Source organism: Neoarius graeffei, chromosome 1 (assembly GCF_027579695.1).
Source record: "Neoarius graeffei isolate fNeoGra1 chromosome 1, fNeoGra1.pri, whole genome shotgun sequence".
In the NCBI taxonomy this organism is placed as follows: Eukaryota; Metazoa; Chordata; class Actinopteri; order Siluriformes; family Ariidae; genus Neoarius; species Neoarius graeffei.
In genome coordinates this window covers 7,353,622-7,619,210 of record NC_083569.1, presented here as the reverse complement: position 1 = coordinate 7,619,210, position 265,589 = coordinate 7,353,622, and the positions used below count along the sequence as shown (strand labels likewise).

The window sequence follows — 265,589 nt, the reverse complement described above, 5'->3', positions numbered from 1 at the left end:
ACAGCTTGCACAAGGGAAGGATGGACCATAGACTATATTCATTGATTGGTCTGAAGGTGTTGGTTCATTTTCTATAATGGCATCTTTGACAATAGTTCCAGCTCCAAGGTTGATAGTAATGCATTTGTTCAAATAGGTTATTGTTTTTATAGTAACAACTGTATTATTGTTGATATTCTGAAGTTTTCTTCCATATTTATAATTTATTGGAGTCTCCAAGCCATGAGAGGTTGGTGCAGGAGCGACTGTTTACCTGTTACCTATCTTCTTTGCGCTTGCTGGCACATAAGGCCTCCACAGATTTTCTCCATTCAGTTCTGTTTGCAGCGGTCACCCGTGCCTCATCCCATGATCTCCATTCTGCTTCCTTTCACTCTCTTTCTACTGTACGCCGCGATGTTGTCTTTGGTCGACCTCTTTTCCTTTTTCCCTCCAGTGCCCATGTCAACGCTACGTTCATGATGTTACTCCTTTCTTGCCTCAGGATGTGGCCAATCATTTTCATTTCCTTCGCCTCACTTCCATGCTCAATGCCCTCATGTTAGCCTTTTCCAAGAGCTCTTCAGTGGTGATGTGTTGTTCCCATCTAATTCGCAAAATCTGTCTCGGGCATTTATTTTGAAACGCGTCTACTATTCTGTTGTCTTCCTTGGTCATCTTCCAGGTCTCGCAACCATATAGAAGGACTGGTATCACTAGTGTCTTGAACAGCTTCAGTTTAGTTCTTCATGATGTGTTGTTAGATCTCCAGGTCTTTTTTTAAGCCTCATAAATGCACCTCTGGCTTTGGATTGACGATTCTTTAAATCTTTCATACCACCTCCTTCTTTGCAGACTGTAGCTCCTAGGTAAGTAAATTCCTCCACATCTTCGATATCTTGTCGATCGATGCTTAACTTGTCCTCGTTGCTTGAATTGATTCTCATCATCTTTGTCTTGCTTGTGTTGATCTTCAGCCCTACTCGCCTAGCTTCTATGTTCAGTTTATCTACCTTGTCTTGCACCTGTTGTTTGGTGGAAGACAGCAGCGCAATATCATCTGCAAAGTCTAGATCATCAAGCTTGGAAGTAAATTTCCATCTGATGCCTTTTTCTCCATTCCCAACCGTTCTCCTCATCATCCAGTCCAGCGCGATTAAAAACAAAAATCCAGACATATTACAACCTTGCGTTACTCCGGTGGTAATGTCGAAGCATTCACATGCCTCCCCTTGATCTTCAACTGTGCACTGGAAGCCGTCATAGAATGACTTGACCATTCTCACAATTTTTTCTGGTATCCCATATTTCCTTATGATTATCAAATCAAATCAAGTTTATTTGTATAGCGCTTTTAACAATAAACATTGTCGCAAAGCAGCTTTACAGAATTTGAACGACTTAAAACATGAGCTAATTTTATCCCTAATCTATCCCCAATGAGCAAGCCTGTGGCGACGGTAGCAAGGAAAAACTCCCTCAGACGACATGAGGAAGAAACCTCGAGAGGAACCAGACTCAAAAGGGAACCCATCCTCATTTGGGCAACAACAGACAGCCTGACTATAATATTAACAGTTTTCACAGGTATAACCCTCAACTGTCCTCATGGGGCCGTCCTTCACAGGAGCGGTGCGATAAAACTCCAACCAGACACAGGGCACCAGGATGGATCAAGCAGGTCCGAGGGGCAGAAGAGGCCAGCATCTCAATCCCAGGATCAACATGTAACTCAGAGGGACAGATTGGGGGGGGGGGGGGGAAGAGAGAGAGAGAAAGAAAACACGTTGTTAGGTATGCCCTAAAAATGACAAGTATTAAATCTGTGTGGTAGGCTCGCAGAGACGAGAGTCTTTACATCAGGCATAACACACAACAATGGCATGTTAATATGGTAAAATATATCATGACCTGCTCTGGCTGGATGCTTGATTGGGTGATGGGAGCACACTCCTCAGCAATGATGAGATGCAGATGGGACCCTTAGGGCTGGCCAAGACAATTCAGTTACATTTCACCGGGTCTGGGACATGCAACAGAATGTCTGACGGCTGATTCCCTGCAGGCTACGATAGCCAGTCGAGGTCTCCACCCTCTCCACCAAAAGATTTCCTGTTGACTCCATGTAACTCAGAGGGACAGATTTGGGGTGGGGGGGAGGGAAAGAAAACACAGGTGGTTAGGTATGCCCAATGTCACCTGAATAAGTAGGAACAGTATACATATTGCACCAAGTACAAGCAGGGACTCCGGCAACAAGCCACAAACTGTCACAACGGATTTCCACATCACAATCGTGGATTTCCACGATTATCCACAAACCGTCACGACGGATCGAATCGAATGCTTTCTCGAAGTCTATGAAGCCTAGCTATAATGTTGCTTGCCATTCATTCACTTGCTCAGTGATGTTTCTGAACACAAAGACCTGATCTGTTGTTCCTCTTCTGTATCCCTCTTGCTCCATTCTCAACCTCCTGTCCACTCCGTTCCGCACTCGATCAATGATTTGATTATTCTACCAAGTATTTTACCTACAACAGATAGTAGTTATTCCTCTAGAGTTCTTGCATTCCTTGAGATTACCTTTCTTCGCTAATTTAATGATTAATCCTTTCTTCCTCTTGGTTGGAATCTCTTCATGCCTCCAGACTTTCTTCATCAACTCGTGGATTTTCTTCGCAGAGAATTCTGCACCTGCTTTCAATAACTCAGCTGTAATGGAGTCAATCCCTGCTGATTTTCCATTATTCAATTTTGCTATGGCCACTCTCACTTCACCGATTGTTGGTTTGTTAGTTGATGTCTTCTCAGTTGTGTCAGTGAATTCAAATCCATTCTGCTCATCGATAGCTATGGGATTTGCTGGTGCTTCTCTATTTAATACTTCCCTGAAATGCTCTGTCCATCTTGCTTGTACATCTTCCTTGCTGCTTAGAAGCTTCCCATCTTTGTCCAGGACAGCACCACTTCTCCTCGGTCTCTCATTACAAAGGATCTTCGTTAGTCCATAGAGTGTTCTCATATGTTGGTTCCTTGCAGATTTCTCTGCCTGGTCCGCGATATCATCTATCCATTTCCTTTTATCTGCTCTTATACTTTTCTTCACCTCCCTTTTTGTGTCCGCATACATCCTTCTCAGTTGTGTTTTAACTCTTTTTCAGAACGAGTTCCCAGTGTCTTCTTGTGAATATCCTCCCTTTCTTCTATAAGCCTCCATGATAGTTCACTGATCCATGGTTTCTTCTTTTTCCGGGGTTTCCCAAGAACTGCCTCCGCTGCTTCTGTATATGCTTTTTCCATCACATTGTAGTCTTGCTCTGTCTTCTCCTTCAGCCTGTTCTGTTCTTTTCTCTTCCAGTATCTCGTACCTGTTCTTTAGCGCGATAGTAAAGGCCTTCCTTGTGTCTTCATCTTTCAGTTTTGCGGTTTCATACCTTACTCTCCAGCTACCTTTTTCCTTTGGTTGGTTTCTTAGTCTTAGCTTGACTTTCATACACACAAGGTAGTGATCACTTCCAATATCAGCTGACCTAAATACTCAGGTGTCTTTTACTGAATTCCTGAACCTTCTGCTAATGAGAATATGATCCATCTGGTTCTTGGTTGCTCCCTCCAGTGATGTCCACGTTGCCTTGTGTATCATTTTGTGGGGGAAAAGGGTTCCAGTTATCACTTGTTCATTCATATTGCAGATATCGCATAACCTTCTGCCATCATTCCACTGTCCCAAGCCGTTCTTGCCCATCACACTCTCATAATTCTGATTGCGATCGCCGACCTTTGCGTTCATGTCCCCAGTCACAATCAGCATGTCATGTTTATTGCATCCATTCAGCACGTCCTGCAGCCTTGTATAGAATTCGTTCTTTACCTGGTCTTCAGCATCTTCCGTGGGTGCATAAAGGTGCACTAGCATCAATTTAATGTGATTGGAATAAAACCATGCTTTAACTATTCTCTCACTGATTGGCCTCCAATCCATCAGGGCTCTTGCGGCGTTCTTCGACATCAGTATACCTACCCCTTCCCTTTGAATGTCGTCTTCTCTTCCAGAGTATACTATCGTCTCACCCTCTGGGAGCTGTATCTTCCCTTGTCCGGTCCAATGAGTCTCACTGAGGCCCATTATGTCTATGCCTCTCTTAGTCAACTCTCTTGCTGTTTGTGCAACATTTCCACTTTGGTACAGTGTTCTTACGTTCCAATTTCCAATCCTGGTTATGTTCTTTGGGTGTAGAAGTGGCCTATTCGGCTGAAGGGCATCCTGCTGGCTTTGGCCCTCCTGCGTCATGGGCTCTCTGTTATTAGGATGAGTGGTCACTGTGCACCCGAGGTTCAATGGATTTCCTCTGTTTCTGGTTTCTGGAATATGGTGATTTTTATGGGAGTGGATTATCAGCCTTCTGCCCAACCCCCAACCTGGAGGACCAGGGGATCACTCTTCGTCTGGTCCCTACCCTTCAACCTGTTCGGTCCCTACCAAGAGTCTTACAACTCCAGCCGATGTAGCTCTAGGGGTCACTGGAAAACGCAAGCCATACCACCACTACAAGGTGGCGATCCCAGCGGTATGGGGAGCAACTGTTTATAGCTGCTAATATAGATATTTAGGCAGTGTCTAAAAGTGGAGCTCCTGATGAGTGCATGAGCAAAATATTTGCAAACGCACAAAATCAACCTGAAGAGAATAATATTACAGCACCATGAATGAACCATCGAATTGTGTAGCACGGTGTATTTCACCTCAGTAAATCACTGCATTGTCTTGTGACCGTGAGACCAATAATGGGATACGCACTGCAGTTACGAATACATATTTATTCCTTTCTTTGACACCGCATGCCATGCGCCAGAAACACCACCACAACATTTATTATGGTGTGACTCTGCTGGGTGCCTGGTGGACAGCAGTGAACCAGCGCTTTACCTTTACATAATTACTGTAGAGTTACCATCCAATATCAAACTTGATGTGTCAAACAGTTGTGTGGTTACATCTGTCACGTCCACGTGCATTGGAGCTCAGAGCGTGCAGCCGCAAACCTAGTGTGTGCGCACGCCATTAGGACTAATTACCCTGCACCTGTTCCTGATTAGAACCCAATCACAGTGCATACATCTAAAGACTCTCAGTAACACACAGACTTTGCGAAAGCCTTGTATTTTGTGTCTCTTTTCTGGTTTGGACTGAGAGTCCCTCTGATATCCTGTCTGTGCCTCGCTCCACCACTGCCTATTTTTCGACTCTGCCTTTGTCTATGTTTTGGATCTGTTTGCTAGCGTGTTTTCAGTAAAACTCTTCCTGCACTTACATCCATCTATTGCCCTTACATGACAGAAACTGTGAACTGTCCAATGAGCTACTGGACTAATAAAGCTGTTTTAACTTGGTTTATATGACACTGTTGTGAATATTTTCCGTAAAATGTATTTGTAAATAATCCTTTTTTTTTAAAGCAAATTAAAAACAAGCGCTGGATAGAAACTCTTCTATCTTAGGTAAACAAAGATATACAAATTTTGTTCTCTGGTGGTCAAGTGTTTGAGACGCTGCCTTGCACTTGCAGTCAGGTTCCCTGTGGTGGTACACGTCCATCGTACGGTTGCAAAAGCCATCAAAAATCGGGTCAGTGTGATACCATATTCTCTTAAGTATGGAGCTCCACTGTAATGTAAGTGATACTAGTTTCTCAGAAGTTTTGCAACATGAAATGTACAACCCCGATTCCAAAAAAGGTGGGACAAAGTACAAATTGTAAATAAAAACGGAATGCAATGATGTGGAAGTTTCAAAATTCCATATTTTATTCAGAATAGAACATAGATGACATATCAAATGTTTAAACTGAGAAAATGTATCATTTACAGAGAAAAATTAGGTGATTTTTAAATTTCATGACAACACATCTCAAAAAAAATTGGGACAAGGCCATGTTTCCCACTGTGAGACATCCCCTTTTCTCTTTACAACAGTCTGTAAACGTCTGGGGACTGAGGAGACAAGTTGCTCAAGTTTAGGGATAGGAATGTTAACCCATTCTTGTCTAATGTAGGATTCTAGTTGCTCAACTGTCTTAGGTCTTTTTTGTCGTATCTTCCGTTTTATGATGCGCCAAATGTTTTCTATGGGTGAAAGATCTGGACTGCAGGCTGGCCAGTTCAGTACCCGGACCCTTCTTCTACGCAGCCATGATGCTGTAATTGATGTAGTATGTGGTTTGGCATTGTCATGTTGGAAAATGCAAGGTCTTCCCTGAAAGAGACGTCATCTGGATGGGAGCATATGTTGCTCTAGAACCTGGATATACCTTTGAGCATTGATGGTGTCTTTCCAGATGTGTAAGCTGCCCATGCCACACGCACTAATGCAACCCCATACCATCAGAGATGCAGGCTTCTGAACTGAGCACTGATAACAACTTGGGTCGTCCTTCTCCTCTTTAGTCCGAATGACACGGCGTCCCTGATTTCCATAAAGAACTTCAAATTTTGATTCGTCTGACCACAGAACAGTTTTCCACTTTGCCACAGTCCATTTTAAATGAGCCTTGGCCCAGAGAAGACGTCTGCGCTTCTGGATCATGTTTAGATACGGCTTCTTCTTTGAACTATAGAGTTTTAGCTGGCAACGGCGGATGGCACGGTGAATTGTGTTCGCAGATAATGTTCTCTGGAAATATTCCTGAGCCCATTTTGTGATTTCTAATACAGAAGCATGCCTGTATGTGATGCAGTGCCGTCTAAGGGCCCGAAGATCACAGGCACCCGATATGGTTTTCCGGCCTTGACCCTTACACACAGAGATTCTTCCAGATTCTTTGGCTCTTTTGATGATATTATGCACTGTAGATGATGATATGTTCAAACTCTTTGCAATTTTACACTGTCGAACTCCTTTCTGATATTGCTCCACTATTTGTGGGTGCAGAATTAGGGGGATTGGTGATCCTCTTCCCATCTTTACTTCTGAGAGCCGCTGCCACTCCAAGATGCCCTTTTTATACCCAGTCATGTTAATGACCTATTGCCAATTGACCTAATGAGTTGCAATTTGGTCCTCCAGCTGTTCCTTTTTTGTACCTTTAACTTTTCCAGCCTCTTATTGCCCCTGTGCCAACTTTTCTGAGATGTGTTGCTGTCATGAAATTTCAAATGAGCCAATATTTGGCATGAAATTTCAAAATGTCTCACTTTCGACATTTGATATGTTGTCTATGTTCTACTGTGAATACAATATCAGTTTTTGAGATTTGTAAATTATTGCATTCTGTTTTTATTTACAATTTGTACTTTGTCCCAACTTTTTTGGAATCGGGGTTGTAGATCGGGGAACTCCTGCCTGGAAGGCGCACTGACAGAACGTGTTTTCATGACAGAACATGAGCTGTGAGCGATGAGCTGTGTCTGAAATCACTCTCTCATTCACTACTCCCTACTCACTATTTAGGGAATTCTATATAGAGGACTATATAGCAAGCTCATTGGTAAAATAAAAAAAAATCATAAAAAAACCCACACTTTTGGACACTACTCTGCCACGCCGTTATTTATGTCATTACTGTCGCACAATTAAAACGTGCCAGATCAGTTGGCTGGTGGGTTTTCAAAATAATAAATACATGCATTTTTGCGATAAATACATATTATACTGAGCGTATATCCCACATTAATAAATACAAAGTACTTTGTGTCTGCTGCATCTTTCAGTTCTTTTAAATCAAGGCTGAATACTTTCTTCTTTGCCGCTGCCTACGTATGAGTCCACTCTATAGGGTGTAATAATTCTCACTATACATTCGGACAGCACTACAAAATGGCGAACTCACTATATAGTGGACTATGCAGTGAGTGATTTCAGACACCACGCAGGTCTTGTATAATGGGGATGAAGAGGAGTTAGTTGGGGGAGAGGAAGACAGGGAGAATGTAGGGCTCGGGATAGAGCTCTACCGGTTTGAGCCGTATCAGGACCGTCACACTGACGTGACGTATAATAGTAATTCCTGTTAATAAGTTATAACTCGGGCCAAGATAAAATCATTGTTTTTGTTCCAATTCGGCAATTGCCTACTGAATGTCAATCTCCCCAAAGCACAGTGAGGCACAGAGATATGTCGCTTATTGCAGACAACTGTAGCAAGGGTGCAGATAGCACGGGGGACGGGGGGGACATGTCCCCCCCCAGATTTATAGTGACCCCCATCTGTCCCCCCCACCCACCGTCCCTACGTAAGGCGCCACACATGGGTAGAAAAAGTGAGGATTAATGTTCCATTAGTTAGACTAACTTACACTGCAGCACAAAGTTGAAATGGCAGCAGCCTTGTCAGTGATCAATCCACATTTTCCCCTTCTTGAATTGGTGTAGGCTGGAGCAGATCCTTGCAGAGTTGGGAAAGCAAGGTGTTCATTTTCCACGTAATTCTGGGTTAATAACACTGCACAGCTCATCCATTTGATAGCAGCGGTGTTTCTGCTGCGACTAATGGTGCGTTCAGTTGTACTCGTAAGTTGGAAGTTTGAAGTCGGAAAAGCATTGAAATCCAGCATCTCCCAGCATAAACGTTGGGGTTTTCGTTTCATTTCATTAACTGGCCATTTTTTTCGAATTCCATGTTCCATGATGTCCCAGTTTTTAAACTGGGAAGCGCTCAGTTCTGAGGTTATGTTGCTCGGAGCTCCAAGTTACGACTTCCAATGTAAATGTAACGCACCATCTCGACCCCGGGGTCCTAAGGAGAGCTGGAGACTTTGCCTGCCGCGGTAACCATAGTGATCATAAACAACTGTCTAATGACCGAGCTGGTGATCTTTCTGCCACATTAAGCCAGAGAAGAGGGGGGAAAAAAATCACAGCGTTTTGTTTCAAGAACCAAAAGATGTAAATATCCTCTGCCTGTTGCCTTTCCCAGATGTGACAAATACTTGTTTTGTAATGTTGAGTAGCTAGTCTGATAATAATAAGAAGGAATTTGGACTGACCTGAAGTAGGCTAAATGTAAAATAACAGCATTCTAGGCTGTAGGTGAATATCTTTTAATGTTGTTATTTTTATGTATAATGTTATTTTAGTAAGCAGCAACTGTTAACTGAAATTATGAGATTCAAGATGTTAACATTGTCCTCCTGGCCTGCAGGCAATCCCTGGTGGGGTCAACAATGAAAAAACAAAAAACAATTAGCTACAGCGTTTTTTCAAAAACCGAGCGATGTTGACCAGGTAGGCCTTTGTCTACCAATGTTCATGTCTGTGAAGATTCTCAATCATCCAGGTCATAGTAAAAATCATATCAAGAAAGCACTTCAGAATTGCGGTTATCCCAACTGGGCTTTCCTAAAGAGCATAAAAAGGAACATAACTGACAAGGATGATAACAGGAACAAACGCAAGAACATCGTCATTCCCTACATTTCTGGTCTATCTGAGAAACTCAGGAGGATCTTCTACAAACACAACATTCCGGTACATTTCAGACCCAATAACACCCTGAAGCAGAAACTGGTCCACCCTAAGGACAGAATACCCAGACACAAACAGGACAACGTAGTGTATGCAATTCAGTGCAGTGAGAATTGCACAAATTCATATATTGGGGAGACGAAACAACCGCTATACAGGCACTTGGCCCAACACAGGAGAGCCAGCTCCTCAGGCCAGGACTCGGCTGTCTACATTCATCTTAACAACGAAGGACACTCATTTCGGGATTGTGACGTATGCATTTTAGCCAGAGAGGATCGTTGGTATGAGCAAGGAGTCAAAGAAGCCATTTTTGTCAACCTGGAACAGCCATCACTGAACAGAGGTGGGGGTCTAAGACATCATTTGTCAACCATCTACAAGGTGGTCTTGGACACTCTTCCCAGACGGCTGGGTGTACGCCAGGACCCAGCTGTTTTCGGGGACTCACAGGAGGATAGAGAGAGTCAGATTGCCATTGATCACCCTAACGGGCAATCCTTTGATCACCCTAATGACTCGCCGTTCACACCCAGCCTCCAGCGACCTACACCAACATGATGCCTCAATGACACCTTAGATGAGCTGGTCATCAGAATTCTGATTCTGAGCCAGGAGAGGATAAATATCTGATACTCCCTATTAGTCAGACAGAACTGAGGAAGCCTTTTGGACGAGAGGTGAAACGTTTTCAAGAATCTTCAAGCAAGTCCAGTTGCCCATTTCTACCACCCACAGTCTACCAATGTTCATTCAGTTAGAAAACTCACAATTCAAATGTATATTGAAGCTTCAGTACACACACACACTCATATAATGCATTTACACAAAATGGAATCATTTGCTGACAGCTCAGTCCCCCCCAGTTCAAAAATCCTATCTGCACCCCTGAACTGTAGTGGAAAGTAGTCACCAGACTGCAGCCAGTGTACCAGAACAGTGCTCGTTTAAGGCTCACTCACAACCCGCTGTACATGCTGCTACGGGCGATCTACGGTAAAAAATTTGGCAAAACCGTGCGACACTTGCGTGTGTTCAGCGCCGTAGAAGGTCGCAGACTGCCCGTGGAGACTTTTAGTCCTGCACATGCAAATTCTACAGGTCTTGCGGTAAATCAAGAACGCATACACTACGTACGGGACCCGTACTCCTTTTGTACGCCTGAACCAAGTCAGCAGCACGGCTAGTAGGGGCTTTTTGCGATGACGGTAAGACGCACGAGTGACGCACGGTCATTGTACGAGTGACGTGCCTCAGAAGTACTACACAAGTATTCCACACTTGCTATTTGTGCGGCCCGCAAGACAGAAGTACATCTCACTTTCTACCCCTATGTGTGGCGTGCACGCGACCCGCACGCGACACGAGGGGCAAGACTCTGGGTATATGGTATATATTGGGAAGGAACCGGTCGTGTAGCATTGTAGAAGGGAAGAAGACCACCTCATTTGCTGTTTTTATTTGAGTATATGCTAATTTACCATGCAAACGTCAAATAATAAAACATGAGTATAAGAGAATAACACATTTTCCCAACTAAATAGCCCAACAGTTTGAGCACTGAAACACACTTTGACTCCGAGCTACTGTCCTACTCCTGCTGAGTGGTGGGATGGGGTGTCGGGATGTCCTTGTCCTCATCACTAGCATGGCACAATGGCCTAACGGTGATGATGGGATTGCAATGTCCTCACTTCTGGGTGTCATGAGCTGAAACATACACGAAAATCAGCATATATAATATTAATTACATAAGCATACAGTATAGATACCGAAATTAATGTTTAAAGCATGTGTATTTACCTGTGAAAATCCTTCTGGCGGGGTGCTGTGCCTTCTGCCGGCTTGAAGGCATACTCCTCCCTATCCGTGCAGGGCTCGCCGGTGCTGCTACCATCATCATCCAATTCTTCCTCCTCCTCCCCCTCTGCTGTTTCAGGCTAGGTTACTTCATTTTTGCTCGCTTCTTCTTGGGTCCCATTTTCTAAACTTGAAACTGAACATTTTTACATTTTTCTCACAAAATATCCAATGTTCTTCAGTCGAAAGACAGATGCAGAATGCTGCAGACACACTGGTTTTATACCCACTCCTGGCTTGCGTCACACGCAAGTTATGAGTGATTGTAACGTGCTGATCACACGCACTTCATAAGTGTGGCCCGTACTCGGAGCGCAGGAAACTGGTAAAATGCAAATCACACGCTGTTAGAGGTGGTGGAGGTGTGGTTGTTAGGACTGGGACTGTTTTGGCCTCTAGAGGCCGCTGTTATTTCCATCTTGTCATGTTTGTTTTGGCCTCTAGAGGCCGCCACTGTGTTTGTGTTTGTCTTCATTGCCTGTTTCCTGCCCCGCCCTGTTCCTTAATTAGTGTGTGTATAAATACCCCTCTGTTTGTTCCCTTGTCATGGAGTCTTTTTCCTATGCTATGCCTGTTAGTGCTAGTTCCCTCTGTTCCATGTTCCTTGCCTGTGTCTTTGTGGTTTTTGTACTTTGCTTTCTTTTTGGACCTTTTTGAATTTTGTTTGTACCATTTTTGAGATCTTCTGAGCATTTGCATTTTTGCCTTTTCTTTTCTTATTTTTGGACTTTGAACTTTTGGATATTTTTTATTTTCCCTTTATCTTCTGAGCTTTTTGATTACTTTTGTTTTTTGCTGTGGATTGTACATTTTGTAAATAAACTTTGATACTTTTCTACTTCCGCCTCACGCCTCTGCACTTGAGTCATCCCCCTGGTGGCCTAGTGGGGGTTTGCTGGATTATCACACCAGCGAACCAGGTTCAAATCCCAGCAAAACCCTAACAGTGGTGAGATAAGGATCTAAAAGCAGAACACAGACAGTAATCCAATAAATAGGGTGATTTAATCCAGGGAAAAAAGGGCATAGGCAGCACGGTGGTGCAGTGGTTAGCGCTGTCGCCTCACAGCAAGAAGGTCCGGGTTCAAACCCCGTGGCCAGCAAGGGCCTTTCTGTGCGGAGTTTGCATGTTCTCCCTGTGTCCGCGTGGGTTTCCTCTACAGGCCAAAGACATGCAGGTTAGGTTAACTGGTGACTCTAAATTGACCGTAGGTGTGAATGATTGTGTCTATGTGTCAGCCCTGTGATGACCTGGCGACTTGTCCAGGGTGTACCCCGCCTTTCGCCCGTAGTCAGCTGGGATAGGCTCCAGCTCGCCTGCGACCCTGTAGAACAGGATAAAGCGGCTAGAGATAATGAGATGAGATGAGAATTCAGGTGCAATGGAATTCCCGTCCCGGATCCGGATCGGCGCTGGCGTGAGAGATCCGTAAACTCCGTAGTGGATGTCCGGGGCAGTGCATGACACGTGCACTCCACACTCACTGAACGTGCACTGTTCACGTGCGTCAGACCTACGCTTTCCACAGGCTAACGGCGCAATTTTTCCCACGCCTCGAGGAAGTCAAGCGTGCAACCTGTACTTGACGAGTACTTTCCCCTGGCTTCACCGTGACCCTGTGGCAAGACTGCAAACTACCAAACCCTGCGACCCGTGCGTATCGAAAGCACTTACAGCGGGTTGTGAGTGAGGCTTTAGATCTACTCTACTTATTTTATTACCTGAAGGCTAAAATAAAATATCTTCCCAGCTACCTAAGAGTACCTACCCACTGTTCAAGCTCATTGTTTTCAAGCATTTTCAATACTCTGGAGTAATGGAGTACCGGTATGTGTACAATAAAGTGCACCATCTGTCTGCCAGATTGCTTTATTTTCACGGAGTCACAGAGAAGAGTGAAATTATTTCGGTGTCGATATTAATTTTAAAACGTTTCAGTATTATAAAGTACCACAAAGGAATACCGCATTCATACCATATTTGTAAATAAACTGCCACGTTATTATGTGACTGGGCTTGTCTGTATTCCTTTGGTAGTGATGGAAAATGATGCTGTGTGGGCATTTCCGGTTTCTGGAGAGTTCCCAATCTACGTCACAACAAGGCACCGCGGTTCCCATCTGCTACATCGTGCCGCTTTGATGGGGGGGTTCCCCCCACTTTTTTTTTTAATTATCAAAGGCTTATTATTCATAATCGCATTCTGGGTGAAAATTATCACAACTAACTTTATTTTCATGGCGTCATAGGGAAGAGTGAATTTATTTAGGTGTGTGTATTAGTTTGAAAGCTCCTCGCTGCCTACTGTACATAAAGGATCACATTTGCTATGAAAATACTGACAAGCCTTCCGTTTTTGTTTACCCACCCCTCAAAGCAAAAGACATCATCTTTGGTTGCCTTTTAGGGAAACGCTGCAGCTCTGAGTAGTGCTGCTTTGAATGGGAGCTGAGCTCATTTCCAAGAGCATGAAATGAAGAAACTACTCAAACTTACTGCACAACATTAATACAAGTCAAAGGTTTTTTTAAGGCATTGTTAACATTATTTAATAACTGCAGGTTTAGAAACACCTTTTAAAACTTCATAATTATGATTGGAACTGACCGGCTTATATTTGTATGTGAACGAGTTGACTGGGATTGCATCTGATTTCTTTCTATATTTGCAGGGAGTTTTTTGATATGTGACTCGTTTACAAAATGAGCGTCATTCTTTGGAATTGAGATTTTATTAATTCTCTTCAAATTAGGTATTATTATTGTCATGAATAGCGCTAGTTCATGGCAGCCTTCAAACATGGCCTCCATGGACTACAATTCCCAAGTGCCACAGTGCCCTCCCTCTCCCAAGTTTTGATTACCACCGTACCTGTTCCTCATCACACTTATGCTGTGTTCACACCACGGGCGATTGCTCTAAGACGACGAGGGAGGCTCAGCCTCCTCTAAAAATGACGAACATCGTGTAGGATGAATTGTGCTAGGCTTATGTTATAGCCGACCTTATAACATTGCTATTTCAGATCCAGAATCATAGAAATATATGTGCTCAACCCAACTACAGTGCGAAATCATTCCGTTATAACTTTCCCCAGTTCGCCTAATGTGTGCGTGAGTTTTTCCCCCACGTGACAGCGCGATGCAGCCCAGCCTCAGTGCACTTCAATGGCATTTGGGAGCTATGCGCTTTTCAATCTCAAAATGCAAGACGATTATTGGACAAATACTGCGAAAACGCCCGCCCACGGAGTCTCACGGACTCCCAGCCTCAATCAGGGTTCCCGCGGGGTTTTAAAAGGTAGTAAAAGGTAGTTAATTAAAATAGGCTAAATTATGGCCAGTAAAAAGTAGTAAAAGGTAGTAAACGTAATCTGACGTGGTAGTAATTTTTTTTGACCCCCATCCAACTGGGCCTATGTGTTTTCTAATTCGTTTAATTAACCTGCATGCCATAATAGCCATAAATTACTACATTTGGGCGAATTTATTTTTATGTATCGAGGAGGACTGCAGTGAGGAGTTGGTGGCGCATGCGCATTGAATTCCAATAACGGTCGAATCCAGTATAAATTTATACCAGAGATTGTTTAGTACGAGACTGACTTTGTTTATACGGCTCTAGTCGAATCTATCTGTTGACCCGACTGGCGACATCTGCACGAGAATTAAACAATGGGGAAATGCAAATTTTCAGACCTCTGGCTGGAGGAACCTGATTTTAAAGACTGGCTAAAGGCGGTAGATGGCAATCGGCGAGAGGCGCTCATTGAAAAGTTGATCGAAGAAAAGGTCAAACAACTGAGGCACATGTAATGCGTTGTGTGCGCGCGCGCCTGGTGCGTTGTGTGCGCGCGCGCCTGGTGCGCTGTGCGCGCCTGGTGCGTTTTGTGTGCGCGCGCCATTTGAGGCATCCAAAATGTGATGCGCAAATCTGTTGAACTGTTCAAATGATTAAGATTAACCCTCTAAAACACTGATCTCTGGGAGGATGGTGTTGACTCTGCCCACAGGCCTTCACGACTACAGGACTGGTGCAAATGACTATGTTAAGCAAACTTGGCAATGTGTTGAGAGACTGCCAAAATAGGGCTTGGGTTATGTGTGTTTTGTATCTTTAGGGTGTGTGTCTTGTCTTTTTCATGTGTGTGTGCACCCATGTGTGCGTGCGCCTGGTGTGCTGTGTGTGTGTGTGTGGGTTCGTGTTTGCCATTTGACCTGATTTAAATGTAATGAGTTGATGTATCTAAGCACATAAGATTTTTTGTGCAAATCTGTTCACCTGTTCAAAAGATTATTCCACAAACAAAAGGTTGGCCATCTTGAAAGTGTTGGCCGACAAAATGTAATCAGATCTTGTACCTAATGTGAAGTGTTGACACACAAGGTTTAGTGCAAATCTGTGTACCCGTTAAGAGGTTATGGGCCACAGTTTCACAGTTCAATAAAATTATAACTTATATGTGGAAGTTTGTTTTCTTTTATGCAAATATGCATTACTCCATGTGTAGCCCTAGCAATGGGAGGTTCTATTATGCGTCCAAAGGGAAAGAGTTACACTACCGGTACGTTCAGATTTTCTTTCTATCTTGTCTCATCAATCCAACTCTTTGGGTAGAGTTGTCACTAACTTATATGTGGCACATTCACTTGGACTAACACATACACTCAAAGATTACCTTGTTAAATTATGAGAAAATGTCCAAATCCAAATTGTCGCTGTGGTAGTAAAAAAAATTGTGAAGGTAGTAAAAAGGTAGTAAATTCAACATAAAATATCTGTAGGAACCCTGTCAATGGACTTCAATGGCATTTGGGAGCAATGCGCTTTTCAATCTCAAAATGCAAGACGGTTATTGGACAAATACTGCGAAAATGCCCACCCACGGACTCCGAGCCTCACAGTGGGAGGGACATGGCAAAGCTTTCCGCGAGGAGACTGGTGATTGGTGAAAGCGGCCGGATATTTTCTTTGATTGACAGCTCGTTTCAACTATAGACAGGCAGCGGTGAATCTCAGTTCAGTCCCATGCGGATTCGCAAGTGCTGTGGTGTATTGTAAGAGATCAGCTTACATTTCGATTTCATTCATTACATACGGTTTCTACCAGCTTTTTTAGTTTGTATATATTTTCATTGTAAATAAAGTGTAAATATAGTGTTGTCAAGTTTGCTATCTTAGTTCCAGAAATGTCATTTATTTGAGTGACTGAACTTGAACTTGAGGGGGCTAGTCAGCTAGCAAGAAAGCTGCGCACGGATGCCAAGCATTGCTGATTTAATTTTGGCGAAGCCATTTGCCAGTCTTCCTTTCGAGGAAAAAATTAAAATTAAAGAGCAGGGTAGACCAACGCCTCAAATTGACTTGGTGAAAAAGGTAGGGAATAATGCTCGTTCCTTTCAGCTCTCCTGGTACGAGAAAGTGAATTGGCTTACAGCAAGTGACCCACATCAACAACAGTAAATAGGCTACTTTAGTAATATGTCATGGATGGACCAAAAATATAGAATCTATTTAAAATGTTTATGCTGAGTATATTATATTGGAATATATATTTTTCTGGATATGAATTAAACACAGCTACAATTTGGAAAACATTTTTAAACAAAAACACAGCCGAGAACATTTCACACTACAGACCTGGATTAAAAGTGAAGGGTTATCAAAATTGTCAATAAAACATTTCTCAGTCAAAATAAGTAAAATATAGGGAAAGTGTCATTGAATGAAATGTGTGGCACCCAGCTCTATGTTTGGCTCCCCAAGGTCAGTGCTTGTGCCTATTCCAGAACACTCTGCTGTTACTGCTGAGGTTCCTGACAAAGAGCTGCTTTCAATAATGATCAATTTTTAAACAACATGCCACAATTTTAAAATATAAAATGTTAAAATATACCCCCCTCCCCCCAACACCACCATCATGTATATTGGACAGTAGGCTAATGGGCCAAAAGAACCTGTTATTTCACAGTTTGTGACCCTGCCAACAATCAGCCAGATCAGAGGCAAGAGTATGGGCAAAATTGATGTGTTTTTTCTTTTTTCTTTTAAAATCTGGAAATATCATAACTGACCAGCCTCCCCTGTTTGAAAGACTACCAGCCGCCACTGGTTCACACTTATACCGGTATGCAAGTGGTATAACTGTATCGATACAAAGTATACCGGTACCGTTTAGTGCATCTGTCCACACTAGTGAGAAATGTTTGCGGTTTTCTTTCACGGAAGTTGAAATGCGCGTGCGTGAAGTGTTTCCGTGGTTACCGAGTAACTTCCTTCCGAGAATATGGTGGATGAAACAACGTGTGTGTGCTTTTTGTTGTCAATGTACAGTCTGTATTTCTGGTGGTCATTTATTCAGTCGAATCGTATAAAATGCGCGAGGCAGTTAAGAAAGAAACAAAGAAAACGAATCTCCCTTTCTCCCCCTCACTTTCTCCCTCTTTCCTTCTCTTCCCCTCCCTTTCTCCCTCTTTCCTTCTCTTCCTCCCTCTTTCCCCCTCCCTCCCTCCTCCCCCTCTCCCTTTCCTCCCCCCTTTCTTTGCTCCATGTAGCTCCACGGTCATTTCGTTTTTGCATGCGCATTATATTTGTATCGATACAGAACCGCTTCATCTGTCCACACTACAGCGAAGCACTATAGTACCGATACTGTACCGGTACGAAACCCATACATTTGTGGGTTTCATACTGATACAGTTATACCGCTACAATACCGGTATAGTTGCTAGTGTGGACAGGTGTTGCGGTACGAAAGTAGTTTCGTATCGGTACAAAATCCCTAGTGTGGACAGGATATTAAACAGTCACGTTATTTAAGGACCACAACCACATGCTCTCAGTGTGAAGTACCTTTCTGTGTCTGTGTGCTTGATCATATGGTACCAAGCTGTTCTTTTTCCCATACTGACTTCTGTGACATTGACCCTGTTTTTGTTTATACTGGGACTCTGAGTTAGTTGTTTGCCTCTGACATGATGTTTGCTGATTGACCGACCCTCTGCCTGTACCTGACTCTGCTTCCTGTCTCACATTTTGGATTTGGCTACTAGAATAGGATAAAGTGGCTAGAGATAATGAGATGAGATGAGATTTGCGATGCACTCTCTCTGTCCTACAACTGCGTCTGTAAGTGCCTGTATCTGCTGACAAGATACGTCGCCACCATGGACGCAGCAGAAAAGGCGAAGCAAACCGCTTTTTCCATGCAAGGATGATTGTTAGGAGAACAGCAGATTTGAACATCTGCATCTCTTAGCTCACGGCTGCTGTTTTGCAGGCCCTCCTGACGCATCCAGTGCCCTCAGGAAATTCCTCCACTGTTACTCTTTGACCAGATAAGTTCTCTAGGGATGTATCCAAGTGTAAGGGTTTCCTTCTGCAGTGCTCACTGTATTTTACGGCACAAACGGGGACTTCTGGCCAGTAGAAAATAGCCCAGTTTCTATATCCGCTTACTGGCAGGGCCTTACAATAGGCCTCTGTGGGTATGGGAGCATGGAGGTGAACTCACAACACATGATTGCTTCATTGAACTTTTTAAGAGGGTTTTCGACCATCAGCCCGAGGGGATCGAGGTAGGAGAAAATTTGCTGACTATCCGGTAAGGAGAGAGGAGAATATGCCCTTGAATTCCCTACACTGGCTGCTGGTAGTGGATGGAATGACCGGACTCTGAAGGTTGTTTTTCATCAAGGTCTGGATGAACCCACTCATCCTCACTGAACTGGCATGTCATGATGAACAGCACACCTTAGACTCGCTGACTGACTTGGCCATTAAGCTGGACAATCTCCTACACAATCAGCCCTCATTACAGCCTGTTCTAGTTCAGACTCCATCTGCACAGTCCCCTACGCCCATAGAGATCACTAACACTCGCATGCCTCCTACAGAGAGGGAAAGGAGACATTGTGAAGGGCTACGCTTCTACTGTGGGGAGCCTGGTCATCTGCTGGCTCAATGTCCCATCCGTCCTTCGAACACAAGGAAATATGACCACCTCGGTAAGAACAGTAGCTCTACCACCCCAGTGAGTCACAAAAACCCTTCAAACCAATGATTCCTTAAGCTCAGTTTCTAGTTAAATGTTTCAGAATCTCCCCATGTTCTTTCTGCATTACTAGACTCCGAAGCAGAGGGTAACTTCATTAACCTCTAGGTTGTTCAAAGGCTTGAGATACCCACAGAAGAACTCCAATGACCTGTACGTCTCAAAGCAATTGACGGCAGATCCATAGGGGAGGGGTTGGTCACTAATCGCATTGCATCACTGCAGATTCAAGTTGGAGCCTTGCACAAAGAACACATTTCTCTGTATGTCACTCGCATTTCCAGTCACGCTATCATTCTGGGGTTTCCCTGGCTCCAACTTCGTGACCCTCGCATCTCCTGTCAATAAAGAGAGATTCTGCGATGGTCTGCATCCTGCCATCAGAACTGCCTGCAACTGCCTCACCTCACCCTGGCTTCCACCTCTGCGGAGTGTCCCTCACCTGAGGGCATAGAACATGTTCTGGTCTGCTACCACAAACTCAAGGAGGTATTCTGTAAAGGTAAAGCCCCAGTAGACTACCTCCTCACCGACCCCATGACTGCACCATCGACCTCCTCCCAAGCACTACCCTTCCATGCTGTCGCATCTACCCACTTTCAATCACTGAGTGATCTGCCATGGAGCAATATGTCCAAGAAGCCCTACAACAAGGCTACATCTGTCCTTCCATGTCTCCAGCATATGCAGGCTTCTTTTTCATGGAGAAGAATGGAAGAGGCCTTAGACCCTGTATACAGTATCATAGGCTGAACCAGATCACTGTCAAGTACCCATACCCGCTACCACTAGTGCCCTCTGCCTTAGGCAGATCATTGTTGCACCGTATGTTCAGGTTAGACCCGATAAGTGCCTACAGCCTGGTATGTGTTCGAGAGGGTGACGAGTGGAAGACGGCGTTCAGCACCTCCTCTGGCCACTTCGAATATGTGGTCATGCCATATGGGCTATCTTGTATGCCCAGTGTGTTCCAATGCCTGATCAATGGCATGCCCCAGGACATGCTGGGACACTACATCATAGCCCACATCAATGCTATTCTGATCTACTCCCCAGATGAAGCTAGCCACCGGGAAGACATCGGGTTGGTACTCACCAGGCTCTTAGAAAACCACACTGCAAAAAACTGAAAACTGAATTTGAGAAAATGACTTGTACTAGTGAAATTATCTTGCTGCATGGACAGATATTTTTGCTTGATAAGACATCTTAGAATAAGTTGGTTACAATCTAGAATTAGGTTTAATAATCTCAGAATTGGTGTCTTGTATTCTTCGAATAGGAAATGTTAGATTGTTTCAACTATTTTCAAGATATTTTCACTTGCTAAGATATGATTTTTTGCAGTGCAGCTATGTCAAAGCAGAGAAATGAGTTTCCTGTCTCCCAAATCTCATTACTCGAATACATAATCAGTGCTGAAGGAGTTAGTATGGATGTGAACAAGGTTACTACAGTAACCACATGGCCAACCCCCACCCCAAAGAACTCAGTTTCCTTGGATTTGCAAACTTTTATTGCCAATTCATTCAAGGATTCAGCACAATTGTAGCTCCTCTCACCGCACTACTTAAAAAGGGATCCAAGCGTCTGCAGTGGAACCAAGGGGCAGAAAAGGCACTTCTACAGTTCAAATCTGCCTTCACCACTGCACCGATATTCGAGCACCCAGACCCTATACAGCCCTTCATGGTAGAAGTAGATGCAGCTGAGACCAGAGTCGGGGGTGTCCTATCCCAGCGCTTTGAGGAAAAGCCCAAGCTGCACCTTGTAGCGTTCTTTTCTAAGAAACTCATGCCTGCTGAATAAAACTGACACAGAGAATAGGGAACTTCTAGTGATTAAACTGGCCCTAGAACAGTGGAGGCACTGGCTTGAAGGTGCTGCGCACCCATTCGTCATATTCACAGATCATAAGAACCTCGAATACCTCAAGACAGTTAAAAGGTTGAACCCTTGTCAGGCATGTTGGGCTCTCTTCTTTACACGGTTTCAGTTTACCATCTCGTACCATCCTGCCTCCAGAAATACTAAGGCTGATGCACTGTCCAGAATTCACGCCTCCACTACATTAGCTCAGGAGTCCACACCTATCCTACCACCCAAGTGCTTTGTGAACGCTCTCTTCTGAGAGATCAACAAGGAACTGGTGCAAGTTCAACCCCAAACCCCCCCCAAAAGCATGTCCACTCGATCTTACGTTCGTCCCACCACAAAATCGGGGTTGCCTCATCTTATCTTTGACATCAGACTAAATGTGCATAGAGATGTTACAATGAAAAATAAAGCTTGGAATAAAGTTGGTGCCACTGATTAACCTATATAGGCTGCTTTCTTAATCTTACAACACCGCTAGTACAAAGCCTAGTTGGGTGTTCTACTGTATAGTAGCTGAAAATGCAGACGTTTTGGAAGTGCCATGCTTTTACCGTAGCTAGGGAAGTTAGCTCACTGATTTTATCTTGTAAACAGTCCTAGCTTGTTAGCTTGCAAGATTAAGCTAGTTTAGTTTACCAATCTGTACTTCCTGTAATTACCTTAAAAGTTGAATTTTATTAAATTACTATAATACTTTTCTGGTTAATTAATCTTTTTTTTTTTTTTGTTCTAAGGAGCATTTCAAAAATACTGTTGTTGATGCCTCAAACACAAAGTTATATGAAGAAACTCGAGGTTGTATTACGGTATTATGGACTGATACAAGACAATTTTACATATAATACATATAAAAATGTGTAACACACACAGAGTGGTGCTTGAAAGTTTGTGAACCCTTTATAATTTTCTATATTTCTGCATAAATATGATCTAAAACATTATCAGATTTTCACACAAGTCCTAACAGTAGATAAAGAGAACGCAGTTAAACAAATGAGACAAATATTATACTTGGTCATTTATTTATTGAGGAAAATGATCCAATATTACATATCTGTGAGTGGCAAAAGTATGTGAACCTTCGCTTTCAGTATCTGGTGTGACCCCCTTGTGCAGCAATAACTGCAACTAAATGTTTGCGGTAATTGTTGATCAGTCCTGCACACCGGCTTGGAGGAATTTTAGTCCATTCCTCCATACAGAACAGCTTCAACTCTGGGATGATGGTGGGTTTCCTCACATGAACTGCTCGCTTCAGGTCCTTCCACAGCGTTTGGATTGGATTAAAGTCAGGACTTTGACTTGGCCATTCCAAAACATTAACTTTATTCTTCTTTAACCATTCTTTTGTAGAACGACTTGTGTGCTTAGTCATTATCTTGCTGCATGACCCACCTTCTCTTGAGAATCAGTTCATGGACAGATGTTCTGACATTTTCCTTTAGAATTCGCTGGTATAATTCAGAATTCATTGTTCCATCAATGATGGCAAGCCGTCCTGGCCCAGATGCAGCAAAACAGGCCCAAACCATGATACTACCACCACCATGTTTCACAGATGGGATAAGGTTCTTATGCTGGAATGCAGCATTTTCCTTTCTCCAAACATAACGCTTCTCATTTAAACCAAAAAGTTCTATTTTGGTCTCATCCATCCACAAAACATTTTTCCAATAGCCTTCTGGCTTGTCCATGTGATCTTTAGCAAACTGCAGATGAGCAGCAATGTTCTTTTTGGAGAGCAGTGGCTTTCTCCTTGCAACCCTGCCATGCACACCGTTGTTGTTCAGTGTTCTCCTGATGGTGGACTCATGAACATTAGCCAATGTGAGGGAGGTCTTCAGTTGCTTAGAAATTACCCTGGGGTCCTTTGTGATCTTGCCTACTATTACACGCCTTGCTCTTGGAGTGATCTTTGTTGGTCGACCACTCGTGGGGAGGGGAACAATGGTCTTGAATTTCCTCCATTTGTACACAATCTATCTGACTGTGGATTGGTGGAGTCCAAACTCTTTAGAGATGGTTTTGTAACCTTTTCCAGCCTGATGAGCATCAACAACGCTTTTTCTGAGGTCCTCAGAAATCTCCTTTGTTCGTGCTATGATACACTTCCACAAACATGTTGTGAAGATCAGACTTTGATAGATCCCTGTTCTTTAAATAAAACAGGGTGCCCACTCCCACCTGACTCTAATTTCACCTTCAAATTAACTGCTAATCCTAGAGGTTCCCATACTTTTGCCACTCACAGATATGTAATATTGGATCATTTTCCTCAATAAATAAATGACCAAGTATAATATTTTTGTCTCATTTGTTTAACTGGGTTCTCTTTATCTACTTTTAGGACTTGTGTGAAAATCTGATTATGTTTTAGGTCATATTTATGCAGAAATATAGAAAATTCTAAAGGGTTCACAAACTTTCAAGCACCACTGTGTGTGTGTGTGTGTGTGTGTACACACACACACACACACACACACACACAAGGATGGTAGTCCTCTTCATAAAACATTAAAAAAACAACAACAAAAAACCCAATAGAATTAAGGCTTTTTTTGGGGGGGGGGGAGATTGCAGCTAATGTTTGGTGCATACTGCCACCTAGTGTACAGAAGTGGGTAGAAGGACTTCTTAACTTAAAAAAAAAAAATTATTATTCTCATTAACCCAGAGGCTTTATAAAGAGATATGCAGAACCATGGCCTCACTTTTTGTTTATAAATGCCTTGAGACCTCAAGAATGGCATATGAATAGTTTTAAGTGTTAACAATAAATCTAAGATAGTAATTTTTACAATTAAAATGATTCATATAGGTAGCGGTCTGGGGGTGGCACGGTGGTGTAGTGGTTAGCACTGTCGCCTCACAGCAAGAAGGTCCGGGTTCGAGCCCCATGGCCAGCGAGGACCTTTCTGTGCGGAGTTTGCATGTTCTCCCCATGTCCGTGTGGGTTTCCTCCGGGTGCTCCGGTTTCCCCCACAGTCCAAAGACATGCAGGTTAGGTTAACTGGTGACTCTAAATTGACCGTAGGTGTGAATGTGAGTGTGAATGGTTGTCTGTGTCTATGTGTCAGCCCTGTGATGACCTGGCGACTTGTCCAGGGTGTACCCCGCCTTTCGCCCGTAGTCAGCTGGGATAGGCTCCAGCTTGCCTGCGACCCTGTAGGACAGGATAAAGCGGCTACAGATAATGAGATGAGATGAGGTAGCAGTCTGAATGAATGAGCTTGATGTCTGTGACGTCACCGTGGTAAGGCTATCGGTCTCATCGCCTTTTTTGCTATACAGAAACAGAGCTAACTGCCACTTCGATCTTCCATTTTGAGCTAATTTATCGCCATGCCACATAGATGTGTTGCTGGTGGGTGCAGCAACGTGACAGAAGGTGGATTTATGTTGCATTCATGGCCCAAGAATGTTCAAACTGCAAAAATTTGGACGCGTCACTCCTCTGCTCTGCACATTTTACTGAAGACTCGTACGGTACGAGACCTCTGATCTGTTGAGGAGTGTTGGCTATAAGCCCGTATTGAAAGAGGGTGCAGTACCAGCAATTAAAGGAAAAGAAAACTAAAGAAAAGGAAAGTAAGTTCAGTTGCACCAGTTCTCCCGGAGTGTGAGCCGAGCAATAATGGCGGAGTACTCAGTATGGAGAAAATGGAGAATGAGTGGACCAGTCGTCGGATTTCTGCTCTGGATATGCTCGCTTCAGCAGCAATAGCTCACCTTTACGTGGAAGAAGCAAATGTACGAAGAACTGAAAGTCAGATTGTTTCAAAACAATCGGCCACAAGATCGGCCTTCAAGAAGCGATGGGTAAGATGCGACTCTCGTTTGGTTACATCACAACACCACCACTTATTGTTTACTTGCATTTAGATTAATACATGTACCTTGTATTGTGTGTTTAAGTTAGCGGTGTAAGATTATTTAATTTGCTTCAGAATGTGATTGTCTCAGTTCATCTGATTATTTAATTAGCCTTTTACATTTTGTCAGTGAAAATGCATGCATGTACATGTATGTTGCATAAGTTATAATGCCTATCCTGTTTTAATGAGAGTCCCATGAGACTGTCGGTTCAATTCCATCCAATTCTCTGGACAGCTTTGTTCTCTGGCTTTATTTCCTAAGGTGGAAGCCTCCGTGGCCGACGTGTTACTATCAGATTCACTTTCCGATGGTTCGAACTGATACAGTTCTACGTGTATAGCAGTAGCATGTACACACACACTCCAATTTCAGGACTATCACAGTCAGATGTACAACCCCGATTCCAAAAAAGTTGGGACAAAGTACAAATTGTAAATAAAAACAGAATGCAGTAATTTACAAATCTCAAAACTGATATTGTATTCACAATAGAACATAGATAACATATCAAATGTCGAAAGTGAGACATTTTGAAATTTCATGCCAAATATTGGCTCATTTGAAATTTCATGACAGCAACACATCTCAAAAAAGTTGGGACAGGGTCAATAAGAGGCTGGAAAAGTTAAAGGTACAAAAAAGGAACAGCTGGAGGACCAAATTGCAACTCATTAGGTCAATTGGCAATAGGTCATTAACATGACTGGGTATAAAAAGAGCATCTTGGAGTGGCAGCGGCTCTCAGAAGTAAAGATGGGAAGAGGATCACCAATCCCCCTAATTCTGCGCCGACAAATAGTGGAGCGATATCAGAAAGGAGTTCGACAGTGTAGAATTGCAGAGAGTTTGAACATATCATCATCTACAGTGCATGATATCATCAAAAGATTCAGAGAATCTGGAAGAATCTCTGTGCGTAAGGGTCAAGGCCGGAAAACCATACTGGGTGCCTGTGACCTTCCGGCCCTTAGACGGCACTGCATCACATACAGGCATGCTTCTGTATTGGAAATCACAAAATGGGCTCAGGAATATTTCCAGAGAACATTATCTGTGAACACAATTCACCGTGCCATCCACCGTTGCCAGCTAAAACTCTATAGTTCAAAGAAGAAGCCGTATCTAAACATGAACTAGAAGTGCAGACGTCTTCTCTGGGCCAAGGCTCATTTAAAATGGACTGTGGCGAAGTGGAAAACTGTTCTGTGGTCAGACGAATCAAAATTTGAAGTTCTTTATGGAAATCAGGGACGCCGTGTCATTCGGACTAAAGAGGAGAAGGACGATCCAAGTTGTTATCAGCGCTCAGTTCAGAAGCCTGCATCTCTGATGGTATGGGGTTGCATTAGTGCGTGTGGCATGGGCAGCTTACACATCTGGAAAGACACCATCAATGCTGAAAGGTATATCCAGGTTCTAGAGCAACATGTGCTCCCATCCAGATGACGTCTCTTTCAGGGAAGACCTTGCATTTTCCAACATGACAATGCCAAACCACATACTGCATCAATTACAGCATCATGGCTGCGTAGAAGAAGGGTCCGGGTACTGAACTGGCCAGCCTGCAGTCCAGATCTTTCACCCATAGAAAACATTTGGCGCATCATAAAACGGAAGATACGACAAAAAAGACCTAAGACAGTTGAGCAACTAGAATCCTACATTAGACAAGAATGGGTTAACATTCCTATCCCTAAACTTGAGCAGCTTGTCTCCTCAGTCCCCAGACGTTTACAGACTGTTGTAAAGAGAAAAGGGGATGTCTCACAGTGGTAAACATGGCCTTGTCCCAACTTTTTTGACATGTGTTGTTGTCATGAAATTTAAACTCACCTAATTTTTCTCTTTAAATGATACATTTTCTCAGTTTAAACATTTGATATGTCATCTATGTTCTATTCTGAATAAAATATGGAATTTTGAAACTTCCACATCATTGCATTCCATTTTTATTTACAATTTGTACTTTGTCCCAACTTTTTTGGAATTGGGGTTGTATTACTATCTGAAGAATCTCCAATAAATCCGAACGAAGAGGCCATTGCAACCACTCTTGCCTGCCGAGTCTGGCTTTGGTCTATAGCTGTGAAAGGCCTCGACCTTAAAGGATATGGGACATGGATTTTTTTCTGGGTATAATTATGTATAAAGGACATAAGAAATGCCATCTAAATCACTGCAGGGCGTCAAAAATGTGAAAATCATCACATTATTCAACTTTTTTATACATCAGCGTAAAACAATGATTTGTTAATTAGCCAAGCGGTCACGTGACCCGTGACGTCACAAAAACTTTTCAAGGAGCCAGCGCTTGGGAATCTAATGTAAACAGGTTACCGAAATGGACACCATCGACAGTGACATTCCCGATGTTTCACAGAAATGTGAAGTTAGACCCTATCAATTCGAACCGATAGCTGGAAATTCACATGAACATGGATCTCGTCTTTACTCTGACGGGTCAGATGATTCTGAGAGTGAGAGTTCATTCAATCCCCGTGAAACTGAAAGCGGTCGGCTCGATAACACTTCCTGGTAAGTTAAAAACAATTCTGCTCAAAGGCTAATGATCTGTTGAAAGAAGTATTATTTTTGTATCATACATTGAAAGTTCATCATAGATCTAGCTAAAGTCCGTTGCAAGCTAGGTTTTTTTTGCTGATATTTTTCGAGATTGATTGAGAGACAATGCTTCCAGAGTCCGAGATGAAAACATTCAAAATGGCGAAACGAGTCAGAATTATGATAATCAATAATTGATACACCCAAAATTATAATACTAATCCTTACCGCATGAGGCCCATGGTAAAACCACACTTCCAGGAGGGGCTGCCGTCTGCCTCCCAAGCCGGCCGAGAGCGCTCCTCGTCGGGCACGGCCAAGGGGGCGAATGCCCTGGTCCGTCCGCCCTGTCTAAAAAATAATGGTAGAACTCCGAGTGAAGGTATCAATGCGCTGTCGAAGCGCGCAGAAGGTGTTAGTACGCCTGTCATTATAGTGCGGACTTTCCATAGCATAGAAAATCGCCACGTTTCAATTTGTGTAACTGAACTTGTTTCATGTCACTGGTCATATAAACCTATGTAAACAGGAAAAACGCGGAAGAGTTTGGTCGCATCTAATTACAGCCCCAAAAAATACCATTGGCCATGCTGAGCCTAGCTACATTGCTAACAGGAGTAACAGCGCGTCTGACTGACTGGGAGGTCGCAATACACCATGATGTTCAATGTACGTTAAACACTCTAAATACGAAACAATTTTCTTGTCATCCAAGACACAAAAACTATTTTGTCGCATTCGTCATCATCACGATTCACACTTCTCCATATTCATCTACCCGCTTGTGCTGTACCCGAAAGTTTTTGTGACGTATGATCACGTGACAGCGGCTCTTCCGGTTGTAAAATATGCATATCGGAGCTCGAGCAGAAATGCCATATAATCATCACGAATATAACGATTTTGCTGAATTTAATAGATAATTTTGTATTTGTTGATGCAATTATTTCATATTTTTAATGGAAAGAAACTGATATAGCGTGCATTTATGTTTCATGTCCCATGTGCTTTAAAACCGGTTACCGCAGTGACGTCACTCACTCAGGGCTGGCTGGCTCAGCGGGGCGGCTCGAATGCCAACCTTGCAGTCGATTTTAACTCTCAAAAATATATATTTTTTTATTCCCAATTATGCAGCATACAAGAGTCAAGGATGGAGATACTATCCACTCAGAAATGTATTTAAAGGTCCTGCCTATCTCTAAGATAAATAAAAGCCTTACTCTTGTCACTTTCCATCCCTTGCTCATCCAGGATATCTTCCATTTGATTGGCCTGATGTCACTGTTCTTTCCATCCATTTTCTACATCTTCCAGTTCCTGACATGCTGAACATCAATCATTTCTCTTTCCCGATAGCTGAAGTGTAGCATTAAATCCAGTCAAGGTTCAGTCCTTAACCTTGAATAGGTTACATCTTTTTCCAAATACATTCTTTTTTTCTGAATGTTATGATAGTATCTAGCCTTAGGTTCAGACTCTCCTTGGTTTTTGCCATCTTTGCATCAAATCAGATCTGATTTTCGATCTGGCTTCTCCTTTCCTTGTTGAAACACTCGCCTTTTTCAGATCCGTCTGTGAAGATCTTGAGATGGAGTATATAAATATTCTATTGTAGTCCGCAAAACTTTCTTTATCAGGATATTCTTTCTTTTCTTTCCTTTCAGTAAATCTGAAATGCCCAGGGAGACATCCCTCTCCTCTATCTTTCTTCTGATCTGGTCTTGACTGTCAAGTTATCGGATCCAATCTGTGTGCCCAGTTCTCATTTTCAGTCTGATTCACATTGGTTGCTATAGTCTTTAGTCTGATATTGCACCCAAAAGTAGAAGTACTAGCAGTTGACATAAACAAACCAAAATGGAGGGTAATGAAATGAGCTTGTTTATTTACCACATGGCAGTGTTGAGCCGCGGGACAACTTTTATAAAAATAACAAGACGGCATCAGAGACGGAGGAGGCTTGCCTGCTCGGCTTTGTTTCAAGCATGTTTACAAGCTAGCATGTTTCCTCTACGTGTGATGTAAACGTGAACTTTGTCAAATCCAATCAGATCTAAAGCATTCAAACATGGTTCGAAACGGGTTTGGAAAAACCAGATCTTTTGAGGTTTTTGGCTGTTCAGACTTGCCACATATGATCGGATTCTAATCGGATATGCTCTCTCTCTCTCTCTCTCTCTGAAGAATCCTCCATCAGTGATCCTTGACGGTACGCTTCTGTACTAGCTCTGTTAGGGTTTTGCTGGGATTCGAACCTGGTTCGTTGGTGTGATAATCCAGCAAAACCCCACTAGGCCACCAGGGGGATGACTCAAGTGCAGAGGCGTGAGGCGGAAGTAGAAAAGTATCAAAAAGTTTATTTACAATATTTACAGTCCAAACAAAAATATAATCCAAAAAAACGCTCAGAAGATGAAGGGAAAAATAAAATATCCAAAAGGTCAAAGTTAAATACAAAAGCAAAAAACTCGAAAAGAAAAGGCAAAATACCAACGCTCAGAAGATCAAAAAACAGTAAACACAAAGTCCAAAAAGAAAAGCAAAGTGCAAAACCAAAGAGACAACGGCAAGGAACACAGAACAGAGGTAACTGGAGCTAAACATAGCACAAAGACTCCATGACAAGAGGACTGAACTCAGGGGTATAAATACACAAACTAAAATAGGCCACAGGTGACACTAATGAGGACTAGGCGGGGCACAAGACATGGAAAACAACAAACATAAAACACAGAAACAGTGGCGGCCTCTAGAGGCCAAAACAAACATGACAAGAAAATGAAATAACAGCGGCCTCTAGAGGCCAAAACAGTCCCAGTCCTAACAAGCTCGACAAACTCATTCCTTGATTGTGTAAGTCTTTTAGCTTGCTCAATTGATATTCCAAGCAGTTTTGATATTTTGATCCATGGATCTTCGTAATGGCTCCTGGTTGGTTTGACAAGTCTCATTTTCTTTGTAATAGATGTATTCTCAACTCCACATACATGAGCAGTATGTTTAAAGTATTGTGCCTCAATGAAGCTGCTCACAGTTTGAGGACCAAGAAGCTTCCTGATTTGCTAATTGTTGTATGCATAGCTAGAATCTGCATCAGTACTTTCGTTTTCCTCTAGTATATTACTTCACCTGCGAGTTGGCCAAGTGGTTAGTGTGTCCACCTCTCGACTGGGAGATCATGAGTTCTACTCGTGGTCAGGTTATACCAAAGACCGTTATAAAAATGGTACCTACTAGTGTCTGGCAAGGCACGCTGCAATACAAATGCGAGTGGGGAAGTCAAACTCTCGTGGTTACCAGAGGACTAGCCCCTAGTTGTATAGGTGAGAGGCTGAGGACTATCAAAACAGAGATCGGCGCCGCACCCATATGCTGTACTCGAGTTGAGGGGGGATGCCATCCCCCCTGGAATAAAAAATGGTCAAAATCATCCCCCCTCCCTTCCCTTGAGCAATTTTATCAATAAATGTGGACATTACTTCTATTTAACATTGGAATTAGAAATGCCATTCCACGTAGCTTTGCTGAAACTGAGCATACAATAAGCTACTGCGAGAGAGGGCACGTGCAAGCGAAGCGTTTGAGGAGGTGACATTCAGTTGGGGTTCCGTTATTTTTTTATTTCATTCGGTGTCAGTGACAGCAGCGGATTGCAGCATCATGGCCAAGCGGAGTGGACAGCAAGACCTAAGCAAATTCGGATTTAAGATGGCAAGAAAAAAACATTTCAGGAGGCAAGTCAAGCGTTACGAATATCAGTCACACTTTCTGTGAGCCCACGATCATGCTGTAAAGTTACCGATATGTAGCCTAATTTGTGGGCGGCGGATAACAACACAGCTATCATAATGAATGTTAGTTTGGAGTCTAGCCAGCTATCGATAGCTTACTCAGGTTCATGTTAGCTTTGATTTCTTGTATAAGGCCATTAATCAGCCTGGACGTTCGTTTGTTATTCTTCAGGCAACAAAAAGTGTTATTCAAGACAGGAAGGCTAAAATAAACGACACTAGCAGTTTTGAAGGCTTCATTGCCTCATTAGAGAGCCGGTCACAACATGTAAGGCTGATTTACAATTTACTGTTGCTTGTTTTAGCTTATTGGTTCCCTACCTACCTCTGTATTTAACTCAATGTTCCCAATGTTCAGCTTTGAATAAAAATTCTATTGACTTGATATGAAAAGATTCAGTTGTTCGTTTACAACCCCGATTCCAAAAAAGTTGGAACAAAGTACAAATTGTAAATAAAAATGGAATGCAATGATGTGGAAGTTTCAAAATTCCATATTTTATTCAGAATAGAACATAGATGACCTATCAAATGTTTAAACTGAGAAAATGTATCATTTAAAGAGAAAAATTAGGCGATTTTAAATTTCATGACAACACCACATCTCAAAAAAGTTGGGACAAGGCCATGTTTACCACTGTGAGACATCCCCTTTTCTCTTTACAACAGTCTGTAAACGTCTGGGGACTGAGGAGACAAGTTGCTCAAGTTTAGGGATAGGAATGTTAACCCATTCTTGTCTAATGTAGGATTCTAGTTGCTCAACTGTCTTGGGTCTTTTTTGTCGTATCTTCCGTTTTATGATGCGCCAAATGTTTTCTATGGGTGGAAGATCTGGACTGCAGGCTGGCCAGTTCAGTACCCGGACCCTTCTTCTACGCAGCCATGATGCTGCAATTGATGCAGTATGTGGTTTGTCATTGTCATGTTGGAAAATGCAAGGTCTTCCCTGAAAGAGACGTCGTCTGGATGGGAGCATATTTTGCTCTAGAACCTGGATATACCTTTCAGCATTGATGGTGTCTTTCCAGATGTGTAAGCTGCCCATGCCACACGCACTAATGCAACCCCATACCATCAGAGATGCAGGCTTCTGAACTGAGCGCCGATAACAACTTGGGTCGTCCTTCTCCTCTTTAGTCCGAATGACACGGCGTCCCTGATTTCCATAAAGAACTTCAAATTTTGATTCGTCTGACCACAGAACAGTTTTCCACTTTGCCACAGTCCATTTTAAATGAGCCTTGGCCCAGAGAAGACGTCTGCGCTTCTGGATCATGTTTAGATACGGCTTCTTCTTTGAACTATAGAGTTTTAGCTGGCAACGGTGGATGGCACGGTGAATTGTGTTCACAGATAATGTTCTCTGGAAATATTCCTGAGCCCATTTTGTGATTTCCAATACAGAAGCATGCCTGTATGTGATGCAGTGCCGTCTAAGGGCCCGAAGATCACGGGCACCCAGTATGGTTTTCCGGCCTTGACCCTTACGCACAGAGATTCTTCCAGATTCTCTGAATCTTTTGATGATATTATGCACTGTAGATGATATGTTCAAACTCTTTGCAATTTTACACTGTCGAACTCCTTTCTGATATTGCTCCACTATTTGTCGGTGCAGAATTAGGGGGATTGGTGATCCTCTTCCCAGCTTTACTTCTGAGAGCCGCTGCCACTCCAAGATGCTCTTTTTATACCCAGTCATGTTAATGACCTATTGCCAGTTGACCTAATGAGTTGCAATTTGGTCCTCCAGCTGTTCCTTTTTTGTACCTTTAACTTTTCCAGCCTCTTATTGCCCCTGTCCCAACTTTTTTTGAGATGTGTTGCTGTCATGAAATTTCAAATGAGCCAATATTTGGCATGAAATTTCAAAATGTCTCACTTTCGACATTTGATATGTTGTCTATGTTCTATTGTGAATACAATATCAGTTTTTGAGATTTGTAAATTATTGCATTCCGTTTTTATTTACAATTTGTACTTTGTCCCAACTTTTTTGGAATTGGGGTTTTACATTGCCTGCTGAGGTTTTAATAAATTATTTACCAAACGATTTAAAACGAGCCTACCATGACTATGAAGTTACACTTCAAATTTGTCATCTGCATTTCACCCTAATATGGAGAATGTGGTCGGTATGTCAGCCAGGAGACTGACTAAATATGACACATGACATCCACACTGTGCATGTTTTACAGTAAAATACCAGTGTATTATGTTTTTTACAACAATAAAAAGGGTACACAGTGTGTACTACACACTTTATCAGCACAAAATACTGTATGTCTGGTAAATGAACAAGGTCCACAGACCTACGTTGTGTGCAAACCCTCCTAAAAGCAAACCAGTTTCCCACCGACGGACCGACCAATGGGTTGATACGCGACTAAAAATTTCACCACCACCCCCCCGGTTTGATTTTACAACTCGACCACTGCCCATATGCCTGAAGGAGTTGGTTAGTACTGGGGCAGGAGACTGCTGGGGAAGACCAGATTCTGGCATGAGAGGGACTTTGATATTACTTCGCTTCCAACCGCCTCTCACCATGCTTCTCAAACACTGGGTCCAACATACTTCAAGCTTCCTCTTCTGGTCCTCAGTAGGGTACCATGTTTGTGTCCCGTACGTTAACCTTGAATGCACAAAACTTTCTAATAGCTTCCGACGAGTCTGCATATTTATGGTTTTATCAGTTAGAACACTGCAGAATTCAGTAAACTTCTCATAAATTGGTAAACAAAATCTCGTCAATCAGATTTTGACTGACAGTCTGAACATAGCATTAGAATTTTATGAAACACATCACCTTTACAGTATAACAGTACTGACTTGCTTTTGATTTCTTCTCTTTCCATTTTCTATTTCACCCCTTTAAGACTTTTTAATCTCCTTCATTGTAACAGATACTGGAATCCCTAATATTACTCCTTTTGGTTGTGACACTGTACATGGTCTGTGAGAGCTCATCTTAACTCCATTCAGTGTGTTTTCTTCAAAATCTTATTGTGTTGCTCTTTGGATGATGCAATGATAAGTAACCTACCATTTCCCGTCAATCTGGCATGATTTGATTTTGCCTTTTTCCTTCTCGGTTGCTTTTGTACCATTGTTTGGGTGTAAATCGGGTCCTTCCGTCTCGTCTCATTAAACACTATTCCAACTTTCATTATTAGGTTTACTCTTCTTCACCGTATCTACTGATCCTATGCTTGTATTACTACTAGAATCTGAACTGCGTCTAACGTTTTTCCCAAATCGTATCATCCACTTGATCCAAACCATCATGATCTCTTAAATAACCATTTGAACTTTCCAGAGTTGTCCAGACCAAACGTCTCATCTGACCCATGGCTTCTCTCCAGCCTTACACACCCCTTAAAACCCCCCTTTAGACAGCTTCACACACTCAGATACAGACTCATGCACCAGAAGATGGTGGGGAAAATGAAAAGAAATGCTCAAACTTGTCTCTTCAGACAAAGCTGTCATGGATGTTAAGGGTCTTGAAATAAATATCCAGTTCATTGTGTGGAAGAGATGAAAAACAGAAGATGGCGCTCATGCACAAGAAAAGGAATGCCAAGTTCCCAAGACAAGAAATGACTGTGCTGCTGAATCAAGGTACCAAGCTGGAGTGTTTTGTATTGCCGGGGTTAAATCACAACCACCATTTTGGCTGTACGAAACGAACTTGTCTGACTTTTAGAATATTATTAGAAGAACATTATCATCAGAGGGTCTACCATTATAATAGTCATTATTGACATTGACTTTAGGCATATTAAAGTTTGGTCTATAGTCACTGTCTACGGTATTTTACGAATTCCTCAGGGAAGCCCAATATCCCGATGACATCGCACTGTTTAGTGATACTGCCTTTGGTCTGCAAAACCTATTGAACGCATATTACACCGCGAAGCGTTTTGGTTTAAAAATCAACGCAAAGAAGACTGAAATCATGTGCCTCGGCCCAGATACAGACTTTTTCATTGATGATGAAAAACTGGTCAACGTCAATCACTTCAAATACCTGGGCAGTTATGTTTCGAAAGACTGCACTCTGAAGCAGGAGCTGATCACACGTATACAGAACACATCAAGTGCTTATGGGCGACTGAAACAACGAGTTTTCGACAACCACAATCTAACCATAAGAACAAAAGTAAATGTTTACGTTCAGTGTCTATCACCGATCCTTCTATATGGAAGTGAATCGTAGTCGTTGTACGCCCATGAAATAAAACAGCTACGCACTATCCAACAACGACACCTCAGATCAATCGTGAATATCAAGTGGGATGACTTCGTTAGCAACGAAGAAGTTTTGAAAAGAGCCGGAGCAGAGGACATCGAAGTCGTCCTCCGCCAAAAATCGTCTACGTTGGCTTGGACATGTTGCTCGGATGGAGGACACTCGAATGGTCAAAATGCTAATGTTCGGTGAATTAGCAGAAGGTGCAAGAACTGTCGGGCGTCCAAGATTACGTTTTAAAGACAATTGCAAAAGTTTATTAAAAGTTGGTGGTTTGCTCAATACATGGTCTGACTTTGTTGCTGATCGTGTTAAGTGGCGACAGAGCATCAAAACGACATGCAACCAATTGAACGAACATCGTATAAACAAATACGAGAAACGAAAAGAAAAAAGGAGATATTTAATCATTAATTTATTTTATACGTTTAATTGTTTAGCTGTTTCTGTATTTTGCTCGCTTGCGAGACTACACTGGAAAAAATGGCCTTTCAAAAATAAGAAATAAAAGATTAAAACAAAGCATATTTGCTTGAATCGGGTGAAAAAAAAATCTGCCAATGGAACTAGTCAAATTTGACTTGGTAAGATTTCTTAAAGTAAGATGAAAAATCTAACCTGTTTTTAGATGAAATAATTCCAAAATAAGATTGGGGAACTTATTATGCGAGATCTGCAGCCGGTTTCACTAAAGTAGTTTAGACGGGTCTATGGGTTAAGATTGGTCTTAAGTTTCTTTATAGACCAGTCTAATGCAAGTAAGACAGTTTCACAAAAGTTAAGACTAATTTTTTAAGTCTAATTTTAGGCTTAAAAAGTAAGACACCCTCCCCCCAGTCTAATATGGGTCTAAGGGCTATATCACCATGGTAATAACTGAAATAGTGTGTGAATCAGTGTGTGTGTGTGTGTGTGTGTGTTATTATTATTATTATTATTATTATAGTGTTGTTCTTGTTATTGTGTTCTTGTTATTATTACTATTGTTGTTATTATTATTACTATTGTTACTATTATTACTGGACATACTTTCTTAAATTAATAAAATTTAATTTAAAAAAAAAAAAAAAACAGTCAAGCCATAAGTGCCATCAATGTCAATAACTACAAGAAAGCTTGAAATGTTAAGGCAGTGAAGTGCAAGTATGTAATACACAAATTTAGGCTATTATAATCTAACTATAAAGTATTCAATAAAGAACAAACAGTGTAATGCCAGCTTATTCATTTTATTACTTATAAATAATATAAATATATATAAATAATATAAATTATCAATTCATTTATGCATATAATTACATCACCGCTCATCACTTATCTCTCTCTCTCATACACTCACACACACACACACACACACACACACTACTACATCACTCCTCCATCTGCGCGAGTCTCTTCAATTTAAGTTGCAGTCGCTCCAAAAGGAAAGACTGCAACTTAAATTGAAGAGACTCGCGCAGATGGAGGAGTGATGTAGATAATAACGGCGACTCGCCTCCGTAGATCTCTATCACCATTTCGGTGGTGACTTTTAGTCTCTTCGCTTTCCCTCCTCCCATTGGGGGTCCCGTTTTCCGCTTGTATATTAACTTTTTTGCCTCTGGCAATATTTTTAAACCTCTTCTGCACAGCTGACACGTCTCGTACCGCAGCGGGGTTAACGCTGTTCACCGCATCGGTGATTTTTTTCCACACCTCATGTTTCTTTTTGTTGGTGCACTCCTCATTGAATTTCCCCAACAAAATCCCTTTGTAGGAATTAAATTCTTCAAAAATGGCTAAATTCTCTGAGTGCGTGAACGGCACTGACCGGTTGCTGTCCGCCATTTTTTTTGTTTTGAAAAGAGTCTTAAATTACCAACAATCCTTTGCGGCATAGTACGACTTAAGATAGTCAGAGTCTTAACTGCTTTGTGCAACAGTTTTTGTTAGACGTCTATGCTAAGTCCGACTATACCCGCTGTCTAAGTTATAGTCATAGTCTATCTTAGTGAAACCGGCTCCTGATTAACTCAAAATAGTTCTTATAACAAGATCATACTTCTTACATTTAGCCATTCAAGTCATTTTTATTTATTTCATTTTAAGGGTATTTCACTTCAATTCATGACAAAGTCTTAGCAGTAAAAACTGAATTTAAGATAAATATACTATAAGGATTGTTAAATTCTACAACTAAGCATTGCTAGCTTAACCCTTTGATGCAAAACATATGCACGCCCCTTCTAATGCACAACATGGGTCAAAAATGACCCGCATTCATTTTCCAGGTTATTTCATGCTGACTGAGTTTTTCTTTGCTCTATCTTTTGAAATCAATTTATTTTATGATTGAATATTCCAAGTATTCTTTAAATATCTTGTTTTTAATTACCACAAATCATTAATTTAATTTTTTCTTTCCTACTTTATGAACAAAAATACTTTTTATATTACTACACATGGGTCATCCAAGTGTGATTTAAAATTAAATGTCTTAATACTATAATAATAATTTGTTTCAAGTAATTACTTTAGCAGTGAATGGGGCCAGTTATTTATTTATTAACTATGTAGTTAGCTAAGCCAACTACAATAAAATTAGCTAACTAAAGTAGAATATGTCAACAGCTCGGTAGCTAATCGTAATTACTTGTAACTTTCTGACAAGTAATCTACTCACTCTCAAGGGAACCTAAACATCATCAATTTTTTTCTAAGGTAATGTTAGAACAATTGAAAAACATTACTTACATGTATGAGATGGGCAAAGGGCGCTGTGCTGAGCTGTGAAATGTCTGACACAAGCACAATTCACAGTTCCCACCAAACGCTGGAGTAAATGCATGCGGGTCGGTTCTGACCCATGTGTGTAAACTTGATGTAGAATTACAAAAGCTGTGCTTGTTCATAACTTAAGAAAGGAAAAATAAAAATGATGATTTGTGCTAAACAAAAACAAGATATTTACTGCATATTTGGAAAAGTAAATGACAAAATGAATTTATTTCAAAAGTATATCATAGAAACACTCAGCCGTACATGAAATAACCTGGGAAATGAATGCAGGTCGTTTTTGACCCATGTTGTGCATTAGAAGGGTAGTGATACAAAAAGGGTTTTTATTCAAAAAGTAAGAAAGGAAAAAATAAAATAAGGATGTATGACGATCAAAAACAAGTTAATTGAGGAATACCTTGAATACTGAATGATGGAATTAATTTATTGCAAAGATATAGAAGATAAAAACTCAGCCGGGTCACTTTTGACCCATGTTTTGCATCAAAGGGTTATTTTTTTTCCCATTTCAACATTCAAACATCTCTTAAGATTCCACTTCCCCAGGACCTCAGGCACCAAAAAAAAAAAAAAAAAGTCTACGCATTTTGACTTGCAGTGCTTACACAACGCCAAAGCAACAGTGCATTTTGGGGGCAAGATTCAAAGATTTCAATAAAGTTCATTTATTCCCAAAACAAGCATAGTTTTTTTTTTCCTTGAAACAAGATGAACCGCATTTGACAAATGTCCAAAATGTACTTACTTGTTTTAAAAAAAAAAAACTTGTTTTATTTTCAAAGGTGCTCCAAATAAGACTTTTTCAAGACATTTTGTCTATACAAGATTTTCAAGATGGACTGTCTAAAAACTAGCCTTTCTAGCTAAATGAGGTGGGCAATTATGTCTTATAATAAGGGTGGCTAGATGTTTTGACTTGAAAATAGACAAATAAACTTCCTAAGATTTTTATTTTTTGCAGTGTAGGCTAATATACATACATGTCAACCTATACGGAATGTCCGTATTTTATACGGATTTGATTCAATAAACGTAGTATACGGGCATACAAATAGTTATATGGATTCTTTAAAAAAAAACTTCAATATTTATTTAGAGCTATAATCAATTCCCACGATGATAAAAGAGCGCATAACATTTACAAACGTACTGTACACCACAGACAGCCAGTAAAGAGTCTTATGAAATCGCGCGTTATCTTGTGGTAGCGAGACTTCGTTCCACTTTTGATCATGCGCACACCGCATTGCGAGAATCCCGCCAACCGGGAAGTAGCATTTTGTTTGAAACGCGTATTTCCACCTGAGCGACTTTCACTAGCAACTGAAAAGATTCTGAATGGGCACTCCGGCAAGATCAACACAGACGCTTGCTGTGACATGCAGCCTAGTGAGGTATTGGTGCAGACTGCTAAAAAAAAAAGCTGTCATGGAGTACAATTCAGAACATTAGAGTGACACTTTGTGTTTTTGCCAAACATTGGAGCTTTGTATTCATTCTGAAGGTTTATTGTTATTAATATTGAATAAAAAGTAACTTGGATATATATCATTTGTTAATTATCATTCAAATTTTAGGTAAATTATTTTAATTTGCATCTTATACGGATTTTATAAGGGAAATACGGATTTTGGAGGTTGGTTATACAGGTTTGATTGACCAAAGGTTGACATGTATGAATATATATAGTCACTGGATTTATCTAGATCTGTTACTATTAATAAGATTTAATCGTGATCACTTTTATTAAGTGCAACAAATATTAATTAAACGTTGTCACACTTTATAAGGACAGTAAGTGTGTTTACAAGTGTAAACTTGGATCACAGCGTTTCCGCATTTGCTCCCATGTTGTTTTGACACACGTGTACTTCGGCCAATCATATTCCTTCCCTGCAGCGCCGCCTTCACCAATCAGTGCATCGAGAAGGTGGGACTTGTGTGTGTGCGTCTCTGAGCTCTGATTGAATTCTCTGAGCTCAGCTCACTAGAGGAGTAAACAGGAGTTGGTTCTGCTGCTTGCTGCGTTAATTTCGCCTCGTTATTCATCCCAGAAACGTTATATTACTGTAACAGTGCTTTCAGGAAGGTTATATTTTCAGTAAGACTTATAATGCTCAGGAAATATCGTTATTTTAACTACAGTTTTGATTTTATTAGCCTAGCACTGCACCGTGAGGTAAAATAAAAGCTCAGGGATGCTGCATGGTAAGCAGAGCCTCCACTTCTGACTTGGCTTTATCTTTATCTATGTATATTTGCCTCTGTATCTCAACCAGTTCAGCTTGGCTCGGTTCTCAGTTCCCCTGGAGAACTACTACAGCCTAATCGATATTGATCGAATGGGCCCAGTTAGGACTCCTCATCATCATCCTCATCCTCGTCAACGCACAACTACCTCCGTTAATATCGACCCGAAATCCTGTCCTAAATGAAAAATAAGCCATTCCTTCTTAAACCATCATGGGAGAAAGCGTTCGGAAAGAAGCCCAGAACGTACTGCAGGAGCCACACCAGGATCATCGCCAACCCTGGCTTGGTCATCAAAGTCCTGCGTCGGAAAAAGATCATCGTCTTTCTTTCCTACTTTATACTTGTAGCGCTGACCATGCTGAACCTGGCTAACTACAAATGGGCCAAAGAGTCACAGCCATGCAGCCTCCAGGTGAGCGATAACATCAACTTCCAGAACAGACCAAACTTCCACTTTTTACACAAGGTCCCACAGGCGAGGAAGCGGCAACTCGTGTACGTGTTAACCACATGGCGCTCGGGCTCATCCTTCTTCGGCGAGCTTTTCAACCAAAACCCTGGAGTTTTCTTTTTGTACGAACCGATGTGGCACATTTGGCAGAAACTCTACCCTGGAGATGCGTTGTCACTCCAGGGAGCTGAGCGGGACATGCTGAGTGCTCTGTATAGGTGTGATTTCTCAGTTTTTCAGTTGTATAACACTCAAGTCGGGAAGAATATAACCACTCTGGATGTCTTTGGTGCGCCACTTAATAAAGTCATCTGCTCCTATCCCCTTTGCTCATTTTATAGAAAGGATGTAGTGGGAATGGTGGATGAGAAAGTGTGTAAAAAGTGTCCACTTCAGAGCCTTGACGCGTTGGAGGAGCAGTGCCTAAAATATGACACCATTGTGATTAAAGGAGTACGTGTTTTGGACATCAACGTCCTGGCTCCTTTGATGGAAGACCCGTCACTCGATCTGAAAGTGGTCCACTTGGTGCGCGACCCACGAGCCATGGCTAACTCCAGAATTAGATCCAAGCATGGCCTGATCCGGGAGAACCTGCAAGTGATGCGTAGCAGGAACTCAAGGATGCGGCGTGTGCCGATGCTTGACCCGAACCATAAAGCCAACAGAAAAGATATTTCCGACTACCAGGCCATCGGAGCCATGGAGGTGATTTGCGAGCACATGTCCAAGACTCTAAAAACAGCCCTCAGCAGTCCGAGCTGGCTCAAAGGGAAGTACGTTATGGTGCGATACGAGGACTTGGTGGAAAACCCAGTCAGGACCTTAAAGAGTGTTTACCAATTCGTTAACCTGACAGCTAGTCGTGACATGGAAGCTTTTGTCGTGAACATGACTAGTGGTCACAGTAACTCTGCCAAACCTTTTCAGGTTTCGTCTAGGAACGCGACTCTGGCTGCTAGCACGTGGAGAACTGTCCTCACCCTCCAACAGATTCGGCAAGTGGAGGACTACTGCCGTCATGTCATGTCTGTTCTTGGATATATACGTGTTCGCACGTTGTGGGAGGCGAAGGACCTGAGCAAGAGTTTATTAACCTTACCCAAGGTCTGAAATGCTGTCGTGACCAAAGAAAGTTACATTACATTATGGTTTACACTAATCTTACATTGGAAGGCAATGTGACTATGATAGATGTGTTGTGACTCTTTAGGTACTATTTGACAAAAACTTGTGTTTGGTGTCTGATTTACCATTTAAGCTGTGCCAAGATATCAACTCGGTAAACCAAGATTGCTTTATAACAAGCAGAGCTTTGGAGCTTTCTTCTTTCCCCAAGACAGCCTTTCTTTCTATTCAAGGCTTTTGGGCTTCACCCAAAGTTGTGAAGAAGTGGAAATGTACTGGATTATGGGAAATTCACTATATTGACTTGATGCCTTGTGATTATAAATATTTAACATTTTTTAATGGAATATTTTTTCTGGACTAATGTTTTCCTGGAGGTTTGGGGTCCGTTTCTAATCTCGATATCACAGCAAATGGAATTTATTTCCAGTTATGGTTGAGATAATGAGAAATGTAATCAGATCAAGTGCCTTGTTTGGGGGGGAGAAAACAAAACATTGCTTGTAATGAAAAGCCTCATTATTGTCTTCATGATACACGTTTATGGATGCATCGAATGAAGGTTTGCATTGACGAGAACAAGAACGCTGTGTATGTTTTATATCTTTACCTTTCTTCCTCTGTGAGCACGGGTCATGTGATGTTTAAAAATAGCAAGTGATGATGCCAAAATAAGAGAATTTTAATAAACTAGTTCCTGTTTGTATCCAAAAAAAAATCCCTCTTAACGTGAGTCGTTCATCCCCAAACCAGACTTTAGCACGCACTGTCTGTCTGACTATAGTAACTGAAGAAAGTAGGGAGATTAGATTTGCTCTTCAGGGACACTCGGGCTTCAGAGTCTTGTCGGATTCACAAAAGTAGTGAAGCATGTCAGGGAAATAGTACGATCAGCAGCAGCGCTAAATAGGGACACAGTATTCAGGGAGGATGTTAAGTGGACACAGAGGGACCTCAAATGGGGACCCGATGGCTCTCAGAATGAAGCCTTGGCAACTGCATTGGCTTCCTGCCATCTCTTCTGTTTCACCCCTCCCTCTGTCTCTGTTATAAATGTGTAGTTTTTCTGAGGACAAAAAAGTCTCAGACTTTAGTGCTATGTTCAAACTAATTTGCATTACATTTGGCAGAACAAATGTTGACATGCTGAAGCAGGGTGGAAACCTGATGGAATGCGTAGGTAAGTGACGCAGCGTGCAGTTGCAGCTGGTCAGGGGGCGTGTTTATTTTGGGCGACTATAACAATCGTAATCAAAATCGGGAATTCAGAAACGAAGGAAACGGGCAAAGGGCGAATCCAGGAAGTACACGGAGACCCAGATCATCAGAAAGCAACAAGGCGTAAGTAGAAAATGAATCGAAGATTTAACACGGAACAGGTGAAGACAATAGGATAACAACCCAAAGAGAGGACAAGTATAGAGCTAAGACTGGACTCGAAACATGATGACATACACTCGTAAACGTAATATATTATATGAAAGCTGCACTTGTCATGCTGGGGACCTTAATATGATTCTAGTTACACATGGTTTAGAGTAGACGTAGCATTTATCATTTTTTTTGACGCTGTCACAAGTGATGGAATGCTTTTCTACTTGTTTGAATTTGAGCTGAAATGGCAGTTAAACAAGATGCAAATGAAAGGGCATGCAAAGTGACTGACAGATTTAAATAGATTTTTTTTAATTAAAAAAAAAAGCCAAACGAGTTAGTCTTGTTCTTAACCTTGGTGTGGAGAAACAAGGATACCGTGGTGCACACGCATTTCTAATAAAGGAATATTATCCTTCTTTCCTGGTGTATGTGTACCGGTATACACTCGCCAGCCCCTTTATTAGGAAGACCCATCCTAATAAAGCAGCACAATGCATAAAATCACGTAGATACAAATCAAGAGCTTCAGCTAATTCACAATGTTCAAGTAGCAGAATGGGAAAAATTGCGATCTCAAAGGGTGATTTTCTTTCACTGTGGCATGGGTGTTTGGTTTGAGCCAGATGAGTATTTTTGGTTTGAATATTTCAGAAACTGGGGTTTGTTTTCACACACAACAATCTCTAGAGTTTACATAGAATGGTGCAAAAAAACAAAAAAAACATATTGAGTGAGCGGGCGGCACGGTGGTGTAGTGGTTAGCGCTGTCGCCTCACAGCAAGAAGGTCCTGGGTTCGAGCCCCGTGGCCGGTGAGGGCCTTTCTGTGCGGAGTTTGCATGTTCTCCCCGTGTCCGCGTGGGTTTCCTCCGGGTGCTCCGGTTTCCCCCACAGTCCAAAGACATGCAGGTTAGGTTAACTGGTGACTCTAAATTGAGCGTAGGTGTGAATGTGAGTGTGAATGGTTGTCTGTGTCTATGTGCAGCCCTGTGATGACCTGGCGACTTGTCCAGGGTGTACCCCGCCTTTCGCCCGTAGTCAGCTGGGATAGGCTCCAGCTTGCCTGCGACCCTGTAGAAGGATAAAGCGGCTAGAGATAATGAGATGAGATGAAGTTGAGTGAGCGACAGTTCCGTGGGTGGAAACAAACGCCTTGTGTTTTTGTTTTTTCAAGCTTTTTTTTTTTGCCAGGAAGAATATAGTAACTCATAGCAACACTTTCCAACCATGGTGAGCAGAAAAGCATCTCAGCATGCAACAGCAGAATAGAAGACCACATTGGGTTCCACTCCTGCAGCCAAGAACAGGGATCTTAGACGCAAGAACAAGTTCCTATTAAAGTGCCTGGGGAGTGTACAACCCCGATTCCAAAAAAGTTGGGACAAAGTACAAATTGTAAATAAAAACGGAATGCAATGATGTGGAAGTTTCAAAATTCCATATTTTATTCAGAATAGAACATAGATGACGTATCAAATGTTTAAACTGAGAAAATGTATCATTTAAAGAGAAAAATTAGGTGATTTTAAATTTCATGACAAGAACACATCTCAAAAAAGTTGGGACAAGGCCATGTTTCCCACTGTGAGACATCCCCTTTTCTCTTTACAACAGTCTGTAAACGTCTGGGGACTGAGGAGACAAGTTGCTCAAGTTTAAGGATAGGAATGTTAACCCATTCTTGTCTAATGTAGGATTCTAGTTGCTCAACTGTCTTAGGTCTTTTTTGTCGTATCTTCCGTTTTATGATGCGCCAAATGTTTTCTATGGGTGAAAGATCTGGACTGCAGGCTGGCCAGTTCAGTACCCGGACCCTTCTTCTACGCAGCCATGATGCTGTAATTGATGCAGTGTGTGGTTTGGCATTGTCATGTTGGAAAATGCAAGGTCTTCCCTGAAAGAGACGTCGTCTGGATGGGAGCATATGTTGCTCTAGAACCTGGATATACCTTTCAGCATTGATGGCGTCTTTTCAGATGTGTAAGCTGCCCATGCCACACGCACTAATCCAACCCCATACCATCAGAGAAGCAGGCTTCTGAACTGAGCGCTGATAACAACTTGGGTCGTCCTTCTCCTCTTTAGTCCGAATGACACGGCATCCCTGATTTCCATAAAGAACTTCAAATTTTGATTCGTCTGACCACAGAACAGTTTTCCACTTTGCCACAGTCCATTTTAAATGAGCCTTGGCCCAGAGAAGACGTCTGCGCTTCTGGATCATGTTCAGATACGGCTTCTTTGAACTATAGAGTTTTAGCTGGCAACGGCGGATGGCACGGTGAATTGTGTTTACAGATAATGTTCTCTGGAAATATTCCTGAGCCCATTTTGTGATTTCCAATACAGAAGCATGCCTGTATGTGATGCAGTGCCGTCTAAGGGCCTGAAGATCACGGGCACCCGGTATGGTTTTCCGGCCTTGACCCTTACGCACAGAGATTCTTCCAGATTCTCTGAATCTTTTGATATTATGCACTGTAGATGATGATATGTTCAAACTCTTTGCAATTTTACACTGTCGAACTCCTTTCTGATATTGCTCCACTATTTGTTGGCACAGAATTAGGGGGATTGGTGATCCTCTTCCCATCTTTACTTCTGAGAGCCGCTGCCACTCCAAGATGCTCTTTTTATACCCAGTCATGTTAATGACCTATTGCCAATTGACCTAATGAGTTGCAATTTGGTCCTCCAGCTGTTCCTTTTTTGTACCTTTAACTTTTCCAGCCTCTTATTGCCCCTGTCCCAACTTTTTTGAGATGTGTTGCTGTCATGAAATTACAAATGAGCCAGTATTTGGCATGAAAATTCAAAATGTCTCACTTTCGACATTTGATATGTTGTCTATGTTCTATTGTGAATACAATATCAGTTTTTGAGATTTGTAAATTATTGCATTCCGTTTTTATTTACAATTTGCACTTTGTCCCAACTTTTTTGGAATCGGGGTTGTATATGGGTCTGTCTCAGAAACTGGGTACTGTGGGGGTACCCCACTAAATATACTCAGTCAATAAACCATACGGTTTTGAATGGTGATGTTGGTTTTAATTTGAAATAAAATGATGAAGGAAATAATACAGATAGAACTAAGTCTTTGATGTGAATACTCTATTCAGAATTTGGTGCAAATTTGTGGAAAAATGGCGGCTTGATCTGGGACGTGATAAATGGTCGACTACATCGCGTTCCCTTAAAAAGGTTGTAGTCCACTAAAAAGTCTACAGTTATCACTGATTGTATTTTAAGTTATAACTTTATACACCCAAGGATCGGTGCGCTCACAGAATAATCATAACCGTAATAAAAGCATCATGCAAAATATTTCATCGCCATCGTAACTCCATTTTCCGCAAACCCAAAACCAATACGATCGCGTGTTTTGATCTAAACGGAAAGCCTCAGGGTCGACATCACGACCTCACCAAAAGTAGGAACTTAAAATCACTACGCCGTATAAAAATTTAGTTATAAATCTGCGATTTTGTTTTTTAAAACGAAAGCTGAAAGTTAGGTATAGAATACGTTTCTTACAGAATATGTTACGATGGTAGCTGGTCTTGTATGAATTTCTGAGCTATAAAATGAGTCGCGGTCTATTTTTTACCGTAGCGTGTTATTTGTGTGCGGGGAAGGACACACATTAACAATTTGCATGTGTAGAATGGAATTTTCCACTCCAACAGTTAGAAGTTGATCGTGCTTCCATTTGCGGTCTCTCTGTTACGCGGGTGATCTGTTCGGACGTTATCGCTGAAAAGGTGAGTTTTGACAGTTTTTGTTTTAGTCTTGCAGTATAAGGCAACAGAATGTTTCTTTTTCATCTTTCATATTTCGTAGTGTTTGCGTATTTTTGGCCAATATTTTGCAGCCATGGTCAATTTAAATCGAACTTTTGATAGACTCTACGGCCAGTCATTTTGCCCCGCCCCCGCCTCGCTGTTCTTTTACCACTGCCGTTATTCTCATCTTTCCGGTGTGTTCTTGATTTTTCCATCATGTCCTATTTCGCCATATCAAATACCCAAAATCTCTCATATTATTCATATTTAAGTGAATAATCAATTTAGTCATCATAACTTGGCATTTTTAACCCAAGCAATCAAAAAGAGGAAATGTATTCAATATTTTCATTCATCTGTGAAGAAGGGGCTTTAATTCTTCATGATGGAGTTATTTTATATGGAAATCAATTTTACAAAAGCATTCGAATTGTAATAAAAACAATTTTCCACAGTGGAGGCCAGATAAAGCAAGATGCTATCTTTATTCTTATTAAACATGACAAAAGAAACATTGTTCGGTAAATGCAAAAGAAAAAAAAACCCAACAGTAAAATTAGAAAATGTATTTTTTGACCATAATGTCCCAAATGAGAGACCAGTTTCTGAGACGGACCCGTATACTTGCTTTTTCTTCCTGCAATGTTGTTCCAAAACACTCTTACACTAGGTGTAGAAATCACAACCATGGCAACCCTTATCTGTCTTTGACACTAAAAATTTATTTTTGTCCACCAACGTAGAGTATACAAATATTTTTTGTGGTAAAATTTTCAAAAAATCTCTCCGCCTGTGAGAATTTTCTGGATAAATTTGCGCCACACCCTTGCTTTCATTTTGTAGGAACGGAACCAGGTTTTCATATGGACAGAAAGCAGTGTGTTCTCTGTCACACCATCTGCTTCATTCAGGAACATTCCATGAAATTGAGCAATGCCTGAAATGGTATCTCCGCTTTGACATTTCTCAGCATGTTTCATCATCTTGGTCGTTGAAAAAGACGAGTTTTGCCAGTGCTGCTTGATAAAGGTCTGGGTTTAGTCGGATGTCTAGATTTCAGCCAGTGTGAAAGTCATCACGTCGGAGAAGATTTGTATCTAGGAGATGAACCCGGACCGAGCAAACGCACACAATGAGCTGAATCGAGCCAGTGTTGGATGTCAATGAATGTCTTTGAGTGGGAAAAGTCCAGGAATCCCCAACAGGTTACTGAACAGTTGGCAAACGTGATCTTCAGCAAAACTGGCAAATTGACCAAGGAACTCATTCATGGACAAGAAGCACACGTTTGTCACAAGAAGCACAGTGCGCTTTGTGCTTCGAGGTATTATTGAACAAAAATACGGAACCTTCTAAGCTTCGGTTACGAAACATACACGCCCACCTCCTTCAAGAAACTGTCAGGTTTATCCATTAGTGCCCACGCTCTAATACATTATCGGTTCAATAGTAGCAGCTCAATTACAGGGATTTCAACAGTATTTTAAGGATAACAAAAGAAAAATGTATAATTATTGATATGACGTTTTCTGAAAAGAGACGTTGATGTCGCATTTAAGGAGGAGGAAGGAGTCTCCAGTGTCGGTGCTTTGAAGTTATGATTTAACTCCTCTTTCTTGCACAGTTTCGATGTATTTGCTTATATATGCAGTTAGGGCTGTGCGACATATCGAATATACTCGATATATCGCGAAAATTCTGTGTGCGATACATAAAATTATTATATCGTAACTATCGAGTATTTTATGGTCATCTTCCGACTTGCGTTTGTTTCGTGTTTTGTTTAAAACCTTTTCCGATGGTTTTCTCCCTGTCCCTCAGGCAGTAACGCGAGAGGCTGCCTAAGGGTAAAGAAAACAATAACGTCACGCACTCGCCAACCAATCCCGGGCGACATCTCGGTGCTGAAAGGAACTTCCGGGAAGATTTTCTAGTTTTGGTTGTGTTGCCAGATTGGGCGGTTTTAAGTGCGTTTTGGTGGGTTTTGAACATATTTTGAGCTGGAAAACGTTAGCAGTATCTGGCAACACTGCCAGCGGGAAGATTTCCTAGTTCCGGTTTACAGCGCTGACTCAGTTCGTGCAATCGCTGGTGTTGCATAGGCTACCGTGTAAGCTCTGGCAATTTCAGCGACAAATTACTTCCTAAAAGAACTAGTAAGGGGTCAGTCATCTGGCATTTTTTGGATATCGCGAGGAGGACGTGGAACAGCAAATGCCAGTTTGTAAAGTGTGCAAAAAAAAAAAAAAACTGTCATCACGAAAGGCAGCAGCACTACAAATATGTTCCATCACCTGAAAACTCACCCGGTACAGTATGAAGAGTCTCTTAAACTCCGAACTACTTGCCCACGAGCTAAAACCCCCCCCACAAGCTAAACAAACGACCATAGCGGCCTCGTTCTCCAAAGCCCCCCCCATATGAGAAAACGAGTCAGAGATGGAGAGCTATAACGGATGCAGTCACTAACTTCATTGCCAAAGACATGATCCCAGTTAGTATAGTGGAAAAACCAGGCTTCCAAAAATTACTAAACACACTCGATCCCAAATACGAGTTGCCTGGTCGCAGACATTTTACAGAGAAGGCGATACCGGAATTATACACATCTGAGAGGCAGAGCCAGAAAACATTCAGTTCAAAAGTGTGCAAAAAGAAAAATTGTTTTGCAGATCTCTCTCTTCTCTCCCTCAATCTCTCTCTCTATTGTGAATGTTCCAGTGGTTCTCAGTAGTCAGGTTAATAGCTTGGAGATCTATTTTTTTTTTAAATAATTTAATGAAAGAGCACTTTTCTTATTTAGGCTAAACGTCTCTCTCAGTGTTGAGTTTGCACTTTATTGATTTGAGCTCTGAGCAGCTCTGTATTGTGTTGCCCCTTTGTTGCAATTTTCAAGATTGTTTTTGCAGTTTGTGCCACATCTTTGTTGAATAAAAATAGTCTTATTTCAACTCAATTGTGATTAATCACTAACACGAAAAATTAAAATGTGTTGTTGAAAACCACCTGTAAAGTTAACCAAGAATGTTATTTAATCTGCAGGGATTGTAGTGAAAACAGTAAAGAGTAAAAGTTAGATTTCATGGGGTCCTTTAGAGGAGATTTAAATATATCGAGATATATATCGTATATTGTGAAATGGAGAAAATGTATCGGGATATTCATTTTTTTCCCATATCGCACAGCCCTATATGCAGTATGACGACTCCCAGTGTTGTAGTCGAGCCACTAAACCTCGAGTCCTCAGTGTTCACATCCGAGTCATTAAAGAAAATATCGAGTCGAGTCCGAGAACAAGACACCAACCGCGCCATTGGACGGTGGATGTTGCTGCCTTCATGTGAAACTCTCTCTGCTACTGTGTTGGACTAACATTACTGCTTGACTGCCCCATTTTAGTTAATAGGCTAATTGTTCATTGCTTAGCAAGCCCCACCCACTATCAACAGGGCAAATGACATGAGAGAGGGTTAACACTTGCTAGTTCATCACTCAGCAGGCAAGCAGTGAACATAGCATGTCACTTCCTTCTCTGGGTGGAGTCTTGCCAAATGACGATTGAAGTCCGAGGTTGTCCCCGTCGTCTCCTCGATAGTCCTTCTACATATGGAACACATAGCAGCTCATTTTTTTTCCCCACTGCACGAGAAGTCTGTATAAACAAAGCGGACAATCCTAGGGGCGTCTCTCCAGGCATTTTAGCGCCGTTAACGTTTGTTTGTTCCTGAACATGACGTATGAACAGGTGAATGTGCATTCTCTTGCACAAAATTAGTATAAAAATTAATGTAGGTATCAATATCTTATGCCAAATTATTATGGCATGTTACAAAAAATAAAGAAAAAATCCGAGTCCTCGTCTCCAGTTTGAGTCTGAATCATCAGTGCTCAAGCCCAAGACAAGTCACAAGTCTTTAAAATTAGGGCACGAGTCCTGGACTCGAGTAATCCAAGCCTGAAGACTCCTAAGAGAAGGAACGCTGCTAAACACAGCAACACAATACGTCAGCCATCTGCATGCTCCCAGATGTTGCCGCAGAGGCGGTGTGTTGCCACATGGTTGTGTGTCCAGCACTCAAATGGAACAGATGGTCCTGGGTCCTCGAACAAGGGTTTGTAGAGGTGAGGACGCATGAAGGAGTGTTCTACAGTCTCAATATGTTTGTCAGGTAACAAACCACAGGACCTTTTAGATCGATTTATACTTTCATGTATAGTTTTTGTACTATTTATATCTCTATTGTTGTGATAATTTCTAAAAGCTAAAATGGATTTTGCAAATACACATTTGGATACACACCACGGAAGGATGTTCCCTCAGTTATAAGAAAGGCTCTCAAGCTTGATGGACACAAGCTTCCATGCTGCGCACTCTCAGTTGCAGAATCAACAAGCCACATCGTCCAAAGTGCATTTTAAGAATTGGTACGTTACATTGCAGGTATTTAGCAGACGCTGTTATCCAGAGCAACATACAACATACCCAAAGCAGCCTGGGGAGCAGTTGGGGGTTATCATCGGCTGTCCATTGCTAGGACATTAGGATGCACAGAAATACAGATAGTCCGTGAGGCCCACACCAGAGTGACGGAATCATCCGTAGCGGCAGCACGAACAGCCTGGCCGAGCTGCCACGAAACGTCTGGCCTCGTGAGCTCTCGTATACTATTCTCTCCTTACGAAGCGCAGTAAGGTAAGACAAACGATGTGCCCCCATCGTGTTGTCTCTCTGGACCTCCAGACCTGATGCCACGTGGTGCACAAATGTGCCACAGACCTGACGGGTATGGAAGTTGCCCCGCAGTGACAACTGACTTGCCAAGTGATGCCATCCGTTGGCCAATTGAGTGGCTCTTCTGCATGCCATCTGGTGGTGTGCCATTGACCCTGTTGGGTTCATCTACCACACTGCTCCGAAAAGCACCCTGGTGCCAGCACCTTATTGGTGATGTACTATTTAGCCCAAAGCTGGAACCCAGGCAGGTGCTACCACTCTGGGTCAGAGTGGACCTGGGAGCAATGGTGATTTAAGGATTAACTCCACTTTCCCCAAGACTCAAGTCCTCCTGGACTTGAGACTCCCCACCAGTTGCAGTTTAAAGTCATACCTAAGACTAAGGTGGGGGTTAGGTGCCTTGCTCAAGGTCCAGGGAATTGAACCAGTGACCTTTTGGTCCCAGAACTGCTTTTCTAACCACCATGGCTTCCCCAGAGACCAGACCAAGGCTTTGAGGTGTTGAGATCAAGTCAAGAGGACCTGATCAGTGTGTCTAAAGGGGGTACATCCTAACAGTGTCATACAGTGCACATAAATTAATTTATTTTTATCATTCATAGTGTGGCTTAGAAAAGCATTGAAGCTGGAAATGTCATTTGTCACCTGTGTATTGCTACTAATTGAAGAGCAACCGCACAAAAAGTATAACCTGAACTCGATATCTCTGTCAGACATGGAGAGAGATGAAGTAACAAGAGACACGATTCTCTGAACCCCCAGTGTGGTTGGTAACACATGCCAGAGGGGCCGACTTCATCTGGAGAACAGATAATGGAGGTATGCGTCCAAGAGCAAGGTACTCGTATATTAAATTAAATACATTGGGTCAATTTTTTTGAAGACCGCCTTCTTCTCACGCTTGTGTTCTCAGATTTGCCAAAATTTCCATCAAGAATCATTGCACAAAGTCCAAAAGCACACCAAGAGGAGTCCATTTTGTTTATCGTATCAGGAGATACTGTATGTCTTGATGAAGAGGAGATACTGTTACCATTGCGACGTTCCAGCACATTGTATCATGTGTTGGTCAACGATTACATCCTTTTTCTCATATATTTAACTATTAAATGACATTTATACTTTTTATGCATTTATAGTTTAGCAATGCTTAGCGTCCATGAGGCAGGCTTGTTTCCTGTCAATCATTGCTTACATTGGTGGATTCTACAGCACTGTGACTCCAAGTCAGGAGATGTGAAAGCCGATTTTGAAATCATTGTGTCTGACAAAAACAAATGGATATAATACCAGAGCCAATGAAAGACAGTCTAATAATAAGTTGTCAGTTCTAGAAACTCGAGATGGGAAACAGACGAGTCAGGAGCATTAATTATTCATCATTAAACACAATGCAGAGGCTTATCGAAGGACTTTCAGTAGGGCATGAGGGTAAGGAGAAAGGAGCACAGATGTCAAGTGTGTGTGTCCATATGGGAGTGTGATTATCAGGGCTAAAAATTAACTTCAGTCACCACTCGGGCCAGTATCCCTGAATTCTTCGTGGCCCAGGCCAAAATAAAGTGACCTCTAGTCCAACACAAAAAATGTTAAAACCATTTTTATTTGAATAACACTCCACGGTGTTTAACGTATGCCCCAGAAATGGATTAATCAACAACATGAATTCTATATAACTGTTTAGATGCTGTACATTATTCAAACATTACACTACATTACAGTAATTTAGCTGACATTTTTATCAAAACTAACAATAAGTGCAGGTAGCCAAGAGAATCCAAGAGCGACCAGCGCTGAAGTAGTAGTGTAAACAAATACCATGCAATATCTGGAATGATTGAGGTAGTTAAGAAGTCGTTGAAGCTCGGACAAATGCGTAGACAAGGGATTATTTCAGTACGGTATGTTTGTTTCCGGGGCGGCACGGTGGTGTAGTGGTTAGCGCTGTCGCCTCACAGCAAGAAGGTCCGGAGTGGAGTGTGTGGAGTGTGCATGTTCTCCCCGTGTCCGCGTGGGTTTCCTCCGGGTGCTCCGGTTTCCCCCACAGTCCAAAGACATGCAGGTTAGGTTAACTGGTGACTCTAAATTGACCGTATGTGTGAATGTGAGTGTGAATGGTTGTCTGTGTCTATGTGTCAGCCCTGTGATGACCTGGCGACTTGTCCAGGGTGTACCCCGCCTTTCGCCCGTAGTCAGCTGGGATAGGCTCCAGCTTGCCTGCGACCCTGTAGAACAGGATAAAGCGGCTAGAGATGATATGAGATGTTTGTTTTAGGGGCGGCACGGTGGTGTAGTGGTTAGCGCTGTCGCCTCACAGCAAGAAGGTCCGGGTTCGAGCCCCGTGGTTGGCGAGGGCCTTTCTGTGTGGAGTTTGCATGTTCTCCCCGTGTCCACGTGGGTTTCCTCTGGGTGGTCCAGTTTCCCCCACAGTCCAAAGACATGCAGGTTAGGTTAACTGGTGACTCTAAATTGACCGTATGTGTGAATGTGAGTGTGAATGGTTGTCTGTGTCTATGTGTCAGCCCTGTGATGACCTGGCGACTTGTCCAGGGTGTACCCCGCCTTTCGCTGGGATAGGCTCCAGCTGGGATAGGCTCCAGCTTGCCTGCGACCCTGTAGAACAGGATAAAGCGGCTAGAGATAATGAGGTGAGATGAGATGGTTAGCCTATGCTTCTCTACTAGCTTTTGCTTCTTGAGCCTATGAGGTCTATTAGACTAGATCTAGAAGAAGAAACAACCTTTTATTCATCACATGCACACTTCAAGCACAGTGAGATTCATCCTCTGCATTTAACCCATCTGAAGCAGTGAACACACCAAGAGCAGTGGGCAGCCATACTACAGTGCCCAGGGAGCAGTCAGGGGTTCGGTACCTTGCTCAAGGGCACTTCAGCCCAAGGCCACCCCACGTTAACCTAACTGCATATCTTTGAACTGTGGGGGAAACCGGAGCACCTGGAGGAAACCCACGCAGACATGGGGAGAACATGCAAACTCCACACAGAAAGGTCCCCGCTGGTAGCGGGTCTCTAACCCAGAACCTTCTTGCTGCGAGGTGACCGTGCTAACCACTACACCACCGTGCCGCAAGGTGCTTATGGTTATGGTATTTGGCAGATGCTTTTGTCCAAAGCTACTTACAATCTATAAACACTACATTATTAGTAAACCAATACAATAATTCACTTGCTCTTCTCTGACATAGCCTCCCTTCCAGACAAGAGCTACTGCAGGATTTCCCTTTTTTTTTTGCTCTGGCTAGGCTCAACCTCAGCCTTTAAGCAAACAAACTTGCCCTGTCTTTTACACACAATTTTGCCAATTTTATTACTGTGTAGGTAATTGTATGTACGCCTCCATGCTTTTGTAGTTCCTTAGCTCCTCGCCATCAACGCCCTCACTAGAAATAAAATAATTGGCAACGTCAACGTAGCTGATGTCGGGACACAACTTCATGTCATCTATCCGTTCCATGAGGTTAGCCGGATGGGGCGCTTTTGATCATATCACCAGAGCATGCCAGAAAATCGGATCTGTGTAACCATCTTTTAGTCATCTTTGATCTTAACTACATAGCAGTTAGCATTAGCTACAAAGGTCAACACAGTGGAGTGGAAGAAAGATCCCGGTTTCCGCTATGACGCAGTCATGAATCATGGGAGAGGTCAGAGTTCGGGAAAGTTGTGTACTGTGCCCGAAATCACTCACTACTCCCTACTCACTATCTAGGGAATTCTATTTAAAAGACTATATAGCGAGCTCATTGGTAAACTGAGAAGAAGAAAAAAACCCCGCTTTCGGACACTACTCCGCCGCACCGTTATTTACATCATTACTGTCGCACAATTAAAACATGCCAGATCAGTCAGCTAGTGGGTTTTCAAAATAATAAATACATGCATGTAATGTACTTTTGTCTCGTTATCTCTAGCTGCTTTATCCTGTTCTACAGGGTCGCAGGCAAGCTGGAGCCTATCCCAGCTGACTACGGGCGAGAGGCGGGGTACACCCTGGACAAGTCGCCAGGTCATCACAGGGCTGACACATAGACACAGACAACCATTCACACTCACATTCACACCTACGGTCAATTTAGAGTCACCAGTTAACCTAACCTGCATGTCTTTGGACTGTGGGGGAAACCGGAACACCCGGAGGAAACCCACGCGGACACGGGGAGAACATGCAAACTCCGCACAGAAAGGCCCTCACCGGCCACGGGGCTCGAACCCGGACCTTCTTGCTGTGAGGCAACAGCGCTAACCACTACACCACCGTGCCGCCCATACTGAGCGTATTTCCCACATTAATAAATACAAAGTACTTTGTGTCTGCTGCATCTTTCAGTTCTTTTAAAGGTCCCATGGCATGAAATTTTCACTTTCTGAGGTTTTTTAACGTTAAAATGAGTTCCTCTGACCTTCTTAAGTCACCCCAGTGGCTAGAAATTTCATAATGTGTAAACCAAACTATGCCCAACATTTGAGAATGGCGCGTCAAAACGGCGCGTTGATAAGCTCTTCCCTTTACTACGTCAGCAAGGGCGATGATCCCCACGCCCCCCCCTCTGGATTCCCACCCACTGTATGGATTGCCCCGCCCAGTTGTAGTGAGGAGACCATAGAGGACACAACAACATGGCATCACCTAAGCGAGCGAAACATGGAAATTGCGCTGTACATGGATGTGACAACACAGAAAAGAGTCTGTTTTTACTGCCGACGGGAGAGCCCCTGAAGATGCAGTGGCTTAATTTTATTTACTTCAATAATACGCCGTCGAGTCTACCTAAGACGGTGTATGTTTGTCGGAAGCATTTTCCTGAGGAATGTTTCCACAACTTGGGACAGTACAGGGCAGGTTTTGCACATCAACTGTCACTGAAGCCTGGGTCCGTATCAAGCATCCCTGCCGCATCAGCAACAAACACCGAACAAGTAAGTGTATAACTGGTCGTTTTGCCGTGTTTTAAAATCGGTGCATTAGCCTAGCAATGGCTACATTAGCTGTGCAGCTAACCGCTTCCTGCAGTTAGCCAGGTAATCTGCGCTACAAAACTAAAGAGCATGCAGCATGCTCTGTTAAACTGAGTTTAGTCTGGAAATTGACTGTAACTTATGAGTTTATGTTTGACTATTGCTCCGCAATGCATGTCTTCTGTTGGATAAGCGATATGTTGCTGTAGTTGCTGCTTCTATCCTCTTTGGTTATGGAGTGCGTGTTCAAGCCTAGGGTATTATACGTTCGTAAACTACCACTCCGAACACACTCACTCTCTGTGTCACGTTGAGTTTATGAAAGGAGTCCGAGGGAGAACGGGGTTTTGTCTTAGCAGCGTGGCTACAGGCGCTGATAGCAGCGAGTATGTGCGCACGCGCAGCTTGGTCAAGCCCCTCCCCCTCCCCCCATGGCCCGCCCCCACCCTCTACCCTTCCCCGCCTCCTGCTTCTCATTAGCAAAACGACGCACTGGGAAAAGCGCTGAAATGGGGCTTTCTCCCAGAAGGCTATATCTACGTGCCGAGGGTTCATTTCGAGAAAGGCTGCGGATATAACATCCGGAAGCCTCCACGAGCCCGTTTAAAGCATCAGCAAACCACCATGCCATGGGTCCTTTAAAGCAAGGCTGAATACTTTCTTCTTTGCTGCTGCCTTTTATTAAATCAAATTTGAGGCTTTTGATTAATTCCTCGCTCTGCACTGTAACTTTTATTCTTGTATTTTATGTCTTATTCTATTTTAGCTTTTTTTCCTATTCTCTTACTATTTTTAATTGTACTTGAATGTCCGTTTATAATCGGTTTCTTCCTCCGTCCATTCACCCAACACACTTTTTTTTTTTTTGAGCGCGACCGCAATGCATAATGGTGTATATTGCTTGGTTAGTGACCATCGGTTGTACATTACTTTTCACAATACATTGTGGGATACTTTGAGTGCACTATATAGGGTGTAACAATTCTCACTATACATTTGGACAGTACTTAAAAATAGCGGCCTCACTATATAGTGAGGAGTGAGTGATTTCGGACACAGCAGTGGATATCATGGAGCGATCTGAAAACTCATGAATGGCTTTGAATTTTGCACTTTCGAACTAAACTTTTACTAAGAAGAAGAAGGCTTTATTTGTCACATGCACACTTTAAGCACAGTGAAATTCATCCTCTGCATTTACAACCCCGATTCCAAAAAAGTTGGGACAAAGTACAAATTGTAAATAAAAACGGAATGCAATGATGTGGAAGTTTCAAAATTCCATATTTTATTCAGAATAGAACATAGATGACATATCAAATGTTTAAACTGAGAAAATGTATCATTTAAAGAGAAAAATTAGGTGATTTTAAATTTCATGACAACAACACATCTCAAAAAAAGTTGGGACAAGGCCATGTTTCCCACTGTGAGACATCCCCTTTTCTCTTTACAACAGTCTGTAAATGTCTGGGGACTGAGGAGACAAGTTGCTCAAGTTTAGGGATAGGAATGTTAACCCATTCTTGCCTAATGTAGGATTCTAGTTGCTCAACTGTCTTAGGTCTTTTTTGTCGTATCTTCCGTTTTATGATGCACCAAATGTTTTCTATGGGTGAAAGATCTGGACTGCAGGCTGGCCAGTTCAGTACCCGGACCCTTCTTCTACGCAGCCGTGATACTGTAATTGATGCAGTATGTGGTTTGGCATTGTCATGTTGGAAAATGCAAGGTCTTCCCTGAAAGAGACATCGTCTGGATGGGAGCATATGTTGCTCTAGAACCTGGATATACCTTTCAGCATTGATGGTGTCTTTCCAGATGTGTAAGCTGCCCATGTCACATGCACTAATGCAACCCCATACCATCAGAGATGCAGGCTTCTGAACTGAGCGCCGATAACTTGGATCATCCTTCTCCTCTTTAGTCCGAATGACACGGCGTCCCTGATTTCCATAAAGAACTTCAAATTTTGATTCGTCTGACCACAGAACAGTTTTCCACTTTGCCACAGTCCATTTTAAATGAGCCTTGGCCCAGAGAAGACGTCTGCGCTTCTGGATCATGTTTAGATACGGCTTCTTCTTTGAACTATAGAGTTTTAGCTGGCAACGGCGGATGGCACGGTGAATTGTGTTCACAGATAATGTTCTCTGGAAATATTCCTGAGCCCATTTTGTGATTTCCAATACAGAAGCATGGCTGTATGTGATGCAGTGCCGTCTAAGGGCCCGAAGATCACGGGCACCCGGTATGGTTTTCCGGCCTTGACCCTTACGCACAGAGATTCTTCCAGATTCTCTGAATCTTTTGATGATATTATGCACTGTAGATGATATGTTCAAACTCTTTGCAATTTTACACTGTCGAACTCCTTTCTGATATTGCTCCACTATTTGTCGGTGCAGAATTAGGGGGATTGGTGATCCTCTTCCCATCTTTACTTCTGAGAGCCGCTGCCACTCCAAGATGCTCTTTTTATACCCAGTCATGTTAATGACCTATTGCCAATTGACCTAATGAGTTGCAATTTGGTCCTCCAGCTGTTCCTTTTTTGTGCCTTTAACTTTTCCAGCCTCTTATTGCTCCTGTCCCAACTTTTTTGAGATGTGTTGCTGTCATAAAATTTCAAATGAGCCAACATTTGGCATGAAATTTCAAAATGTCTCACTTTCGACATTTGATACGGTATGTTGTCTATGTTCTATTGTGAATACAATATCAGATTTTGAGATTTGTAAATTATTGCATTCTGTTTTTAACAACAATTTGCACTTTGTCCCAACTTTTTTGGAATCGGGGTTGTAAGCCATCTGAAGCAGTGAACACGCACGCACACACCCAGAGCAGTGGGCAGCCACACTACAGTGCCCAGGGAGCAGTCATGGGTCAGGTACCTTGCTCAAGGGCACTTCAGCCCAAGGCTGCCCTATGTTAACCTAACTGCATTTCTTTGGGCTGTGGGGGAAACCGGAGCACCCAGAGGAAACCCACGCAGGCACGGGGAGAACATGCAAACTCCACACAGAAAGGCACCCGCCGGCCACTGGGCTCAAACCCAGAACCTTCTTGCTGTGAGGCGACAGTGCCAACGACTACACCACCGTGCCGCCCACCATCAAACTTCAACTTTTAGTTGCCCTGGTCAGTTTTTAGTTGCCATTGGCGACTGTGCGACCACCAAGTTTCAACCCTGGATTTATGAAACCGATAGGATGTACTGTATATTGGAATGTACAAGTAGAATGTAAAACATTTCGAGTTGTACAGGTTGAAATGTTCTGTTCATAAGAACAGACATGAGATTATGAGTTTCTTGAGAGGCTATGAAATGCAAATCAGACCCTCAGGCCACATCTCCTTTCCATTTGTGACTTAATCCAACCAAAAAGGATTGTAACTTTGCAAACTATGGGATATTTTGTGTCATTTCCTGACTGGTGTACAAAGTGAGACCAAATCTTTAAGGCATATCCAGCACTCAACCCCCATCATGGAGCATTAGGTTTAGAATCTTCAAAGACGTAGAAAGAAAGAGAACAGGCTAGTTATAAAAGTCCATGCTTCTTACATCGAACCTCTTCTCATATCCTATTTATGGTACATTAACATATGACCACCCATAGCAGTTTGACTCAAGAAGACAGAGGCGTGCCAACTATGTTGGAATCGACAACCAGTCCATAAATGAAAATATCCAAAAAAATCAAACACTGTATTTTGGATATTATCATAGAGTTCTCCTTTTGGACAAACCCTGACTTAGTTTGCGTGACAAGTCAAAGCCCTGAGGTAACATTAGTTGGTCAGGTAATGCCAACATTCTTTCCATGACAATACATTTAGATAAAATGTGTTGTTTAACATGCATAGTTTTTAGGCTACATTATCTGAATTGACCATAGTATTGGAGTAATAAGCAACTCCTGCATTGAGGTGCGCTCCCGTAAGCACGAAGAAGCAAGCAAGAAGGTCCGGGTTCGAGCCCCGTGGCCGGCGAGGGCCTTTCTGTGTGGAGTTTGCATGTTCTCCCCGTGTCCGTGTGGGTTTCCTCCAGGTGCTCCGGTTTCCCCCACAGTCCAAAGACATGCAGGTTAGGTTAACTGGTGACTCTAAATTGACCGTAGGTGTGAATGTGAGTGTGAATGGTTGTCTGTGTCTATGTGTTGGCCCTGTGATGACCTGGCGACTTGTCCAGGGTGTACCCCGCCTTTCGCCCGTAGTCAGCTGGGATAGGCTCCAGCTTGCCTGCGACCCTGTAGAACAGGATAAAGTGGCTACAGATAATGAGATGAATGAGATGAGTTTAAGTAAAACAGTATAAATACCGTGTATCTCTCCATCTAGTTCAGGACATGTAACCACAATCATGGAGAAGACTGCTGACTTGACAGTTGTCCAGAAGACAATCATCAACACCCTCCACAAGGAGGGTAAGCCACATAAGGTCATTGCTGAAAAGGCTGGCTGGAAAAGGTGCACAAGCAACAGGGATGAGCGCAACCTTGAAAGGCCTGCCAAGAAAATTTGATTCAAGACCTTGGGAGAGCTTCACAAGGAGTGGACTGAGGCTGGTGTCAGTGCATCAAGAGCCCCCCCACACAGACATCTTCGCATTCCTAATACTGTATTAAGCCACTCCTGAACCAGAGACAACGTCAGAAGCGTCTTATCTGGGCTAAGGAGAGAAAGAACTTGACGGTTGCTCTGTGGTCCAAAGTCCGCTTTTCAGATGAAAGTAAATTTTGCATTTCATTTGGAAATCAAAGTCCTAGAGGCTGGAGGAAGAGTGGAGAGGCACAGAATCCAAGGTGTTTGAAGTGCAGGGTGAAGTTTCCGCAGCCTGTGATGATTTACATTGCCATGTCATCTGCTGGTGTTGGTCTACTGTGTTTTGTCAAGTTCCAAAGTCAACACAATGTCTATCAGGAGATTTTACAGCACTTCATGTTTCCATCTGCTGACGAGCTTTATGGAGATGCCAATTTCCTTTTCCAGCAGGACTTGGCACCTGTTCGCGGTGCCAAAACTACAACCAAATGGTTTGCTAACCATGATATTATTGTGCTTGATTGGCCAGACAACTGTCAAGAGGAAGATGAGAAACACCTGACCCAAAAATACAGATGAGCTGACGGCCGCTATCAAAGCACAGGCTGATCACCTCTATGCCATGCCCCAGTGATGCAGTAAATTTGTGGTAAAGGATCCCCAACCAAGTATTGAGTGTATAAATTAACATACTTTTCAGAAGTTGGACATTTCCAGGAAATAGTCTAATAATTTGAGATACTGGATTTCTGATTTTCATGAGCTATAAGCCATAGTCATCAAAATTAAAACAAAAAAGGCTTTAAATATTTCCCTTTACGTGTAATGAATATCGAATATATGAAAGTTTACCTTCCTGAATTGCATTATGAAAAAAAAAAACTTTTTCATGATATTCTAATTTTTTGATGTGTGTGTGTGTGTGTGTGTGTGTGTGTGTGTGTGTGTGTGTGTAAAATGGATCTTTAAAAATGCATAGCATTTAAGAGTATTAAGAGCATTTAGGGATATAGACCTCTGTTACACATTCATGGGGGGGGGGCAATATTTTTTAAACCAACACATCACTGCATGTTATGTAGATTTTATGTTGTCTGATGAGAACTCTACTCGTTTTCATTGTTTGTACAGTGTGTGTGTGTGAGAGAGAGATTCATTATAAAGTAATATTGTGTGCAGTATTACATAAAAAAAAAAACAAAATGGCTGCCTGTATTTTTTTTTTTTTGTATTTGCAGCCTGAGATATGAGCTCACACTGCCAGTTGGATGATATTCATCAAAATATTCACACTCCAGCTGGTTTCTTCCACGCGTTTGACATTTCAGGCAAGAGACTGTTGTTGAGTCACTGTATGATATGATACACACACACACTGATGTCAGGTGGTGAACAGAGAATCACATTCAGGAAGATGAGAGTGCTGTCAGTGGACGTCTGGGTTTTTATTTTGTTCTTTGTGAAAGGGCTTGTCTCGTTTAACACGACATTTTGTGACATGATGTATGCACTTTTTTTGAACAGTATACTGTGTGTGTGTGAGTGAGAGAGAGAGGAACTGTATTCAATCCAACGTTGTCTTTATTTCTTCAGTGATATGAGAATAACCTGAAAAACAAAAGTGAACACTATGTAAACAGGTCCTACAGACGGCTATCAGGTTTCTCAAGCATGATTTAAGATGCTCTTGAAGAACGTATCATCTAAATAACTTCCAACTTTCTTCTATCAGTCACTGAAGGTTGGAAAGGGTCTCTTAGTGAAGAATACATCACTTCGGGATGTGCTGTGATAGGAAAATAATCAGGAAAACTTCCTGACACTGGAGACTCCTTCCATAAATGTGAAATAAATATCTGTTTTCAGAAAACTTCACCATATCAGTGTCTTTGTGAAAGAACAACACTTGTAATCTGCCTATCGTTCACCTGAGAACTGTGGAACGTTCACAGTGCAAGTCCCTGTAAATGAGCCGTTACCATGGAGACGGTATCACTACTGTCCCAGCTGCTGGTTTAGAAAATTAACCAACACCTTCCAACCAGTCAGATTCTACAATTTAACAGACAGTCCAGGACACTGGCAAGGAAATCAGTGTCAACTGTGTGTAAGGCCACAGATCAGTATACTAGCGCCATCTGGTGTTCACACTGAATTACACCATTTACATCCTGAGAGAGAGAGAGAGAGAGAGAGAGAGAGCGAGCGAGCTGTGGAAAAAAATATTACCAGAGAGAGAGAGAAAGCCCTATGGAAAAAAATAGACTAGATAGATAGATAGATAGATAGATAGATAGATACCTATGGAAAAAATAAATGACCACTTAGAGAGAGAGAGAGATGGAAAAAATAAATGACTAGATAGATAGATAGATAGATAGATAGATAGATAGATCCCTATGGAAAAATAAATGACAACGTTTATAGATAGAGAGAGATGGAAAAAATAAATGACCACATAGATAGATAGATAGATAGATAGATAGATAGATAGATAGATAGATAGAGAAAGCCCTATGGAAAAAATAATTGACTAGATAGATAGATAGATAGATAGATAGATAGATACCTATGGAAAAATAAATGACAACGTTTATAGATAGAGAGAGATGGAAAAAATAAATGACCACTTAGATAGATAGAGAGAAAGCCCTATGGAAAAAATAATTAGATAGATAGATAGATCCCTATGGAAAAATAAATGACAACATTTATAGATAGAGAGAGCTGGAAAAAATAAATGACCACATAGATAGATAGATAGATAGATAGATAGATAGATAGATAGCATGAGCCCTATGGAAAAAATAAATGACCCCTTTTATTAAGAGAGAGAGCTATGGAAAATATAAATGACCAGATAGATAGATAGATAGATAGATAGATAGATAGCATGAGCCCTATGGAAAAAATAAATGACCCCTTTTATTAAGAGAGAGAGAGAGCGAGCTATGGAAAAAATAAATGACCAGATAGATAGATAGATAGATAGATAGCATGAGCCCTATGGAAAAAATAAATGACCCCTTTTATTAAGAGAGAGAGAGAGCTATGGAAAATATAAATGACTAGATAGATAGATAGATAGATAGATAGATAGATAGATAGATAGATAGATAGATAGATCCCTATGGAAAAATAAATGACAACATTTATAGATAGAGAGAGATGGAAAAAATAAATGACCACATAGATAGATAGATAGATAGATAGATAGATAGATAGATAGATAGATAGATAGCATGAGCCCTATGGAAAAAATAAATGACCCCTTTTATTAATAGAGAGAGAGAGCTATGGAAAAAATAAATGACCACATAGATAGATAGATAGATAGATAGATAGATAGATAGATAGATAGATAGATAGATAGATAGATAGATCCCTATGGAAAAAATAATTGACTAGATAGATAGATAGATAGATAGATAGATAGATAGATAGATAGATAGATAGATAGATCCCTATGGAAAAAATAAATGACCACGTTTATAGATAGAGAGATGGAAAAAATAAATGACCACTTATATATATATATATATATATATATATATAGAGAGAGAGAGAGAGAGAGAGAGAGAGCCCTATGGAAAAATAATTAGATAGATAGATAGATAGATAGATAGATAGATAGATAGATAGATCTATGAAAACAATAAATGACCACTTTTATACGGTAGATATTGAGCAAGAAAGATGGATAGATAGATTGAGAGAGAGAGAGAGAGAGAGAGAGAGTGGGTTCCCCCTGACTCCCTGTACGGTAGTGAGTGTATTGGAGGTGAGCAGTGAATGTGTGCTCTTCACTCTGCTGCAGGGGAGAATCAGGACTCTGTGGTGTTCAGGGAGAAGCTTAGAATCAGGACTCAGAGGCCCAGACATCATCTGTCCCAACGGCTCTGTGTGTGTGTGTGTTTTTCTATATGCAACTCACAAGTTCATGACCTTAACTGCTCTATGAGTTGTAGTAGTAGCAGCTGTTGTTGTGGTTTTGAGACTCTGATTAGTCTGAAGGTCTAATTCAGTCCTCCGTTACTGTGAGCTCCAGCTCACACCTCTTTCTTGCATCTGCCACTTCAGAAAGATAAACGTTGTCAGGTTTATTTTTACTGGTGTAACTTCACCTTCATGTTCTGTTCACTCTCGTGAGGAAGAAGAAGCCTTTATTTGTCACACGTACACTCAAGTACAGACTTCAGCCCAAGTTAACCTACATGTCTTTGGAGGAAACCCACGCAGACACAGGGAGAACATGCAAACTCCACACAGAAAGGCCCCCATCGACCACTGGGCTCGAACCCATAACCTTCTTGCTGTGAGGTGACAGTGCTAACCACTACACCACTGTGTACTTACAGAAAACATCACCACAATAATAAGCTTTGTCTTTCAGTGCCTTTCACTTTCTCCTGTGTTTTGAATTCTGCCTTATAGTTTTGTCAACAAAAATCATCACCAGCGGTGCACAGATCCTGAGTCATTAAGCTGCGTGTTGAATTTTTGATCAGAAGAATCACCGAGCTGTGCTGAACTGTATCCCTGTGGAATTAAGATTAATATCTGAGTGATACTTCTGTAAGGTGGTGTAGTGGTTAGCACGGTCTCCTCACAGCAAGAAGGTTCTGGGTTCGAGGCCAGCGAGGGCCTTTCTGTGTGGAGTTTGCATGTTCTCCCCGTGTCTGCATGGGGGTGCTCCGGTTTCCCCCCACAGTTCAAAGACATGCGGTTAGGTTAATATGGGACGGCCTTGGGCTGAGGTGCCCTTGAGCGAGGCACCGAACTCCCGATTACTCCCCGGGCGCTGTTAGCATGGCTGCCCACTGCTCTGGGGGGGGGCTGCTCATTGCTCACGTGTGTGTGCATGTGTGTGTTCACTGTTTCAGATGGGTTAAATGCAGAGAGGAAATTTCACAAGTGTGTGATAAATAAAGTTGTACTTTCTTTCTTTCTTTCTTCTTTTAACGATACACAATTCATTTCAGTGGAGTTGAAAAAATGTAGTGTGCAGACTTCACCACTAGAGGGCAGAGCAATACAGATAACACAAGAAGCGCTGCATATGCGCTCCGCTCCAAACGCGCTCTCTTCAAATGAAACCTGGAACAATATTATTTAGATTAAATAAACATGATTTGAATATGAAATTAAAGCAGATTGCTAATAATATTTTCTGAATGACAAAATACAGCACAAACGGCTGCATTTTAATAGATTTTACTTTTTTTCTGAAATCATGAGATGGAAAGTTTTTAATTCAATGACAGTAATTTTTCCATAAGGTACTTTAAAAAAATGTTTTTAAGTCTTTGAATCTGGAATTATTTTAAAAATGTTTTACATGACTACAGGAACTTAAATGGGAAATAGTTAATGAATGAAACCTTTTTTTTTTTTTACAGAACTCAGTAAAATATAACTAGAATTGGGTGATATTACTGTAACTACTGCTACTACTACTTATAATAATAATAATAATAATACACTACTACTTCTACTACTATTATTAGTTATAATAATAATAATAATAATAATAATAAAAACTACTACTTCTACTATTACTTATAATAATAATACACTACTACTGCTATTACTTATAATAATAATAATAATAATAATAAACACTACTACTTCTACTGCTACTATTACTACTACTACTAATAATAATAATAATAATAATAATAATAATACACAACTACTACTATTACTTATAATAATAATAATAATAATAATAATAATAAAAGACTACTACTTCTACTACTATTATTACTTAATAATAATAATAATAATAATAATAATAAAAACACTACTACTTCTACTGCTACTATTACTACTACTACTACTACTAATAATAATAATAATAAAACACTACTACTTCTACTATTACTTATAATAATAATAATACACTATTACTACTATTACTTATAATAATAATAATAATAATAATAATAAAAAACACTACTACTACTACTACTACTACTAATAATAATAATAATAATAAAACACTTCTACTACTACTATTACTTATAATAATAAAACACTATTACTTCTACTACCATAATAATAATAATAATTATTATTATTATTATTTAGTATTTTAGTATAATACAGTATTTAATCTACTTTTTATGGTTGTTGTTCAATATTACACTTCATTAAATAACACAATAAATAAAGAGAGATCGAGATATATATATATGTGTGTGTGTGTGTGTGTGTGTTTTATGTTATTATTATTATTATTATTATTAATTTAAACAAGTTTATTTCCCTGGTCTGTCTAGCACTTCCTGGTTGTGAGGGGGCGGAGCGCTCGCGAGTTTACGTCTACGTTCAAGGAGGAGCATAAACCTGCGTCGCTATAGTAACCAGGAAGGTAACGTAAACGCATCCGAGGTGTCGTGACTCGTAAGCCCGAAGCCGAAGCGGACGGAGGAGTCGGAGCTTTTCCCCCCGTGGAGCTCTTGAGTAAAACAAAAGAAACAAGAGAAAGGAGTCGGAGTTTAAGTTCGGGAGACGGGAATGTTTTTACTCGGTCTGAAGAATAAAAGAGGATTTTCCGTGTGAGACGCGAGAGCCGGAAATAAAGTGCGGCATGAAGCGCAGTGAAGCTGGACTGAGGGAATGAGAGAGAGAGAGAGAGAGCAGGAGCTGGAGGAGTCGATGAATCGGTTACAGAGTCGTTTGGTGTGTATGTTGGATTTACTTCACTTTAATATCAGTTTATTATCGTGTATTTAGAAATATAAAAACACGAATTAAAGTAGTGTAGGTGTGGCTATTTGCCTGAGTGTGAGAACTCTTTAATAGCGCAGTTTAGTGTGAGTTTAGTGTGAGGGGACTAACGGCAGTTAGCTCGGGTGCTAATGAGCCGCTGCTGTGGCCAGAGGACTCAACGCCAATTATTTAGTCATAAAAATACTTTTTTTCCCCCTCACTATCATCATTATTACTATTACATAATTTCTACTTTAACTGGCCAATAATTAGCTGTTTTCTGAAAACGACCAATTGAACCTCTTTTATAGAGAACATTTTCCTATACTTTTTCAGTTATTTCAATATTTAAGCATAATAATAACTGCAATTATAGTATTCATGAGTAAAATAACGCAAAAAAAAAAAAATCCTGTCACGTCAAGCTGAACGGAAATGTAGTTTTATATTTATTAGAGAACAAAATTCCTGTCTTGAGCATTTGAACTCGACTCGACTCCTTAGAACCGAGTCCACAGTTTTTCCTCCAAAGTGTGTGGCTTTTTTTTTTAATTTCTCTCTCTCTGGTGCAAAATGAAATTGTCTAAATTGTGACGTTAAATGCAGCATAAACATGATTTCTCGTCACAGGACAAGTTATCCAGTACGAATCTTAAAATTATGAGCTTAGAATTTGAGTTGAGTGAATCGAGTCATTTGAGTCACTGAATCGTTTAGTTGAATTTTGTTTGTTTGTTCAGGTTTAATCCTGTATGCTGCTCTGAAATCACAATTTTTTTTTCTTTCCCCTTAGTAAATGTCAGTAGTTTGCTCTGGAAAAACTTCACAAGGAACAGAAACACATCATACAATGCAGGGGGGGGGAAAAAAAGTCCCTCTTACGTTAACTAGTTAGTTGTCTAATCTGTTTACTAATATAATTAATCTAAATAAATTAACCTGAGAGTCTTCTGTTAGAGATGGAATATATGTGCTTTAAGGGTTGTTTTACGATCAGGGTACGCAAGCTAAAAATCACATTTAACACTTATTATCTTCAATATCAAAAGGCTTGACTAAATAAACTTAGTTGTTTATTTGGTGATGACGTTATTTTTGGTGAATGTATGTCATATTTAGCAAAATTACTCGTGTCATTTAGAAAAAGTGCTTTTTTTTGACCACCGGTAGCTCCAAAAGGGATGCACTTAAATCATTCTTTATACCATAAAACAAATATTTGGTTCCATATCATTGGAAACGTAGTTAAGTTTTAATGTTGAATGCCAGTAATTTTTTTTTATCAAATTAGTATGTAATTGTGTCAAAAAAATGTCCTCTCCGAGACAGCTAATTTTTCAATATAAAATAACATGCATCTAAAATGATTATTTTCATCCTAAAATGTGGTCAAGATATTGGGACATAAATATTAGAGACAACTAACACAAAGCTTACAGCCTTATATTTAAAAGCACTATGGAAGTAGTCAGGGGCTTCAAAGTTTGGGAGAATAGCAGGGTACAAATAATTTACAGCAGGGTGCAAAATGGTAAAATGTCTGCCAGCGGCAGACATAATGCACACAAAGCGTGCAGGGATGGATGGAGATATATATGAGTGATTCCATGCTTATGGGTACTGAAATGAGGACATGAACTTTATTTTTAAAAATTCACCTAAAACCATTTCTTTTTTTTACCATCAGGTCACAAAACATGTAATCTTTAATGAATGATATGTTAAAAGAAAACTTTAATTTTCTGAGATGTAATAAAAACATATTTATATGCCAAAGTCAGAACGTAACAGAAGTGTTGTGGACATATATATTCTCAGTTTTAACAATGTAGAATTACTTTTTGAAACATAGGAAGGTGATGTTTTAGCAAATATAATTAATAAACATGTGTAGTAGAATAAACATACACATTCTTTCAATAAGATTAACATGGTATATAGCTAGATTGTAATTAATTTGTAACAGACGCGAGATGGACAATCGTAACAGAAGTAATGGAACAGACATCATTTTGGAACTCATAGGCTTGACTTTGGCATATAAATATGTTTTTATTACATCTCAAATTCAAGTTACCTTTTAACATATCATTCATTAAAGATTACATGTTTTGTGACCTGATGGTAAAAAAAGAAATGGTTTTAGGTGAATAAGTTCATGTCCCCATTTCAGTACCCATAAGCGTGGAATCACTCATATATATATATATATATATTAGATATATGCAAGTACGAATTTTTCATGGGGCAGGATGGTTTGGAACAGGCCATCTAAAATTGGGATAACATTTACCCGGGACGGGTATTTGAGGCGGGTCGTCTAGCTTAAGCTTGATTAGCGTTGTTACGCACGCCAGTGTTTCCCACAGAAATTTTGGAGACTATGGGGGCAGCCCATGGGGGGTTGTTTAAAATTGAGTGATATGTTAAATATTAAGTTATTACTGAAAAACTATTGATTAAAAAAACAAAGACACTGAGAAATGGTCCTATAAACAACGTTACCAATATAAAAGATTACCAGGACTACAAAAATGCAGAAAAATAGTCTTTACTTATCCAAATGCACCTGTTGGTTCAAAAGTTAAAGTGCAGAGAACCTCACAGCACAACATGAAGTTACCTTCAAATATAATATAAATGCCTCAGCTTTCATGTAAGAATAAAACACTATTAATACTAGTACTGTGTGCAGGCAGTCTCTCCTGAAGACTAAATTAAACAATAATTATAAAAAAATAAATGGCTCAGGCTTCATAGAAGAAAAAAAACAATTTGAACAGAATCTCACAGTATGATGCTGAAGCTGCCTAAACAATGGAAAATAAAATACCATTTTGGCAAAAATGTTGGCATCCATTAATTTCTTGTATTAAGTAAAATATGTTGCCAGATACTGCTGACGTTTTACAGCCCAAAATATGTTCAAAACCCGCCAAAATGCACTTAAAACCGCCCAAATTGGGCGGGAAAACGCGCAATCTGGCAACACAGGCGGCAGTAATGGCTGCACTCATGTCGAGGATATAAGCAAAGTTGACGCGGTAACAGACATGCATGACATAGTGGATGTAATTTACGTTCACAACTTTTTTTTTGCTGTCAGAAATATTTAATATTAAATTTTGTGACTCGACTGACAATAGCCGGCGGCATAACAAGCCATAGCCGGCGATTTGCCGCCGGTGACCGGCTACTTTTGAGACCGCTGAGTAGTGGATTCTGAATTGTCAAAAAAAAAAAAAAAAGTCCTCTCCGAGAATCACTTCATTTGTTTCTCCCAGCCCGGCTTAAAGCTTCACTTAATCTTGTTATAATACAAACTATTACACATGCCTATCTGTTCTTTAACTTGTCCTTCACTTAAAAACTGGTACAAGAACCAATTTGAAATTTGGACCCCTGTGACACAAACTTTGTACCCTGATTGTAAAACAACTCCTAACTCACTTTATCAGGAACAACTGGCTTTAAAAAAAAAAAAGCTAACATTTTTGTTCGAGGTTGAAATTGTTCCGGATAAACTTTCATTGTTGTTAAAGATCTTCTTCTTTTTTTTTTTTTTCCCAGATGTTAAACTAATTGAAATTTCTATAGCTCTGTAGAAATTAAGAAACTTTTATTTTTTTCCTCCAGAATGTCCTTTTCTACGATATGAAGGTTTTTTTTTTCTAAGGAATAAAAGCATATTTGTGGTGACATCAATATTCGTATTTCGAGTTGTCCTAGAAACCAATCAGAATTGAGTGCTTTCCAGCACAATAACGCCGAGTGTCTATTAACGGAGTTGATTTGTGGCATGAAATCATTTTCTTGTTGCTCCTCAGATTCAGGAGGTGGTGTTTATATTGATCAGAGTAAAGATGTCTCGGTCGGATTATAAAAGCTCAGTTCTGCTCTTTATCGTACAGGCCGAGTGAAGGCACAAAATGAGTCCGGTCGGTTTATTTAGAAATGAAAGACTTTTAAACATGTGAGCTAACTTTTTCTGTAATAATAAAGCTATTTATCTGTCTTTGATGGTGAGGAAGAAACCTTGAGAGGAACTGAGCACTTTTACAGTTCGTCAATGACACTGAGGTGAATCGTAGAGCCGCTGCGTGAACGTTAATAAAGCCGTGTTTGAGCAGCTGCACGCTTCCGGCAAACAGCAGTTAAAGCGTGGAGTGTGGGTTTGTTTGTTTTCCCCCTTCTTTGTCATGAAAGGATTTGACTTTGGATCATTCTCAAAGTGAAAAAGTACAGCAGGTAAAATTCTTCATTGTTTTTTGTTCATGATCCTTAAACTCCCACGCCATCTCTGGAAAAAGCTCGTCTTGAAGCGTAGACCTGGGCGTGGCGTGGCTCGGCATTCAAATGCTCACACTTGACTGACGTTTCTGCGTCCGGAGTTGTTTTTAAATGAACCTGAAAGGGGACAAGCTGCAAATGTTTCAAAAGTGGATTCAAAAAGGAGCTTGGTTTTTGGTCTGTCTGGATTTTTTTTTTTTCCCCCCAGATTTTTCCATTTTGTTTAAAAAAAAAAAAAAAAGCACTACTAATGTTTTGTGGTTTTACTGCATACTTATTGTTTTAATAAGCTGAGAATCAATTAATTTGTTTTTATTGATGTATTTTTGTGCTCAGAGGATAATTATCTGGCTGTGCTGCGCACGTCCCGATTTCAGACTTGTATTTCGTTATCAGTTAGTTGGTCTGTTATGAAGGATGCTGTAGTGCTGCGTCTCATCACAGTGCACAAGCTACAATTTTGATGTGTAAGAAATGGAGAAATTTACCACAAAGGAGGTTAAAAATATGTGGATTTTTTTCCCCCTTCCTGTTATGCTACTAATTCACCTTTTCATGTGCGTAATGTTTCCGTTTCTAATCGATTGTGAAACGTGTTGAAATGCGATTATACCTGCTCGAATCATTTTTATTAACCGATTTGTGTCCTAGCTTATCCGGTTTTCTCGCACCGTTGCGATTGTGTTCGTCAATAGGGCTGGGAATCGATCCAGATTTCCTGGATCGATTTGATTCCGATTCATAAGGTCACGATGCGATTCAATCCGATATCGATCTACTTAGATATTGCTGGATTGTCACTTTAAAGTAAAAACTGTCCCTATTGACAGGAACAGCCCCATATGTGTTTGTGCATGTAATTTAACACCAAATGCCTTCTCCAGTGCAGTTCGATTCGCCGCAGGTTTAGCTGAAACTGTCGGCGTGGTGCCTGGATAAGTGGTTGCGGAGATTGGTTGTATTGCCACTATATTTTACCTCTATGTGGCACAGTTTGCACACTGCTTTTGTTCTGTCGACTTCGTCTCTGTCCTCGTAACGTTTGAATCCAAAGTAATGCCATACATCAGCTTTCAGGCCAGGCGGTGATTTTAGGCTACGTTCACACTGCAGGCTGAAGTGACTCAAATCCGATCTTTTCGCCCATATGTGACCTGTATCCGATCTTTTATTGACAATATGAACGACACAGATCCGATTTTTTTCAAATCCGACCCAGGCCGTTTGGATATGTGGTCCTAATTCCGATCCCTATCCGCTCTTTTCATATGCGACTTCAGTCTGAACCGCCAGGTCGCATTCATCCGACTTACACGTCATCAACAAGCCACAAACGTCACTATTCTGCGCTGAAGTAGGCGGCGGGTCTCTCAAAAAAAGTTACAACAACATGGCGCATAATCACGGGCGCAGATAGAGGGTGGGACTCGTCCCACCCAGATTTAAATTCACCTCGTTCGGTCCCCCCATTTATAGGGAGGAAAAAACGTCTATGCTGTCTTTCTTTGTATAAGACAAACCTCACGGAAAAATCAAAAGACTAATTACCATTCGGTTTATTGAGGTGCACGGCAGTACATACATAGTTGCAACAACTCGCATAAAACAAAGACTGATATTCGGTTGGTTGAGCTGCGCAGACTGCACAGGTTGCGAGCTCGAGCTTGGTTGCTATGGTTACTAACAAGAAGTTTGACAGGCATATCGGGGTTGGGGTTGGTTTGCTGGCAGCTTTGTCCCCCCCAGTTTTTTGTCCCTCCCAGTTCAAAAAACGTATCTGCGCCCCTGCGCATGACATCAATGCGAGGGATGCTTCGGGCTGTGAAGGTTCTGAATCTTCTCAATGGAAGGACGCAGAGGTTAGGGAGCTGATTTCCATTTGGGGGGATGCAGCTATTCAAGCTAGATTGGATGGGTCATACCGCAACCGGGCGGTTTTACTTCCGTAAACACTGGCCATGCTCACTGCATGTGACGTCGTCGTATCCTGCAATGCGCATGCGGAACACTTTTAGGTCGCTTTTCGTTCATACTGAGGATCACATACAAGTCGCATATATTTGTTAATGTGAACGACCTCACAAAAAAATCGGATTTCACAAAAAAATCGGAATTGAGCATTAAGCCTTGCAGTGTGAACGTAGTGTTAGCTGTGCAGCTTCAGCCATCTCACATTCTTAAGTTTCGGTTTCGTTTGCCGGCACCCGCTTTTTATAGCGGTCCTTGCGCGGCCCAGAAAATAGTGCCTACAGCCACCTGGAAGAGATCGATCCACACATTTTTGAATCAATCTCGTATTTTTTGAACGTGAGTCGATATTGGATCGTGGATCGATCTTTTGAACCCAGCCCTATTCGTCAGTCTTTCGTTAAAACGTTCTCTCGTTTGTATGACGCTTCCTGAGACTGAACACGGTCTCGGAATGCAACACGTGTCAAGCGTGTTCGTTATACAGCGACCAGGGAAGCTATTTTTGAATCAGTTGAATATTAAGAATTGGTTGGTTTTTCTTGGCGTGTAGAATATATATATATATATATATATATATATATATATATATATATATATATATATATATATATATATATATATATTTTTTTTTATTTAATTACATTTTTTTATTTTTTTTATTTTATGTCTTAAATCAGGTCAGGATCCCCCCAAAAAAGTCGATTCGTTGATTTGAAGGCATTGGAAATTAAGAATCTTCGGAGTTGATTTCATACACCGAGAATGATTCACCTCTCACACGTAAGGAAAACGAATGGTGTTAATAAAAAGGATATTTTTATATTGAAGTCAATTTTTGTGATGAGTCATAAACGTCATATTGTACTTTGTTATTAAAGCTTAGGTAAGACTCTATTTGGTGCAACTAACTAAGGTGGGGTTTACATTAGACCGTATCAGCGGATCATCAGATTAACGTTTTTAAAAATGATTAGCGTGCACACAGCAACGCCAATACACGATGCGTCAGTGCGGCTCATCGCTTCCTCCTCAGCGGCTGCGCTCCAAATCACTCCGCCCTGAACAGCGAGTGCCCTCTGGCGGCCCTGCGCAGCTCACAGAGCGCGCGAGTGAAGCGCACGAGCAGTGATTCGGGACTGAGCCGCTGTGCGCAAGTCACTTACCACTTGCAAGTGGAAGGATGGCAAGCCTAAAGACCATCATAACTACACAATGGGCAGTATTTGCATCAGTATTTGCAGTATTTTCATACTTTTATACTCTTTAATGAAAGGTGATACAAGGCGGAAGTCCGCGCCGTTTTTCAGCAGCCGCGTCACATGACCAACGCCAGCGAATCAGGAAGGTGGATGTCACAGTGACGTTGTCCAATGACGACGCCAGCTAGAGCTCAGCACAGCGTATCCGCGTATTCTCAATGTTTACACAGCACCGGACCAGACACGATCTGGATTGAATACGTGGACCCTGGCGGATTCCCGTTTCCCGGCGTTTCCAGGCGTTTTAATGTAAACGGACAGTGCATCCACGAAGCAAACGAGACAGATACGGTCTAATGTAAACTTGGCCTAACTCGTCTTACTTATTACCGTCCTTTGCATACTCCTAAATACAACGTTAAAGTTCATTCACAGCAATAATTTTGCTTCAGTCCTTTAACGATCCTACCTGAGCTCTCCGACTCATTAAGCACAACCTGGAGGTTGATTTATGAAACCAGGGAAGGAAGAGAATGCTTTTTCACAGGCGTCTTACTTTCCCTCCTGCATGGCGTGAGGCACATACACACGTTTTGCTTTATGTTTACATAAGCAGTGCCCAGTCGGAAGGAGATCTGACTTTTTTTTTTTTTTTCTCCTCTCCCCTCCTCAGAAGTCCAAACACGCCATGGTGTCGGAATTCAGTCATCGTGCCAACATTTACATTTGTTCATTTGGCTTTCAGATCCAGAGTGACTCGTGAGTGAACCCTGCGTCCAGCCACGCTTCAGGTTCGTACTGAAAAAAAAAAAGTTCCATTTGAGAGAGGAATTGTTGATAAAGTCTGTATTTCTAAACATGTCGTAGTGTTATGATATTTAACGTTATACAAAAAAGTTTCTGCGGTTGATCGAAAAGGTTTTTTTTTTTGTTAGCTGCTCAGGGAAATTCTGGCTTGTTTGCTCAGTCAGAACAACACTTTAATGAAAACCAAACCGCAATGAACAGCGCAATTAAGCCTTTTCTCAGTGCCTTCCAAATTTCTCTCTCAGAAAATCGTGTCACTTGTGCACACAGTGATGAAAAAATAATGAAAGTTGTAACCTTCTGTTCTCGGGTCCTTATTAAAGAGGAAACTATGCTTGTGCGCGCTGCTAGCTTAAGCAAGCAACAAAAAAAAGGTGTGTTCGCTAATTGTGCGTTTTTTTTTTTTAAGTTTATCTTGTAACATGTTACTGTTCCTTTGGTCCTTATTGACTCTTGGAGGTTCTTAAAGATTCGACTGAATGTCCTCATTAAAGCAAACAAACTCGTCATGTAAGATACTAATTAGTATCATAAATGTGTCCAAAATAGAACATTTGGCAGTGTGCTAGTATAGGAAATTAATCAGTGATGTAAAGCAGATTTACATCTTGAGGTATTTTTCTCCTGTATACTGCTGCAAGTTGCTGATTTTATTGTATGACGCTTGATATGTTGTATCCGTTTACATTTGGGGTCCAGGCACCAAGGGTTTGACCAGTAAACGGCAGGATTATTAAGACTGTTGGACCCAGGCGTAGCCCACGGACTCTGTAGTGCAACTTGGGCCCTGTTTACATTATTTCGAATCAGCGGATCATCAGATTAACGTTTTTAAAACGATTCGCGTACACACACAAATAGCAGGAAGTGAAGTCCGTGCCGTTTTTCAGCAGTCGCGTCACATGACCAACGTGGCATGACCAACGCCAGCGAATCAGGAAGGTGGATGTCACAGTGATGTTGTCCAATGACGACGTCAGCTAGAGCTCAGCACTGCGTATCCTCGTTCCTCAATGTTTACACAGCACCGGATCAGATACGTACTGGGTTGACTACGTGGGCCCTGGCGGGTTCAAATTGTTCCGCTTGTGGAGTCATTTCCCGGCGTTTTAATGTGCATGGGCAGTGCATCCGCAACGAAAACGATACGGATACGGTCTAATGTAAACACCACATTGGTGTTGTTGTCAAGACCATCTAAACCGAGATCAAGTTATGACCAAGACCAAAGTGTATTGAGACCAGGACGTTGATGGGGTGGGGGGGGTCAGGTCGAGACCAGGATGTTGAGGGGGTGGGGGAGGGGTGATGGCCCTTAACAATAATGAAAATTTTGAATTTGCAATGAGTCATATTATTGGTCCCATTTGAAGCAGGAAGTTTTACATTCAGTCACAGTAATGATGTGAACAAATAACTCGGACAGTTTAGTGAAATTCCCACAATTGTGGAGAATTTCACAATTGTGAAATTCCCTGGTCGAGTACAACCAGGCTTGTAGTACTCAAGTCCAGGACTCGTGCCGTAATTTTAAGGACTTGACTTGGACTTGAGCACTGATGACTCTGACTCGTGCATTCACTGGATTCAGACTCATAAGTTGAAGACCATACCTGCAAACTTGTCGCTTTTTGGCGACAGTCACCTTTTTCATTGTCAATTGGGTCATTCACGTGAATCGTGTAGAACCGGAGAGTTTTTTTTTTGGGGGGGGGGGGGGGGGCGGCATCTGGGCTGATCATAATCTCAACTGAGCTCGCGCCTGTCAAGAGGGGGGGGTGGGCTTGCTGCCATGTTATAGGCCATTATTGGACAATTCTTATAATTGACATTTTTTCTGGACCAATCGGAATCTCAGCCTTTGCCTCAGGATCTTGAAACACACTGCCATCTATGTTCGCGCTTGTTAAGAGACCCCTGAACCTAATGTGGAAACTCTGATGGTAATTGAAGGTAAGTCAGCCTTTTTGGAGCTAAAACAACAGATATTTGTTTGCTAAAGCATGTTTCACAATTGGATCACGATCAGAAGCGACCAAACATTCGTGCGACCGATACATTTTCATATTGATCGTTAACTGTTGCCGAAATAATCGCATATGAAAAAGTAGTCGTGCAAAACCTACACGTCTAAAGCGACCGTTGTGCAATGCAAAAGCATGAAATCTTGCGATATATCTTGCGACTGTTGTACAATGAAAGCAGGTGTTGTAAGATAGTGCGATAGGGTGGCGCGAATCATCTGGTAATTGGACGATTGAACATGCGGCGCTCGTGCAATTAACGAATCCATGGTACGAGTGCACGTACAAGTCAGGTTAGAGTCGACGACGGATAAGTAATGCCAGCACGCCCAAACGTCTTCGCTGGAGTTCTTGGAGTTGTACTCGGACATTCAGCAATCCCAATAGACGGCGAGGAGGTATTGGTGCAGCAGCATCCATGGTCAGTGGTGGTCTGAAGCAGCTGACTATACAGAGTTTATATACTAGTGACAAAGCGTGGCAAATTGAAGCTGATAAATCGCGCACTGATAGTAAAACATTGCAAGATTGCATAAAATGTTGTGCAACAGTCTCATTGTTGCAAAACAAACGCACAGGGAGCTGCGATTCATCCTATGATCTTTAAAACTTGTGCATCAGTATTCATTCATTTTCATTATTCATGCAAAACATACTGAAAAATAGTGTTTTTCAGTTTCCCTCCATGGTGTTTGCGTGCGTAAGAGTGTTTGTGAAGCCCTTGTCCAGGCTAGAGAAGGAAAAAATAAATGTTTTTCAGTATAATATAATTTGTGTTTTGGTTCTTTTATTGTTTTCTTATTTCTTAACACTTACTTGAGTTCAGCGTCGGCGTCACCATTATCCGCGCACCCCCCCCCCCCCCCCCCCCCCCCCCGGACACGGTCACCTTTTTTTCTCTGACGAGTTTGCAGGTATGGAAGACGACGACTTGGATTTTTTTCTTTATTTTTGTAACGTGCTATAATAATTTGGCATAAGATATTTATAATCACATTAATTTTTATACTAACTTTTGTGCAAGAGAATGCACAGTCACCTGTTCATAAGTCACGTTCAGGAACAAGCTAATGTTAATGGCGCTAAAATGCCTGCAGAGAACACCCTTAGGATTGTCCACTTTGCTTATATAGACTTTAGGGGTGGCACGGTGGTATAGTGGTCATCACTTGCCCCTTTTCCACCAAAGCAGTTCCAGCGCTTGTTCGGGGTCAGTGCTTAGTTTGGAACCGGGTTTTCTGCTTCCACTGACAAAGAACTGGCTCTGGGGCCAGAAAAACCGGTTCCAGGCTAGCACCAACTCTCTGCTGGGCCAGAGGAAAGATCCGCTTATGGCGGGGGGGGGCGGAGTTGTTAAGACCAACAACAATAACAAGACTGCGAAAGATCGCCATTTTTAAGCGACGAGAAGCCGCAGCTGTACAAATGCGAAGTCATCCATTATTGTTGTTGTTGCTGCTTCTTCTGTGTTTTTGCTTCGATATTCGCGCCAAGGTTTATGCAAACGTAATGACGTAACTGACGTATACGGCGACGTAATGACATGGCTTCCCTTAGCACCGCGAGCTATGGAAAAGCAAACTGGTTCTCAGCTGGCTCACAAGTTGAACGAGTTGTGAACCAGCACTGGCCCCGAACCAGCCCTGGAACTGATTTGGTGGAAAAGGGGTAACTGTTGCCTTACAGCAAGAAGGTTCCAGGTTCGAACCTCATGGCCGACAGGGGCCTTTCTGTGTGTGGAATTTGCATGTTCTCCCCGTGTCTGCGTGGGTGTGCTCCGGTTTCGCCCACAGTTCAGACATGCAGATTCGGTACACTGTAATTGGCACAAGCTGTAGTGGTTTCCCAGCCATAATGTATGTACGTATATATCTTCCTATGGCAAAGCTAATTAAATATTAAAAAAAAAAAAATCTCTTGTCCAGTGGGAAAAAATGCACTGCTATGTGTTCCATATGTAGAAGAACTATCAAGGAGACGACAGGGACGACCTTGAACTTGGTAACATTATTTGGTAAGACTCCACCTGGAGAAGGAAGTGACACGCTATGTTCATTGCTCTGTTGATAGCGGGGCTTGTTGAGCGATGAACAAGCTTTTTATCTGTAGCCTATTAACTAAGGCCCTGTCCACATGGCAACGGATTCAGGTGACTCCGATACAATTGCTTATCGTTTAGGCCTGGCGTCCACACGGCACCGGCGTTTTGGGTGCCCAAAACGCAATCTTTTTGAGAACGGGTTCCAGAGTGGAAAGATCTGGCAACGTTGCCGTTGTGAAGTCGTCTGGATGAGTAGAACGGATTTGTTTATGATGACGTCACAACCACATGACTGTCAGTGCTTCACGCCGGGTAGAAGTGTAACGAATATCACCAGGAAAAAGCCTTACAGAGCACTAGTGAGAGCGAAACATGAGCTTGGATATTATTATTATTATTATTATTATTATTATTATGTTCAGTGTTAGTTCACAGTAGTAATGCAAGAAGCAGAATAGTGACAGTAATAGTGAAGCAAAAACATGCAATTGTACAAACACTGCAGCTCTACAGCAAAATATTCATTTATGAAATGGTCTGATTCTTAACACCAGTAGTGCCAATGATCTTCTCATTGCAATGCGAGTTGTCAACAAATCCTCTAACTTGGTTCATGAAACGCGCTTACAAAATATTTTCACTGTGAATATTTATTGTGTAATGGTGCAATCCCGCCAGCAAAAATAGGGGAAAAAAGGAGCGATCTCACCTCTTCAGATGTTGATTTAAGTCCGACAATACATTCCTCAAAAAGGGCGTAGAGGAGCAAATTAATCCAATTTATTCCGGACCATTAAAGACGCCGCCTTCCGCGTAGAATCATACGTCATCCTCGCCGCCATATTGGAGAGGTCAAAGCGAAGAATACTAAAGATTAGCTGCGTTTAACTGTACCAACAGGTTTACCGTCCAAACGAGATCATATGGGATTACCTTTCACAGGTGAGAAACAACAAATTAATCCATCAACGTGTAGCATTCAATTTATTCCGGACCATTGAAGACGCCGCCTTCCGCGTAGAATCATACGTCATCCTCGCCGCCATTTTGGATAGGTCAAAGCGGAGAATAAAGATTAGCTGCGTTTAACTGTACCAACAGGTTTTCTGTCCAAACGAGATCACATGGGATTACCTTTCACAGGTGAGACTGGAAAAATACTTTTCATTGTATTTGGTCATTATAATGTAATTTTACAAACAGATTTTCCTGACTTTGTGGCTAATATGAAGTCTCGCGCATAATAGTTTATGCGCATGCGTCGTTACTACTTCTATTGTTCTGGTGTCTCCGAAGGGATCGTCTTACAGCGCCCCTAGAGGTGTGGCATGTGTATTGCATCGTTTTCAGCAAGCGTTGCGTTGCCATATGGACCTGATATTTTACTGATTGTTGCCCATTTGGACGCGATATATTTTTAAATAACATCTTGTTCGCGTTGTCGTGTGGATGTAGCCTAAATTGGGGCAGTCAAGCAGTAACGTTAGTCCAACACCATAGCAGAGACGCTTTCACATAAAGGCAGCAACAGCCACCGCCAAATGGTGCGATTGGAGTCTTGTTCTCAGACTTGACTCAATGTTTTCTTTAATGACTTGGACTCGAGGTTTAGTGACTCGACTACAGCACTTGCAAGTGTAACCTTTTTCTTTCTTTTTTCCAGTTTCACGTACATGTATGAAATTTCATAGCCGTGTGACTTAACAGGTATATCACATATGGAGTTGATTTTAGATCATATTTACCATGAGTTACCTTCACTCGTACCACGTTGTGATGTCAGACCAGCCAATGTTGCTGCACCCTTCATGCTTGGACCTGCTGCTTGCAGCTGTAGTTACAGTTGTTGAACATCATCTGAAAAAAGATCACTTGTTTTTATTACTGCAGCTATTAACAGTCATTCTCTCGCTCAACGTTAGTAAAACCAAAAAAGCAGCTTGTCGTGTTACCAAAAAACCACAATCCGTGTAAATCCTTTTGTCCTGAAGACTTTCCTGTGGTGGAAAACCTACTGCCAGTGGAGACTCCTTACAGAAAACCTTGGTTGTCTACATTGTATGGTCAAGCCTGAAAGTCTGCACATCCCTTTCACCTTCTCCACGTTTTATGTTAGACTTATTCTACAATAGATTGTTCATTTTTTGTCACAAAATTCTACACAAAATAGCCCATAATGACAAAGTGAAAGCAGGTTTTTAGACATTTGTGCTAATTTATTAAAAATTAAAGTGTAAAATATCATATGTGCACATCCTTTATGACACCCAAAAGTGAGCTGAGGTGCATTTTGTTTCCACTGATACTGTTTGAGATGTTTCTACAACTTAATTGGAGTCCACCTGTGGTAAGTTCCATTGATTGGACATGATTGGGGATTACCAACACCTGCTTATATAAGGTCCCACCATTGACAGTGCATGTCAGAGCAAACTCCAAGCCATGGGGTCAAAGGAATTATCTGCACATCTCAAACAGGATTGTGTCAAGGCATAGATCTGGAGAAGGGTACAGAAAAATTGCTGTAGCTTTATAGGTCCCAAAGAGCACAGTGGCCACCATCATTCGTAAATGGAAGAAGGTTGGAACCATCAAGAATCTTCCTAGACCTGGCCACCCGGCCAAACTGAGCAATCGGGGAAGACGGGCCTTGGCCAGGTAGGTGAGCAGGAACCTGAGGCTCACTCTGACAGAGCTCCGGCGTATCCTTGTGGAGATGGGAGAACCGTTCGGAAGATCAACCATCCAGGCAACACTCCACAAATCAGGCCTTTATGGTAAAGTGGCCAGACAGAAGCCACTCCTTAGTAAAAGGCACATGACAGCCCGTTTGAAGTTTGCCAAAAGGCACCTAGAGGACTCTCAAACCATGAGAAACAAGATTCTCTAGTTTGATGAAACCAAAATTGAACTTTTTGTCCTGAATACCAAGTGTCACATCTGGAGGAAACCAGGCACCGCTCATCTAGCTAATGCCAGTGAAGCATGGTGCCACGTTTTGGGTTTTTTTTTTTTCAGCAGTGGGAACGGGGCGACTAGTCCTGATGGAGAGAAAGATGAATGCAGCTAAGTACCCTGAGATCCTTGAAGAAAACCTGCTCCAGAGAGCTCTGGACCTCAGACTGGGGCCAAGGTTTACCTTTCAACATGACAACGACCTGAAGCACACAGCTAAGAGAACAAAGGAGTGGCTTCAGAGAAAGTCTGTGAATGTCCTTGATACCCCTTTTCCACCAAATCAGTTCCAGGGCTGGTTCGGGGCCAGTGCTGGTTCACAACTCGTTCAACTTGTGAGCCAGCTGAGAACCAGTTTGCTTTTCCATAGCTCGCGGTGCTAAGGGAAGCCACGTCAGTTACGTCGCTGTATACGTCAGTTACGTCGCTACGTTTGCATAAACCTTGGCGTGAACATCGAAGTAAAAACAACACGGAAGAAGCAGCAGCAGCAACAACAATAATAATTAAAGCCGCAAGCGGCCTCGACGGGCCCTCGCGCCAGCGGCCAAGGGGGGCGGGGGCATGCGTCCCCGCGAAATACCTTCCACAGCTTCTTTGGCAAGAGACATTACTCCCACAATGGTGACAAAGCACAGAATTGGACACAGAGTACACGGTGCGCTGAGATGTTGTCATGGACAGAACATTTTATGCCATGGCTTCCCAACCAAATTAATGTATTTACCTCATCAGTCACCCAGCTATAGCTACATAGGATTGTCTTCTGTTAGACATCTATTAGTCTGTATATAATGCTACAACACTTGCTCCCGACTGCCTACCCATTCCCCACAAGTCATGTGTGTTTAAGGCAACCAAAACAACATACTCCTGGTGCCTCATGATTGTAAAAACCTCTCCTGCAACTGCTACAGCGCAATGAGCGCCCCCAGTGGTCCACAATTCATGTGTGTTTAAGGCAACCAAAACAACATACTCCTGGTGCCTCATGATTGTAAACACCTCTCCTGCAACTGCTACAGCGCAATGAGCGCCCCCAGTGGTGAAAGTTCACCAAATTTGGTATACATGTCAAGGGACCTATGAAGAGTTGTTTTGTAAAGTTTGATCAAGTTTGACCAATCAGAAGCCGAGATATAAATTGTTGCCTGAAAACAGCGCCCCCAGCGGCAAAAGTTCACAAAATTTGGCACATATGTCAGGTGACCTGTTAAGAGTGTGCGTATCAAGTTTGATCAAGATTGAGAAAATAGAAGATGAGATATTGATTTTTGAAGAATAAATTTTTTGGTTTCTCCCATGTCAGTAGGTGGCGCTATGCTGCACATGAGCGATTATGAGTTGGAAAAATAAGTGTCTACAACAGCAACGTACTATCACAAGGTAGTGGTGTGAAGGAGAAGCATTATGGAATTATTTACCAAAAACCTGTTTTGGAGCAATTGCGTTGGCCAAAAACAGCGCCCCCCATGGACGAAAATTCCCAAAATGTGGTGTACATGACATGGGAGGTAGTAAGAGGGTGGCCGTGAAGTTTGACCAAATTTGAGGAAAGATTGGATTTTTTGCCCAAAAATAGCGCCCCCAGTGGCGAAATATCACAGAAATTGGGTAACATGTCAGATGCCCAATGAGTGATTTGCGTGTGAAGAATGAGCAGTTTTGAGCAATTTGAAGATATGTTATGAATTTTTAAGCATGTAAAATTTTGCATTGAAAATTGATTGACGTATAACTTCTGAACGGTTTATTCTACGTGAAACGTATTTAGGAACTTTTGTCAGCCATGTCTGTAGATGATGTGTATCAATTTTGGTGACATTCCTATGAACGGTCTAGGAGGAGTTGCACCGTCTTCGTGGCCATGCATTTCGCACAAAAGTGAAATTACCTCACTTCCTGTTGGGCGTGGCTAATGCATTGGCATTACATTTTTGTCCGGCTTAGTGAGATACATATGCGAACCAAATGGCATGCCACTACTACAAACTACATGGCAACCAGGCACCTTAATGCGGGAGGCCAAAATCACAATGAGTTAGGGGGCGCTATAGAGGCCCTGAGGCCCGCCTGGATCTGGGCTTCTGGTTCTCAGTAGCGGTGGGAGTCTAAGAAAAAGGAGCCAAATTTCGTGCGATGTCGACCATAGCAAGCGCCCCAAAAAGGGTCTTGTAAAGAGTTTGCTTGCCAAGTTTGACAAATCAGAAGCTGCAATATCATTTCTGCCATAACCAGCACACCCAGGGGCGAAAGTGCACAAAATTTGGCGTACATGTCAGGTGAGCTATGAAGAGTTTGCGTATGAAGTTTGATGACAATTGAGTAAACAGAAGATGAGATATAGATTTTTGAAGAATAAATTTTTTGGTTTTTCCCATGTCAGTAGGTGGCGCTATGCTGTACATGAGTGAGTATGAGATGGAAAAATAAGTGTCCACAACAGCAACGCACTATCACAAGGTAGTGGTGTGAAGGAAAAGCATTATGGAATTATTTACCAAAAACCCGTTTTGGAGAAATTGCGTCGGCCAAAAACAGCACCCCCCATGGACGAAAATTCCCAAAATGTGGTATACATGACATGGGAGGTAGTAAGAGGGTGGCCGTGAAGTTTGACCAAATTTGAGGAAAGATTGGATTTTTTGCCCAAAAATAGCGCCCCCAGTGGCGAAATATCAAAGAAATTGGCTAACATGTCAGAAGCCCAATGAGTGATTAGCGTGTGAAGTATGAGCAGTGTGGAGCAATTAGAAGATTTGTTATGAATTTTTTAGCATGTAAAATTTTGAAGTGAAAATTGATTGACGTATAACTTCTGAACGGTTTATCCTACGTGAAACGTATTTAGTAACTTTTGTCAGCCATGTCTGTAGATGACGTGTATCAATTTTGGTGACATTCCTATGAACGGTCTAGGAGGAGTTGCGCCGTCTTCGTGGCCATGCATTTCACACAAAAGTGAAATTACCTCACTTCCTGTTGGGCGTGGCTAATGCATTGGCATTACATTTTTGTCCGGCTTAGTGAGATACATATGCGTACCAAATGGCATGCCACTACTACAAACTACATGGCAACCAGGCACCTTAATGCGGGATGCCAAAATCACAACGACTTAGGGGGCGCTATAGAGGCCCTGAGCCCCGGCCAAGTGTGGGCTTTTGGTTCTGAGTAGCGGTGGCAATTCTCGGAAGTGGCGCCAAATTTCGCGCGTTTTCGCCCATGGCAAGCGCCCCGAAAATGGCCCAACAGCGGAGAAAAATAAAGAAGAAGAAGACGACGGAAGAAGAAGAAGAAGAAGACGGAAGAAGAATAATAATAGTGAACTCTTACAAGAACAATAGGGCCTTCGCCCTATAGGGCTCGGGCCCTAATAATGCATGACTTCGCATTTGTACAGCTGCTGCTTCTCGTCGCTTAAAAATGGCGATCTTTCACGGTCTTATTGTTGTTGGTCTTAACAACTCCCCCCCCCCCCCCCCCCCCCCCCCCCCCCCCCCGCTGACGTAAGCGGTTCTTTCCTCTGGCCCAGCAGAGAGTTGGTGCTAGCCTGGAACCGGTTTTTCTGGCCCCAGAGCCAGTTCTTTGTCAGTGGAAACAGAAAACCTGGTTCCAAACTAAGCACTGGCCCCGAACCAGCCCTGGAACTGCTTTGGTGGAAAAGGGGCATGAGTGGCCCACAGGGGTGATAGCGTTCCGGCGCCGCGCCGGATTTCCGGCGTACCGTGGCTGGGGGAAAAAAAAATTTTAGTTCGCCCATTGTCCTGTGTCATTCTGAGATGCGCAGATAGACAGTAAAGGGAATTCGGAATTCCCTTTACTGTCTATCTGCGCATCTCAGAATGACACAGGACAATGGGCGAACTAGATTTTTTTTTTTCCCCCCAGCCACGGTACGCCGGAAATCCGGCGCGGCGCCGGAACGCTATCACCCCTGGGCCCAGCCAGAGCCCAGACCTGAATCCAATTGAACATCTGTGGAAGGAGCTGAAAATGGCTGTGTACCGATGCTCCCCATCCAACCTGACGGAGCTTGCAAGGATATGCCAAGAGGAATGGGCAAAAATGTCCAGAAACAAGTGTGCCAAGCTTCTAGCTTCTTTCCCAAGACGCCTTGAAGCTGTAATTCCTGCCAAAGGTGCATCAGCCGAAGGGTGTGTACAGATATGTAACCCCTAAATAGCCTATTTTTGTCAGTAAAATAAAGTCATGTTTTCTAAAAACCTGTTTTCACTTTGTCATTATGGGTTATTTTGTGTAGAATTTTGTGAGAAAAAATGAACTCCGTCTGTTGTAGACTAAAGGCCTCTGCATGCTCTTGCGACAAGGCTTTCGCAGATAGCTTTTCGCAGACAGTTGTAATTTATCGTTGAGCGGGGAGTTATAGGCGTGCGCGATGTTATTCACCGGCACCATTTGTAGAAATCTAGTTGCCCGAACTCAGAACATGGTTGCCCAAATATTACATTTTATTTTTTATTCAACCTTCTCAGACGCTGTCTGTATCAACAAGCATTGACACTAGCGCCCCGTGCGAGTAATGCGCTAATTAGTCATGCAGGGAAGGACATACCAATAGACAGTCCCCCCAGGATTCCGCGGGCCTTTTTTGTGGTTGTTGCGGGCTAAAATGTCTGATGTTGCGGGGGTTTTTTCCAAAAAATTGCGATAAAAGTTGTGGTGTTTTTTAGGTTTTTCTTGCGATTACATTGTGGGAAGAAGTGAAAGTTGTGAGAAATTGTTGCGATTTTCTCTTTTTGTGATTAAAATTGAGTGATGTTAAATATTAAGTTATTACTGAAAAACTATTGATTAAAAAAACAGACACTGAGAAATGGTCCTATAAACAACTTTACCAGGACTACAAAAATGCAGAAAAATAGGCTTTACTTATCCAAATGCACCTGTTGGTTCAAAAGTTAAAGTGCAGAGAACCTCACAGCACAACATGAAGTTACCTTCAAATATAATATAAATGCCTCAGCTTTCATGTAAGGAAAAAAAAACCTAATACTAGTGCTGTGTGCAGGCAGTCTCTCCTGAAGACTAAATTAAACAATTATAAACTAATAAAATAAATGGCTCAGGCTTCATAGAAGGAAAAAAACAATTTGAACAGAATCTCACAGTATGATGCTGAAGCTGCCTGAACAATGGAAAATAAAATACCATTTTGGCAAAAATCCATTAATTTCTTGTATTAAGTAAAAAAAAATAAAGTGCGCACAGTCCTTCACTGTAAACATAACACACTTTCAGTAACAGAATTTAAGCCTATATAAACACTGACTCGCACATCATGCAATGTTGCCAGATACTGCTGACGTTTTCCAGCCCAAAATATGTTCAAAATGCACTTGAAACCGCCCAATCTGGCAACACTGCGCACATGCTGCTTCTCTTGAATGTATACACGGAAGTAAGGCGGAAGGTAGTTTGTCGACGTCACCTCAAGACGATGCCAACGATTGGTCAAACTTGCAGGAACGTTGCGGTGATTGGATATAATTGCAACACCGCCCTGAATTCGCGGGGATTGGTTGAATTTGCGTTGAAGTTGCGAATCGCAACATCGCGAAATCCTGGAGGGTCTGAATAGAACACTGAATATGCACTACGCGTTAATTATTAGCAATGGGAAACTGCATTGCGAGCCCGCGATGTGCAAATGTGAATTCCGCTAGTTGTTGAACATCCCGTAATGATAACACGGACGCGGTCTTTCTGAGTCAAACAATCGCAAATCGTGATGGAATTTCATCATAATATGAATGAATAAACATCGTTTTTCACGCAAGTTGACATATTTGGGTAGTTGCCCGATCGGGCAAGCATTTGTGAGAGTCTGGTTGTCCGAATCTATTGAATGGTTGCCCCGGGCAATCGGGCTACTGTTAATGTCAAGCCCTGCTCACCCGGACTCACTTTTTATTTTTCACTTTAACGAGGATTAATAATAATAATAATAATAATAATAGGAAGACGAAAACAGGTTTTCAAGAAACCCAGCAACATAAACGAGTCCTGAAGACTTTCCCATAGGGGAAAAACTACTGATTGTTGCTCGAGACTCCTACATACTAGGGCTGGGTATCACCAGGTACCTCACGATACGATACTATGGCGATATTTTGCCCACGATAACGATAATATCACGGTACAGCGATTCTGCGATAATTGATATATTGCAAGAAATTTCAACCACATCACGATATCTGTGTCACTGAAGAAAATCAGAATTTATTGACCACTGTAAAATTACATTTCACATACATAACTACACACTCTTGCCAGACATGTATTTGTCTCTATTCCACTGCTGGCAAAACCAAGAGTTGCTTCACTACAACATACAGAAAATTCCCATTTCTGTGCTAGTATTCTCAACTTTTCTGTAAGCATGGACACATCAGTGCTGCTTAACAAGCAGAATCAAATTGTTTTATGAAAACTTAAAACTTGCACTGCAGACTGCACATACATTTCAGCGCTAACACTAATATCAATTTGTTCTTGGTAAACTTGAGAACATATGCCTGAGAACATTTAACTTGTGCTTATTTTGCAGGAACAACACATTGAAAAGTGCAGTGTGCATCTTAGGCCGAATCCCATTTCACCCCTTGGACATACCCCTTGGCCCTTCCCCTCCATTTTGCGCGTTCACCTGAAGGGGTAGGGGTATCCCAATCCCAGTTAACGCGGAGGGGTAGGGGAAGGGGTAGGGCTTCTGTACCCCTCCAAACGGAGATTTTCCTGGAGCTGACTCCGAACGAAGGGGTTTGAGTGATTTCCCACAATGCCATGCGGATTTCAGCGAGATTTCAAGCGGATTTCAGAAAGATGGCGGTTCCCGCGGCGAAAGATTGTCATAAATGTATTTTCTCCATTATTTACGTGTTTTAAGTTGTTATCCAGAGGAAACACGCCGCTTGATTCGCTTTCGAGCTGAGAATGAGCAGCGATTTCTGAAATCCAAGCTGCTGCTAAAAAGCTTTGGGAGTGAGTATTGTTTTCGGTTGCTTGACTGCGTACGTTTTGTTCTGTTATTCTCGCTTTTATTGTTTACATGAGTGTTCTGACACCTCATTCTGTCGGATGTGGTGCACGAAGCGCCAAAGATATCCCATTCAGTGGTGTTGGTTAACAAATCACACCCTGCCAGCAGAGATTTCTGCCTCTGGCTCTGACTGTAGCGGCTGGTCGCAGCCAGTGACGCATTTGGTCGCGTTTTGCTAACGTAAACGCTGACGGAGGTACGCGATGACGTATGCGATCGTTGAAGGGCTATCCCAATACGTAGGGGTTGAATTTCAAGCCCTATCCCTTGTAGCTCAGTTTCAAGGGGAAGGGGGAGGGGAAGGGGTAGGGGTAGAAATTAGAATTGGGATTGGGCCTAAGTCTCCTACTGCGCATGCGCGAAGCCTACTGCGCATGCGCAGAACACATGAATCAGCAAGTTCTCATACAGACCGGTTTATTATTCAAAACAAGGCATTACAAATTATTTGACTCGGCCAAAGACTCGATCAATACGCACAAAACATAAAAATCGGCAAATGCGTGAAATACTCACCGATTTTCTATCAGCCCAGCTGATCAGTAGGACAAAACTACTGTTGAATTTTCCTACCCTCCTGGATTTCGTGCATGCGCAGTAGGCTTGGTAGGACAAATCCAAGAGGTAGGATAACTTTACAGAACACCGGCTCACTACTTTTTTTTTTTTTTTTCCCTCCTTTCCTTTGGAATCCAAAGTGCCTCCAAACATCTGCCTTAAAGTTCGGCGGCGTCTCTAGGTTTACGTTAACAGCCATGCTTGCTTGTTTTTTTTCCTCACTGCAACCGCCGGGGGGAAAAAAGAGAAGACGAAGAGTGCCTTGCAGTGAGGGAGCGGCACAGCGACACCTCGCGGAGCGGAGGTGCGGAAGTCGTACTGGATTTACAACCCGTCTGAAACATGATTGATTATTTGAAAAAATATCGATTATTCAAATTTTGAGTATCGATATTGAATCAGAAGACAAAGTATCGTGATATATCGTCGTATCGATATTTTTGCACACCCCTACTACATACGTGATCTGTGAACAAGCTGTTACTATAGAAACGTTTCCGATTTTGTAATTGCTGTTCTTTTGGCCAATCAGAATGGAGAATTCAGCAGCACTTTATGATGTGGAAATTGTCGCGAAGTCTTAGTTTGAGCTGCGTGCTAATAGTCCTAGTTGCTGACTGTAATGTGGTGGATGGTGAACATTTAATGCTCAGTTCTCAGCTTAATTACCCCAGGGCACCAGGAAGTGTGTGTGTGTATGTGCGCGCGCTGCTTGATTGTTGTTGTCCTGGCTGCATAATGCTTCTGTGATCAAACATTATCGACCCCAGCACTCAATAACCACAGCAGCTGTGGTTTTTCATTTTCAGGTCCAGTGCAAGACACAGTGAACGTTCACCCAGTTAAAGAGTCATGTAGATGGGTGGACAGATAGAGAAAGTTATTAAGCTTGGAGTCTGTCTTGCGAAACCTGACTCGCCAGTGAGACCTGCATCACTCCGTCTGAGCCGAGTTTGGAGCTTTGGGCCCGGGGTTTTGTGCCCAGTTTTCATCTGGAGTGTTGATGAAACCAGAGCTTGATGAGTCATCTCTCACCATCTGCTGGCACTCTTAAACACACCAGATACGACTTGGCTTTCTTTTCCCTGCCTACGTGTTTCAGCTGAGTGCAAGCGAAGGTTTCTATCTTCCCCCCCCCCCAAGGAAAGTGGTTATTCTTTGTGCGTAAACTCCATGAGGGTTTTATTGCGCTTCCTTTTCCAGCTCATAAACCTCAGCAAGAGAGGACACGGCGGCAGTGTGGCGCGGTACATTTTGTCTGTTACATTGTTCTGGTGATGAATGGCATTCCTGACTAACCCAACACGCCCACTCGTCCGTTTCTCATTATGCGGCATGAGTGTGTTTCGTAATCAGCTATGCATATCGATTAGTCATGTGACCAGCATTGAAATCTTAGTTTGATTTATTACCTGATTAATCCGATCTTCAGCTGTACAGTTTCGGCGTAGCCTCTTGCCTGAGGACTTGTGCATTCTGACATGCTTTTCAGCTCACCACGTTTGTAACGAGTGGTTATTTGAATTCCTGGCTGGTCTACTCTCAGCTCTCTCAAGGCACTATAAGGCAGAAGGATCACTCAATGTTTTTTGCACCATTCTAGTCCCAATATTGTTCAAGTGTTGGTAAGGTTTTTATATTCGAAGTTAGAATACTGACACAACGCCTATGGACGGAGTTAGCAAGCCTGCTGTCTCTCTGTCATCTACCCGAGTTCATCAGAATTATCCAAGTTTGTTCTGCTTAGGCATGACACATTTATTTTATGTGACAACCGACAGCACGTGTGTGTTTGAACCTCCTTTAAAAGGCTCGAGTCTTCGTGTTGTGGGAATTGAAGCGGTGTGAAATGGGGTAATTGATGACTTGTCGTGGTGCGAAGGCAATTAGAAAGTCGCTCATTTTAGCAGGAGTGCGTAAGGACTAATTTGTAGACGTGTATAGTCTCTTTTCTTTGTGGATCGCGTTAACGGTTCCGAACAGAAGACGAAAGCGTTCCGTCATTTTAAAGTAATTAAATTTTCCTCGTTGCCAAAGGACAAGATGATACGTACACTATTGTCCAGTCTTATCAAATTGGTCCTGGTACACGTCCTTATATCCTTCTGCTTTCACTTTTTTATCTCCCCAATTATGCCTTGCAATTAAATTTAATATTGAAGGATCATACAAGTGAGATTTGCCTGCTCTCGGTACACGGTGACTCAGCTGAATTGTGTTTCAGACGTAGATGAAAAAGGCTGAAGGATAAAAGCCACCGTGCTTTTAAAAGTTTTAAGGAGAAACAACTTTTTAATTGCATGAATGAAGGCTTGGGAGTCTTTTTTTTTTTTTTTGACTCGTCACACTTTCAGATAGTTTCGGCTGAGTCATGTGACGGTGCAGGCCGCTTGTTATGGCTGGCTGTTTCCAGGACCAAAGGCCCCTTCGTTATTGCCAACATAGAGATTTTTGTTGGTAGATTCAGCAATTTTTAGACCCCTTTAATAACTTAAATTTTTATCATGCTGGCCAAAAGGCCCAAAGAGGGATTACGTCGTGGCGATGTCCGTCCCAGAAAAGGGTGCTCACCTTCTGAAATCCGTGCCTCTCATGGTCTTTGGAGGAATTTCACAAAATTTGACAGGATTCTTTGCTATATGTCGGTTAGGGCTGTGCCGATAGACGATGCCATCGTCCATCGACGATGGTGGTCATCCATCACGATGGAGAGCCACCATCATGATATCACGCCCCCTCCTGTCATAAACATGCATATATCATCTGGGCCTATTTAACCTAAAAAGTTAGTTTTTTGTTAGTTTAGTTAGTTTTGTTTAATATATAAATATATTATATATGTTAGTGCTGTCAAGCGATTAAAATATTTACAGTAAATCCTCTAATACTGGCCTGTATTCCATTACTGGCCGGGACTCTAATATTGGCCGGTCTCGCTGTCGGAGGAGGTAAATAATGGCCGGACTCTAATACAGGCCAGGGCTATAACCAACGATGTTTCTGAGATCATAGTGGCCTTACACAATCGTTCCGATCTGAAAGACAATTGTGATCAGTGGCGCCGCCAGGCGTATGGCCGTACGCACTAGGCGTACCTTGGGGAGAGAGATTTTTTTTTTTTTTTAATTATAATTGTTACCTGAATGCTTTGGCAATGCAACATAATTTGAGAGAGAGAGAGAGAGAGACGCGTGTGTGTGCCGGCGCATTTGTGTGCTTCAGGAGTGGGCGGGGTGTGCGTGACCAAGAAAGCTCATTGGTCAGTGCAGTTATACTTTTCTTGCACCACTGAGATTCTCTCCAGTTTTGAGAAACGGAGACAGACAATCGTCAGTAGTCAGAGCTTGTGCGAGAATTTATTGAGAAGCGAGTCAAAAATGAGTAAACGAACCCTGAAACAAACGAGCTTGTTTCAGACTTTTACGAAAAAGTCCAAAAGCAGTGATCCAGGGGTGTCATCTGCTTGCCAGTCCTCTCCAGTATCAGCTAGTAACACGGCACCGGCAGCTTCCACTCCTCCGCAACCGAGCAGCAGTACGCTGCAGCTGGATGCGAGCTCAGTGCCTTTGAGGGAATTGCCTTCATCTACCTCCGAGTTTGAAACTAGCCATACATCCAGTGAATTTCATATAAGAACACCTACATCTCCCCATGTCCCTTACGATCAGAAGTAGATGGTTGCTCCACCTTGCTGACAAATGAGCCATCAGATAGCTTTACTAATGAGCCACGAGTCAGCCCGCTATCACTGACATCAGATTTATCAGACATAGGTAAACTTCAACCAGATGCCTTAAAATGTGCACCGGACTCTGTAAAGCTCAATGTCCTACAGAACCGCTTCAAACCAGACAGAGGGTGGGTGGCTCCTTCTACTCTGATTTTCGGTAAACTCAGAAAAATACCCGAGGAGTTTTTCAGCGAGTCTGTGTACCCCACGTTGCGCTACAGTGTGTGTCAGAGTCGTGCGTGTGGTAGTGCTGAGCAAGTTCACTAGATTCTAATCGAGGCTATAAAGAGTTTTGTTTATTGTCGTGTGTAGTTCACATATGTTGTTCAAATATCAGCCTGTGTTCATGGAAGGCTATTGTTCAATTTCAAGTTAAAGTTCTATCGTTGTTTTGTGTATAAGCCTATAGATCGACTCTTCATAGAAACTGCAGCACGCAAGCGTTTTTTTTTTTTGGGGGGGGGGATTACACCGCTAGTGCGTACCTTACAGTTCAACCCTGCAGGCGCCCCTGATTGTGATTACCGGTAGGTCTGGTGGTAACCAGGCAACCAAGCATCAACCTATTTTATAGGTTCAAATAGACACAAAATCTCGTTTTTATTCATTCCACTGGTAGTCTGTTTTGCTCAAATAGAAATAGAGGCCTGCCTCTAATTCTGGCCTCCTTCCAATAATGGCCTGGACCAAGATGCACTTGAGTGAAATAAAGGCCCCGGCCTATATTAGAGGATTTACGGTAATCGCGATTAATGTCGCGACTGTCATAGTTAACTAGCGATTAATCGCAATTTAATCGCACATTTTTGTCACATAAACCATTGTAATTCTCTTATCAGCATAAAAAAGTGAATAGGCTTGCTTTGCACCAATTTTTTTTTTTTAATTGCAAAGCATAACACGTCTTGACACAGCCACTGCAAAGTGAAACCTAAGCCGAGCCCCGGCACGGGGCTAGCAAGAGAACCATGAGTGAAATGATCTATTGTTTGAGTTAGTCTACAACTAAAGAGGGACAGGTTACACAGTGACGGTAGGCTTGACATGCTCGATTATAATATAAAGTACACTATTATTTTAAGTTTAAGTTGTTCGTTGATAAATATTGCATTGAATCTGATCTTTACTGTTTCAGCTCACTTAACACATTTTGTACTTTTACACTTTCTGCCTGTTGATGCGTCGCGCTGTCCAATCAGAGGCGGCCAAATTTGCATATTACAGGAAGGATTTCTGGGATAGCACTGAGTTTACAGTTCAGAGGGATCTGGCTTCTTTAGATGCTGTCTTCTTAAAACTGAACAAATATTTAAAAAGAGCCAAATGAGCCAGTCTTTTGAACGGCTCTTTTCAAAGAACGGATCACAAAGATGCGGATCCCATCAAAGAGCCATAAATCCCATCTCTACTAGCGCGCCCTGCCCACGCTGGTTCTTGGGGGGCGTGGCAGAGGACTGTGGCTGTGCGGGGCGTGGCATTACAGTCTAGTTGCTATCGGTTTTCTAACCAAAGTCTCTGTTCCAAGTTCCTGGCAGTTTCAAAAGCTTATGAAAAACCTGCATCATGCCACAGAGCGTTAATCTCGCGATAAAAAAAATTATCGCCGTTAAAATTGAGTCAAGTTAACGCGTTAATAACGCGACATTTTTGACAGCACTAATATAAATACATAATTATATAAATCATATCCTATTACCGCTTGTTCACGTAGGCTATGGTGCAGGGACGTGCTAGTGAACATAACATGTGGTTACACAAATACAGTATGCTACTAATAATAAATTTTGACTTCATTTTTTTAGCCTACACTATACTTTTAATGTAAAATTTGTCATGTTGTTCAAACAAATAGCCACTATTAACGACTTCAGTCGGGAAATATTGCACCTTATCAAACGGCAGTGAAGCGCAGACTTCGGCAGAAGTCAAATAACTTTAATCTGGTAAACAGGCCTACTTTCAGACACAAAATGGTGGACCAAACATTGCGACTGTCTATCATTTGGCGTATACGTAGCCCATGGCCAATCATGGCAGTTGTACCCGGTGACGTAGTTAGAGCGACGAAGAGGCGAAGAAAGACTGTAACGCCAAACGCTGTTCTTTTTTTTTTAAAACAAACTTTCGCTCTAAACTATTCAGAACAGTGTCTAAAGCTTGATCGAAAATTTGGTTCGTATCGCTCGCCGCCATGTTAAATGTGATCCGTAAACAGTCCCAAATAAACTCCAAGCTTCCGTTTGTCGAGTAGTACGTGTCACTGTCTTTCCACCCCTCCCCACTCTCTGATTGGCTCCCTAACTCGGGCGAGCCTTTAGACCATAGTTTCCATGCTGTCTTTTCAGATCGGAACGATTGTGCAAAGCAGCATGGGATTTCCCAGGCTAATCAGTGAGTGCTCGGGGAGGTTCATTTCCACCTGCGCTTTGCGCAGCTCATTTCTCCGAAGCCAGCTGTGCGCAAACGCAGTGTTGGCTGCTCGGCAAACTCCAAACGCTCGGGCTGTACTGGCCCTCTGTTGAGCAAGCGAGTTGGTTATGGCCAGGTTCAAATTGTGCCCAAAACAACTTAACCACGTCCATTTCAATTGCGTGATGGCTGCGACAATATTCGCCCCGTTGTCCGTTGTTATGCAGGCGATCTTTTTCTCCTCTATTTTCCATTCGGCAAGTGTCTCACGCAACGCGTCTTCTAAGGCCGAATCCCATTTCACCCCTTGGACCAACCCCTTGGCCCTTCCCCTCCATTTTGCACGTTCACGTGAAGGGGTAGGGGTATCCCAATCCCAGTTAACGCGGAGGGGTAGGGGAAGGGGTAGGGCTTCTGTACCCCTCCAAACGGAGATTTTCCTGGAGCTGACTCCGAACGAAGGGGTTTGAGTGATTTTCCCACAATGCCATGCGGATTTCAGCGAGATTTCATGCGGATTTCAGAAAGATGGCGGTTCCCGCGGCGAAAGATTGTCATAAATGTATTTTCTCCATTATTTATGTGTTTTAAGTTGTTATCCAGAGGAAACACGCCGCTTGATTCGCTTTCGAGCTGAGAATGAGCAGCGATTTCTGAAATCCAAGCTGCTGCTAAAAAGCTTTGGGAGTGAGTATTGTTTTCGGTTGCTTGACTGCGTACGTTTTGTTCTGTTATTCTCGCTTTTATTGTTTACATGAGTGTTCTGACACCTCATTCTGTCGGATGTGGTGCACGAAGCGCCAAAGATATCCCATTCAGTGGTGTTAGTTAACAAATCACACCCTGCCAGCAGAGATTTCTGGTTCTGCCTCTGGCTCTGACTGTAGCGGCTGGTCGCAGCCAATGACGCATGTGGTTGCGTTTTGCTAACGTAAACGCTGACGGAGGTACGCGATGACGTATGCGATCGTTGAAGGGCTATCCCAATACGTAGGGGTTGAATTTCAAGCCCTATCCCTTGTAGCTCAGTTTCAAGGGGAAGGGCCAAGGGGTAGGGGGAGGGGTAGAAATTAGAATTGGGATTGGGCCTAAATTGTCCGCTGAATGTGTCTCTGGCATGAAACTCGTCTGCAGGCATTTGGACTGCATTGCCCACTCTCGGGCCACATAATGTACGGTAGCTGACATGTAGGGCATCATGTTGCAGCTGGACCACATATCCGTTGTCAAGGCCAAATATTCCACATCACCTAGCGCTTTTTTTTTTTTTTGTTACGTGCCAAAGCCTCGGATGAGTATCTAATACTTTTAATAATAATAATAAAATATTAATAATGTGGTATTAAAATCCCCCCCAACGATATGATCGTTTGCACTGTAAACATCGTCGATGCCAATTAAGGGGACATCGCACAGCCCTAATATCGGTACTATGCGTATTGCAATTTCGTTCAATTCAGTCGCATTTTACCAGAGTTTACGGCCCTTGATTACCAAACTTGCACTTTTTCATGAGGGTGTATAAAGCACTTGCAGCATAGATATAGTTGCCATCGCGGGATATTGTGCTCTTGGAGCACTCTTGGTTTTTTTTTTTTTTTTGGTGACAAATCCAGCGACTTTTTCAGCACACATTGGAAACTGGCTTGATCTCAAGACTTTGTCTCCAGCTCATATCATAGCTGCTGTTATACAAGTTTAGAAAGCAGGTGTGCTCGTCTCGCAGTAATTTCTGACTTGCGAGCAATCACTGAGATCCCTGGTTGCGCTCCACGAACGATCACTGATCACGTTTAGCCCTGCACTCTCGCCTCTTTTATTCTTCATTTTAAACGTTCTTTTTGGAGATGTTAAGTACTAAAAGGGAGTAAATGCTTTCCTTCATGGCAGTTTCATAGTTTTTGGACTCTAGCGCTACGTTCACACTGCAAGGCTTAATGCTCAATTCCGATTTTTTTGTGAGGTCGTTCACATTAACAAATATATGCGACTTGTATGTGATCCTCAGTATGAACGAAAAGCGACCTAAAAGTGTTCCGCATGCGCATTGCAGGATACGACGACGTCACACGCAGTGAGCATGGCCAGTGTTTACGGAAGTAAAACCGCCCGGTTGCGGTACGACCCATCCAATCTAGCTTGAATAGCTGCATCCCGCCAAATGGAAATCAGCTCCCTAACCTCTGCGTCCTTCCATTGAGAAGATTCAGAACCTTCACAGCCCGAAGCGTCCCTCGCATTGATGTCATGCGCAGGGGCGCAGATACGTTTTTTGAACTGGGGGGGGACAAAGCTGCCAGCAAACCAACCCCAACCCCGATATGCCTGTCAAACTTGTTGTTAGTAACCATAGCAACCAAGCTCGAGCTCGCAACCTGTGCAGTCTGCGCAGCTCAACCAACCGAATATCAGTCTTTTTGTTTTGTGAGTTGTTGCAACTATGTATACACTGCTGTGCACCTCAATAAACCGAATGGTAATTAGTCTTTTGATTTTTCCGTGAGGTTTGCCTTATACAAAGAAAGACAGCATAGACGTTTTTTCCTCCCTATAAGTGGGGGGGACCGAACGAGGTGAATTTAAATCTGGGTGGGACGAGTCCCACCCTCTATCTGCGCCCGTGATTATGCGCCATGTTGTTGTAACTTTTTTTGAGAGACCCGCCGCCTACTTCAGCGCAGAATAGTGACATTTGTGGCTTGTTGATGACGTGTAAGTCGGATGAACGCGACCTGGCGGTTCAGACTGAAGTCGCATATGAAAAGAGCGGATAGGGATCGGAATTAGGACCACATATCCAAACGGCCTGGGTCGGATTTGAAAAAATCGGATCTGTGTCGTTCATATTGTCAATAAAAGATCGGATTTGAGTCACTTCAGCCTGCAGTGTGAACGTAGCCTAAACAACGAGGGACAAAGCACTACGGCACGTTAAGAAGACGAGGCTTCGTCCTGGAAATACAGTCGTTGCATCACAGGTTAAGTGGATATCAATACTTCGATGTTAACATTGTGATGCACTTTCCATGGATAGTGTCATGATATTTAGGTTTGCGAGCTTTAGTCAGAAATACAGCAATGTTGCAGGAAAATGTTTAGGATCGTATTCTCTACTCTTCGACACAAGCATTTGTGTGGACCGGGCAATAAGATGAATGTAGCGTTATTTCCCCGTAACGAGCTCCATCTTGTTCCTGTGTAGACATCCATCCTTTTAAATAATAAGACCTTAAAGCAACTCTGGTAATGTCTTCCCACATATCTGTGAATGTTTAGCGTAAAACAAGTTTTCTTTTCTTTTCAAGGTAAAGGCGACTCTTAAGAAGGATGTCCAGTGCTTAAGTGTGAATTAAATCTTGAGCGTCAGACATGAGGACGGAGGTTCTCGAGGCTCATGGCGTGACTCAGAGGCCTCGCTGCCAACATGGATTGTTATCGGCGACAAAGTGATGATGAAGCATGTAACAAGTAGTAGTTTGGGACGGTGGCGTTGAGGAAGACTGAACTGCACTGATCCTCCTCGTGCCACTGCTCGTCAGCATGTTGCGCTTGCTTTCGCTGAAGCTCGCCCGCGTCTACCGGTGCGGCAAGTTCCTTTTCATCGCAGCTCTGTTTGTCGTCTTGCTCATGAACACCCACAACTTGCTCGCCTCCTTCCAGAGGAACGAGCTTACTGACCGCCGCTTCATCGGCCTCAACAAGTGCCCGGCTTGCTTCGGGACCAGTTGGTGTCGTAAGTTTACCAACGGCCAGGTGACCTTCGAGACGTGGGGGCGGCTACGCTTTCTGGACTTCTTTAATGTGAAGAACGTATACTTTGCGCAGTATGGCGAGCCCAGGGAAGGCACACGGAGGGTGGTGCTCAAACGCCTGGGCTCCAACACAGAACTTGCAGAGATTGATCAGAAAATATGCAAGAGGGCCACGGGAAGACCTCGCTGCGACCTCGTCCAAGCCATGTACAAAACGGAGTTTGCCCGACTCAATGGGGACGTCAGGCTGCTGACGCCTGAGGTGGTGGAGGGCTGGTCAGACATGGTGCACTGCCCCTCCCAGAGACTCCTAGATAGGGTTGTCAGGAGGTATGCCGAAACCAAAGACTCTGGAAGCTTCCTCTTGAAGAATCTAAAGGATACTGAGAGAATGCAGCTGCTGATGACGCTGGCGTTCAATCCGGAGCCTTTGGTGCTGCAGGTATGTACTTTTTTTTTGGCTTTTTGCTTGTGTTGGTTTACTTTTCTGTGTTTTTTCCCATGAGTAAACAAGTAAACTTGGTTAAAGGGAGGTGGAACAGAGGGATCATGGAATTGTCTTGTGCTAATTAGTATCCCTGGCGTCCAAAGCGAGCAAACGGCTATTAGTTTTATAGTTGCCGAGCAAGTCGGTTCAACAACCAGAGAAAGAAAAGAAACGCTACTTCCTATGAAATTTTTAGCATGTATGTTTGTTTGTAACATTAGCTGAGGCTTGATCTGATGAGAGGTCAAATGTTTTTACTGCCAAAATAAAATTCAGGACTGAGCGGGCATGTAACTCTGCTGGTAATAGTAGCAATCGCTTCATGTTTAAACATATCAAGCAAAAATAAATACCCTAGCCAGACTTGAATGCTTGAAACATCTTTGGTTAAGGGTTGGGGTTATACGTGCGAAAGTCAAAATCATCCAGGGCTTTGAACCAGAATTTTTTTCCTATTGGTTCGTTCCGAACAGAAACGGAATTTTAACGTTTCCGGTTTTGGGTTCCACCATTAAATAGACGTTCCCGAACCGGTTAGAACAAAAAAATTTCGTTCCCGGAACGGTTAATTACGTTCCCTGTCAGCTGTTTAACAAATGGCTATAAAATTATGTCTCTGTCTCATCCAGCTTAAGCCAAATGTAGGCTAATTCTATTACAACCTTCATTAAATAAGACAAGAAATAATTCAAAACAATTATTATTTCAAATGTTGGCGATTTGGATTCTCAGTACGTCTTCCCATCTACACAAACAGAAAAAGTGCCAAAAATTAAAGAGAATTCGTTTAGTGTGTTACCAAAGGCTAGTCAGGCCCTATAGAGGGCTACCGCATGACGTCACCGCGCCGCGAGATTTTGTTAGGCGCCATATTGGAAGACCAAGTACACATCTATGCAAGTACATACATACATAAAACAAACTACACCTGAAATGTAGCCAGAGCCGGTTCTGCCCTAATCTGGACCCGGGTGCAACATCGCGCAACCCCCCCCCAAAAAAAAAAACCAGTCTAAATCAGGACAACCATCACATAACTATAACTATAAACATTTTAGATCAACTATTTTAACTAAATGGGCTATAATAAATAAGCCTGCAGGCAGCCACGGCGGGCTGCCTCAGAAAACTAACCATTTGTCCTACCTTAAAACTCGTTTTGCATTTTCTGCCTCCTTTTTTGTATTTTCGACCCTCCGTTTATTTTCTTTCCTTTTCTGAAAACCCGATTTGTGTCCAGACATTTTGTTCTGCTACCAACGAACTAACTCGTCAGGTCTCGTCTCTCGAGCCCGCGATGATTCCCGTGGGAAGGGCAACAACTGATACATTTTTACAAACAGCCAATAGGGAGGTTGCAACGTTCAGGCTCTTCTTTGCTCAGACACTCAGTAATGGAGACGTGATAGTAGTCCACCTTCCCGCTCTCTCCATTCGGTCAGCGAACGTCACACAGGAAGTGAACCCCAGCGGGTCATAGAAACTTGCGCAGGAGAAGAATGGCTTTTTTATTTGTAGGCTACGGAAACTTTGAGGAACGAAATAAAAACCGGTATTAACCGGTTACCATTATTTTTAATAAGCGTTTCTGTTCCGGAACATAAAAAATAATAAAGTTTCTGGTTTCGTTTCTGTTCCATGTGAAATAGAAAAAGTTCCCGGTTTTCGTTCCTTGAACCGGTTCAAAGCCCTGAAATAATCCAATTGAGTTTTCACAATCGCCACTGCCACCTAGCAGTTCCCGACTTCACAACCGATAATAACGTTATTAATATGGTAATATACCCCTGTATGTTGCTTAAAACTGAAATGGTGTAAATGTTTTTTGTTTTTTCAGGCTAGAAAATCACATGGAGGCGAGGAAAAAAAAAAATCAATATCATAGAAGCCTAATAAATATGATACGATGTAATATTATGGCCCTTTTCCACTACCCTTTTTCAGCTCGCTTCAGCTCACTTCAGCCCGACACGGCTCGCGTTTCGACTACCAAAAACCAGCACGACTCAGCTCGTTTCAGCCCTGCTTAGCCCCTAAAACTCGCACCGTTTTGGAGTGGGGCTGAAGCGAGCCAAACCGTGCCGACTGAGGCTGGGGGTGTGAGCAGACACTCCCCTGTGCACTGATTGGTGAGGAGGAGTGTCCTCACATGCCCACACACGCCCCGCGAGCGCGCTGGGATCTGTAAACACCGCAAACCCGGAAGAAGAAGAATTACGAATTACGAGAATTTCTGAAGCCTTATGCGCCTCGCCTCATCTATACGCTCTTGCCAGTATCTGTCCGCGTTGTCGGTGACAACAAGCCACAGCACCAAGACCAGCAACACTAACGACTCCATGTCCTCCATGTTTATTGTTTACTATTCGGGTCGTGAAACTACCGCTTAAAAGATCACTGAATCAGTGACATACAGAGCATCGTGCACGAGTTCGCGGAGCGCAAGGCTCGTCGTATGCCCTTCAAATAATGTGCGCAGTATAGGCTATTGATGTTTTATTATGAGCCATGTACAGTATCCTAATGTTTTTTGTTTCTGAGTTACATGTTCGTTTGAAGGACTTGATGTACTAAATAACATAGTTGCACCCGGTAGTGTTGAAATTGGTAAACACCGCAGTTGCGGACATTTTGTAGCCTAAAATGATGTTATGATAAGCTTTAATAAAGGGCCCGGTCATTTGCCCCGCCCCCGGCCCGGCTCTGACTTGTTCCGCCACTGTCACTGATGTCACTGTTTGCGCTGCTTAACGACATCACATGACGTCCACCCACTTTCGCTAACTCCACCCAATGTGTCCACCCACTTCCAGCCAGCACGGTTCAGCGCGGTTGTAGTCGAAATGCAACTCCAACAGCCCCGCTCAGCTCGACTCGGCACGGCACGGCTCAGCCGCGTTTGTAGTGGAAAAGCGGCATTAGAGTCTGGTATGTTTGGGGAAATAAATGGTTTTGTACTTTGTTTGAACTAGCTTGTTTTTAGTTTCTTTCACCATTTCCTTTTTTTTTTTTTGAAGAGAATTAACCAATATTAACTAAGGGACACGCCTCAGTCCCCCATAAGGTTCTTGCGCAACAAGTTTGTTTGGTAAAACTTTTGATGAATTAAAGCTACTTTTCCTTTTCTCCCGGCCCTTGTCCAGCTTGATCGTTAACGCCCGACAGAACACCTCAAACGTTCTAACGGGTAAACGAGGCCGTTTAGATCATGACATGTCAAATTTAATTATCTGTTCTGTCTTGGAATCGGGACAAGGAGAAGTAGGACCAATGGTTTTCTGCGATCGCGGAAAACTGACGGAAATTACGGAATTTTTGGAAATAATGTTAAGTATATCTGCGCTTGTATTCATTTTTTTCACATTGCTCGCATGTCAAAGTGTAACTGCCGCTAACGCCCAAGCAGACATGCCTTTCCGGTCAAGGCAGCTTTGTCGGTGATTGTGACTGGCTTGTGGCACACTTAGCCAGCCAATGAGCTGCTTGTTTACAGATTTGCTCCCTGCATCGCAACCAGAATGGCGACCGCAAAAAAAGAAACGAATGCTCTGGTGGCCAAGGACGCCATATGGCGAGTTCGGACGTTGAGCGCTCCTTTTCCATGTATAAACCTCTTCTAAATGACAGAAGATTCAGTCTCACGGAGACCAACACTAAACGATTTATGACGCTCTATCATAATGGCGATATCGAGCAGCGTTTCTAGGTACTCGGAGAGCGCTCAATGATTGATCTGCGAGGAACATTCAGGACTCAAAGTTAAACTATTCTAGTCTGTTTGAGAGTGTGTTCTGTGTTTTGTTAGGAAACCTTGTTTCATGAGTTTGTGGCGTACTAAAAAAGATGGACATAGAGTAATATTTTTAAACAGTCAGTTATGAGTATTGTCATTACAGGCTCAGTAAGGCCAAAAAAAAAAAAAAAAAAGTGTGTTTCCGGTTACCCGACCGACCCTAATCCGTACTGCCCGACCCTAAACTTTTTTTTCGTTTTTTTCCCAGTCGCGACTTTTACACATAACCCAACCGCGTGAACCGGAAGTTTTTGTCACTCACTGGGAAAATCAGGGCTTTCCACAAGCGCCGGTTGCCGGCCATACAGCCGACTACACAATTAAGTCCAGCCGGCTACTTTAATGACTTATTTTTGTAGCCCACAGGCTCTAAATATTAATTTTCGATTTTAATAAAATTAAATGTTTATCTAACGGACTGACAATAATGTCAAACTGAACCGCACTCATTTAAGTTGTGATTCGCGCTGTTTGTACCGATAATAACCACAAATTCCCCACCGACTTCGTTGATCAGGGGAGAGTAACTCATCCGCGGCCCCGACATGCGGTGTGTGCGAGCGCACTCGGCGGAGGCAGTAGTGTGTCGGGGCCGGCGGAGGGAACAGAAGCAGAGAGAACGCTTATTTTGTCTTTCACCTAGAGACATGATTCAAACTTTAAAACGGAGACAAAATTCTCCTGTGTGGATCTGGCATTCAACTTTTTTGCTAGGCTCTATACTTTTGGATCAGTCACAGATCAAACACCATGAGCAAATCTGGAGAAATTCAGACTTTATAATGGGGGTCTATTGCGTTATTTAGAGTGTAGGCAGCTTAAAAAAAAAAAAGCTCTAACTTTCTCATTTAAACTGTTTTCTCAGCCACAATTTTCACTCTACACACACAATTTTCTCAAAAGTTGTAGTCACACATTGTGTGACTCAAGACAAGTGTCTCCCTGAGTGATAGGATTTACAGTTTTTGAATGAGAAGCCTGAAAGTAAGGAGAGGACAGCCGCGCTCTCCCATAGACTCACATTATAAACGTGGCAGCGCTTTTACTGCAAAATCAGAAAAGTCACTTGTTTTTAACTCACTCTAGCGTCCACATTTTTTACACTAGGGACAAAAAAAATACATTAATGTGTTCATGGGAGCTTTGTAGCACTCAATGTGAAAGAATTTTGTGAATAGCTCCTTTCGTTTCCGTGTAAATCAGCGTTGTTCGAGGAGAGGGAACTCTGAGAAAAAGCGCTCTTTGCTTGTTATATTGTGTCTTTTCCCTGCACCGTTACCAAGGCGACGAGCTGCACTCAGGGAGCAGAGAGGGGCGGGGCTGCTCTCTCTCTCTCTCTCTCTCTCTCTCATGGTGCATTGAGCTGTTAGATTTACAGAAAAATTCATGTTAAAAGGTGTCTCATGCTGCATCAGATTCATCAGAAGGTGGTAACTCGGGTGACCTGCAAAGAAATTCATTATATTTTGTGAAATTATTCCTGTCTAAATATAGGTTATGGCAGCCATCTTGAAAAAAAAATTCAAAAAAAAAAAAGCCTGCCTACCGACCCTAGTTTTGAAATCTACGTAACCGGAAACGCACACTTGTTTTTTTTTTTTTAAACATCGGCTAAAAGAAGGCAACAAGCAAAATTTCAGAAAAATTGGTTCATATTTAGAGGTGCCACACTAGGTTGCAAATCGGGTTAAGCCATTAACATATTAGTTGGTGCGTAGACTGTTGCAGAGAAGATCTCAAACCCCCAAAAAGTCACAGTTCTAGAGGGAATATGCCACTTCTATGAAAAAGAGGAGGCAGGAAGAGTTTATAGACCGATAGAAGGTTAATTTTCGTGCACTAAGGGGTTCTTAAACAACGAGCACTGATCGTAATATGCTGATGAAGTTGTGAATGTTTTTCTTTCTACATTTTTCAGATGGCTAGCAACAGTAATACAAGTAGTACCGGTGGTGCAAAGCACAACACCAGAAAGGACAATTACCGTATTTTCCGGACTATACGTCGCTCCGGAGTTTAAGTCGCATCAGCCAAAAAATGCATTATGAAGACGAAAAAAAAAACCCCCATATATACGTCGCACCGGACTACAAGTCGCACTTTTTTGAAGGGTTATTCTATCCATAGAATCTGTGATTGTATCTGATAAGCGGCGCGTGGTTACTGCGCGACTGCATTGCTTATTTAATAAACGAACAGCTGAGCAGTGATAACGCGCCCTTTGCCCTGTAAGTAGCCTAGTCTGATTATTTTAAAGATCTACTACTATCTTTAATACTATCACTATCGTTATTACTAATAGCCTATATTATTATTATAACTAATATTAGTAGCCTATTACTGATGCATTAATCAGTTTGCTTTTAGAATATTTTTACCGGTAGGGCTTATTATCGCCCCATGGCTCTTTCATCTTTGTTATTAAAGCTGTAGTCATCATCGAGGAGTGTCATTCTTCATTTTTGTCGAATTTTATTTCATCAAATCAGAGGCCAAGTAGGCTATAGGTATATCCTCTCCAAAGACAGGTACGGTAGTAAAAACAACCGTCTAGTGAAAAAAAAACAACAACTACCGCTCAGAGAAAAAAACAGGCAGAAAGTGCGCCTGCCAGTTAACGTCATATCAGATAAAAACAAACGTTATTCAGACCATTAACACCATAACATCAGAGACGAAGAATAAAGTTCATCTTGGAAGGAGAGTTATTTTTAAAAATGCAAAACAAAGTCATTTATAACAGCCCAGAGAAAAACTGGCTGAATATGTACCGTAACATCAAGTTGTTCAATAGCCTATGGACCCTTTTCACGTGACGTCACGACAAACGCGGCCGCCATTTTGGACATGTACTACCAGTAGTTTACCACAGCCAACATTGAGGAACGGCAGCAAAGAAAGTTTTTACTTTCAGCAAGACTTCCATCGTGCCACTATATTGTTGTGCACCTGGATGTAGTAACCATCAACAAACAAGGCAAGGGTTATCATTTTATCGGATCCCGACGGAGAAGATGGATAGCGGCCATTAACAGGAAAGATTGGCAGCCCTCGGCATACCAACGCTTGTGTAGTGACCACTTTGTTGGAGGTAAGACGAATAAAATTAGCCAGAAAAGGCATTACATTGCTGTTAACATTCTGTGGCGGTGAGTGTGTAACCAAATAGGCTAAAATAACCCATTGTAACCGCTTTGTTCTTCTGTAGTAGCTATTAGCTAACGACATTAGCTAGCGTTGTGTTCCTTTGCTGTTGGTAGACTGTAGGACAGATCAGAGGCAGTGTCCTACAAACAGCGCTTAATTTGATGGGGAGCAAGCCGGAGCGCGCTCCGGAACCTCGGGCGTTGGCTCCGGCAGCTATTTACACTAGATCCGGTGATCCGACACCTCTTTTGACTATGTAACAAAAAAAAAAAAAACCCAAATAATTAAATAAAAAAATGCAAGTTTATTTAGTGTTGATGTCTGATTTTGATATCTGTCTTGTTGGTGATTTCTCTCATGAAACGACATCCACAAAATATCTGCAGATGAACTTAATTTGCAGTGTTATTACAAAACATGCCCAGCAGCGCAGCGCCGCGCCCCCCTCCCCCCCTCTTTTTTCCGCACCGGAGCCGCTCATCCTCTGCGCTCCGGGACCTCCCACTTTACAAATTAAGCACTGCCTACAAATAAGTGTTTAAAACAAGAGGAACACGTATTTGTCTCTTAAATCCAGGCCGTTCCCTGTAATCTGTAACAACGGTTGGAGAAAGTAATGGGCAATTCCATGTAAATGTCAACCTCACCATGCAAAAATAAAGCAGCATGTAATTCATCAAAACCACTCCCAGAGATCTCACCTAGGCCTGTATTTTACAGATGTGAATAAGTTGAACCAATTTGTAACCAACCTAATGTCACTGTCAGTCTTTCTTTCTTATAATGTAAACCCCAAGCTAAAATCAACTTTGATCATGTACAATTCTATATTATTCCCACAAGCCACAGAAATGTATGCTAAAATCCACAAAACAGCAAAACAATAGCCATCCTAAATATTATTTAAGAACTTTGATAGTTTTAGCTGATATTTAGAGTGTTTTTCAAAGGGTTATGGTGGTTAAATTGCTGATTTTCTAAACATATGCCATGTCTATTTCAGACGCGTCACATCCATAACGGAATTTCGTCGCATCCATAACGCTGACTTTTCCTTCCGAAACTCTGCATGAAATACAAAATATTTTAAACAAAGATTTTTTAATATTCACCTTGGACCCCTCTATCAAATGGATCTCTCCATTTCGACATTAGGTTTACAATTTCACAGAGTTTGATAAAAATGTACAGTCACCCAAGAAAAGTGATACTTTTTCTGTCACGTCCATAACGCATCTTTTATTGGCATTTTCTGGCATGCCCTAGATGTACTATGGGAATTGTTCTTGTTCTATCACTTCTCCAGTATGGTACAGCCTTAAAATATGCAACACCTGTTTAAATACTGGGAGACAATAAAACATGCACTGGGTCATTTGTTGCCATTTTGAGTTCAAGTGTCACGTCCATAACGCTGGAATTGCTCATATGGCAAATAGTGAGTGCACAAACCATAGAAGGTAAACTGTACACAGCGCCAGGGCAGTGTGATGGTATGTCTACTTTTAGATTGTGTTAGCTCGTCAGTGAACACACTCGTCACTCGACGAGTTTCACGTCTTTACGACGGATACTTAAATGTGTGTTAGGTATTATTGTTGCAGTCTAAGCAGTCATTGTAGCAGCTAGATGAGCGAGAACCGAAAGGGTCTGTGCCATAAACCGTTATTTTTGTACGGCGTTGCTAATGTGTCGTTACTGTTATTTCTCCCTCTGCTCGCCCTGTAAATGCCCTACGTCACTGGATAGCGAAGGTGTTTTCTGCATCTCGCTCCTTTTTCTTGCATGTTCTCCGTTTGTCGCCTTCCTCGCATTCAAACCAATTCGAGCCGAAGTCCGCTACATGTCCAAAATGGTGGTCGCGTTTACGAAGGTCACGTGACTGAAAAGGGTCTATAGGCCTAAAATCAGGGCTCAATTTGAGCCGGAACAAGATCCGTAACCTCCGTTGTCGGCTCCGGCAGCTATTTTCATTTCATTCGGTGTTCCGGCAGCTATTTAAATGGATCAGATCACCTCCGTGACCATCACAAAGGGAAAAAAAAAAATCAAACAATAAATTAAATAAGTAAATAAAAATTTTAGTGTGCGGTTTTGATTTTGATATCTGTTGTTGATTTCTCTCCTATGACATCCACAAAATCTATGCGAAAGGGGAAGAGGGAGGGGGGGGACATGGGGTGTATACTTCCGCTCAATAGAACACCGGGTTTTTTGTAGCCGTTAGCTTGCGCTGTGGAAAAAATGGCAAAAAAACAAGAAAGCTTACTAAAATTTTTAAAATGAATTCTCCAACTTGTTTTGTAAACCCTTTATTTCTTAACTATTACTTGAATTGATTGCACGTATGTTTGCTGGCACTGCTTTTAATGAGCTGGAGAAAAACAGGGAGGGCTCGGAAAATGACCGCAGGTCGGAATCGAACCCGGGTCCCCGGATTTATGGTACGGCGCCTTATCCACCTGAGCCACGAAGTCCCGCTGGTACTGCTTTTAAATTGTCTTGTGTGATCTGATCTCCAATGGTGAAATAAACCGGTTGTGATACGAGTACAGTCTGTTATTTTAGAAGATAAATTTGATATATAATTTAATATATAGCCTAATAAAAAATATTTTATAACATATCACGACATATTACTGTCTGTAACTGTTCGTCACTAAAGCGTTTTCTAAGATCATACTGTCATTATTATTTTTTTTTTTACACACACAATAAGCGCGTGTGTGTAAAGTTATAGTAACCCCCCCCCCCGCCTTTTTTTTTTTTTTTTTGAGTCGCCGGACCCACCCACCTCCTGCGTTCCGGGACCTCCCACTTCACAAATTAAGCACTGCCTAAAATCATTACGTAACTTATTTAAATAACTATAGGCCTATCATTAATAATAAAACACAGGTCAATCAAGTTTATCAAGCTGACGATTTCACTCCAAATCAGCAAATCCATTGAATTCCTCATCCTCGGTGTCGCTTCTGAACAACTCTGCCAACTCCAGCGGCAGATGAAGCGCCGTTTCCTCTTCTTCTGCGTGGCTGTCGTCAGACTCGGCATCAGCTCCAGTTATTCCGCGCTTGGAAAAAAAAAAAACATATACGTCGCACCGGAGTATAAGGCTACGTTCACACTGCAGGCTGAAGTGACTCAAATCCGATCTTTTCGCCCATATGTGACCTGTATCCGATCTTTTATTGACAATATGAACGACACAGATCCGATTTTTTTCAAATCCGACCCAGGCCGTTTGGATATGTGGTCCTAATTCCGATTCCTATCCGCTCTTTTCATATGCGACTTCAGTCTGAACCGCCAGGTCGCATTCATCCGACTTGCACGTTATCAACAAGCCACAAACGTCACTATTCTGCGCTGAAGTAGGCGGCGGGTCTCTCAAAAAAAGTTACAACAACATGGCGCATAATCACGGGCGCAGATAGAGGGTGGGACTCGTCCCACCCAGATTTAAATTCACCTCGCTCGGTCCCCCCCACTTATAGGGAGGAAAAAACGTCTATGCTGTCTTTCTTTGCATAAGGCAAACCTCACGGAAAAATCAAAAGACTAATTACCATTCGGTTTATTGAGGTGCACGGCAGTGTATACATAGTTGCAACAACTCACATAAAACAAAGACTGATATTCGGTTGGTTGAGCTGCGCAGACTGCACAGGTTGCGAGCTCGAGCTTGGTTGCTATGGTAACCCACAACAAGTTTGACAGGCATATTGGGGTTGGTTTGCTGGCAGCTTTGTCCCCCCCAGTTCAAAAAACGTATCTGCGCCCCTGCGCATGACATCAATGCGAGGGACGCTTCGGGCTGTGAAGGTTCTGAATCTTCTCAATGGAAGGACGCAGAGGTTAGGGAGCTGATTTCCATTTGGGGGGATGCAGCTATTCAAGCTAGATTGGATGGGTCATACCGCAACCGGGCGGTTTTACTTCCGTAAACACTGGCCATGCTCACTGCGTGTGACGTCGTCGTATCCTGCAATGCGCATGCGGTACACTTTTAGGTCGCTTTTCGTTCATACTGAGGATCACATACAAGTCGCATATATTTGTTAATGTGAACGACCTCACAAAAAAATCGGATTTCACAAAAAAATCGGAATTGAGCATTAAGCCTTGCAGTGTGAACGTAGCGTAAGTCGCATGGCCAGCCGAACCATGAAAAAAAGTGCGACTTATAGTCCAAAAAATACGGTATGTTTGGTTAATTGGTCCCACTTCCAAGGAACTGTCTGGGAGAAAGCTTCCTTCTGCTAGGGAGGTCCTTAGTGTGTTCTTTTATCTCCACAAGATACCAGAATACCGAAGGGTTTAGAAAATCACAGACAAGTAATAGCTATTGTTACTTTGAACACAGGAAGTTATATTACTGTATTGTTTGTATTAATATGAAACAGTTAATAAGCCACATTATTTTATGTTGTGTCTTGAGTGAAAACTTTAATGGCTTTGCGGCACCTCTAAACATTGCTCAATCTTAACCAAATTTCGCACGATAACTTCTTTTAGGCAATGTAAAAAAAAAAAAGGTAAGGTGGTCGTAACAAAATCCTAAAAAACAAAAATTTGGGACCACCCTAGTAAGTATTACTGAATATTAATTTATCCCTATTAATTTCAGTACTCTCAATTAGAGGTCTGCACGGGACAGAATTTTCAGTCCCGTTCCCGCATTGTGCAGTCCCGCTCCCGCAAAGAATTATGATTTTCAGTCCCGCTCCCGCCCGCGCCTGCCATATTTTGTCCCGCTCCCGCCCGCAAATCCCGCATGATGCAGACGTTCGCGTTATTTCTCACGAAAGTTCTTGTCATTGGCTTGGGGAATTAAACATGCTGAGCTTAGCTGAGCTCTCCACTGACCGATCCTTCATTTATTGTAAGTTTATTGTTTAGACTCTGACATTCTGCTGACACATTCCAAGTTGAGCGCTGCATGCGCTCATGATTAACAGCTCTCGCTTTGATGGACAGCTCTCGCTTTGCGCACTCCCACTTCCGAGTCTATGGCGTTATGATTCCAACCGCGATTTCATTCTCCTCTCATATGAAGTGCTGCGCAACCACAACCAGCTCCTCAGATTATACACTGTCTATTTCTCGCTTTAAATTGAACAATCTTTGCGATACACAGTCCTTTTTAATACTAGCTAATACTTTTTAATACTTAGGACTAATACTCTTGACTTTTTAACGGTAAATGTACCTCTTTTTAAAGCAGCACTTACTTCTGAAGCACTGCGAGCTTCACTAGAGGAGCTCTGCTCTTCTGCCATGATCGGAGATCTCAAACACAGAAGAGCGGAAAGGAATCGGAAACGTACGCGAGATTGGACCACATCCGCAAATTTAGGCATCTTAAAATGTTTTTATTAATGCCAAATAAAATATCCAGCACAAATTATATATGATAGACATAATTTATAAATTTTATTTTAAACACGTTTTTAGTTAGCGGGACTGCAGCTTATCACTGCTCCCGCCCGCGCCCGCATTGTGCACTCCCCCTCCCGCCCGCGCCCGCAATGAGCTTTCAAAATTTGTCCCACACCGCACTGCTTTGCATCGGGTCCCGCGGGACTCCCGCGGGAGTGCAGGGCTCTACTCTCAATATTATATTGACATTTATGTATGCTATTATTATATATAGCATAGTTAACGGTAATCCTAGTTTCTTGATTTATGTTATCAGTATGTCAAGTAAAGTATTTTGAGTTGTCTCAATTTGTGATCCTACTTTAATTTTTTTTATTAATGCAATTATTTTATTATATATATATATATTTTTTTTCATGAATGACTTCATCATGCAAAGGACCATTTGTGTCTCGAGATGCAATCCAAAAAAATTGGAGCCAGACGGAACAATTTTGAACTGAAATTGTGAAACGGAAAAAGCCAGATTTTGAAACGGAAAATCATTGGCTCTAGAGAAACGACTGTAAGCCTGTTAAAGTTTTGTCCTTGATCCCTGACAGTGTTTGTTTGTCCTTTCGTTGATGTCATCAAAACATGAAGCACGCATGACCCTTTTTAAAGAGCTCTTCATCAGCAACCAAGCCAAGACTTCTTGAACGTTTAATCCGACGTTCTATAAGCAGGCGCAGAAATCAAACAGCTTGTCACTTTTTTTTTTTTTTTTTCCCTCTGCTTCTATATTAAGTTGTCAATTTTTGACGTTGACGTACGGCAGTATGGCCGCCTCCCATTTTTCCCACCACAGGAGCAGTGTGCTGCGCGGTTCCAGCCATCATGGTCGGGATATTTTTAGCCGAGCGGTCGGAAAACAATTTGCTGCCCTGCATTAGTAGAGCAGTTTAGAGTGAAAGGGGCCAGGGTAGTTTTGCTCTGGGGAACGTGTGTGTGTGTGTGTAACTGGAGAATTATATTCTTGCAGCCAGAACGATGTTTTGTGCTGTGATGAGGAGGGGGGAGCTGCCAGAGGTTGAGAACATTACTCCTTGCTCTGTTGAGAACGTGGCCCATCTGCTCAGCGAGGCTGAGAATAGCACAAGCAGCGCCTCAAGGGTCACGTCTATCGAGGTATTAATCTAGCACGCCTCACATCCTTCACCTGACAATGAGGTTATTATGAGGTTGAGATGCCTTGGGCACCTTCCTAAACACTCCCAAAATGGACAAGAGACCTGCGGCATTCCCTGCAACCGTTTGTGTTAACGAGGGCGAATTCAGCACGGCTGTGTTTGGGTTTGTTTTTTTTTTTTAAATCCCCCCCCGGCTTGTTGCCACGGAGCCCAAACATCACCACGGGGCAGTGAGTGTACCGAAAAGTTATTTTTCCTCTCAGCAGAAGATATGATGTACGTCCAGATATTCCATATTATAAAAACGAAACCTGTGTACGGTTTTTATTCATCAAGCAACTCCACGTCGGCCGTTTTTATCCATCCGTCGTTGTGGGACGTCCACGAAACAGTTACTTCCTGTTATCACCTTATTTATTTAAAGGTGCATTTGTCAAAACACGGCAACGTTGAAAACCTTTCATTCTCGCCCATGTACGCAAAGCTCCGCCCTCAGAACCTACACCTGCTCGAGTTAGCTTTAGAAAGGACGACCATGATCAGGCGAAGCAAAACGTAAAATTCGGTGCGTAAAGATTTCTGAGGATGTTCAGTCTCTGTCGGGGGGATAAGTGTTTAAGTAGACGTGTCATTACCTCGCCTGGGATGGAGTACGCCAGGGCGCGAGGTTTTGTTTTGGGTGGGGTTTCTTTGTTTTTTTTTTTTTTGGTAGCAGCATTACAAGAAAATGGCTGGACCAACCTTCTTGAAACTTTCAGGATAGATGGGCATTGGTCTCAAATAGAACCTCCAACATTTTGAGGGTCATCCGGTCACCAAAAAAGTCAATCTTTTTTTCTTTTGCGAGATCATCCTTCATATTCATCATAAGTGCTACCGGGCGAAGGTTTGTTTTGCTTGGCAACACTTGTTTAATCGCATAGAACTAGCCGTTCAGCGCTTTCGGAGCAACGTTGCTGATGCCGTGTCTAGCTGAATCTCGTTCGCTAATAATAAATGACTCCATCTTGGAAAAGCTGCACCAGTGTTTATTCTGGTTTGACTGTTTTTCGTCGTGAAGCACAGAGTGATTATCTGGCTGCGCTGCGCACTTGCCGATTTCAGACCGAGATGTGGGTGGAGTGAAAGTGTAACGGTATTAAATGTCTAAAATTCGACAAGTATTCCAGGCTATAACACAATTTTCTCAGTCACGTTATACGCTTGTGCTGAGGTAATGGCGTAAACTGTTGTATCTGATCGTGTTCTGTATACTTTCACAAGTTGTTTCTTTCAGTAATAAATTTTAAGTCACTTATTGCACCTTTAACTATCGTTCCCTCACCAGCCTTTGCTTGCTTGCTTATGGTTTTTTTGTTTGGTTGGTTTTTTTTCCCTCCCTTCTGTCTGTTTCGCTCTCTCTTGAAGTTTATATATAGATGAAAGTCTTCCGGATTTACCCGGAAATCCGGATATTTGACAAAACTCTTGAAAATCTCCAGTTTTCCGAATGGAGAAATTTATTTTTCGGATTTTTTTCCACGTTCCTAGACATGGCATAATACTTCGCATCGTCCTTGCCTGGGCGCGGTCCTTAAATAGCCCAAACATAGCTCATTGATTAAAGACGGGCGTTCTTTGTTAACGGCGCGCGTGCCGGAGCTCGTTAGGCGCGCAGGACTGACACCGTTCTGCGCAAGCGCAACACAATCGCACTAGAAAGCATGTTCGAGCTACCAGTGTCGCTGCAGTCTTTTTAGTTGCGAATTACAAGTATTTCCTCGCGTTAATAATTCGCCATGTCAAAACAAGCGAAACTTTCCTCCTTCTTTCGACGTGAAGAGAGGTCAGCAATTTATTATATTTTTTTCTTCCATCAAAGTTGCATTTTGTGGCTTTGAAGCGAAGTTTTAGTGCCGTTTCTAGAACACGGCATCAAGAAAACGTGGAAGGAACGGCAATAATGGAAGAGCCGGTTTCTAAGCTGCCTAAAACTAGCAATGGTAATTTATTTTTTAGCCATGGTAATTTATATATTCTAATTAATATAGATATAGTATTTATATTAATTATATATAGAAATAAAGTTGTGTAGAAAGAAAGTGTTTGGAGATGTCAACATATCCATATCTACTTAAAGGATATGGGACATGAAACATAAAAGCACGCTAGATCAGTTTCTTTCCATTAAAAATATGAAATAATTGCATCAACAAATACAAAATCATCTATTAAATTCAGCAAAATCGTTATATTCGTGATGATTATATGGATTTTCTGCTCGACTTCCGATATGCATTTTTTGCAACCGGAAGAGCCGCTGTCACGTGATCAAATTGAAGAAAATTGTTTTTATAGTCTTTAACGTACAACCCCGATTCCAAAAAAGTTGGGACAAAGTACAAATTGTAAATAAAAACGGAATGCAATAATTTACAAATCTCAAAAACTGATATTGTATTCACAATAAAACATAGACAACATATCAAATGTCGAAAGTGAGACATTTTGAAATTTCATGCCAAATATTGGCTCATTTGAAATTTCATGACAGCAACACATCTCAAAAAAGTTGGGACAGGGGCAATAAGAGGCTGGAAAAGTTAAAGGTACAAAAAAGGAACAGCTGGAGGACCAAACTGCCACTCATTAGGTCAATTGGCAATAGGTCATTAACATGACTGGGTATAAAAAGAGCATCTTGGAGTGGCAGCGGCTCTCAGAAGTAAAGATGGAAAGAGGATCACCAATCCCCCTAATTCTGCGCCGACAAATAGTGGAGCAATATCAGAAAGGAGTTCGACAGTGTAAAATTGCAAAGAGTTTGAACATAGCATCATCTCCAGTGCATAATATCATCAAAAGATTCAGAGAATCTGGAAGAATCTCTGTGCGTAAGGGTCAAGGCCGGAAAACCATACTGGGTGCCCGTGATCTTCGGGCCCTTAGACGGCACTGCATCACATACAGGCATGCTTCTGTATTGGAAATCACAAAATGGGCTCAGGAATATTTCCAGAGAACATTATCTGTGAACACAATTCACCGTGCCATCCGCCGTTGCCAGCTAAAACTCTATAGTTCAAAGAAGAAGCCGTATCTAAACATGATCCAGAAGCGCAGACGTCTTCTCTGGGCCAAGGCTCATTTAAAATGGACTGTGGCAAAGTGGAAAACTGTTCTGTGGTCAGACGAATCAAAATTTGAAGTTCTTTATGGAAATCAGGGACGCCGTGTCATTCGGACTAAAGAGGAGAAGGACGACCCGAGTTGTTATCAGCGCTCAGTTCAGAAGCCTGCATCTCTGATGGTATGGGGTTGCATTAGTGCGTGTGGCATGGGCAGCTTACACATCTGGAAAGACACCATCAATGCTGAAAGGTATATCCAGGTTCTAGAGCAACATATGCTCCCATCCAGACAACGTCTCTTTCAGGGAAGACCTTGCATTTTCCAACATGACAATGCCAAACCACATACTGCATCAATTACAGCATCATGGCTGCGTAGAAGAAGGGTCCGGGTACTGAACTGGCCAGCCTGCAGTCCAGATCTTTCACCCATAGAAAACATTTGGCGCATCATAAAACGGAAGATACGACAAAAAAGACCTAAGACAGTTGAGCAACTAGAATCCTACATTAGACAAGAATGGGTTAACATTCCTATCCCTAAACTTGAGCAACTTGTCTCCTCAGTCCCCAGACGTTTACAGACTGTTGTAAAGAGAAAAGGGGATGTCTCACAGTGGGAAACATGGCCTTGTCCCAACTTTTTTGAGATGTGTTGTTGTCATGAAATTTAAAATCACCTAATTTTTCTCTTTAAATGATACATTTTCTCAGTTTAAACATTTGATATGTCATCTATGTTCTATTCTGAATAAAATATGGAATTTTGAAACTTCCACATCATTGCATTCCGTTTTTATTTACAATTTGTACTTTGTCCCAACTTTTTTGGAATCGGGGTTGTACATTGGACATCATGGTGTATTGTGCTGCTTATGGTTGCAATAATTCCAATGGGAAATGCCCTGGAGTAAGTTTTTTTGCATTCCCCAAGGACCCGAAGCTGAGGAAAGTGTGGGCTCACCTGCGCATGCGCAGTAGGCTTCGCGCATGCGCAGTAGGCTTGGTAGGACAACTTTACAGAACACCTGTTGAAAAAAAAACTTTGCACCTACTGTTTCCCACAAACTGTATTCGGACCATTTCACTGAGGATTCTTTCAACATTAATACTCAGGTACTGAGCGATATTAATTCATGAAACAGGAAGCATAAGGATGTGAAAAAAATCAGATCTGTGTCGTTCAGATTGTCAGTTACAAATCGGATACAGGTCGCATATGGGCAAAAAAATCGGATATGGGTCGTTTCAGGGTGCAGTCTGAACGGAGTCTAAACAGGCCTTTACTTTTTAAGGCCAATTTATGCTGACAACCCAGTCCTCACAGATGGTGTCGCAGATAGCGTCTGCATAGCCCCCCCCCACCTTCGCAGACGCTCTGTGCGCTCTGTCCAACCTTAACATCAACTCCGCCACCTCCAACTTTGCCACCCTTCTCGTTAAGGGTACGGTCTGCAATCCGTACATCACAGCTGGTCTCACTACGGTCTTAGGCGCTGTTTACACATACACGGGTATTTTTAAAAACGCGTATTTTCTAAACTCCGTTTTCCAAAATAACTTCATGCACACAGCTGCGTTTTTTTTAAAAAAATGTACGTTTATATTGATCTGCATAAATACGCTGTCGAGCTGTTAAACTACGCCAAGACTGTCGGTGGCAGTGTTAAGGCCAATTTATGCTGACAGCGCAGTCCTCGCAGACGGTGTCGCAGATAGCGTCTGCATAGCCTCCCCCACCTTCGCAGACGCTCTGCGCGCACCTCCCAAAAATTGTGACCACCGCAGAAGCCTCGCAGACAAGAGGGCTCTGATTGGTCCACTCTACATCCGCTGTACACGCACTTCCGCTTCCCTACTTTCCCGGTTCGGTTTGTTTTCACGACCGGCATTTTTAAAAACACGAGCGAAGATGGAGCAGCACGAAGAGCGGTTGATCGAGGAAGTGAGGGAGTATGGACATCTATACGACTCCAGTTCTAGTCATTATAAGTAACCGGAGGATAAACACTTCACTAACCACACCCACCAACTACTCCTAGCGACTTCGCGCCCCCTTGCGTTGTAGCAGTGAATAACATCGCGCACGCCTGTTACTCCCCGCTCAACGATAAATTACAACTGTCTGCGAAAGCCTTGTCGCAAGAGCATGCAGAGGCCTTTAACAGTACTGGTTTGGGATTTTGCTGAGTTTACCTTCAACTGTCTTTTTTTTTCAAAGTAATGAACTGTGTCGCCAGGAAAATCGCCGTGTTTTCTAAGGCCGAATCCCATTTCACCCCTTGGACCAACCCCTTAGCCCTTCCCCTCCATTTTGCGCGTTCACGTGAAGGGGTAGGGGTATCCCAATCCCAGTTAACGCGGAGGGGTAGGGGAAGGGGGAGGGCTTCTGTACCCCTCCAAACAGAGATTTTCCTGGAGCTGACTCCGAACGAAGGGGTTTGAGTGATTTCCCACAATGCCATGCGGATTTCAGCGAGATTTCATGCGGATTTCAGAAAGATGGCGGTTCCCGCGGCGAAAGATTGTCATAAATGTATTTTCTCCATTATTTACGTGTTTTAAGTTGTTATCCAGAGGAAACACGCCGCTTGATTCGCTTTCGAGCTGAGAATGAGCAGCGATTTCTGAAATCCAAGCTGCTGCTAAAAAGCTTTGGGAGTGAGTATTGTTTTCGGTTGCTTGACTGCGTACGTTTTGTTCTGTTATTCTTGCTTTTATTGTTTACATGAGTGTTCTGACACCTCATTCTGTCGGATGTGGTGCACGAAGCGCCAAAGATATCCCATTCAGTGGTGTTAGTTAACAAATCACACCCTGCCAGCAGAGATTTCTGTTCTGGCTCTGGCTGTAGCGGCTGGTCGCAGCCAGTGATGCATTTGGTCGCGTTTTGCTAACGTAAACGCTGACGGAGGTACGCGATGACGTATGCGATCGTTGAAGGGCTATCCCAATACGTAGGGGTTGAATTTCAAGCCCTATCCCTTGTAGCTCAGTTTCAAGGGGAAGGGCCAAGGGGAAGGCGGAGGGGTAGGGGTAGAAATTAGAATTGGGATTGGGCCCAAATGCACTCCTGAAAATTACTCATTAACTAGGGGAATTAAATTTGATGCTTTTGACGTTTAATCATTAATGTACATGAAAGAAAAAGGCTGAAAAGTTATAACTTGTTTTGATGAAAATAAGTACTACAATGCAGGGTTTTGCGTGTTAGTTTTTTCAGGTGACGTTGCCAACGTTGGACTTTCAAAAGTTCAGGATTTTTTTTTTTTCTTTGCTCCATTTTCATCTCTTTTTATATAAATAACAAAAAAACCGCAGCATGTCATGTTAATGTAAAACCGTAATCTCGTCTGTCCTGAAGACTTTCCTGTGGCGGAAAACCTCCTGAAAGCGCTGACACCTTAGAGGCTCCTTGTATATAAAAGAACCGCAAACACATGGTGTGTGTGTGTGAGAGATGGTTTTTCTTTCTTTACCTTGCTCTGACGCTTCAGAAACGAGAGAGGAGTGTTTTGACAGGATTTCGCCTCACTGTTGTGTAACTGACCTTTTATACGGCCACTCGGCCAGCTCCATTATCAAGTTTCTTCCTTCGCACCGTCTCCTTGACTCCTTCAGAATCTCGCTAAGCTCTACTTACTGAAACGCGTCCCTCTTCAAAGGGTTGGTGATCAAGTGAGAATACTAGACGAGCGACTCTCGCATGCCTAATGGATGCAGAAACTGCGTCACGTCTGCTGCTTTGCTGCCAAACGTGTTCAGCTGCACCGCGCTCGTTTCTCCAAAATCTAATCTCATCACAAAGGTCGACTGAAAATAACTCCTGCTTTATACTCTTTGGGCAGCCCTTTTTTTAAAAAATCTAAGCTCTGTAGATCCAATCCCCTGAGATGCACGTTTACTGTGTCAGGTTTCGCCAGATGTTCCTTCATTATCACACGTAACCAGTGAATAAATTAAATAGATAAAAAGAATCGTAAATACGTGAAGATGTTCATGGATATCATGGAAACCAAATTAAAAACGTATAATTAAAATGAGAAATTTCTTTCTTCCATTTATGTCCGGAGTTATCAATTTGTATTCTTCTTCTTTTGGCTGCTCCCGATTACGGGTCGCCACAGCGGATCTTTCGTCTCCGTTGCTCCCTGTCTTCCGCATCCTTCTCTACCACGCCTGCCACTTTCATGTCCTCTCTCACCACATCCATGTATCTCCTCTTTGGCCTTCCTCGTTTTCGTTTGCCTGGCAGCTCCATCCTCAACATTCTCCTTCCAACATGCTCTGCGTCTCATTTCTCTCTTGGCTTCATTCCCAAGCTCTCCACGTGCGCTCGTTCCTTATCCTGTCCAACCTTAACATCCTCAACTCCGCCACCTCCAACTTTGCCACCCTTCTCGTTAAGGGTACGGTCTCCAATCCGTACATCACAGCTGGTCTCACTACGGTCTTGGGCGCTGTTTACACATACACGGGTATTTTTAAAAACGCATATTTTCTAAACTGCGTTTTCCAAAATAACTTCGTGCACACAGCTGCGTTTTTTAAAAAAAAAAATTTATGTTTATATTGATCTGCATAAATACGCTGTCAAGAGCTGTTAAACTACGCCAAGACTGTCGGTGGCAGTGTTGAGGCCAATTTATGCTGACAACGCAGTCCTCGCAGACGGTGTCGCAGATGGCGTCTGCGTAGCCCCCCCACCTTCGCAGACGCTCTGCGCGCACCTCCCAAAAATTGTGACCACCGCAGAAGCCTCGCAGACAGCGTCGCAGCGTCCGCTTCCCTACTTTCCCGGTTCAGTTTGTTTTCACGACCGGCGTTTTTAAAAACACGAGCGAAGATGGAGCAGCACGAAGAGCGGTTGATCGAGGAAGTGAGGAAGTACGAACATCTATACGACTCCAGTTCTAGTCATTATAAGTAACCGGAGGATAAACACTCCACTAACCACACCCACCAACTACTCCTAGCGACTTCGCGCCCCCTTGCGTTGTAGCGGTGAATAACATCGCGCACGCCTATTACTCCCCGCTCAATGATAAATTACAACTGTCTGCGAAAGCCTTGTCGCAAGAGCATGCAGAGGCTTTTAGAAGAATGACAATTCCACACAAGCCAGTCAGAAGCCTCATCGAGAACCGCCGACAGAAGCGCGCATGCGAGTACACTCGCACTGTATGTACGGACGTACCAACTCTGCGAGCGACAGGAGCGAGGATCGTGACATTCTGAAGTTTTCCTGCCATTCCTCCGGGACGACAACGCCATTCTCGAAATTCTCCCACCAGTTAGCAGTCCGTCCAGGTCGAACCCAAAATCGCCGACGCTGGCGGTGGTACGGTCGGGCTCTTTTGGTCACCAGAAGCTCCGCAATTGCTGCCGTCCGAGCCCTAATGCGTCTCTGCTGGTCTATGAGCTTTATTCTCAAAAGCAAACAGGCGAATATAGCTCTTAATAACACAAATGCTGCTACTCTGAGTGTTTCCATGCTTGTCATATGTACAACAGTCGCGCTTTTGTGGCGCGAAGATTGCCTAAAACTCCGTTTTGGTCTCTTTACACACAAACACAAAACGGAGTTTTCAAAAAATCTCCACTTTTGCCGGGGTTTTTAGAAAGAATCGTTTTCAGAGGAAAAAACTCCGCTTGTGTATAAACAAAAGGCACAAACGAAGGCAAAGGTCTGCATTTTTAAAAATACCGTAAAATACCAAATAATAGCCGAGTTCCAATTAACCGCCGAGTTCCCTTTAACGGCCGGGTGTGTGTGTTGTGACAAATAAAGGCCGGTTCCGAATACTCACCGGGGTCTAAAAAAAAAAAAAGCGTCCGAACGTTCTATCTAGAATCTTGAGGCCCAGCACTTTTCTGGTTTTCTGGTGTTTAAACGATTTTGCATTGCATAGTTTTCTACCGAAACAATATGAATGAATGAATGAATGAAATTATTTCTATAATACTGTTTACAACATTTTGTTACGTGATAATAAACATGCCATTTCAATGTTATAATCTTGGCCTACCGTAATATTTCTTGAGGAATGCAACTCCGTAACTTTTGACAGATGTCTTAGCCACCCCTTTGGGTATACCCAACGAAAGCCAGCGTGTGTGGTGACATTGAGGACTGCGGGTTTCCAAGGTTGGACTGCTGCTTCTGTTAAACGACCGAAATTGCCGAATGCATGCGTCAAAGCACACACTGAGTTTTATTAAAGACCTTATACCATTTCACTTGCCCTTACCCATTCGGATCTGGAAGACGCTTTACAAAAAAGGTGAGAGCGTTCTAACATGCATTTCAGTCTGCTCGCGGCCAATCTAATCCAAGGGGCCTTTTCAACAAGTAATCTGTCGTGCAAGTTGGGCAGAAGCACGCGTCAGGCAGGCAACATGTAGGCCTACAAGTCAGTAACCTATTCAACTAACTTTCATCCGAACTTTAAGTTTTCTACGGGGTCGAGCCACCGTACCAACTCACTCGGGGAATAGGCTCATATCGGCCAAATAGGGAGACGTCTTGGAGAGAAACGTGATGCAAGATGACAGTATGTAGCCACTGCAGGTCACTTATTTTTCAGCATAAGAAAAAACCCTTTGGTTTGACACTTCGCACCCTAATTATGTTGCTTCAACGTCGCGCCCTCCGTGCAATTTCAGATTGACAGACATCGCGAAGCGCAAAGGGTGGAGGCTGCATGGGTGAGGGTGATAGCAAGTGACCATAACTTTGCAGAGTAATTAAATCACAGTGCTGCGCACAGACAATGGTGTGGTTTCTTGATTATTTTGTAAAGCATGCGCTTAACTAGTCATTAACAGGAAAAGGTGTGTGATTTATCCTTTATCCACCCCGACTGTGCCATGCGAAGATGCATTCTGCGTCTTCAAAATTCCCCGAAGTCGGCACCGTGCTATCTGTAATCTAACTCTAAACAAACTAAGTTATACTGGTTAAAAGTAGGCCTATCTGAGAATGATTTTTTTTTTTCCCCGTTTTGAGGTAGATTTTGGGGAAGGTGTTTGTGAAGAAGGAATTAATCGCCTGTTCCAAATAGCCGCCTAGTCTCTAATACGCGCCGGGTCTCTTACGTGATTGAGACAAATAATCGCCCGGGCTATTATTTGGTATTTTACGGTACCCGGGTATGTGTAAACGGCGCCTAATACATCTTACCTTTCACTTTTGCTGGGACTTTCTGATCACAAACCCTTCTCCACCCTGCCTGCACTCTCACTATCGCAGCCCCCATTTTCCTGCATAGTTGACCGCAGGTACTTGAATTCAACCAACTTTCTTTGCGTCTTCACTACACCCTCATCCCCATTCTCACTGATGCACATGTATTCTGTTTTGCTACTGCTCAGGCCATTATTAAAAAATGTTCTGTTTCCAGTCCACCGGCCGGGTGAGTGCCGTTTGTGCGGTTGAAATTTTTTTTTTTTAACGCAAGTTTTTTGACGGTTTTTTTTTTCGGGTTCGTAAATCTAAAATCGAGCTTGACATTTACGCATTCCCAGGGCTTTCCACTAAGGCTCATACTAGCCAGCCATGATAAATAAGTAGCCAGCCGAGGGGGGGTTAAACACAAAATAAACTCCTGTGCACGCTAGGGCTGTAACGATACACCCAACTCACGATTCGATTCGTATCGCGATTTTTGACCCACGATTTGATACACCCACGATTTTTTTTTTAATGTATTTTTAAAGTAGTAAATTTGACTTAACATTTACTTACTTACATTAACTATTTAATAACAAATAATTCAGACCACTGCAGAGAATGAGTAATATGTATGCAAAAATGAACAAATGTATATCCAGAGATTGTTTTATTTCTCAAAATAATACTGTTGAGCCGGAAGCTCTGTTTTTTTTCGGTTCTGAAAAAGTCATTTTTCCAAATCGTGTAAATCCGTTAAGATTTTTTTTTGGGGGGGGGGGGTGGCTCTCTCACTCTCATAGGGCCAATGATTTTCTGTGATCGCGGAAAACAGATGGAAATTACAGAATTTTTATGGTGAAACATTGCTCGCGTGTCAAAATGAAACTGCCGCAGAAGGCTTCCGCCCAAGCAGACATGCCTTCAGTGTTGCCAGATATTGCTAACGTTTTCCACCCCAAAATATGTTCAAAACCAGCCAAAAAGCACCTAAACCCGCCCAATCTGGCAACACTGCATGCCTTTCCGGTCAAGTGATTGTGATTGGCTTGTGGCACACCTAGCCAGCCAATGAGCTGCTTGTTTACAGATTCGCTCCCCGCGTCGCAACCAGAATGGCGACCGCTTAAAAGAAATGAATGCTCTGCCAGTGGCGAGTGTGGACGTTGCGTGACTCGCAGAAGATTTCGCAGGTCGGCGAAAAAACGACTTACTAATAGATATAAAAAAATAAAAGTAATTTAAGTAAGTTTAAAATGTAATTTAAATAAAAAGTAAAGTATTCATAAATTGAAGTTTGGAAGCGCCTCTGTTTTTGGGCTGAGGAGAAGTTTGAAAGGGTGTACCGCGATTCTGCCTTCTTGTATCGAGACACGGATCGTGGCTCTGCGTATCGCGATTTCGATACGCATATTGTTACAGCCCTAGTGCACGCAGTTCCCAGGATTAAATGTATTTTCCACAGACCATTTATTTATTCACTTTACTTAAATGCAAAGTAAAATGGCAGTAAATCTTCTTTCTTTTCTTGCGTACTGCATCATGAGGCGTTCCTGGCTTGTAAATCTCTTATTTTCGGTGCATGACACATTCACGCAGCTGAGCATGCTATGAATTAACAACGACAACGGTCTGCAGTGGGGGCTACGCAATTACACACTCAGCGAACATTTCTCCATTTGTGTATGAAAATACACTCCAACCACTCAGTTTGGCTTCATTTACAACCAACGGTGTCTTTTGATGCCAGCACGGAATTGAACGAGAGAAGACTGGTTTACCGGAGACAAAATAAGCGTCATCTCTGCTTCTGTTCCCTCCGACACACTACTGCCTCCGCCGAGTGCGTGCGCGCGCACACAGCGCATGTCGGGGCCGTGGATGAGTTACTCTCCCTTGATCAACGAGTCTGCGGGGAATTTGTGGTTATTATCGGTACAAACAGCGCGAATCACAACTTAAATGAGTGCTTAATTAAATGTGTCTGCTTTTGTAATAAAGTACTGAAAGAAAAAGCAAACGCAGCATTGCGATTTCTTATCCAGCCATATAGTAAAAAAAAAAAATCCCTCCCTCCCGACTGAATTTTTTTTGCTCACCTGGTGGACAGGAAACGGATTTTTTTTTTAAGGATGGCCTCACCTTCATTCCTCTTCGTTCCAATGCACACCTCCGTCTCTCCAAACCCAACTCGACCTCCTTTCTACTTTCACCGCATATCACAATATCATCCGCAAACATCACGTTCCATGGTGACTCTTGCCTCACTTCGTCCGTCAAGCTATCCATCACTATGGCAAACAAGAAAGGACTCAAAGCAGATCCTTGATGGAGTCCCACCCATACCTGTCAACCCTCCCGTTTTTCCCGGGAACTCCCTTATTTTGACATTTCCCGCTGTCTTCCCGTTTTTTTTTTTTAATTTTCCCGAAAATATCCCGTATTTTGACATTACCGTATTTTCTGGACTATAAGCCGCTACTTTTTTCCTAGGTTTTGAACCATGCGGCTTATACAAAGGTGCGGCTATTCTGTGGATTTTTCTTCCACCGCTAGGGGCGCTCTAACCGGAAGTAGAATCAAAAATAAGATAGACGAAAAATCAATGCAAAGAAGAATTAGCAGATCTTTAGCAGATAGAACACGCACGACAAATTACTAACTGGTAATTATTTTCAAATCCAGCGAAGATGATTAAAGTGACTTGTGGTTTCAAACACAGGAGAAATGAAGGTAAATAAATACCGGTTATTTTCTCTTGGTTCTGTTCCGTTTTAATCAGCAAAGTTGCTGCCGTGTTAAAAGGCACTGTTCGGAAAGAATCTGTTCAGGTACATACATGTACATTTACAGTACAAAATCGTTCTGTACATGCAGTAAATATCTAATTTTTCAACATAGATATCTGCGGCTTATAGCCCGGTGCAGCTTGTATATCTTTTTTTTATTTATTTTTTTTAAATAGAGCGGATGCGGCTTATATACAAGTGCGCTCTATAGTCCAGAAAATACGGTATATAAAAAAGTCGGTAGGTCCAGAATTCATGACACGCCTCTGACAGGAGTTTACAGCAGGAAGTCGGGCCATGAATTCACGTCCCCGCCCTCTCAGGCATCAGTAATTACAGAACTACGTCCGGAGGCGAGGCTGAACAAGTGATTAGGTCCAGTGTTGCCAGATTGGGCGGTTTCAAGTGCATTTTGGCGGGTTTTGAACACATTTTGGGCTGGAAAACGTCAGCAGTATCTGGCAACACTGATTAGGTCTGAGGTGAAGATGGCGATGCTAATAGCTAAGAAAAACATTAGCCTCTCTTTCTTTGATGATTTCAACAAGTGCGTGGCTGGAATGTTCCCAGACTCTTCCATCGCAAAGAAATTTTCCATGGGGAAAACGAAAGCCTCTCAAATAATCAAAGGTCAGCTACACATGTTTACATTAAGTATGTCCTGGCTAAGACCTCATAAATAGCCTAGTGTAAACTAATTGGTGTATTAACTGTTCTATCCACTCATTGTCTGTTTTATTTTCTATCTGAAACTTACCCATTTTAAATCACTCTTGGTTTAATATTTTTTATTACTCCGTCCATCCATCCGAGGCCATGATTATGGTAAAGCCATAATAAATTGCAATGGAATTGAATTTATTGACTGGTTATATAATGACCTTTCTTATTTTAACATGCGTATTTTAGCCCTTAATTTGGGAAATAACTGGTACCACTGAAAGCAAATAAAAATAAATGTATAGTTTATTCACAAATGCACTCTATAAACCATAAGCATATTGAGTTTGGGTCTTGGCTATCACCAACATGCACCAGAGTACAGGAAATCACAAATACTAGATAGAAAATTGCCCTCCATCCAACTACACACCCACTTTTGGTGAAGGGTATGACTTTCCGAAATTTTCCCTTATTTTGAGTTAAAAATCTGGGAAATATCCCTTTTTTTCAAACCTCAAAGTTGACAGGTATGGTCCCACCTTCACCTTGAACCATTCAGTCGTTCCAACTGCACACCTCACTGCTGTTTCACTGTTATCATACGTGTCTTCCACCATTCTGATATACTTCTCATTCACTCCACTCTTTCTCATACAATACCATAACTCCTCTCTCGGCACTCTATCGTATGCCTTCTCCAGGTCTGCAAACACGGTGTAGCTTTCTCTGGCCTAACATTCTTAAACCAATCAATTTGTATTCCTTCTGTATCCCACAACTTAAAATAAATATTTAAAAAAAAAGCTATATAATAAAAAATTTCAGATTATACAATGTACGTGTATAGGAGTCTTTCTCCCAATTTAAAAAAAAAAACTAACCTTGGACTACACTATAAGGTGGACTCGCATCTGTGGTCTTTTACTTTCCTTGACGTGACATTTCACGCGTTTTCCGAGTTCACACTCTGCTGCGTGTATGTGAGATGTGCCGTGTTGAACCGGAACAATCTCGCCTCGGTTTCTCACGCCAGCTGTGTTTTTCTGACGTTTTTGAGCGCGCATTGTTCTGCTCTCGTCCTTGTTCCTTCTCGAAGCTTAAAAAAAAAAGTCAAAATGTCAGATAAGCATCTGAAATATTTCAAGCTCGCTGAACTCGTGCAGTTCCATCCGTCCTCCCTTTCCTCCGCTGGGTTGAAGACGCTGTTCAGGATGAGCGGCCATCTTGAACCTGAGCCAGGACATTCGGATACTGGCCACGTTTACAGAGCAGACACTAATCCCCCCCCCCTTTATAAAAGCAGCACGAGTAAATAGCTTTTAGATGGAGTTCAAAAAGCTGATACTGGAATTTCACCTCGCTGTCAGGTGGGAAGTTCGAGAGGGAATGCAGTGGTTAAGAGAACAGCTAACATTAGCTAGCTAGGCCTTTTTTTTTTTTTTTTAATAAAGATTTGAACAGCTACGTACGAAAACACTTTGTATTCTTTTTCTTTAAATGGCTGCTTAAAAATAGACAATTTTTTTAAATTTGAAAAATAATAAACATTTTGTATTTTTAACTGCTAAGTAATATTTTTGAAAATTTTTTTAAAGGCTATTTTTTTACACAGTTAAATATTATTTAGTAGCAATAAACATTTTAACTGCTAAGTAACTTTTTTTTTTTTTTTTTTTTACACTGAGTGCAGAATTATTAGGCAAGTGAGTATTTTGACCACAACATCCTTTTAATGCATGTTGTCCCACTCCAAGCTGTTTAGGCTTGAAAGCCTACTACCAATTAAGTATATCAGGTGCTGTGCATCTGTGTAATGAGAGGGGGTGTGGTCTAATGACATCAACACCCTATATCAGGTGTGCATAATTATTAGGCAACCTCTTTTCCTCTGGCAAAACGGGTCAGAAGAGAGATCTGACAGACTTTGAAAAGTCTAAAATTGTGAGATGTCTTGCAGACGGATGCAGCACTCTTGAAATTGCGAAGATGTTGAAACGTGATCACCGAACAATCAAGCGTTTCATTGCAAATAGTCAACAGGGTCGAAAGAAGCGTGTGGGAAAAAAAAGGCGCAAAATAACTGCACACGATCTGCGGAAAATCAAGCGTGAAGCTAACAAGCAACCATTAGCATCCAGTTCTGCCATATTCCAGAGTTGCAACATTCCTGGAGTGTCAAAGAGTACAAGGTGTGCAATACTGAGGGACATGGCCAAGGTAAGGAAGGCTGAAAAACGACCACCACTGAGTAAGGCACGCAAGATAAAACATCAAGGCTGGGCCAAGAAATATCTTAAGACTGATTTTTCTAAGGTGCTGTGGTCTGATGAGATGAGCGTGACTCTTGATGGGCCAGATGGATGGGCCTGTGGCTGGATCAGTAATGGGCACGGAGCTCCACTCCGACTCGGACGCCAGCAAGGTGGAGGTGGAGTACTGCTATGGGCTGGTATCATCAAAGACGAGCTTGTTGGACCTTTTCGAGTTGAGGATGGACTCAAACTCAACTCCCAGACCTACTGCCAGTTCCTGGAAGAAACCTTCAAGCAGTGGTATAGGAAAAAGTCAGCATCTTTCAAGAAGAACATGATTTTCATGCAGGATAACGCTCCATCTCATGCGTCCAAATACTCCACTGCGTGGCTAGCCAGTAAAGGTCTGAAAGATGAAAAAATAATGACATGGCCCCCTTGTTCACCTGACCTAAACCCCATAGAGAACCTGTGGTCCATTATAAAACGTCAGGTCTACAAAGAGTGAAAACAGTACACCTCTCTGAACAGCGTCTGGGAGGCCGTGGTTGCTGCTGCACACAATGTTGGTCGTGAACAGATAAAGAAATTGACAGAATCTATGGATGGAAGGCTTTTGAGCGTCCTCATGAAGAAGGGTGGCTATATTGGTCACTGATTTGTTTTTGTTTTGTTTGAATGTCAGATATGTTTATTTGCAAATCTGGAGTTGTCATATCAGTGTACCTGGTGAAAATAAATAAGTGAACTGGCTACATATTTGGTTTTTATTAAGTTGCCTAATAATTCTGCACAGTGAAAGTTACCTGAACACATACATATTCTCCTAAAATGGCCAAAACTAAAAACACCCCACTCTAACTTCCATACATATTCAGCTTTGATATTTATGAGTCTTTTTGTTTGATTGAAAACATAGTTGTTGTTCAATAATAAAACTAATCCTCAAAAATACAACTTGCCTAATAATTCTGCACTCCGTGTAAAGGTAACTGACATGAATATTTAAACATTTTGTTTTATAAAATGCTACTTGCTATACATGTTTGTATTGTTTAAAATTGACTGAGTTAATTAGTTAAATTATTACTCAATAATACTTAGTGTTTAAACATTTTGTTTTTGTAATGTTATCTAATATTTTGTCCTTCAACCAATTCTTAAGAGGGTCATTCTACGAAACCGGTGCCTTTTGTGTCCGCATAATTTCATGACCTCTAAAAAATGTCAAATTGTGGAAATGTATTTCAAATGAACAAAACTGTTTAAGTGTTGTGAATTACACAATGCATGTTTTACTGTCACTGTAAACAAAAATCCTACATTTTTTTTCATATACACAACCTATTTTCCCATGTCCGGGAAGTCCCGTATGGAATTTGCACCTAACATATTTACATAAATATATACATTTTTCAAACAATATTTATTAATTTCATGAATAAAATTACATCCTTCGTAAAATACAATAGTTTTTGTTTAGAATAAAAGTATCATTTATTATCTAAAAATCACAATTTATGCTCGTCCCATAATTTTACATACCACCCTGTAACGCTTACACGTTTTGACTGTTAGAAAGACAGTGTCTCTTTAAGTGACATCACAGGAAGCTGATGACATCACTCAAACCCTTGGCCAAAGTCAGGATCCCAAGCAGGCAAGTTCCCACACAATTTGATATGATTTATTTGCTCTTTTTGGTAGTTAGATAGGGTCCGTTAAGCTTAACCTTACCACCCTGTAACGCATAATAGACAGGGAAACTATAAAAAATTCTTGTTTTTTTTTCAGCTTTTAAGGAAAATAGAGAGATTTGTAAACTGGATTGTACACTTGTTAGCTATGCTAGTTATTATCAGAACTAGCTGAGGTCATTCTGAGGTGAAATTTACCACCCTGTAACATACCACCCTTTAACACTTTGTATTCAAATTTAGTGCATCTTGTCCGTTACAGGGTGGTAAAACACATGACACCTGGATCACAATAAAAAGGATAATATTAACAGGAATTTATGCACGAGGTGGGAAAATACATTTTTTTGCGGCTCTGATGTCACATTTAATGAGTATTTTTAAAAAATAGCTTATCTTAAATTATTTTTTTTAAGAATTGCAATGTGGAAAAGGCACCGGTTTCACAGAATGACCCAAGAAACATTTAATTTAAAAGGCTGTTATGATATGAGCATGTTGGGGGAGGGGCTGCTTAATATATGAATGAGGTGGGGTTTAACATTAGACCGTATCAGCGGATCATCAGATTAACGTTTTTAAAAACGATTAGCGTGCACACAGCAACACCAATACACGATTCGCGTGCACACAGCAACACCAATACACGGATACGCTAATCACATGACTAATTCGGCACGTAAGTTGAAATGTCAGTGCGGCTCATCGCTTCCTCCTCAGCGGCTGCGCTCCAAATCACTCCGCCCTGAACAGCGAGTGCCCTCTGGAGGGTGCGCACTCCGGCCCTGCGCAGCTCACAGAGCGCGCGACTGTAGTGCACGAGCAGTGATTCGGGACTGAGCCGCTGTGCGCAAGTCACTTACCACTTGCAAGTGGAAGGATGGGAAACCTAAAGACCATCATAACTACACAATGGGCAGTATTTGCATCAGTATTTGCAGTATTGTCATACTTTTATACTCTTTAATGAAAGGTGATACAAGGCGGAAGTCCGCGCCGTTTTTCAGCAGTCGCGTCACATGACCAACGCCAGCGAATCAGGAAGGTGGATGTCACAGTGACGTTGTCCAATGACGATGCCAGCTAGAGCTCAGCACAGCGTATCCGCGTATTCTCAATGTTTACACAGCACCGGATCAGACACGATCTGGATTGAATACGTGGGCCCTGGCGGATTCCTGTTTCCCGGCGTTTCCAGGCGTTTTAATGTAAACGGACAGTGCATCCGCGAAGAAAACGAGACAGATACGGTCTAATGTAAACTTGGCCTGAGTGTCATCTGCATGTGAAGCCTTCGGCCTCAGAGTGAACAAGACGCCGCCGCAAACCCTCAATCAAGTCCCTCCTGCAGCAGCTGACGAAATCTCATCGAATCCCGTCTCCATAAATGAGACGCCCCTTGAACAGGGCACCACCTTCGTGTACCTCGGTAGCATTCTGTCGGTCTTCCAACGGCGCTGTAGACGAAGAAATCCAACATCGACTCTGTCAGGCTCACATTGGCTGTGGCAGGATTGCGCACGGAATACTCCTCAACCGGAACCTTCGCCCATCCACCGAGTTGTCGTTATCAGCATCCTCCTGTATGCTTGCGAGACGTGGACAACCTACCGTCCCCGTCTGAGAACCCTTGAACGGTTCCATCAAAGCGAGATCCGACAGAACCTTAACATCTCATGGAAGGAAAGAACGGACGTCGAAGTATTAGAAATATGTATGACGAGTATAGAAGCCACCATCTTTCGACACCAACTTCGATGGTCTGGCCATGTGTCAGTATTGTAGTCGAGTCACCTAAACCTCGAGTCGCCAGTGTTCAAGTCCAGTTCATTAAAAAACTCTCGAGTCGAGTCCACTCTTGGTCCGAGTCCAACCCTCCTACCGCACCATGTTACGGTGGCTGTTTTAGCGCCGTTAACGTTAGTTTGTTCCTGAACATGACGTATGAACAGGTGAACGTGCTTCTCTTTGTCAGGGAGTGTTGGGAGACGGATGTAAGTCGAGCGACACACAAACAGGCTATCAAAGACTAGAAACAGGAAATCAGGAAACCAAACAAGGAAATAAGGCTTGGTAATGTCAGAAATGCAAATCAATACTTCGCAAAGTAAGTTTTTTTTTTTTTTTTTTTTTTTTTTTTTTTAAGTTTTTATATCGGCGCGCTGATTGCGCCTTAATCCTGTGCAGGTGCGAGTCGTTTACGGCGCGTGCGCACAAGAGTCTATCCGATGCACGCGCCAAGGCCTGCAGGTGTGACACCTGTGCACGAAATTGGTATCAAAATTAATGTAGATATAAATATCTTATGACAGATTATTATGGCACGTTACAAAAGAATGAGCCCTCGTCTCCAATTTATAAGTCAGAATGCAGTTAATGTACGAGTCCAAGTCGAGTCACGAGTCTTTAAAATTGGGGCATGAGTCGGACTCGAGTACTAAAAGTCTTCTACGGGGAGCTTCCGATCGGCTCCAGACACCGTGGACGCCTGCTTAAGAGGTTCAACGACTCTCTCAAGGCAAACCTCCTGGCGGGCAACAGGCCACACTAGAGGGCCATTTCGAATAAAGCCCATGAAGTTTTTGAAACAAACTTGAGCAACCACAAGAAAGAGAAAAGGAGATGCAGAAACGAAAGACTGGCTACCAGCTGTGAGAGGGAACCTACCATCCAATGCCCTCGAAAGTTCTAGTCTCGTCTCGGCCCGCTCAGTCGTCTGCAGGCACATGAGCGGGCGCAGAGATGATTTTTGAAGGAGACCCATCCTCATTAACGAAGGGGCCTTTTTGTTTTACATAAAGTTTTAAAATCAGTACTTGGAAGAAAAAATGAAGGCAGCAGCTAAATGATGAACATATTGGGGGGGGGGCAGCTACTTTTAAAGGTCCCATAGCATGGTGGTTTGTTGATGCTTTAAACGGGCTCGTGGAGGTTTCCGGATGTTCTATCCGCAGCCTTTCTCGAAATGAACCCTCGGCACGTAGATATAGCCTCCTGGGAGAAAGCCCCATTTCAGCGCTTTTCCCAGTGCGTCGTTTTGCTAATGAGAAGCAGGAGGCGGGGAAGGGTAGAGGGTGGGGGTGGGTCTTATCATTAATATTCATGACATGTAAACGTGTTACCTCTGATTGGCTAACAGCACTGTGACGCTACCTCCAGTGGGTCAGAACAAGCGGATGTGGGTGTCTTACTATGGCGAGAGAGAAGGAACAAACCGCGAAGGGAAAAATACCGCGTGCTGACGTCATTAAGGTGCGACGCGAGGAAATAAAATAACTTCAACAAATATTTGGGTTTTTACTGAACAAACAAACAAATAAAATGAACGAGTGACTTAAAAAAAGAATGTGGGTGTCTTTTTGTAAACACTGTTTTGATTGGCTATTATAACAGAGCATGCTGCATGCTTTTTGGTTTTGTAGCGCAGAGTACCTGGCTAACTGCAGGAAGCGGTTAGCTGCACAGCTAATGTAGCCATTGCAAGGCTAACGTGGCACCGATTTTAAAACACGGCAAAACGACTTAACAGTTCTACACTTACTTGTTCGCTGTTTGTGGCTGATGCGGCAGGGATGCTTGGTACGGACCCAGGCTTCAGTGACAGTTGATGTGGAAACATTCATCAGGAAAATGCTTCCGACAAACATACACCGTCTTAGGTAGACTCGACGGCGTATTATTGGAGTAAATAAAATTAAGCCACTGCATCTTCAGGGGCTCTCCCGTCGGCAGTAAAAACCGACTCTTTTCTGTGTTGTCACATCCATGTACAGCGCAATTTCCATGTTTCGCTCGCTTAGGTGATGCCATGTTGTTGTGTCCTCCCTCTAAGGTCTCCTCACTACAACTGGGCGGGGCAATCCATACAGTGGGTGGGAATCCAGAGGGGGGGCGTCGGGATCATCTCCCTTGCTGACGTAGTAAAGGGAAGAGCTTATCAACGCGCCGTTTTGACGCACATTCTCAAATGTTGGGCATAGTTTGGTTTACACATTATGAAATTTCTAGCCACTGGGGTGACTTAAGAAGGTCAGAGGAACTCATTTTAACGTTAAAAAACCTCAAAGTGAAAATTTCATGCCATGGGACCTTTAAAAAAAAAAAAAATTCCAAGTGGATGACTGACAGCCCATCATCGTGGGTGGGTGGGGTGTTTTTTTTTTTTTAATGCACAATCCCAAACCCCCCCCCCCCCCAAAAAAGGTTCTTTCAGAGTCCTGCACAAAACATTTGAGCCACACAAATGAAAGGTTTAATAGTCACTCATCCATTTTTAATGTTCTTGAAATGGAAGAAATCTGATATCTGGAGCACTTGAGCAAAGTTTGTGTGTGTGTGTGGAGATTCATGCATGCACGCACTCCTATTTTGTCTGAAAGGCTGCAAAGGAAACCAATCAAAAAGCCATGCACATGTTCCTTTCACCAAGCACAAAGTCATAACGGCGCACGCAGTGTGAAATCCATTGGCTGATGCGTTTGTCAAACAGAGTTTAATTTTTATTTGCATCCTTTCTTTGGCAGTTGAGCGTTTTAAAGCGTACCCAGGAAACATTTTTGTAAACTTGTAGCTCTTCCATCTTGTCACGTTGTGTCTCGGCAGAGCTTCCCCTCCGACGAGGGCTGGCCGTTCGCCAAGTACCTGGGCGCGTGCGGTCGCATGGTGGCGGTGAACTACGTCGGCGAGGAGCTGTGGAGCTTCTACAACGCTCCCTGGGAGAAGCGCGTGGATTTGGCCAAGCAGCTGATGGACATCGCTGAGCAGCTCACCAACAACGACTTCGACTTCGCTCTGTACCTGCTGGACGTCAGCTTCGACAACTTCGCCGTCGGCCCGCGGGACGGAAAAGTCATTGTCGTGGACGCGGAGAACGTCATCGTGGCCGACAAGAGGCTCATCAGGCAGAGTAAGTGCACAGAACTGGTTATCCAGCTGTTTGTTTTTTTTTTTTTTTTCCACCTCTATGAACTATGGGTTTGTTTGTTGTCTGGTTCCTTTCGTTAATTGTTACAGAAGTACTGCGTCACGTAGTTACTCGTTTATGTACTTATTTAGGTCCTTATTTGGGTTTGTAAATCGTTACTTAAATTTGCCATCAATCTATTTGTGCCCAAATCCAGGGACGCATGTCGGCCCGTGGACATTTTGAGTTATTGACAGATTCAGAAAGTACAGTTTCTAAGCTTTCCAATGATGCCTTCCATGTGGAGATCTGACAATATTTGAAGAATGTGTGGCCTTTTGAAAGTGTATACCTCTTAAAACAGAAAAGGGAGAAAATCGCCCTCAAAGTTTTCCATCTCAGCTACTCTGGGTGCAGGGCGGGCACATAATGCTGCTCATTTGCATGATATTAAGGAAAGCCCTACCCCCTACGAGCTAGCACGATACTACTTTCGTGTAAACAAATCACCACGTCAGTTTTCCTTCCATGCAAAGTATGCCCAACACAATTATGAAGTACAAAAATAAGTCCTAAAGTATACTTTAACGTTTTGTGGTTGAAAAATGACTCACACCGTTAGAAAGAAAGATAGCACGATGATGACACAACTAACACAACACTAGTTTCATGTAAAGCCTCGGTCACAACCGGCCGTACAGTACGCGCTCCTACGGCCGGTCTACATGCAAAAAATGCACGGAGGGCGCGCATGACGTGCTGATTTTCGAGCCGCAGACCGGCCGCAGAGGTTCTCTGTCATGTCAAACAAACTCTACGGGCGCTTACGTTTTTTTCAGGTTGCAAGACAAACTTACGGCCAACGCGCGTCTTTCTCCATGAACAAAAAAAAAAAACGCAGCGATTTGGGAAACGCCAAAAATCACACGGCCAAAAAAATCATACATCCGGTTGTGACCAAGGCTTAACCAAACCACAACACTCTCCGTTACATGCAAAAATAACCACACAGCCTTAGATTAATAAACTCACCCCATCAGAAAGTGAAACGGCGCCTTGTACACACCAATGCCTCCGATGGAATGTAATCCTAGCTTCCTTTTGGTTGCGGTTTTTTTGCTAGAAATGGTTATCTCCGATGTAAATACCGTGCGTCTGTTTGCTTCGCGGTGTTTCAGCTCCTCTGCGCTCTGTTTAGCTTGCTCATTCCATAGTGAAATTACACGCCTGTATGCAGCTTAAGTAGCCACGAGCTCAGCTCGTATCATACAGCTGATTCGCGAAAAAAAAAAACACAAGACTTAAATCATCATGTGAATGGCCCATATGGTAATTTAGCCACACACCCCCAGCAGGCTACAGTCCTCACAAAAACGAGACAATTTGCAACAAAAAATGTATGCTTTTCCAACAAAACAATCTATTATCTGAAATACTGATTGCATTCTTCAAGATCTCAACTTGCACATGATGGAAAAAAAAACAAAAATCACAAATTTAAAAAAAAAAATGCTTCTTTTGCGATTATCTCGGATTCGTTTCGGCCGACATGCGTCCCTGGATTCGGTGAGGCGTCACATTTTTGTTACCGGTACGATACCCATTTGTTTAATTCCTTCTGTACTTTCATTAATGAGTTACTTTATTCAAATATTTAGTCAGTCAGTCACATACTTGGTTACTTACGTAGATGGTTCATTGTTTAGGCGCTCAAGTTTATAAATAGTCAGTTGTAGGACTGTAACGAGATATTGTGCGATAAATCGCAGTACAATTTTATGACATTTGAATCAATGAAATAAATGAATTGTAATTATTATCAGGCTGCGTAATCTCCTTAGTTTTTCCTCGCAGTAATTGTGTCGTTCAGACAGCAGAGGACAGAGTAACGTACGTTATACATTTATACACACAGGACATTCCCCCCCCCGATCAAATAAAAGCATGTGTTCTTTTCCCTTCTAGCGGGTTTCATTCATTTGGTTTGATAGCATCTAATATCGTTATCATATCGCTTATCCTGCGTGTATTACGTCACTCTGCCCAATGAAGAATGAGCGTTGAATATGGTTTACGATATTGCATGGTTGTCAAGTCAACATGACGTCACATGTCGGAGAAGTGTAACTTCCACGCTAGCTAGCGAGCGGCTGTGACAATCTGTAAACAAACCTGGCCGCCAGGTTTGCTTTTGTTTTTAAATACGGAAGATTTTGAGAGCGTTTTGAAAGAGAAAGACGCGTTGAACACCTGAAAGGAATGTGTATGAATGATAATATTGGCTGGCTTTTTTTTTCATGGTATATCAGATGTATTCCATTCGGCTACTAGTCTTCGACTCCGTTCAGTATAGTGCTAGCTGAATGGAATATATCTGATAGATCATGGAAAAAAAAAAAAAAGCCAGCCGATATTTAATTATTCTCTCCACATTCACTGGATATGAGCAATCGTATGTTCTGATTGGCTACTGTCTATTACTAGGCTACCAGCTCGAATACCATGAGTAGAGAAAAACAAAATGGCGGAACGTGTTGCTGAACCAACAGAGGACGAAATAAAAACTCAACGTGACCCCCCCCCCCCCCAAAAAAAAAAGTAACAAAATATGGAATGGAAGTATTTGATGGGAATTTTTTTTTTTTTTTCTCTTTCAAAAATTATTGTTAGCATTTTTCACAAATTGCTCCTGTCATTTCGCCGGTTTGTTTACGCTCTAAGTGGAAATGATTTTGTCGGACGTTTTGTGTGTAAAAAGAATAAATAAATCAAATTTGCAAAAAATAAAATGCTGTTTTTCTCAAAATCTAGTGAATGTGGATAGAATAAAACCATTATTCCACTCAATCTCGCCATACATGGCTTATAGTCAACTTGGCTCTCGTATCAGCTCATGTACGACTCAATTTCATGGAATATAGCAGCAGGATTGCACGTGACTTCACTCAAGGCAGAAGTAACACAGCTCGAATGCTGCAAAAACACCAAAAGAAAACCCAGCTCTAAAGTTGTACCAATAAATTCAATAAGAAATTGGACCCCTTTTACAGACTGCTGAAAGATAAAGAAAAGGAAGAAAATGGAAGAAGTACAAATGTTCATAAGTTTAAGAAAAGACACGTTTGTTATCAACTTTATTCAGTTTTAATAAAAGGAGTATTTTTGGTTAATATGCTATGATTTTATATCAACCTTTACAAATGTGGGCAAATAATTATTGTTGGTTATTTAAGAAAATGAAACAAAAGGTTCTTTTATTTAACATAAGTTTAGCTGAATTTTTTTTCCAAGAGTATCCTGGGAAAATTGAATTGAGTGAATTATGACATGCTTTAATCCTTGGTTAATTTGCTGCTTAGTTACATAACTAGTTATTTAATTAGTTACTTGTTTGGTTATGTCCTTAGTCATTTGTGTAGTAGCTTAGTTACTTGGCAGGGCTAGAATTTCGTGAAAATTTGCAGGAATCCGTTTGGATTCTCGCAAAACCGTTTTGCAAGAATCCAGTAAAAAATTTTTCCCATAACTCATAACATCATTCACGACCCTGCCTCTATATATCTGAAAAAGTAAATTCAATATTCTCTGTAATTTGCATGTCTTGATGATTTATTTATTTCAAATTCTGATGGTGTTCATTTTAATTTGAGTGTAATTTTATTTAACATGTAAAAAAATTATCGAATTTCTCATGTCAGTAACCTGTATTTTTGTGTGTTTATCATATATTTATTCATTTCATTGGTCTTGTCTTTCTGATTCCGAATGACTGGACTAGTGTGTGTGTGTGTGTGTGTGTCAGACTCCTGTATAGGGTATATATCAGGGGTATTCAATTAAGTCACTGAGGTCCAATTATTAAATTTTGTCCAAGTAGAAGGTCCGGTGTCTTATAGCCTTCCCCGATGTCCACATTTTCATATGGTTTCAACAATATTTATTGTTCATTTCCAATGCAGGAAAGTAACTGAGTGCACAACTATCTCTTTTACCGTAAATAAAAGTCGTCCCAGGAAAATAAATTCAAGGCCTTTATTTCAGATTAAAGAAAACAGAAACCTCAGAATAAAATAAAGTGCAAACAGAGTGGAATAACTCCTTTTTCTCTTAAATTAAAGACGTCCCAACCTGAAGAATTGAAGGCCTAGACTTCAAGTAAAAAAGTCAACTCAGAAAACATTAAAGGGATAGTTCGGGATTTTTGACATGAATCTGTATGGCATCCCCATCGATAGTGTCGTGCAAACACACTGACCTTACCCCTGACAGCATCCTGTGAGTCCAGTTCTTGTCCAGTTTTGGTCCAGACGAAAGTAGTCCGGCATGTTTGTTGGGGTCACGGAAGTAAAACGTTTTTCGTCTCAAAACAGTATGTGTTCAAAAGAGTGATATATTTGCATCACAAAACCGTTGTCAAATAAAAAGTCAGACCTCGAAATCGCTTGGCGCTATTTTCTCTCCCTTCTTATCACTGCGCGCTGCCGGCTTCATCCAGCTGCGGCTCCAGCTTCAAGGATAAGCTGGAGCCGCATAAGTAGGAGTCCCGGCGGGTGGTTTGTATTCGATTCGTTTATATCCCGACCTTGTCAGCTGTCACATTTATGTTCATGGACCCGGTAAGCTGGTAAATAATATTTATTTTTTTCTTTACCAAATTCTAACAGAAAACGAGAGCGCCCGAAAGGGAAAACCGAGCCGAGCCGCCTCACGGCTGTAATGCAAATTGCTTTCCTCCTCAGTATACAAGTGCGCTTCCATGGCAGGGAAAAAGAAACTACCACTGCTGCCTATGCGGTGCTCTATTTATACAAATAGGAGTCATTCAGGATTCAGCCATGACACGGAGCAAAAACATGGCTGAATCCTGAATGACTCCTATTTGTATAAATAGGGCACTAGCGCACTTGTATACTGAGGAGGAAAGCAATTTGCATTACAGCCGTGAGGCGGCTCGGCTCGGTTTTCCCTTTCGGGCGCTCTCGTTTTCTGTTAGAATTTGGTAAAGAAAAAAATAAATATTATTTACCAGCTTACCGGGTCCATGAACATAAATCTGACAGCTGACAAGGTCGGGATATAAACGAATCGAATACAAACCACCCGCCGGGACTCCTACTTATGCGGCTCCAGCTCATCCTTGAAGCTGGAGCCGCAGCTGGATGAAGCCGGCAGCGCGCAGTGATAAGAAGGGAGAGAAAATAGCACCAAGCGATTTCGAGGTCTGACTTTTTATTTGGCAACGGTTTTGTGATGCAAATATATCACTCTTTTGAACACGTACTGTTTTGAGACGAAAAACGTTTTACTTTCGTGACCCCAACAAACTTGCCGGACTACTTTCGTCTGGACCAAAACTGGACAAGAACTGGACTCACAGGATGCTGTCGGGGGTAAGGTCAGTGTGTTTGCACGACACTATCGATGGGGATGCCATACACATTCATGTCAAAAATCCCGAACTATCCCTTTAACTAAAAAGTGCAAACACAGCATTGACTTAACATTTTCTCTTTTTTGTTCTTAAAATAAGGAGGTCCCAGCCTAAAAAAATGAGGGCGTACTTTTCAAGAAAAAAAAAAGTCCACATCTTCAGAAAACAAGTGGCCTTTTGGGGGGGGAAATGCAAACAGAACATTTTTCTTTGAACTTTTTTAATTCTTCTTTTACTCTTCTTAAAGGATATGGGACATGGATTTTTTTTTTCTGGGTATAATTATGTATAAAGGACATAAGAAATGCCATCTAAATCACTGCAGGGCGTCAAAAATGTGAAAATCATCACATTATTCAACTTTTTTATACATCAGCGTAAAACAATGATTCGTTAATGAGCTAGGTGGTCACGTGACCCGTGACGTCACAAAAACTTTCCAAGGAGCCAGCGCTTGGGTATCTAATGTAAACAGGTTACCGAAACGGACACCATCGACAGTGATATTCCCGATGTTTCACAGAGATGTGAAGTTAGACCCTATCAATTCGAACCGATAGCTGGAAATTCACATGAACATGGATCTTGTCTTTACTCTGACGGGTCAGATGATTCTGAGAGTGAGAGTTCATTCAGTCCCCATGAAACTGAAAGCGGTCGGCTCGATAACACTTCCTGGTAAGTTAAAAACAATTCTGCTCAAAGGCTAATGATCTGTTGAAAAAAGTATTATTTTTGTATCATACATTGAAAGTTCATCATAGATCTAGCTAAAGTCCGTTGCAAGCTAGGTTTTTTTGCTGATATTTTTCGAGATACAATGCTTCCAGAGTCCGAGATGAAAACATTCAAAATGGCGAAACGCCGTCACGCAGCCAACAACACGATGCCGTTTGGCGAAAGAAATGAAAATTAAGAAAAGTTAAACAAACTTACCAACATAACATTTATTTAAATGTCCGTTAATGTTACAGGATTTCTTGACTGTCTCTACAGTTGTAGGAATGTTAGGCCCTGTATATTATGGCGCCATCACTGCCTCCATGAACCCGGCTATACGGCCTCTTAAATTTGGCTTGGCAATTAATATCGCTCAGTACCTGAGTATTAATGTTGAAAGAATCCTCAGTGAAATGGTCCGAACACAGTTTGTGGGAAACAGTAGGTGCAAAGTTTTTTCTACGGCAGTAGTGAGCCCACACTTTCCTCAGCTTCGGGTCCTTGGGGAATGCAAAAAAACTGACTCCAGGGCATTTCCCATTGGAATTATTGCAACCATAAGCAGCACAATACACCATGATGTCCAATGTACGTTAAAGACTATAAAAACAATTTTCTTGTCATCCACTTCTCCATATTCATCTACCCGCTTGTGCTGTGCCCGAAAGTTTTTGTGACGTATGATCACGTGACAGCGGCTCTTCCGGTTGTAAAATATGCATATCGGAGCTCGAGCAGAAATGCCATATAATCATCACGAATATAACGATTTTGCTGAATTTAATAGATGATTTTGTATTTGTTGATGCAATTATTTCATATTTTTAATGGAAAGAAACTGATCTAGCGTGCATTTATGTTTCATGTCCCATATCCTTTAAAATCAGGACCCGAGTCGGACTCTAGCACTACAAGCCTGTTATAACGTGATCCGTTTTTCTTTTTCCGGCAAGTTGGATACACCTTTTATTGAGTGTGTTAACGCTAGTTTTGTGGGATAAATGATAAACTATAAAAAGCACAACGGAAGCCATCTCGTCTCAGCCCGTAGCTGTTCCTCGACACACTGAGCAGTATTAGATTTAGTGATGTACTAACTGGTGAAGCGGCAGTGTAAATAAGAGCCATGTGTTAAGTGCTGTGCTGCTGAGCTCAAAGCCCCGAGCTGCTGCTGCTGCTGCTGGAAGCTGGTGATTTGGCACACGGCTGCGTGCAGTGGAGCGATGTAGCGTGCTGATCTGAGAACACCGACTACGCTGCCAGATGGACGGACGGACGGAGGGAGGGAGGGAGGGAGGGAGGGAGGGAGACGCCACGAGAGCATGAAGCCAATATTACGTTTTCAAGTACCGAAAATTCCCTAAACGTTTTTTCTCATGGTTTATGAGTAGGCCTGTCACAATTCAGGAATTCTTCCTGATGATCATCATACAAGCTGTAATTAACTATGTAACTGACTCTTGTATCACAATTATAGGATCTAATTACACTGTACTGACACCACATGGGACAATTAAGTCAAGACAAAAGATTAAAAAATAATTACGATAACGTTAGCATTAACTAACGGACACACTGAGGACTAAACCAAATTTATTTATTTTATAATAGGCTAATGAGTCACTGATCCAGTTCCAGTGACTAATCAACTCTGAAATATTTCAGCAGCTGGGCGGCACGGTGGTGGAGCTCACAGCAAGAAGGTTCTGGGTTCGAGCCCAGTGGCCGACGGAGGCCTTTCTGTGTGGAGTTTACATGTTTTCCTTGTGTCTGTGTGGATTTCTTCCGGGTGCTCTGGTTTCCCTCACAGTCCAAAGACATGTGGTTAGGTTAACATGGGGCAGCCTTGGCCAACCCATGGTTGAGCTGAAGTGCCCTTGAGAAAGGCACCTAACCCCCAAAAGCTCCCCTGGGCACTTTAGCATAGGGCTGTGCCATGGTGGTTCTCAGGTTGTTCCTGACCGTCCAAACCAATTTCCTTTCAGCTGAAGGTGACCGCTTGGGTTTTCTTGAAGCAAAGTGACTCCACTTCACAATAACTTGCATACAATTGTTTGAACTCCTCTTGAAATTTGTAGTTGTTTAGAAATGGCTCCAATGGCCCTTTTCCACTAAACTTTATCAGCTCGCTTCAGCCCGACACGGCTCGCGTTTCGACTACCTCAGAGCAGCACGACTCAGCTCGCTTCAGCCCGACTCAGCACCCAAAACTCGCACGGTTTTGGAGTAGGGCTGAAGCGAGCCGAGCCGAGTGGGGCTAGGGGCGTGAGGAGACACTCCCCTGTGCACTGATTGGTGAGGAGGAGTGTCCTCACATGCCCACACACGCCCCACGAGCACGCTGGGATCTGTAAACACCGTAAACCCGGAAGAAGAAGAATTACGAGAATTTCTGAAGCCTTATGCGCCTCGCCTCATCTATACGCTCTTGCCAGTATCTGTTGGCGTTGTCGGTGACAACAAGCCACAGCACCAAGACCAGCAACACTAGGGCTGCTCGATATTGGAAAAAATCAATATCACGATTTTTTCAGTAAATATCGATATCGCGATTTTTAAAACGATATTTATACACCTTTTTTTAAAGCCCTGATCATCAACACCTGAGGCACCGGGCCACATTTTTATAGTACAGGCCTCATAGGCTACCTGTCAACCCTTCCCGTTGTACCCTGAAACGCCTTTTACTTAAACTATTTACTGTGCAAGCGCGTACTTTGCATAGGTCCTATCGCCTGCACAAGGCTCACGTTCTCCTCACTCAACATTTCCGATCACAGAGGATGGAGCCAGCGCTGGTATTACCAGTGATTACTGCGTAACGTCCACACTGGCTCGTAGCCAGCCAAGGATAAAATCTCTCTCTCACACACACACACACACACACACTACAACGTAAGCTTGTGTGTTGTTAAGACACCAACATTAAACACGCACACACACGGACTGGCCATTGGGAGTAGCGGGAGTTTGTGGGCCGGCGGAGAAAAAAAAAAAAAAAAAAGTTGCGCGCTGGCCTTTAATATGATAAGCAATGTTAACAGTTTCTTTAAGAAACTGCTAACATTGCTTATCATATTAAAGGCCAGCGCGCAACTGTTTTGTTTTTTTCTCCGCCAGCCCACACTGAACCACCGGGAAAACTCCCGCTGCTCCCGATGGCCAGTCCGTGTGTGAACACGCACAATATAGAGACAAGTCCTTAAGAATTAACATACATGAAAATAGCTCAGTGGCATGTAAACATTCCCTGAAAGTGTAGGTGGCACTGCGGCTAGATGCTACGTGAAATGGCACAAGGCAAACACCATGCGTCGCTCAGTCAACAGACAAAATCCACGAACCCAGTAGTCCTCCTACTACTGTGGGTTAGTGTTCTGTGGCCAAAAACACCCTACGCACAGTCATTCCAAAACATCCCCACTAGTTGCAGGTTATGTCTCAAATACAGATATGCGTTGTGGATGAAGCGATCTATTTTCAAGCATCAGGCTTCTCTTCCTTCATCTTCCAAATGTGGACTCCGCTATCTTTTTGGCATGTCAGCATTGAAATACCATTTGCAGAGATATTTCACTCGAAAAGTAAAAGCAACACATGATTAGGGCTACATGATTAGCAGGGGGACACCGTTTTAAGCGCACGGAATTTTAAAAACAATGTAATTACATCCGAGTCCGTCTACATCGCGCAATAAACCCGTCCTTAGCAGAACCTACTTCAAAGCATGATGCTAGCTGCAGATGCACAAGTCAAAATCAAATGAACCCAAGTAAACATGCCGCGGCGGGCAACATTAATAACCAAATTGCCTTACCTTAAAACGCTGCCTTGACCACAGGACGACTCGCAGTTATTCCACTTAAATCCACACGGTTTAACACATCTAACACAGCTAGCAAGCTGGATATGTGCTAATATTGTTGTGCTTGTTTTCTTCCGTAGATGCCATTTTTACATTACCCAGTCCCACATCCAAAAATATGACGTAAATATGTTAATTGTATTATTATAACTATTAGCAAGCAAATCAAACAACATATTAAGAAATCAATATATCAAATCACCCGACACGTATGAAAACAGAAGAACTGATTTTTACTGTTGCGGAGATATCGCGGGAGTAGAATGGATGACGTATGCAAGGCTACGGTGCGCCTTAGGGGACAGAAGGGTTCGTTTTACCTTACTGTCACGTCAATGTTATTGTTGTTTTACTGCCATTGTAGAAATATTGTGCACGTCCCTTTCGACAAATGACAAAAAATCGTTTCATATCGATATTATGAATTTTGATATCGTTTGACACCAATATCGATATCGCGATAAAAATACGATATATTGCACAGCTCTAAGCAACACTAACGACTCCATGTCCTCCATGTTTATTGTTTACTATCCGGGTCGTGAGACTACCGCTTAAAAGGTCACTGATGTCACGGTTTGCGCCGCCTAACGACATCACGTGACGTCCACCCACTTTCGCTAACTCCACCCAATGTGTCCACCCACTTCCAGCCAGCACGGTTCAGCGCGGTTGTAGTCGAAATGCAACTCCAACAGCCCCACTCAGCTCGACTCAGCCCAACTCAGCTGCGTTGGTAGTGGAAAAGCGGCACAAGAGACATTCTGGAGTTGCGATCCTCTTTCTCAGATCTGCACTGAGCTCCTTGGACTTTCCCATTTTACTGTGTGTTGGTCAATCCAGTGAGTGCTGCAAACAAACCCTTTTTATGAAGGCGCAGAGAAGCTACCAGCTGTCGTCAATCATGATCACTAACAGGAAGTTAAGAGACCTCGGCCTTGGCAAGATGAGAGACATTTTGGAAGTTTCAGCACCTCTGAATTAATAATCTAAGTGAGCGGATGTAAGTTTTTAACCCTGTAGGTATAATTTTGACCCTGTGTTGATTTCAGAAAACCCAAAGAAAATTAAAACTTGTGCACCAAATTCTTTTTTTTTTTTAATTAAAGCTGTATGCTGTACGATCATTCTGCCACAGAAAAAGAAGAGTTCAAAGAAATTACTGAAAGCCCAAATGTTGCCATGACATTAATCACTGTATGTAAACTTCTGACCACAACTGTACACACGTTATTATTCGATAGATACTTGGTTACTTATTTACTTGATTATCTTAGCTACATAAATGCTAAATTATTTAATTACCTAGATTATAGTTAGTTAGTTGATTTTAATTACTTGGTTACTTCATTTAATTAATTACTTGTATCTTCAGTTACAAACTTCTTTACTTAAACACGAGAACCTAATTTTTAATTTTTTTTTTTTATTTTCCAAACTTAGATACTTACGGAAGCGTATTGCTTCCACACACACAAAATATTGGCTTAGTATCAAGTAATTACGTGAACTTTATTGTTAACAATATCTTATCACGATTTTACAATATATTTATCATGTAATAACATTATCACGTAATTTCATGATATGAAATTATCACGTTATCAAGAAATAACGTGAAAGTATGGTTTAACGTCATAGGCTAAGCTACTTCCGTTAAAAGCAGACGGCCTAGCCTAGCCTACTGTATAACTTTGGTCGAGCAAAAACCGAGGAGGAAGGGAAAACTGAGCCGAGGCGCCATTTTGAATCCTCATTCACGGCTGTAATGCAAATTGCTTCCTCCTCGGTATACAAGTGCACTTCCATGGCAGGAAAAACACTACATTTTGCCGCCTATGTAGTCCCGTATTTATACAAACAGGAGTCATTCAGGATTCAGCCATGTTTTTGCTCGACCAAAGTTATACAGTAGGCTAGGCTAGGACGTCTGCTTTTAACGGAAGTAGCCTAGCCTATGACGTTAAACCATACTTTTCACGTTTTCACGTTATTACATGAAAATATCATGAAATAACATGGTGATTTCATATTATTATGAAATTACGTGATAAATATATTGTAAAAACGTGATAACTTTTATTGTTAACAATATCTTTTCACGTGATTACTAAGCCAATTTTTTTTTTTTTTTTGAGTGTGGCAGCAATACGCTTCTGTAGATACTTACTTCGTAACCTAAGATAACTTTTGTTTGTTACTACGTTGACTACTTAGTTACTTGCGTCATTTCTCAGACACAGCTCTAATTAATTACTTACATAATTGCACACTTAAGTTATAGCCGCGCATCTGAAGTTCCATACTTGGGTACTTCCTTAATTACGTGATTGCTAGTGTGCTTTGTTCACTTCATAATTACGTACTTAATTAGTTAATTACTGAATTACAATATTTTAAGATCTTACTTGTTTTGAAATGAGAAGTAAAAAGACAGCATGCGCCTTGTGATATTAAACCTCTGAAGTCACCGTTAAGTGGGTTAATGAGGCCTCGATCTATTTCTGCCTTTTTTTTTTTTAAACTGTGTGTGTGTGTGTGTGAGAGAGAGAAGCTTTTGAGTTTAATTTCCAGTTCAAGAGTCAAGGGGACATGCTCTCGCACACGCGTCCTTATACTGTGTTTGTTTTTTTCAGCACTACATTAACATTTCAGAGCTGCAGTTCTACTCAACCTTCAGTCGTTACACACTTTGTCCTGAGAGGGTAGGACATGTTCTCCTGCTCGAGTTCTTACATATGCACAGCGCTGTGCAACAGAACAGTGTGTGTGTGTGCGTGGTGTTGAACTGGCTGGTTCAGCTGATAATTGGCTCCCTGGAGGGCAATAGTGACTTCATTCTCTGTAATTAGTTATTGGCGTGCGATCGACTTGTCACATGACCAGGAAAGTGGAACTTATGCTCTTGGTGTCTCTGAACGAATATAACGCTGATTATGAATCATCACGCCATTGTTCCCAGTCACCCGTTCCAGCCTGTCTCGATGTGCCAAGTGGTGTGGCGTGTTTTTTTTTTTTTTTTTTTTAAAGTTACTACATACAAATAGGCATGTAACGATATATCATACGTGACAAATTTATGACTATTCGAATCGTGGAAGTAAATAATTATCAGGTTGCGTAATAAGCGAAGTGCGCGACGCTTGTACGCATGCGCGGCTTTTCTAGGTCAACTATTTCGGCTACCAAACGAACTACCGAGGCGCTGAAGTTACTATAGACCCCTTCGCATGTTTGTAAACAAACCGACCGTTGCCAGGATGCACACGCAGCCTGGACCCAGAAACAATGGCGCTGCCCATAGACCGGCATTATGAGCTGTCAGATTATGCCAAACAATTGTCGTTACAAGATCGAGAATGCTACATTAAGTTAACTCTAACAAGTGGACATCGCCTACCGGATCCGCATTTAATTAAAGAGTGGACGGACGATGTTAGTAAGTTCCCTGGTATACAATGGCCAGATATATACTCGTACCTTATTGACAAGACTTCAGCGTACACCCACAAAAAACTTCGTGCCTACTAGTCTTTAGACGCATATGATTTATGTGCGGGCATGTACAACTTGATTAACAATGGGGCATTCATATTCATTTTGTTTTAATCAAATTATGCCAGTGATGTGATGGCAATGTGGCTTTAGCTACAACAGCAAATGCCAACACTAAACAGCAATTTGCAGGAGGTGATGGCATGAAAGGAATGATAGTGTAAAGAGTGCAGCGAAGAGAAATCAGAGCTGCGTAAAAAGCGAGAGGCAGAGAGCAGAAATGAAACTGAACGGGGCGGGAGCTAGGTTAGAGCAGTCAACGTAAGTTGGCATTTAGAGCGAGGGCACACAATTTTACCTTTCCATCCTTGCTTTAAAATTGCGATTTTCGGCATACGCAAATAATGATGGACCGCTTGAGTCAAGCGAGACCTCTCCTACAAACAAAACTGCATGCAAAGCTACGTTAACATGCTAACAATATTCATTACATTGTGTAACTATGACCCAGCTAATCAGACAAACGTTACCAAAGTATTTTGCTACATCAATAAACGAAGACTAGAAAGAATAAAAAAGAAAGATTTAATAAATAAATAGATCTTACCTGTGATGAAGTGGGCGCTGCAAACCCGTGCATTTTTGATGGTGCTTTCATCCCAGTCTACACGTTTGATGGCTTGTAGTCATAGGCCCAATCCCAATTCTAATTTCTACCCCTACCCCTCCCCCTTCCCCTTGAAACTGAGCTACAAGGGATAGGGCTTGAAATTCAACCCCTACATATTGGGATAGCCCTTCAACGATCACATACGTCATCGCGTACCTCCGTCAGCGTTTACGTTAGCAAAACGCGACCAAATGCGTCACTGGCTGCGACCAGCCGCTACAGTCAGAGCCAGAACAGAAATCTCTGCTGGCAGGGTGTGATTTGTTAACTAACACCACTGAATGGGATATCTTTGGCGCTTCGTGCACCACATCCGACAGAATGAGGTGTCAGAACACTCATGTAAACAATAAAAGCGAGAATAACAGAACAAAACGTACGCAGTCAAGCAACCGAAAACAATACTCACTCCCAAAGCTTTTTAGCAGCAGCTTGGATTTCAGAAATCGCTGCTCATTCTCAGCTCGAAAGCGAATCAAGCGGCATGTTTCCTCTGGATAACAACTTAAAACATGTAAATAATGGAGAAAATACATTTATGACAATCTTTCGCCGCGGGAACCGCCATCTTTCTGAAATCCGCATGGCATTGTGGGAAATCACTCAAACCCCTTCGTTCGGAGTCAGCTCCAGGAAAATCTCCGTTTGGAGCTGTACAGAAGCCCTACCCCTTCCCCTACCCCTCCACGTTAACTGGGATTGGGATACCCCTACCCCTTCACGTGAACGCGCAAAATGGAGGGGAAGGGCCAAGGGGTAGGTCCAAGGGGTGAAATGGGATTCGGCCATAGATGTCGGCGGGTTTTTTTTTTTGGAATGGGCGAGATCCTGCTGGAATTCTGTACATTTTAACCCCATCACTGCTACGATTCTGACACCCGACAACACAACAACTAGGCATTTCTGAGTCTTTTTTGGGTCCAGGCTGCGTGCGCAATTTCCTCTTACGTATGAATGACGTTTACTGTGAAGGGGTCTACAGGTAGCGGACCATGAACTTTAAAGCTTTATAGCGGTTGGCTTAAAGACCTTAGGCCTTAAGTGAATTGTAAAACTATGACCGGTGCACACTGTGCTTTTTACCAATGTACTAACGGAAGTTATAAACTTAAGCGGTGGAAGAAAACACACAATTGTACTGGGCCTACATCTGAAGACGGGTCATGTAAATGTGAACCTCCGTTTGTTTTGATTACATTTCCAACCGAAAAAAAAAAAAAGACGTAGAAGATGGCAAAAAGTTGTAAGTTTGTTCAGATCTTTAGTTTGTCATTTATTTTTGGCAATTCTAACAAAACATTACGTAGTTGTTATGCAGAAAAGGCCTACAGGTTTACTACATCTTTCCATCTTTTATCTCATACATGTTGGGTCTTTTATCTCATACATGCACTTTTATCTCATACATGTTGGGTCTTTTATCTCATACATGCACTTTTATCTCATACATGTTGGGTCCCCATTACCTAGCCTCATAGGCCCTAACGTTATACGCGTTATATATCAAAATATCAAAACAGCTCACCCTCCTTGTAGTCATTTCGAAGCCGATGGAGTAGCGCTTTTTCGTCGCGGTCAAGTAAATATTCGGCAATATCGGCTGACGTGCATGGTGGCCACAGCTTAAGCCACCGGGCTTCGTCCAACCACCCGTCGGTTGTCTGCAGAGGGTCGGGAATTTGTTTGCCTTCAACTGTCAACAAGGACTTGTAGTCGTTTTTGACAGCTTGTCTCTCCTCATCCTTCGTTAAAACGCATGGTAAGTTCTGGACTGATGCTGCATAGGCAAGGGCAACCAGTTCTTCTTTACGTTTTGCCCTAGTGCCAGTCGTGGTCTTGGTTGTCCATGACGACTGCAAAACCGTTTCAAATCGTCAACTTTCCAAAGTTTAAACTGATCGTAGTTGTCAATACTGCTTTCCGCCATTTTGAAGTGCTGTTTGGTAGCCAAAAAAAATTAGCGATCCCATAATGCACTGTGCGGGCCGAGATTCGCAATTCGCTTATTGTTTAGTTGTTCAAGCTGTAATTGTGTAGTTTAGACAGCAGAGGGCACAATAATGTCCAACAAAGGAAATGTGTATATGACAATGTTACCGTGGGCAGAAAAACGGGCTTGGAACGAGAGAGCGGGAAAATGGATTCGACAAGAAATGTACTTCGTTTGTTTTATGGTGGTGAAATGACAACGTATTTGTTTCTATTTTGAGGAATTAAACCAATGGTACGAACAGAAATAACAGAAGCAGACTGGAGTCGCTTCTGTCTGTCTGTCTTTTCTTTTAAAAGAAATTCCAAAATGTCAAACACTATACTAGCTACCAGTAGCTACTGTTTTTGTTTTACCATCGTTTACCTTTCTGGCTCTTTCTAGACAAGCCGGAGAGCTACGACGTGTGGTACGAGAGCCGCTACGAAGAATGCGACAAAGAAGCCTGCCTCTCGTTCTCGAAGGACATCCTGTGCTCACGCGTCACCGTCGACCACAACTACTACGCCATCTGCCAGAACCTGCTGTCACGCTTTGCTGCGTGGCGCGGCACCACCGGCGGCCTCCTGCACGACCTGCCCCCTGACGTGGCCCGAGACGGCCATCTCGCAGCGCTGCTGGACGAATGCGCCCGGCCTCAGAAACGCTTCGGACGCTTCCAGGCAGCCAAGGAACTGCGCGAGTACCTCACGCAGCTAACGGAACAAGCTAGCGCGAAGAGGTAGTACACGCCGAGAGGCGGACTTTCTCCGCCCACCCGCCCCCCAGGACACCACAGATACAAACTCTTTGTTGGTAAAGCAGCAGTGCTCCGAGACGTTTCGTTATTTTGGAGCTGCTGAACGTCGTAGCTTTGACAGATGCTAATTAAAGGTGTTTTGCACTTGGGCCTGGCTGAGAGCACCGGGTGAAAAGAAATCCTCAATGTGTGTTTGTGCGATGTTGCGCTGATGCTAATACAGGAGCCTTGTTAGCGGTAATGGGGGTATGTGAAGCCCACTTGCTCCGTCTGGCCTCTGATCACAATCCTCTAATGAGGTTTATGTTTAATTTATCGAGGTTCGTGGCAGAGGCCCAGATTCATGAAACAAAGCCTCATTTTGTTTGTAGTGTTTATCGTGCGATGTCTTCTTTCATGTCAGGAGGCAATGTAACCCTTTTTTTTTTAAGGTTGAAATTTTTCCTATCCTCGTTAGGACTCGTTATTAGGGTCCTGTGAGTTCTGCGGAATGACGAAACTCGGACACCAATTCCATGTATGTGAAGAATTTTTAAATGAACCCAATATTTGTGAACATATTTAATGTTTTCAGCGCTTTAAGCCTGTCATTTGTTGCTGCGTTGGAAATCGCATAACATGGGTTAGCTAATGATATTGGGAGTAACCTTTAAACGATTAGCGCTAGGGGATATTTAAGAATAATTAACGTGAATGCGATCGGCACCATTTACCAAAAAGTTTAAGGAATTCAACTGAAAATTTTCGGTTTCAGGATCGCGCTAGTTAGTTAGTTAGTTAGTTAGCGCTATAACCTGCGCTAGCTAAAAAGAAAATTGCGAAAATGTTATTAAAATGAGAAGAAATCACGTTTAGTGTGTTAAACTGTAACGCAGCTCTCATAGGACCTTAATGTTAGGAAGTATTTTCCGTGTATGCAAAAGATACCAAAGAGAAATTTCTTTTCTTTTTTTAATTACTTTTTCGGGTCAAGAAAGGAAGCACAGACTTCTTTTCCGCATCGTAACCGTGTACTCACCCAGACCAGCGCAGTTCTGATTTTTATACGCGGTCCGTACCGTTATATATAAAGTCAAGTAACAGTTGCACTACAAAACGAGCGCTGCGTTTACAGAGGTGACTTGCACTACACTACACGTCCGATCATTGATTCGAACCCGTTCAAGGTGTGTGGGGGTTTTTTTTCTTTCTTTTTCCAGTTACTAGCTCACTTCTCTCCATCACCTCAGTTCTGTCATTTCTTTGGTGCAGTGTCATTCAAGGTTACTCGGTAAATGTGGTCTTACTGTGCCTTCAGTCTTTACAACTCCGTAACAACATTAAAGAATATTAAAGTAAATCTGTACAGTTCCTCTGGCTTTTTTTTTTCCTCTTTCCTCCTTCCTCTTAATCCCACAGCTCCATTCTGATTGGCCAGACGGTGTCGATTTACAGCAACCCTGATCGCAGGCGTTCATTTCACATATTTGTGAAAGGAGTCTCCAGTTCCAGCACCATGTAAAGACTCGGTAGGTTTTCCACCACATTAAAGTCTTCACGACAAACTAGGACTTTTTTTTTTTTTTAATATGAGGAGTCAAACAATTTGTGATGCTCAAGCCAGATCCCACCACCTGGTCATTCATTCTTTTCCCAGAACAGCACACCCCAGGTGTTTTAATTCCTTACAAAAGTTTTGGTCCCCACAATTACAGAAATGCATGACTGTGTGTACACTTAATATAGATTTCCTTTCCGCTGGAGTACAGCCAACACACACACACAAAAAAGGTGGAGAAGGAATCAAAGGATCGACTGTATGACTCAAAGCCCTCACTCGATTCCCCTTCAGTCGACTTGGTTATACATTCACTGCACGTCGTGTACGGAAAAGGTAAATATCTGAACCCGACCTGGTTACTGAATGGGAATCCAAGTTAATTGAGCGGTCTATAATTCAAAATGTGTTAGATGAGAGTCGTGCGGCTAAGATCTCAGCATGACGTGAGGCTAAACACATTTGACCCGAGCCCTCTAAATATAGTCCACTTCTTCTCTGCATGGAGATGCAGAACTGAGAAAGCAGTGTTGCTGAAGTTTAAAAAACAAAAAAAATCTAGGCAGGACCTTAAATTAGTTGACGCAGCTTTTGATCTTGAATGCTCCACTTGGTATTTTTAACTACTTAATGGTATTAAAGTCAATGTTCAGAATTGAAATCCTCCCCAGTTAGCATGGTGCGATTTGCAACACTCGGCGCTATTAGCTTTCATTTGCAGTTTCTGAATTTAAAAGTGCTTTCCAAGCCTGTCGATGCTTTAAGCTGCCCCTATCACTTTTACCCCCAGGCTTATTTAGACTAAAGATGTCTTAGATTCCAGGAAAGAGCGTGCAGAGTGTGCTCCGAAATAAAAACATGACCATGTCATGATACACTGGTGTAGATAATGATGTAAAAACAACAAATTAAACTTTAAAAAAAAAAACGTGCATTCAAAGTATGATGAGTTTCATTACTCAAGGGTAAGTGTGATGCGATCCCATTAATTCCATATATTTTTCTTTAAATTGTGGCTGCATTATAAATTGTAAGGTTTACGTTAGCAAGAAACGGGCATTCGTTCATTTTCTATGTATGAGTGACATGGAGCTACAATATCACGGTAAGTGAAAACCCGGCAAATCAAAGTGTTCGGTGACTGCCCATGAAGTTAGTATAAAGTCACATACTGTAGCATCAGCTAACAATTGTATGGGGAGTGTATTTTTAGCTATTTACTTTTTGTGCGCTACAATTTCTTACCGGAACTAATAGCGTGACGGTTAAGTTTTCAGTGGCCAGAAATGTGGACCTCTTTCATTGTAGTCAGAGTTAAAAAAAAATGAAGATTGGGACCAAACTGGAGCATAACACCAACAGCCGCTCCATGTCTGAATGTCCAGTTGGATTGTAACCACGATCCTGAAGCTTGTGGCCAGAAAAGCGCCTGAGACTAGCATTCCCTTTGAGTATAATGTTGACCCCAGCCATGAACACACATTTCTGTTCCAAGTCATACGAGCTTAAAATTCTTGGATCAGGGATGGGAATTTTCCGCGGAATTCCGCGGATTTTATCAACCCAGGGGTCATTTTTGTGAATCGTCTAAATCCGAGGAGAAAATATGTAGGGGGGGTTAGGTATGTGTTGACCCGGTCAACCATCGGGAACAAGGCTCTGTTTACATCGGCAGTTCAGAACGTACACTGTATTTGATTGGCCGTTGAGAGAGAAATATCGCGATTTGACCAATGTTAAACGAGCATAGATAGGAAAGGCCAAAATGTCACATGTAAGCTTCGTTCTGATTGGTTCTTCGCATTTCGCTTTCTTACTCGTTCAACATGGCGCTCCACGAGGCCGGAGATTGAGGATGTAACAGCGAATAAGAGCTTCAAAATGGTGAAAATTATCACAAAAGAAAACGAATCGCTTATTCAGGTGATAGATAAAGACGTGAAGAATAAATTCCGTTGGGACTGGTTAGAGAGAACTGTAACTTTGAAGATAAAAATCGGCAAAACCACTGAAGACGTAGTTGAGAAATTGTCCGATTTCATTGGAAAATGTGACGCTCCCGGCAAAGCCAATGTATCTACTGCAATGACATTATTAATTATGGCTCTCGCGGGTGCATTGCTTTGATTGAACATGCTTCAAAAGGGAAGAAAGGGAGCTGAGAGAACTGTTCAACAGGGAAATTGTGTTTCTGTTGAGACAAGTTCACTGCAAAAGAGGTAACTGCATTCTTTAATAAAGTAACAAACATTTACAGGATTGTCAAATATTCTGTCTTTATGTGTTTAATTTATATTCATCGTTCCTTTCATTCTAGCATGAAGTTAAAAATTCTTTTTAGCTGAGCATTATTGAGACTATTTTTGTTTATTAGTGTCCAAAACTCAAGCTTCTTTGGACTGAAAATATTATTCAACTGAGCAATCTGAGACCATTTCTAGTGGTCTAAAATGTATAAAACTCATTAGCTTCCGGGGGCCTTCGGCCCCCTGGACCCCCGACCAGGCTCCGCCCTGGACCTGGCTGGGGGCCGATGGCCCCCAGACCCCCGATTTAAATTTTCAGCTGAAAATACAATTTCTCATTCTCATCCCTGTTGGATACACCACTTCTTTTTTTTTTTAATTAGCTTTGTTTAAACGTTTGTCTATAAATTCATAGTTTTTGTAGAAAAATTGTAAGATGTCGAAAGTTTCCTTACCCATAAACTACAGCTTCACACTTTTGGTCAATGTTGGCATCAACAGATGTGACCAAGTGGACCACCGAGTCTTAAAGGTTTAAGGCTCAAGTCAAGGGAATTTTCATTAAAATCTTTCATTTAAGGCTTATTTGGCAAAACAAATCACTGAAGGTAAAGTATTTGGTTACAGGCGTTCAGTTGACTATACTAGGAAAATTCTTATGGTCAGCTTGGACTTTCCAGGACCAACATGTTTATAATTTCTGGGGGTTTGTTTTCCTTAAGGTTACTCAGCAAGGAAAGTAAGAGTAAGACCGGACAACATGGTGAAAAATCCCTTTCAGACTTTCCTGGAAAACCTTTTAGTTGCAATGTGGAAAAATGTGGACAACTACTTTCGTTACAGTCAGAGTAAAAAATAAAGATTGGGCCCAAACTGTAGCATGATGACACCAGCAGCTGCTCCATGTCTGCTGTCAGCTGAGGCCTCGTATGAGGAAACTTTACACACGAATGTGTGTGGGTCAGCTTGATTCTGTCAGATGCCCACAGGCACAAAGGTTAAGTGGAGGGAAAATGTTCAGACAACCAGCTTGGCTTCGTGACAGAACAGCTGTGCTCTCGTTACTCCCAGAGAAACGTGCAAAACGTGTAATTACTGCTAAGACGGGGCCCACCAGTGATCCTCCCACAGATGAGTCTTCAAGTCTGCTTGGTGCTCTGATTACAGTTCTGTGTGTCATGTTGCTCTTGGCCTTGACAACCCTCCATTCATGCTTCTTTTAAGGCCCACAAGCTACAACCAGATCTAATTTTCAGGCTACAAGATTTATGCAGTAGCTGATGTAATGATGGATTTTTATCATGAGCTCCCACACTAGCCGATTTGCCCAGAATAAAACCCCACACACTGGAGTCCTGAACAGTGATCCACAACTCCTGCAACCTGATATCCATCATGATTTCTCTTCAACAGAGGTGATGCAAGCTCAAAAACTACCATGTCTGAGGGTTCAGCTCACTGTCATGCCCTTGTCTTGGGTTGAAAGCATGAATTGAAATTGTGACCGAGGAGAGCATAAAGAAACACACTGGTGATGTAATCATGACTTGGAGCAACAAAATGGTTGGAATATTTTCACACGGTCACTGGTAAATTGCGTCAGGCCAAAGCCATTTATAATAATTAAAAACCCCAGTCTACCTGAGAGAAAGAACACATGCTGACTTGCCTATGCAGAAGCAAACGAACCAAACAAAGGACACTCTACTTCCTGCCTTTCATAACACTCAGCTGTTGGTTATCAGTCTTTCACACGAGACGGTTGGTGTCTCCTTCCTCCACATTACAGGATGTCGAGTTCTAAACTTGTCTGATTTTTCAATCATTTTTTTTTTTTTGGTCCCATCACCTCAAGGCATGGGCGATCAGTCCATCATCTGGGGTGTTTAAACTTGGCGGAGCCCATCCCTCTCCAAGCTTGATCAATGGACAGTTTAAAGTAGCTAATTAGCCTAACTGCGTGTTTTTGGACCGTGGGGGAAACCGGAGCACCCAAAGGAAACCCATACAGACACTGGGAGAACATGCAAACTCCACACAGAAAGGCCCCCCGTCAGCCACTTGGGCTCAAACTTAGAATCTTCTTGCTGTGAGACGACGGTGCTAACCAGTACACCGGCCCGATTTTCAATCCGAGAAGCCAGAACTGGACAGGAGGGGTTAAGATTGCATTTAACCCCCCCCAAAGATAAGTTAGAGACCAGGCTGAAAGCTGGACACCTTTTCTGATTGGTGGTGGGGTGAATCGACTTGGAACTTGCCAGAATCGTAGGTGCTAAAGAAGGCAACTGGACTCGCTTGAAATTCTTGAAGACGTTTCACCTCTCCTCCAAAAAGCTTCTTTGGTTCTGTCTGACTAGTGGAGAGTTCCAGGTATTTATCCTCTAGTGGGCCAAAAGCAACCCTAAGGGGAGTCGTCAATGACCCATATGACCTCAATGACTCTCTTTTTAGGGTTGCTTTTGGTCCATTGGAGGATAAATACCTGGAACTCCCCACTAGTCAGACAGAACTGAAGAAGTTTTTTGGAGGAAAGATGAAACGTCTTCAAGAATTTCAAGCAAGTCTAGTTGCTGCCTTTAACACCTGTGGTTATGATGACCTGGGTGACTGAACTTTCACAGACAACTTGTCAGAATATTGCTTACTGTGGCTACCAGTCCGATTTGCTGGTCGGGTGAGTCAGTCGGTGTGTGTGCAACGTCATTGTAGACCGTCCTTCACTTACTGTGACGTATTAGGTGGAAGATACATAGGCTTCTACTCTTGAGTGTTTTTGCTTTGCCCCTGTACTCCTTGAAAATGAAGTCAAAAAGCAATGTCTTCCTCATGCCTGAAGACAGAGATCATTTGCTTTGCCAGTTCCTCGACACTTGCAGCTATTGGCCCGCCATTTGCTTTGGGTTGATTATCGCAATCTTTTAATTTTTACAAACTGTCAGCCAGTTTCAGCACTTGTTCCCAAATCTAGCATACAAGGTTTCTTTCTAGAGCGCAAGGCCATGGGGATCTTACTGAACTCCTGGAATTTCATTTCGATGGGGTGCTAGCTGCTCCGTTTCATATACCTGAGCTACTTTTTGTATTGACTGACAGGAATATTGGATGTCTATTCCCACCATCTGGATAGTAGGGCCCACTGAGCTTACTTGGACCCAAAGCCATGGATGCATTGCCGGGATTCAAAATCGCGACCTTGTGGCAATAGGGTGATCGCTTTATCACGCCAGTAGGAAACCCCAATATGTTTGACAGCGTTTCAAATCTAGAGTGATGTCCATGAAAAATTTGAAGCTGCAAGCTCAGTGTAAAGGATGAGTTGGAAATGGCAGTTATCTCTATAGCGATCTGTTGGTACCAAGAAGTGGACTGAAAGCTGTCAAGGAGGCAGCAGGAAAGATGAGATCCTGGACATGTTTGCAAGTAACTGTGACTACACCTCATACTGAGGAGCAAAGGGCTGCTGGGGAAAGGCAAGATCTTGAGAGAAGGCATATAATGAGTAATACCCTAAAGATTAGACATCCAAAGGGAAACGAGCCAGCCAAGTTAATCTCCAACTTCAGTAAAATCTGCTGAGGTCATCTACAGAAAAACTACTTCTGGATTGAACCCAGTCGAAACCCAAACTTGAACCATTTATCCAAGGCCTTTCGTCAGCAGGGTCCACCTTTACAATGTTTGAGAAGAAATTCTGCACTGCATGGGAAGAAGCTATCTGAGGGGTGAGGAAATTGCCAGTCTGGTATGTGATCTTTGATTATTCTGTACTCGATTATCACCCGCGTTCTCTACACAAGCACCGTACTTGGTTCAGGGTAGTGCTGGGGTAAGTAAGGTTTGATGTGACCCAACATGAAATAGTCACGCTGAAGCTGATTTTCCTCCCGCAGCATATTTTTCAGATGTTTTTCTTCATCTTCTACTACAGCAAGACACCTTCTATAAATACATAGATCGAAATCTTCTGATTTCTAAGTAAAAAGCCATTTAAACTTATCTCTACTGTGGACTTGGCCAGTGTTTTGGTGTTGAGTCTACAAACTCCTGGGAATCAAAACTCCTCCTGGTTTTGAACAAAGTCGTGCCATTTTTGCTCCTCTGTTTATAAAACCCCTGGCTTTCTGGGTCAGTCAATTTCCCCATGTGTAGGGTTGCCGTTTTTGGCGTTCCTGCTGACTCGTACCCTTGAACAAGGGCGCAGTTTGAGAACAAGGCGTTAAATATGCACTGAGATTTAGTTAAAATTATACTAAACAACAGGGTTACGGTTTAAAGAGCAAAAACAGTGATGTTGCAATTCTTGCTTGATTCCTTCCCTTTAATTAACCTCACACTCCCCCCCCCCCCCCTTACATTCTCTTTTCTTTTTCTCTCTTCTTACCTTTTTTCTTTTATTTTTTTCATGCATTTCTTTTTGCAACCCCGATTCCAAAAAAGTTGGGACAAAGTACAAATTGTAAATAAAAACGGAATGCAATGATGTGGAAGTTTCAAAATTCCATATTTTATTCAGAATAGAACATAGATGACATATCAAATGTTTAAACTGAGAAAATCTATCATTTAAAGAGAAATTAGGTGATTTTAAATTTCATGACAACAACACATCTCAAAGTTGGGGCAAGGCCATGTTTCCCACTGTGAGACATCCCCTTTTCTCTTTACAACAGTCTGTAAACGTCTGGGGACTGAGGAGACAAGTTGCTCAAGTTTAGGGATAGGAATGTTAACCCATTCTTGTCTAATGTAGGATTCTAGTTGCTCAACTGTCTTAGGTCTTTTTTGTCGTATCTTCCGTTTTATGATGCGCCAAATGTTTTCTATGGGTGAAAGATCTGGACTGCAGGCTGGCCAGTTCGGTACCCGGACCCTTCTTCTACGCAGCCATGATGCTGTAATTGATGCAGTATGTGGTTTGGCATTGTCATGTTGGAAAATGCAAGGTCTTACCTGAAAGAAACGTCATCTGGATGGGAGCATATGTTGCTCTAGAACCTGGATATACCTTTCAGCATTGGTGTCTTTCCAGATGTGTAAGCTGCCCATGCCACACGCACTAATGCAACCCCATACCATCAGAGATGCAGGCTTCTGAACTGAGCGCTGATAACAACTCGGGTCGTCCTTCTCCTCTTTAGTCCGAATGACACGGCGTCCCTGATTTCCATAAAGAACTTCAAATTTTGATTCGTCTGACCACAGAACAGTTTTCCACTTTGCCACAGTCCATTTTAAATGAGCCTTGGCCCAGAGAAGACGTCTGCGCTTCTGGATCATGTTTAGATACGGCTTCTTCTTTGAACTATAGGGTTTTAGCTGGCAACGGCGGATGGCACGGTGAATTGTGTTCACAGATAATGTTCTCTGGAAATATTCCTGAGCCCATTTTGTGATTTCCATTACAGAAGCATGCCTGTATGTGATGCAGTGCCGTCTAAGGGCCCGAAGATCACGGGCACCCAGTATGGTTTTCCGGCCTTGACCCTTACGCACAGAGATTCTTCCAGATTCTCTGAATCTTTTGATGATGTTATGCACTGTAGATGATGATATGTTCAAACTCTTTGCAATTTTACACTGTCGAACTCCTTTCTGATATTGCTCCACTATTTGTCGGTGCAGAATTAGGGGGATTGGTGATCCTCTTCCCATCTTTACTTCGGAGAGCCGCTGCCACTCCAAGATGCTCTTTTTATACCCAGTCATGTTAATGACCTATTGCCAATTGACCTAATGAGTTGCAATTTGGTCCTCCAGCTGTTCCTTTTTTGTACCTTTAACTTTTCCAGCCTCTTATTACCCCTGTCCCAACTTTTTTGAGATTTTGCTGTCATGAAATTTCAAAATGTCATCTATGTTCTATTGTGAATACAATATATCAGTTTTTGAGATTTGTAAATTATTGCATTCCGTTTTTATTTACAATTTGTACTTTGTCCCAACTTTTTTTGGAACGTCGTCTGTATCTCTTGTCTTTGTTTATTGCCTTTTTTCTTTGTCTTTCACTCTTTCATTGTATTCTTCATGGAGTGACATTTTTCCTCTGTCATACCTTCATATTCTTTCTTCCTTCATTATTAACATTTCTTCCTATTTCATTGTTTTTTAATTCTTTTAATTTATGTCCGTTTTCCTTCTTTTTTTATATCTTTTTCACTTTCTTTGTTTCTTTTTCCATACATCTTTGTTGTATTTTTTTTCCCATTTTTAAATGCCCCACCCACCCACCCACCCCCCTTTATTTCTTGATTTACCCCTTTCTCTCGGTCTCTGCTCCTGGACTTTATCTTGTTTTTTGTGGTAGGTTTGGTGCATGGCTTTATTATACGAGCAGCACCATGCTAGCATACACACAAAACAAAAAATGTCAACCTTGCAACCTGCAGTGTTTAAAACAACCACACGCTCGGTTTCCTGCCTTAAGGAGCCGACTGGTGTTTGTTCCTGCTCTGTCGTTATTAGTGGAGCAGAGCAGAGCGAGGGTCCACGGGGGAGCTTCCAGATGAAGCACATCGACGTGCTGACTCAGGCTCAGCACGCTCCCAGCCTCTTTATCAACATGACAGGATCAATGGAGTCATCCCAGTTCCACACCAGGAGCACTGCATCACACCATCTAAAACACCAGGCTCCCTGAATTCCTGCTTTCTGATCAACATTACAGGCAGAAGATCAGTGGCGGCTCAGTGGAGCGCCACACAGCTGCCCACAACACCCTGTAGTACTTGGCAAGTGCTCTTTAGGAGTTGAGATGAAGCCAGTGATCGCAAACATGGCTTCTCTTAGTGCAACGGGGATCCACTTAACGGTTATTCCATGAAATCGAGTCGCACGTGAGCTGACGCACGCCAAGTTGGCTGTAAGCCATATATGACGAGATTGAGTGAGTGGAATAACTGTTTTAAAGATCCCATGGCATGAAATTTTCACTTTCTGAGGTTTTTTAACGTTAAAATGAGTTCCTCTGACCTTCTTAAGTCATCCCAGTGGCTAGAAATTTCATAATGTGTAAACCAAACTATGCCCAACATTTGAGAATGGCGCGTCAAAACGGCGCGTTGATGAGCTCTTCCCTTTACTACGTCAGCAAGGGAGATGATCCCCACGCCCCCCCTCTGGATTCCCACCCACTGTATGGATTGCCCCGCCCAGTTGTAGTGAGGAGACCATAGAGGACACAGCAACATGGCATCACCTAAGCGAGTGAAACATGGAAATTGCGCTGTACATGGATGTGACAACACAGAAAAGAGTGTTTTTACTGCCGACGGGAGAGCCCCTGAAGACGCAGTGGCTTAATTTTATTTACTCCAATAATACGCCGTCGAGTCTACCTAAGACGGTGTATGTTTGTCGGAAGCATTTTCCTGAGGAATGTTTCCACAACTTGGGACAGGACAGGGCAGGTTTTGCACATCAACTGTCACTGAAGCCTGGGTCCGTACCAAGCATCCCTGCCGCATCAGCCACAAACACCGAACAAGTAAGTGTAGAACTGGTCGTTTTGCCGTGTTTTAAAATCGGTGTGTTAGCCTAGCAATGGCTACATTAGCTGTGCAGCTAACCGCTTCCTGCAGTTAGCCAGGTAATCTGCACTACAAAACTCAAGAGCGTGCAGCATGCTCTGTTAAACTGAGTTTAGTCTGGAAATTGACTGTAACTTATGAGCTTATGTTTGACTATTGCTCCGCAATGCATGTCTTCTGTTGGATAAGCGATATGTTGCTGTAGTTGCTGCTTCTATCCTCTTTGGTTATGGAGTGCGTGTTCAAGCCTAGGGTATTATACGTTCGTAAACTACCACTCCGAACACTCTCACTCTCTGTTCTCTGTGTCACGTTGAGTTTACGAAAGGAGTCCTAGGGAGAACGGGGTTTTGTCTTAGCAGCGTGGCTACAGGCGCTGATAGCAACGAGTATGTGTGCGCGCAGCTTGGTCAAGCCCCTCCCCCTCCCCCCATGGCCCGCCCCCACCCTCTATCCTTCCCCGCCTCCTGCTTCTCATTAGCAAAACGACGCACTGGGAAAAGCGCTGAAATGGGGCTTTCTCCCAGGAGGCTATATTTACAACCCCGATTCCAAAAAAGTTGGGACAAAGTACAAATTGTAAATAAAAACGGAATGCAATGATGTGGAAGTTTCAAAATTCCATATTTTATTCAGAATAGAACATAGATGACACATCAAATGTTTAAACTGAGAAAATGTATCATTTAAAGAGAAAAATTAGGTGATTTTTAAATTTCATGACAACAACACATCTCAAAAAAGTTGGGACAAGGCCATGTTTACCACTGTGAGACATCCCCTTTTCTCTTTACAACAGTCTGTAAACGTCTGGGGACTGAGGAGACAAGTTGCTCAAGTTTAGGGATAGGAATGTTAACCCATTCTTGTCTAATGTAGGATTCTAGTTGCTCAACTGTCTTAGGTCTTTTTTTGTCGTATCTTCCGTTTTATGATGCGCCAAATGTTTTCTATGGGTGAAAGATCTGGACTGCAGGCTGGCCAGTTCAGTACCCGGACCCTTCTTCTACGCAGCCATGATGCTGTAATTGATGCAGTATGTGGTTTGGCATTGTCATGTTGGAAAATGCAAGGTCTTCCCTGAAAGAGACGTCGTCTGGATGGGAGCATATGTTGCTCTAGAACCTGGATATACCTTTCAGCATTGATGGTGTCTTTCCAGATGTGTAAGCTGCCCATGCCACACGCACTAATGCAACCCCATACCATCAGAGATGCAGGCTTCTGAACTGAGCGCTGATGATAACTTGGGTCGTCCTTCTCCTCTTTAGTCCGAATGACACGGCATCCCTGATTTCCATAAAGAACTTCAAATTTTGATTCGTCTGACCACAGAACAGTTTTCCACTTTGCCACAGTCCATTTTAAATGAGCCTTGGCCCAGAGAAGACGTCTGCGCTTCTGGATCATGTTTAGATACGGCTTCTTCTTTGAACTATAGAGTTTTAGCTGGCAACGGCGGATGGCACGGTGAATTGTGTTCACAGATAATGTTCTCTGGAAATATTCCTGAGCCCATTTTGTGATTTCCAATACAGAAGCATGCCTGTATGTGATGCAGTGCCGTCTAAGGGCCCAAAGATCACGGGCACCCAGTATGGTTTTCCGGCCTTGACCCTTACCCACAGATTCTCTGAACCTTTTGATGATATTATGCACTGTAGATGATGATATGTTCAAACTCTTTGCAATTTTACACTGTCGAACTCCTTTCTGATATTGCTCCACTATTTGTCGGGGCAGAATTAGGGGGATTGGTGATCCTCTTCCCATCTTTACTTCTGAGAGCCGCTGCCACTCCAAGATGCTCTTTTTATACCCAGTCATGTTAATGACCTATTGCCAATTGACCTAATGAGTTGCAATTTGGTCCTCCAGCTGTTCCTTTTTTGTACCTTTAACTTTTCCAGCCTCTTATTGCCCCTGTCCCAACTTTTTTGAGATGTGTTGCTGTCATGAAATTTCAAATGAGCCAATATTTGGCATGAAATTTCAAAATGTCTCACTTTCGACATTTGATATGTTGTCTATGTTCTATTGTGAATACAATATCAGTTTTTGAGATTTGTAAATTATTACATTCCATTTTTATTTACAATTTGTACTTTGTCCCAACTTTTTTGGAATCAGGGTTGTACGTGCCGAGGGTTCATTTCGAGAAAGGCTGCGGATATAACATCCAGAAACCTCCACGAGCCCGTTTAAAGCATCAACAAACCACCATGCCATGGGACCTTTAATTCTATCCATGTTCACTGGATTTTGAGAGAGAGAGCGAAATGACGGGAGCGATTTATGAAAAATAAAACAAGATGTTCTTACATCAAATACTTTCCATATTTTTGGGATTTTGTTTTTGCGGAGAGTTTTATTTCGTCCTTGGTTGGTTCAGCGCCATGCTCCGCCATTTTATTTTTCTCTACTTACGGTATATGAGCTGATAGCGAATCAGAACACATGATTCCAGTGCTCGTATCCAGTGAATATGGATCGAATAATAATAACAGCTTTACCACTACAGCTGCATGTCTGAATCAGACTTCGGTGCACCTTTCTGTTTCTCATATAAACAGCATCAACGCTCAAATCATTCAATTCTTTAAATGAGCTCGGAGCAAAAATGTCCGTCATTTGGGATTAATAACACGGATGACTCTCATTCCTTTCTGTTTACGTGTAAAAGCTTTTCGTCTCTCTTATGAATCACTGACTTGAAAGTACCAGGACCCAAATTGTAGGCGGTTGCTTGTCCTGCAAAGGTTTGTACACCCACAGGGCAAAGCAATTTTAATTTAAAAATAAATTAACCAGTCAGATTCAAGAATTTTTTAATAGTGCTGTGGTACAAGAGTGAGAAGGAAATAATATAATAATGGCGTGTGTGCTACTTGATTTGCTGTCCATGTACCGGTAGGCAGCTAAGCAGGGTAACACACCGAGTGTGTGTATGAGAGGAGGAGGAGAATCCTTACTCTCAGCAGGGAGTGGTGTGACCACTGTTATCTCTGACTCAGATAGATGGACCTTTCTGGAAGTTTATAAAGTCCCTCTCTATCTCTCTCTCTCCCTTGCTCTCCTGATCATTGGGGGGGGCAGGATAAGAGGCTTAAGATAAAACTGCTTTAAGGGTTTCCTGTGACCTAGAAAGGTTAGGGAGAGAGGAATCAACATGACTGCACTATTCCAGGACGAGGCCTTCACTAAAGTGACGAGTACGACAGAGCAAGTCTGGAAGCGTGAGCTCTGTGAAGCGTTTACATTTCTCTCTGGTCTGTCACTCTCTTTCCTTTCGCGTGACACATCCCATCACGTCCCATCTGCTTGAAATGGCACGGCGAACATCTTGCGTCCTTTCTCTTTGATTTCATCTACCATCCCCAGCCATGGCCTAATGGTTAGAGAAGCAACTTTGGGGCCAAAAGGTTGCTGGTTCGGTTCCCTGGACCAGCAGGAACAGCTAAAGTGCTCTTGAGCAAGGCACCTAACTCCCAACTGCTCCCCAGGCTGCTCTGGGTACTGTATGTTGTACGTCGGTCTGGATAAAGTGTCTGCTAAATGCCATTAAAACCCTTTGGTGACTGACCCCTTGAAAATCGTTCCTCCAGGAACGATGACGTTTCAGTTGTCAAGGCAACGGAAAAACTAAAATGCAAGAGCATTTTGTTTTGTGCACAAGAGCATTGTGACGTATCTTTGTTTTGTATTTGTTTTTCCGTTGTCTTGACAACTGAAACGTCATCGTTCCTGGAGGAACGATTTTCAAGGGGTCAGTCACCAAAGGGTTAATGTAATAATACCTACCATCTCATCATACACCCCCTGGTCTCGTATGACTATGACGGACATGCTACAACAAATGACAGACAAAACATTTGATATGGTGGAGTATTCGGTGTTGAAATGTTTCGTTTGAGCTTTATATTGTGAAGGAGTCTCCAGTACCAGAACTTTGTAACTGGTTTAAACCAAGGGAAAGTCATCAGAAAGGAATACTGCACGCTTTCTGGTTTCTCGCGCATCATGACAAACTGCTGAGAGCGTGGCAGTTTATACCATTTAAGGCCAAAAGTTTACAACGCCTTCGCGAAAGATATATTCCATGTCAAGTTTTCAAAACTCGTCTGACTATGCGTTTCTTTAAACGTGTCCATTAAGGCTTAAGCTGTTCACATCAGGGGTCATTTTTCAAAACGATCGATTAGAGATCTACTCAAATATTTACATTCATCATGGCCTTGATACCATGGGAAAATTCATGCAGTTTAAAAAAAAAAAAAGGACCTCCACAAGTCCAGTTCATCCTTAAGACCAATTTCCAAACAACTGAAGGTACCATGAGCATCTGGGCAAACAACTCTAGATCTTGGGAGCGCACGGATACTGCAGCAGGAAAAACAACCAAGAATCTGGTGTAGGATCTGGAGGTAACAGGTACCAAAGTATATACCAAAGTTGTGCTCATAAGTTTACATACCCTGGCAGAATCTATGATTCTTTGACCATTTTTCAGAGAATATGAATGATAACACAAAAACATCTTTTCCACTCATGCTTAGTGGTTGGGTGAAACCATTTATTGTCAAACGACTGTTTTCTCTTTTTAAATCATAATGACAACAGAAACTACCCAAATGACCCTGATCAAAAGTTCACATACCCTGGTGATTTTGGCCTGAGAACATGCACAGAAGTTGACACAAATGGGTTTGAATGGCTACTAAAGGTAACCTGTGATCTGTTTGCTTGTAATCAGTGCGTGTGCATAAAAGCTGAGTGAGTTTCTGGGATCCAGACAGACTCTTGCATCTTTCATCCAGCCACTGACATTTCTGGATTCTGAGTCATGGGGAAAGCAAAAGAATTGTCAATGGATCTATGGGAAAAGGTAGCTGAACTGTATAAAACAGGAAAGGGATACAAAAAGATATCCAAGGAATTGATAATGCCAGTCAGCAGTGTTCAAACTCTGATTAACAAATGGAAAATCAGGGGCTCTGTTAAAACCAAGCAAATGCCACAAAGTATCTCGCCTACAATACGCCAAACAGCACAGAGACAAGCCTCAAAACTTCTGGAACAAGGTAATTTAGAGTGATGGAGACCGAAATTGAACTTCTTGGCCACAACCATAAACGTTACATTTGGAGAGGTGTCAACAAGGCCTATGATGAAAGGAACACCATTCCGACTGTAAAGCACGGAGGTGGATCGCTGATGTTTTGGGGATGTGTGAGCTACAAAGGCACAGGAAACTTGGTCAAAGATGAATGCAGCACGTTATCAGCAAATACTGCAGGCAAATTTGCACTCATCTCATGGACGTACTTGGACGTTCCAACATGACAACGATGCGAAACACAAGGCCAAGTCGACCTGTCATTGGCTACAGCAGAACAAAGTGAAGGTTCTGGAGTGGCCATCTCAGTCTCCTGACCTCAATATCATTGAGCCACTCTGGGCAGCTCTCAAGCGTGCAGTTCATGCAAGACAGCCCAGGAATTTACAGGAACTGGAGGCTTTTTGCCAAGAAGAATGGGCAGCTTTACTATCTGAGAAAATAAAGAGCCTCATCCACAACTACCACAAAAGACTTCAGGCTGTCATTGATGTTAGAGGGGGCAATACACGGTATTAAGAACTGGGGTATGTAAACTTTTGGATGTTTTTTGTTGTCATTACGATTTAAAAATAGAAAACACAGTTATCAATAAATGGCTTCACCCAACCACTAACCATGAGTGGGGAAAAAAGTTTGTGTTATCATTCATATTCTCTGAAAAAAGGCCAAGAAAGCAAAAATTCTGCCAGGGTATGTGAGCACAACTGTATGTCCACCATCGAATCCTACATTGCCATGGCCTGTCACGCCCCAAAGCTTGGAGGTGAGCACTAGCTTTCTGGCCAGATGAAGCAACTGTTTGGATGTATGGAGGAAAACATTTGAGGCTTTAAGCTAAAGAACACCATTTTGATTATGAAGCATCATGATAAGGTTGTCGGGGGTCTTCAAACAGGGCCGTGATGCTAAATATTCCTCCAAAATGGCTTAATGGAGTGGCCATCGTAAAGCACCGACCTGAATTCCACAGAAAGTTTGTGAGCTGAACTGTGTGAGAGAGAGCAAGGAGGCCCACATACCATACCTGGCTGAGTTCCACCAGTTCTGTCAAAAGGAACAGGGAATGTTTCAGGCGATTCCTGCCTTGGGGTAGAGTTTGCCAGAAGCAGAGGCGGAGTCTCATTTACATGCGATTTCTGATTTTTAACGTCTCCTCACGTTGACAGATCAGCGTTGATGACCAGGCCGTGGAAACATGTGAAATGTGTGGGCTGAAAAGGTGAGACCTGGGAGTGATCCAGCAGTGACTTCAGGCCTCGTCTCGGGCTCGCTCGGCCATCTGTCTGCCATCTGTGGATGACTGGAATATTACAGGGTTATTTTTCTTCTGATTCCAAATACACGTCTGAAAAGCAGTCTTTATGTTCAGCGTTTCATCAGGAACGCGTTTCATCTCGCCGTTTTATGATGAAAAGGTTTACAGGATTGATAAAATAGTCTTGCAGTGCCGCTTGGTAGGAATGCAGGCACGGTTTTAGATGACGAATAAATCAACCAGCGAGATGTCTTCATTGCACGCTTAAAAAGGCTTCAAATAAAAGCTAAAAATCCGATTGTCTTCAAACTCCTGCTGTGAGAGTTCACTGGCGCTGGCAGCACCTTTTTGAAGTGACGACTCCCCGAGAGGCTGAAAGGCGAACGGTCTGACAAGCAAGCTCTCGACCTCCTTCCTCATCAGAAACCTTCAGCCACAGCGAGCTGCAACACGGCCCAAGCGCATGATGACACGACCAGAGCTTCCTCCAAGCACCAAATTAGCCCGGAGTCAGCGTGTATCTCAGCAAGGACGTGCAAAGAGAGCGAGCATCAGCTCAATCTGGCTTTCTCATCCGGCTCCGACACCATCGAACTCAACTCTCTGAGCACGGTCACTGTAATAACAAGAAGCTGCTTACACGTAGCAGCTCTGCCCTTTGTATAACTGAAAATTAAGCCTTTTTTTTTTTTGAGAATTGTGAAAGTTTATGCTATGAATAAAATTTGAACACGGTCAGAAAGAAAAGAAGCCTCCATGTAAAAATAGAGGGCAGGAAAACTAATTAGTCCATTTTGTGGCTGCCTATTTGAAACTATAAAAGCATGATGACATCTTTGCTAATCTTGTGCCATTGTGCGGTGAAAAGATGCCTTGGAGCAGCTCATTAGCGACGATGCTAACACAGCCTTGTAATCAAAGCTCTCTCACCCAGGACCGCTAAATCTAGCCCTTAATCATTGACGTTAATGAGGCTGGAGAATTAAGCAACTCTGTGATTATATTTATTGGATATCAAACGTTATACAGTATCCGGGGGATGAAATGAAGGCGTTTGTGTTTTACAACACTGTGCCATGATGTTACTGAAATGGTTTAAAATGAAACCGTTTCAAGCCTGTGTACAAAACGTGTTCCTGAGTAAAAACGGATGTTGCGCTAACTACGGGATTAGTTAATGCGGTCTGAATTCTCAACTCTGATCGATCAGTGGTTTCTCGGTAACGTGACCTTTTTTTCCCAGCCTTATTAACTTGAACACCTTGAGTGCGCTGTAAGCTTCGCTGATGAGTGCTTGGTCAGCTTATCCTTCAAACTTCAAACATTATTGTAATTATCTCTAGCCGCTTTATCCTGTCCTACAGGGTCGCAGGCGAGCTGGAGCCTATCCCAGCTGACTATGGGTGAAAGGCGGGGTACACCCTGGACAAGTCGCCAGGTCATCACAGGGCTGACACATAGACACAGACAACCATTCACACTCGCATTCGCACCTACGGTCAATTTAGAGTCACCAGTTAACCTAACCTGCATGTCTTTGGACTGTGGGGGAAACCGGAGCACCCGGAGGAAACCCACGCGGACAACATGCAAACTCCGCACAGAAAGGCCCTCGCCGGCTACGGGGCTCGAACCCGGACCTTCTTGCTGTGAGGCGACGGCGCTAACCACTACACCACCGTGCCGCCGCATTATTGTATTTGCATCATGAATTGAAAGTGTGATGAAATGGTGTACGTTATGAATTCATAACCTTGATTTAGTATCTCATGGCTTCAAGTAAATACTGCACACGATGTAAAGAAATGCATTCGGAAGAGGCTGTGCTGGATCAAGTGCTATTTCCTAAGCTGCAAAATGGAAGCCAGTTTAAGTATAAACTGATTTGCAGTCGGGTGGTACGGTGGTGTAGTGGTTAGCGCTGTCGCCTCACAGCAAGAAGGTCCGGGTTCGAGCCCCGTGGCCGGCGAGGGCCTTTCTGTGCGGAGTTTGCATGTTCTCCCCATGTCCGCGTGGGTTTCCTCAGGGTGCTCCGGTTTCCCCCACAGTCCAAAGACATGCAGGTTAGGTTAACTGGTGACTCTAAATTGACCGTAGGTGTGAATGTGAGTGTGAATGGTTGTCTGTGTCAGCCCTGTGATGACCTGGCGACTTGTCCAGGGTGTACCCCGCCTTTTGCCCGTAGTCAGCTGGGATAGGCTCCAGCTCCAGAACAGGATAAAGCGGCTAGAGATAATGAGATGAGATGATTTGCAGTCATTTAAAGTTAGACTGCCTTTTAAGTTTTCAAGTGTAGGTCATAAAAAGAATTTCCCCCGACACCCAATTATTTTTGTTTAGTGGACTGAAAGCTACTGAATTCAAATCACAGACTTCCAATTTTATTAGGTTTTTTTCCCCCTCCCCTAATAGAACAATTAATGAATTTAAGGACACATGGCCCTAAATTCTCCTATTTTTTTTCCTGCTTCACCATGACCCAATTCAAGATGCTGCATCATGCATGACGTGATGGGCTTTCTCCGTTCGCGCAAGGCGTTGTGGGATACAAATTTGAAACCGGAGAGAAAAATGGAGGACATGAGTGTGCGACTGACTACACTAACGGAAAGAAAGACATTATATACGAAGGAAAGGAAACGCAGGGCCAAACTAATAAATATCGGCGGTCGGCGAGCACCTCGGTGTGATCAGCTGTTCGTTTAGCGACAAAACGATGGTGCGTGGTCAAAGATAAACCTGCGCATGTGCCCATGGACTTCCTCTGTCTGCTTGACTGTGAAGCAAGCGATTTCATGCAAATGATTTCCCTCAAATGGGTGGGGTGTTTTGATTGCGCAAAACCTACCGTACCAACCTGATTTTCGTGAAACTTGGTGGAAGGATTGCGCATGGGCCGAGCAAGAAATATTCAATTTTGTAGCAGTCTACTATTTTTTAAATGGCAAGATTTTCACAAGGATGTCCAGAGTAGTCTCATGTCAAATCCCAGCGGAAACCTTGTCTATAGCCAAGAGCGTGAGCATCAGATGGAGATCAGCGTCGCGTCACTGTTTCTGGGTGATCGAGCTTGGCTGGACTGAAGGGATGAAAGTGGGTCAGACTGGAACCAACGGCACAAACCAGCATGCTGTGACTTGCCCCAATTTCTGTACACTAAGCCCATCGCTCCATGTACTAATATAGATGACTCTTTGGTAAGACCTAAGGCACAGTGCGTTTATCTCTGACTGGAGCTACAGCTACGCTGCACACCCACACACACTTTAGTATTAAACGTACAGACAGTATCATTAAGGCATAGCAAGCGTCAGCCAGATGCTTTGAAAGTGCCCTGGGGACCGTTTGGGGAATTTAGACTCCGTCTTCATTTCGCGTCCTTTCATCATCGGCTTTGTTGATGTCCTCAAAGCACAATCAGGAACTACGTTTCTGCTACTTGAGGGAGCTGAACTAGATATCACTGGACTGACAGGATGTACATGTTTTCTTCTAAGCAGATAAATATTTAAAATAATCTTCAGCCAGATTTTCTCACGTTTCTATTCAGTATATCTATTTTCCGTCACTTTTTTTTTCAATCCAGAAAGCACAAGGATGCACAGTGATATATGTGTTCACCCATTTCTGTTTCATCAACCGCTGCAGAATGAGTTCTCCATTCTGGCTGGTCAGGAGGTGTTGATTTTATAGTGCAACTCTAAATGGATAAAAAGTAAACGATGTTTGTTATTTAATCAACCGCACGAATGCAAAAACGATCAACCTCATGCTGCGACTCTGCTTCCTCACACCAGCACATCGTTGATTTTTTTTTCCTGCAATGTTATTCCGTACTCATCATCGCAATATGATTTTATATATCTGTCATCTCATCTCATTATCTCTAGCCGCTTTATCCTGTTCTACAGGGTCGCAAGCAAGCTGGAGCCTATCCCAGCTGACTACGGGCGAAAGGCGGGGTACACCCTGGACAAGTCGCCAGGTCATCACAGGGCTGACACATAGACAACCATTCACACTCACATTCACACCTACGGTCAATTTAGAGTCATCAGTTAACCTAACCTGCATGTCTTTGGACTGTGGAGGAAACCGGAGCACCCGGAGGAAACCCACGCGGACACGGGGAAAACATGCAAACTCCACACAGAAAGGCCCTCGCCGGCCACGGGGCTCGAACCTGGACCTTCTTGCTGTGAGGCGACAGCGCTAACCACTACACCACCGTGCCGCCTATATCTGTCATAGTTCAGATTTTAAAGGCGTCACGCAGTGGCGATAAAAGTCGCATTATTCTGCACCGGAATGCTTTCGAGATTCGAAATAAATTGACCGTCGATTTTTCAAAAGCTTCCCGCGGTTGTAATCGGTCCTTATTTGGTCATGCCCATCACTTGAAATTTCCCGCGTTCGCAGCGCCCCCTCTCGGTCAATGGAACAGCTGCGTGACGTCATACCAGTAACCACTCGGTGCAGTTGCAATGACGGACACACCAGAAAATAGGAGCGATGCTGAGGAAATTAGCTTTGATTTTACCGATACAGAAGAAGAAAATGGCCCACAAGTAGAGATTTTGACAGCTGAATGTCCTGGTGGTATCCAGCCGTACAGATTTGAACCTGAGCGCTCATCTTCAGAAGAAAATGAGGACAGTTCTGACGACGACAGAAACGAAGACGAGAATGAAGAAGACCGGCGACTTGAAGACTTGTTTTGGTTGGTTTCTCTGACTAAATCACTACTTGTGTGTATTTTTAAAGACCATTTTCACTTGAATTAGAATGCTGTGTGATTAATCTATGATTATGTGTAATACTGATAGCTGTAGGGGGTGAAAGTATAGCTAGAAAGATTGAATTCTAGCAACTTGACAGCTTGCGATCTCGCGAAATGCAGTGGGCCTTCTGATACAGTAGACCCCTTGATATTCCAGTTTTCATCATTTTCCTTTGATTGCGGTTGATTTTAACTTGATATTCAGTATGTTATAGGCTGGGAGTATTGAGCTTTGTATTGTTTAGTAAACGTACAATCGTCAGTAATAAGTGATAATTATTAGTTAAAGGCAGCTCTGTGGCATAAATCTTTCAATTAATCTTCTGTCATCCATTTGCTAAAATTATGTGCCACATGTTATCAAGACAACACTTCATGTGACAAAGAAAGATATGACAAATGCATAAATGTATGAAAATCATTTTGTACAATTAATGATTGATACATAGAAACACTTAAAACGTGTTTTTTAAAAAATATTTTTTTTCTATCAATACCTAGCCATGACCTTGAAATCAGATCCATTGATAACAGTCACAAATAGTGTTCAGTGTTCGTTGTTACAGCCAAACACAATACACCGATTAGGCATTTTGTATCACAGAATATTAATACATCATTTCATAGTGTTTTGAGTGTTCAAAACTATCCACAAACTGAATAAATCCACAAAATCCGCAATGTAAACAACTCTGGTAAACGCACGCTATAGAGAAAACATGGCGACAGGCCAGCATCACCCAAGGGAGGTTACTGGTATGACGTCACACATAAGTTGACCTAGTTAACGGCTGGCTGCCTAAATTTGGCTGTGCGCGTCGACTTTAAATGCTTGCATCGTGACACTGAGATCGCGGGAAACCGAGGGGCTTGAATAACCCACCAAACCCGACATTTTGACACATGATATAGCCTGATTGCTGAAATTACCGCACGACACCTTTAAAAAAATGAAGAAAACGGCAGCCATGCTTGCTACTCTTTACGTAAAATATACTAATTAACATACAAATTGCGTGACTTCTCGTCCTTGAGAGATCTTTTTGCATAGGTCATCCTTTAGAAGTGATGACACCTAAAAATGGTCATTTGAGTATCAAGATCATCAGAAGAAAAGTCTCTTGTTCTATCTTTATTTTTGACACACTGATGCTGTAAAGCTGACGGAGTTCAACCCTGTTGTACGAAGTTCAGCCATAACGTTATAAACAGTGACGGGTGAAGAACATTTTGATTTTCATTACCATGGCGCCGGGGCGGCACGGTGGTGTAGTGGTTAGCACTGTCGCCTCACAGCAAGAAGGTCCTGGGTTCGAGCCCCGTGGCCGGCGAGGGCCTTTCTGTGCGGAGTTTGCATGTTCTCCCCGTGTCCGCGTGGGTTTCCTCCGGGTGCTCCGGTTTCCCCCACAGTCCAAAGACATGCAGGTTAGGTTAACTGGTGAGACTAAATTGAGCGTAGTTGTGAGTGTGAATGGTTGTCTGTGTCTATGTGTCAGCCCTGTGATGACCTGGCGACTTGTCCAGGGTGTACCCCGCCTTTCGCCCGTAGTCAGCTGGGATAGGCTCCAGCTTGCCTGCGACCCTGTAGAACAGGATAAAGCGGCTAGAGATAATGAGATGAGATGAGATTACAATGGCGCCTGTCAAGGGATGGGATATATTGGGCAGCACGAGAACAGTCAGTTCTTGAAGTTGTGTTGGAAGCAGGAAAAATGGGCAAGCGTAAGTGAGCAACTTTTGACAAGGGCCAAATAGTGATGGCTAGATGATTGGGTCTGAGCATCTCCAAAATGGCATATCTTGTGGGGTGTTCCAGGTGCACAGGAGTTAGTACCTACAAAAAAAAAAGTGGTTCAAGGAAGGAGCACCAGTGAACCGGTGACAGGGTCATGGGTGTTGAAGGCTAGCCTATGTGGTCCAATCCTACAGAAGAGCTACTGTAGCATAAACTGCTGAAAAAGGTTAATGCTGGTTAAAACAGAAAGAGCAACCACAGAAGAGCAGTTTGTGCTCTTCTGTGGGATTGGACCATATGGACTAGCCTTCAATGAGCCTTTGACACTCATGACCCTGTCGCCGGTTCACCGGTTATTCTTTTGGATCCTTGGACCACTTAGTTTGGGTAGGTACTAACCACTGCATACCGGGAACACCCCACAAGATGTGCCGTGTTCCAGCCATCACAATTTGGTTCTTGTCAAAGTCGTTCAGATCCTTACGCTTGCCCATTTTTCCTGCTTCCAGCACTCTACTTTGAGAACTGACTGTTCTCTTGCTGCTTAATATACAGTTAGATCCATATATATTTGGACACTGACACAAATTTTGTTTTTTTACCTGTTTACTGAAACATATATTCAAGTTATAGTTATATAATGGACATAAAGTCCAGACTTTCAGCTTTCATTTGAGGGTATCCACATTAAAATTGGATGAAGGGTTTAGGAGTTTCAGCTCCTTAACATGTGCCACCCTGTTTTTAAAGGGACCAAAAGTAATTGGACAATTGACTCAAAGGCTATTTCATGGGCAGGTGTGGGCAATTCCTTCGTTATGTCATTCTCAATTAAGCAGATAAAAGGCCTGGAGTTGATTTGAGGTGTGGTGCTTGCATTTGGAAGATTTTGCTGTGAAGAAAACATGCGGTCAAAGGAGCTCTCCATGCAGGTGAAACAAGCCATCCTTAAGCTGCGAAAACAGAAAAAACCCATCCGAGAAATTGCTACAATATTAGGAGTGGCAAAATCTACAGTTTGGTACATCCTGAGAAAGAAAGAAAGCACTGGTGAACTCATCAATGCAAAAAGACCTGGACGCCCACAGAAGACAACAGTGGTGGATGATGGCAGAATAATTTCCATGGTGAAGAGAAACCCCTTCACAACAGCCAACCAAGTGAACAACACTCTCCAGAAAGTAGGTGTATCAATATCCAAATCTACCATAAAGAGAAGACTGCATGAAAGTAAATACAGAGGGTTCACTGCACGGTGCAAGCCACTCATAAGCCTCAAGAATAAAAAGGCTAGATTGGACTTTGCTAAAAAAAAACATCTAAAAAAGCCAGCACAGTTCTGGAAGAACATTCTTTGGACAGATGAAACCAAGATCAACCTCTACCAGAATGATGGAAAGAAAAAGTATGGCGAAGGCGTGGTACAGCTCATGATCCAAAGCATTCCACATCATCTGTAAAACACGGCGGAGGCAGTGTGATGGCTTGGGCATGCATGGCTGCCAGTGGCACTGGGTCACTAGTGTTTATTGATGATGTGACACAGGACAGAAGCAGCCGGATGAATTCTGAGGTATTCAGAGACATACTGTGTGCTCAAATCCAGCCAAATGCAGCCAAACTGATTGGTCGGCGTTTCATAATACAGAGGGACAATGACCCAAAACATAAAGCCAAAGCAACCCAGGAGTTTATTAAAGCAAAGAAGTGGAATATTCTTGAATGGTCACCTGATCTCAACCCAATTGAGCATGCATTTCACTTGTTAAAGACTAAACTTCAGACAGAAAGGCCCACAAACAAACAGCAACTGAAAACCGCTGCAGTAAAGGCCTGGCAGAGCATTAAAAAGGAGGAAACACAGCGTCTGGTGATGTCCATGAGTTCAAGACTTCAGGCAGTCATTGCCAACAAAGGGTTTTCAACCAAGTATTAGAAATGAACATTTTATTTACAATTATTTAATTTGTCCAATTACTTTTGAGCCCCTGAAATGAAGGGATTGTGTTTAAAAAAAAAATGCTTTAGTTCCTCACATTTGTATGCAATCATTTTGTTCAACCCACTGAATTAAAGCTGAAAGTCTGAACTTCAACTGCATCTGAATTGTTTTGTTCAAAATTCATTGTGGTAATGTACAGAACCAAAATTAGAAAAATGTTTGTCCAAATATTTATGGACCTAACTGTATCTCACCCCTTGACAGCTGCCACAGTAATGAGATAATCAATGTTCTTCACCTCTCAGTGGTCATAATGTTATGGTTGATCGGTGTAAACTGAAAGTTAAATGTTAATAGAAAAAATGAACATTTTATCGAAATTAGAATGTCCTGAATGATGTTGGTGCAGATGATGGTTCACAATGTTGAGCGTAATTTAATAATTCCTAAAAAAAAAAAAAAAAATCAACCGTTACCTGAACAGGAACGTCAACAAGAAGTCCCATCATTTGAAGATCATGGGCAGAAGAACGGATGGTGAAAAATGTTTTCGCGTCTACACTTATGAAATCGGGACGGCAGAACGAGGCGGTTTCATCCGACGCTGCACTTTTCAGCAGCTTGTTACTAGCAAGAGCAGATTCGGTGTCATCATGACTAACATCTCCATGAGAGGGTTTTCATTTCCACCAGAAAAAGAGAGAAAAAGCAGCATGCAAATGTAAGGAAGGTCTGTCTGAGCCACCAGACAAAAGGACTAATGAACGTTTCTGTCAAGGTCCACTGAACACTTTGAGCTCTGGAGCTGGAGATGCTGAAGAAGGCTGGAGCTGCGCTGACTTTTTTTTTTTTTTTGGAATATATCCTGACAGCCAATTATAAATAAAGTGTCCCATTCAAAGGGAACTAATGATTTGGATTCAGCCTGGGTGAAAGAAGTCACGACTTCAGATTGTGGGTAGTGGGGAAGAGAGCTAGAGATGTTTCACATTTGCACTAGATTGTCAAGTAAGAAAAAAAAATGGTACTTTTCCTGGTTATTGGGTCGGACTATCACATTGTACACTTGGTGTGGATGTAGTGCACCATTCCAAGTCAAGGATGGGTTCACCAAAGAAAACTTAATCAAGTTCTGCTGTACAAGTTGTTACTATAGAAATTAATTATTGTCAGATCTGCTGTTTTTGGGGGAAAAAAAAAATTAATACTTGGTCAGAATCCAGACCTCTGAAACACTATGGTTTATAGACATGACATAATGGTTCATTAACTGTCATGGACCTGACAGTGCTGTACTGATGGAGGTTTACTCCAGTGACAGCAGCCATGATGGGAGACTTTGCGAGACCAGCGTCGTAACCTAATGGCTTATCGGGCTCATCCCAGGCAGATGCCACCCTCCTCCTCTTCTTCCTTTCCTCTAGCCAGGAACTCATTAGTGCTGGAAGACAGGAAGAGATGTCACCACCTTCAGAGATGAATAAAGTAAGTCGGGACAGGTGGAGAGAGGAGTGTGGGTGGACCAGAGCAGAGATGCTGAAGGTCCGTGTGCAGGATCGTCAGGTTTAATCACACTCTTCTGAACCTGTGTGGCCTCTGGGGATTTCCTGTACTTCTTTTGATGTGTGCAATTTGACGGTGAATACGCAAGTGAGGGCTTTGCTTGGCCTTGGCTTATTTCACCTTTACTGTGGGTTACCTCCCCTATGTGCTTTAAAAAAAAAAGCTAGCAGAATGAGTATGTATATGTACATTGCCTTGCAAAAGTATTCATCCCCCTTGGTGTTTGTCTTGTTTTGTTGGATTACAAGCACCATTTGAGTTACACAGCATGCTTACCACTTTTTTAAAGGGGCAAATTCTTGTTTTATTGTGACACAAGCAATAAGATATATATATATAAAAAAAAAAAAAAAACAGAAATCTGGAGTGTGCATAGGTAGAGCCACTTTTTGCTGCAATTACAGCTGCAAGTCTCTTGGGGTAGCTTAGCACATCTAGCCACTGGGATTTTTCTCCATTTCTCAAGGCAAAACTGCTCCAACTCCTTCAAGTTAGATGGGTCGCGTTGGTGTACAGCAATCTTCAAGTTATGCCACAGATTCTCAATTGGATTGAGGTCTGGGCTTTGATTAGACCATTCCAAGACATTTAAATGTTTCCCTTTAAACCACTCCAATGTAGCTTTAGCAGTATGTTTAGAGTTATTGTCCTGCTGGAACGTGAACCTTCGTCCCAGTCTCAAACCTCTGGTCGACTCAAACAGGTTTTCCTCCAGAATTGCCCTGTATTTGGTGCCAACCAGCTTTCCTGTCCCTGCAGATGAAAAATATCCCCACGGCATGATGCTGCCACCACCATGCTTCACTGTAGGAATGGTGTTCTCAGCGTGTTGGGTTTGTGCCACACATGGTGCTTCCCACGATGGCCAAAATGATCAATTTTAGTCTCATTTGACCAGAGAATCTTCTTCCATGTGTTTGGGGAGTCCGCCACATGCTGTTGGGCAGACTCCAAACGTGTTTTCTTCAGCAATGGCTTTTTACTGGCCACTCTTCCATAAAGCCCCGCTCTGTGGAGTGTACAGCTTAAAGTGGTCCTATGGACAGATATTCATCTCCGCTGTGGGTCTTTGCAGCTCCTTCAGTGACCTTATGAAGTTAACTGGTTGGACCAGCTCTTATTTAGGGGTTTCATATGACAGGAGGTGCACACTCCAGACTTCTGTTTTTTTCATCTTCATTATTGTTTGTGTCACAAGAAAAGCACCCTTCATTCCAGCTTGTAATGTGACAAAACAGGACAAACACCAAGGGGGATGAATACTTTTGCAAGACACTGTATACATCAAGGACAGTTGGTGGAAAAAGCCTTGGATATACCATGTAAGGAACAAAACACTAACAAATAATGTGGCATTACAGCATGAAACAGGAAGTGTTTTATTCTTCTAAGATAGCAACTTCCCAACAATGTTGCATTTACGAATGAACAGCGTGGAACATCTGTCCAACAGGTACGCTATACAATCTTGCGTTATAGTGGATATACTGTAAGCAGTTTGATAAACATCTCATGACGTCAAATGGTTATTAAATAATCCATTTATTATTAGTCTTGGATTAGGCCGAGCGTCCGCAACGTACAAGCAATTGTGTACGTCGTTACTATAGAAACAATGTATTAAAACGTCTTGTGATTTGTAGCTGCGTTATAGTCTGCTGTTCTAGGAAATGAATTAACACCACCTGACCAATCAGAATTGAGAATTCCAGAGTGCTGAAACAAGTTTCACGATTTGTACGAACCTTTCTTGAACTTTCACTAACTGGTGTTAACGCACTGATGACTGGGTGGCACATAACTGCAAGAAAAAAAAATGTAATGGCGAGCAACATTTCATTTTCAGAGACGTTCCTTCATTTTTCATGGGTAACAAAATGCCTGGTAAGAGGTATTAGTAGCCCAAGTAAATCAACAAAATATTAATATTAATACAGTTGGGTCCATAAATATTTGGACAGAGGCAACATTTTTCTAATTTTGGTTCTGTACATTACCACAATGAATTTTGAACAAAACAATTCAGATGCAGTTGAAGTTCAGACTTTCAGCTTTAATTCAGTGGGTTGAACAAAATGATTGCATACAAATGTGAGGAACTAAAGCATTTTTTAAACACAATCCCTTCATTTCAGGGGCTCAAAAGTAATTGGACAAATTAAATAATTGTAAATAAAATGTTCATTTCTAATACTTGGTTGAAAACCCTTTGTTGGCAATGACTGCCTGAAGTCTTGAACTCATGGACATCACCAGACGCTGTGTTTCCTCCTTTTTAATGCTCTGCCAGGCCTTTACTGCAGCGGTTTTCAGTTGCTGTTTGTTTGTGGGCCTTTCTGTCTGAAGTTTAGTCTTTAACAAGTGAAATGCATGCTCAATTGGGTTGAGATCAGGTGACTGACTTGGCCATTCAAGAATATTCCACTTCTTTGCTTGAATAAACTCCTGGGTTGCTTTGGCTTTATGTTTTGGGTCATTGTCCATCTGTATTATGAAACACCGACCAATCAGTTTGGCTGGATTTGAGCACACAGTATGTCTCTGAATACCTCAGAATTCATCCGGCTGCTTCTGTCCTGTGTCACATCAATAAACACTAGTGACCCAGTGCCACTGGCAGCCATGCATGCCCAAGCCATCACACTGCCTCCGCCGTGTTTTACAGATGATGTGGTATGCTTTGGATCATGAGCTGTACCACGCCTTCGCCATACTTTTTTCTTTCCATCATTCTGGTAGAGGTTGATCTTGGTTTCATCTGTCCAAAGAATGTTCTTCCAGAACTGTGCTGGCTTTTTTAGATGTTTTTTTTTTAGCAAAGTCCAATCTAGCCTTTTTATTCTTGAGGCTTATGAGTGGCTTGCACCGTGCAGTGAACCCTCCTGTATTTACCTTCATGCAGTCTTCTCTTTATGGTAGATTTGGATATTGATACGCCTACCTCCTGGAGAGTGTTGTTCACTTGGTTGGCTGTTGTGAAGGGGTTTCTCTTCACCATGGAAATTATTCTGCCATCATCCACCACTGTTGTCTTCTGTGGGCGTCCAGGTCTTTTTGCATTGAGTTCACCAGTGCTTTTTCTTTCTCAGGATGTACCAAACTGTAGATTTTGCCACACCTAATATTGTAGCAATTTCTCGATGGGTTTTTTCTGTTTTCGCAGCTTAAGGATGGCTTGTTTCACCTGCATGGAGAGCTCCTTTGACCGCATGTTTTCTTCACAGCAAAATCTTCCAAATGCAAGCACCACACCTCAAATCAACTCCAGGCCTTTTATCTGCTTAATTGAGAATGACATAACGAAGGAATTGCCCGCACCTGCCCATGAAATAGCCTTTGGGTCAACTGTCCCATTACTTTTGGTCCCTTTAAAAACAGGGTGGCACATGTTAAGGAGCTGAAACTCCTAAACCCTTCATCCAATTTTAATGTGGATACCCTCAAATGAAAGCTGAAAGTATGGACTTTGTCCATGTCTATTATATGACTATAACCTGAATATGTTTCAGTAAACAGGTAAAAAAAACAATTTGTGTCAGTGTCCAAATATATATGGACCTAACTGTACGTATATCCATGACATTGATTTCAGTTGTAATAAGAGGATGAAATATTTCGGGCTAATGCGTCCCCGCAGTAGTTACTCCGAGATTGAGATTGTCGATTTGACGGTCAGCCTGACAAAAAGCCGTCGGCCCCTCAGAGATGAGGAGGTGAAGTGTAGCACACTGAGGAGAGAGACAGCAGCCAATCGGAGCCTCGCCACAGGGAAGCGTGGGTATTCTGAGCTTGACAAGTGTGGGAGCTCAGGACGTGACTCAGGATGGCTAATATGTCTCAAAAACAGCAACAGCTCACTCCAAGAAAGACATTGTGACATGAGGGGTTTCTCAGACATTAAGGTTCTGGCTTGAAAACAATATGTTCACCAAAAGTGAAATTATGATAAAACTGGAAATGATTTTCTGATTTGTCAGGTTTTGCAGCCAGGAGACTGCTTTAACTGTAAAATGAATTCCACAGACATAATCTATATAACTGTGCAAATATTCAGCTCATTATTCAAATATGCTCAATAAAGCATCGATGGAGCACTTTATTCCTGAGCCTGAACTTTCCACTGATGTTATTAAGGTTTTGACTTATTGACGTTTGGCTTGAAGTGGTTAATAAAGATGAATTGAAACCTTTTTTTGCTATAATTTTGTATGCCTGGAGTCTACTGTTGTATTCTGAAATCATTTACTACGTTGGCTATATGCTGCATTCTGTCAAGACAGGATTGTTATAGCAACAGATCATTGACCGGGACTTGTATAGAGGATGCTGTACGTAAACTAATACCAATGGGTTGTGATCGCCACCACTGTAACAAAATTATAACGATAAATTAAGAACAAGACGGGATCTAAAATGAAACCCTGTGGGACGCCTATTGGACAACATTCATTTTAGATTCATGTAAAACCAGAATCATTTACATGTTGAACCACTGACAATCTGTGGTGGGTTTCCCAAAAGCCTCTTAATGCTAAGAGCGTCTTAACTAGGAAAGAGAGAGAACATTCATTGTGTTGCTCACTCTACCATTTAACAATGATCTTTGTGCTGCGATGCTTTTGGGAAACTCAGGCCTGTTCTTGAATTATCCAAGACCTTTGACAAATCAGGAGAATAATTAACCTAAATGTTTATGATGGGTCAAATTCAGGAAGGGTGATGTTTCGCTGAAAGATCTGATCGCTTGTAAAGGATGTGGTGAAGTTCTGAAGCCACATGGCCCTGAGGGAGAGAGGACATGGGGTCAGATTCACGATTAAAGGTGAGGATGGGCATTTTATTTTTTTTTAAATCTTTTATCAACGTCTATTTTGTCCAGGTCACCTGAGGGCATGCTGTGCATATGAGTTGTTTAGTGTTAAGTCAAGTACAAAAATGCCTGTTGGCTCCATTGACTTTGTATGTTTCTTTCTATCTTGGAAGTTTACAATTGCAACCCTAAGTGGCAAATATCAAACCCAAATATCTCCCCAAATTTCTTGTCATTTCGAGCATTACTGGGTTTCACGAAGTTCCTTCCAGTTTTGCTTGGATTTGAGTTTGATTTCCCAAATATCAGGAAAATCAAACTTAAAACCATGTGGCTGACAACAACCGACATGAGTATTCAATTACATTTTGGGGGGAGCCATGTAAAGTCCAATCTCCAGTTCTTATTCATGCTGGATATGAATCTGATCTAGCACCGTGTACAAAAGTGGCTTGGCAGTGATTTGAAAAGGTTGGATTTTTGCCTGTAGTATCTGGCTGCAGATGTCCTCGCTTGGTCCACCTCTCCTGACAGACCTACCTTTGTTGCAAGTCCAGGAAATGGTGTTATTTTCTGTGAGAAAGTTGTATCATAGTCCTCTTTTAAAGTCCTTTATTAGTCCATGTAAGCATGGGTTGGACTGTAATCTGATGCTTTTCCTCCATTCGACTTGATCTTGTCCAAGGCAGCTGGATATTCTTTTGGATCATAGCTCTTGATCAACTTGATGCCAGGTTTTCTGAGGGTGGCCATGACCCTTAGAACCATTCACCTCCAGGCACTGGACATGTTCCAACCAGTTGCTTTCATCACATCCCTCTGTGTGAAATTCAAAATAGCTGACGGCGTATGCTGTTTAACTTGCTACGGCACGTGAAATGGATCTGAAATCAATCATACAGTATATACGTGACTGCGAGTGGTTAGCGTGCCCGTCTTTCGATTAGGAGATCGCGAGTTCTACTTGCGGTCTGATTGTACCAAAGACCATTATAAAAATGGGATCTACTGCCGTCTGGTGAGGCCGCGATACCGATACGAGTAGGGAGTCAAACTCTTGCGGTTACCAAAGGACCAGCCCCCCCAGGGGCGCTGCCAGAAATTTTGGGCCCCATGAAAGATTAGAATTTTGGGCCCCCCAACTTTGCCCACCCTCATCACAATTGCACTATTGTCATTATTTGACTTTTGATAGCCCATGGACCTTGAGTTTGTGACTTTGTTGTTACATTTTATGTATTAACCAATGGTTGAAACCAATGGTTTAGAACGTGTGAACATTCCACACACGTAACCATGTCAAACACTTGACTGGTGTCCGTTGTTAGTGTAACGGGTTTATTTTTTTCCACTTGCCATTGTGTGTAGTGGTGGGGAAATTCTGCGCTGGCCCTTTAAGAGCGCAGGTAGCTATGGGAACGAGGCGCTGGCCTCTTTCAGTTCGTTTTGGAAATGTAAGCGCCAATGCCACTGGACGTTTGCAGCCCGTCCTCAGCAGTGTATTTGTGTCTCATTTCTTCAGAATAAAAAGACTGGTGAACAACACAATGCAGCGTCTGTTACATTAGCAACACTTTAATCTAGCAAACTGTATATGGCGCTCGCTCATTAAAAACTTCAATCCTAAAGCATTTATGGGTTGTATTGCTGCTTACCTCCTTCTCCAAAGGGGGGTTCAGTGGTTTGGTAGGGCGGAGGTCCCCCTGAGGCTGAATCTGTGCATATTTAGGGCACCCCATTAGTTATGAAACTGGTTATTAGCACTAGTTATTAGCACCAGCATAACGTAATATTTCATCTTGTTTATCACACAAGTCAGTTCAGTTATTAAAATGGAAAAAATGTCACTGTACAAACTGTAAAAGTGTTCTCTTGATAGGCTAATCCAACCACATTCATACTGTTCATTTACCATTCGCTAATATTTTGAACACGCATGTGAGCGATAGCTACCTTTCTTTGGGAAAAACTGAGTGACCAGTTGCCTGCCTCTCCGGTCCCTCTCAGTTTTCAGCTGCCTTTCTTTACGTTTTTGACAGCCACGCTTCATATTTAGCGATCATAGACTGTACGCACTCCACTGCTGGCTGGCTGCTGCACCGCGACACAGCAGCAAGTAGCGTTGCACTGATCAGCACACAGATTTAACGCATCGCGCTTCTACCAGAACTGGACCGTACCATTTCGCAAAAGGGGGAGGGTTAAATGACAATATGTTGAAGAACTCAAATAGACAACCTTGTTCAATTAGCTCATTTTACCAGATGGAATATTGCATTGTTGTTATTTCAAATGTCTTATTAAAATCATTAAAAGCATATTATCAGCCCCTTAAAGGGCCCCATGGCAGTGCTGGGCCCCTAGAATTGTTCTAACCTTTCCCCCCCTGGCGGCGCCCATGAGCCCCCCCACTGTAACCCTAGCTATGTAATAGGCACGAAGTAGAGGGCTGTAGAAACAGAGATTGACGACGCCCAGTGTGCCTTAATGGCTTGGTTAGGACTAGGACAGGAGACTGCCTGGGAAGACCAGGTCCTGGCACGGGAGGGACTTTGACTTTTGACAGAAGTAGAACACGAACATATTTTTGAATTAGCTCTACTTAGCTAATGCCAGCGACGTTATCAGTGTGGCTGAGCGGAGAACGCAGGATACAGGGCTGGAAGATGAGCAGATATAATGAGATAAGGGTTGTAATTAATCATGTGGTGAGGGCATTAATTTTAATTGAATCATTTCTTGCTGCTAAAGGCAAGAGTGAAAATGAGCAACGTGCTAATCCTGGTTTCATCCTGGTCAATACAAAGATGGGCTTGTGATGTACTTTATTTCACAATTCTTCTGCTAACATGTATCCCCTTCATCTAGTCAAGATCTTTTGGACTGATTTTAACATTAAGGTCATAGCCTTCATTAAGTCACCCAATACCGTAATGTAACCCACTGCCCTTGATAAATCCAATCAGGTAATATGGATTCCATGCAATGTGCTCGACCCTCTGCTAATATCTCATAACGTAAGAAATTAGATTAGATGGTACGAGCCGCATTACATGGCGTCTTTGGCTTTCTTTAAAATGATGGATATCGATGCTGGTGTAAGACTTGGGGCAGTCTGAGAGATCTCCGAAATGTATCAATCATTACAGCGAACCAATTTAATAATAAAATTCGACTGGGTATCCATCTAGATCAGGACACTTACCAGATTGCAGAGCATTTGCTGCTCGAGCGTAATCGTATTGAAAAATACGTTTCAAAAACCCAAAGAGGTGCTTAAAAAGTTTACTGTGAGGCGGGGGGAGGATCAAATCTTTTTTTTTTTAACTAATTCTTGAATCTGATTGGTCAAAAGGTGCTTATAGGTGAGTTTCTTAACTATTGTTAAAATTTTAAAGGAAAAAAAAAAACCTACTGCAACTAGTCAAAACTGATGTCGAAGATCATTGAGCCCAAAGTAGTGATTAGGCCTGACACCCGTGAGGATAATTTTCACTAAACCTTGTTTACTTGGTCCTGGCAGTTGATTAGCCTGTTATCTGTCCATCTGTGAGAGATGGATGTGTTTCCAGCCATCTCACAAAATGGATCATTTTAAGTTTCCGGAGAAACCGTACGCTTTGGACAAAAGTCCTTGATCAGCTTTGAAAGCAAACTGGGAAAGTCTCTTTTTGTCCTGCAGCTTCTGAGAGACTCTGCTCGCACATCTGATGACTCTTATCCAAAATCTCCTCGCAAAGCAGATGTGTATATAATGAAATCGTCGATCTCTAGACTAGACTATTCCGCAATCTCCAAATAGTACAGCATGCCTATGGTAGGCCTATATCACGGCAATCACACACGCAACCGATTGTCAGCTCGTGTATGCAGAAGAGGGCAGATGGCACTTTCCTCCAAGTGTGTTATAGCAGGTTGGAAAGCTGTTAAGGTTCGTGTCATGTTTCAGAGGATGCATGTAGGTAGTTTTGCTTCTAAACACATTATTTCCTGAAGGTTGGCAAAGCCACCAGAAGAACTGGAATATGTTTAATGCTGGATATAAGTACATATTCGAGATGTTTGTAAGGTTGTAAGGAAACACCGTGTTCTTGGGTAAAACACTTGAAAATAAGGCCTTCGTCTCCTTGAAGAACGGTTGTTGTTGTTTTTTTTGCAGAAACGGTGCTGTGCTGACCTGATGTACTTTTCTGTGCCTCGGTGATTAATGACTCGGTGATGTAACACAGATCTGCACCAAGTTTTTTTTTTTTTTTTTTTTCTCCTTACTGGAGGAGGAAGGGGAGGAGGAGAGTTAATTTTTTTCATTAAGATATCCTTGAGAATGTGTGAAGTGAGCCTTTTTTTTTTTTCATAGTGCCACAATGTGCTAAAATACCACACTTGACCCATCCACCTCCTCCGAACTGTACAATAAAGCACCACACAGCACCTTGAACCTTGAGGCAGATGGGTTACAACAGCAGAAGACCACATCAGGGTTCGACTCCTGTCGGCCGCGAACGGGAATACAAGCCCAATTCCAAAGAAGTTGGGACGCTGTGTAAACTGTAAATAAAAACAGAATGTGATCATTTGCAAATCATAGGAACCCTATATTTTCAATAAAAATAGTACAGAGACAACATATCAAATGTTGAAATGGAGAAATTATTTGTTTAAATATGCGCTCATTTTGAATTTGATGTCAGCAATCATATTTTCAAAAAGTTGGGACAGGGGCGTGTTTACCACTGTGTTGCATCACCTCTACTTTTACCAATGCTCTGTAAACGTTTGGGAACTGAGGCGATCAATTGCTATAGTTTTGAAAGAGAAATGTTGTCCTGTTCTTGCCTGATATACAATTTCAGTTGCTCGACAGTTCGGGGTCTTCGTTGTTATTTTGTGCTTCATAATGCGCTAAATGTTTTAAATGGAAGACAGGTCTGGGCTGCAGGCAGGCCAGTTTAGCACCTGGACTCTCTTACGAGAGAGCCATGCAGTTTTAATATGTGGAGAAAGCGGTTTGGCGTTGTCAACCTCAGCGGGAGGTTGCTCCACCCTAAGTGTGTGAAGGAGCGTGAGCACAGATCATTCCTTCCTGCAGCTGTTAGACTGTACAATCAGCACTGCTCACAGTAGACTCTCATCTGTATGTCTGTCAATAGTTGTTGCATTATGGGTTTTTTCAGTTTTATCTTTTGCAATTACGACCACCTGATATGTGCAATAATGTGATGTTTCATCTACGTCATCTCAGCTCTAGCCACTTTATCCTGTTCTACAGGGTCGCAGGCAAGCTGGAGCCTATCCCAGCTGACTACGGGCGAAAGGCGGGGTACACCCTGGACAAGTCACCAGGTCATCACAGGGCTGACACATAGACACAGACAACCATTCACACTCACATTCACACCTACAGTCAATTTAGAGTCACCAGTTAACCTAACCTGCTTGTTTTTGGACTGTGGGGGGAAACCGGAGCACCCGGAGGAAACCCACGCGGACACGGGGAGAACATGCAAACTCCACACAGAAAGGCCCTCGCCGGCCACGGGGCTCGAACCCGGACCTTCTTGCTGTGAGGCGACAGCATTAACCACTACACCACCGTGCCGCCCCTCATCTACGTCATAATTCCTCTAATTTATCTTGGATATTTTTTTCTTTTTCATGTATTTTCCCCATTGTGGGATAATAAAGGTCTTCTTGCTGAAAGAAGGAAGGCCTTCCCTGAAAAAGATTTAGTCTGGATGGCAGCATATTGTTCTGAAACGTGTATATATCATTCAGCATTAATGATGCCTTCCCAGATATACAAGCTACCCATGTCATGTGCACTAACGCACACTCATACCATCACAGATGCTGAATGCTTTTGAACCATGCGCTGATAACAAGCCGGATGGTCCGTCTCCTCTTTAGCCTGGAGGACGTAGTGTCCATGATTTTTCGAAAAAGAATTTCTACTTTTGATTCGTCAGACCTCGGGACAGTTTTCCACTTCTCAGTCCATCGTAAAAGAGCTCGGGCCCAGAGAAGGTGGCGGTGTTTCTGGATATTGCTTATATCTGGCTTTAACTTGCGTTTGTGGATGCAGTAATGAAGTGTTTTCACAGACGATGGTTTTCTGAAGTGTTCCTGAGCCCATCCAGTGATTCCCCCCCCACACACACTACAGACACGTGTCTGCTTTTAACGCAGTGTCTCCTGACGGCCTGAAGATCACAGGCATCCAGTGTCTGTTTTCAGCCTTGTCTCTCGCATACAGAGATTTCTCCAGATTCTCTCAATCTTTTAATGATGATATGGACCAGAGATGATGTGATCTGCAAATTCTTTGCAGTTTTCCATTGAGGAATGTTATGTTAAATTGTTGCACTGTTTACCCACGACTCTCTGGGATGGATTTTTTTTTTAAGCATTACACAACTTTTTCAGTCTTTTGTTGCCCCTGTACCAACTTTTCTGAAACGTGCTGCCGACATCAAATTCAAAATGAGCAGGTATTTTAAAAGAAAAAGAGAGAATTTCTCAGTTTCAACATTTGATATGTTGTCTTTGTACTATTTTCAGTGAAATACAGGGTTTCCATGGCTTGCAAATCTTCACATTCTGTTATTTGTTTAACACAGTGTCCCAACATTTTTGGAATTGGGGTTGTACATTGGTCGGTGAAGTTGGACAAGCTGAAAATGGGAAACTTGGTCTGATGAATTTTGATTTCATGGAACCAATCTGCAAAAGTTCAGGCTGCTGCTGATGGTTGGGTGCTGTAATGTAATATATAACCGAGCTTAGTTTCTCGTATGCCACAACCTACCTGAGTATTGTTGCTGGTTCCATGCGTCTCTTTGCAACTACAATTTATCTAATGCCTGCTTTCAGCGTGACGTCGTCTCAAACTGGTTCCATGAACATGTCTGAATCCAGTCGAGCACCTTTTGTGATTTGGGAGAATCGCAGCATGAATGTTCAGCAGTTATGGTACGTGAAGCGATGACCCGAACATGCACCAGAATCTCAAAGGCAGGTTTCGGACACCTTGTGGAATCCATACGGTGAAGAATAGAAGCTCTACTGAGAGCAAACAAGGTCCTAAATATGCAGTACAGTATTTATATGGGGTTCCTTGGAGAGAAGGCTAATCATTCATTGGCCTACGTTTTAATCCACTAGGATGTCGTCATAAATAAATCAGTGCATGATAACCGTGATTGGCCTGACACATGCATGCACACATGCTGTATATCAAAAGTCATAGGGCTGGAAAAAAGTGTTGTGTCCTTGTGACGCCCCTGAGGTTAATTTCCAACAAACCTTGTTTGCTCTCGGCTGGCACTCGCTCAGCCTGTCATTATCTGTTGGTTGAAGAAATATGAATTTATTTTAAGCCTCAAGAGGCTCTCGTGGGAATAAGGGCAGAAGTAATGAAGGCTTTTTAATGTCGTCGGCGTAATCGGCTTGATCCCTGGCTCGCCTCCACCAAGCTCGCAGCATTCCATGAATTAAGTATAAATCACCTTGAATTTGAACCAGCCTGTTTGGACTCAGGAGCTGCAATGATCATAAGAAAGCAAAAGAAAATGCATCAATAATGATGGCGTGAGTGGAGTTTATAGAAGGATATCCTAATCTCTTGGTAGATAGGGAAGGCGAAAAAGAGAAAATATTTCAACAGCGTGCTGGTGTGATGTGACCCAATGCCAAGTGGAGTTACTGTTCCCTCCCTGAATCCGTGATCATTCTGCTTACGACATCAATTTTCCATCTTTTTTTAATCCATTTATCGTTGCATAATGATGTGGAATGTCCATAAATCAATTTATCACTTATTTCACAGCAGCTATAAACAATCACTCCAAGAAAATGCACCTTGTTACCAACACTATGTTCAGACTGCAACCTGAAACGACCCATATCCGATTTGTTGTGAAATCCGATTTTTTTTTTTTTTTTGTTAGGCCGTTCACATTACCAATTATATGAGACTTGTAGGCGATCTCCAATATGAACGGAAAACGACCCAAAAGTGTCCCGCATGCGCAAATTGACACGTAATAAGCACATAATACGTAAACCAAAAAAAAGCGCACTCTTCATGTTTAATGATTTCTTTTTTTTTGTTGTTTAATTATCTGGTTAGTGTTAAAGTGTGAGGTCTCGTGTGTGTTTTTGTTTCTGAACTGAAATGAAAACGTGTAGCCTGGTAACGAGGGTTGACTCCTAAATGTCTCTCTAATTTCTATATAAGTGCACGACATGTTACTAGGAAGTAATGGATTTTTAAACTCTATATAGTGCACTCGAGCTTCAGTAGGCAGTCATTTGGGATACGGCCGCTGTATTGCCAAACTCTTAATTCAGGCTTAATAATTTGCACATATTTATTTCGTCATATTAATAAACTTTTTTTCTACATTTTTATAAATATTTATTTAGATTGTTTATAGCCAGCTGAATTCTGCAACTTCTCTCAGCGCTGGCTCAAGGTGCAGAAACACCAGTGCAGTTTGCTATGGAGATGAGGCGAGACCTGGCGATGTGGTTTTTGTGGCGGCGGCGGAACTCGCACAATAATCTGATTAATGTGGGCAGCAGACTAATGAGACTGAAGGTGTCAAATTACTGGAAATTTCCAGAACAATCTTATAATCTTGTAATACAGGATGGTTTAAGTTATAAATCAGTTATAGAAACTGTTTTATTTAATCAGGCTAACAGATCAACATCCAGGTCCCTACCAAATCCACCATTAGCTTGATCAATTCTATAAAAGTCTATTTAAATTCTGAAAACTGTACAAATGTTTTCCACCAAAGAGGCGGGATTAGCCAACACAGAATAGTGACGTTTGTCTCTTGTTGATGACGTGTAGGTCGCATGAATGCGACCTGTCCGGTCAGACTGCAGTCGCATGTGAAAATATCGGATATGCATCGGAATTAGGACCACATATCCAAGCGGCCTGGGTCGCATGTGAAAAAAATCGGATCTGTGTCGTTCAGATTGTCAATAACAAATCGGATACAGGTCGCATATGGGCAAAAAAATCGGATATGGGTCGTTTCAGGGTGCAGTCTGAACGGAGTCCTAGTAACCACAAAACGCAACACCATGAAGACTCGCCCATGGTGGAAAAACGTCCATAAATGTTAAACTTATCCATGTTATGTTTTTTTTTTTAAATTGTTGAATGGGGTTATTTAAATCCCTGTGAAGGAATGGTTACTATAGAAATTATTATATATTCAAACAAGCATTTCAATACTGTATACACTGGAGCTACGGTCAGATCAGCAGCCAATCAGAATTCGACAGAGCTGCGGTTTAAACATTTTCACCTTTTCATTTTGTAAGTGCAGTGCAGGTAAATGAAGATAAATCCGGAGGCACAGGAAGAGCAGGTGAAACCTCATTAGGCTTTGTGTAATTAGATAACATCATTACAGTCACTCTGTAATGGAGCCGAATGATGTGAGAAATCACGAGTCCGCGAAGGATCTTGTTCAAGCCGGGATTAAGGACAAACAGAAACGTGTTTTTCTTTCCATAATATTAGAGGAGGGGAAGCAGAAGATCAGAACATGACATGATGTTATTTGTTCATGTTTCCATGTCAGCGCTCTCAAGTTTCTAATTTGGCACAATGTACAAGATCTTAATAAAGCCTTGATCATGCTGTATAACGACACTGATTTATATCGAGATCCTCTAACGATAAACCTATGATTAGTACGTTCTGCTGATGTTGTCAATCAGCGTGACTTTCGTGTAGAAATTGGTGTCAAGTAAGCAAACTGTTCTTGAGGTAATATATTGAGGGAGATTTTTCTGCCCATCAGCATGTAATTTCAGGATCATACTTGTATTTCTGATCTCCTGCAAGTTTTGCATCCTTATGTGCTCCCGTCCTATTGGTGGCTTTTGAGTCATGAGTGTTGCCATGCCAAGTGTCGCAAAGCAGCTTTACAGAAAATTTTAAAGGCTTTAAACATGAGCTATTTTATCCCCAATGCGCAAGCCTATGGCGAGGAAAAACTCCCTCAGAAGACATGAAGAAACCTCGAGAAGAACCAGACTCAAAAGGGAACCCATCCTCATTTGGGTGATAACAGACAGCGTGATATTCTATAACGGTCTTGTAGATCACAAAGTACAACTGTGAAACCAGAAAAATCATGCTAGTTTTAACAGGAAGTCTGTTTTGTCGAAATTATAAACTCTTCACTGATGGAAACTTGTATGCAAAACTGTTCATGACAACCGCAGTCCTAAAGTTAGCAAGTCAACTGTAGTCCTCAGACATGAATGTACCATATTACTAGTGTCCAGAGCTGTCTTCCAAGTACGACTTTCGACTGTCTGTATGGGGCCGTCCTCTACAGGAGCGATGTGACGAGACTCCAGCCAGACGTAGGGCATCAGGATGGATCAGGCAGGTCCGAGGAGCAGAATAGGTCAGCATCTTACTGGTGTCTCAGGATCAACATGTAACTCGGAGGGATGGACGAGGGGGAGAAAGAGAGGGTGCGGAAACACAGGTTGTTGGTTATGCCCAAATGTCACCTAATGAGTAAGAACAGGATACGTTTTGCTTCGAGTGCAAGCAGGGACTCCTCAGGCAAGACTAACTATGACGGCGTAACTAAAAGGGAAGAGCCAGAAGGTGAGACAGACATGAGGGTGCCCCAGGACATAAAGCAGCCAGCCACTTCCACCATCAACAAACCCGAGTGAGTGGGGGACTGACAGCATCCATACATCCCAGTTTACCAAAACGCACTATGCCTGAGGACCTTCCAGATCTACTCCTTTACCTAATAAAAACTATTAACAAAAGGCTCGACTAAACAAATGTTTTCAACCGAGATTTAAACACTGAGACGGTGCCTGAGTCCTGAACGCTACTTGGAAGGCTGTTCCATAACTGTGGAGCCTTTGTAAGAAAAGCCTTCACCATATGAGGTACTAATAGATATCCTGCACCTTTTGATCCAAGTAGATGTGGCGGGTCATAAAGAACATTTACAAGCAGAATCAAACAAGTTCATTTTGCCAGACACTTGATTTTCATCTTTTTCGGTTGCTTTGAGCCTTTTTGACATCTGAGTTTTATTCAACGTCACCGGATGCAAATCTAACATGAATCAGATTTTCATATGCTGACTACGTGCTCGCCTCGTCTTTCTTCAGTGTTTAATTGGATGGCGAACAATTTCAAGGCATGGCGAGAGACATGGTTTGGAATGGAAATGTATTGATTTTCTTCAAGCTTTTGCTACCTTTCTCTCTCTCTCTCTCTCTCTCTGTATTCCTTTTTCAGTTGACACAGGCTTTTTTTTTTTTTTGGGTCCTCTTTTGCACTCAAGCACACTTCAATCGATACCAATTGAGATCAGTTTTGTACAAATGTCCCTCGCTTGAGCTGGGGCCGTCCTGAAAGTCTCGCTGGTCATCAATCTTGGCGTGTAAGCATCACGTCGAGGAACTTTAAAGAGCTTGATGTTTATCAAAATAAGCCACGATGCATTTCTGCATCGTGGAGGATTTCTGCAACTAATGCACTATCATGGAAAGAGAACTTATTTGGATTTTGCTTGTATTATTTAAGTCCCCCCCCCCCTTTACATTTATCCGAAGATGTATTTTGTGTTCTCAGTGACGCCATGGAACGGTGTGTGGAATGTGATCAATGAAAGCAAGCAAGAAGCAAAAAAACATTTTTTCACAGTAACGTACATCAAGGCATAAACTATAAGCTATAATGAAAGCTACTTTCTTGCAATATGTTCATATTTGGAGTCGCGCCCATCTGGCTGGGTTTAGATTTTCCCAAGGACTGAGCGGGGGGAAGGTTTACGAGTTTACAAAAGTTTTGTTCTTAAATTATTAGCTATAATGAATCAACAGTGTCAGATTTTCCAGCACAAGTGTTTCATTTCTTATTTCATACCCCAGCGAATTTCCCAACACTAGGAATTTATTGACTTTTGTTCAATCCACAAATGTAGCCAATTAACTGAGATATGTTTACTGTTCGAGGTTGTTAATGTAGCTAAAAAGTAATGAAATTTTGTCATGCTAAGATACCCTGACACACTCACCAGCCACTTTAATAAGAACTTGTTCTTGATTCTAAGATTCCTGTTCTTCACGTGAGTGGAACCCAATGTGCTGTTGCATGCTGAGATACTTTTCTGTTCACCACAGTTGTAAAGAGTTACTACATCCTTCCTGGCAGTTCGAACCAATCTGGCCATTTTCCTCTGACAAATTTATTCTCACATCGTGGAATAAACATGTGACCTGAATTTCTGTTGCCTTTAAAACATAATGAAAGCAGTGGTATAGTTTTAAAGTAAATGTCTCGCTAAAACTGATTTGCAGTGGTGCTTGAAACTCTGTGAACCCTTTAGAATTTTCTATATTTCTGCATAAATAGGACTTAAAACATCAGATTTTCTCACAAGTCCTAAAAGTAGATAAAGAGAACCCAGTTAAACAAATGAGACAAAAATATTATACTTGGTCATTTATTTATTGAGCAAAATGATCCGATATTACATACCTGTGAGTGGCAAAAGTATGTGAGCCTCTCGGATTAACAGTTAATTTGAAGGTGAAATTAGAGTCAGGTGTGAGTGGGCACCCTGTTTTATTTAAAGAACAGGGATCTATCAAAGTCTGAGCTTCACAACACGTTTGTGGAAGTGTATCATGGCACGAACAAAAGAGATTTCTGAGGACCTCGGAAAAAGCGTTGTTGATGCTCATCAGGCTGGAAAAGGTTACAAAACCATCTCTAAAGAGTTTGGACTCCACCAATCCACAGTCAGTCAGATTGTGTACAAATGGAGGAAATTCAAGACCATTGTTACCCTCCCCAGGAGTGGTCGACCAACAAAGATCACTCCAAGAGCAAGGCATGTAATAGTCGGCGAGGTCACAAAGGACCCCAGGGTAACTTCTAAGCAACTGAAGGCCTCTCTCCTATTGGCTAATGTTCATGAGTCCACCATCAGGAGAACACTAAACAACAATGGTGTGTATGGCAGGGTTGCAAGGAGAAAACCACTGCTCTCCTTGCTGCTCGTCTGCAATTTGCTAAAGATCACATGGACAAGCCAGAAGGCTATTGGGGGAACCATATTTTGTGAACGGATGAGACCAAAATAGAACTTTTTGGTTTAAATGAGAAGCGTTTATGTTTGGAGAAAGGAAAACACTGCATTCCAGCATAAGAACCTTATCCCATCTGTGAAACATGGTGGTGGTAGTATCATGGTTTGGGCCTGTTGTCCTGGCCCAGATGCAGCAGGGCTTGCCATCATTGATGGAACAATGAATTCTGAATTATACCAGTGAATTCTAAAGGAAAATGTCAGGACATCTGTCCATGAACTGAATCTCAAGAGAAGGTGGGTCATGCAGCAAGACAACGACCCTAAGCACACAAGTCGTTCTACCACAGAATGGTTAAAGAAGAATAAAGTGAATGTTTTGGAATGGCCAAGTCAAAGTCCTGACCTTAATCCAGTTGAAATGTTGTGGAAGGACCTGAAGCGAGCAGTTCATGTGAGGAAACCCACCAACATCCCAGAGTTGAAGCTGTTCTGTACGGAGGAACGGGCTAAAATTCCTCCAAGCCGGTGTGCAGGACTGATCAACAGTTACCGCAAACGTTTAGTTGCAGTTATTGCTGCACAAGGGGGTCACACCAGATACTGAAAGCAAAGGTTCACATACTTTTGCCACTCACAGATATGTAATATTGGATCATTTTCCTCAATAAATAAATGACCAAGTATAATATTTTTGTCTCATTTGTTTGACTGGGTTCTCTTTATCTACTTTTAGGACTTGGGTGAAAATCTGATGATGTTTTAGGTCACATTTATGCAGAAATACAGAAAATTCTAAAGGATTCACAAACTTTCAAGCACCACTGTATGGTCCAACCCATAGGTTAGTCCAAGTCCTTAGTGGCAGGTTTAGGAAATAGTTTCATGGACAAGAAATCGTGGCTTAAATATGGTCGCAATATTTGCACTTGAATATACCGTACAACGTTTAGTTCCAGCACCAAGATGGCACCTTCTGTTCTTTCTTTCCAACAGGAAAATCCATGGCGGCTCGACGCAGAGCCGATGCAGCTTGCCTTCCCTTTCAGCACGCCACACAATGGCGAGATAATTGCTTGAATTCAGCTGTCATATTAAGTCAAGGATGACCTTGATTTCAAGAAGAAAACAAAACAGTCTGAATAAATGAGATGTTTTATGATGTGCTGCTTTCCTAGATTTGGTTTGCAAATGTCAGGCTTATGAAGCCAATTTATCAGCTATATCAGTTTTTCCACTACTTCTCCTTTGCTATATGGGTACATATACACTCGGCCACTTTGATGGGAACTTGTTCTGGAGTCCAAGATCCCTGTTCTTGGCTGCAGGAGTGGAACCCAATGTGGTCTTCTGTTCTGCTGTTGCATGCCGAGATGCTTTTCTGCTCACCACAGTTGCAAAGAGTGATTGATTATACGAGTTACTATACGAGTCCTTCCTGGCAGCTCGAACCAACCTGTCCATTTTCCTCTGACCTCTCTTATCAACATGGCGTTTGTTTCCACCCACAGAACCGTCCCTCACTCGATGTTTGTTTTTTGTTTTTCGCACCATTCTGGGTAAACTCTAGAGACTGTTGTGCGTGAAAACCCCAGGAGATCAGCAATTTCTGAAATACTCAAACCAAAAAGTCAGTCACACTTTTTTGAGACGACAAGCTTTCCCATTCTGATGTTTTGAACATTAATTAGCTGAAGCTCTTGATTTTTATCTGCGTGATTTTATGCATCAAGGGTTCGGCTGAATTAGGGAACCGCATCAAACAGCAGATGGATGTATGGCTGTTCCTAATAAACTGTCCGGTGTGTGTATATGACAAGATATTGTCTGAGATGTTTGAGTGTGTTGGTTTAATTTCGTAATGTGTGAAACCAAATGGGAAACAAAAAACCAGTTTCACTCTGACTCAGACTCTTTTGGCAAACAGATTGAATTTACTCAACTGCAACAGCAGCAAGGTGTGACATTTTTATGTAACGGTCAGTAAATCCGCTTTCGTGTTTGTTGAGGTGTTGAAGTTTCGATGTGTACGCTGAATGAATTGCTTATTTAAACCATCAGTGAATCATAGACTGCCTTTTAGATTTTTCAAGTGTAGGTCATAAATTTCCCCGACAACCAATTTTGTTTAGTGGACTGAAAGTTACTGAATTCGAATCACAGACTTCCACATTTATTATTATTATTATTATTATTATTATTATTATTTTTATTTATTTATTTTTTTAATAGAACAATTAAGGAATTTAGGGCCACATGGCCCTAAATTCTCAGCTATTTTTTCCTGCTTCACCATGACCCAATACAAGATACTATGTCATGCATGACGCGATGGGCTTTCCCTGTTTGCGCAAAGCATTTGAAACGGGAGAGAAAAATGGAGGACACGAGTGTGCGAATGAAACGTGAAAGACCGACTACAGTAACGGAAAACGAGAAGAAAAGACGTTATGATGTATATGAAGGGAAAGAAAGGAAATGCAGGACCAAACTAATAAATATCGGCGGTCAGTGAGCACCTCGGTGTGATCAGCTGTTCGTTTAGCGATTTTTAAAATGTCAGACTAGGTAAACCTGTGCATGCACACATGGACTTCCTCTGTCTGCTCGACTGCACAAAGCGAGCAATTTCATGCACATTACTTGCTCGGGAATCCCCTCAAAAGAAATAATTTTAAATAATTATGCTTTAATTGAAAATGGAGAAAGGAAACGTACATTTCAGGAATGCTGAAGTAAAAATGTGAAGGATTTTCCCAGGCAAGCACCATTTTATATGTAAGTTATTCCATGAAATCGAGTCGTACATGAGCTGATAGCCGACAAGGCGCGTAGCACCGAGTTGGCTGGAGACGACTTGCAACCACGTGATCAAAATGTGCTACGTCATGAGCGTCCGCCATGATGGTGGATATACAAATAACTAGGATGGCAGCCGCTGTAAACAATCCTGAATTTTCTCAGCATTGCCACGATTCGAACAGTCGAGCGAAGATTTGATACAAAGAGACGATAGATATGTGTGGTTTTGACCCATGTTATTGAAAAAAGTCAGATTTTTCCTGGCTTTCAGATTTTTGTGCCGGTTTCTAGTTCCTGTGACGGTCTGTCCGTGCCTCACCTTACCTTTTTGTTTCCCGTTTTTGAGGTTGCCTGCCATCTTGGGTTGTTTGCCTGTGCGTTTTCATAATTGTAAATAAACATCACTTCTACCGTATGTTTGCACCCGTGTCCTACCGCGTCCGTGACAATCTGGTTCGGCTGCTGAAGAACCAAGTCTGACCTTGGACCCGTTTCCTGATTGGGTGCCCAGTCTGGATTGTTTCTATCATATAATTTTGCTGGCGTTCCTAGAAGCGAAATGGTAATACACGTGTTAAAATTATAACGACGACCGAGTGAACCACGACAAAATGCTCATTTTCTAGCAACACAACATAAAAATTTCCCATGATATTATCGAGAAAGCTTTTGAATCTTACCGGGAATAAAATGATCACTGCAAACATGAGATGTTTTGGTTTTAGCCTCTGTTCGATCAGCCCTGGCGACGTTGTTCAGCCGTGCTCGTCTCCTTTCCGTACTAAGCCTCAGAGTTTCCTCGCCCTCTTTCCGAACCACAGACGGAATTCTAAAAAATCGGAATGTGCCACGGTCACGAGTACTGTTGTGACTGCAACCATATACAGCACAAAGATATGGCATCACTAAAAGAACGCTTAAAACAGTGGAAAAACAAAGAGAGTTGTGCACGCGTGACTGTTTCGTATGGAATGTCGCTTGACCCCGCATTTGGATATCCGCCAACGTGGCCGATATCCGGGTTCCTATTTTGCTTTGACGTCGCTTGCAAGTCAAGGATAAGCCGTGTACGACGAGATTTGAGTGGAATAACACTTTTATTCTATCCACATTCACTGGATTTTAAGAAAAACGGAGCATTTTTATTTTTTGCAAATTCGATAGATTAAAAACGTCCGACAAAATCATTTCCACTTAATGTAAACAAACCAGTGAAATGATGGGAGCAATTTGTGAAAAATGTGAAAATTCTTGAAAATAAAGTACAACCCTGATTCCAAAAAAGTTGGGACAAAGTACAAATTGTAAATAAAAACGGAATGCGATAATTTACAAATCTCAAAAACTGATATTGTATTCACAATAGAACATAGACAACATATCAAATGTCGAAAGTGAGACATTTTGAAATTTCATGCCAAATATTGGCTCATTTGAAATTTCATGACAGCAACACATCTCAAAAAAGTTGGGACAGGGGCAATAAGAGGCTGGAAAAGTTAAAGGTACAAAAAAGGAACAGCTGGAGGACCAAATTGCAACTCATTAGGTCAATTGGCAATAGGTCGTTAACATGACTGGGTATAAAAAGAGCATCTTGGAGTGGCAGCGGCTCTCAGAAGTAAAGATGGGAAGAGGATCACCAATCCCCCTAATTCTGCACCGACAAATAGTGGAGCAATATCAGAAAGGAGTTCGACAGTGTAAAACTGCAAAGAGTTTGAACATATCATCATCTACAGTGCATAATATCATCAAAAGATTCAGAGAATCTGGAAGAATCTCTGTGCGTAAGGGTCAAGGCCGGAAAACCATACCGGGTGCCCGTGATCTTCGGGCCCTTAGACGGCACTGCATCACATACAGGCATGCTTCTGTATTGGAAATCACAAAATGGGCTCAGGAATATTTCCAGAGAACATTATCTCATCTCATCTCATTATCTCTAGCCGCTTTATCCTTCTACAGGGTCGCAGGCAAGCTGGAGCCTATCCCAGCTGACTATGGGCGAAAGGCGGGGTACACCCTGGACAAGTCGCCAGGTCATCACAGGGCTGACACATAGACACAGACAACCATTCACACTCTCATTCACACCTATGGTCAATTTAGAGTCGCCAGTTAACCTAACCTGCATGTCTTTGGACTGTGGGGGAAACCGGAGCACCCGGAGGAAACCCACGCGGACACGGGGAGAACATGCAAACTCCGCACAGAAAGGCCCTCGCCGGCCCCGGGGCTCGAACCCAGGACCTTCTTGCTGTGAGGCGACAGCGCTAACCACTACACCACCGTGCCGCCGAGAACATTATCTGTGAACACAATTCACCGTGCCATCCGCCGTTGCCAGCTAAAACTCTATAGTTCAAAGAAGAAGCCGTATCTAAACATGATCCAGAAGCGCAGACGTCTTCTCTGGGCCAAGGCTCATTTAAAATGGACTGTGGCAAAGTGGAAAACTGTTCTGTGGTCAGACGAATCAGAATTTGAAGTTCTTTATGGAAATCAGGGACGCCGTGTCATTCGGACTAAAGGGGAGAAGGACGACCCAAGTTATCAGCGCTCAGTTTAGAAGCCTGCATCTCTGATGGTATGGGGTTGCATTAGTGCGTGTGGCATGGGCAGCTTACACATCTGGAAAGACACCATCAATGCTGAAAGGTATATCCAGGTTCTAGAGCAACATATGCTCCCATCCAGACGACGTCTCTTTCAGGGAAGACCTTGCATTTTCCAACATGACAATGCCAAACCACACACTGCATCGATTACAGCATCACGGCTGCGTAGAAGAAGGGTCCGGGTACTGAACTGGCCAGCCTGCAGTCCAGATCTTTCACCCATAGAAAACATTTGGCGCATCATAAAACGGAAGATACGACAAAAAAAGACCCAAGACAGTTGAGCAACTAGAATCCTACATTAGACAAGAATGGGTTAACATTCCTATCCCTAAACTTGAGCAACTTGTCTCCTCAGTCCCCAGACGTTTACAGACTGTTGTAAAGAGAAAAGGGGATGTCTCACAGTGGGAAACATGGCCTTGTCCCAACTTTTTTGAGATGTGTTGTTGTCATGAAATTTAAAATCACCTAATTTTTCTCTTTAAATGATACATTTTCTCAGTTTAAACATTTGATATGTCATCTATGTTCTATTCTGAATAAAATATGGAATTTTGAAACTTCCACATCATTGCATTCCGTTTTTATTTACAATTTGTACTTTGTCCCAACTTTTTTGGAATCAGGGTTGTAGTTGATGGTAAGAATGTATCTTTTTTGGGGGGTTTTGTTTTCAAGTAGAATTTTTATTTCATCCTCGGTTAGTTCAGCAACACGCTCAGCCATTTTGTTTTTCTCTACTCACGGTATACGAGCTGATAGCCTAGTAGTAGAGTAGCCAATCAGAGCATGCAATTGCTCATATCCAGTGAATGTGAATGAAATAAAATATATATGAAGGCTGCCTCCTTCTTCTTCTTCTTCCCCCCCACATACCTTCACTCGGTGTCAGTCCCTAAATGGCTTTTGACGTCTCCTCAAGGTACCATTTTCCGCATCAGCACAATCTGATCCCGCAGTCGACTTGATTCTGTCACTTCATTTCACAGCTTAATGAGAGCGCCATGTTAATCCACTGACTCGACAACGTTTGACAGCTGCTATCGATCACTCGGCTTCAATAAGCGTACCAACCTGTGGCTGAAGACAACGGCTGGACTGTGTTGATTAAACAAACAGTGCTGTACAGTAATGGTATACGGTACTGAGGAAATGACAGAGGAAGAAAGTTTCTGTTGCGTTCCATTTTAATAGTTGATATATTGGCGGTTGGTTTTTCAAAATTAAAAAATCATTCATTACTTCATGCACCGTTTGTCTGCTGGAACTCAAATCAACTATTAAAATGTTTACGTTCATGCAGCCAAAAACCTGTATATTTCACTAGAAACTGGTATAAAAAAAATAATATAAACAGTACAGTGTCCTTGCAAAAGTATTCATCCCCCTTGGTGTTTTGTCACATTACAAGCTGGAATTAAAATGGATTTTTGGAGGGTTAGCACCATCTGATTTACACACCATGGCTACCACTTTAAAGGGCCAAATTGTGTGGTTTTTTTTTATTTTTTTATTTTTATTGTGACACAAACAATAATTAAAATGAAAAAACAGAAATCTGGAGTGTGCATAGGTAGAGTCACCTTTTGCTGCAATTAGAGCTGCAAGTCTCTTGGGGTATGCCTCTATTAGCTTGGCACATCTAGCCACTGGGGTTTTTGCCCATTCCTCAAGGCAAAACTGCTCCAACTCCAAGTTAGATGGGTTGCGTTGGTGTACAGCAATTTTCAAGTTATGCCACAGATTCAGGTAACCAACAAATCTGCAACACCTAATAGATAACATCTATATAAATTCCTTAAATAACGACTATAAAGTAGGTGTTCTGGTTACAGATATTTCCGACCATTTTCCTGTATTTATAATAACCGGGATTGAAGAACCTAAGATAACTGGTAGATACGCATACCGACAAGTTAAAGGTCCCATGGCATGAAATTTTCACTTTCTGAGGTTTTTTAACGTTAAAATGAGTTCCTCTGACCTTCTTAAGTCACCCCAGTGGCTAGAAATTTCATAATGTGTAAACCAAACTATGCCCAACATTTGAGAATGGCGCGTCAAAACGGCGCATTGATAAACTCTTCCCTTGCCTACGTCAGCAAGGGAGATGATCCCCACGCCCCCCCTCTGGATTCCCACCCACTGTATGGATTGCCCGCCCAGCTCAAAAGTTGCCACCAAACATGGAAGTTGCGCTGTACATGGATGTGACAACACAGAAAGGAGTCTGTTTTTACTGCCGACGGGAGAGCCCCTGAAGACGCAGTGGCTTAATTTTATTTACTCCAATAATACGCCGTCGAGTCTACCTAAGACGGTGTATGTTTGTCGGAAGCATTTTCCTGAGGAATGTTTCCACAACTTGGGACAGTACAGGGCAGGTTTTGCACATCAACTGTCACTGAAGCCTGGGTCCGTACCAAGCATCCCTGCCGCATCAGCCACAAACACCAAACAAGTAAGTGTATAACTGTTAAGTCGTTTTGCCGTGTTTTAAAATCGGTGCCACGTTAGCCTTGCAATGGCTACATTAGCTGTGCAGCTAACCGCTTCCTGCAGTTAGCCAGGTACTCTGCGCTACAAAACCAAAAAGCATGCAGCATGCTCTGTTATAATAGCCAATCAAAACAGTTTTTACAAAGACACCCATATTCTTTTTTTTAAGTCACTCGTTCATTTTTTGTTTGTTTGTTCAGTAAAAACCCAAACATTTGTTGAATTTATTTTATTTCCTCGCGTCGCACCTTAATGACTTCAGCGCGCGGTATTTTTCCCTTCGTGGTTTGTTCCTTCTCTCTCGCCATAGTAAGACACCCACATCTGCTTGTTCTGACCCACTGGAGGTAGCGTCACAGTGCTGTTAGCCAATCAGAGGTAACACGTTTACATGTCATGAATATTAATGATAAGACCCGCCCCCACCCTCTACCCTTCCCCGCCTCCTGCTTCTCATTAGCAAAACGACGCACTGGGAAAAGCGCTGAAATGGGGCTTTCTCCCAGGAGGCTATATCTACGTGCCGAGGGTTCATTTCGAGAAAGGCTGCGGATATAACATCCGGAAACCTCCATGAGCCCGTTTAAAGCATCAACAAACCACCATGCCATGGGACCTTTAATAACAAACACAGAGAAATTTAAAGAACTGCTGTATTCGAGGAACCTGACACTGAGACAGCATTTAATTTATTCCATAATATTGTAGGAACCATATATGATAAAAGCTTTCCTCTTAAGACGGTGAAAAGCCCCAACCAAAGTTACAAAAAAACATGGCTAAGCAAAGGATTACTCAAATCAATAAACAGGAAACGACAACTATATAAAAGAGACCTAAAAATTCCAACACCTTTGGACCAACACCAATATAAAAAATAACGAAACAAACTCAATCACATGTTGAGAACTGCAAAGAAGGAATATTTTCACAAGAGGTTTACGGAAGCAAGTCTTGATATAAAGCAAACATGGGGAGTTATTAATGAAGTACTAAATCGTAAAAAAAATGACAAACGCAGGCCCACAAGAAAAAAAAATCGGAGATAAAATCAATGACAATGTTGAAATGTGTAACGAGTTTAACAAATTCTTTGTTGATATTGGTATTAATCTAGCAAATAAAATTAAGAATGCAAAAAGATCCCATAAGCTACGTTAAGGCCCCTAGAAATTGTTCCCTGTCACTTTTTGAACCACCTTTGAACACAGAAGTAGAGGACATACAGTTAGGTCCATATATATTTGGACACTGACACAAATTTTGTTTTTTTACCTGTTTACTGAAACATATTCAAGTTATAGTTATATAATGGACATAAGGTCCATACTTTCAGTTTCATTTGAGGGTATCCACATTAAAATTGGATGAAGGGTTTAGGAGTTTCAGCTCCTTAACATGTGCCACCCTGTTTTTAAAGGGACCAAAAGTAATGGGACAATTGACTCAAAGGCTATTTCATGGGTAGGTCCGGGCAATTCCTTCGTTATGTCATTCTCAATTAAGCAGATAAAAGGCCTGGAGTTGATTTGAGGTGTGGTGCTTGCATTTGGAAGATTTTGCTGTGAAGAAAACATGCGGTCAAAGGAGCTCTCCATGCAGGTGAAACAAGCCATCCTTAAGCTGCGAAAACAGAAAAAACCCATCCGAGAAATTGCTACGATATTAGGAGTGGCAAAATCTACAGTTTGGTACATCCTGAGAAAGAAAGAAAGCACTGGTGAACTCATCAATGCAAAAGGACCTGGACGCCCACAGAAGTCAACAGTGGTGGATGATCGCAGAATAATTTCCATGGTGAAGGGAAACCCCTTCACAACAGCCAACCAAGTGAACAACACTCTCCAGGAGGTAGGCATACCAATATCCAAATCTACCATAAAGAGAAGACTGCATGAAAGTAAATACAGAGGGTTCACTGCACGGTGCAAGCTACTCATAAGCCTCAAGAATAAAAAGGCTAGACTGGACTTTGCTAAAAAAACATCTAAAAAAGCCAGCACAGTTCTGGAAGAACATTCTTTAGACAGATGAAACCAAGATCAACCTCTACAAGAATGATGGAAAGAAAAAAGTATGGCGAAGGCATGGTACAGCTCATGATCCAAAGCATACCACATCATCTGTAAAACACGGCGGAGGCAGTGTGATGGCTTGGGCATGCATGGCTGCCAGTGGCATTGGGTCACTAGTGTTTATTGATGTGACACAGGACAGAAGCAGCCGGATGAATTCTGAGGTATTCAGAGACATACCGTGTGCTCAAACGCAGCCAAACTGATTGGTCGGCGTTTCATAATACAGATGGACAATGTTAGTTTTTTTTTTTTTTTTCTTTTTTATCAGACATCTAATTTTTGGGTTTGTTTACCTGACATGTTTCGACGTACAACTTCCGTCTTCCTCAGAGTGTCACCGGATGTTAATTGGTGACGCATCTTTTATCAGCTGCTGTTTCTGAAGGCGTGGCCTTCCTGTCTGGTTTGACAGGTCGGTCACGCCTTATACTGTCTGTTCGTCCCCTGCAAGATGTGACTCCAGGTATGGGAGAGCATGTATGCTCCCTCATCCCGGTTGATGGTCCTCGGGCTTCGCTTACGGATCTCTATGGCCTCCCTGATCCAGCGCTGATGTTTGTTATCGTCTGTGCGGATGACTCTGGCATTCCCCCAGTCCATAATGTGGTTTTCCCTTTTACAGTGATCTGTTATAGCTGACTTATAATTTTCCTGTTGTGCCTTTTCTTTTATTGTTCGGGTTTGTCTTGTAGCTGTCTCCTTTTCGCACTCTTTCTTATGTTCATGTTTTCTTGTGTTGAAACTCCTTCCTGTCTCCCCAATATAAGTTTTATTGCATAATTTACATGGAATCTCATATATGGTGTTGCATCTGTTGTCCGGATGTATTCTGTCTTTGGGATGCACCAGGATCTGACGGAGTGTTATGTGTGGTTTGACAGGTGTGTTAACACTGTGTTTCCTCATTACTCTTTGAATGCGTTCAGTTGTTCCCCTGATGTATGGTAATGTAACTACTCCCCTGTGTTCTTGTTTGTTAGTTTGTTTTTTCTCTTTCTTCTGTGTTTTGTTGTTCTTAACCTGTTCCGCCCCTTTGGATATTGCCCATTGTGGATATTGACATGCCTTCAGTGCGTGTTGTATATGTTGTTCCTCCTGTTCTTTGTCCTGTGGATCTGTAATTATTGCTGTGCGTTCATGTAATGTTCTAACTACGGATATTTTGTGCATTATGGGGTGTTCGGAAGTCCAGTTTAAATATTGGTCGGTATGTGTGGGTTTTCTGTGTACTTTTATTTTGATGTCCCCACCTTCTGTGTGTTGTATTTTTAAATCCAAAAATGCTATTGACTGCTCCGTTTCTTCTTCATGTGTGAATTTTATATTGCCGGTATTGTCTATGGTGTTGAGATGGTCGGTGAGTTGTTGAGTGTGTCCCCTCTTTACTTTTTCCAATATGTCGTCCACATACCGTTTCCAGAGTGTTGGTCTGTATTCCGCTGGTATTGTAGTGAGTGCTTTCTGCTCCAGATCCTCCATGAAAAAGCCGCACATGATGGCTGATAGTGGGTCTCCCATGGCAAAACCTTCCTTCTGTCTGTAGATTGTATTCCTGAACTGAAAGTATGTGGATGTGGCGATGAATTGAAGGAGCTGAGTGATGTCTTGTACGGTGAGGTTTGTGCGTTTCCTGAGCATCCTGTCTGTTTTTAATTTGTCTTGTACTATCTGTATGGTGGCTTCCGTGGGAACATAAGAAAGAGTGCGAAAAGGAGACAGCTACAAGACAAACCCGAACAATAAAAGAAAAGGCACAACAGGAAAATTATAAGTCAGCTATAACAGATCACTGTAAAAGGGAAAACCACATTATGGACTGGGGGAATGCCAGAGTCATCCGCACAGAAGATAACAAACATCAGCGCTGGATCAGGGAGGCCATAGAGATCCGTAAGCGAAGCCCGAGGACCATCAACCGGGATGAGGGAGCATACATGCTCTCCCATACCTGGAGTCACATCTTGCAGGGGACGAACAGACAGTATAAGGCGTGACCGACCTGTCAAACCAGACAGGAAGGCCACGCCTTCAGAAACAGCAGCTGATAAAAGATGCGTCACCAATTAACATCCGGTGACACTCTGAGGAAGACGGAAGTTGTACGTCGAAACATGTCAGGTAAACAAACCCAAAAATTAGATGTCTGATAAAAAAGAAAAAAAAAAAAAACTAACTATATTTAATATAAGACATAATGAACGTAATCGAAAGACAGATGGACAATGACCCAAAACATAAAGCCAAAGCAACCCAGGAGTTTATTAAAGCAAAGAAGTGGAATATTCTTGAATGGCCAAGTCAGTCACCTGATCTCAACCCAATTGAGCATGCATTTCACTTGTTAAAGACTAAACTTCAGACAGAAAGGCCCACAAACAAACAGCAACTGAAAACCGCTGCAGTAAAGGCCTGGCAGAGCATTAAAAAGGAGGAAACACAGCGTCTGGTGATGTCCATGAGTTCAAGACTTCAGGCAGTCATTGCCAACAAAGGGTTTTCAACCAAGTATTAGAAATGAACATTTTATTTACAATTATTTAATTTGTCCAATTACTTTTGAGCCCCTGAAATGAAGGGATTGTGTTTAAAAAATGCTTTAGTTCCTCACATTTTTAGGCAATCATTTTGTTTAACCCACTGAATTAAAGCTGAAAGTCTGAACTTCAACTGCATCTGATTTGTTTTGTTCACAAGTCTTTGTGGTAATGTACAGAACCAAAATTAGAAAAATGTTGTCTCTGTCCAAATATTTATGGACCTAACTGTAGCTTTAAATTTAAAAGACTCTGCCGATGGATATGATGAAATTAAATCAAAAGCCCTGAAGATGGCTCTTCCCCACATCCTCATTCCTCTCACCCATATTCTTACATTGTCTTTACAAAGTGGAGAGGTTCCCACTGGGACAAAAACTGCTAAAGTAATCCCTGTCTTCAAAGGTGGAGACCCAACATCATTTAACAACTACCGACCAATCTCGGTCTTGCCCAGTATGTCAAAACTGTGCGAAAAGCTTGTCTATAATCGACTGATTAAATATCTCAACACTAATAATAGCCTATACAAACACCAATACAGTTTCCGCAAGGGTGTATCCACTTCTCTTGCCCTAATACAACTAGTAGACAGAATATCTACAGCCATTGACAAAAACGAATATACAATAGGAATCTTTTTAGATTTATCAAAAGCTTTTGATACAGTAAACCATACCATACTCCTCTGGAAATTAGCTGCTTACGGTGTTACTGGCATTGCATTAAATTTGTTTCGAAATTACCTGAATAATAGAAAACAATATGTGACTCTGAACGGTATCAAATCTACCTACAAAGAAATTCAATGTGGAGTACCACAGGGGTCAAGTTTGGGTCCTCGACTATTCTTGATCTACATCAATGATCTAGCAGAAGCCTCCTCAATACTGTATTTTATACTGTTTGCCGATGACACCAACATATTCCTTTCTCACAAAAACTTTTTGATTCTCTGATACAATTGGCTAATCAAGAATTGAGTAAAGTAGCTACATGGTTTGAAGCAAATAAATTATCAATAAATACTAAAAAGACAAATTTCCTTATTTTCTGTAGTAGAAATAAAAGTTATGATATTAATAAGGCCAAAATATTCTTAAAGAATGTTTCTATTACGCAAGAGAGACAGACTAAATTTTGGGGGGTAGTAATAGATGACAAATTAAATTGGAAAGCCCATGTCTCTGTCATAAGTAAAAGAGTTGCTAAAACAATTGGTGTTATTAGGAAAATCAAATACGTTATCCCTCAAAAGATACTTATACAGTGGGGCAAAAAAGTATTTAGTCACCAATTGTGCAAGTTCTCCCACTTAAAAAGATGAGAGAGGCCTGTAATTTTCGTCATAGGTATACTTCAACTATGAGAGACAAAATGAGAAAAAAAAAATCCAGAAAATCACATTGTCGGTCTGATTTTTAAAGAATTTATTTGCAAATTATGGTGGAAAATAAGTATTTGGTCAATAACAAAAGTTCATTTCAATACTTTGTTATATACCCTTTGTTGGCAATGACAGAGGTCAAATGTTTTCTGTAAGTCTTCACAAGGTTTTCACACACACTTGCTGGTATTTTGGCCCATTCCTCCATGCAGATCTCCTCTAGAGCAGTGATGTTTTGGGGCTGTCGCTGGGCAACACGGACTTTCAACTCCCTCCACAGATTTTCTATGGGGTTGAGATCTGGAGACTGGCTAGGCCACTCCAGGACCTTGAAATGCTTCTTACGAAGCCACTCCTTCGTTGCCCGGGCGGTGTGTTTGGGATCATTGTCATGCTGAAAGACCCAGCCACGTTTCATCTTCAATGCCCTTGCTGATGGAAGGAGGTTTTCACTCAAAATCTCATGATACATGGCCCCATTCATTCTTTCCTTTACACGGATCAGTCGTCCTGGTCCCTTTGCAGAAAAACAGCCCCAAAGCATGATGTTTCCACCCCCATGCTTCACAGTAGGTATGGTGTTCTTTGGATGCAACTCGGCATTCTTTCTCCTCCAAACACAACAAGTTGAGTTTTTACCAAAAAGTTCTATTTTGGTTTCATCTGACCATATGACATTCTCCCAATCCTCTTCTGGATCATCCAAATGCTCTCTAGCAAACTTCAGACGGGCCTGGACATGTACTGGCTTAAGCAGGGGGACACGTCTGGCACTGCAGGATTTGAGTCCCTGGCGGCGTAGTGTGTTACTGATGGTAGCCTTTGTTACTTTGGTCCCAGCTCTCTGCAGGTCATTCACTAGGTCCCCCCGTGTGGTTCTGGGATTTTTGCTCACCGTTCTTGTGATCATTTTGACCCCACGGGGTGAGATTTTCTGTGGAGCCCCAGATCGAGGGAGATTATCAGTGGTCTTGTATGTCTTCCATTTTCTAATAATTGCTCCCACAGTTGATTTCTTCACACCAAGCTGCTTCCCTATTGCAGATTCAGTCTTCCCAGCCTGGTGCAGGTCTACAATTTTGTTTCTGGTGTCCTTTGACAGCTCTTTGGTCTTGGCCATAGTGGAGTTTGGAGTGTGACTGTTTGAGGTTGTGGACAGGTGTCTTTTATACTGATAACGAGTTCAAACAGGTGCCATTAATACAGGTAACGAGTGGAGGACAGAGGAGCCTCTTAAAGAAGTTGTTACAGGTCTGTGAGAGCCAGAAATCTTGCTTGTTTGTAGGTGACCAAATACTTATTTTACCGAGGAATTTACCAATTAATTCATTAAAAATCCTACAATGTGATTTCCTGGATTCTTTCCCCCCATTCTGTCTCTCATAGTTGAAGTGTACCTATGATGAAAATTACAGGCTTCTCTCATCTTTTTAAGTGGGAGAACTTGCACAATTGGCGGCTGACTAAATACTTTTTTGCCCCACTGTAACTATATACAGCAGCCTCATTTACCCATACTTGACTTACTGTAACATTGTTTGGGGATGCACCTACCGTACAACTCTACACCCTCTTATAACCTTCCAAAAGAAATCCGTAAGAATAGCAACTGCTTCGGACTTTCGATCACACTCTGCTCCCTTGTTTCAAAAATTTAAAAATACTAAATCTCCATGATATCAATAAATTACAAATTAGTATCTTCACATTTAACTTCCTGGCAAACAATCTCCCCAATATATTTGACAATTTCTTAAATCCTAATTCACTTGTACATAATTATACCCGACAAAGGAATCAGCTCCATATTCCTCTCTTCAGCACATCATTAGCACAGTCTTCCATAACATATAAACGTGTCACAATATGGAACAGTCTTCAAACAAATATACGGACAATTTCCTCTTTTCTGATGTTTAAAAGTGCCCTGAAAAGCCATCTCATAAGCCATCATAGTCCCTTGTAATAGCCTCATATGATCAGTTCTTATTTTGATTTGTATCATTAAGTATTTAATTATCCTTATTGTATTATCATCACTCTCTATGTATTATATTACTTGTATTATTTTATTTACAGTCATGATTATTGGTAATTAAGACTATAATCAGTTTTAAATAAGTATAGAGGAGGAGGGCCTAGTATAAGCGATTAAACGCTTTTTCCTTCCTCCTGCACTTTATTGTTTATTGTATTATGTTCTTTTTTTTTTGTTGGGCAAAAAAAAAAATTCTCAGTTGGATTGAGGTCTGGGCTTTGATTAGGCCATTCCAAGACACTTAAGATGTTTCCCTTTAAACCACTCCAGTGTAGCTTTAGCGGTATGTTTAGGGTCATTGTCCTGCTGGAATGTGAACCTTCGTCCCAGTCTCAAACCTCTGACTGACTCAAACAGGCTTTCCTCCAGAATTGCCCTGTACTTAGTGTCCTTCATCTTTCCTTCAGTCCTGACCAGCTTTCCTGTCCCTGCAGATGAAGAACATCCCTACGGCATGATGCTGCCACCACCATGCTTCACTGTAGGAATGGTGTTCTCAGGGTGTTGGGTTTGTGCCACACATGGCATTTCCTATGATGGCCAAAATGATCAATTTTAATCTCATTTGACCAGAGAATCTTCTTCCATATGTTTGGAGAGTCTGCCATGTGCTGTTGGGCAAACTCCAAACGTGTTTGCTTAAGCAATGGCTTTTTTTCTGGCCACTCTTCCATAAAGCCCCGCTCTGTGGACAGATACTCCCATCTCTGCTGTGGATCTTTGCAGCTCCTTCAGTGTTATCTTTGGTGTCTCTGATTAACGCCCTCCTTGCCCGGTCTGTGAGTTTTGGTGGGCGGGGCCTTCTCTTGTCAGGTTTGTAGTGGTGCCATATTCTTTCCATTTTGCTATAATGGATTTAATGGTGCTCCGTGGGATATGCAAAGTTTGGGATATTTTTTATAACCCAACCCTGATCTATACTTCTCCATAGCTTTGTCTCTGACCTGTTTGGAGGCTCCTTGGTTTTCATGTTGCTTGTTTTGTAGTGTAGCAGAGTCAGGGTCCTTCCAGAACAGGTTGATTTATACAGACATCATGTGACCCTTTGATTGCACACAGGTGGATCTTAATCAACTAATTATGTGACTTATGAAGTGAATTGTTTAGACCAGCTCTTATTTAGGGGTTTCATACGAAAGGGGGGTGAATACTTATGCACACTCCAGATTTTTGTCTTTTTTTTTTTTCCATCTTAATTATTGTTTGTGTCACAGTAAAACAACAGTTTTCCCCTTTAAAGTGGTTGGCATGTTGTGGAACTCAAATAGTGCTAACCCTCCAAAAATCCATTTTAATTCCATCTTGTAATGCGACAAAACAGGACAAACACCAAGGGGGATGAATATTTTTGCAAGACACTGTAATCACTAAGCCATAATAAATGAAACAAAGTCAGTATTTGGTGTAAGACGACCCTTTGCTCAAAAAAAAAAATAGTCTCGGGTACAATGAGTGTAGTGTTATAAGGAAATGAGCTGTAGGTTTTTCCTGAGCATCTTACAGAACCAGCCAGCCACAATTTTTCTGGACACTTTGACGGTCGCACTTGTTTCTTCATTTTGCACCAAAACCCAGTAGTCTTCATTCTGTTTTCTTTTTTCATTCCCATGTTTTATTCAGTTATTTGTTGATAAATAGTTGGTTACGATTTTATAATTCCAGATTTGATACCGAACTCGGTGTGAATTTGGTGAAAACCAAAGAAAGTCATTCCCCCCCCCAAAAAAAAAAAAATTAATAAATAAATTTTAAAAAAGTGGAACTGTTGTACTGATGTCCCAAGGGACATGAAATCCTGGTCCAATGTATTCATCATCGGGCTCAGTTTTAGCAAGCCTGGTCATCATATTTCAGTCCATTAAGTCTACCGTTACTGGACACGGACAGAGTTACTGGGGTCCTCCTGCCAGTGTTGTAGTCGCATCACTAAACCTCAAGTCCGAATCCAGTCTTGAGTCCCCAGTGTTCAAGTTCGAGTCCAGTCCGAGAACAAGACTCCAACCGCACCATTTGACGGTGGCTGTTGTTGCCTTTATGTGAAAGCGTCTCTGCTACGGTGTTGGACTAACGTTACTGCTCAACTGCCCCATTTTAGTTAATAGGCTACAGATAAAAAACTTGTTCATCGCTCAGCAAGCCCCGCCCACTATCAACAGAGCAATGAACATGAGAGAGGGTTAACACTAGCTAGTTCATCGGTCTACTATCAACAGAGTGATGAACATAGCTTGTCACGTCCTTCTCTGGGTGGAGTCTTACTAAATGACGATTGAAGTTAGAAGTTGTCCCCATCGTCTCCTCGGTAGTTCTTCTACATATGAAACACACAGCAGTGCGTTTTGTTTTTTTTCTTTTCCCCACTGCACGAGAAATCTGTATAAGCAAAGCGGACAATCCTAGCGGCGTTCTCTCCAGGCATTTTAGCGCCATTAACGTTAGTTTATTCCTGAACATGACGTATGAACAGGTGAATGTGCATTCTCTTGCACAAAATTAAGGTAGATATAAACATTTTCTGCTAAATTATGGCATCTCATCTCGTTATCTCTAGCCACTTTATCCTGTTCTACAGGGTCGCAGGCAAGCTGGAGCCTATCCCAGCTGACTACGGGTGAAAGGTGGGGTACACCCTGGACAAGTCGCCAGGTCATCACAGGACTGACACATAGACAACCATTCACACTCACATTCACACCTATGGTCAATTTAGAGTCACCAGTTAACCTAACCTGCATGTCTTTGGACTGTGGGGGAAACCGGAGCACCCAGAGGAAACCCACGCGGACACGGGGAGAACATGCAAACTCCGCACAGAAAGGCCCTCGCCGGCCACGGGGCTCGAACTCGGACCTTCTTGCTGTGAGGCGACAGCGTTAACCACTACGCCACCGTGCCACCCCCCAAATTATGGCATGTTACAAAAAAATAAAGAAAAAAAATCCGAGTCCTTGTCTCCAATTTACGAGTCTGAATGCAGTTAATACGCGAGTCCGAGTCAAGTCACGAGTTCTTAAAATTAGTGCGCAGGAGTCCTGGACTCGAGTATTACAAGCCTGGAGCCAGCCAGTGGCATCTTTTTTTGAACTGCTCCTTACGTGGTAGTGTAGACACTCTGAGAAGTGCTATCTACCCTCTTCCACATACATGCATGAGCTCTCAGATGTCCGTGATTGACCGAGAGCGAGGAATCCCATGCCATCAGCACCAACATCCACGGATAGCAACGTTCCTCTTTCCTGTTTCTTTCCCACATCTAAGTGCAGAGTGAAACAGCATTAGTTGGTCAGACTTCCTGTGATAGAAAATGTATCAAGACCTCTAAAGTACTCTGGCGCCAGAATACATCACAGCATCTCCTTGTTGTTCTCCCGACTGAGCCACGTATAAAGAAGAACCCCGAATTTGCACACTTGGGTCTGTCTAAACCTCTATATTTATTGAAGCACGTTATCTGGTTCTTCATCTTCTAGATCTTGACAGTGGCATCCTAAACGTCCGTAGCGGTGATGCTAAGCTTGAACATTACATCAGCGCAGATGGTAAGCTGTTAACCGGTGGTCTGCTAATGCTCATCCATCAGTGTGATGTATACCATTTCCTTTCTCTCCCAGGACGTCGGGCTGATTAAATATTCAAATCTAAGAGGATCGTGGCGCCAAGGCAGAAAGAATGCGCCTCAGCGCATTGCGAGGGCAATTTAGTGTAATGAAACACGACCCTATATGTACATGCGTACCGTAAATGAGCGATGTTCCAGCAGCAGAAGCCCCATTTGGCTAATTACACACTGAAAGCACAATCACTTGGACACCTTAGACGGGATTGATGTAAACATGGCAGGCTTAATCAGCAAAGTGGATAAACCGGGATTCGTGACTTGGCCGAGGATTGGGCTTTACATTTTAGTTGTGATTTATAAATCCGGAATTGCTAGGATTGTGCTAAACAGCTTCATTTTCATGATCAAACCTTCAGAACCCATGAGTCAAAATGAGAGCTTGGAAAAGGTCAGTTCCCCCCCCTCGGTCATTACTTTAATTGCATTACCTCAACACACCCCATTGTTTGACAGGTCTAAATGTGTATGAATGATCAGTGACATGGGTTTTTTAGTTTCCGATGGCGTGCTCGCAAATGAATCCTCGTTTGCATGCTGCACAAAACTCGCAGCCAGAACGGCGGTGCGTTGAGGCCAGGAATATATTTCAAAAGTCATGAGGTTTCTTGTGAATTCCTCAAAACAACCTGGTTGCTAAATAGCAATGCAGCTGGTGTAAGGCTTCAACAATAAAATAAGTAGAACCAGAACCTCACTTGAAGTTGTAGTGCTTGTCTTTTACAGTATTTATTCCTTACTTTCTAAACGTCCCTGGCTTGTTCAGAGAAACAAGGAAAGAAAGAACTAATAATATGGTTAAAAACAAATCTTTACACGTCCACGGAAAGGGTTAAATACCCTTACGAAAATTAACCATGGTTTTACTATGAAAACTAACCATGGTTTTACCATGGTTTATAGTTATTCATGGTTTTCATGGTTTTTTTGGGTAACCATGAAAGCCATGGTTCATGACTATGGTTTAACCATGATTTACCCATGGTTTCACTATGGTATAATCTTTGCCATAAACCATGATTTTTTTTTTTCAACCAAACCTCATCTCATCTCATCTCATTATCTCTAGCCGCTTTATCCTTCTACAGGGTCGCAGGCAAGCTGGAGCCTATCCCAGCTGACTACGGGTGAAAGGCGGGGTACACCCTGGACAAGTCGCCAGGTCATCACAGGGCTGACACATAGACACAGACAACCATTCACACTCACATTCACACCTACGCTCAATTTAGAGTCACCAGTTAACCTAACCTGCATGTCTTTGGACTGTGGGGGAAACCAGAGCACCCGGAGGAAACCCATGCGGACACGGGGAGAACATGCAAACTCCACACAGAAAGGCCCTCGCTGGCCCCGGGGCTCGAACCCAGGACCTTCTTGCTGTGAGGCGACAGCGCTAACCACTACACCACTGTGTCGCCCCAAAAGTAACTTATTCTGGTTTATTTTTCCTCACGTTGCACCCCCCCGAAGAACTCTGGCGCCCCCTAGGGGAGGCGTGCCCCACACTTTGAAAAGCCCTGCGCTAGAAGCAATAGCTTCTAGTCCACACCGTATTCAGTTGATTCATCAGATACAGTCCATGGGTTTGCAGCAATTTATACAGTCTGTGGTTTGCAGCAGAAGACGTGCATTGGTAATGTTAGTTGCTAACCAACTTTTAGCCTGTTGAAAATGTGTTATTTTACAACTTTCATTTATTAAAGTGATTTGTTCCTTCAGCTCATGTCACATCTTTATACATTGAATTACTTACCCACTGAGGCTAGAAGGCTACAGTGGACGGACGTTAACGTTAGTTACCAACATTAGTTAGCAAGATAAGCTAAGTCTCTATTTAAATCAAGCTTATTACAGTGTGGTATAGAAACGATTCTCATTTCAAAGGAGAAGAACTCCATATGTTTCCATTCTCATTTTATCATGAATAAATTGTGCCGGGCGGCAAGGTGGTGTAGAGGTTAGCGCTGTCGCCTCACAGCAAGAAGGTCCGGGTTCGAGCCCCGTGGCCGGCGAGGGCCTTTCTGTGCGGAGTTTGCATGTTCTCCCCGTGTCCGCGTGGGTTTCCTCCGGGTGCTCCGGTTTCCCCCACAGTCCAAAGACATGCAGGTTAGGTTAACTGGTGACTCTAAATTGACCATAGGTGTGAATGCGAGTGTGAATGGTTGTCTGTGTCTATGTGTCAGCCCTGTGATGACCTGGTGACTTGTCCAGGGTGTACCCCGCCTTTCGCCCGTAGTCAGCTGGGATAGGCTCCAGCTTGCCTGCGACCCTGTAGAACAGGATAAAGCGGCTAGAGATGATATACATTGTGCCCTTCTGAAATTAATTTGGCACATAGGCCCATCCTGTGCGTGTGATTAGGCACAAGAAGTTCTGATGTAGGCCTAGCTAAGCCTATATAAAATTACAATCAGAACCTCTGGAGGCAACATAAAAAGAGCCAGGTAGTAGGCTAGCCTAGGCAAAATAGCCTAGTATATGGATGTTTTCTATTGTGTTTACTTACATTCCTTTTGTATTATTTTTAAGATATTCATACAACCCCGATTCCAAAAAAGTTGGGACAAAGTACAAATTGTAAATAAAAACGGAATGCAATGATGTAGAAGTTTCAAAATTCCATATTTTATTCAGAATAGAACATAGATGACATATCAAATGTTTAAACTGAGAAAATGTATCATTTAAAGAGAAAAATTAGGTGATTTTAAATTGCATGACAACAACACATCTCAAAAAAGTTGGGACAAGACCATATTTACCACTGTGAGACATCCCCTTTTCTCTTTACAACAGTCTGTAAATGTCTGGGGACTGAGGAGACAAGTTGCTCAAGTTTAGGGATAGGAATGTTAACCCATTCTTGTCTAATGTAGGATTCTAGTTGCTCAACTGTCTTAGGTCTTTTTTGTCGTATCTTCCATTTTATGATGCGCCAAATGTTTTCTATGGGTGAAAGATCTGGACTGCAGGCTGGCCAGTTCAGTACCCGGACCCTTCTTCTACGCAGCCATGATGCTGTAATTGATGCAGTATGTGGTTTGGCATTGTCATGTTGGAAAATGCAAGGTCTTCCCTGAAAGAGACGTCGTCTGGATGGGAGCATATGTTGCTCTAGAACCTGGATATACCTTTCAGCATTGATGGTGTCTTTCCAGATGTGTAAGCTGCCCATGCCACACGCACTAATGCAACCCCATACCATCAGAGATGCAGGCTTCTGAACTGAGTGCTGATAACAACTTGGGTCGTCCTTCTCCTCTTTAGTCCGAATGACACGGCGTCCCTGATTTCCATAAAGAACTTCAAATTTTGATTCGTCTGACCACAGAACAGTTTTCCACTTTGCCACAGTCCGTTTTAAATGAGCCTTGGCCCAGAGAAGACGTCTGCGCTTCTGGATCATGTTTAGATACGGCTTCTTCTTTGAATTATAGAGTTTTAGCTGGCAACGGCGGATGGCACGGTGAATTGTGTTCACAGATAATGTTCTCTGGAAATATTCCTGAGCCCATTTTGTGATTTCCAATACAGAAGCATGCCTGTATGTGATGCAGTGCCGTCTAAGGGCCCGAAGATCACGGGCACCCAGTATGGTTTTCCGGCCTTGACCCTTACGCACAGAGATTCTTCCAGATTCTCTGAATCTTTTGATGATATTATGCACTGTAGATGATGATATGTTCAAACTCTTTGCAATTTTACACTGTCGAACTCCTTTCTGATATTGCTCCACTATTTGTCGGTGCAGAATTAGGGGGATTGGTGATCCTCTTCCCATCTTTACTTCTGAGAGCCGCTGCCACTCCAAGATGCTCTTTTTATACCCAGTCATGTTAATGACCTATTGCCAATTGACCTAATGAGTTGCAATTTGGTCCTCCAGCTGTTCCTTTTTTGTACCTTTAACTTTTCCAGCCTCTTATTGCCCCTGTCCCAACTTTTTTGAGATGTGTTGCTGTCATGAAATTTCAAATGAGCCAATATTTGGCATGAAATTTCAAAATGTCTCACTTTCGACATTTGATATGTTGTCTATGTTCTATTGTGAATACAATATCAGTTTTTGAGATTTGTAAATTATTGCATTCCGTTTTTATTTACAATTTGTACTTTGTCCCAACTTTTTTGGAATCGGGGTTGTAGTTTCATCTCAGTACCCTGTTTGATTTTATTCACAGAGACAGTAGGCCAAACACGAGGAAAAGAAAAAGGCCAGACATCAGGCATTTTTTTGGTGCTAAAAGAGTAAGTAGTAAATATTAGCACTAAGATCTACAGACAATTACAGTACAAGTGTAGGTGCAGTTAGGTTTTATACACTGTTCATGTGAATAAAGAAAATGGGTTCCCAGCAGGACGAAAGAGAGCAAGACATTCAGCAGGACTGTTCTGCATGTGTGTGTGTATACTGTATGCGACTCATTTGTAGTGTTGATACCCAGTTTGTTCTGACAAAGAAGGTTATCAAGTTGTACTGCTGTTTTTCTTCTGTGGTAGTACTGTATGGTTTGTCATGCTTCTTTATGACATTAAAAATTATTGTTCAGAGTTATTGTGCTGAGTTACTGACACCGACTTCCATAGACGAGACGGGACAGGACCGGGGGGGAGGGGGGGCGACTGATATGATAGTGGACCATGATGGTACCCCCCCAATTATGGTGGGGTAATTCACACTCTGATTACAACCAGAGGATTCTTGGACAAAAATTGGTCCTGATACACCGTTACCATTACAGCCCTTGTGAACGAAGAGCAAAGTGGAGTTCAATTGAATTTCACGTTTAATAATCAGACTGGAAGGCAGCGAGCGGCTCTCGGAGGAGCTCACCGTGATGAAGCTGCACTTCGGCCTCGCACATCAATCCTGCGTAATGTACGAGAGCTACCTGAAGACAGCTTGATGAAATGCTCAATCAATTGAGGTTGGTGGGGGTTTTTTTTCCTTTGGTTTTCACCTGCCTGGATGTACAGCTCACTTCGTCACGCTCTACACGGTTCGACGTTTGAACCTGTTGGGAACTTCAATTAAGTGATAATCCCTCGCTCGAGGCCGAAAGTGAGACGATCTCTTTTTAGAAGCTTTTTGCGTAAAACGGGCAGGTTGGGAATCGATGAGCAAAACCGAACAAAAACGTGAAGGTTTGGAGTTCACAAAGTGAAATTTCTTTCCTAGGTCGGAGGAAATGCGAGTGTAGAAAGAAACCGCGGTACGTTTTAATATGTAACGGAACATAAGCGTGCACTCACCGGCCACTCTTGAGATGCTTTTCTCCTCACCACGGTTGTACAGAGTGATTATACAGTGCTCGACGTAAATGAGTGCACCCCCTTTGCAAAGTAACATTTTAAACGCAATGAACACAAACAATTTCCAAAATGTTGACAAGTTTAATATAACATCTGTTTAACTTATAAGGTTAATATAACTTGGATTACACATTTTTCAGTTTTACTCAAATCCATTCTTCAGCGACGACCTCTTTTAGTGACTGGATGCTGGATGGAGAGTGATGCTCAGCTCGTCTCTTCAGAATTCCCCGTAGGTGTTCGATTGGGTTCAGATCAGGAGACGTACTTGGCTACTGAATCACTTTCACCCTGTTCTTCTTCAGAAATCCAACAGATGTGTGTTTAGTCATGTTGGGAAAGTGCACGACGACCAAGGGCACGGAGCGATGGTAGCATCTTCTCTTTCAGTATAGAGCAATACGTCTGTGAATTCATGATGCCATCAATGAAATGCAGCCCCACATAAGGACGCTGCCACCACCATGTTTCACTGTAGGCACCAGGCGTTTTTCTTTGTATTCCTCACCTTTGCGACGCCATCAGTTCCAAAAACATTTATCTTGGTCTCATCACTCCAGAGTATAGAGTCCCAGTAGTCTTCATCTTTGTCAGCATGGGCCCTGGCAAACTCTAGGCGGGCTTTTTTGTGCCTGGGCTTTAGGAGAGGCTTCTTTCGTGGACGGCGTCCGTGCATGCCATTCCTCTGCAGCGTACGCCGTATTGTGTCACGGGAAATAGTCACCCCAGTTTGGCTTTCTGCTTCTTTGACAAAAATAAATTATCATTAAATCTAAGCAAAACAAAGATCATGTTGTTTGGGAGACACAAAATAGATTGTAATATAGAATAGAAAATACTAAGATAGAAATGGTACAGGAAATTAAATTTCTTGGTGTGATTTTGGATCATAAAGTCTGCTGGAAACCTCATGTAGGATACATACGAGCAAAACTGGTAAAGTGCTCGGCAATTCTGTGGAAAACAAAACGTATTCTTGATTGCAAATTTTTGTGTACTCTATTACTCATTTATTTTTGCCATATCTGACTTACTGTGTCGAAGTCTGGGGAAACACCTACAAAACCACTCCGCAGCCGATATGTACAATACAGAAAAGAGCAATAAGGACAATAAACAAAACAGGATACAGAGATCACACAAACTCACTATTCATAAAATCACACATGTTGAAATTTATGGATCTGGTCAAATTCAGAACAGCACAAATAATGTACAAAGCGAGAAATAATCTATTGCCGAAAAATATACAAGGAATGTTTAGTGAGAGAGAGGGGGGATATAATCTAAGGGGAGACCTAAATTTTAAAAAACCAAAGGTTCGAACAAATATGAAAAGCATGTGCGTATCGAGCTGTGGGGTGACTTTATGGAACAGACTGGAGACAGAAATAAAACAAAGTACAAATATAAATCTGTTTTAAAAAAAGGTATAAAAAATATTTTTAACAAGTATATGGAAGAGGAAGTATGTTAACGGAGGATGATGAGGGATAAATAGAATAGGGTTGATTGTTATATTAGAACTAACTTAGTATATGGTATATATTTATTTATGGGGATAGTTTATATATTTATATTTACAGGGATAGGTATGTATGATGCCATCAATGAAATGCAGCTCCCCGACACCAGCAGCACTCATGCAGCCCCACATAAGGACACTGCCACCACCATGTTTCACTGTAGGCACCAGGCATTTTTCTTTGTATTCCTCACCTTTGCGACGCCATCAGTTCCAAAAACATTTATCTTGGTCTCATCACTCCAGAGTATAGAGTCCCAGTAGTCTTCATCTTTGTCAGCATGGGCCCTGGCAAACTCTAGGCGGGCTTTTTTGTGCCTGGGCTTTAGGAGAGGCTTCTTTCATGGATGGCGTCCGTGCATGCCATTCCTCTGCAGCATACGCTGTATTGTGTCACGGGAAATAGTCACCTTTATAATAGTCACCTGGCAATAGATTATTTCTCACTTTGTACATTATTTGTATATATATAATTTTTGTAATTATATATTTATATTGTGTGTGTATGTATGTATGTATGTGTGTGTATATATATGTGTATATATATATATATATATATATATATATATATATATATATATATTAGTGCTGTCAAGCGATTAAAATATTTAATCGCGATTAATGTCGCGTCTGTCATAGTTAACTCACGATTAATCGCAATTTAATCGCACATTTTTGTCACATGAAAAAACATTGTAATTCTCTTATCAGCATAAAAAATGTGAATGGGCTTGCTTTGTACCAATGTTTTTTTTATTGCAAAGCATAACACGTCTTGACACAGCCACTGCAAAGTGAAACCTAAGCCGAGCACCTACTATGGAATGCCATTTGAGACTCATTTATGCGCGAACAGAAAACCAACATTGAGCGCATGGCACCTGTTTTGAGCGAACAGAAGACCAATATTGAGTGCAGAAACGTGTTTTGAGCGAGCACATAAATTATACTTTGAGGGGGGGAATGAATCTTTGTGCACAACAACAGCCCTCTGCGCGCTCTCTTTCAATCTCCTCCGCTCGCTCCGTATGATCTCTGTCGCGCTCGCTCAATTTCACCAGTGCTCGCTCAAATCCTGTACAGTGCGTTCCGTTTGTGCCACGACTGTCGGCCAATCACAACTATCCGCCAGGGTTGGATTGGCGGGCAACCTGACCAATCAGAGTAGCCAAATTAGCCAGTCTTTTGAACGGCTCTTTTCAAAGAACGGATCACAAAGATGCGGATCCCATCAAAGAGCCATAAATCCCATCTCTACTAGCGCGCCGTGCCCGCGCTGGTTCTTTGGGGGAGGAGGGCAGAGGACTCTGGCTGTGCGGGGCGTGGCATTACAGTCTAGCTGCTATCGTTTTTCTAAGCAAAGTCTCTGTTCCAAGTTCCTGGCAGTTTCAAAAGCTTATGACAAACCTACATCATGTCTCAGAGCGTTAATCTCGCGATAAAAAAATTATCGCCGTTAAAATTGAGTCAAGTTAACGCGTTAATGACGCGACATTTTTGACAGCACTAATATATATATATATATATATATATATATATATATATATATATATATGTATGTGTGTGTGTGTGTGTGTGTGTATATATATATATATATATATATATATATATATATATATATATATATATATATATATATGTATGTGTGTGTGTATTTAGTTATATATTTATATAGATATTCATGAAGTGTATATATGGTATATATTTTTATAGGTGTATTAATGTAGTGAGGATTTCGGGGTAGTTAAAAAGGGGTGGGAAATTAAAAAAAGTATTGTACTTCTTCCCACTCCTTTTTCGAACAATATGCGGTGTTTTGTAATGTCTTTGCTCTTATGTTATTTTATTTTTTTTAATTTCTTGTTTTCTTTCTTTTGTATGTACAAATAGTTACATACATTTTTTTTATACATGTTCTAAATAAATAAATTCATTCAATTCATTCATTCATACTTTAGATAACTGCAGTGAACTTGCGAAGACGCTCCTGTTGAGGTGTTAACTTCCGTGGACGACCTGGACGTCTCTGTGAGATGGTTGCAGCTCCATCTTTCTGAAACTTTTGCACCACTTTTGCTACAGTATTCTGACTGATAAGTAAAGCTTTGCTGATCTTCTTGTAGCCTTCACCTTTGTGGTGGAAAGAAATTATTTTCTTTGGGGAATTCTGAAGAGACGAGTTGAGCATCAGTCACTAAAAGAGGTCGTTGTTGAAGAATGGAAAAAGATTGATGTTGCAAAATGTCGCCAACTTGTTCATTCCATGCCTAGAAGACTTGGTACCATCATTAAAAATCATGGAGGACATACAAAGTACTAGATGTTGTGGGGTGTACTCATTTTTGCACCACCCTAATTTGAGTAAAACTGAAAAATGTGTAATCTAAGTTATATTATTAACCTTACTTTCACATTATAAGTTAAACAGATGTTATATTAAACTTGTCAACATTTTGGAAATTGTTTGTGTTCATTGAGAGATTGTTTAAAATGTTACTTTTCAAAGAGGGTGCACTCATTTACGCCAAACGCTGTATGACTTGCTACATCCTTCCTGGCAAAAAAAAAAAAAAAAAGCAGCTCAAACCGAATCTTTCCATTTTCCTCTGATCTCTATCATCAACAAGACGTTTGTTTACTTTCCACCCACAGAACCGTCTTTCGCTCACTCAAAGTTTTTTGTTTTTTGCGCCATTCTGAAATACCCAAACCAAAAATATTCATCTGGCTCAAACCAACACCACAGTGAAAGAAAGTAAGTCACACTTTGAGATCACAATTTTTTTGCCCCCTCTTGATTTGTGAACCTGAATTAGCTGAAGCTCTTGATTTTGTATCTGCGTCAAGGGATCGGCTGATTTTTAGAGAACCTAGTCAAGTGGCCGCTTTACTGTTTACGCAGAATGGTGCGAAAAATGAGCGAGCGACAATTCTGTAGGTGGAAAGTCAACGAATGCCTTGTTGATGAGGAAAATGGACAGAGCTGCCAGGAAGGACTTGTATAGTAACTCATCACTCTTTGCAACCGTGGTGAGCAGAAAAGCATTTCAGCATGCAACAGCAGAACATTATTATTGGGTTCCACTCCTGCAGCCAGTCTTAGACTCAAGTTCTTATTAAAGTGGCCGGTGAGGGTTTTTTTTTTTAAAAACGACTGACACTAAGCAGCCGTGTGTTGAAATGACTTCACGTTGTACAGTACGGACAAATTTGCTGAACCCTCTTCAAGTGATTTCCAACATGATGTTGGGTTTTTTTTGTGCGCTGGCTAATGCGTTTGGAGAGCTTATCCATAAAATATGAGTTGTGACCAGGTTTCAGCAGGGTTTGTGCAGCACTGCACGCTGATTTATGAGTGTTCTCACCCAGAGCTGTTGTAAAGTCAATGCATGCAAATCAAATCTATAAACAGCACTCAGCAAGCGCACATAAAACACGTCGGATTATCAGAGCTTTTCCAGCTGCACGCTTTGTAAGAGCTGAGGAAAGGACGGGGAGCCGTGCCTCGCGTTGCCAAGCCATGCGTTTTATTACATGCAGTTAAGGACGGTTCTGTACAGTGATTAAACTGGAGTAATTGGTATGAACAACGGATGAAATAAATAACGTTGTATTTCCGTGCGAGAACACGATAATAACCTGAGTAGCACATTTTTGGAGGGTGTCCATTTGGGTTTCCAAGTCGGAAAATTTGTGTTTCCTAGTTTCCAGCACTCGCATGCAGCATTTATCTTGTAAGAGCTTTTCATGGTGCTGTATCTCAAGCTGAAAAGACCAAAGTTCATTCAAAAGCTTATGGGTTTTACGAAATGCTACGATTTACATTAATGACATTTGTCTTAAAGTAGCATATGAATGTAACTTAGCCAGAGGTGGTCAAAGTACAGATCCCACTGGTCAAATGTTACTCCGATACAAGTGAAGGTTGTCCGGTCAAATTTTTGCTTAAGTTAAAGTACTGAAGTGCTTGCTTTTAAAAATACTTAAGTACTAAAAGTACATTTTCTGTCAACGCATTGTTGTATTATTGCCACAACGCTTACAGTACCGAATGCCTCTGAAGCGACCTACTGGATTTGCTGTACCATCATGGTGGTTTAACGTTAAGCTAGCTAGTCATCTTGGGTAGCTAAATCATATTGGATAGCTAACGCTACTAGAAAAGAAAGATTTCTACAATCTTGTTTATTTAGCAAGATTATGCTAAATCATTTCTGAAAGCACTCCAGATAAGTTAACGTTATTCATCTTGGCATAACTCCTGTTTTTACATGCAAACTAACAGTGTCCAAGTTAACTAGCTACGTGTTAACGTTAGCCGTGGGCAAGGCTACGGCAACTTGGCGGGCAAATCCATAGCAAGTCATTTGACTAACCAGACCGCATAGCTACGTTTGCGACGTTATCGCTAGCTCTAAAAACACAGACGGCTTCGTTGCAAGCTTTCTCTCGGAATAAAACGTTTATATACACCTCAATATGCTCCTGCAGGTTGGACGGCGAGTTTTTGTAGGCCGTGATGTGGTTAGTTTTCGACAAACAAAGCAAACATTTTTAAAACGAAACAAATCTTTAATCCGTTCAGAAAACTGAAACCCGGGTTCTAGCTATAGCCACGAGTGCGTGCGTGCGTTCTCCAGAAGAACCGCCTCCTTCCATTCTGCCATCAACTGATCGTGTTAAATAACGCTGCTGAGAAATCACTGAACTTGATTTTATCCAGTCTGTCGACGTGACGTGACCAGTGGTGTAGTGGAGATTTTTAAAGTGGGGGTACGCGATTCGTGACGTCTCCCCTTCTCCCCTCCCCTCCCCTCTCTCTCCTTCTGTTCCTCTCCCTCGCCCCATTCCCCCACCGCGGAGGCGAGGGCCGGCTCCACCCCATTCATTTCTATGGAATTAATTGAAAAAAAAAAAGCACTTTTTCAAACATCCGCTGCTCTGGCATGCTTTCACCTAGAGACGTGATTCAAACTCTAAAACGTAGGAAAACTTCTCCTCCGTGGATCTGGCATTCAACTTTTCTGCTAGGTTCTACACTTTCGGATCAGTCCCGGCTCAAACGCCATGTGGGTTCCGGGAGAAAATCCGGCTTTATAATGGGTGTCTATTGCGTTACACACCAGTGGAGCTCGTTTAGTTAGCGTGTAGAGAGCTTGAAAAAATAGCTCAAACTTTCTCGCTTAAACTGTGTTTTCAGCCACAAATTTCACTCTACAGACATGATTTTCTCAAAAGTAGCAGTCACACTTGTCCTGATTCACACAATGTGTCTACCTAACCAATAGGATTTACAGTTTTTGAATGAGAAGCCTCAAACTGAGGAGAGTGCAGCCGAGAGGCCTCATTGACACCCATTATAAACGTGACAGAAAAGTCACTCATTTTTAACTCACTCTAGTGTCCTCACTTTTAACACTACAGACAAAAAAAATTACATCAGTGTATTCAGGAGACCCTTGTAGCACTCACTGTGAAAGAATTTTGTGAATAGCTGCTTTCGTTTTCGAGTTATTCGTCGTTGTTCGAGGCCTGCTTCTGAGCGAAAAACAGCAGAAAACTGACAAGATCTTGTGTGACTCGGCGCTCCTGCTCAGGCCCGTCGCCATGCCGACTGGGGCCAGTGAGGGAGCAGAGAGGGGGAGGGGCTGCTGTCTCAAGCACACACATAATCATTGTAGCGTCATAGCAGGTCACACATTCACGGCCAGCAAACATGCGTGACCAAATTGCTTCGCGCACTTCATCCTCTCACAATTTCCAGCAGGGGAGTTGTCACCTCGGGAGAAGTGGGTGGACGGCGTACCCCCGCGTACCACGCCCACTACACCCCTGGACGTGACCCTATTGATTAGTGATCGGCTATCTCAGTGGCACCCGCGATAAAACCAATCACGTTTTCGAAAGGAAAAGAAAAAACATCCGCTTTCAAAGCTGCTTCATAGTAACGAGGACCTTGATAGAAATGTAGTGGAGTGAAAAGTACGATATTTGCCTTTCAAATGTAAAGTCGTAAGTGTCCAAAAAAAATACTCAAGTAAAGTACAGATACTCAAAGTGTACTTAAGTACAGTACTCAAGCAAACGTACTTCGTTACTGTCCACCTCTGAACTTGGCATAAACCAAGCTGTATAATAGAAAGTTTCTGAAGCATTTAGGTAATTAATGGTCCGAGGGTAGGATTAGAAGTAGTATCCTTTCTTTAAATGCCTCACCATTTTTTTCTGTGAGAAAGTTTGTATGTTAGCTTTAAAAAAAAAAAAATTTTTTTTTTTTTTTTGTTCAAAGCAAACATCACAAGCTCTGCTTTCTGGAATAATGCATCCAAAACTTTGTTCCTTCTTCGAAGTTCATTAGAAATCACAGCTAGTACGAATGAATTAGCTTTAAACTAGCCATGGTCAAAGGTTGCTAAATGTTTCTTGTAATAAATTAAAGTTACTGCCTGTAGGTCATAAAAAGAATTTTCCCCGACAACCAATTATTTTTGTTTCATGGACCAAAAGCTACTGAATTCGAATCAGACTTCCAATTTTCTTATCTTTTTTTTTTTTTTTTAAATAGAACAATGAATTTAGGGCCATGCTACAATTCCAAAAAATCCCGATTCCAAAAAAGTTGGGGCAAAGTACAAATTGTAAATAAAAACGGAATGCAATAATTTACAAATCTCAAAAACTGATATTGTATTCACAATAGAACATGGACAACATATCAAATGTCGAAAGTGAGACATTTTGAAATTTCATGACAGCAACACATCTCAAAAAAGTTGGGACAGGGGCAATAAGAGGCTGGAAAAGTTAAAGGTACAAAAAAGGAACAGCTGGAGGACCAAACTGCAACTCATTAGGTCAATTGGCAATAGGTCATTAACATGACTGGGTATAAAAAGAGCATCTTGGAGTGGCAGCGGCTCTCAGAAGTAAAGATGGGAAGAGGATCATCAATCCCCCTAATTCTGCGCCGACAAATAGTGGAGCAATATCAGAAAGGAGTTCGACAGTGTAAAATTGCAAAGAGTTTGAACATATCATCATCTACAGTGCATAATATCATCAAAAGATTCAGAGAATCTGGAAGAATCTCTGTGCGTAAGGGTCAAGGCCGGAAAACCATACTGGGTGCCCGTGACCTTCGGGCCCTTAGACGGCACTGCATCACATACAGGCATGCTTCTGTATTGGAAATCGCAAAATGGGCTCAGGAATATTTCCAGAGAACATTATCTGTGAACACAATTCACCGTGCCACCCGCCGTTGCCAGCTAAAACTCTATAGTTCAAAGAAGAAGCCGTATCTAAACGTGATCCAGAAGCGCAGACGTCTTCTCTGGGCCAAGGCTCATTTAAAATGGACTGTGGCAAAGTGGAAAACTGTTCTGTGGTCAGATGAATCAAAATTTGAAGTTCTTTATGGAAATCAGGGATGCCGTGTCATTCGGACTAAAGAGGAGAAGGACGACCCGAGTTGTTATCAGCGTTCAGTTCAGAAGCCTGCATCTCTGATGGTATGGGGTTGGATTAGTGCATGTGGCATGGGCAGCTTACACATCTGGAAAGACACCATCAATGCTGAAAGGTATATCCAGGTTCTAGAGCAACATATGCTCCCATCCAGACGATGTCTCTTTCAGGGAAGACCTTGCATTTCCCAACATGACAATGCCAAACCACACACTGCATCAATTACAGCATCATGGCTGCGTAGAAGAAGGGTCCGGGTACTGAACTGGCCAGCCTGCAGTCCAGATCTTTCACCCGTAGAAAACATTTGGCGCGTCATAAAACAGAAGATACGACAAAAAAGACCTAAGACAGTTGAGCAACTAGAATCCTACATTAGACAAGAATGGGTTAACATTCCTATCCCTAAACTTGAGCAACTTGTCTCCTCAGTCCCCAGACGTTTACAGACTGTTGTAAAGAGAAAAGGGGATGTCTCACAGTGGTAAACATGGCCTTGTCCCAACTTTTTTGAGATGTGTTGTTGTCATGAAATTTAAAATCACCTAATTTTTCTCTTTAAATGATACATTTTCTCAGTTTAAACATTTGATATGTCATCTATGTTCTATTCTGAATAAAATATGGAACTTTGAAACTTCCACGTCATTGCACTCCGTTTTTATTTACAATTTGTACTTTGTCCCAACTTTTTTGGAATCGGGGTTGTATTTTTTTCCTGCTTCACCATGACCCAATTCAAGATACTAGGTCACGCATGACATAGTGGGCTTTCCCCGTTCGCTCAAGGCATTGTGGGATACAAATTTGAAACAGGAGAGAAGAATGGAGAACGTGAGTGTGGGAATGAAGCGTGAAAGACCGATGACAGTAATGGAAAGAAAGCGAGAAGAAAAGACGTTATGTTATATACGAAGGAAAGCAAACTCAGGACCAAACTACTAAATATCGGCGCTCAGCGAGCACCTCGGTGTGATCAATGATGGAACCTGTGCATGCAAGCGCGCACACACGGACTTCCTCTGTTTGCTTGACTACGCAAAGCGAGCGATTTATATTTCATGCACGTTATTTGCTCAGGAATCCCCTTAAATTAAATAACTTCCCAGCCACGGAATGGCCTGATATTTTGAGATATTACAGAAATGTTTTTTTTTTCCATCAAATCCTGCGCTCTGATTGGCTGGCGAGCGGGTCCTTATCCTATGATACGGACCCCGGTTATGGACCTCTGGCGACTCGCTTGTTCACAACAACAACATGGTAGCATTTTTTGTCAAGGTTTATTTTCGCATTTCTCAGTATAATAGCATTAATTTTATAGCATGGATAGCGATAACGACAGTCTTCACAGCGAAAGCGAGTTTTACTACCCTGAGGAAGACGAAATAAAAGAAAACATTTCGGGAGAAAACTGAAAACCTGTAACTTTTGCTAATGCCGAGCAAAAACATGGCTGAATCCTGAATGACTCCTATTTGTATAAATAGGGGACTACATAGGTGGCAAAATGTATTTTTTTTTCTTGCCATAGAAGTGCACTTGTATACCGAGGAGGAAGCCATTTGCATTACAGCCGTGAATGAGGATTCAAAATGGCGGCTCGGCTCGGTTTTCCCCTTTCAGGCGCTCTCGTTTTCTGTTAGAATTTGGTCAAGAAAAAAGTTAATATATTATTTACCAGCTTAAGGTTGGTCCGTATGGTGAAATACCGTGACCTCGGTCACGGTATTTCACGATACAGACCTCCCAGCTGGCAAATAACATACATCACAATCAGGGCCGTTGACAGCTTTGGCTGGGCCCGGGACAAAATAATCTGAGTGCCCCCCCCCGACACACACACGCGCGCACGCACATCGCCACACAGCAACCACCCACACCCAACCCCTCTTTTCACAGTCTCCATTCACTCCAACCCTTAAATAACAGGTATTCCAAGCCCATTATAACAGTCAACCATTTTATTTCAACATATTTACAGTTTGAACATTTCCTTAGTCTGCAACTATTCAGGTGCGAAATGCAATGCACTGGACTTTTGCTGTGGCAAAGTCGTCAATAAGGTCATTGAAGTCCAGCTTCTTTGCAAGTTCGTGCTCTATAGAGAGCATAGCCAGCCCATTGAGCCTCTCCTGTGACATGTTTGAGCGCAGGTAGTTGATAAACCAAAATGATTGTTTACGGGATGGAACTGGGCCTCAATGAGAACGGAGTTATGGCTTTCCCAAAATCTGAACATAGAAGCATCACCACTAGTGATGTGTACAGTGAGTTTTTCAGTGTATTTTTTTGTCTTGTTTTTCATAAACGTCCTTTCCGTACTCGATTTAGAATGTTACAAAAAAAATTGACACCCTCCCAACCACGTAACATTAGCCTATCTGACCTGGGGGCTGACACGTTTATTACGGATAAACCAAAAGGATTACAACGTTCCCTGGATATAGAACTGGACCGAGAAGATTTCAAAATCTTAACGTGTAAGCAACAACAATAAAACAGAGGTTGTTTTATTCATTTAGGGCTTATTAGGCTACTTTCATTAATTGCGCTTTTCATACAGGCCTATCATTTTTCACTTGAGCAAGGGAATTGTTTGAAGAGTATCCAGTGTAAGCGAAAGTTTAATGTTTTGCAACAGACTAACCTCAAAACACCCCATTTATAGCCCATTCGTTACATTAAACTCTATCTAGCTGGCAATTTCACATGCCGTCGTATCTACACGGGATGATTTCCAACAAAATAAGGTTTAATTAACAAGAGGCAGCGTTCCACGGGCTTTCAGCTAACCGGAGTCCAGCTCAGCGCAGCTCAGCAAGTGTGCCTAAAACATTTGGATATGATTGCCACATACATACACATACAAACAGCCACTCAAATCTCCACTGCTAAGCCTCTACCTCTCCAACGCCAGATCCATGTAAACAACACGGACGATTTGGAATTACCTTATTCTATTCTATAATCGGCTGGTCAGTGCTATACTCAATACTTAAGTGACTTACCCATCCAGTGAGGATTATTTTGTTTACAAGATGCCACATCTGAGTCGCTGACAAATCCTGAATTTCTGTAAAGAAAACTGTGCAGAGATTTATAAGCACGCAGTGCTTCACCACTGAACAGCGAGGGAAAGTTAATGAGGTAATCATACACGTCCGGCTGGCAGTTCAAAATCCGGTCGTGAAAACTCCGCCCGGAAAGCCATAAGGGTCACTAATCTGTAGATCGTTTATTTTAGACATATATCTAGTTATCTGTTCATTAGAAAAATGAGCCGTGTAGTCCGTCGGTTGAAATTGATCCATTCTGTACACGAGTGCAGCAGGATTCAGCGGTGTTTTTTACCGACAAGATGGCGGTTGTGTACTTTCGGTCACGTGACTGCAAGATCTCTATAGTGCTGTGTTATTTGGCGCCTTAATCAAAGACCAAACCATTTCTGCATTAGGGGTGGTAGGTGGGTTCTTGAATCTATTTTCGAAGACAATAAAGGCAAAAGAACCAGAAATCATTCATTGAATGCAAATATAGCACATTTTTCTCCCCCAAATCAACACATTTTGAAATGAAACAGAATGATTAATGGCATCTTCATGAGGGACCAGTTCTGGGCCCCCCCCTCATGCCTGGGCCCGGGACAAAATACCCGGTTGTCCCCCCCCGTCGACGGCCCTGATCACAATGACCAAATTTCCGAGGGAACTAATTTCACCGCTTTTATGAAATCGAAAGGCCATCTAGCTTTCAAATCCAACACTAAAGGCCAGAAATACAGGGAGGAGTTTATGCAAATCTGAGACCACATGTGCAAATGAGTACAACCCAATTTTGCAAAAGTCCAAATTTTACTGTTTACTAAAAGTCTTAGTATGGCTTAGTATGTAAAAATAGTCACTTGTTCGTTTTATGTTGAATATCCTTCCAAAAACGTTTTAGGTTTCCAAGCGTTCGTTAATTTTCCAGCACAAAATTAAGCATAACGAAGGCTACTGGGTTTAGGTGCAAAATGAAGACGCGAATATGGCAGTCAAAGTGTCCAGACTGTGTCACCGTGGCTGGTTCTGGAAGACGCTCAGTAAAACCTACAGCTCATTTCCTTATCAAACTGCACTCGCTGGACCGGAGACTAAAGCAAAGGGTCGTCTCACACCAAATATCGACTTTTCTATTTATGGCTTACTGTTTATTTTTGTTTTAAATGTTGAAACATTTCACTTCGTTATTTTTAAGCCATTTTTGCTCTACAGCATTTCTTTCCATGCGCCCAAGACTTTTGCACAGCACTGTGTGTGTAAGAAATAAAAAAATATATATATATATATATATATCCTCATCCTCCGTTGTATGTGCTTGTCCTTGCTATGCTTCACTGAACTCTTATCAGGGAACGTCGGTTCCAAGCAAACCCTTTTTTTTTCTTCTCTCCTCTCCTCTCGTCTAATCGTTGTCCAACAGCTGTTCAAACACGGTATAGGTGTTGAACAAATGGCAGTGTGTTGAACAACACGGAACGAGGTGACTGACAGCCGAATCCACAACTAATTAGAGCAGCTGGCTTCCGACTCCGACAGTTTGACAGAACCGTTCGAAAAGAGCCGGGTGCATGTAAATGGGCTGGTTTTGGCCTAACTGTATTTAGATAAGTGTGTGTGTGTGTGTGTGTGTGTGTGTGTGTGTGTGTTGGAAAGGATGGCTGTGGAATGAGCGAAATCCCATGCAGTAATTAGATGCATGGATTAGATTCCCATATACAGAAAACAGACAAACTCGGCTTTAACGAGGATGAATTACAGACGGAATATTTTTTTTATTAGCAGCCTCGTTTTTCATGGTAGAAAAGTTTTGCAGTGCGTTTTGAAAGGATTATAAATAGCCCTCAGAGCAGGGAAATGAGTCTTGTCTTCTATATGATGATAATTCAAGGTCTTGTTAGGAGGGGAAGAAAAAAAAGCAAACCAGACCGGCATTAATCAGCAAAAACGAACACTGACCATCTTTTACCAGCACGACATTTATGCATCGATGCATATCTAAGCAGTATTTTTTGTGAAGCATGAAGAAACCTTTGAGTGCTGCAGCTAATTGCCTTCGTCTGAACAGAAGAAAACGCGCTATGCCAAGGCGACATTTTCTTGGAGCAGCCGACAATTTCGTGTCGTGCTAAGCTAATCGTTCGCAGGTCACCTTGCGAAGTCACCAGGATGTGTGTGTTGACCAAGCTTGAACCAGGCTTGTACTACTAGAGTCCGAATCGTTAATTGGAAACGACGACTCTGATTTTTTTTTTCTTTATTTTTTGTAACATGCCATAATAATTTGGCATAAGATGTGCAAGAGTGTCACACGTACGCGCCTTGGCGTGTGCATCAGATAGACTCCCACGCAAGCGCCGTAAAGGACTCGCACCTGCACAGGATTAAGGTGCAATCAGTGCGCCTATATAATATAAAAACTCTGAAAACACACTTACCTTGCGAAGTATTGAGTTGGGCTGCTGACACATTACCAAGCCTTATTTCCTTGTTTGGGTTCCTGATCCCTGATATCCTGTTTCTCATTTTTGATTCTGTCGAGTCTACGATTGTCCCTCATGTGAACAAACCCCCCCCTCCCCCAAATCTGTCCCTCTGAGTTACATGTCGGTCCTGGGATCGAGATGCTGACCTCTTCTGCTCCTCGGACCTGCCTGATCCATCCTGGTGCCCTGTGTCTGGTTGGAGTCTCATCGCATTGCTCCTGTGGAGGGCGGCGCCATGTGGACAGTTGGGGGTCGCGCCTGGAGGACGCTCTGGATTCTTGCAGTGGTGCTTTTGTGGCTTGTCGTGAATGGTTTTGCGCTCGGGTTTCCGTCGGTGGAGGGTTTATAGCATCAACAAAGCTGACTTTATGTTAGGGCTGTTAATGTTATAGTCATGTCTGTCTGTTGTTGCCCAAATGAGGATGGGTTCCCTTTTGTGTCTGGTTCCTCTTGAAGTTTCTTCATGTCGTCTGAGGGAGTTTTTCCTTGCCACCGTCGCCACAGGCGTGCTTGTTGAGGATAGATTAGGGATAAAATTAGCTCGTATTTTTAAGTTGTTCAAATTCTGTGAAGCTGCTTTGCGACAATGTTTATTGTTAAAAGCGCTATACAGATAAACTTGACTTGTCGTTTTACGATTTTGCCTGTCTTCACTTGTATCAATAAACACACCTTCTGTACTTGCATCCATCTCCCAACCATCTCTGACAGAATACTTTGCACCCCCTGACAAAGAGAATGCATATTCACCTGTTCATACATCATGTTCAGGAACAAGCTAATGTTAATGGCGCTGAAACAGCCACATGGTGCGGTTGGAATCTTGTTCTCGAACTCGACTCGGATCAATAGTGGACTAGACTTGAAATTTTTTTTAATGACTTGGACTTGAACACTGGGGACTCAGACTTGAGGTTTAGTGACTCGACTGGAACTGCTTCTTGCACTGTGAAGCATGGTGGTGGTAGCATTAAATCGTTGCCTTGTTTAGAAACCTGTTTGGTCTTTGTTCCTTTAATTTATGCTTGGCTTCCAATTTTAAAAAAAGTCATTGAATACAACATCCGGGTATCATTTGACATCCTGCATGTCAGTTCTTTGTGTCATACTGGAGTATATTTGGAGCAAGATTTTGTAGCATAGCGTAATGGAAAAGTAAAACTGTTGTGTCACTTGGAAAAAATTTTTTATGCATTGCATAAAAGAGAGAAATGGGGTAGTAGAAGCGGTTGTATTAATTATTATTCACATGACGTGTATATATGGACATTGATCAATGAGCCCAAAAAAACCAGTCCATTATTTTAACAGCGCTGGCTAAAGGCTTTCCTGGACACTTCTATCGAGCCACTTACAGCCTGTCGATGAAAATGTAATTGGGAACTAATGCACGCTAATTACCTCAGGCTCTTTCTTTTCACATTTCTCAAATGGCGACAGCTTTCAACGAGCAACTTTAACTCCAACGACCAAGTGACTCGGCCCACGTCTGATTCATTCCGCTAAGAGGAGGGATCGTTGAAGAATTGAATTATGGTTCACGTCGGTGTATTTTATTGACAATAACTCGAAGAAGCTTCTGCGCTAATAAGATGACGCCAATTACTGTATATATCAGTGTTGCGGTTGGGGAAAGTGGTATGATTTATGTTATTGCGCTTTGCACGGAGTAGTAAAGATCAGGAGTGGAAATGAAATGTGTCCCACCAGTTCACAAGACAAATGACCGAAAGGGAATATTCTTGCTTTTTGAAGTTTGTGCGAAATGTTCACCAAGGCCAAGTTGGAGTACTATAATAAAATACTCATAATCTTATTGTTGTACTGATATATGCTATTTACCAGCTGGGAGGTCTGTATCGTGAAATACCGTGACCGAGGTCTTGAAAGTACCGACTGAGGCCCTCTGGGTCGAGGTCAGTATTCAAGGCCTAGGTCACGGTATTTCACCATACGGACCGACCTTAAGCAGATAAATAATATATTTATTTTTTTTCTTTACCAAATTCTAACAGAAAACGAGAGTGCCCGAAAGGGAAACCCGAGCCGAGCCGCCATTTTGAATCCTCATTCACGGCTGTAATGCAAATAGCTTCCTCCTCGGTATACAAGTGCACTTCCATGGCAGGAAAAAAAAAACTACATTTTGCCGTCTATGTAGTCCTCTATTTATCCAAAACTGAGCTATTCAGCCATGTTTTTGCTCGGCATTAGCAAGTTAGAGGTTTTTAGCTTTCTCCTGAAATGTTATTTTATTTCTTCTTCCTCAGGGTAGTAAAACTCGCTTTCGCTGTGAACACTGTCATTATCGCTATCCATGCTGTAAAATTAATGCTATTTTGAATCCTCATTCACGGCTGTAATGCAAATGGCTTCCTCCTCGGTATACAAGTGCACTTCCATGGCAGGGAAAAAAAACCTACATTTTGCCGCCTATGTAGTCCCCTATTTACTATTTATACAAATAAGTCATTCAGGATTCAGCCATGTTTTTGCTCGGCGTTAGCAACAGTTACAGGTTTTTAGCTTTCTCCTGAAATGTTTTCTTTTATTTCTTCTTCCTCAGGGGAGTAAAACTCGCTTTTGCTGTGAACACTGTCGTTATCGCTATCCATGCTGTAAAATGAATGCTATTATACTGAGAAATGCGAAAATAAATGTTGACAAAAAATGCTGCTATGTTTGTTGTTGTGAATGAGCGAGTCGCCAGAGGTCCATAACTGGGGTCCGTACCGTAGGATACGGACCTGCTCGCCAGCCAATCAGAGCGCAGGATTTGGACCGCGAAAAAAATAAACTGTTATGTCATTTAGATATTTGTATGTACAGGATATTGAATCAACATATACACTTGACGGCTCCTTTAACAGGAACTTGTTCTTGATTCTAAGATTCCTGTTCTTGGCTGTAGGAGTTGAACCCAGTGTGTTCTGTTTTCTATTGCATGCCGAGATGCTTTTCTGCTCACCACGGATGTAAAGCGTGATATGAGTTACTGTATCCTTCCTGGCTATTTTTTTTCTGACCTCTCGTCAACAAGGCATTTGTTTCCACCCACAGACCTGTCGCTCGCTCGCTCACTCAATGTTTCGTTTTATGTTTTTTGCACCATTCCTTGTAAACTCTAGACACTGTTGTGTGTGAACAAACCTGTACTGCAGACGCCGTGCAAGAAAACCACACCAGTTAGGCTCCTCAGAGACAGAATAAAGGAGAGCAGCTGTTCAAAAGCATGGTCTCCAGGCTCTGTTATCTGAAGGCTATAGATTGATTTTAACCTCATTCTGAAAGAGCAGAATGCGGTGTGTACATGGAAACGTCCTCGTCTGTAAAGCAAAATAGTGAGTTCTGCTGTATGTAGGAGTCGGAGCGATCTGTGCACTAAGACGTGGCATAACGAGCCGTTAGAGTGACTGAAACTCAAAGGTATGAATTTTCTGCCCAATTTGATCATTTAATGATTTGCAATAACGAGTTGACGTAATGGTTTTCGCACGTGTGTACGAGAAATGCTTTGGTTTTAGTTCACTTTTATTAACGGAGATCGTCACAAAGCATCTTTACAGAAATCCAGATCTAAAATTTCAGTTTGAATTTATCGTTAATGAGCAAGCCACAGGTGACGGTGGCAAGGAAAACCTCCCTGAGACGAAACCTTCAGAGGAAAGCGAAACTCGAAAGGGAACCCCTCCTTGTCTGGGTGACACCAGGTGTGTAGGTGTTTTTTTATATATAAATAAAAGCTTGTAGTACTCGAGTCCGACTCTTGCCCTAATTTTAAGGACTCGTGACTTGACTTGGACTCGTGCATTAACTGCATTCAGACTCTTAAATTGGAGACGAGGATATTTATATCTACATTACTTTTGATACTAATTTCGTGCAAGAGAATGCATGTTCACCTGTTCTTACGTCATGTTCAGGAACAAACTAACGTTAATGGCGCTAAAATGCCTGGAGAGAACGCCCCTAGGATTGTCCGCTTTGCTTATACAGACTTCTCGTACGTAGATCTATCGAGGAGACGACGGGGACAACTTCGAACTTCAATTGTCATTTGGCAAGCCTCCACCCAGAGAAGGAAGTGATGCGTTATGTTCATTGCTCTGTTGATAGCGGGGCTCGCTTGCTGAGTGATGAACTAGCTAGTGTTAACCCTCTCTTATGTTATTTTGCCTGTTGATTGTGGGCGGGGCTTGCTGAGCGATGAACAAGCTTTTTATCTGTAGCTTGTTAACTAAAATGGGGCAGTCGAGCAGTAACGTTCGTCCAACACAGTTGCAGAGATGCTTTCACATAAAAGCAGCAACAGCCACCGGCAAATGGTGCGGTTGGAGTCTTGTTCTCGGACTCGACTCGAAAATTTTTTTTTTAATGATTTGGAATTGGGACTCGAGGTTTAGTGACTCAACTACAACACTAATGTGTATATACTATAATGCTTGAAAGCCCATGTTCTTTTTCTGAATCACTTGAGGAACTAGCAGAGGTACGCTAGTTACAGCGTGTACTGTTGCTGCGTTCATGTGCTATGGGAATTATGGTAAATACCAAACGCCGACATGGAAAGCACACATGAACGCCCCCTCTTGTGGTATTTTCCACTGGGCAACTCGTAGAAAATTTTGATACACGAGTTGCCGAGATGGGGCGGCACGGTGGTGTAGTGGTTAGCGCTGTCGCCTCACAGCAAGAAGGTCCTGGGTTCGAGCCCCGGGGCCGGCGAGGGCCTTTCTGTGTGGAGTTTGCATGTTCTCCCCGTGTCCGCGTGGGTTTCCTCCGGGTGCTCCGGTTTCCCCCACAGTCCAAAGACATGCAGGTTAGGTTAACTGGTGACCCTAAATTGACCGTAGGTGTGAATGTGAGTGTGAATGGTTGTCTGTGTCTATGTGTCAGCCCTGTGATGACCTGGCGACTTGTCCAGGGTGTACCCCGCCTTTCGCCCGTAGTCAGCTGGGATAGGCTCCAGCTTGCCTGCGACCCTGTAGAAGGATAAAGCGGCTAGAGATGATGAGATGAGATGAGTTGCCGAGATGAGCTGAACTTTAACCTTTTCAACATGGCGGCGAGCGGTACAAGACACTTGAATGTTAAGCATTGTACGCTACTAAAGTTGTTTTTTTTTTTGTTTTTTTTTTTTTACTAGTACTAGTGGGTAGTTTTTGGTGTCTATGCAATGTTGCGTCATTAACAAGTGTAATATAATATGTTAGAAATCCGTTTCCTTTAAAAATGTGTTATGGTTTGTTTTTACCTATCCAGAGCAGACGCTATTGCTAACGATAGCTAACTAACTATTGCTAACTCGCAGTCCGCATCCTTTGTCAACAACAAAAGCATGTGAACACAACACACTAGTAAATACCACTTCCCAACTGGAAAATATCATCTTCCCATAGCACATGAACGCAGCATGTATACCCAATGCAAATTGTTTCAAAGTGCCTCAAAATACAGTACAGTAACATTTCCAAAATAGCAGCACCCAAAATCCATCTTCGCAGTTAGAATGATATCACGATATGTTTTCGATGTTAATTTGTAAAAACGTAGATTGAGTTCCTCTCACAACCCCATAAGAACCACATGTACCCATGATCAGTCATGCAACTTATCCCATCAGCCAATCATGTGGCACCAAAGTGGTGCATAAAACCATGCAGATATGGATCAAGAGACCCATCAGAGGAACATCATAAGCACTGGTAGCATTGGGCATCGCATTATGATTGGAAACTGCTGATCTGGTGCAATTTGGAAGAAAGAACAAATCTCAAATAATTGCAGAAAAGCATCTCGAGACACTGTCTAATCTTGACGCCTCCAAGAGCACATCGGGTTCCACTCCGGTCAGCCAAGAGCAGGAATCCCGGGGTACATCTGCATGATTTTTATGCACGACTTGCCGAAATGAGCAGGTGCCCATGTGTTCCTAATAAAGTGGCATGTAAGTAAGGTGCATTTCTATGCTCCGAACGTATCAAGCATATGCTGGCAAGACCTGAAACTGAATCTGACATCAAAAACTGGAGGAAAGAGGTGAGTTTGATCAGCACGGGAGCCTGGAGTAAGGACGTCATGAATAAAAGAACAACGCTGGTTCGCACCTTCTTTCACATTGTGTGGCGTTTGTGTAACTGCACAGCTGGCGTCACAGATCTGTGAGCTGTCCTTGTGACATGAGTGACGAGATGACTGTTGTAAAATAAATGAATATAATTTTTTTTTCTATTCATTTCCATGTTTTTGAGAGTTAGATTGGTTGACTTCATTGAAGCAAACAACCTGATTAACCCAAATCAACATGGATTCCAGGCTGGCCATAACTGTCTGACCACATAGACGATGTCATGAACGACCTTCGGTCTGAATTTAATGCAGGTGTCAAGTACCAAGACTTCAGTAAAGCCTTTAAGGTCAACCACAGCGTCCTGTTGAAAAAGCGCCATCATGACAGTATTCGTGGCAAAGCTTCTAATTGGATATCCTCTTTTCTCTCAGGGCGTAAACAGTATGTTATTGATGGTGTCCGATCATCAAGTATTGATGTCATAAGTGTTGTGCCCTAAGGGACTGTGTTGGGTCCATTTCTTTTTATATTGTACATTGACATTTTCACCGTGGTCAAACAGTATCCTCAAAGTCTTCGCTGTTGATTCCAAACTCCACAAGCTCATTCGAAGCTTTCTTGACCGCATCCTTCCGCAAGCTGTTGTGAAGTGGTCCCCAGGTAATAACATGGAGCTAAATCCATTCAAGTTCCAACTCCTCCAACATGGCAAGAATGAAGATCCCTTAAATTCCCTTATGTTTTACCATCTGGAGAGGTACTGTCAGGTGAGGAGTGTGCTAAAGATCTTGGGGTCTACGTTGATCAAAGTCTCAAATGGAGAGCTCATATCAATATTAAGGGAGCTGAAACCAGCAAAAAAGCCAGTTGGGTCTTGAGAACTTTCTCATGTCGGGACAAAGATACAATGATGCTCTTGTACAAGTCATATGGAAGGTTCATTGTAGAGTATTCCTGTCCTCTGGTCACCGCATCTTTAATGTGATAATCAAGATCGAGAGCATACAAAGATTCTTCACAACAAAAATCAACAGTCTTCGAACTATGAACTATTGGAGCAGACTTGAGGCTCTCAACCTCTGTTCCTTACAAAGGCGCCATGAGCGATACACGGTCATCTTGATCTTGAAGATCCAGAACAATCTGGTACCCAATTGTATCAATAATGAGTTCAACAAATCTGCTAGAAGAGGAAGGACATGCATCAAACCTCTTGGCAACTCACAATACAGTAATGTCAACACAATGATGTTCGATTCTTTCTCATCGGTCGAACCAGCTGTCTACAATATGGTGCCAGTGAACGTCAAGTCAATTCCTACCCTGATAAGGTTTAAGACCAGACCTTGATAAGTGGCTCAGATCAATCCATGACACGCCGCCGACACTCAGGTACCTTGGAGTGAATAGGAACTCGTTGGAGTGGGTTGGTAGCAAGTGTTAATAGCTGCTACCCTGGGAATTGACGGTGGAGATGTGCGATATGCTTGGCCTGAGTGATCGAGCTCGAAGCCAATCCAAGGTAAGGTAATTGAGACCAAAGTTGAAGTGTTGACATGTGATGGACAGCCGACGACAACAAGTGATGATGACTGCTTCATTAGGATGCGCAGAAACGCAGACGGGCCGTGAGGCCCACACCAGAGCGACAGAGTCACTCGCAGTGCTGGCATGAACGGCCCGGCCGAGCTGCTACAGAACGCCTGGCATCGTGAGCTCTTGCACACGATTCTCTTCTCCTTGCACAGTAAGGTAAGACAAATGATGTGCCCCCATCATGTTGTCTCTCTGGACCTCCAGACCTGATGCCAATTGGTGCACAAAAGTGCCACAGACCTGACAGGTATGGAAGTTGCCCCGCAGTGACAACTGACGTGTCGAGTGATGCCATCCGTTGGCCATTTGAGTGGCTCTTCCACATGCCATCTGGTGGTGTGCCACTGACCTAGTCTGGCTAACGCGACTGCAAAGCTCTACGAGCTATTGGTCTGGCCAAGATATTAAGCCCAACCGTTTCCCAAAGCGCGTGGTTGACTCGCCTCCCTGAAATGCCTCAGTTTGCTACTGGTCGAAGCCAGAAAAGGCTGTGACGAAGCTTAAACCAATCACATCACTCTTTCCTCTGACGTATGCAACGCGACGGGGCTAACTGGTAGATTAAACCATAGACATCCTATTATTAAACTCTTACCAAAGCCGGTCGGAAGCAAAGCGAAAACGTCCTTCCTTTCAATAAATACCTCCAGGGCTGCTCTTTGCTCCGTTTTCAATGAGAACTTCCCGTTGAATGCTTTCAATACAGCATTCGTGAATGAAGCGCTTCCGGCATAGATTCTATAAACAATCTATGGCTTCCGGTCGCAGTTCTACTACGTCAGTGCCTTGAACATGCCTCTACCCAGGGCCGTTGGAGATGCTCAAAGTTGATTGGTTCCCGATTTTTTTGGGAGCTTGGAAGAGCTGTAGATAGCCTGCCTGGCCAGACTAAGCTCGCAACAGGCCCTCGTGTTGCGTCACGCTTAGGATGGGCAGGCCCAGGCTACCATTGACCCTGTTGGGTTCATCTGCCACATTGCACCGAAAAGCACCCTGCTGCCAGCGCCTTATTGGTGATGTATTATTTAACCCATAGCTGGAACCCAGGCAGGTGCTACCACTCCAGGTCAGAATGGACCTGGGAGCAATGGCGATTAAGGGGTAACTCCACTTTCCCCATTACTCAAGTCTTCCCAGACCTGAGACTCACCACTGGTTGCAGTTTCAAGTCAGACCCAGGACTAAGATGAAAATGATGACGTGAGACATTTTAACAAACTAAAACTGAACGTTTTATTGGAAAATGCGAGTAGAACAGGGTGATGTGCCAGAGTTGATTTAATTTCCGATAACCACACTCCCCTGTTTTTATTCATCACTTATGACTGTAAGTCAGGGCCTAGAAGTGATCCTGGAATAGTGCGACTACTTTTCTGGCTACAAATATACAATTATGGTAAAAAACAAACCCTCAAAGTCGTATAAAAGTCCATCCAGTCTGACAGGGCGAGTTGATCTTCGTCTGAGTAAAAGAACAACAAGCAGAAAGAGTGTTTGTCATCAGCTCTCTATCTCCATCAGTGTTCAGGACAATGCACCACATCTCCAGCTGAATAAACATGAGGGAACATGGTCAATACAGAGGCAATTAAAGAAAGGACGCTTGGGGAGGGACGGCGGCGTAATGAAAGCTCTCCGATGAAAGGGCGCTGAAATCGGCTGTGCGACGCACTGGTGCGAGACCTAGCAAATTGTAACGTGGCTGAATAAAAGGAGCAGCAGTGAGGCAACTGATGGTATCTTAAGCTAATTAATCTGGAGGCCTCCTCTGACAAAACCTGGGACCTTTTGTAATAACTTTGCATCAGTAGTTCAAATCCCTTCAGGGCTGAATGTGGAGTATGAGATTAGCAAAAGATCCATCTCCAAAAAGAAAAGAGAGGGGAAAAAAACCTGTCATGAATGATACCAGCGACGTGCTCGAAGTTACCGAGACGACCTGACCGAAAAGGCCTGAAATCACACAAAGACACGGCCGACGTTTCATTTTCTCGCTGCATTGAGATTTTGGCAGGTGTCCTCCGCTCCACTCTGCTCTTCTCTTCTCTTCGGTGTTCTTAATAAAGATGGATGGATGTGATTAAAGAGTGGGCTTTGTTTGGGGGAGAGAAGTCATCCATATAGTGAGTAGCAAAGAACATTACCAAACAGGAGCTGATGGAGTATCTGACACGCCAGATGTGCTGAATGCAAATTGGTGCTGTCGGGAACATTTTGGATGATTCCAAATGATCTGCACGTGATGAGAAGTCAAGAAACACGGGAGGTACCTTCCACGGAAGTCTGCGAGCCCAGCAATCAGATGATGATAAGCACATCATGTTCGAATGAGACAGCAAATTTCTCGAAATGTGCTTCATCTGAGCTTTTAATCCGAGGGCACCGTCGCAATGCTCACTGCAATTATCACGCCATCTTTCAAAGTGCACAATTTGCACGAGTGAACCATGAAAAGGTGCTCAGCGTAGATGATTTTGCCAAACGTGCGATGATGGGGTTCGATGATTGATTCTCAAGAAAGGCACTTGGAAGAAATTTCTCATGCAAGCAGCCTGATATAAATGGTGGTATATCAAATCCGTTTCCAGGTGAGAGTATGCTGTGTGCATTCTGGCTGTCGTTTCTCACCGGCGCTAGTTAGTTAATTAATTAATTTTCCCTCTTTTTTTTTTTTTTTTCTTTTTGTGTTTTGCGTAGTTACCTTGCCTGTGACGAAATAAGCAGGGTGAGGTATTGTAATCAGTCCGGTTTGTTTGTTTGTTTGTTTGTTTGTTTGTGTGTCTGTCTGTTAACAATCTAGCATCTAGACAGTTGCACCAATTAACTTCAGATTTTCAGGGTAGGTGGGCAATGGTCCATAGATTACCCTCAAAATTTAAAATTGGGCAATCGGGTCAAGGTGTAGGTCAACCTTTCGGTCAAAATAACATTTTCCGTTATAATTCAAAAATGATTGCCGATAGACAGATGTTTACTATTATGAGCATATAGCAACTCCCATATGGCCTTTCATTTGGCACCATGATCTTTGACCTTGAGTGACTTTGAAAGGTCAAACTCAAGGTCACGGATTTTCAGAGGGCTGTAACGTAAAAATGGTTCATGATTAGCCAGAGGTTTACCATCATCAACATACAGGGGGCTGCAAAAGTAGGTAAACAGTAAGGGTTATACGCGAACAGCAGCAGCAGGATGGGGTGCCACCACACTTCGCACTACTTGACAAAGAATTTCCCAACAGGTGGATTGGACGTTGGGGAGCCATTGACTGGCCACCACGTTCGCCGGCTCTCACCCCCATGGACGACTTCTTTTTCTGGGGATGTGCAAAAGATAGGGTTTTTGCACGCAAGCCACGTTCTGTTGATGCCATGATTGAATTCATACGGGAGACTTGCTAGGAAATTGATGCTGATAAAGACCTTTGTGCCAGTGTGTCCATGGGTGTCCACACTCGACTAGTCGAGTGTGTGAATGCCAGGGGAAAACAGTTTGAACATTTGAGGGATTGATGTGTTGTTATTGATATGTTTGTATAAGCAATCAAATAACGTTTTGTGCAAACGTTTTGTTTATTACTGTATACCTACTTTTGCAGCCCCCTGGATAAGAAGTCCCATACGGGCTTTCATTTGGCACCATGACCTTTGACCTTGAATCACTTTGAAATGTCAAACTCAAGGTCATGGATTTTCATAGGACTATAGCCTGACAGTTGATGATTGAGAAATAATATATAGGTTTAGACGCTGCCTAAAAGCGGAGCTCCCATTTGTTTCTGGGTTGTAGAATTTTCTTACATCATAGCCAGCCTCTTTTGTTTTATTTCTTTACTAGCTAACACAGGCCACTAGGCAGTGTTTAGGACTGGTAATTACAAACACTGGCCACTAGGTGGTGTGTCTCATCTCATATCTCTAGCCGCTTTATCCTTCTACAGGGTCGCAGGCAAGCTGGAGCCTATCCCAGCTGACTACGGGCGAAAGGCGGGGTACACCCTGGACAAGTCGCCAGGTCATCACAGGGCTGACACATAGACAACCATTCACACTCACATTCACACCTACGGTCAATTTAGTCACCAGTTAACCTAACCTGCATGTCTTTGGGCTGTGGGGAAAACCGGAGCACCCGGAAGAAACCCACGCAGACATGGGGAGAACATGCAAACTCCACACAGAAAGGCCCTTGCCGGCCACGGGGCTCGAACCCGGACCTTCTTGCTGTGAGGCGACAGCACTAACCACTACATAGGTGGTGTGTATGACTGGAAATTACTATAACACTGGTATGGTGGCCGGCACGCACAGGACCGAAACAATCAGAAAACTTGATGGGTTTCTTTATGCATCCACACTCTATGCCTATGGGGTTCTGCTTGCGTGAGCTCCACTATTACCATTATCAACATGGGTATAAAATAAGTGCTGCCGGGTGAGGTTTGTTTTGCCTGGCAACACTTGTTTGATTTGTTTTTTTTGTTTGTTTGAATGTTTTGTCCGCTGGTTGTGGTGTAGCTTCGGACCCAGTTTTGGGGGTCGGTTCCGTACAGGCCTTGGTTTGCCATTGGTGATGCCTGTGCTCCTTGTTATGGGCTGCAGTGAGCTTGTTGCTCTTTTAACATCGTGGTTGTCCAGCGCTGTGTGGCAGTGCTTTTGTGCTTGGCACAGTGTTCCGAGTGGCGGTGGCTGTGCAAGTGGTTTGGAACATACCAGTGCTTCTGTGCTCGGTTTGTGGATCCATGGCGGGGTATTCCGAGCGATGTTGCCTGGTGGCATCATGGCGGCTGTGCAGGCAGTGTGGGACTTATCTTTGTGTGCCTTTTGGTGAGACTGTGGCAGCTACACCAATGGAATGACATCCTGACCTCCTTTTGGTGGACTCTCTCCCCCCCCCCCCCCCCCCCGAATTTTTTTTCTTTGTCCATTCTTGGTAGTTCAGAACAGCCTATTCAACCTGAATATGATGAATGCAGATAACCGATTTGATGTGCGTTTTTTTTTTTTTTTGGTATTCGTTCACTGTGCCAACAAGAAACCTAACCACATCCATCCACATCAGCGATTTCACCCTCGCTTTGAGGAAGAGTCTCTGAAACGTAACTTTCCAACACTACTTCTAACATGACAGAGACCCGTCAGAATGCACTATTAGCTTCCCCAGTTTCAGAAGCCTTCTGTTCTCTGGAGTTTAAAGGATCGTTGATTTGAAAGGGAGTCTCTGGATGACGGAGAAAGTAAAAGTGCTTCAGAAGTTTGTAAAACAGGGAAAACTACTGCATTCATGTTCTTTTAATGTGGCCAGCATTGCAAAAGAGCCTCAAAGCAAATCGAGGCTTGAAACAAAATCTGCCATCTCACAAAGGCCTTATGATTTCAAGTTTGTACATTTACGATCCGTTACGAAGAATAGCTACAGTTAGGTCCATATATATTTGGACACTGACACACATTGTTTTTTTTACCTGTTTACTGAAACATATTCAAGTTATAGTTATATAATGGACATGGGCATAAAGTCCAGACTTTCAGCTTTCATTTGAGGGTATCCACATTAAAACTGGATGAAGGGTTTAGGAGTTTCAGCTCCTTAACATGTGCCACCCTGTTTTTAAAGGGACCAAAAGTAATGGGACAATTGACTCAAAGGCTATTTCATGGGCAGGTGCGGGCAATTCCTTCGTTATATCATTCTTAGTTAAGCAGATAAAAGGCCTGGAGTTGATTTGAGGTGTGGTGCTTGCATTTGGAAGATTTTGCTGTGAAGAAAACATGCGGTCAAAGGAGCTCTCCATGCAGGTGAAACAAGCCATCCTTAAGCTGTGAAAACAGAAAAAAAAACATCCGAGAAATTGCTACAATATTAGGAGTGGCAAAATCTACAGTTTGGTACATCCTGAGAAAGAAAGAAAGCACTGGTGAACTCATCAATGCAAAAAGACCTGGACGCCCACAGAAGACAACAGTGGTGGATGATCGCAGAATAATTTCCATGGTGAAGAGAAACCTCTTCACAACAGCCAACCAAGTCAACAACACTCTCCAAGAGGTAGGCGTATCAATATCCAAATCTACCATAAAGAGAAGACTGCATGAAAGTAAATACAGAGGGTTCACTGCACGGTGCAAGCCACTCATAAGCCTCAAGAATAAAAAGCCTAGATTGGACTTTGCTAAAAAACATCTAAAAAAGCCAGCACAGTTCTGGAAGAACATTCTTTGGACAGATGAAACCAAGATCAACCTCTACCAGAATGATGGAAAGAAAAAAGTATGGCGAAGGCATGGTACAGCTCATGATCCAAAGCATACCACATCATCTGTAAAACACGGCGGAGGCAGTGTGATGGCTTGGGCATGCATGGCTGCCAGTGGCACTGGGTCACTAGTGTTTACTGATGATGTGACACAGGACAGAAGTAGCCGGATGAATTCTGAGGTATTCAGAGACGTACTGTGTACTCAAATCCAGCCAAATGCAGCCAAACTGATTGGTCGGCGTTTCATAACACAGATGGACAATGACCCAAAACATAAAGCCAAAGCAACCCAGGAGTTTATTAAAGCAAAGAAGTGGAATATTCTTGAATGGCCAAGTCAGTCACCTGATCTCAACCCAATTGAGCATGCATTTCACTTGTTAAAGACTAAACTTCAGACAGAAAGGCCCACAAACAAACAGCAACTGAAAACCGCTGCAGTAAAGGCCTGGCAGAGCATTAAAAAGGAGGAAACACAGCGTCTGGTGATGTCCATGAGTTCAAGACTTCAGGCAGTCATTGCCAACAAAGGGTTTTCAACCAAGTATTAGAAATGAACATTTTATTTACAATTATTTAATTTGTCCAATTACTTTTGAGCCCCTGAAATGAAGGGATTGTGTTTAAAAAATGCTTTAGTTCCTCACATTTGTATGCAATCATTTTGTTCAACCCACTGAATTAAAGCTGAAAGTCTGAACTTCAACTGCATCTGAATTGTTTTGTTCAAAATTCATTGTGGTAATGTACAGAACCAAAATTAGAAAAATGTTGTCTCTGTCCAAATATTTATGGACCTAACTGTATATGCTAATTTCTTTAAAGCTGTTTTCACTGGATCACTTGGATCACTTGTTGCTAATTCGAATTGGTGTTTTTGTAGCTCGAGCTTGAAAAATTGCGAGTTCAGACTTTCGACTACTGAGTGAAGTCGAATGCAGCATTACTTCTGCTCCAAACACAACAGTGGCCGAGTCAAATACCACTCCGAAGTGTTGAGAAGTTTTGAAATATCAGTGCAAGTAGAGTTTTTAGCAAACAAGCTGCACTGAGCAAACACTCAGTGAGTAGAAATGTATAGCGATGCAAACTACACTAATTTGATGGACACTACGTTATGTTAACCGATGGAGTTTAACTACAAGTTCGTGTAACTCTTTTGTTAGCATCCAGTTGTGACTACAGTACCACCTCGCTGTCGACCAACACACGAGATCATTCCAACGCCAAGCTCTTTTTTCAGTTTAAACTCATTTTTAAATTTATTTAAAGTTTAGCTTCCTTGAAGTGTAAATTTCTTTTTGTTTGTTCTTTAAAGTATACATTTCTGCTAAGGCCCCTTTTAAGTCTAATTTTAAGTATTTTTATAAATTAATTTTAAATCTTTTAAATTCCCTCAAAGTCTAAATTCCATTTAAGTCTGACTTCCCTTTAAGTCAAAATTTGTTTGTTTGTTTGTTTTAGGTCTAAATTCACTTTAATTATAAATTCCATTGAAGGTCCTTTTAAGTCTACATTCCTTTTAAGGGCCTTTTTAAGTCATTTTTTTTTTAAAGTCTAAATTCCTTTTAAATCTAAAGGCCTTTTCAGTCAAAGTTTGGTTTTTTTAAATTTCATTTTAAGTCTAAATTCACTTTAAATTCCTTCCAAAATTTATAAAAAGTCAAAAGGAATTTATAATTAAAGTGAATTTAGACTTGGAAGGAATTTAGACTTAAAACGAACTGGGGGAGGAACCCAACAAATTTTGACTTAAAAGGCCCTGAAAAGGATTTTAGATTTAAAAGGAATTTGGACTTGAAATGAATTTATAATTAAAGTGAATTTAAAGTCTAAATTCCTTTTAAGGGCCTTTTTAAGTCATATTTATTTATTTATTTATTAGCTCATTTTAAGTCTAAATTCCTTCCAAGTCTAAATTCCCTTTAATTATAAATTCCTTTTAAGGTCCTTTGTCAATTTGTTGGTTTTTTTTGTTTGTTTGTTTGTTTTAAGTCTAAATTTACTTTCAAGTATAAATTCCCTTTTAAATTCTCTTGAAGTCTAAATTCCTTTTAAGTATAATTTCCTGTAAAGTGTAAATTCTCTTTAAGGTCCTTTTAAGTCAAAGTTTTTGTTTTTTTAATCTAAATTTCCTTTAAGCCTAAATTCTTTAGACGTTTAAGTTATTGACGCAATAATTGTAAGTAAGTGTTCAAATATAAATAGTAAAAACTTTTATCTAGACTGTTTGGTGAAATATATTTTTGGTAACTTTGTGCTCACTGGAATAAGTTGCCTGATGGTTTGGATGGATTTGGTCACTTCGTTCAGAGGCTGTGACTCTGAAATAGAATCTGTCACAGAAGTAAAAATCTATGTATAATTTTATGGGTTTAATTTGTTTTTGGTGCCACGTTATTTTCTGTAATTTACTGTTAAGGAGATGATGCTTAATTGGGTTTTAAGTGTATGTGAGTCAGAAAATCTGGAACCGATTGGTGAGAAACTCGTTGGGAAAGTGTGTTTTGAGAGATGGAATGCGTCCGTAGCTCATCCCAAACGAGTGAATGAAATTATAAGAGAATTCAGCATTCTGTGGTTCTGTAGCCGACTAAAGACTGAATTCACAGCAGTAAAACGGAGCGAGTAAAAAGAGCGCTGATTTAGTTTCAACTCTGTGAGGAGTTTTTCAGATTTTGGAACGAGCTCAGCTCGGCTTATTGGCCGCATCTTCTGATGAGTTCATTGAACCTGAGCTGGAATCCAGTCCAAACGCAGAGCCGAACGGTTGATGTTTAAATCCTTTGAAAGTGATTTTGAAGTCGCAAACCTTTCAAGTCATTAACAGAGGATAATATAATCTTCGTTATAACCAAATACAAACATCGCAGGGTGTAATTTGGAACAAACTGTGGTTAAGTAAAAAATATTTGCTAGGTTTTTTTTCCCCTCGTTTATGTGACTCCATGAAGAAGGGGTTGTTATGGGAAGAACATTAATTTTCTATTCAGAATGCTGTGGCGATGCTGAGATTTGCGTGTTTGCAGCTTTGTGCTCCTTATTACTGCTGCCCTCTCATCTGTGCTCCTTCCCTACTGTGCATGAATTAAGTTCTTTCATTGTGAAGCCTATCTGAGGTCGGGCAAATTAGACTTTATGATGGGCTGGGACAAAAACCAAGAAAACAAGGGCTTAAATCTTGTACAAAGGATTATCCGAGATGTATAAAGCGCTTGATTAGAAATTCAGAAGCATTAGCAGAGCTCAGAGAATTGTGCTTTGTAAAGAAGCTTACACAACACACTCAAGAAAGGACAAAATATACTCTCGATATTTGTACTTGATGGCACGGGGTTGCTTGAAAAACAGGAATCTGAACAAGTAGCTCTACCACTTTTTTTTGGGGTGGTGGAAACTTTAGAATCCAAAGGTCACCTGACAGTCCCACTCCACACCACTAGAGTCCACTGGCATATCTGGGTCACCGGATTTCCATCACTTGTCATTCGGAGATGTTATACCGTAGAAGCATTAGTTTCTGGTTACTCTTTGCGAAGTCTTGCTGATTTGATCATCTGAGCTGTTTGTTGGATCTCTTCTTTGAATTAGTTCACCAGTTTTGTTTTGACCTGGACTGTTTTTCTGACTTTAATTTTGCATTATTTTTTGTTAAATAAACTCTATACACTTGGACTATACACTCTCATTGTATGATACTTTAGTTTGTCCCCACAATGGTTCCATGTGGTGACTAATCAGATTCCAAGTATAACCCTTTCAGGAGGGCTCCCTGGTCATGTCTGGGTTGGCAGGACATTCTTTCTCCCTTGTCAGTCACTGTGATGTTAGCCTAATGTCGGCACCTGTGATCTCTTGTACGTGGAAGTATTGGCTGGCTTTATGTGTCTCGGAGGAAGCAGGTGATGGTCTTTACCCTCGTTGAGGGAGAGCTGGTTGGTGGGTGGGAACTGGTCAAGACCTTTCAGTACTTATCAGGTTTTTTCAGTTTCGAGGAACCAATGATCCAAAGAAGAGTGCATGAATCTGTTAAGAAATGTGACACAAGTAAAGAATAAAAGACTTTGGTCTTCTATGGAGCGTGGTTGGTAGCTGTCGTGTGATCAGGTGGGAGTTACAGTGGTGCTTGAAAGTTTGTGAACCCATTAGAATTTTCTATATTTCTGCATAAATATGACCAAAAACATCAGATTTTCACACAAGTCCTAAAAGTAGGTAAAGAGAAGCCAGTTAAACAAATGAGACAAAAAATTATATTTGGTCAGATTAGAGTCAGGTGTTTGCAATCAATGGGATGACAATCAGGTGTGAGTGGGCACCCTGTTTTATTTAAAGAACGGGGATCTATCAAAGTCTGATCTTCGCAACACATGTTTGTGGAAGTGCATCATGGCATGAACAAAGGAGATTTCTGAGGACCTCAGAAAAAGTGTTGATGCTCATCAGGCTGGAAAAGGTTACAAACCATTTCTAAAGAGTTTAGACTCCACCAATCCACAGTCAGACAGATTGTGTACAAATGGAGGAAATTCAAGACCATTGTTACCCTCCCCAGGAGTGGTCGACCAACAAAGATCACTCCAAGAGCGAGGCATGTAATAGTTGGCGAGGTCACAAAGGACCCCAGGGTAACTACTAAGCAACTGAAGGCCTCTCTCACATTGGCTAATGTTCATGAGTCCACCATCAGGAGAACACTGAACAACAATGGTGTGCATGGCAGGGTTGCAAGGAGAAAGCCACTGCTCTCCAAAAAGAACATTGCTGCTCGTCTGCAGTTTGCTAAAGATCATGTGGACTAAGATCAGAAGGCTATTGGAAAAATGTTTTGTGGACGGATGAGACCAAAATAGAAATTTTTGGTTTAAATGAGAAGCATTATGTTTGGAGAAAGGAAAACACTGCATTCCATCACAAGAACCTTATCCCATCTGTGAAACATGGTGGTGGTAGTATCATGGTTTGGGCCTGTTTTGCTGCATCTGGGCCAGAACGGCTTGCCATCATTGATGGACCAATGAATTCTGAATTATACCAGCAAATTCTAAAGGAAAATGTCAGGACATCTGTCCATGAACTGAATCTCAAGAGAAGGTGGGTCATGCAGCAAGACAACGACCCTAAGCACACAAGTCGTTCTACCAAAGAACGGTTAAAGAAGAATAAAGTTAATGTTTTGGAATGGCCAAGTCAAAGTCCTGACCTTAATCCAATGGAAATGTTGTGGAAGGACCTGAAGCGAGCAGTTCATGTGAGGAAACCCACCAACATCCCAGAGTTGAAGCTGTTCTGTACGGAGGAACGGGCTAAAATTCCTCCAAGCCGGTGTGCAGGACTGATCAACAGTTACCGCAAACGTTTAGTTGCTGCACAAGGGGGTCACACCAGATCCTGAAAGCAAAGGTTCACATACTTTTGCCACTCAGATATGTAATATTGGATCATTTTCCTCAATAAATAAATGACCAAGTATATTTTTGTCTCGTTTGTTTAACTGGGTTCGCTTTATCTACTTTTAGGACTTGTGTGAAAATCTGATGATGTTTTAGGTCATTTATGCAGAAATATTGAAAATTCTAAAGGGTTCACAAACTTTCAAGCACCACTGTAAATTAGGGAGAAAATTGGAGAGTGGGGAAGCTGGAGTACTTGAGGACAAAATAACAAAAGATGGCAAGCACAGACAATGTTAATCAAAGAAATCATGCCTTTTAATTTTTTACAAAAGTCCACCCACACATGCAGTCCTGGCAAATGCTCCAGTGCATGCGCGCACACACTGCAAGGACAATCACTTGAGCAGGCCACTCGACTGTAAATTCCTGATTGACCAGACAGTCCTACAGAGACCATGAAAGGACGAGGACACCGCTGAAAAGCACGTTCACCTTGAGCTGGAGCCCAGTCCTGACTTACTCAACAACAGAGGAAAAATTCCACTATTTATCCCCAAAGCTAGCAAGCTAATAATGAAGAAAATCCTCAAGCAAAATCTAGTTAATTTTGGAGAATATCCCCAAAAGCTAGATATGTGAAGCTTGGATAACATACCCAAACAAAGCTAGTTAGTGCAAAAAGCAAAATAGCTAACATTTTAGGTCATAGTCCCAAAGCTAGCAAAGTAACGTTACTAAGGAAATACTTAGACAACATTCCCAAACCAAGCTAGCTAATTAATATTTGGACCAAAATAAATCTAGTTACGTAGATTGAAGATTACCTAATGATTAGCTAGCGAAGATTTGCTAATATTTTCAAAATTAGCACATGAACATTAATGTCCGCGTGGGTTTCCTCCGGGTGCTCCGGTTTCCCCCACAGTCCAAAGACATGCAGGTTAGGTTAACTGGTGACTCTAAATTGAGCGTAGGTGTGAATGTGAGTGTGAATGGTTGTCTGTGTCTATGTGTCAGCCCTGTGATGACCTGGCGATTTGTCCAGGGTGTACCCCGCCTTTCGCCCGTAGTCAGCTGGGATAGGCTCCAGCTTGCCTGCGACCCTGTAGAACAGGATAAAGCGGCTAGAGATAATGAGATGAGATGAGACATTAATGTGCACAGACAAAGCTAGCTACATAATGTTAAAGAATTTAGCCCCCAAAATCCTGAGCTAAATAATACTATAATAAGAAAATGCGCAAAGTAAATAATGTTAGAGAAAATTTCCACACACAAAAAAACTATCCAATCCCCAACAATAGCTCATATTAGACAAAATGCCCAAACCAAGCTAGCTAACACAAGCTAGGATGCTAATACTGAAAATCATGTTATTGTGTCGTACGGTTATCAGTTGCGTAAGAACTTTTTTCTGAAACCGTGAATGAATGTAACACTTTTCTGAAGTATATTTAATTTGATGTTTTTCATTTTAGCTTCATGGAAAATGTACGTCAAACACAAAAATATATGAAATTAAGAGTAAGGATTACTTACGAACTTTTTCAGGAAAATAATCAATGATGTTGTGGTGTAATGTTGCATCACATTCTGAAGTGTTTTTTTTATTCTTTTTCTACCACAGCAAATGTATATATATTTTTTAATTAATTGAAAAATGACATCCATTTATAGTTGCATCAAATGTTTATTTCAATAAAGTAGCTTGTTGTAGTCGAACTTTTTCCCCAACAATAGCTCATATTAGACAAAATGCCCAAACCAAGCTAGCTAACACAAGCTAGGATGCTAATACTGAAAATCATGGTATTGTGTCGTACGGTTATCAGTTGCGTAAGAACTTTTTTCTGAAACCGTGAATGAATGTAACACTTTTCTGAAGTATATTTAATTTGATGTTTTTCATTTTAGCTTCATGGAAAATGTACGTCAAACACAAAAATATATGAAATTAAGAGTAAGGATTACTTACGAACTTTTTCAGGAAAATAATCAATGATGTTGTGGTGTAATGTTGCATCACATTCTGAAGTGTTTTTTTTATTCTTTTTCTACCACAGCAAATGTATATATATTTTTTAATTAATTGAAAAGTGACATCCATTTATAGTTGCATCAAATGTTTATTTCAATAAAGTAGCTTGTTGTAGTCGAGTCATTAAACCTAGAGTCTGAGTCCAGTCTCGAGTCTCCAGTGTTCAAGTCCAAGTCGTGAAAGAAAATTTCGAGTCTGAGAACAAGACTCCATCCGCACCATTTGACGGTGGCTGTTGCTGCCTTTATGTGAAAGCGTCTCTGCTACTGTGTTGGACTGACGTTACCGCTCGACTGCCCCGTTTTAGTTAACAGTTTACAGATAAAAAGCTTGTTCATCGCTCAGCAAGCCCCGCCCACTCTCAACAGAGCAAATAACGTGAGAGAGGGTTAACACTAGCTAGTTCATCGCTCAGCAAGCAAGCCCCGCCCACTATCAACAGGGCAATGAGCATAGCGTTCCACTTCCTTCTCTGGGTGGAGTCTCGCCAAATGACGATTGAAGTTCGAGGTCGTCTCCTCGATAGATCTTCTACGTACGAGAAGTCTGTATAAGCAAAGCGGACAATCCTAGCGGCGTTCTCTCCAGGCATTTTAGCGCCATTTAACGTTAGTTTGTTCCTGAGCATGACGTACGAACAGGTGAATGTGCGTTCTCTTGCATGAAATTAGCATAAAAATTAATGTAGATATAAATTTCTTGTGCTAAATTATGGCATGTTGCAAAAAACAACGAAAAAAAAAATCCGAGTCCTCGTCTCCAGTTTACGACTGAGTCATCACGCGTCCTTAAAATGAGGGCACGAGTCCTGGACTCAAGTACTACAAGCCTGGCTTGTGCTGTCACAGCTTTTTTTTTTTTTTTTTCTGTAGTTCGACTGCAGGGCTCTCAAGTCTCACGCACTGAGCGTGAGACACGTGCATTTCAAGCAGCTCACACGCCACACCTTGTATCTCTCACGCACAGAAATTACTAAGACAACGCCTACCAAGGTGCACCGCTATTTTTTAACCGTGGACGAAGAGCAGGCATCAAGTGGTTTCCCGCAGAGTTCAGAAATAGCTTGCCACACACTGATCAATAAATTGAGAAATGTACGGTAGCTACCCAACAGGCAATCAAAAAATAGCATTGCTGTTGTCACGGCGAACGCCCTTTTTGTCAGCCGGTATGCACGCGCGTTAATTACTCACCTGCGCGCAATCAAGGAGAACAAAGCGACACGCTGACTTCCTGCTCGGGTGCGAGGACTGAACAGCAAAAAATAGGCTGCTGCAGCGCCAAATACAAACTCGATCACTTGCCGAGCATTTTGTGAAGCTGTGTAGAAGTTTTACCATTGCCCAGATCTGAACAGACAGCCGATAAGCTCGCGTTTATTTTTATTTTGTTGTGAATGCGAGGAAATTGTTGCGCTGACGGGGCATTGAGATGCGGGGAAAATGTTTGTGTTTGTAGCGTCTTAAGGTTCAAATATTCACATGGTGCTTTGTGTAATTGTTGGCTGGTAAGGGTTATTGCAACTTGCTTGGTCTCATGTTTGAAATGGCCCAATTGAGATGTGGTTTGATGCGTGGGCTTTATTGTGCTGAATCCTTGGGTGCCAGTGAAGACATGGTTTAAAAGCATGTATCTTTTTCTGCTTGCATACAGTGCATGTTTAAAACGAACTGAAAGTATTTCATTGCTAAAATGTTCATGGTGGGTATGGTTTGTAAATATGTAGGTTGGCTTGTTACTTGGTAACTCATTTATTGGATTTAGTAACTTGCTTAATTCATTATGGCCCTTGTGGTTAAAATGTATTTTAATATTTTGATGCATTTACATTGAAACAGTTCATTCAAAATCTGTCTTAAGTTAAAGTAAATTCTATCTATTTTCACATACATGTATTTAATGTTAAGCTTTTGATCATTTTTTGTGTAACTGTTTTTATAAAAAGAAAAACCGTGCAAATTGGTAAATGGATGGCAGGGGCGGATCTAGAAAAATATTTATGGGGTGGCAAGAGGGGGCAGGAATTTTTGAGGGGTGGCAACGTATTACAGACGTGTGTGTATATATACTGAATTTAATCACAGTTATCACAGTTTGATGACAAATAGTATGTACACACTACAAAAGGGCACGGGCTGCCATTTACAAACTTAATCTCATGCTTTTATTGTTCACGAAGAACACACATTCTCAGATGAGGTCTATACCGTTTCTGGACAGTTTTATACTGTATATGCAAAAGAACAGACACTAAAAAACAACAATAACACCGTTTCAAGTTCAGCATGATTTAAACCATTTACACCAGTGTCACATATTATAGTTTTTTTTTTCCTCACGCTTTGTAAAGGCTCACCAGTGAGCCTAACATGAACTTGTCATGCCTACAACAGCTGAATGCGGCGATTTCCATGTTGCTCAGCAAAACGCTTCACGTTACATGTATAGTTAGCTAAATAATGTTCTCCAACCTGATTTTTATCCTCTCAAAATCAGCATCGCAACTATGCTAGCACTGTTCATTCATTATAATTTCATTTCTTGATAGATAGTTAATCAGCTTTTACCCCTTTCCTCCCGTGTCTCCTTTCCTCGCGACTCCTGGCTCCCTCGCTTCGCGCCTCTCAATTTTCCAAAACAACCAATCTCTGGCGTTATCTCGTGCTGCATTCGCCGCAGTCGGACATTGGAAATTTGCGCACTTAAATGTCAAATTGGCCGTAATTTTTCTTTGAATTCATCGCTGCCAACTGGGGTGGCAGCAGGGGTGGCAAGGCTTTCTTTTAGGGTGGCATTTGCCACCCTATGCCACCCCGGTAGATCCGCCCATGATGGATGGTGTTTTGTCTTTTAAGGTTTTTCACCTGCAAAGGAAAAAGATGGAACAAAGGTCTGGTCTGAGTGAATTCCAGTTTTAAAGTGCCATTCCACCATTGGATGTATTCTTTGGCATAAAATACAATATATTTTATGACAACATAACTAGACAGAGAAATTTTTTAGCTTCAAAATGATATATCAAACATAATTTTTTGACAACGACAAGTATATTAATTTTGCGAACAAAGTCACCTACCCTTTTAATTTCCACGCGGTAGTGAAACGTGAGGTCATCGGCAGGTTCCCCTTCTTGTGTACCACGTCACGTGTGACGTGGCACAGATTATCAGCAATGGCAGATAGAACGCGATTTCCACTTGTCGATTGCTGTGCCGATATTCACCATCGACCGTCTCCTTTGGGCATCACTTGCTATTTTCCTTCGCTTCTTTTCTGAAGCTGACAATCGCGTTCTATCCGCCATTGCTGATAATCTGTGCCACGTCACACGTGACGTGGTACACAAGAAGGGGAACCTGACGATGACATCACATTTCACTACCGCGCGGAAATTAAAAGGGTAGGTGGACTTTGGTCGCAAAATTAATATACAGTGGTGCTTGAAAGTTTGTGAACCCTTTAGAATTTTCTATATTTCTGCATAAATATGACCTAAAACATCATCAGATTTTCACACAAGTCCTAAAAGTAGATAAAGAGAACCCAGTTAAACAAATGAGACAAAAATATTATACTTGGTCATTTATTTATTGAGGAAAATGATCCAATATTACATATCTGTGAGTGGCAAAAGTATGTGAACCTTTGCTTTCAGTATCTGGTGTGACCCCCTTGTGCAGCAATAACTGCAACTAAACGTTTGCGGTAACTGTTGATCAGTCCTGCACACCGGCTTGGAGGAATTTTAGCCCATTTCTCTGTACAGAACAGCTTCAACTCTGGGATGTTGGTGGGTTTCCTCATATGAACTGCTCGCTTCAGGTCCTTCCACAACATTTCGATTGGATTAAGGTCAGGACTTTGACTTGGCCATTCCAAAACATTCACTTTATTCTTCTTTAACCATTCTTTGGTAGAATGACTTGTGTGCTTAGGGTCATTGTCTTGCTGCATGACCCACCTTCTCTTGAGATTCAGTTCATGGACAGATGTCCTGACATTTTCCTTTAGAATTCGCTGGTATAATTCAGAATTCATTGTTCCATCAATGATGGCAAGCCGTCCTGGCCCAGATGCAGCAAAACAGGCCCAAACCATGATACTACCACCACCATGTTTCACAGATGGGATAAGGTTCTTATGCTGGAATGCAGTGTTTTCCTTTCTCCAAATATAATGCTTCTCATTTAAACCAAAAAGTTCTATTTTGGTCTCATCCGTCCACAAAACATTTTTCCAATAGCCTTCTGGCTTGTCCACGTGATCTTTAGCAAACTGCAGACAAGCAGCAATGTTCTTTTTGGAGAGCAGTGGCTTTATCCTTGCAACCCTACCATGCACACCATTGTTGTTCAGTGTTCTCCTGATGGTGGACTCATGAACATTAACAGTAGCCAATGTGAGAGAGGCCTTCAGTTGCTTAGAAGTTACCCTGGGGTCCTTTGTGACCT

The 265,589-nt window shown here is 42.2% G+C and overlaps 2 protein-coding genes across 6 annotated transcripts; both read left to right on the top strand.

Moving 5' to 3' along the window:
- The first annotated feature begins 40,502 nt into the window (after window positions 1-40,502).
- Window positions 40,503-43,125, top strand: chst2a (carbohydrate (N-acetylglucosamine-6-O) sulfotransferase 2a). The gene has a single exon (XM_060921435.1). It carries the CDS (start codon window positions 40,934-40,936, stop codon window positions 42,317-42,319), a length of 1,386 nt encoding a protein of 461 aa, XP_060777418.1. The 5' UTR covers window positions 40,503-40,933; the 3' UTR covers window positions 42,320-43,125.
- Window positions 43,126-43,538: 413 nt separating this feature from the next.
- On the top strand, window positions 43,539-156,094 carry dipk2aa (divergent protein kinase domain 2Aa). 5 transcript variants are annotated; one of them, XM_060921412.1, is made up of 5 exons: window positions 43,539-43,675; window positions 76,678-76,723; window positions 100,825-101,713; window positions 137,534-137,837; window positions 154,390-156,094. In XM_060921412.1, exons 3-5 carry the CDS (start codon window positions 101,060-101,062, stop codon window positions 154,728-154,730), a joined length of 1,299 nt encoding a protein of 432 aa, XP_060777395.1. In that variant the 5' UTR covers window positions 43,539-43,675; window positions 76,678-76,723; window positions 100,825-101,059; the 3' UTR covers window positions 154,731-156,094. The 5 variants fall into 5 exon arrangements, with proteins under 5 accessions (XP_060777395.1, XP_060777386.1, XP_060777368.1 ...); XM_060921385.1 differs by lacking the exon at window positions 43,539-43,675 and adding an exon at window positions 68,166-68,442; XM_060921422.1 differs by lacking the exon at window positions 43,539-43,675 and adding an exon at window positions 75,496-75,513.
- The last annotated feature ends 109,495 nt before the right edge of the window (window positions 156,095-265,589 follow it).

What these genes read in the sequence shown, in the direction of transcription:
- chst2a (XM_060921435.1), top strand. Translation starts at nt 40,934, where the DNA reads ATGAAAAATAAGCCATTCCTTCTTAAACCATCATGGGAGAAAGCGTTC.
- dipk2aa (XM_060921403.1), top strand. Translation starts at nt 101,060, where the DNA reads ATGTTGCGCTTGCTTTCGCTGAAGCTCGCCCGCGTCTACCGGTGCGGC. An exon ending in CGGAGCCTTTGGTGCTGCAG is followed by an intron (nt 101,714 to 137,533) that starts GTATGTACTTTT and finishes GTGTCTCGGCAG; the next exon opens with AGCTTCCCCTCCGACGAGGG. An exon ending in CAAGAGGCTCATCAGGCAGA is followed by an intron (nt 137,838 to 154,389) that starts GTAAGTGCACAG and finishes GGCTCTTTCTAG; the next exon opens with ACAAGCCGGAGAGCTACGAC.